This window comes from Centruroides vittatus, unplaced genomic scaffold (genome assembly GCF_030686945.1).
Source record: "Centruroides vittatus isolate TY-2023 unplaced genomic scaffold, ASM3068694v2 scaffold_324, whole genome shotgun sequence".
NCBI classification, from domain to species: Eukaryota; Metazoa; Arthropoda; class Arachnida; order Scorpiones; family Buthidae; genus Centruroides; species Centruroides vittatus.
The window spans coordinates 5,633,104-5,884,842 of NW_027122701.1; the positions used below are offsets into that span (position 1 = coordinate 5,633,104).

Sequence of the window (251,739 nt, forward strand, 5' to 3'; positions counted from 1 at the left end):
AACCAACCCTATGCCAAAGAATGAGGTGCCTATCACATTTAATCCATAAGTAAAATAATTATGTACCGAGATTGCCAAGAAATACTGTGTTCAGATCACGTTCAGGAGGTGTTTGACCATTTTTGACATCCTCCACAATGGGAAGGACCCCCCAACCAGAACAGACTCCCTGGCGTATACAGTATCCCCATTAGAGACAACAGGTTTGATAGGGACCTCATTTATATTGGCTCGACTAAATGCTCCTTGGGAGTCAGATTACATGAGCACCTCGCGGACATACATGCAGCATATGTGGCAAGAGCAGTGGTATATCTCGCATACAACATGCGAGAAATACCACTGCTCTTGCCACATATGCTGCAGATCCAGACATCGTGGCGGCCTTTAACCAGGTGAAGTTCATCTTCACCTGCACGGAACACCTAAGATGGTTGGAGGTTGTTCACATATATAAAATTAACCTTATCGGCACTTGCATCATCAATTATAAAGAGGAGTTGGTTTTGTTGGTAGCCTGGCAGGTACTGATTGACACTGATCTTTAAATGTCAAGATCTGCTAGCCATATGAATGTGCATATGCAACATGACATATTTCTTGAGTGTCGGATTTGAACGGTTCTTCAAATGTTTGTATTCCAAGTGTTTTATGTTCCATCAGAAATTCCGTTTAACACCCGAAGAAGAACTCAGGGGAGTTTGAAAATGTTAGTGGTGAACTTTCTCTTTTGTTCTTTTTGCTGCACACCTATCATCAGTTCGTAGGGTATGTTTTTTACTACACCCCAGTGTTGTGTGTTGTTTAAAATTGAGCATTGTTTAGCATCTGAGAATGGATTAATTCACTTTCCATTATTTCTAATTGAAAAATCGATTCAGATTTCAAATGATTCATAGTTTGAACAGCCTCTTGAAATGAATTAAATTTGAAGTATGAGGTGCCACTGTAGTTTTTACTGATTATATCATTAATAGTTATAATTTCACTTTCTTTTCTAGCAAATGACAGCTCTCCATGTATCCAAGCTAGTCCTATGCTTTATCTGTCAATTTTGTTCATGGTTTCTTAACATGCTAACTAATCCAATTAGATATCAAGCTCAATCATAATCAATCAAATAATTATTATATACATAGTTCAAGTAATATTATTGTCAGAAAATCCAGTTTGTCCATTATGAGTAAAATTAATATCAACATGATCAGCATTTAATTGATGAACAAAAGTTGATAATGAAGTCTAAGATTGATTATTTTTTGTGTTTCTGTATATAAGTGCATATTTTGTGCACTCATGAGATAAAATTTCTTTTCTCTTTTCCTTTCCTTTTTGCAGGATTTTCTAAGTAAGATGAGAAAAAAGTATGATTTCAAACAAAACAGTTTAAAGTAACAGTACACTATATTCAACTGTTTTAGTGTCATGTTTTTAACTTTAAAAACCTACAGATATATTTTTAATTGCCAGAATTTGTAGTTTTTGCATTTTTTTTTATGTCATCATTTATTATATTTGTGTTCTCCCCAGGCTTGTTTTGCTAGGTGCCTGGATGATTTTTCTGACCATTCAGTTCAAAAGCTTTCAAGAAGTGTGTGTTTGGAAAAGATGTGACTTTTCTTGAGTGTAGTTAAATACAAACAGACCAATTAACACCTCTGTGAATATCTGAAAAATATTTTCACACATGTACAGTAAATTAAAATTTTTAAAAAATGTGGAATTGACATGTCATATAATTTTTCTTTTGGAATACAATTTAAAAAATTTTTTAATGTTTAGAATGTTTTTCAAAATTGTACTGATCATTTTGTTCAAATGTTGCTTAATTGATAAAGCCTTAAATAGGCAAAAGTGCTTTTTTTTAACAAAAATAATACAACTTTGTTCTGTTTGTACTTGCTTAATGTGAACATTTTTTTTAATTGAAAATTAGTAAAAATCCTAAATAAGCAACAACCAAATCAATTCAGAATAATTTACTTTGTTTAAAAAAAGTAGCCAAAGTTATAACAGTTCACCAACATCAAAGTTGTTGACAATAGCCTTGTTCAAGAGAAAAAAAGTTATTTATTTAAGGAAGGAGATCCACCTGGCTGTTTTTATTGACCATCTGGCAAAAAAATTCTGGGGAGAACACTATTATGTACTGTACACTCAGATATTTTGTAATATTTGAATGTAGTATTGTTTACAAATAAAAAAAAATTGAATTTAATTTGGTTTTGTAGTGGTAATCAACAAATGCAAACTGTTACAAAAAATGCCTGAAAATTGACAGTCATTGTTTCGTCGAATTCAGAACATACAATATGACTAATAGGAGTCAAAAGAATTTAATTTACAGTGGTACAGTACCTCTGTATACATCTGCTTTAGAATACGTCCTGTTTGGACAAAACAAATTTTGCTTGGTATATGACTTTTGTTCGGTATATGACTTAATTCAATTATATGCACCATCTAGACCAGACTAGACGTTTGCGGTGCCATGGTCTATAACTTTGTTAAATTTCTTCTGATTTTAATTTGTAAGTAAAACTTTATTATTTTTATTAATCATGAATTGCAAAAAGGCAAATGAAAAGCAACAGAAAACTAAAAAAATGACTAGAATCACAGTGGACTGAAAAAAGAGATTGTTGAGAAATATGAAGGTGGCATGGGTGTTTGAGATTTAACTGTTGCATACCGTATTCCGAGAACGATGATATTGACAATCGTGAAAATTAGACATTATTAAATCTGCTAATGTTGCAAAAGGGGTTAAATCAATTTCTAAACAGATCGGAGACATTAGATCATGTTGAGAAATTGCTTTTGCTTTGGTTAACTGAAGAACAGTGTGCTGGGACAGCATATCGGAAGCAATTATTTGCGAGTATTACTGTAATAACTTTAAAAATCTATAATAAAATTTATTTTTTTATTAATTAATGTGCTCAAACAGTGTTTCAATTATTTTACAACCCCATTAATATATAGTACCATATCAAGAGGAGTTTTTTTACATGAGAACAGATTAATCATTCTTACATTACTTCTTATGGGAAAGGTTGGTTTGATATACGTCCTATTCGGTATAAGTCAAAACATCAGGAACTGATTAAGGTCGTATAGCAAGGTTCCACTGTAATTTAATTTGTCACCCGTGATATACAATATATACATGTTACACACCAGTTACAGGTTCCAGTGAGTGTAGATTTTACCCCAGTGCTCAAGTTTGAAATCATTTCTGAATTTAATTTGCCTAAAATATCAATATTTGTCATATTATACAGTACAATGAATAATGAATTTGATAATGTCAGCATTTTGTAATATGCTTAGGCATGTTTATAAAATGTCTAATTATTCAATATGTCTGCAACATATACAGAAACAACCCATAGTATCTAAAAATAGGGGTGTCTGTTTACTGTCTTTTATTTTACAATGTCTATATGATCCAAGTGCCACATATACATATTAAAACCACAAAGTCTTAATCCATTCAGGCATGGAATTAATGAGTTCTGCTATCTTGGCTTGTTAGACCACTCAGCATGCAAACAATCTAAAAGTTCTTCCAAGAAACAGGTATTTGGAATATCATTGTGTCACATGATTCTGCAGATTCCAAATGTGTTCGATAGTATTCGGATTGGGTGACTGACTGGTCCTTAGAAGCTTGTGGATACCTTGTGTTGCCAGCCATTTTCAGGTCTTTTTGGCAGTGTGTCAAGGGGCTTCATTGTCCACAGAGTGGATGTTTTGTCAATTGGCTCATCAAAGAATATTGGAAGACCCTTCTCCAACATGGCAATGTATTTTTGACAAGACTATGTCTTGTTTATAAAATCGTACGTCCTGCTGTCTTATCAGCTTAGAGGTATGAAGGAGTACATGTCAGGAGTTGGAATTTGGCACAGGGTATTAGGTGCCCAAATCATGCACACACAAAATAAACCAGACTTATAGGTAGTCAGGGTACCGAGAACCAAAACACAATAAAATACAACATGGTGACACTCTCTACAAACAGGCAGTAGTGCGAGATTTGCACATGCGTTGCTGGTTGATAAGTTGGAAATACGAATATTGTGAAATCGAATTTTGACAAACACGTGCGTTGGAAGTTCAAAAAGTGAATATTGCTAAATCAATTTTTGACAAATGAATCTTTGAAAAAAACCCATTTACATGTCCTGTGTTATTCCCCACATATTTCTCGTTGCCACGTGCTAACCTCGACCGATTGACCAGAGATAAGATTCTCGTTTCATCATCGGAACTTTTTGAAACTAGATGGTGCGTCGTTATAATTTTATATTAAAACTAACTTCCGAAATATAATTACTTTTTTCTTTTTACATTTATTAATATATATATATTGTTTATGCAAAATAAAAAAATAATTGCGAACATACGATAGCCACCATTATTTTTTTCAAAAATGGGAAATTTTTGCATTGACAAAAATTCAACCTGGGGTGTCGTGCAACGGAGAGAAATTTCAACATTCGATAGGTTAATTTCAATGAAAATACATTGTGGAAGACCTCATGGTCGTGGCTGTGGCTGGCGAAGTTTGAATGATTGTGCTCAAAACCAGTGATACCAAAGATGATTGGAGAATGAGAACAAGACCTGCCATGAGCATCGAGTGATCCCTCTTAGTAGTGAGTCTCCGAGACATAGTCTTGCCCCAAATACGACCTTGCCATTTTACTTGTTCAGAATTAATATAGTCTCATGCATTTCCTGGCATTCATGGTGTCTATTTTCTTATGGGTTGTCTGTATATATACAGTACTGTACAGTACTATGTATTGAACTTCTAAAATAATTTTTGTGAATTGAAAAAATTTATTGCTGTGATTAGTTTCCATTATTATGTATAATGCATACAAATTTTTTTCAAATGTTCCTAATAAAAAAATTGATAATTTTGTAATAATGTTTCATGCAGTTTGTAGAAGATTATGAACCAACTAAAGCAGATTCTTATCGTAAAAAAGTAATGCTAGACGGAGAAGAAGTTCAGATAGATATATTGGATACAGCAGGTCAAGAAGATTATGCAGCAATAAGAGATAATTATTTTCGTTCAGGAGAAGGCTTTCTTTGTGTTTTTTCTATCACAGAACATGAAAGTTTTTCTGCTACAATGGATTTCAGGTATTAAATAAATTTTATTATTAGAATGACTTAAGAAGACTGCCAAATAATTGATACTTTTTTCATTATTTTAAAATGCTTGATGTTTATTAAATCAAATGATTAAATTATTATAAAATATTAAGAGCACTTTGATACTGTAGTTTAAAATTACAGTAGAGACTCGTAAATCGGCATCCCGGTAATCAGAATCACCGGTAATCTGCACGATTTTCAGTCGGACTGTGTCGTGCTGAATCGAACATTTTGATACTAAATTTATTTCTAAAGTATAATTTTCATGTTTTTATATTCTTCAATATATTTATTTTGTTTGTACAAAATTCAGAAATAATTTTTAACGATACGATAGCCTCGATTATTATTATAAAAATTTTCGTTAGGCTTAAAATCGACGAAAATTCAACACAAAGCGACACGCAACGGAGAAAAATTTGAACATCGGACAGGTTAATGTATTTTTTCGTACATAAACTGTAATCGGAACAAATCCCTAATCTGTCAACCGGAACAACCCCAGTCCCCAATTGATTCCGATTTTCGGTTCACTACTGTACTTAAATTTTCACATTCCTGATTTGATACATTGGTTCACATTTCTGAAGATATTGAATAACAGTTATGAATATCTAGTTGTAATTTATTTATTTAGAATATAATTACTTATACAAAGTAATTTCATGTAAACATTTTATAAAATTTTCATATATTTCTCTCTTCTGCCTACATATTTTTCTTTTAAAATAGCTGGCATTTTTCTTAAAAATGAGTTTATGGTATTGTAAAACACAATTGATCGTATCCTTTTCTAGAATATTGTCAGATGTCTCAAAGTTTATATTGTGAAAGACAGTCGAGTTCACTTAACAAAGTATCAGATATGGGGAGCATCTCACTTAAAAGAGCATTCTCCCACATTTCCAGTTTTCTCCCATATGTCTTACATTAGTGCAACTTCTGTTTACATAGCACCACATAGTAAAGTAGGCCATTTATATGAGCATTGTGTTTAGAGCAGAAGTCCACATAAGGGGACACTATTTATAAGGGTCTATCTTTAATCTTACAGTAAGTTACTGTCCAGGGCACATGGTGACAGATCTCTGTACACTGTATGTGTTGTGTGGAGATTTGATGAAACCTTTTATTGATCATTTTTCTGACATGGGGACAGTGAAAAGATTTGATAGAATCATAATTAACAGGTTTTTTTAAAAACACATGAGAGAGGCAACTACAAAAAGATGTCATAAAATATATTTGTTCATATAATATATATATGTTATGGGCAAAGTGATTAATACGGGCATTATTCATAATGCCATAATGCACGGGCATTATGAATAATGACAAACAAAATCTGGCATTGTAATAAATTTCAACAATTTATCAAATTGACCGGTCATTATGAATACTGCTACCACCTAGTCGGGCAAAGTGATAATAACATGTTGAGAAGTGATCATCCGACATTTTAAAACTATCGACGAAGTAAGTCAAAGTTGTTCAAACTCTGAAAGTTCAGGTACCGTCCAAGAAAACATTATAAAAGATTATTCGATAATGCCATCCTCACATAGCAATATAACTGATGAAGTTCAAAGATCTACATCGTCTTCACATGAAAAAAATCTAAACCAGGATGTTATTAGTATTACAGAATTGATGAGTGAAGAAGAAACAGTCCAAACAATTGATCCAAAAATAGAAGAAAAAATAAGAAATGTATCTAAAACAAGGGAGATGGCTTTGTTAAATCTTAAAAAGCAAGCAGAAAAAATGATTGGTACATCAAATTCCAAATACACAGCAGCTAATGTTGGTGATACAGTAAGGATTCGTGTACCTGATGTAGATCGAGCCCACAGTGATGGAAAAATCATTTTAGGTGTCGTTGTTGCAGTTAAAGATAAAAACCTTTACAAACTGGGTACCAAATATGGCATATTAAATGTATTATATTCAAGAAACCAATTTACTGTTTGTAAAGAAAACTTCATTTCTGTTGAAGATGTACCAGGTGAAGAAATTTCGCTTAGAGAATGTGCAAGAATGTCATCAATTTCTGGAGGTCAAGGCTATAGTCGATGCTGCTGCAAAATTGGTTGCAAATCTAATAGATGCAAGTGCTACAAAGAAAAAAAAATTATGTAATTCCAAATGTCATCAAAATCTTAATTGCTCAAACAAATAAACTATAAAACATTTAATATTTTATATAATTTATACCAAAAATGAAACTCCAGAAGTTTCCTGTAAATTAATTTTTTAATTAAGTATAAATTTGTTAATAAATACTTTTTGTTAATATTAGTTTAATTTATATAGTTAATAGTACTTTGAAATAATTTACAAAAAATAAATATTTCTAAACGAAATAAGTGGAGTTTTTTATAATCAAATTTAAAATTCGGTACTAAACATGATACGCTAGCCAATCAGCACTCAGTTGCGTGTGCATATGTCAAATGATCACTCCTCAACGTATTATCATCACTTTGCCCGACTAGGTGGTAGCAGTATTCATAATGACCGGTCAATTTGATAAATGAATGAATATTTATCACACTGCCCGCCCTTTTTGGTCATTATTCATAATGCCCGATTAATCACTTTGTCCATAACATATATATATATATATATATATATATATATATATATATATTGTATTGTGCAGCTCACGGGTATGTCCTCATCTTTTGGTCATATTGAACATTATAATTTATTTGACAAAATTTGCATAAATTATCCTGTATATATACCTGTATATAAAGTAATTTGATAGTGTTCTATTGCTTTATATTTCTATTAAAAACAGTATGTTTAGATAACATAAGTACAGTACAGTACGTATTATATACAGAAAAGTCGGACAACTAATAATTTTTCAGCTCAATTATAAACTTAAGGAACTGCTGTTGTTAAGCAGTACATACCTGCTTAACAACAGCATTAAATAAATTTACTTTAATTACAAATGAGTTTAAATTCATATTCTTAAATATTATCATTTAAAAAATTTTAAAAACTGATTATTTATTATTAAAGGGAGCAGATTCTTAGAGTGAAAGGTGATGATAACATACCATTCCTCTTGGTTGGTAATAAAGCAGATTTAGATGATAGAAGACAAGTCTCTTTAGAAGAAGCTCAAAATCGTGCTAAACAATGGAATGTTCCTTATGTAGAAACATCAGCCAAGACTCGTGCCAATGTTGATAAAGTAAGTTTTTTTCTTAGATCTGATTTAAAATATCTGTTTTGATTTTCAAATATTAAAAATTTTATTACTTATTTGTTGTTAATTGTATATTTGATAATTGTATGTTAAAAAAAATTAATTCATTAATACATTCGAATATCCAGTACTTATATTCGAATATATTCATTAATATATTTGAATATAAGTTTAATTTAATTATGTCTAATACTAAAAATTAAAAAATTAAAGTAAATTTAATACCTGAAGTTAGAATGAATGTTTACTTTACTATGCCAACTTCATTGTGTTTTGGATTTTCTATAAATTGATTAATAACATTCAGCTTTGAATAATTTAAGAGTCATATAATATTACAATAAAAAAATTATAATAATTAACAGTTATTTAAGTACGAGGATGGTTCAATAAAGTGAAAAATATTTATACTTTGTTCTGCTTATTTAAACAACTTAATTAAAAACAAACATTGGGCAATACAATATCAACACATTATATTTGTAACTATCAAGTGTGCAAAGTAATAAACAAAATGGCTGTTCTACTCGCTGATTACATTTTCAAAACATGCAGGCCTCTGATAAGAGTGCTTAAAGTAAAAGATATTTATGAAATGATGAAAAGTTTAGAGAGATCATTATTTATTTAAAAAGAGTTTTTATAGGTGGATTAACAACTTAAAAAATAAAGGCCATAGTCTTATTAAAGATTATGCATGGCCTGGTTGTTCATTTTTAGTCTCAACTTACGTTATGGGAAATAAAATTTAATTTAATTTTGGAGAATGAGAAAATTTCCATACATGAAATAACTGATATTTTGTCTACTAGTATTAGGACTGTGCACACCATTATTAGAGGTTATCAATAATTAGAAGAATTTCTATAGATGTGGGCAATAGTGCAAATATTTTTATGGATTATCAAAAACACTTATAAATAATATATATTACTACTAATAAAACAATGGAATACAAATGCAGAAATGAAGGAAAATTGTACTGATATTATTGTGTTTTTTTAGATAAATACACTTTTTGAATTTTAAGAAGTAATTTCGGTCTATCTTCAATAAATTAAGACTGTCATTGTTTGTAAAAAATTGCAAAGTTTTGCATATAAGCCTGTTAGAAAATGTTACTCATTATAATGAACAAATTATTTGCATTCTCTATGAAATACATTACACAACTTTGAGCACAGGTCCATTCATAGTTTTGCATCTTGATAGTATACAGATAATTTATACTCAATAGATATTGAACATCTGTCTAATTAAAAAAAAATTGCTTTTCTTATAAAAATTTAAAAGCTTAGTAATTGTTTGAACTATGTTAATTTTGTTGTCATATTCTAAATATGCAGTATCAAATAAGAATGTTATCAAAAACTTTATTCTAGTTAAAATTATGTAAGGAAACATCTGGTATATATCTGATCATTAGCATCACCTAAATAATCCAATAATAAAGTATTGGATGTTGTCAATGATCCCAACTTAAATGTTGCATTAGTATTTAAAAATTAACTTATACTTAATACCAAAATCATGTATTGACATCAATGATAACATTTTCAACTTAACTATTTTATGTTCTTTAATTGCTCTAGCACTGAATGAAGACAGACTTTTTTTTATACCAGGCAATTAGAAATAGCTGTCAGTTTTGTAGGCTGTAGTAAATGTAAAGTGGGTTTGTGAAGCTGGTATTGAAAGCTCTCTTGGTTCTGAAAGAATATATTATTGCAATTATCTTAATCAGAATATCAACAGCATCTCTAAACCCAACTTATTAACCAAGCCAAACAAAGTTCAAATTATCAAGCTATTATATGCCTAAGTTAATTATTAGAAACTAATTAATTTGTCTAGGGCACTAGGGTTCTCAAAGTGGGTTGTGAGTGAATCTGGGGAGGGTGAAAAGGAGGAAATGGCCAGCAGGGGAGCACTGGAGACAGGGTACTGAATAGTGACCATAGGCAAAGGTTGGGATCACTGACAACTTTTCCCTTTCCCTGTTAAAGCAGGTAAGAAGAAATGTTGCATTTAAAGGTTTCCAGATGTGGAGAACAATATATGGTAAGGACAAAATGTGCGTTTCATAGAAAAGATTTTCTAAGAATATTTCCAAGCCTTCCTCACACAGGAGAAAATGTGTTAGGGAGTGTTGGATATGACTTTATGGAACCAAGGGGGTGGTTCAAAAAAGTTTGGTAATCACTGGTCTAGAAGAAAGACAAAATTAGTTCCTAATCATTAACTTAGCCATATAATAGTTGATAATTTGTCACTTTGGTTTTACTCAGAGTAATTTCATGTAAATTTATAATTAGATTTTAATGATTTATGATAGGTTAATTATGATGACTTAAATGATAAACATTTGGGAAATAGTAACTTGCCATGAGTGCTTGTGTGGTAGTAAATTTCCACATAACTAAGAAGTACAGAAAATACTTGTTTTCACCATGATTTCAACAATAACTAAAGCAATACAGTTAAAAAAAAATTAGGTCTTATGTTGAAATATGGAAAATTCAATGAAATATTGAAAAGAAAAATATAATAGTTAGACTGGATTCATTAATAATGAAAAAAATCTTTGCACATAAATTTCCTTCTGGATTAATATTTTTTTTCTAATTTACAAGTTGCCAGCAGATTTGATGATATGAAGAAACAATTATAAATTTAAAATCAAATATAATTTGAAATATTAAAAAGTGTGGAGAGTAGAGATTTTTGTTGGTATAATTAATCACAGGTTAATACGATAACATGAACAAAATTTTGATACTTTGATTTCACCTGAAAGTAGAAATTATAATCAACTTGTTGGCCAGTTCTGTAATATTTAAAATATGCTTTAACATCTAATTTTCAAGTGTTCTGTGAGCCTAAAAAGATTGAGAACCATTGGTATAAACTTTATACTTTTTTTAATCTAAATTTCTTTTCTTATAGTTCAGATTTACATTTTAAGAAAGCAGATTTGTAATACAATATAATATAATAATAATATCAAGTATTTTGAAAGCATTAGATGATTTTTATATTTTGTTACATAATAATGAAAATTTACAAACAAAATTTAATCAAAACTACTTAAATACTTTGCAGATTAGGTATTTCTAAAATGTTTTTAGCTATAAAATACTTTCATTAATGCAAATTTTATATTAATATAGCTATTTTAAAATTTTTATTTTTAAGGTATTTTTTGACTTGATGCGAGAGATAAGAAATCGTAAACAGACAGAAAGCAAGGCAAGTAATGGGCCAAGAAAGCCTGGAAAAGGCAAAATTAAGTGTGTAATACTATAGATCTTCCTGAACTTTTCAATGCTACGTCTATGCGTAGATTTGAGTCTCTGAAGACTCCTAATTGGCATTTTTTGATGGGAAAACATTTAATTCCATTAATATAGGACACTTCTGGGTGTAATATATGAATATAAATTTTTTGAAAGATAGAATATAATATTAATGAATAATTTTTTAAAGAAAATGTTGATTTATTTTTCAAATCATTTATTTCAAAATATGAACAAAATAGAAACAGTGATTTGATTTGAAAGTTCTTTTTTCTCCATGTAAATATTCTGTACAAATATATAATTTTGAATTTATTCTCCTTGTAAAAATTCAAATTGTGATGTTTTTATCTTCAATCTCCTGGAAATATAAACTATAAATCCTTGTACTTTCCTGTACAATGTGATTTAAATACAGTATTGTCATGATATGAAATCTTTACAAAAAAGACATCTGATTTTTACATATTTGTAATTTTAGTAGAATTTTGTAAAAGCAATTGCATTTTAATTGCAACCTGAAATGTGAGAATATTTGGGCAGTTGGCAGCGAAACATTTGGGGAAAACAGTTTTTCCAATTTTTATGTATAATGCTGAATCTTGTCCTCCAGTTATGTACTCTATCCTGCCACTTTGTAAGAGGGGAAAAAATGATTTCATGTGGAGTATTACAAATTTTGAAGTTAAACATTTTTTTATGGTTATGTTCAGTTTCATATGTTATATTTTGTTTGTATTTCAATATAAATTCACCTTAAAGAAAATACATAAATAATTTAATTATTAGAATAATATGCATTATTGTTACTTATATTTAAATAATTTCTGATAATTATTTGAAATAAATACACACTGAAAGTTTGAATAGTCATGTTATGTAAAGGAATGTTGAATTTTTTACTTTTGTAGAAATTCTATAGTTAGATCAATGAGCAATTTCCAGTATTATTTTTGTGGCACATTATTTTACATATTAAGAGTACATTTCCACTAAAAATTTTTATATATCTGCATATATAATATTTTGTAAATTTCAATATTTTTTGATTGTTCTAAGTATTTTTATTGATTTTTGTCTTCAAAATTAATTCTATTAGAAATTAGAAAGTACAATAAATACCTAGTTTAAATTATAGTCACTTTAAAACAAGCTTGTCTGTTCTTAATTATTTAGTCATTAAACCAAATAAAGCATATTTCAACACAGCAATGATTTAAAAAATTGCTATGAACTAATTTAATTTGAAACACATTTTTAAAATTATCATTGCAGTTAATACAGTGGAATAGTGTTTATCCATTTCACATTTGTATATTTTTATTCCCAAACACTGCCATTTTTTTAATGGTGAAATATTTTGTTTATGCATTTAAATTCACTATTTACCCTCATTCCCTTTCTGATTAAAATAATATATTTCAATATTCTTTTATAAAATATATATAGAATTTCTAGAACACATTTTATTCTGCATCTAGTTTTTACATTCCCAGAATTAAATGGCATAAAATTGACCCCACCAAATTTCTTCTCTCAGAAATGAGAATTAGTGGATCATTTATTATAGAAGTCTACATGTAATATCTTGTAATAGCTGTGGCATATACAAAAATTTGTTTTGTTAAAGTTTTTTAATTTCAGGAACTATTCTGATACACAATTTCTTAATGATTCTAACAACTAAGGGTTCTTAATGGATATTCTAAAATAAAAGAAATTTTTATAGATTAGTATAGTATATAATCCATCGTCTGCCAGTGTCATTTAAATTCTGAATACTCTACTGTTGGTCACCACAATTTACAGAGATGTCTGTGGTTAGCATCTCTGTAAATTATGATCACATCCATCAATGAGTCTCTGCAGTCTTGAACTGTACCTTCAGCCACCAAAAACTAACTGCCCAATGGTCTGCTTTGGATGGATTTGGTGTGTGTTGCAAAATCTAACAAAAAATAAGTTATTACTATTACCTACAATAATTTTCTTTAAAACAATCATCATACTCTTTAGTTAATGTTACACTATAATACACATATATACATTGAACACAATGCTATGAAGGGAAACTTATTGATTTGCACCATAAAAAATACAATTAGTTGTAATTCCTGTAATTCCTTTTTATAACGACAAAAAGATATTCAAAATAATACATTATTTCCATTAGAAAATTAGTTGTATGAGTAGAAGAGAATCCAAATTATTTATCTTTTAATTGTTTGGTTTTTATCATTAGAAAAAAATGTTTGAAATTAACTTGCATCTGATTTAAGAAAATGCCAATGTGAACATTCTTAAATTTGCATTAGTGTGACATTTTTCATTCTCTGCTATTACCTAACATTTGAATAATGTGTACTAAAAATCAAGGCTGTGGAGTCAGAGCAGGAAACAAATTCATTGCTAGAGGAGTTGGAATCAGTCATTTCATGCCAGTGCTTTATATTAATCTCCTTATAGGAGCATTAACCTCCTATCTTTCATTATACAAGCCTTGTGTAATGAAAAATCTTATTTATGATGATTTGCCTACTTCATTATCTTGTATTGCATATTATTAATTACTGTTGATTTTTCTTTACAAAAATTTAGAATTAGCAAACATAAAATGTATTCAAATATAAAGTTTTATTACAATGTGAATCCGTCTCTGTAAACCATATAATCTGGTAGACGTATCTCACAGCAAAATCTGGTTAGCAAATTGTTTTTATTTATGATAGACTTACATATGCATTTCGGGTTGGTATAATGTGATCGCAGCCCCTCTTCAGTGCTAGTTCGTATAAAACGAAAATATATTAGAACATGACAATGATATACCTTAAAATGGTATAAAAACATTTACAATTCACCTCTATGTAAACCACAAAAATTACGTTTAAATTAGTGGCTGGGAGGGCAAACCTTCCTCACCCAAACCAGTATTCTAAAAAACACAAATTGTATACATTGTATTACAGTATTACAGCTGAATTACATAACCAGCAGATAATATTACACTCACATACTTTAACACCTTTTAACACATTAACCAGCAGATGATAATATTCACACACATTTAACACTTTTTTTTTTTGGTTAGATATACAGAGAACATAGACACAATGTGAAGGTCGAAGTGAAATGAAAACTTAGTAACATATACTGGAAGTTTGGTATGACCAGCACAGTGGGGTGTGATAGAGGGAGGGTGTTAGTACATCTTAATGTGTTTTACTACATAAGGATGGCTGCCAGATGTCATTTATGACAGTACCTATATTTAGGTTCAAACAGTGTGTTACATTTGTTTTAATTATTACAAATTGTTTGTAAAAAAATTTTTTTAAATTTTCTTTTTTAAATATTTTTTCTTACATAAGGATTTTGATGCTGTAGGATGATATTCACACATGTTGGCGTGCACAGAGGATACATATACAATAATACTAAAACATATAACAGTATCAGGGTTCACATTTACCAGGCTAAATTATATTACAAATAATAAACTGTGTAGAAATGTAACCGTGACATTAACTTATTTTAGTGCTAGATAGCACTAAAATAAGTTAATGTATGATTAATGTAAGACAAATGGTATGATTAATTAATACTTTGTATCCCGAGGAAATTATTTCTCATGTTTCAGTTTTTAGAACATTTGTTTAATGTGGAATGAATTTAGTTTCTCACGGTAGCTGTTGTTGAAGAAATTTCTGATAATGGAAAATACTACAATATGTGGGAGGCGGATGTTGACCTGCAAGTAGAATTCTTTTTCTTGTCGACGCCACCAGGACATGTTTTGGACTGTTTAGCCGCCTGCGTGCTGCACATATTTGACCGCCCTTATCAATGCTGATCGCGAGTAAATTCAAAACCCAAGTCAACCCATGAGAGCGTACTATCTATAGTTTCATGTAGTTGGTAGGGGGTAAAAAGCCATTAAAATATTTGATATATATTAATTTTAATTTTATTCAAATCAAACCTCCCCGTTGATAATAGGCGCCTTTCTGCGCCTCCATGAAATAGAAGCTGCCAACTAAAATGAAATATTTCTCATTTAGTATATGTGTATATAAAAACTTATTTAAATTAACAACGTTGGTGCGCACCTCTTACATTTTTTCAAATTGTAGCCCAATTTAAATAAACAAAGACCTATAAATTCCCACTGTCGTCAGTCCGCATGACTGTCCTTCCTTAATCGCGAGAACGGAGTTCGATACACGAAACTCGAGACCAAATATAGAAAGCTTAGGGGCGGCATGTCCCGATTAACTACACATCATTCAAAAAGGTCTCTCCGAAAGGAATTAGATAACGACCGGCAGGAGCCAGTTGATTATTATATTTACAGTATGAAAAATTATATTTTTTAGTGCACTATGGGCTGCCAGCGTGCACTCACGCACTGCATACCTACCAAAACCGGCCCTGAGTCGTTCCAAGCGAGACTTTGTCGGCCTCCCATCCATCTTTCCTCTGTGTTATGTTTGGCCAAGTTTGGTTAGGTTTGTTGAAATCAGGTCGTGTTAGAAATAATTGGCTATTAAGATCCTAAAACGCGTCGTGAACAAAATGCTGTCAATTTCTCACCGAAATAATATATTGTGTAAGAGAGATGGTACTATAAACTATAAACAATTTATGTGCAAGTGTCCTGCATACAATAAGAAACTATTTATATGGAAGTGTCGCTACTTGTTATACTTTCAACACCTGGTTATAACAAGGTGAAGGCCGGATGTTTGAGCTGTTAAGACTTCAGTATACTGCTCTGACATCAAATTCGGGCTGTTGAAGAACCCGGGGCGGGGCGATCTGTACCTGGTGTGTCAAGACAGTCCGGCAGCCCAAATTGTGGATCTTCAGAAATGGGTAAGATTAAAACGGCCCTCCATAAACAAAACAAAAAACAAAAAATCACCAGCTGCCATATTGCAAGTGTGATGAAATATACAATGAGCACGAAGATCTTTAATTGATGATCTTAGGTAAGAGTTAGCAATACTGAAATACGAGCGAGATTTGTGCGCAGATAATTTCTTACCATAATAAATTTACAGAGATTTAACAGAAAAATTCATCACAAAGCGATTATTGATGCGAATGTGTAAAATTCCATTTAATCCATGCAAGATGTCATTACTAGAGCCCCTTCGGCCGCCAATTTAAAGAGTTTTAATCTTTAAAATTGGCGTTTCCACTTCCCGGGACGAGGACCCAGGGGTTGGATTTGTGGGAAGCGAGTGTTCGGGTTGTTTCATTGTGTCGAATTACAGAGAACGTGGCGCTTGACGTGTAAGTGCATGAGTGCGAGAATTCGAGTAAAGGTTAAACGGTGTATATCTTCGTACACACACTGACACATCACCACTGTATATGTGTGTGATCGGAGAACATCTTTCGGCGTGTCTAAAAAACAGTAAATTACGATACGAGAATAAGATATGTAGAGAGAGAAAATGAGAGTTCTTACCATCGGAGATTTCGGCAAATATTCGCTTGTACGATAAACGGCTGCTTCGTCTTCGTGGTAAAGTTGGGGAGGGAGATTCTTACCCCTCTCCCCAATGTTCCTAGAAAACACAAAGACAGTGAGAAAGCGAAAAGTTCATTTATTACCTAAGGTCAACATTATTACCTTTATCAAACAGCCTTTCTTCCCGAACAGTGTTATGAGAAGAGCGAAGGACCTGACCTAGCTTAACCTAACCCTAACCGGAAGATCAATCCTCATAACAGCTGTTTGGGAAGAAAGGTCGGCCGAATGTCGCGTCCGGTGAGTAAACGTGTCGCGTCCGGGTAGTCACAATCGAGAGTCAAATCCTTTGTCGTCGACCGAGTGTCACGTTCGGGAGGCAAGTCCGTGGGTCACGTCCGGGAAAAGGTGCCGAGTCCGGGTGAGAGTAAATTAAATTTAAGGTTTTAGTTTAAATGTTAGTATGACAAGAGGAAAAAAATTTAAAAACCTCTTGCCTTCTTATACTACGTTAGTAAATTGAAACTAAAACCTTAAACTTAAATGATACTTCAGAAATAGCAAAGGAAAAAGTCGTTCACATCTCTTGCGAAGCGACGCTTTTTCCTTTGCATCCTTGCCCGCACCGAACGAGAGGATCTTACTCGTTGGAAAAGGGAGGAATGATCGAAACATTCCTCCCCTCCCAGTGCGGCAAAGATGATGTCGTAAACATAGAGACATTTCACTTTTCGGAACAAGTCCGAACAGCGAAATGCCTCCTCTCTGTTCAACGCGGAACAGAGAATGCTGTCGACACCTTCTATTCCTGAAGTCGATCCCGTGAAGAAAGAACCCTTCCGCAATTGATGGAAGAGTTCCTCTCCCACCTCAAAGGGGGAAAAGGCCCTCTCTTCATCCATTGCGGAAGGAGAACGCCCTTCACACTTCATCTTCTTGGGCCGCAGCCACCGTCAAAACCGCCAGTCCTTCATTCTGTAAAGAAAATATATATATATATATATATATATACCGGTATATATTAATGCGATTCGGATATACTTAACGCAGAAAAAGTTCACGACGAATCTGAATTCGGATAGCTCGCGTTCGATCCTACCGGAAATTGCAACTGTATTTGCAGTAGAGACGACCGACTCTTACGTCTAATTTGTATTTGTACAACAGAAAATTAGAGACGCTGCACGTAGCCATGCAGAAAAAGCACTCGAGCCCAAGTGGTAACAAGTGTTTCGTTCTAGAGCAATTTACCCTAACGTGTACGTCACATAAACGCAATGACGGCATTTAAAAGGGTTTCGTGCAAAGAAATTGCGAACGAGTCGATCAAAACACAAGACAAACGTACGAAGAAGTGAAACGTGCCCATAGCCGAACCCGCCATTCGGGACAGGAACGTTTAAGTGGCACAAAGCATTGGCAGAGGGTTACGTAAGTGTGGAAGATCGACTGCACTCAGAAAAGACCACCTGTGGAAAGAGACAAAGAGCCTAAGGAAAAGAATTCTGTGTGTCCAGCCTGTATAGATAACTGTTAAGTGTATTAGTATTAGATGTGTTTGCAGACAATTTAATTCTGGCAAAATAAGCCATTGAAAAGCGTTGTAACTAATACATAAATTGCATGGAGAAGTCGGCGGTCAAAGGGCGAAATTGACCTGTCCAGGAACATCCCATGCTTCAGAATACGGTCTCCGTCAATCAATGTTACCAAAGTATATTTTATTTAAAATTAGGATGAATTTCGTATTTAAAGTTAGTATTAAATAATTTTTAATTGAATTTCTATAAATAATCCTTATTCTTTGACAGTGTTTATAAAACGAATTAATTACGAAAATGAGCAAATACTTAATCCATTTTCGGCGCTTCGGTCGCTTTCCAATGTGGCGGCTCGTTTAAAAGTCGTTTCGGATGGTAATGCACAAGATTTAAACGCAAATATGCCGGCCGATATCGTCTCCGAAAATTGGACTAAACGAAACGAAAATAAAATCAGCTAGCTAAATTCTAATTAAAATCTTACTTGGTGTAATGTCGGCGTCCAAAAGTCTTCTTAAAACCACGTTCGGGTAGCAAAGAACACTGAAAAAATGCAAAAAACACAGCGAAAACCAGAGCAAAGAGCGCGCACGTCCGTTCTGCAAGCGAAAAACGTGCAAAGTGACGCAAAATCGTGTTGCAACAATACGCGTTTCCATAGAAACAAACGGCAATTGTTGCCGTTTCTATGGAGATTAGAAAGCGCCTAACGAATTCGAATGCGATTGACGTAATGGATTCTTTTTGAATTTTAAGGCTAAATATCTGCATTTTTTACGTTTCTATCCCCAGAATGACGACGGATTGTGATCGAGACTTCCTACCACCCTCAGCCTTCCGTTTCCATTCTCCACAAGGGGTTAGAAGCAAGATTTTCTATACTCGAACGTCATCTTTACCTCGCCACCCCCAAAACTAGAACAAATCATTCCTCTCGTTCGTCCAGCATTCTCCGATTGACCGACAGCGCAATTTTTACTAAATTTCGTAATATTTCGTTTATCCGACGCCATTTTAAAAGCGGTTACCTGACGTTGGTTATATGAAATATGCGTGTTATAGTTTAGCAGTGGCGTGCCGTCATTAGAAGCGGTGGAAGCGCCGCTTCCACTTTCTAATGACCTTTCCTTCTAGTTTCTAAAATATAATTTTTCATATTTTAACGTATTTTAAATTAATTAAAATTGATATTTTATTATAACTGCATTATGTATCTTATTACAAATTTCTATACTACATGTGAAAAAAACGAAAAGATTGCTATTGTATATTCGAATATCAGTGGCGGAATGGAAGCGCTTACGAGACAGCTTCCACGGCGAGAATAACTGAATGGTGTAAAGCAGCCAGAGGGCATTGGCGCATGCGCTTTACAAACCTCACCCGGTTTAACTGGTGGAAGCTACACACGTGTAACGCTTCCAACGATTCTATCTATCCCTTAGCCACCGGGTAGGGAGCTACTGTATCTGACTAAGTGAATTGTTTTAAGATTTAAAAAGTAAAAAGTATTCAATGTTATTTTTATGTACGTTTTTTTTGCAAAGTTATATTTAATTATAATTTTCTTTTAATTATACTGTAATTATATTGACAGATTTTCAGACAAAATCTTTAGAATTTTTATCACTTTTAGATGTTAATAATTTTAATATTATGAAAAACAATTTTTCCAAGCGTGTTTTAATTCTTTAAAATAAGTAAATTTTATGGGAAATTTTTTGATTTATCTAAATTACGTAGCGAATCGCAATATTTATATTCGTGTCCGGACTATATTGACAAGTAACTCTTAAACATAAAACATATTATAATTAATGTCGATCCGAACAAAGATGTACTAAAAGAATTATATGATTTAATATCATTAATTTTTATAATACCATCTACCAGTGCGTCTGTTGAGCGCAGTTTTTCGACCACGAAGCAAATTCATACATTGGCCAGGAACACTCACTCGGTCGGAGGAAAAATTGCCGTCGCTAGCGTTGCTTTCGATAGAAAAAAAGCTTTCAAATGCGTTGATGGAGTCGACGACCGGCGACTTTTGTGATAAAGTAATTAACGACTTTGCGGAAAAATCGCCCAATAGAGTTAGTTTATAAAAAATTAAAAAAACAAGTTTTTCTATCATTGTTTGTATCATATCAATTTGTATTATGTATGTATTATTTATGTATTTTAGAACTGAAATACATAAATTGTTTATTTTTGTCATTTCCAGTATTTGTTTAAAACTTTTATGGAAATGTGATGTACTGGACAGGTCTGACCCGTCACGAAAGACGCGAAAAAACGGTTAATTTAGAGAAAAATTTATTAGTTTAAAAAAACATAGGTAAAAGTCGTTTGTAGTCGGACCATTGTTTATATCAAACTGCGAGGCGGAAACCATAAATCGCGGAAGGAAGTCGTCCTATGATCGGTGGAAGATCGAATTCATCTTCGATTTTGACTTTTCTCCCGCTCCAGGTAAGAGTCTCGTTACGTTTAGTAACCAGAGACCAACCACTCGGGAAGCGTGATTGAGGGAGAATGACCAATAAAATGGACAAAAGAAAGAACGGAGATTGATATAATCTCCGACAATCGAGGACACCTCGCACTCGGTTAACGTTCCGAATAACCAAACGCGCAAAAAAAAAAAAAAAAAAAAAAAAAAAAAAAAAAAATACAATTTCTCGCCTATTGTGCCAACTTGTAACCCGTGCCACCTCGGACTTAGACCGTGTCCCCGACGCAAACAGAGGAAGTCTTCCCGGGCCCTACAGACTTGTCAACGCCACTATCCCGGGGCCACCTTCGATCGACCATCAAAGAACCACATCGACGCCCAGGATGTCCGAACGGCTGATTGTCCTAAAGAAAACTATTTTGTACATAGTATATGTTTATTTTATGTTTCTTTTTTGTCGGTTTTTGTCAGGTACGTCTCTTTCGCCACCACGCACGTACAAATGGACCCTAGGCCATCACTGACGCGCAATTAACTGATTGCCTCTGGAAGTCGGCTTCTTACAGAAACACAGCTTCTCTATCATCAAATGTCACGGCACGCCACTGTAGTTTAGTTACGTAAACGTTAATTAAAGTGACTTGTATATTAAATAAGCGTATTTTATGAGTTTACCTGCCACAAAGAAAGTATCGTGTATGTATTCTACACCGAGGAAATATTACAGTTGTTCTTGTGCGGAAATGGAGAAAAATGATGGGCCTACTGCTCGAAACGAACGATTTAATTTTCTTTTTATAGTCAAAAAACCCGCAACGAGTTGCGCAACTTTCTCGGCTGTTGTGAGATTTTATTTAGAAAATAAGTTTTGTGTTTTTAACTACGATATAATAACAGATGGCGCCACACATGATTCTATTTATGTGATTTTGTTATAAAAACAATTTCTGATCTTTCTACCCCGTTTATTAATATTTTATAAAGATCAGGAAATTTCTTAAGAGATAAATTCAATAAATATATACTTGTGTATATGGATCAATAAATAATGGCTTTTTATTTTTTTTCAAAGCCACATAGATTTATGGTTGTGGATTAATTTAAAACATTTTATATTTAATTTTAAGTATTCAGCAATTATATAAATTATGTAACTGTTAATTAGAAGAAAAAACCGACTAAAAGGCCAAAGAAGCAATAGCATATTTGCATAGTAAGTCCTATGCTGTTTTATTTTGTCAATGCGCTGTACTGTCGGAGAGAATTTGTACAACGTTGATCAGGGAATGTCATGGAATTTAAAACAAAAATTTGAGTAGGAAACCTGTATATAGTTAATCCTGTCCCTTTAATTATCTTAATGCTAATGAATACAGCAAGAATTAAAATTTTATTTATCTAAAGTAATAAATTTTAAGTAAAAATAAACTAATTTTTTTTTTTATAAAATTTTAACGAATTTCGGAAAAAGCATATTTTTGATCAGATATTTAGTTAATGTTAAATAAACTCATACTTAGTTGAAGTCTTTGCAGACATATAATTTGAAATTTTATATGAAAATACAAATACAGTAGGACCTGCTTAAGGACCCTTTGAACCATAATCACCCTTGGAACCAAGACAAATGGTATGATTAATTAATACTTTGTAGCCCGAGGAAATTATTTCTCATGTTTCAGTTTTTAGAACATTTGTTTAATGTGGAATGAATTTAGTTTCTCACGGTAGCTGTTGTTGAAGAAATTTCTGATAATGGAAAATACTACAATATGTGGGAGGCGGATGTTGACCTGCAAGTAGAATTCTTTTTCTTGTCGACGCCACCAGGACATGTTTTGGACTGTTTAGCCGCCTGCGTGCTGCACATATTTGACCGCCCTTATCAATGCTGATCGCGAGTAAATTCAAAACCCAAGTCAACCCATGAGAGCGTACTATCTATAGTTTCATGGGTTAATGTTACCTTAGGATCCAAAATGGCGGCCAGGGAAATTTTTCCCTACGTTGGAGACTGCGAGGGGGAAAAAGTTTTCCCTCCATTAAAGATGGCCGCGGGTCCGGCCGCCATGTTGAATTTCTCTGCAGACTCCGCGGAATTTTTCACCGAAATAAACAATAAAAAACAACAAAAAGAGGAGTTTTTTACTCACTTTTCGATTATTCGATATTCTGAGTATGATCTCCTGTTTGGGGGTCGACGAAATTTTTCGAATCGTTGACAGTTCTATGTTCGACCACTACTCCTTCTATGTCGTCAATATGCATATATCCTTTCCATTCGTCCGTTATTATCGTACTGCCGGAATTCACGTATTTATAAACGATCCGATTCACAGTGTTTTTTGATCTGTCGTTCACCTGACATATAAAGCAATTCTTACCTTCATCGCAATGAATGCAAACGGACTCGGTCGGCTGTATGCCTAATTTTACAGCAAAATTCGATGCGTTATCGATACGGGGAGGCGAACTTAGCTCCGAAAAGTCGTCTTCCATCAACTTGTAAAAATCACGGGAAGTGCATCGCGACCAAAATTCGTCGTTGCAACTCAAATCGGCAAAACTAGTCATTATCGAACAATTGGCAATAAACTAAACGAGGGGAGGTAAGGATAGGGAAAAAACACGCTTTTTCCTTAATTTCTGATTACTTGGTTCTCTAACTTTTAGGATTAAATTGTTATAAAAGAAATAACAGTACTTACTAATACTGGAGGAAATAATAATAATAAATATTCAGCGATAGCAATTTGTGTGCGAATGAAATATCGTTACGAAAAAAAAAAACACAGCAATTAATCCAATACGCAATTCGTCGCAACACAGCAGTAAACGATTCCAACTGGAAACTAGTCGATTTGCATAAAATTGCCTAGAAATGACCAGAAATCACGTCGCAGATCATGCATTTGCATATTCGTTCGTAACACACCTACGAATTTCCCGCCGATTTTACTCTTGCACGACGTCACGAAAAGGCTCCCTCTACCGTCTCCGTTTCGAGGTTACAGGATACTTGGCAACGTCGAACGCAGGGTAGAAACCGAACGGGGAAAAATTCCCCACGTCGTCGACGTCGCGACTCTAGGGAAAAATTTCCCTGGCCGCCATTTTGGATCCTAAGGTAACATTAACCGTTTCATGTAGTTTGTAGGGGGTAAAAAGCCATTAAAATATTTGATATATATTAATTTTAATCTTATTCAAATCAAACCTCCCCGTTGATAATAGGCGCCTTTCTGCGCCGCCATGAAATAGAAGCTGCAAACTAAAATGAAATATTTCTCATTTAGTATATGTGTATATAAAAACCTATTTAAATTAACAACGTTGGTGCGCACCTCGGGTGTACTATAGATTACCCCCTATGGAATTTCAGAACTTTGATTATATATTGAAACTCAGGGGACCGAGACGAGTTCAACGGTACCCTATTTTTGGACCGGAGACGAAAAATAAAAAAGTTATCATACTTTTTCACTTACCATACTTTTTTTAATGCACTCATGAAGACGGCACCATAGTTGCTAGTACTGCCATCTTGCGGTAAAGTCTGAAAACCATGACGTCGGACTACGGTCATCTCCCGGAGCGTTAAACACGCGATACGAGAGCGGAGAGAGCGACGCGACTTCCGATCATCGCGGGATCGCCATTTCGGTTATGGCAGCGAACATGGCGGCCCGACTGACCTCTCGTATGGGCGCCACCACACGCTGCCATGTGCTAAACTAGTGATCGATTCACGGTAGTTCTTGAACGAAGTAAAAAAAGGGGGGAAACGTCTACTAAAGGCAATTTTAACGGCAAGCGACGGGACTCCCGATCGCGATAGCGAGGCCGACTTAGCGGAGAGCGACGCGACTCCCTATCATCGCGCGATCGCCGAAAAAGGTATGATAACTTTTTTATTTTTCGTCTCCGGTCCAAAAGTAGAGTATCGTTGAACTCGTCTCGGCCTCCTGAGTTCAGATATATACCCAAAGACCCGAAATTCCATAGGGAGTAATCTATAGTACACCCCGCACCTCTTTGTTTATTTAAATTAGGCTACAATTTGAAAAAATGTAAGACCTTTAAATTCCCGCTGTCGTCAGTCCGCATGACTGTCCTTCCTTAATCGCGAGAACGGAGTTCGATACACGAAACTCGAGACCAAATATAGAAAGCTTAGGGGCGGCATGTCCCGATTAACTACACATCATTCAAAAAGGTCTCCCCCGAAAGGATTTAGATAACGACCGGCAGGAGCTAGTTGATTATTATACTTACAGTAGGAAAAATTATATTTTTTAGTGCACTATAGGCTGCCAGTGTGCACGCACGCACTGCATACCTACCAAAACCGGCCCTGAGTCGTTCCAAGCGAGACTTTGTCGGCCTCCTATCCACCTTTCCTCTGTGTTTTTTTTTTTTTTTTTAACTCTTTCCGCCCTGTGGGCACTAAGAGGGCCTCTTTTAGTAGGCCCATTATGGGTTCGGCCAGGCCCACAATGGGGCGACCGGGTGGTGAGGGACGGGGCCCGACATATCCGAACGGACCACCTCCCGAAAAATTCCTGGGGATTAGTTCGACCCGTTCGGATTCGATCCCGGGTCCCCCAGAGCGGTAGGCTGCCACCTTTACCGCTCGGCCATCCGGCCGTCCCCTTTCCTCTGTGTTATGTTTGGTTAGGTTTGTTGAAATCCGGTCGTGTTAGAAATAATTGGCTATTAAGAAGGTCTTTACAATCATATCTATGAAGCTTAAAATATTATAGGGTGAACGAACGGATTCCGGCCTCTTACAGTTGGCGCCCATGGCCGTAACACTAAACGCAACCTTGATTATGTTGATAATTGGATTTTATCCGATGACGCAAAACTACCAATGCTTTTTGGGTTTCGTAATCAGTTGAAATTTTTCCAGCTTCAGATTGATAAAAAATGCAGTTTTTCAGTCTAAAACTGCAATGATTATTTTATTCACACGATCTAAATACGACACATGTTATTAAAATATTAGTTTCTGGTTATATTTATTATAGAAATATCATCGAAGCAGCAAAAATTCATCCGTCGAGGCGGATTTGAACCACCGACCTATGGATGCCTGCTTAGTACCACTACAGTCCACCGCTCTACCAGCTGAGCTATCGACGGGTCGACATAAACTCCTGGTTACATGTATATATATTTAATTGGGTCAATCAGTAAACTATTTCTTAGTCAAAGGAAACATAATGAAAATTTTTATATATTTTTATCTCTATCAAGTAAAACTAAAGAATTGTGAATTAATCAATTACTTTGTAAAATAGGGCTGGCGGAAATACAGTATTAACAACGTAAAAACACGTAAATGGATAATAAAAATATCTTCGCTCGCCATGTCCAATCACCAGGAACAAACTATTCTCCACAGCAGAGACGACCTTTTTTTTAGAGGCTGCGCCTCTGCCAAATTATGTAAGATATGGCGAGTAAAGAAGATATTTTAATTATCTGTTCATGTGTTTTTACGTTGTTAATGTGAAATCTGGAAGTTAAGAACCTAGAATTTCTAAATTATTTCACTCCAGTTATAAACGACTTAATCAACAACATTCCATACCCGGGAAATTGTTGACCCTCGAATGGCAACGATTGTCCCCTAACTATCAACAAACCGTTATTCCTTCGGAGCAGGTAGATCATCTTGCACGATGGTTTATAGTTAGCGTCCGAACTAGTCGTTTATTTAATATCCCGGGAACACCTATGGCCCTAATAGCGATTCGTTTTCGATCACGTGACAGGTTTTCCCATCAAAAACTTATAAAAGACGCTTCCTTCCCCCCCTAAAGGGCTCCTTCGTCTCGCTTTTACGACGTGCACTACGCCATCCGCCGGACTCTCAAAAAGTTTCTAAGTTCTTTAAGTGCCACTGCCCTGCCTACGGAAAAACAAGCTCTACGTGCCATCGGCCCATTACCGGATTCTCCATCAGCCAAACTTTATCGTCACTTCTGATTCCGTCTATTACGGACTTGTTAAGAGGTATGAAAAATAATTGTAAACTCTCTCTCTCCGGCCCCTTTTTGTAAACGAGGGTAGAAGTGTACTTTAGTTCGTTTAGCTTTTATTAAATTTTGTTTTTGTTATAAAATGGTGTCTTTCTTGACTGTCGGCTTCGCCTTATCGTCGACCCCATCCTTCCTCCTCCTCCACTCGCGTAACGCGTAACGCGCCGTCGACGTAACAGCCATCCTTGACAAGTGAGTCACGGGAAAAAGAGGTACGACTCCCTCTTACCTCCCCGAGATCTCACACATTGGTGACAATCGAAGGGGTGGCGTCTTTTTAGGCACCCCCCGATTTCACATTAATAATCAATTACTTTTTCCCCCTGAATAAATTTATTTGAATTTTAAATAATTTTCTTAGACTTGTTTTTCCCATCTCGATACAAATAATCACTACAGATAAAAAATGTATGTGTCTGTTTGTTAAGGGGCAGCCGGGTGATGAGGGTCAGGCCGACGTCGAAAAATTTCCGGAGTTTTTTTTACTTGTCCACGTTCGATTCCGGGCAGTGGCGTAGCTAGCATGGGTGACACCCGGTGCGGATATCGTGGTGTCACCCCTTTTTAACTCTTTTAGAAAACACTGTTGAATTGTAATATCTTCGCACTCGAGCAACTTGAATGCTATATTGAATATGCGATGTCGCGACGTATGAGTTTAGATTTATAGAATAAATCATAGTAAGATTTTCAGCTGGTGCGAGCTCTCGTGGCGTCTCCTCATAGAGCGAAGAAACTGTCATGGTAAGCGAGCTGTTGACCATTTTTTTAGGTACAGGCCTACCGGGTGTCACCCCTACACGGGTGACACTCGGGGCGGGCCGCCCCACCGCAGCCCCCTAGCTACGCCTCTGATTCCGGGTCCCCAAGTCGGTTGAGTTATACCAGAGTGTAGAGATACTGTTCTCTCAGCTCTAATGCTATGAAAGTGACGTAATAGATATTTCTGCCACTTCGAGCGCTGCAATCGCTTTGCGGTGTAAGTTTGGCTCGAGCATAGGGAGAGTCAGCTGTAAACATTTGAAACTCTTTTAATGTATGAAATTTTCTCGTTTTTAACTCAGATATTGCTTTTGTTTTTTTAAAGACTGCTTATAAATAATATTTTAATTCGGTTTTGAACATTATTTATTCATGAATGTCGTTAATATTTATAAGTCTATTAACTGTCACTTTCATAACTTGAGACTTTAAATTGATTAGATTGTTTGTTTTTTGCTTACAATTTATGTTCATTTTTAAATATTTTTGGGAGTTTTCGTTAAAAGTAAGAAAAGGTAGTCAAAATTATAGTTAGGCTTGTCTATACATTATTAATATGGGATGTCTTTAAGATTCCTGAGAAATATTTGAATCAGGAAGAGAGAATTGATGAGAATTATATACATTGAATTATGGAAATGTATAGAAATGATAAACCTAGTTTATAGGTACTGTACATATCCATGGTCAATAGCCTGTTTTGCAGTTTGTATTGTATTTATAATTTTATTTCAAGTTAATTTTATATTCAGATGATCGGTATATACTGATGAGGTATAACAGGGTGAATAGATGGCTAGAGGTTGTTTATTCAAATAATACACGCTTGTCAGTAGTCTAACTCACGTCAATAGTCACAGTGTAATTACAGCGTACAGTAATTATAGTGTAATTAGTATTTGTTATTTACAATTTAAAACTTTTATTGTAAGAAATAAACTTTTACTGTGATAAGTTTTTATCAACATCGGGCCTTTGGGTAATACTTGGCACATGTTTGTCTAACTTTTCTAGCTATTATTTAAAAAATATTCATAAATAACAAAATCTATCTGATATATATGTGGTGTCTATAGATGTCTGGGCTGGGCGTTAAGAAGCATATGCAGAACGCAGTTTAAGAAAGAATACGAAAAGCTTCTTATATAATGACGTATATTTTAATACGATACAGAAAACATTACAAAACGAAGAATACTAAACAAATCATCATGATACTAATTATTAAACGGATATTAATCGTCTTGAAGCAGACACGTCGTTGCTTCTTTTTCTAACTCTAACGGTTCGTCTTTTTTCCCGCCTGCGAACGATATCGAACTCGACTAAGTCATATCAGCGTGGGGGACGGGTACCACATATATATATCATATAATGTATATAAAGCTGAAAACATGAGCATTTTCTTTCTTTCTTTCTTTCTTTCTGTCACGGTATGCCAAAAACGGCCATTAAGGGCGCCCCTAGTTATTATTTAAATTAACAATATAAATTATTTTATATTTATTTTATATTTTTACAGTATAATACTCAGTATATTATTATTTTTATTTGTAATTTAGTATGCCCCGATGCCTGCATCGGGCCTTTCGACTTGTAATGTATATAATATACAGGTATCCCTCGTTCAACACGACTTCCGATTTCGCTCAAGCACGGTTTTGAAAATCCTTCGTACAAAATTTCACAATTTTAAGTGTAAACTTCGTTATTCGATATTTTTTATTCAAGTAAGCACACGTGTTGTCTCAAATTTGCCCACTGATTTTAGAATATTGAAATTTTATAAATTATTTAATGCTTTTCATCGGGTTTACTTTAATGAAAACCGATAGGACAAGTAAGAAAAATTAAATAAAAAGTATTATCTACCTCACATTAGTAGGTATTTTATTTCATTTAATTATACCAAGGGCTAAAAGCAATCTTTTTAATAAGGAAAAAAAAATTGCACTAACTTTCCTATCAACCAGGTGTCGTCGTCTATGCTTTCATACAGCCCTTAAGACTGTCACTGTGTTTTGTTTTTATAGATTTAGTAGTTTGTTTAAACATTTTTGGGTGAGTGTTATTAAACTTTTTTTAAACTGTTAAGTAAGTGATCATTCGTAAAATGACGAACGAAATACGGCGGTATCTCGGTACTCGAACAATTCGGTATTCGAACAAAAATTCTGGAAAAAGTCACTCAGGACTGAACTGAACAAACCGCGACCCGCTAGAACAAATTTTCGATTAATAACATATTTTTATTTTTATTTTGTCGTCCATTAAAATTTTTTATGATAAAAATAAAATTATGAAAATGTTGCTGATACTTCTGAGCAAGATGACAAAAAAACTAAGATGGCGATACTTTGTAAAAAGAAAACGCTCTGGTTTAACTAGAATTAATATTAACCTGTAATATGGTACTTTTAATTGTGATTGTTAATTAATTATTGACTGGAAATAAATTATCGATTGCTTTAATAAACATATTTCTCTTAGTAATGATAAAGAATAGTAAACTTTTGCTAACTTCTGAAACCTAACCTCATGTTTTGCATTAGTCCTTTGTTTCGTATAGCACGATTCACATAACACGGCACTTTTTCGAAACGTAATTACTGTGTTATACGAGGGATACCTGTATATATAGTTCGCTAATTAAAATAATATAAAATAAAATAAAATATCGAATATATATTTGATATTTTATTTTATTTTATATTATTTTATCGAAAAAGTCTTTTCTTTGAAAATTATGATGTAAAAAAATCTAAATAATTAATTACTCTGGGGACCCGGAATCGAATCCAAAGAATCGAAAAACCCCAGGAAATTTTTGAGAATGGTGATGGTCGTTTCCGGATATGACGGGCTTCGTCTCTCACCACATCGTGGATCCTGCCAAACCCGCGATAATCTGATAAAAGGCCCTCGTAGTGGTCTCAGAGATGAAAGAGTAAAAAAAATTTTCTTATAAAATCATAAACAGTATTAAGAGGAAGCTGATAATCGAGGACAAGTCAGACCCAACAGGACGACCTTCTAGATTTGATTGTTAACAAAACGTGCAAAAGGTTCTCTTCAAAAGTGGTATTCTCAAAAAAAAAAAATAAATAATAATAATAATAAAATAATAATAATAAAAAAAATAATAACTTTGCCCTACTACTAGATAATCTGGATACGTTTCTATCTCTTAACTAATATTATAGCCGTAACATGTTTCTTAAAAAATATGGTGATCTTAAATATAATTTCACGGCCGTTGCTAGTGTATATGTAGGATGCACACTGCACAAGGACAGCAAATAGGAATCATTTTTAGCAAACTTGAACATTTCAACTTATTTATATGCATTTTATTGGTCATTAGATAATAATTTTAACGATAATAATCTTGATTTTAATAACATAAACGCAACTTATTGGTTAATATAAGCTCTACGAAAGTAACCCAAATTTGTACTTAATGTTAATTTTGGAATTTGATTCCGATGTTAAGCATAATCATGACCGTAATAAAGATATTGAATTACGAATAAATTTTTTAATTTCATTTTTTACTTTTTCTATCCTCTGGGTACCAAGAAGGTCTATATAAATACCCTTTATTCATTGTGGGTTCGACCAGGCTCACAATTAGGTTAGGTTTGGTTTGGTTTGGTTTAATAGGAGATGGCAACGCAACAGGCGGGCGATCTGCCGATTAAGGATGCCTCCCGGAAAGACTTTCTATTGAAAACTTACACCTATTTAAGTGTTAGAGACGCGAGGATATACCATCCATGACACACTCCTGGGGTTGCTCGTCTGGATGCGATCCCGAGTTCTCCATAGCGGTAAGCTGCGTCTTTATATCCATCCGAGATATGAATAAAAATTATATAAATTGTTTAGAACAACAAACACTTGTATAAATTCTTCTGAAACGCTCTTTTGGGTTTTTAATTTACCCTTATCTACAATAGTCCAATACGAAAGAAACTTCTGAATTAAAATAACTTCGTACCCGCTTTAAAATATGGAAAATTCTAATGATATTTTAGGCTTTTAAACAGGTATTTAAATATATATCGTATGTTTTTGTAGAACGTACGGTTTATAAATATCAAATTCTCAAATAAAACTACCACAATCTAATAAAGCAATGAAGCGTTTCGACATATATCGAAAGAAGGATAGGTAATATCCTAAGCCACACAAATTTCACGATTTCCGGAGAGCTCAAACGTCTCTAACCAGATCCATTTTGGTATGTAAAATGATCGCATACTTCTCTCATAATTTTTTCATTTATACATAAATTTTAACAATCCGAAGTTAATGCTTTTAACAATAAATAAATTCGGGAATAGCCTACATCCGTTACTAATTTATGCTGATATTTTTAGAATAATATAAATTATATGACTGAATGAAATCTAATCGAGTTTGACCAGTTACTCCTGTTTGCAATTAGTATTTGAATCAGCATTTTAATAAATTATTAAACGGTTTTTCTACTTTAAATGATATTCAAAAAGCATACAATAATTAAACATTTCAATTACTGTATTTTTTAAATATTTTTAATTTAAAATTATCAGAATTATATCTGATGAAAAAAGACTTTGTATTAAGTTTTATATTACAGTCGAACCGTCAATAACGACCGCATGAAACAGTGGCCATTTTCAGGAAATGTTTCTAAAAATGCATGCAAAATAACCTCAAAACAACGGTTATTTTGTATGTTCCCACGGTGGCCACTGTTCGGACGTTTGACTGTATTATATTTTTAAATCAATAATTTTTTAATGTTTAGAATGTTTCTTAATTCTACGAATGATGGATGGTTCCTTATAAGATTATATATTTTGCTTGGTACTTCATTTATTTTTTACTCATTTTCCTCTGAAGCCACCGAGAAGACCTCAGGGGAAAATGAGGTCTTGTAGGCCTAGCCGAACCCGTGATAAGTACGGAATTTCTTCTGTACTTATCACGGATTCGGCTAGGCCCACAAGGGTGTGGTTGGATGGAAAAACACGGTGCTCGACATATCCGAGACAAATCGCCCTTGAAAAGTTGCTGGGGAGACAGATTGCCCGGCTTCGATCCCGCATCCCCAGAGCAGAATGCTGACGTTTTAATTGCTCCGGCTAATCGGCCATCTTTTACTTTGTACTATAAATCAGAAACGTGCTCCGTAATGAATTTGTTAACTGTAATACAAAAGTTTTACGTTAAGTGATTATTTAAAAAATAATAAGAGATAAACTTGATTAGAACCGTTATCAGTTTTAATTCAACCGTTAAAACCGCTTTAATACTTCAAAACTCTTCAAAAAATGAATAAAAAATTGATAAATTTATACACTTATTTTTTAAAAATCTGATAATGCAAAAAGTTGAATGTCCAGGGAGCAGTTATTTACCTATTAATTCCGATTATGCGTCATATATTGGCCTATTAGTTTATTCAACTAATAGTCTACGCTTGGACCCGTTTATTAAAAAAAATAAGTCGAGATTTAGGCCAAGAGAAAATTAAACGTGGAAAAACTCCTCTTTTACAAAGAACTGAACGGACCATTCTTTTTTACCAAAATGATCAAAATATACTCGCTTAAAGTGTTTTTTTGTTGCAGTAAACCTCGTAACTACACAAAAAGGTGGAGTACTCGATCAATATGGAATTTTGTAACTTGAACTATAAAAGGATCAACGATCGAACTAACAATAAGGAAAATGATAGCGGGTCAACTGTTCCGTTCGGCTATTATTATTCCGTATGATACAAAAATGGCAGAAGTTCAAGGGCCCGAACGCCATCTAGCGGAGATAAGCGGAATTAATAGGGAAAAGGTGAAGGTCGCGGAGGGCCAGAGTGAACGACCCACCTAACCTAATACCCTAAATAGAAAATATCAACTAATAATTGAATGCTGCAAGAGAAATGATCTCTCTACCGTTGCTTGGCCTTAGAAAAATTTTTCTCTACGATACAATAAACAGAAGAAACAGAATTTAATTAATCTAAAAAATTAATATGATACGTTTTTTAAATGTATACGAACTAAAAAATAAATTTAATTAATTAATTAATTAATTGTGTTATTAAATATTGCAAATTACAACCAATGTTCGTGGAATGTTAGAAGAGGTGTCTTCACTCTCAATCACCACTTCGGCTAATTCATTAAACAAAAATAATTAAAATGGTGAAAAACACGTTAAACTTTTCAAATAGGAAGTAAATTTTTCTAAGATTAAAATAGAAATATGTTAAACGAATGTCAACATCATTGTCAAGAAAATAATATTGACTCGGATGATTGAGGAAATGCTGGAATAGGCCATTGATCCTGATAACGAAACAATTCAGATCATCTTCTCGGCCAACGTTTGGAAAAAATATTATTTTAAATATATTTAATATAATTATTTCACATCTAAAACGAAACTATAATTTATTTATTTATTATTATTATTAAACGGTTTTATAAATAGTTGTTTTATAGCCGACATTTATAATTGTTACTGCTTTTAAGATAGGACCTTGCTTTTTATTTGTATAAAAATCAAGGGCGATTTTGGCGTAACCCAAATTATCTGTGGGTTTATTCTTACTCCACCAATTCAAGATTTATCAGATATTTCTTAGTATAAGTCAGTGTACTTCTTCGAATTTAAGTCAACCGCAGATATAACCCATATAAAATCAGTGTTAATAAGAGTATTTAAGTGTATTTTTGGCTCAAAATCTTGAAGATAAAGTAAATAATTTTTTGCTAAAAATCATAAAATTTTTAATCGAAATAATTTTTTTGTTTTTAAATATAATTACGACAATTAAATCTTTGTAATTTTTGATATAGAAAGAAGCCCACGCGACTGGCTCGACAACCAATTGGCCCTGAGGGAGTAAAATCAGGTCACACTATAACTGTGCTAACTTCTTCACAGACAGTCATACCTGTAGTTTTTACTTGATCAGGTGATAAGTTTCTCTACGCGCAGGTGAGAGAAAGTTTAATCACAATTATGTATATCAGGTAAGTTCATCTCATTAAAAATTTAACCAATTATTTAATCGTTTATTTAGCATAATTTTATAAAATTTCCCATATATTATTTTTCTCAAAACGCTCCTCGGCTTGTCAAAGGGCGTATCACCCGATACGACGGAAGAATATGCTATCGTTATAAGTTGATGCGCATTATATACGAGCGAAAATATAATATTTTTAAATCGTTAGAAAAGTTTGGTTTTCAAAATTTTATATTTTATATGCCTTAAAGTTACAGAACCGGTATTAACTGCTTTAAAAGAACTGGAATTAGGTAAGTTGTTATCGAGAATATATATTCAAAATAGTCAAGGAAAACCTCAAAAAGGTATTGAAACTTTAATTATAATTAACTACTTGGTCAAACACGTTTTTAATAATTAAATATGCCAGTTCGAATATGAAAAATTTTTGATATTTAAATAGAATAACCTTATACATAGCTTCTCCTCCCACTGTAGAATATGTGTAGCCTGTTGAATACATTAGACATTCTGTTAACAATATTTTATTAATAAAATATTTAAAAATTAAGTATTTTTTAAAACTAAATCCGAGATTTGAACTGAGTTCGGACGAAAGTTGAAGTCATCAGACAACTTTCTATATAGGGTAAACTGTGTTGATGAACCCACCTTCACACAATTTCGTATATTTATATATAAACTTATGCGTTTATGTATTTTTTTTTTTTTTTTCTTCTTCTTCTTCTTCTTCAAGTTTTAAAGTAATTTTTTTTCAAAAAATATTTTATTTTATTTTAACGAATAAATAATAATTATCTTTGCTTTATTTTCTCTTTTTACTATTCCAAGAATTCTTGATTTTTTATTTTGGTGTAAAAATCCTTTCAGTTTCCGCACTGATGAGGCCGCTTCGCAGGAAATGAAATGGAACGAAATTTAAACTGATCGCTTCATTTATTCCCAAATTACTACAACTGATAGGACTTTCTTCCCCTCTCTGAGTTCCGGAATATTTCTCGTAAAAAAATTATAAGAAAATTGTTCAATGTTTCGGGACTTTCCTCCTAAATATATGCAGAATCTAACCTTGAAATGACGTCACTACCGCTTTAAATCCCGTCTTTAATTTATCCTTGACCAGGTTAACTTTTTCTTTTTCTTATAATAGTTACGAGAAACCATACAAGCCCTTATCTGTTTATGAAAAGGTGAATTGATAGCTTTATAGACGTATTATTGTTTTTATTGTTTGCGAGTTCGCACCGAGCTAGTTAATTCGGACAAGGTCCTTCATTAGTTCATTCGAGAAAAAATATTTCTAAATACCTCGAAGTTAATTTTAATTATTATTTTACAAGATTCAACCAAGCGTAAAATGGCGTTAATAAAAGAAATTGCTCTGCTTTATCCGAGGCTTTACTTTCATTTTGGACTTGTTCCACAGGCCGTAGTATAAACAAAGATGTTTCTATCAAACTAATGAAGGAAAATTGGTGTAAAAAATAAGTTTTACTCTCTTCCTACAGCGATTACTTATACAGACTGTGATTTGTGTATAGGGAAAATAGTGAAAGTTGCGCATTTCCATAAATGCGTAGCATATGGTTCACTTGAAAAATTGTTCTTCAATCAAACCCGTTAAATATGCCAGAAACAATGAGGGCTGATTAAAGTATCAACATTGAATGGCTTCCAGCAATAATTTTACCGTTCGATAAAAACATGTTAGTGGATTGGATATCAGCCAAAAAATCTGTGACCTAGATCAAAAAATCGCTCCGAGCAAGGTGGAGAACATCGTTTGTAGTCATGCTCATCTTATATAATTTATATATTGACATAAGTATTTTTACTCTCTCGTTTCGCAATTAATTTCATCAATCAAAATTAAATTATGGGGAAAAACGGAATAAAAATAGGAAGAAAATTTACCTTTTTTTTTCCGAAGGAAGGAATTTTTACAATTTATTTTTAATGAGAAACTCCTTCAAAACCGAGTCTATTCATTCAAATCATAGATTTACTAAATCGGGTGATGCTAATTGAGGGTTATTTTTATTGTGTTCGAACTTTTATGTAATTAAGTGGTAGAAAAAACGGGATAAAAAGAATGTGAAATTCTTAGAATGTTTCCGGAGTGAACGGAAATTATTCCTTGTCACGCCTTTTAGCCTATTTCACAGCCGATTAAATTCAAATACCAGCATTAATTATCCTCGATCATTTACTAATTGTTAACAATAAATTTAATATGTATTTTTGTACATTAGGCAAGAACAATATTATTTAAGTATTATTCAAATGGTTAACGTGTGTATGTTTCAAACAATACCGTTACTTTTTGGAATGTGAACAGAACAATAATGGGATTCAGTATTACGAATGATTAAGTAATAACGCATTTTCCATAGAAAATACCATTGTCTCCGTACAAAAGACGAAAAAAAAAAAAAGCAAAAACCGGAAGAATTTCTGGGACGTTCGCGGATCTGTTTTCGGGTCACTGACACAAACAAAAAGTCCTAGTTACACTTTTAGTTATCAAAATTAGGAAAGATTGGCAACTTAATTCGGTTTCATATGCTAAATCTCTGTTAAAACTCGAGTATTTTAAACATGCTCCAGTACACTAAAATGAATTAAATGTATGCTTAGACATAGTACAGGTTTAGTCTTCTTTATCGTTGTTTTTGGCTAATTTCTTTGTGATCTACGATTATAGCCTTTATGTTTGTGTAACCTATATGTAAAAGAAGTACTTTACATCTTTCATGTATGTTCCGTAATGTTAACATTTTATTGAAAGTGATGTTGTATCGGAATGCAGCATCTCAGTTGTTAAACAGAGCCAATTTTCTCGTAGATAATTTAAATATCAATCTTTCTTTGATATAATAGACAAGGTATGTAGAGCAGAAAGTAGATTATTATTATTTTTTATTCATTCAATAAAAGATGCTTAAGATTAAAAAACAGGATCTGTTTAAAAAATAAGAACGCAAATATATGTTTATATTTTTAATGACTCGTATAATTAATATCGAGATAACAACAAATGAAAGTTATATCGTTCTTATTAGAATAATTTCACGTAAAATTAACATATTGAAGTTTTTCTTTTCAGGTCGGCCATTTTAATATTGGCCACCGCCATATTTTCTATTTCTGAGCACGGAGTTCATTCGCACAGGCAGTCTAGACAAGCACCCCAGTCTCTACCGGATCATCTTACAGCTTACGTCAGACAATTAGCTAATAATCATCAATCAAATTATCAGCCTCCTCTATCCTTTTCTTCGGCCAGTCAGCCATTACAACAGTCTCAACCACAAACCGCCTACAAACCTCCAATTTTACCGCCGATTCAACAACTTCCGCCCGCAAATATTGTTCCAAATCCTCAGCCCAGGCCGCAGTACCAACCACCATTATTACCAATTTCTTATCAGTCTCAACCCCCGCAATATTCCCACCAAAACATTCCCTCGTATCAACCAAACAGCAACCCACAAATATATCAGCCACAAATTCAACCTCATCAACAGTTTTCGTATTCTCCGCCAGTTATAAATAATCCGCAATTACCATCGAATTCGGTCCAGAAACCGCAGTCACAACCAACAAGTAGTGCACTTTATATCGGTGGAGGACAGCCGAAACCGCAGATCTCCCCTCAAACAGGAAATGCTCCCAGTGTTTCGATATCTACGTCATACACAGCCGACGTCATCAAACAAGGAAAAGTTATCGGATCTGTTCAACCTTCGGTTCAGGCAATCGAAAAAGCACCGGCTTCAGAAATTGAATTCGATAAAGGTAAAAACGCTGCCAAAGACAAGGCAGCGAAGGGTGGACAACTGGACGACGAATACGTAGTTTATTACTATTATTATTATGATGAAGACAAAAAACCGGGTAAAAATCTATCGTTGAACTTCGACGACATCCCGAATTTGGAATCGTACGATCAGCCGGCTAAAGTAACCAAAGTGACTAAATTATTAAACTCGGTAGATAAAAATGAGGTATCCCGAACAGAAATCGCATCTGCTAATACTAAACACAATGTTCCCGTACCAAGGAAGATACCTAATTCTATTACCTTGTCTCACGAAATTACTACGAATCCTTCAATAGTAACTACGGAAACTCCCGTGATAGTTCCTAATGTTTATCGTTACGGAATTGGAGACATTCCGAGATTCCCTGTCACTCCTAATCATTTACAACCGTTAAAGTTAAACCCGGTCGTAACACTTAGCCAAGTGTTCACTCCTGCTCAAACTAAAACAACTACAACAACTTCGGTACCGTTGAGCACCACCCCATCCACTACTACAATCGTTCCCGAGACTACAAAGATCGAAGTGACCGATTATGAAATAGAAGAAGAAGACACTACTACCACGGCGACAACGACTACTACAACAACAACAACTACTACTACAGAAGCCCCTACCACAACCACCGAACCAACTACCACAACAACCGAAACGACAACCACTACAGAACCCACAACCACTACAGAAAGAACACGCAAACGAACGTCAATAGGAAGGCGTCGTTTCAACAGTAATAATAGAAACATCGGTAGATCTACCACACGAAAATCGACTACCACTACCACCACCACCACCACAACCAGTACTACCACCCCGGCACCCGCGACCGTCGCGAAACCTACCAGGAGGAGTTTCCAGTCGCGATTTAGCAGCAACCGCTTCAGGAGACCGAGTTTCAATAACAACAGATTACGTTCCTCTTCCACCACCGAATCTAAGAATCAAGATACCACCACCGCTACCACTTCGAGCACCACAAGTACCACACAATCGGCGCGCCAATTTGGTAATAATCGAAGATTTGGAAGCAACCGAAACCCGGTGAGCAGTAATCGAGTATCTTCTGCTAGCGTCAGATCGACGGTGACGACTGCACCTAGCGCAAGAACCCGCCCAAAACCATCGGGAGTTAGTCGTTCCCCAATCTTCGGAGGTGCAAACAGAGGAAGAGTTCGGCCGCCGTTCTTCCGTCAACAGAACAAAACGCCTGAACCTAAAGTGGAGGAAGAAACGCCGGAAGAAGAAACAACACTTCCACCCCCTCCATCTTCGTCTAAACAGCCCACGACGGAAGCTGTCGAAGAAGAAGAAGCAGACCTTTTGGAAGAAGAAGAAGAAAAAACGGTAATCACTGAAGCACCCTCAACTACAACCGCCAAACCTCGTCTTTCCGGAATTTTCCGTCCTCGTAGCAGACCCTCTCTATTTGCCAATCGAGGACGACCCAAGATACGATAGGAACTTAAGACACTTTTTATATTTTTCCCTATAGGGAAATATTATAAATACTTTAAATTATAACCGTATTTTAAAAAAATGAATCTTATTAAAACGAATTTTTATCATAGAGGGGAACGAATGGAAAATTTCGGTCTTACACGAGTTAACATGAAAACATTGTTTTCATGTTTTTATTTTAAATAATTTTTCAGTTTTTTTCATTTTATTTTTTTGAGAAACACAAGTATGTAAAACAATTTTTATCGTACGTAATATATATTTTGTTACTTGGTGCCTTGAGAATTTCCATTCGTTTCTAACGATATTTAACGTTTTATACAACAGAGAAACTTATGGATTAACTGAAACTTCTAACTAATTTTAAGAAAACAAAAAATGTTTTATTTCTCACATATTTATATTATGTAAACGCGTTGAGATAATGTAATAAAAATATAGTCAGAATCGAGTTTCATTCTCAGATTTCAACATTAAATTCTCCCTTGAAATGACAATTCCCACGTGGTAGCGAGATCGTTAATCCGCGTAAGGCCATCGTGACCATTTTATCCTTGTAAATTTTCGCCCTTCAACACGAATGTGTCATACTTTCAATTTCTAGGATGGGAGAGTGGTCTGTGCCAACTTTTCCAAGTACGGGTGGATCCTTGTGAAACTCGAAAGTAGGTTTTGTATACTCACCTAAAGTGCACGAAGCCTGTCGTAATTTTACGTGAGTGAAATTTAGCGAATACAGAAAGTTTCGGCATTGGTGGAAATAAATTACTCGTCTTATCAAAAAATTACATGTTACACGTTTCGCGAAGCGCGAGTTATTTCCATTCAGATGCCTCCGTTACGACGTGGGATTTCGACACGATTCGAAATAAGGACACGAAAAATCCCACGTGGTAATGGAGCGATACGGGTATATTATTTCGGCAATAAGAGCGATACGGTGTGCTATTTTGGCAATAATCTAGTTAAACCGCATTGTTTTTAATGCTTATATTTACTCGGAAGCGAAAAAATTTGACAGTTTCGATGTGTTCAAGAATTTTTTTGATTTTGAGTTACACTGGAATAAACGTTTCCTCCGACAAATTCTGTGTGTTCAAGAGGGTTTTTATGTCGTTGCTTTAGAATTTCCGCCGGTGTACAGCTCGAATTAGCAAACTCTCTATAGCATCTAAGTCGACCGAAACCCGTACTTCGAACCCAGGAAGGTAAGGGCCTAACAATCGTGTGGATATTTTCGACCTCCCGTAATTGCCAGAGCATCCATGGATTTAATAATTCTTCCGAACTCGTGCTGACGTAATCGTCTCTTTCTGTTTCTGGTACAACCCATTTTCCGTTTCGGTCGGTTACTCTCCAGGCAATTAGTTCTGGATTATTGCGATCGAAAATTGTACTGTTTGACATAATCTTTCCGATAGTTTGCGGAATGTACTTCGCTAATGTCGTCGATTGTTTTAATTTAAAAAGACGAAGACTATCTGTTTCAAAATGTCTCCATTCATTACTTTTTTGTTTTAATATTGTAGATATCGGCTTTTCTAACGATAACCTTCCAAAAGCTCGCTGTTCCCGAATTGGAAACGCTCGCAAACCACGCAAGTAATCGTAGGTTCGTGTATCATTTTCAGAATTTGGACGTAAGGCTCCGGATTCTAAGTTTTCAAATTGAATGTTTGACGGCGAGGGAATTCCGAGTAACTTACATGGATCGGAAGGCTTCGAATTATTTGGAGAATGGGCATATCTATGTTGTAGGTTACTGTTTTTATATTTTGGCCAGTGAGGATAATCCGCCATTTTCCGCTGGTATAAACAACAACGATTACAAAGTCCCTAATGAGCCTAAAAATGATTCTTGGATATTTCCTTTCTTGCGTTGTTACATTATATACTTTCAATTATTAGCGCAACAATTCAGAAATTTTGTTTATAACTTACGTAACATCATGAAGTCCAATCTATCCAAACCCAGAACAGTATATTGATAGAACATTATAATATTACAGATACTGAATCTAAATAAATGTTTCCAAGGACACTTACAAAAGTATGTTCTTAAATTATTACTAATAACTAGTTTACGAAGAACAATTTAATTATTATATTGAGTGATAATTTGAATTCATCTAATATAAGATATAACATATAACAAAATATTGAATGTTATAAACAGTTTACACATTTCATCAATTATCGAACGGAAACCTAACGGCCTTTTTCCCATACCCATCGTGGGTTCGACGGGGCCCTCAATGCAAGTGGCCAGATAGTGAGGGATGGGGCCCGACATAACCGAGGCTGATTACCTATGAAAAATTCTGGACAGTTGCTTTTCTCGGATCCCCAAAGTGATAGGTTGACGCCTTAATTGCCCCGACCATCTTACCGTCATTATAATATATCAATTAATAATAATAAATTACGAATCTAAAAGTTTGAGTAATTAGACACAGAAGTAAAAGCGTGAAAATTACGATGAAAATTTTTCTTTTTATGTAATGTGATAATATATACTGTATATGTTTTAATTTATGGAATTCATTCGTCTATCTATCAATAAGAATTATTTCGCGTAATGAGGGATAAAAGTAGTTCATTAGGCCTATATCTTATCCCCACTACTAGTGTACATTTTAATTTGCTGTATCTCTTAAAATTTAATTTCTGCAACCTGGTTGTAATAGAATTCAAAGCATTATCAACCATTTTAGTAATAGACATCATATTTCAGAAATGCGATGATCATTCGAGCGAAAATTGACGATCATCATCCTTCTATCACTAACACTGGTCGCGGATTCCCGCCTGACAAAGTGGCTGGCTGCATGGAGTTTTCTGTGTTTTCTTCACGTGTCTAAAAACTAAATAGGCGCAAAATGACCAAGCGATGAAGGTGGCCTACTACTCTGGAGGACCCGGGATAATATCCCGACCAATCGAAAAACTACAGGAATTTTTCCCGAGGTGATCTGTCCGAATATGTCGAACCCCGTTCCTTTCCTCCATCGTGGGCCTGGCCATACCCATAATGGGCTTGCTAAAAAACTAGCCCTCTTAATGTCTACCGGGCTTCCGCCATAACAGGTACCAGTTATTCAAACAAAGCGTTTGGGGAGGTACTATCCTTGGCAGATCGCTCCCGTTTCGCGTTGTCTTATCTCACAAACCAAATCTTCTAAAGGCTGTTGAGTACTGCATCAGCAAAAATTTGTCGTTTTTTAATTCTCCCGTCTGTAAACACCAGTCATCAGAAATTAACGTACGCCCTCCTCCAAATTACGGCATCAGACCAGAAGTTAAAACAATTCGCAAATACAGGTGATTATTTTCAGACAGTTTTGTGATGGGGAGAAAAATAAATGACGGATGCAGTCTTACGTCATCAAAGACTCACCTCCTGTCGCCAGCAATCGTCAGATCCTCTTTCCCACAAAGCGCTGATGTAATACTGAATCGTCCCTTTTTGGAGATTTTTTCTTGATTTCTACAGCTGATTTGTTAATGAGAACGTTCATAAATGAAGTTCTGTCAATTGTTTTCAAAAATTATTCTTCGAATTTAAGAATAATTCGTTCAGCTAAGGGGAAAAATATATTTTCAGAACAATCTTTACAACTAGTTATAAATTATGCAATAATAAAATTTCATATTCTGTATGCATTTACATTAATTAAATTTTGTACACCGGTTTTAATATTTATTTAAAATTCTGTTTCATGTACGTCTGCGAAGGGAATTTCCAAATTTTAATATGAAAATTCGTGACCCTTAATTCTTACCAAAAATATCTTACCGTAGAGTTACAGATACGCTTATTAATTAAACGGCAATGATGCAACTAAGTTGTATTATTTCTTTTAGGATGGGATAAACATCGTATACTTTTGTCACAGGCATCCAAGGTCGTCCGGAAGTTTGTCGCGGGTGCAACTTGTTATTCGAAAGTCTCAATAAAAACACGCGCAATTAGATAAAAAGTAGATCATAACAGAACTACGCAAAATTCGATTTTTACATTTTGCGTTCCGTAATTAAAATTTTCTATTTTCTACAAGAAAGATTTCGATGAAACTATCTTTTAAATCCCTTTGAAATGGTGCCATTTGTCAACGGTTAGGGGCCATTTAAGCATTACATTAGCAAAATTTGTTCTTTTTTTATTCCCTCTCCTATTACAATCGTCATCATACATCGAGGGATTCCTTTCTACTAATTATATTATCACTCAAGTTGAAATCATTCGCAAATACACAGGAATTATTTTCAGGCAATTTTCTGATGACTACACCACGTCATTTAATTTCATCCCTATCTTACGTCATCGCACTCACTCTGCCTCTCCCCCTTCGTCAGATACAAACAGATCTCCCTTCCCCCATAAATTGCAGTCGTAATTATTGGGTGGTCCTTAATCTGTAACGAAACGTTTTAAAATAAATGCATTATCGCGATATATATTTTTAAAAATTGTTTGCTATTAACTAAGAAAAAAAAAAAACATTTTGTTGAGAAACAACGAGACGAAAACAAAATGTTTCCCTCTTGTTATTTAGGTTTATTTGTATGTTACTTTCCTCGGGCTGCAATGCAAACTCGTGATTAGTAACTGGAATATCTAGTTTATATTAATTCATCTACACTTTCATTTCTTTCGTTACGGCAGTGAACATAATAACTAAATCACTTCTGTATACAACGTAACAACGATATTTAAATACAATAACTACACATATTTAAATTTGATTTTCTGCAACGCGACAAATGGGCGATCTGCCGAGGGGAATGCCTCTCGGGAGGACTTTTATGGAAAATTTCACGTGACCACCCGTTGGCGAGGAACTACGAGTGTTTAGGGGTTTTATCCGCTCGGTCACCGATGGGCACTACACTTATTTATCCGGAAATACATTAAAAATTATTTTATCTCAATTCTAATTTCATTTCTAGGGATTATAATCCGGGTAAGTTCAAAATCTAAGAAACTTTGAGTTTGAATTAAAATTTGCATGGATTTGAGTGGGTATTTTACCACTTGTTTGAATTATTTTAAAAAATTTCGCATTGAAGAGTTACAGATAATTGAATTGAAGAATTATAAGAAATATTATAATTATTAATTATTGCAAATATGAAAGCGTGAAAAATGAATGAAATCATATGATTATGTTGTGTGCTAGGCGAATTCTTTCCAGGCGAAGTCTTGGATACGCAGCTCTTTAGTCCGTGACGTCTGTTTATGAGCTTACGTAAAAAGATTAAAAGTATAACTCGTTAGACATATGTTGGGCCCCGTCCCTCACCTATCGTCCGTCCCACTATGGACCTACAATTGATGTGAAAAAAGCTTTTAGTGCTCACGGGGCATTAAAAGGATCAGAACTTTGAAAATCGAATTCGTTAATTTTCTACAAATTAAAACTTTGTAGAAAATTAATGATCTCCATTTTCAAAATTACGAAATGTACTGTACGTTAATAGGAGAATTGAATGGAATTCTAACGCAAAAAACCATTTAGTTCTATTTTCGTATTCGAGAATTTTTGGAAAAGGATTTTTTCCATAGAAAAAACCTTAAATTTTTAATGCCATCTGCTGGAGAACGTGTGCATAACCAAAGAGGTTACAATCAGCCCACGATTAGAATAGCATAAACTTAGCGTAAGTCACATATTATTAGACGTCAGTTATAAGAAGATGCGTGAGTCATGTCACAGACGAAAGAACGAAAACAACTTGCAGTTGTTTTCGTTCTTTCGTCTGCATTCACCTCATTCACAGAGTAAATTAGATAGTCAGACCAGACATACTATAGTCATTATTCGACAAATTATTTATCGCGAATGCACCAAATAAAGTCTGCCACAAAACATTCTGACTTTATCATCACCGACGTGTTTTTGTGAAACTGAACGAATCCATAGATTTGGACGGCCCAGCAGTTAGGCCGCGATTCCACTAGCCGTAAAAGGGCCGTAAAACCCCTCGCCGTAAAAGCTTTTAATCACGTGACCAAGATATTTTACGCCTGAGCAGGTCGTAAAACCAACGTAAAAGCGAGTTGAGCAGTGTTCAACTTTCGAAGCGAATACGACCGTAAACCGGTACCATCCACCAATCAGAAGTCAGTGAAATCTAGGTCATCGTGACACGGTGCGAAAATGGCGGAAAACGAGCTTTTGTGTATGTTCTCTCGTGGCTACTCTAGAAGATCTGGAAAGATTGATCGAAGACATCCGAAAGTATTCATGTATCTACGACAAGAGGTATCCCGATTATAATAATGGATGCCTAAAACACGCGATATGAACGGCCAAAGGAAAATCCTTCAATTTAGAGGAGTATATAATAAAAAAGCTAAGCTTATAAGTGCTGTATATTATCTTAATAATATAATAATAAAAGTCAATATATGAAAGTAAAGATATTACTTTTACTATATTTGTAATTATAGTATAGAGAAAACTCGTAGAATATAATTATTGTCTTTATATCGATATATCACGTATACACCTTAATAGTACTGTCGCCGTAAAAAGCTTCACCGCAATCCGAGCGCAAACGCAAATTGGTCACGTGATTAAAAGCTTTTACGGCGAGGGGTTTTACGGCCCTTTTACGGCTAGTGGAGTCGCGGCCTAACATTTGAGTAGCGGCCAGTTTACCAAAGAAGTCTTCCCAGAAAAATTTCCCTAGACAGATTGCCCACGCGTTGCCTTGCCGTATAGATTTCGAAGATAAAAGAAATCGTAACAAAATCCTTAAAAGGCGTAATTTAAAATTAACTTCCATAGAAGATTGAATATTTTGAATGAATTTTGGCATAACTTTTAAAGCCTGCAACGAAGGATTTCACAAATTTTCAGTTTAATTAATATGTGTTCTGTAATTGTCATTTTGTTAAATATTTACGAAAAGAATGCTGGTTCCTACTTAAAAGCTGATGCATCATTGAACTTTTTCCAACTTAATCTTTAGCTCAATTTAGCTTCTTATATAGTCCTAGTGAACTTTCTACAACTTCTTTATCAAATTCTATATTTTTTAAACTTTTGTACATGGTTCTGCATTGGATATATCAAAATTACAAAACCGTAATACTTATAACGTATAATCAGGCCGGATGGAGAGACGTTTGAACTGCTTTCAGATCTTTGGTAGCCAGGGGATTCATTAATTCCGCAAACCTACCTCGAGTGTTCCACGAAAGAAAAGATTTTAAAGTTTTTATCCAAATTTATTCCCATTGCCATATTCGTAGATAATTCCGTGTTTCTATTTTATTCAATATATTAAAGTTTATTAGTTTATTGCTTCATTGTTTCCTGAGAACATGGAATTGCTTATCAGTTTTTGAATGTGTTGATGCTAATGCTCCGTGTAATAAGAAGTATACGAATGGTGTTCCGCGGAGTCAGACAGGTTGAGAACCACTGCATTAAATAGAGGCGTGAATGAATGGTTCACCCCTCCAAACTTCAAATATAATCGGAAAATGCTCAAATCTTACGCCATTAACCATTACAACTCAGTCAGATAGAAATTTAGTTATGTTGTAAGGATCATAGTTGTCTACTTTTTTCGAATAATCGTAAAGTATAAGCTTTTTCTTTCTTTTTAAACCGTATTTACTCGATTAAAAATACGGAAGAATAAAGGCGCTGTTAAAAATAAGCTCCAGAATAAAAGCCTTGGAAATACATTGAAGTATTGCACTTATTTTTAATTCTCCGTGCCCTCTGGGCACTTAGAGGGCCTCTGTTCCATGCCTCCTCTTAAATGAATCCAGCAACTTTCTGCTTTCTTTGCCACAATAATTGATGGCCGAGGGGATTAAAGATATCTGAAATAGCGAAGCTTATATTCCCTCTGAAAATAAAAGTTTTATTGAAAAAAAGCAAAATTATACTTTTTAGAGTTTTCTTAAAAATATTTTAAATCACACAATACCAAACAACAAATATAAATTTTCTAACTTTCGCGAATAATTTTCAATTATGAAAAGAAAAGTAATATTAAATATATTTCAAAACAAATGTACCCGTAACATAGGCCTAATTTATTTTTTTCAAATAACGAGATATTTTGTAAAAGATTCTTTAAAATAAAATCTAAATTACAGATTTAAAATCTATTGATAGATTTGTATAGAGCAGGGATGGGCAACCTTTTTCTATGTAAGGACCGCATTTTAAAACTTCTGAACTGACGCGGGCCGCATACAAGAGAAAAGAGAAAAAAAATGCCGGTAAATCACAATTATTTATTCATATATAATTATAAATTAGCGTAGGTATACTTAATTTAGCTTCTGGAACTGATGTAAACGTAATATGTCGGAAATATTCGTCACTGCTAGTTTTAAACTTAGTTTCGATGTGTCTGTTAGCCGGTTTCTTGTTTTAATTTTTATTAAATTCATCGCGGAAAAACTATTCACATACATGAGTTGTAGAAGTAACGTTTGAATTTTTGCTGCGTACTTCCTTAAGCTGGGAAATTGATATATTTATTCACATTTTATGCGACGCGGGCCGCAAAAAATATTAATGCGGGCTGTATGCGGCCCGGGGGCCGTCGGTTGCCCATCCCTGGTGTAGACGATGATTTATGATGTAAAATTATTTGTTTGGTTAATATCGTAAAAATCGCACATAATAAATTTTATTAGGAGGTTGAAGAGAGAGGAGGAGGAAACCGTTACATTGAATAAAATTATCTATCCCATTTTTTTTTTTTTTTTTTTACTCTTTCTGTCCTATGACACTAAGAGGGCCTTTTTCCATGCATATCATGGATTCGGCTTAATAAATTTTAAAAAAAATCCGACAACGCGTTGCTTAACTTTCCCGGCAACATTAGGTTGTGTCATTTATTATCATATTTTATTTAAAAACTTTTTATATTTTTAACTATTATAATATGGCAAAAAGCTTAATTTTACGGGTAGGGATGAGTTTTATAAAAAAAAAAAAGAAAAAAAAAATGTAAATGCTAATAACGAGTAAAATGGTTATGAAGTTTAATTTTCCAATTTTTTATTTATGTATTTCTATATAAATATTATTCATTAGCGTTATACATGAAATATTTATCTTTGTAAGTATTGTGTTATTTCACAATCACAGATGCACCAAAGACTGCATCTGTGATTGAATATTTTAAAATTAATATTTTGGAAAATAAATACTAAAATATAAAATTTGTATGGGCTAACATAAATATATTTCAAATATAGAATAAGTTGATATTTGCTAAAACGTCACAATCATTCTCAATAATACACGCGTGATAATTGTCTACAAAGAATCGAGTTTGTTTCTTTGTTTTCGTAAATAGAATTTCGATTTAATTTTAAATCTTAAGGAAGATCGGAAATATGAAACCAGAGAAAGCAAATGGAAATAAAAATCCACGGGACAGAAAATGTATAGAGCTGCTAAGAAGAAAACAAAATCTGGAAGACAACATCGTTCCCATCAAAATCGGAACTGAAATTGCAGGTCCCGTCTGATCAGGATTTCTACCAAATTGCTAAAACACATCAGAAAACAAATCAAATCAAATTTCCGAACAGACCTTTATTTATTTTTACCTCGAAAATCTTTCTAAACTCAAACGGAAAGAGGAATAAAAACAACTGAAGCGGCAAAAATCATTGGACATAAATGGGAAACGCTAGAGAAGGGAAAATAAATCAAACACCGATACAGACAGATATTGGAGTAAGAGGCGAACTCTTCCAGCTTCCACGGTCAGCCCGTCAGAATATTTAAAACGTCCAAGGTTCATCTTCGGAAAGAAATGTTTCCCCTCTCTCCTTTATTATTACAAAGAGATTCACGCGGATGAAAAAGAAAAATTCTGAATGTAAAACTTCAGAAATAGCCAATCGAGTAGGAGAAAAGTGGAATTGTTTAAAGGAAGAAGAAAAAGCAAGTCGAGTCCGCATAAGTCGACACCATCGGTTAAGTAGTCAGTTTCTGTGGTCCCGGCCAACTTACATAGGCATTAATGTTAAAAAACTCCGGTTTACTCGACATCGTTTAACTCGTCACCACTGGATAAGCCGACATACTTTCGTCGTCCCACACTCCGATAAATAGTCACCCCCTCCTGAAAAAATGAATTCACTCTGCACATGTGGTGCAAACTCATTAGGAGGGGGGAGTTGATTTATTTATTAATAATTGATTTCTTAATATATATATTAATAAAAATGCCTTAACGTTTTATGTATTTTTATGTATAAAATAATAACAGATAAACAAAAAGAAAATATACAATCTACATCAACGTCACACCAGAATCCAATTTTGCATTTTCTCATGCCAGAGGCATTAAGAATCCTTAGACGTTACTTGCCAACAATGCGAAGATGATGTTTTCAAGGCGTTCGTGATCGTTGAGAAAGAAAGTCGAGACAGTTAAGTGCTCAAAACAAACAACACAACGAATTTTTCAGTTTTTTATCTACAGAGTAATTGTAAATGGAGGACACAATGTATAGTAAGCCTATACTACTGTATAACGCACTACTGTATTTTATTAATTGCAGTTTTGTGGTTTTTTTTTCAACTTCGCTTTAGTCGTCATATCGGATAACTCGACACATTTCCACTTCCCCTTGGGGTGTCGACTTATGCGGACTCGACTGTATATAAAAATAGCCGAGGAAGACAAATTTAAAGAGAAGAATGAATTGGCACATTCGAAACAGGAGACCGTAAAAGAGGATAGAAAACGACCAAGAAGAAAATTCTACGATGGAATTTAAGAAAACGGGAAGAATCAAGAGAAGAGTGAAGAATTATCGAATCCGATTAATGCTTGGCTGCAGTTCCTTATGATTATATTTAAATCAGGCTGTAATTTTTCCGAATAGAATTACGCAATAATCATATTCGAAATTGATGCAGAATTTCTTTTTTGATTTCATCGGAATAAATATTTTAAAAATTCATTAACAATATACTTTGCTATGTTTTTATATAAACAGTTGAATATATATTTTAATTAATATCAAAATCTCGAATAAAGATTTATATGTTAAAATAGACGCAGAATTTATTTCAGACTACAAAAGCACCATTTGTCCCTTCCACACGGCGGAGTCGATCTTTGTTCGGAGGCTTGTCTATTGCCTCAGTTTGTGAAACATTATAACCTTCCCCCTGGAGATGGCAAAATCAGTTTTAAAATATATTGCGAATATGTATATTTGATGAAATGTCGGGACAATAAGTAATATAAATGTACTGTACGTGAACATGCATACGTGTGTTTGGCTTTAAAAAACTCTTACCGAATTTACGGTAAATATTATGAAATTACCAATATTATGAGATATTTATCTATGATTGCTACATGATTACTGGTAATGCAAGCCGTAACACAAACTATATTAATTAAAATAAATTGCTGGAAAATATTATTGAACTTTATATTTTGAATAAAAATTGGGTTTACATATTAAATTAAAAATTAAATCCGAAAAAAGTTTATTCTTAAAGAGGAGAAATATCTGGAAGTTACTCATTGAATTTAACATTAAAATAACATTAATATATTCTATCCACTTTATATTTGAAAATATCTAGCAACGAGTTGCATAACTTTCCAAACTTTTATGAGATTTTATTTTAAAAATAACGTTTGTGTTAGTATTCAAAATAAATAATGAAAGTTGTGTGTGGCGCCATCTGTTACGAGATTTTGTTATAAAAACTTTTGCTATTTTATAATAATTAAAAATACGTAAAGACTTAATTTTGAGAGTAGGGGAGTTTTATAAAACACTATAAATCCTAACAAGTAAAATTTTCATTAAGTCTGACCTCGCGCGAGATATATCAAGTGACCACCCTCTATCTCTCCATCTCCTTGACCTTTTATAACAAAAATTTAATAGCATCCAATGCCCTTTATATACAAGCTACCATGCTAAATTTGATTTCTTTACCTTCACCCCATCCTGAGATATTAAGCGAAATAGACACCAACACATTATATACACTGCTGGCCATTAAAATTGCAACACCAGGAAGGAATGATCGTACGAACGTCAAAATCATATGAAAGGAGGAAGAGGTTGGGATATGCAAATGATTAGTATTTCAGCACATTTAGACAACGCAAGAAGGACAAACGAAATCTGAAGCACTGCATAAAAGAAAAGTTGTGCAGTGGATTTCTCATTCAGAAATCGCTTTGTAAGGTCGGGGTTTCATCAGAATATCGTGTTATGCCTCGAATAAGAAGAAGAAATGCTTATCAGCAAGTGTCGGAATTCGATAGAGGCAGAATCATTGCCTATCGAGTGTATGGATTATCGTTCCGTGATATCGCTACTCGCACTGTTCGAAATCCAACCACTGTCATGCGAATATGGAATCGATGGGTTGCTGAGGGTCTTACTGGATGGCATGCAGGATCTCAACGCTCTCCCATGACTAACGCCTGAGAGGACAGGCATATTGTGAGGTTAGCCGTGCAAAACCGTACAATCACATCACATTAGTCAGGAAATGGGCTTGTTTGCAGCACGCCCAGTATCCGTTCGTATGGTGCGACGACGTTTGCAGCAGCATGGACTGTCAGCACGGCGACCATTACTTCGGCTTCCCTTGACAATGCAGCATAGAGAGAGACGGCGACTCTGGTGTGCCCAACGACAAAGCTGGATACAAGAGTGGCACAATGTCGTCTTTTCAGGCGAGTCCCGGTTCTGCGTGCAGTATTCTGATGGTCGTATACGTGTCTGGAGGCTCCGAGGAGACCGCTCGTCGCCTGCTTGCATTCGATATCGACATAGGGTACACGTGGTGTGATGTGTATGTGTGGCCCTGCACCTGGTGTGATGGTATGGGCAGCCATTGGGTACAGGACAAGCAATCTCTAGTTCGAATCGAAGGTAATTTGAATGGAGATCGGTACATTTCTGACATTTTATGTCCAGTGGTTGTGCCCTATCTTCGAGGCCTGCGAAACGCCATCTTCCAACAAGATAATGCAAGACCACATGTTGCACATCATGTTCTGACCTTCCTCGATACAGAGGGTATTCGATTGTTGCCCTGGCCTGCACGGTCTCCAGATCTCTCACCAATTGAAAACATCTGGTCATCGGTTGCTGAGAGCTGGAGAGGGGTGACGGGCCAATCTAATACGGTTCATGAAGTGTGGCATAGACTTGAAGCAGCATGGAATGAGTTGCACATTTCTGTCATCCAAGCCCAGTTCGACTCCATGCCTAACCGGATAAGGGCCATTTTAGCTGCCAGGGGTGGCAACTATTTCTAGTAATTTTGTACCCCTGTAAACCCCCAAACTGCTTGCAAATTTAATCATTTTGTCTTCATGACATACTGGTTACGTACAATAAATTTTTTTTTATTTTTATTTGCTTTCCTTCTTGGTGTTGCAATTTTAATGGCCAGCAGTGCATATACACACATACGTATGTATGTATACAGTTTTTCACCACGGAATTTTTTGCAGATATTTTTTTCTTTACTTTTTGGGGTTCAGGAGCCTCAAAACGTGATTTGTAAAAAACAAAAAAAAACAAAAAAAAAAAAAAAAATCGGAGGATCAAATTTGACACGATTCAATCTACAGTCAAGTCCACAACGTTTCCGAGTGTATTATAAGGGGTTGTCCATAAATTACGTCCGCATTTCTCTCACTGTCCAAGTTTCCGTAACTCCCTCTCCTCTTCGGACGTCCAATAAAACTCAACTCCCCTTAAAACCTTTATCATTATATGGATAAAGTAAAAACAAAACATACAAGAACTTTTGAAATAAATATAATTAAATGAATAATCTGTACAGTATAAAATTAAATGAATAAAACAGACGTCCACTGAAGCTCAACTCCTCCCCATTGCCAGACTTGATATAACCCCCCTCCCTCTCTCCCATTGTGGATGTCATTTATGAACAGCCCCTAAATTACAAAAGACATGAAAAAAAATCGAACACTTAATTAACAATCTTATTTCAGCATGATGCAGCATCTCTTAAGCGGATTCCACTGTCTTCTACTTATAGGAACAGAATGCGTGGAAAATCGAGACAAAAATAAAATTCGAGTTAAGGAAATTCGTCTTAACGGGAGTGTAATTTATGTTTTTAAAACTAATTTGGAAAGAATAATTTCTAGTTAAAATCTGATTTTTCTCCTATTGTTTTGCTTTTAATATTTATTTTATGAAATCTTTACTTAATAAAATAACAATAACTTAATTTTAATTTTTTAATTCATTTACAAAAAACAGGAAAAAATGAATTACAAAAGTATTCCTACCCGTATTATATTCTGCAGAATTTTTTTTAACAATCTACATACAATATCAAAATTATTTCAGTTCTATTACATTAGAATTTGTATAGAAACTGATGGCATACATCTTTGATAAAATATAATTTTTATTTTTCCATATATTATCATCACTTTTTATATAATAATCTGGAATAAGAGCACAGAAAATCTGAATATAAATCAAAAAAAAAATTTTTTTATATACATGTTTTCTTGTAATATTTGAAATAAAGATCAATTTAATATTCACAAAATTTTTATTTATTTATTTATTTTATGGATGGATTATAATTATGGAAAGATTGTCTAGAATTTTGCCTAAAATGCTCTGTATATTTTTAATAAATGGTCCCTTTTTAAGTATCGAATCTTTGGTATGGATTGTCGTCTTTAATTAAACCTGAAAAGAAAATTTAAGATATTAAAAACAAGATTTAATTAATTTATTTATTTATTACACTGCAAATGAGCAGTGAAATGAAGCATGACAATGATGAATTTACAAAAACTTGCATTTTAAAATAATGTGTGTATAAATGATATATAGAAATGATTCAATACTAACAACTTTCCTCTGGAAGATTAATTATTATTAAATAAAATACAATCCTATAATTAATCATTGATTATTCTAAATGTTTTATATACAAAATCTCAATATAAAAAAAGAAAGGTTTAGTGAGCCATAATTAAAATTTTTTTTTTCAAAAATACCAGCATAAGGTATTACATTATATGAAGTATGTGCAATACTATCATATATATCAGATTACAGAATGGTGGATGATATATTTCCTATATGAATTTTATTATTTTCCAACATACTTGTGGGAAGCAGTGAGGCAAAGATTTGTGTATCTTGACATAAGTCATAATGCAATATAAAAAAAAAAAAAAAAATTGAACATTACTTGTGTTTGAAAAGGATAAACCTAGTCAAACGAAATTTTCCAGAACAAAAGGATGCATAATCATGATGAGATCAGAGATTTTCCTAAAGAGAATTACAAAAGTGACAATAATAAGTAGTTTCAATTTACTCAAATGCTTGCAAGAAATGGTAGAAACAAATCACAATGTCAACCAAGCAAGAAATTCTAGTTATTGAGAAAGATAACACTGTTTCAACACTGTCTTCACATCCATTGGTTTAATGGTATACACAAAAAATTTAATCTACATTTTTAATGCTTTTATTCTCCTCTCAATTGCAGAAAAATAATTTTAAATTCTTTTTAGTATATACTTTTTGGATCATATCTATATATATATATAATCGAGACGAGTTGATAATAATAATAATAATAAAAATCAGTGCAGAGCCAAAACGGTTAGGAGTTGAAAGTTGAAATTTGGTACACAGTTAGGGTATGTCACAAAAACGCACACTGAGAAGAGATTTTTCGAAATTCCTCCCCACGGGGGAGAAGGATAGGAATAAGGCTTAACACTTCCATCAACAATGCAAGTGTTATGTAACAATGGAATTGTTAAGAGAAAGCGACGTGCAAGACGCAGATGCAGTTTTTTCATTTTTGCGGGAAATCGAACATATTTTTAGACCCATCTAAAAATTCTCTAATTAGTCTGGAAACAGGGAAACCCAATTCTTGCATTCTGTGAAAATGGGTAAGGTTGACTATAATGTAATAATCTTAATCTTCACTATCGTTAATTTTGCCCGAGCAACGCCGGGCCCACCCACTAGTAAAATATAAAATCTAACTTACAAAAAAAAAAATAAAATAAAATGGCTAAGACCTATCTAAAAGTACTGATTTTTCTGTCATTACTCAAAAACAACTTGATAAAAATCAAAAGAACACAAAATAAAAGCACATTTATCAAAATCTGAACTTAAAAATTATAATTAGTGTTGCAACGAACAGTATATTTGGCCAGGAACGTGGCCAAATACTGAATATTAGGCCAAACTATTCGGCTTGATTAATGCACGTATGAAAATTGGCGCACAAACCACATTATGGCAAGGACCCTGCTCTCTATTGGCCCGCTGTCACTACACTTTGCCAATCACATTAAATCTTGACAGTTGTAGTAGATAGACAAGAGTGTCATGGCAGTATGTGATAAATGATGATATAGATATCATCATTTATCACATACAATAATGTGGATAACAATGAAATGACCTACATGTGTAAATAACGGAAAAAGAACAGAGAAGGACCGCAAAGTGAAAATGTGAAAATAAATATGAAATTGAGTTGATAACATAATCGAACAAATCGAGGCAGCTTATTGGCACAAAATTTGCGGCCATCAATGCCAAATAATTGTTCATCATAGACTTTGGAAAGCTAAATGCTTGTAATGAAAGTCACTTAGCGTGTACGGGCGAAAGCCTGAGACCGTTCAGGCTACCAAGCTGTCTCGAATCTGTGAAATCATAACTGTGACTTATACAGACGTCCTATCTGTCTCTCTTCTCCGTTATCACCAGGCTATGAGTCACGTATTTGTAAAATGGGAAATCTATGATGGAAAAGTGACAAATCGAAAGTATCGTGCGCGCACATATAGAGCGATAGAGGAAAGAGAAAGGGAAGAGCAAAGGCGAGCACTTAAATAGAAGGATAGGCAGGGTCAGACCCTCAGATATGTGATGATTCTCAAACAAATAGGTGGTACGTGTGCTGATCTTTGTAATTATAAATTATGAATACATGTGACTAATATTATTTTGTTTTTTATTTTGTGCAGGTTATAAGTTATAAATAAATATAAACAAACAACACTAACCCAATAACATTAAATCTAAATACCAAAATGATTAATTTACTGTGTTTTTGTTATTTCTTACTCCTGTCTATAGGTATTCAGTATTTGGCCGAATAGTGATTAAATATTCGTTGCGTCACTAATTATAATTATATTGCGTGACATATAGAATATGAAAATTCATTCCAAATTTTCTTTTAATTATAAAATCATTCCCATGAATGGTGTTTATGTAATTTCTTAAGTCATGAAAATTTACCTCAAATTTATTTGAGAATATGAATATTTGAAAGAATTTTTTTATTGCATTTTAATTTTTATTGCAAAACAAAATTTTTTTTTTGTAATAACTAGACACTGCATGGTCCTCTAGAGCAGGTTCCGCAACTTTTTCTACTTGCGGCACACCAAAATGTTATTCCTCTCAAAAACATATATGATATGATACTATTAATAAAATTACATAATGCCACTAACCTATTATTATTATTATGTAGGGTTAAGTGAGATATACTCGGTTAACACCAGTGGCTGTGTACTATGCCGGACCAAAGTCAAGGCATAGTAACCAAAACAGAAATTAAAGAAATGTATCAGTGTGTGTGTCTGTATTCAGGAATTTTCTCACAATATGACATGTATTCAATATAGTAGCCTTCTGTAGTGTGATGTATGTATTTCTATTCAATTGTAATGTGCCCAGGCTTTTGTGTAGTGTGTGTGGTATGACACCTGTAGAGGAGAGAACAACAGGTACAATAAGCACCCTATCCATCCTCCACAGATGCCTTATTTCCTGGGCGAGTTCTGTGTACTTGCTAATTTTTTCAGTGCATGCGTTTTGTATATTGTGAGTGTTTGGAATGGATATGTCTATAATGTATGTGATTTTATTGTGTTTGTCAATGAATGTGATGTCTGGTCTGTTGTGATAAATTGTTTTATCTGTGATTATGGCTCTGTCGTCGTACATTTTGTGCGTGTTGTTTTCCAATACTGTCTGTGGAATGTATTTGTAGTATGGTTCGTGGATGTCTGTGTCATTTGTGAGTGTTGCCATGTGTCATTTGTGAGTGTTGCATCTTTGAGTATGTGTTTTCTGTAGTTTTTAGTATTTATGACCTGATCCTGTATGGCGATCATGAATCCTTCCGTCTCCCCAAAGAGGCATCCCCGAGCTAACCAGCTGTTTGACGCAGTTTTGTCAACAAAATCCTGGGCCAGATCATAAGGATGCCTGCCATGGAGTGCCTTTCGAGCCCACGATTGCTTAATGGTGTGTATGCTTTTTATATGTTGTGTTGTGTCCATATGATGTGAGTGTAAGTTTAATGGTGTGTTATTTGAGTCTGCTAGAGTTACTGCTTTAGGTAATTGTGATGTTTCTTGTTTTTTTTTTTTGTAGAAAATCTCTCGCAGTGACTGTATTTGTTTGTAGTGAAGGTTAACTATGTCAATCAGGCCACGTCTGCCATCTTTACGTGGAAGGGTTAATCTTTCTGTGGCGGATTTAGGATGATGATGTTTATGCTTAGTAAGTGCTGTTCTTGTTTTCCTTTGGAGTTGCTCAAGATCTGTGTGAGTCCAATGTATAACTCCAAAAGAATATGTAAGTAGTGGAATGACATGTGTGTTTATTGCTTTAACTGTATGTTTTGCATTTAACTGTGTTCTGAGAATAGCATTTAACCTACTTTGGTATTCTTTAATTAATCTTTGCTTTATTTGTGTATGTTCTGTTAGTTTGGCCTGTTGGAATCCTAAATACTTGTAGAACTCGCCCTCTTCCATGGATTCAATAACGTCTCCATTTCCAAGTGCAAAATCTTCTTTCTTCAGGATTCCTTTTTCTATGTGAAGTGTTTTGCATTTATCTAGGCCAAATTCCATTTGTATGTCCTTGGTGTATGAATGTGTGATTTGTAAGAGTTGATGAAGTTGTTTTTGTGTGGATGCATAAAGTTTTATGTCATCCATGTACATGAGATGTGACAGTGTAAACTGTGTTGTTTTTTCATGACTGATATTGTGACCATATTGCATGTTGTTTAACATGTTGGATAATGGGTTCAGGGATAAGCAGAACCAGAGAGGACTCAAGGAATCTCCTTGAAAAATTCCTCGTCTAATAAAAATTTGGTTTGTTTGTATGGAAGTGTTACTAACCCTGAGATGTAGTGTTGTTCTCCAGTGCTGCATAGTGTTTTGAAAGAATGCAATGAGTGATGGATGTATTTTGTACATGTGTAGAATATGTAGCAGCCAACTGTGTGGAACACTGTCGAATGCTTTTCTGTAGTCTATATATGCCACGTGTATGTTTCTGTGTTGTTTGTGTGCTTGCTGTAGAATGACTGAATCTATGAGTAACTGTTCTTTGCATCCCCTGTGATTTCTACGACAACTTTTTTGTTGTTCCGTAAGAATGTCATGTTCTTCAACATGTTTGTATATTTTGTTTGCGATACAGGATGTCAATAATTTGTACAGTGTTGGAAGACATGTAATTGGTCTGTATTGTGTGGGGTCTGTGGTATTGTTGTTTTTAGGTTTCATGTAGGTGATGCCCTGAGTAAGAAAATTTGGCATGTCTTGTGGATTGATGATGATGTGTGTTAGGTTTTTAGCTAGTTCCTGGTGCAGTGATGTAAACTTTTTGTACCAGTTTATTATTATTATTATGTTGGGTTAAGTTAGATATACTCTGTTAACACCGGTGGCTGTGTACTATGCCGGACCAAAGTCAAGGCATAGTAACCAAAACAGAAATTAAAAAAGTGTATCAGTGTGTGTGTCTGTATTCAGGAATTTTCTCACAATATGACATGTATTCAATATAGTGGCCTTCTGTAGAGTGATATATGTGTTTTCTATTCAATTCTAATGTGCCTAGGCTTTTGTGTAGTGTGTGTGGTATGACACCTGTAGAGGAGAGAACAACAGGTACAATAAGCACCCTATCCATCCTCCACAGATGCCTTATTTCCTGGGCGAGTTCTGTGTACTTGCTAATTTTTTCAGTGCATGCGTTTTGTATATTGTGAGTGTTTGGAATGGATATGTCTATAATGTATGTGATTTTATTGTGTTTGTCAATGAGTGTGATGTCTGGTCTGTTGTGGTAAATTGTTTTATCTGTGATTATGGCTCTGTCGTAGTACATTTTGTGCGTGTTGTTTTCCAATACTGTCTGTGGAATGTATTTGTAGTATGGTTCATGGATGTCTACTAATTTGTGTTTCTTTGCAAGCTCTTGGTGTATTATATTTGCTACTTGGTTATGTCTGTGTAAATAATCTGTCTGTGCCAAGAGCTTGCAACCAGAGGTGATGTGTTGTATAGTTTCTGGCATGATGTGACATTTTCTGCATGTGTCATTTGTGAGTGTTGCATCTTTGAGTATGTGTTTTCTGTAGTTTTTAGTATTTATGACCTGATCCTGTATGGCAATCATGAATCCTTCCGTCTCCCCAAAGAGGCTTATTATTAAACAGACATCAACACCTGTGAGCAAATTTATTTTACATATAATTTCTTAGAATACATAAAAATGCGTGGTTTGTAATAAAGAATAAAGAAACATCATCTTATTTCATCAGTGCTATGGCAGACAATGAAATACAAGCATAAAAAACAACAACTGTGATAAAAATATATGAATAAAACTTGAAATTAACAGAATATGTAAAAGTTCACATCACACCTTTCACCATGTGACAACACCAGCGTGCCGCAACACACCGGTTGCAGAACACTGCTCTAGAGAGCTAGTGTTGTCTTTGAAACTCGACATCATGGAACAACTTTTATTTGATATATTGCGATTTCATAGCACTTATGTTGCTAATTTTGGCCTAACTAATATTTAGATCATGTTTCTTACACTGTTGGGATATTCCAATAACTGAATTCAGCAGAGGAAAAAAAGCTGCTACTTATCCTTCTCAAAAATTAATTTTATAATTTTTGAGAAGGATAAGTAATCTTACAACCATTATGAAATAAATCACATTCAAAACAAGACATCCCATAAAATCACAAGGCACAATGCTCCACGATTAGATGCATACTGCACATGCACACCAACTTTCAATTCATTTACATGTTCTATCTTCTGTATGAACTGTTTATCAACAATATTTAATGTTTGTTTTATGTTATTTAATTCACAACAAACTGGTATATAGCAGTATCTCAGGGACTATCTTATATGAAGACAGAATTCATTCTCTCCTTTTCTATTCCTATTCTTTAGAATATTTGAATATTATTATGAAAAATTATCTAAGGCATTAGCTTAATAGAAATTAAAAATTAGATTTCTTTTAAACTTAAAATCTATAAAAATAATAATAATTAAAATGATCATTTCAAATAATCAAAACCTGTCAGTACATTTAAACTTCATACCTTGTAATTCCATTTTATCTGTTGGATGAAAAACCCTCATAAGAAAATGATATTTAGTTGCAATCAATAGAATTTACTAAGTTATTTAGCTTATATTAAAAAATATTTATTTCCCATAAGATATAAATTCTGCAAACTTCTTTAAAATGTATGCATATCAACAAATTTTTGCATTGACATTTCCTGTTATAACATTAAAACAAAGCATTTTATACTGTTTACTGCTTATACTTTTAATTTTATAGTCTTCTATTCTAAGCTTGTGTTAAAAAAGAAGCTTATAACAGTAGCCAATTGTAGTGGTCCTTTGCTTATAATGGAACAAAACAAAGTAGCCTAACACATTATTTTATTAAACATGACAACTGAGATGACAATGAGATTTCAATTTTCTAACAATGAAATACTTAAAGCAATCCACAGACTGCTTAATAACATTTGCAAAGGATATTTCAAATAATGAAAACAAAATTATGGTATAATGTCCACTCTGTCTTATATCAAGATATATTTAATAGTTTTTATTACCCCTGGATATGATTATTAAATTGATAGAACTGATGTATATTTATTTTTAAAATCAAATTTTGAAGTTGAAGTTTATTAAAAGGAATACAGTTTGATCAAGTAAAGTAAATTTAGGAAATGCAATTCACTTAAGGCAACAGAGTGGTCAAAACAATTACTACTCAAAGGTAAAAAGGTTCTATTTCCAAAAACATTGAAAATCAAGTCACACGTCATCATGCCCAATTACTAACCTTTATCGATACTATCCAATACATAGTATAAAAAGCATTCTGTAATAATTACAGAATATTTTTCGTGAAGAATATTGGAAAATATTGATAAAGGATACTAATTAGGCATGACAACAAGTGTGAAACTTGATTTTCGATGTCTTTGGAGATGGAACCTTTTGCCTTTGGATGGAACAATCAAACACTCAACAACCTTGTTTTCAAATGTAATGCAAATGTAACAAGTTCTTATACAAATACCACTCCTAATGTTCAATGCTTATGTTATTTATAAATATAATTATGACAGAAAATACCAATGCATAAACTCACTACTATACAGAATAAGTATTTTATTCTACAATTAACTGACATTCTTTTGGTACTAATAAGTAATTGGAGTAATTTGTTTTAATACAAAATTTAGCATTTAAATTGAATATTTGATAAATTCTACATGACAATCTAACTCAGGGATGGCCAACAGTTTTTGCCCCCAGGCCAAACTGGAAAGAAAAATTTTTTCACAGGCCAAATGAAATATTAAAATTAAAGCATGTTAAATACAAATATGCTGATCTGGGTGGCAGGTCAGGTTTGTTCAAACAGAAGTTCCTGACACATGCACAATGTCATTTTACAATGCAAAGAAACGTACAAGCAAAGAAAAAAAAAAAAGGTCAACAGGCAGGCAGCGCTGTGCAACACACGTCAGCATAAACAGTGACATGGCGGAATGGCAGACGAGTTTCAGTGAGTGTGAGGTCTTTCATTCTTCAAATAGTGTAAATTTATAACAGACGAATACAAAAGTTGTAAATCTCTACAAAGGAACTTTTTTAAAAAATGAAGAAGTATCGCGAATCATCCATTCGACAAATTATTGGAAGTTAAGTAGCTAGTATTAAAAAATTAATCACAGGCTGCATAAACCCATTACATGGGCCACCTTGATCTAACTTTAAAAATAAATTTTTCTGGTACATAAAAATCAAATAGAATTCAATCTTTTTTCAGAATCTTTAGCAACAAAAGAAAAAGATTAATAAATATTCAATTTTATGAAAATATGTTTTATAATGTTGGTAAAGAACATTTAATAATTTTCATAATTCATATCAGTTGTCAAGAGAAGTGTGTGTGAGAAATATAAACTATTATTATTAATAATAAAATGTTAGTGCTTCTCTAGGCTTTTCACATAGGTGCTCTGCTCAGCTGATTTTAATGATCACCTGGCTAGTTAATTTGGAAAATTCATGTGTCAAACAAAGATACTTATAAACTGTAAAGCTTCATTCCCAATTGTGGAATAGTAGTGCATTAACCAAAAGCAGAAATATTTTCCATTTCTGTAACATAGAAAAAGAAATATATGTTCTTTCTTATCCTGTTCTAGTTTATTCTAACAGATGATTTTGTTAAATAAAATGTTGGACCTTAAAAGGTAGTTTCTTTCACCATTCTATACAATGTCTCTCAATTTCTTTTGCTTTTCCCTTGGTCTTTTAAAAAACTCCAAGTTCACCAAGATTGTGTCCTCCTCACTAAATCTGTCTAGCCATCTTCCATTTCTAACCTCTTCCTCCAATCCACTGATGAGACCCAGTACCCAACAGGACTTTGGCAGTGATGTACCTCACAAAGTTTCCACTTAAGGCAAACTTTATAGTAGGTAAAAGGTAAAAATCACTCTGTTTCAGTGTCCAAATAGGTTTAAACTCTACTAATAACCTCTGAAACTTTTGATCCAATCCTTACAGAAAAGATCCCAAAAAGTTAAAATTTTTTTTTAACTTCTATAATTATAAGCAGAAAAGGAAAATCAATTGCCAATAGAAAATGAGAACTATTGTGACATCTGTAGATCAATATGGCAGATAAAACAAAATGAAACATTGATGCTTACAAAGGAAATATACCATTCTATTAGAAAGAAATACATTCAGTCCTCATGATCACTCATACAATGGCTAAAATTAGTATATAAAAAATATGCAATTTTTTTCAATATACTAATATACAATTGGTCACATTCACATCATGGTATAATTATTAAATATTAAACATAATAATCTAATGGGCAATAAACAAACTGTATATAACAATAACTGGCAAGTTTATTTGTCGTAAACTATAACTTAGTTTAATACAAATTTTGGTTCATGTTGTTTTCAAAGCAACAAGAACCAAACTTTAGGTGAAGCTGTACAGTTTGATTAATCATGTTAATTCAATTTTTATAACAACATTAAAGTAAATTAATAATAAAAATAAAATCAATTTCACATGAAAATTACAGAACTCATCTCAGTATGATTTTTGGTTTCTTTAAATATGGTTGACTACCTGTGTTACCATTGAATCTGTTAATAAAATAATATAAATATTCAATTAAAATATTAAATGTTGAAGTTCAAAACACCTAAGTCCTAATGTTTTAGTGTATTACAGTATGTACAGTACATATAGTAACTGATTACAATATATACAGTATGTACTGCTGTACAGTACATACTGTATATATTGTAATCAGTTACTATACGTACAGTACTGTACTGTACATACTGTAATACACTAAAACATTAGGACTTAGGTGTTTTGAACTTCAACATTTAATATAATTTATATTGTAATCAATCACACACCCACACACACAATATTACATAGGCTTATGAGCAGTGTTTCAAAGTTTAATTATATTTGTACCCCATTATTTTTGTGTTTGATTTATGACAGTTCTGTTCTGGATTCTATCATACTTTGGGGACTACCTGTAATTTGCTATCAATGATACCATCATCCATCTTGAATTTCTGAAGTCATTTCAACAGCATCAATAGTTTATGTTAATCTGAACATGCTACACTTTCAAAAAAGGAATCAACACTTAAATAGGTTTTTTTATTTTGTTGCTGTTTTTTGAAATTCCCACTTGCACAATTTTTCCACAATGGGAATTAAGTTTTTATTTGACATTACCTGCTTACAAAAGAAAAATTTATTTTCTATAGTATAAAAAAAAATTCTCCACAAGTTGATTTAGGATCTGTCAGTATACAAATGAGTGATTTCTTCACATTATATTAATATAGAATACCAAGTTATTAAATTAATACAAAATAATTATAAAAACATCAAACTGACAACACAATCATTGATTACCTACAAAGATTTTGTAAAGGCATATGGTAAATTAAGTTCTACATAAACTCTTTCAAATGCACTTCAATATAAGTGCAAGACAGACAAAGCATGCATATTATTACAAACACAGAAAAAACAAAGTATTTATATATGAGAGATACAAGAATAAGTTTCACATACTATACTTTCATATTCAAGTTTTTTCTTCTTAGTGTTTATTATAAACAATCTTAGAAAAGAAAGAATTTACCAAAGTAAAAAAAAATTTCTGAGGAGACCAACTTAATACTGAAAAAGTACAAGTATATTAACATTCTCATAAATTCAGTAATTTTTTTAACTGAAAACATTTCTTTCTGAATGTATTATTATATAAAAGGCTGTCCAAAGTCTGGATCCATAAATAATTTACCTTATAAAAAAATCTCTATTCTAATTTTTATTTCTCAGTGCTATTTTTCATCTCTAAATTTATACAACATTCCTTTGTAAGAACAGCCTAAAATATCAATCTACTAAAGGAGGCAACAATATCAATGTGTGATAACATCAGTATAAATAACTTAAGGGTTCAATGATGATGCATTCAGTGCATTTGAAAGTGTTTGGAAGTTGAAGGCCATCAATTTGAGCATTTGCTGCAATTTCAAATATTTAAAAAATTGCAAAGCTTTTTTCTCAACGATACATAAAAAAATTTTTGGCCACTATATAATTATTTCAATACTTTAATAATTTTTAGCATTCTTTATCAAATACTGAAGAATAGGAAATAGTTAAAAAAACTTAAGGGAAAGGAAAATTTTTTGTACATTGTTTTATTTATCATAAAATTAAAAAAAAAAGCTTGTTTACAAAATTCTAATAATTTAAAAATTTTTGCTCTGATATTAATTTAAAAATTCTAACTTAGATTATACAATGATCTTACTACAACTTATTAAATTTTTTTTAATCATTCTAAAAATTCAAATTAAAAACATTTGATTTAAATTTTATTTTTGAATTTTCTAGTTAATAGTACATTAAATTTAAATTACAATAAAATTTTCATTTCAATTCCAGTTTATCATCATATTGTTGGAAATTAATACAATATTAGCCAATCATATGTAGTTTGCTAGTATTTATATCAACAGATGAAGCCACAGGCTGCTTTGAAAAATGTTTGTTTATTAAAATTAATGATTTCTATATCTTTAAGAACTACAGTGGAACCTTGCATAACAGGCAAAACAAACTGTAAAAAATGACTCACTTAATGAGCGAGCGTTTCACATAACGAATGACAAAGAGAGGGGAAGTCCCGGATTGTGCGCATGCTGCATAAGTCTGTGTTTAGCACTCATTCCGCTAGCACCTTAATATCGCTTGTGATCACACACTTTTCCAAACTCGTGTTCAGACATATTCCATATAAACAACAACAACCATATATAATAAACACATCAAACAATATGCCAAATTCTTGGGCTATGTAAAGGCTATAATTAGATATTAGGATAATTAATTTGACTAGAGATAGACAGTTATGCTGCAATCTCATATTAAATTTAATGACCAATTCCAAATTAAATTCTAGAAATGTCTAAATTAAAAATTATTTATAATTATTAAATATAACACAAGATGGCAGCATAACTGCCTACCTCTAGTCAAATTAATTAATTTCTAATATTTAATTATAGCCTTTACATAGTCCAAGAATTTGGCATATCGTTTGGCGTGTTTAACAGACATATTAGCTGTGATTCTTTTTGTTTTCTGCAAATCAAATTTGCATTTCAGATTGGTTCACTCTGTGCTAGAAAAAATGATGATGATTCATGCTCCTTAACAATGTATATTGTATAATTTTCTTTGAATAAACGTTATACATAAAATATTTGAGTATTTTTTTGGCATGGAATGCATTATCGTATTTTACATTAATTTATGTGGGAAAAGTTGTTTTGTTTAACGAGTGTTTCGCATTACGAGCAAGATTCTGGAACGAATTATGCTCATTAAGCAAGGTTCCACTGTATTTAAAACTATTAGAAGAGAAATTGGAAAAGTGATTGATCTCTGAACACACATATTTTACATCAAAAATATTAAAATTAGTTACAGATATTATATGCATGTTTTCACTATATAAACTGTTTTTCAAGTAATTAGTAAAGTTTTTCAGTATATTATGGAGAAAAAGTTTTGAACATTAATAAAATAATAAAAAACTATAAAACTTTAGATCATGTGCAAATATAACTGCTATGTGATCAAAAACTCACTGATGTGAAAATTTATCAACTATATAATTAAATAAGAATCTTATTTTTGCTTGACTCTTAAACTGTTTCAAAAGGAAAATGCTGACTTTTAAACAATGATTATACAAGTAATATAATTTGATTTTGAATAAAATCTGTATTTTTTGTTATACAGGTAAACAAAAGAATGAAAGTGCATTTACTAGAATAAATTTTCTCTATTATCATGCAGTTTCAAAGTTTAATTATGCACACATTGTTTACACATTTTCAATTTGTAAATAATCTGAGCATAATTAAATTAATAATTTATACATGCACAAGTTTTGGAAATTCTTACCTGATGCATCTAATAATAGACCTAGTTACAAATTTAAATAAATTTAGTTTTTAAATTTAAAACTCAGATTTCATACGTACAAAATAAAAAAAATTCTCACCATATTTACGTCTTATTTCATCTGTTTTTGCTTGTCGTTCTTTTTTCCTTTAAAAAAAAAATACATAATTACTATTCTAAACAATTGGAAACATTTTATGTTTAATAAATTTTTATATGATTAATATAAATGCAACCTTTTTTTCCCTTTCTTACAAAAATACATGGCTGTACAGTAAAACTAATAAAAAAAATTTCAGCTTATGATTCATTGTACTTGATGTTATAAATTGCTAACAAATCAAAAATAAATAAAAACTAATGCAATAAATAAAAATATATTTTGCATTCTGTAAGAAATAATAATTTTGAAGCATTGTTACAAGTGAAACACACTTTACATATTTTAAATCTAAAAAGTATTTATATAGTTTGGCAAAATTAATTATAAATATGTTATAATTAGTTGGTGATTATAGGCCATGGGTATAATAGTCACCCCCAATCGGTGCAATGAGTAACTGCAGATGGTTATATCCAAAATTAAATATGTCTGGAAGCAAAGAGTCAAATAGAAGTCCAAATAGTGTAACTGGTGACACATCTGCATGGTAAGCAGGAGTTGCAGGTTTGAGTCCCACTCCAGGCCATAATTATAATTAAATATTAATTTAATTAAAATTATTAAATTTAATAAGACATGGTGCCTAATGCCTATCCCACGTGCGTGAGAAAAAAGAAGATGGCTGCAGAACAAGTGTTGGGCTATCAACAGAGAAATAAAAAACATATTTAGAGAGACGACAAGATCTGGATATTCTTAGATATATGGCAAGAAAAAGTATTTATTTCTAACCAAAACTTCCATTTTGTTTGTTGGTGTTTGTGACTTACTGTGTAGTTATGTCAGTTTTATCATTGCGTGCAATAGCTGGGTTCTTCTCAAGCAGATTGCTTGTGTGAACAGCTCGATGTTTGACTGGCAACAGTTACAATCGAGGTCAAAGTGAGTCGTGGATTGTGTGCAAATGCAGTATTAGGCTTCATTGCTTCCATACTCTTTTTTGATATTGCATCCAAGCCATATCCAAGATATGGCCAGTTAGGGGTTTTATATATATAACCAAACAAAATAAAAAAGTACTGAAAACACAAGAATGAGGCAAGAAAAGCTTTTAAAGTAGGAACAAGAGACAACTTGAGCACAATGCAATGAGTGCATTTTTCACTGTATGCATAGTTCTAATGTACAAGCATCCTTCAAACTCTGATCAAATCTTTCCAATTTAGCATTTGAATTCTGGAATGTTCAAATAAGTACAAGGTATCACTTTATTTATGAAATGTGTTTTAGTTACTTTAAAAGATATTAATTCATTGCAAATCATACAACAGCTCACTTACTAGTTATAATTATTTGTTTTGAATTAATTTAATTCTTCATTTAAATATACTGTATTTATATTCAATTTGACAAAATTATCAATTTATGTTATGCTTAAAGGAATAAACTTTAAAAAAGAATTCTCTTATTAAACCAAAAAATGATGCTCATGTATTTTTATTTAAAAAAGAGCAACTTTTCCTAATTAAGAGTAAACAATAAAAAATCTTTTTATTCTTAAATTGTATTCATTTTTTACTGATTATTTAGAGAAAGGAGTCACTGCAGATAATAGATAATGCTAGAGTAATAATTTGGAGTAATTTATTTGCTAGCACTAGAAAACTCAGCTCAAGTTTTAGTACTAGCAAATAAATTACTCCAAATTATATAATAAAATCAGTTGATTAAGCCAAAAATGTGTAAAATAATTATCAATGACCAACTATTTAAAACATTTTAATTGCATTAAGTCAATATACTGCTCTTTAATTACAAGGATCCAAACCAATAACCAAATCAACATGCCACAGTAAATATATGTTGTCAGATATAACAAATATCTAAAATAATTAACTTCTACAATAATGTTATTTCCTAAGACAGTGATCAAGTATCAGTAACTGAGTAAGTCTTAAATAAGAGTTAACTGCTTATCAATATTATAAACTTTTAGGTAATCACTGCCCTGGATTCAATTTTCAGACTGTTTGATATAATGATAATTGGAAAACTGTCCAAATATTAATTCAAACCTATTTTAATTGTTTTTGTGTTGATTTTAGAGAATTACAAATATCATCAAGTTTAATCTGCCTTTTAAATGGTCTGGTTGTGGAGGTTGGTTTAATGGAAAAAGCATAACATCTAATGTCAAATTCTTATTTTTACAACAATATTTTTTGAAAGTGGAAAGTATATATGTGTTCTTTGCTGGTAGAATTATTCTGTGCATTTTGTAGTCATGATTACTTCATTTATGAACAAGATTATCAAAGTTATTCATTGGATCAAACAGATAAAGATCTATGGGATAAAATATGGTATTAAGCAACACAACAAAATCTATACAATGGCAACTGTTGTTCAAAGTGATTTGTGATTTTAATAAACCATACACAATATGAATATCTATATTTCTTATTCTGGTCAAAACATATTTAAAATTGATTATTTTCGTGATAAATGGGTATTCCTCAGTTCTCTCAATATAGCTCTGAAATGCATTTTAACCAAGAATTTTAACTAAAATTATCCTTTAATTCCCAGATTGTTATTGACATTATGTTCGTGCAAAAAAAAAGTTATGAGAATGAATTTAACCTAATTTTTTTCAGTTCAAAATAATACATTTTCATTACTTAAAAGATTGATTCATTTATATAAATCAATCTTTCAAATAACGAATGATCAATGTAAAGAATTTTTCTGATCCTTAAGAATACAAGACTTGTTTCTAGATGCCCAAATTAACTATAAATAGGCCTCATGTAAATATTTTTATATTGATTATTGTTTTTAATAATTCTTGGCTATATTATTTCTTACTGTAATAAAATACAAAGTCAGCTAGTTGTATATTATTGTGACATCGTCACAATGCTAGGTTGCAATTTTTAATCATATTTTAATTTTAAAAAGTCAAGTGACTTCTGGTCCAGACTGGAAATTCACTTATACTTAATCAAGGCTTTCAACCCCTAAGCTTTCCCATAGATGAAAGCTGGTCTCAACTTTCATCTATGTAACTCCATTCTCAAGATTAAGGAAGGATGGATGGACAGATGGATAATAGTGGAAATTTATAGGTATGCAATTTGTAAAATTGCAGCCCAATAATGCATACATTTACATGAAATAAAATTTAAAGTAAATATATTTCAAAACAAACTGCAAATGTTTTTTTCAATTGTATAAATACTTGTTCAAAACAAATTTTATATCATATTTTTCTTTTATTTATAAATAAAATAGGGATAGGTTAGTTTCATTTTCTATATAAATACTTGAATAAGAATTTAAAGAAATATCTAGAGAAAACATATATTCTGTGTAATTAAATATACCTTTCTTGTGCCCGAGCTTTTCGTTCTTCACGTTCCTTTTCCCATTTTGCTTGTTGTCTTGCCCATTTATCTCTTCCTTGTTTTCGACAACAGCAGTAACAACAAACAATAATTCCAATAATTAAAACCCCACCGATGACACTCATTGTTATTATCAAAGTCTGAAAGTTAACTATAAACAAAATAATATATAAAAGATTTATGAAATAAATAAAAATCTTTTCTAAATTAAATAATAATATAATAAATTTTACCCAAGCATGTTCCCCAGGCAATATCTCCCATTGAGCCACATTCATCATTTCTAGGAACAAGGTGTTTATATGGATAAACACTACACTTTTTTGTTTTTCGGCAAAAATAACACTGAAATAATTAAAAATAAGTCATTTTTCTGTTTGATGTTTTTAAATGTATTTTTTGTTAGTTATGGTAACTGGTAAAGTTAAAGGTAACTTTTAATTTTAAATTAAAAGTCACCTTTTTTATGGCAGCTCCACACATTAGATATTCATCAAATACTGAGCAAGCATTAGGCCAATACCAAGTAATGAGGATGATTTACTTGTGACTAATATTTAATATTCACCATTTCCCACTCCTTGTCAATATATTGTGCCAAATCAAAGGAAACAAACAGACAATTATTTGGTAAGTGGCAAATACCAAATGTGTGAAACCAGCTTTCTATAAAAAAATATATATATATATATTTTTTGCACACAGTGTTTCTATATCAATAACAACAATGTAAACCTATATTTGTATATATAAACACTAAATTTTATAGAAATAATACACATTAATAATACAAAAATAATACAGATTAATAATAATTCTGGCTTATATGAGAAATAAATTTTATTTTTGGAAAATAAACAGATATATTTTTTAATAATTGATACAATATATGATTGCTACTGCTTATTACTTTTGGTTTTTATTGATGCTTCTGAAAGAAATGTCAAACTTTTTAACATGCATTGTAAGTTCTTTTAAATGGAATATATAAAAATCAAGACAGACAACAAAAAAATATCTATTATGAATTTTGCTAAAGGTTTTTAACCCAAATATTGTAAATGGCATTAAAGTTTGTATCAAACATTAGTTAAAAACTGAGATATAGTTTTATCTATAAATCATTTAATGAATATGATTTATACAATTTAATCAGTTATTCTGTAACTAAACATGCAGATAAAATTTAACAAACACCGACTGAATTCAAAAAGAAAATTAATTTCTTTTTGTTTTATTTTAGAATCAATAAATACATTTTATATATGAAAATCATAAATGCTTTATTTTTTTGTATATTTCATGAATTTTTTGGACATATAATAAATAGTTAATACTCAAATACAGATATACTTTGCCTTACGTCTGTAATTGGTTCCAGGAGAGGTGACGTGAGTCGAATTTACTTGTCACTAGGCTAAACCACAAATTACCATTCCCAGTTCTGTATTTTATTTATAAATGCATTTTTAATAATATATGGTTAATAAGAGTCTGTTTTAAGCTTACAAACAAATTACTTTTTTTCTGTACTATATTAAAAACTAAAATTTATCTAAATTTACAAATAGATGTACTGTACAGTACATGCTTACAATTTGGCGACATTGCAGACTCTTTATTTGGGAATGTGGTTTGCTCTAAGACATTATAAAATAAAATGAATTTGAAGGTTAAATAACAAATACAGTTATTAAAATTATTTTGCGATAGTAGAAAATAAACTAATTTATGTTAAATTTAACAATATTTAGTGGCGCTAACAACGATGCCAAATGGTAAATATTGGAATTACCGTGGAAAACGCCAATAATGAGCACTTAAAGACCGCTAATTAAGACAACAACACAGAAACACAGATGTTTTCATGTTTCGTTCCCTAGGATTTATGATGATTATATTAACATTTACTGTAAATGTACATATTTTAATATGATTCTATGTGCTTTTAATGCTTTTCTAGTGATATTACGACTTCAATATTTGTGGTGGACGAATGTAAAGTTGAATAAAATGACTTAAACTTGATTTTTATTATTATTGTTTGTCAAAAAAGTACATGACTTTTTTGACAAACAACATATAATCGAGAACGACGTAACTCGAGGTATACCTGTATTATATACAGATAATATCCAGATAAGAAAATTACATCATAGCTATATTCAGCAAATGTTTATCTATATCAGTTACAAAATATTTAGTCTAAAAAATTCCATAAAAGATACATTCACTGTTTAACAAAAAGCAATAACAGATTACACAAACACACATATACAGGGAAGTACAAAAGTAGGTATACAGTTGAGAATCTGAGAAATACAAATGTTTGGTGTTTATTATTATTATTATCTTTTATTAGTTCATATTTCTTATTTGTGATTCAATTTGTACATAAAAATAAATGTTTTATCTTCTTTTGAAATTAATTTTTTCTAGGTTTACAAGTTCAATAATATATTTTTAGATTGCTTCATAACAAAAAGTTCTTTTAAGCAGAAAAGTTTCACTGTATAAAAAACAAGAAAACTTCCTTGTGGTGAGGTCCCAGATGAAGTCCAAAATCGTTTAAATTATAATGACAGATTATATGAGAGAGAGAGAGAGAGAGAGAGAAAAAGAAAACCGTTTTTCTAAACAAGTTCCAGGACAACTCCAAGACATGTTAAAGGATCTGTCAATGTCAAACCAAGAGATGGAACTCTGACACAAATGCTCATATACAATCAAAATAGATTAAGAAGTTGTGAAAAGGAAGAAGATTCAACAGTCAAAGAGATATTGTGCTGGATCATTCAAATTCTGAAATGTCATAATAAAGGAAATAAAGGACTAAGTTACAAGCATAGAGGCCTAGGTTTCATCAACATCTCCCGGTCAGAGTCGAGAGACTGTCAGATAGACTATCCTGAACAGACCTTTCCCATGAAACAAATGGCTCTCAGACCTCACCAGGAGGAGGAGGAGAGACCAATTGGAGAACGAACTAAGGAAATTTGGACCAATCAAAAGGTTGAATTCAGGGAAGGAATACTATAAAAACCCTGAATCTCAAAGTCATAAGAGGAATTCTCCTCCAATATTTAGCGTGATAAATCTGTGTCGCCTCTACTCAGTATAATCCCAATGCATCCGACGCTCTCCAACATCAGCAGATACAGTCTTCCTCTGGATTAAGCCCAAAGTCATGCTCATTAAATTGTGTTGTGATGCAATCGACCACATAAGATGCCATTGCATCTTTGTCAATCATCCACATCCGCCCAACAAATCCTTCTCGTCCACCCTGGGGCTGATAGACCAAAACTCTCACCACTTCAAAAAGAACACAGAGATTTGGGAATTGTCTAATATCAATGTAAGTATGAATTCAACAAAATAAATGGCTTTTTAACTTTGTAAGACACTTGTCATCATTTGTCTCCTCCCCACAAACAGCATGTTCATAATTGATATAGAATCATTAAAAAAGGATGGAATCAGTGATTTTCCCAAGTGAAATGTAAAGTAACTGCTTTAAAAATAGCATTATTTCTATCTTGGAATATTCTTTCCCAACATATATAACATTCTCTAATATGATTGTGTATAGGTTAGACAAAAGATAACTATCAGTTCATCTCTAGAAGACAAGGGAAAGTGTCATCCAGAAGTGTGTTTGGAGAGAAGTAATGATCTACATGTAAATAAATGTTTAGCCAATCTAGGACCAGCTTGTCACAGACAGTCTCTTGAAGATGAGTGTGTCTATGTCATACCAGAATACAGTCCTAAGACTGTAGGGCAAATGACTGGACACTTCCCACTGTAGCTGAGTCAATGTGGCAACTGTCAGATGCATAGTATGGAGCTCCATGTTATTGTGTAAGAACTGGATGCCTTTGGTAATTTTCCACATCTTTTTCTGCAAATGGAAATGTGCACCTTTTCCTGCAGAGAACTGTAATACTGGTCAGGTGCCAGTTGGCCAGTATGAGCTCCTTTCACTCATCACAGCAGGTCCATATGAGCATAGGGAAGGTTAGTAATCATCTCTCTGCCTTCAGAAAATTTGCTGTACCAATCAAAGACACTAGTATGATAGGATCAATTCATCAAACTGTGCTGAGAGAGTAATGATTGTCAGCTGGTTTGACTTTTTCATTGATGAGAAATTTGATGATACACTGCCGTTTGTGAAAATTGCAACACTCAGAAATAATGGAACTAGGAAAATACACTCTACAGATCACATGGCAGAAGGTATGAATCATTACGTTTTCAGCACTCAACAGGCAATATAGGAAGTGAAGTCACGTGCACCAACAAGAGCCCCTACACATCATGGCAAGGATACAAAAAGGCTCTGGATCTCTTCATGGGATAGGGGATGCCGGGCTGCTTGAATGCAAGTCCACAATTCATTGATGATGACTGGTGTAGGCACCTGGCAGACCAGCCTCAGGCAAGCATGTTCCACACATGTTCAATAGGAAACTTATTAGGTAAACATGCAGACCATGGAAGGAGCAGTATTTGCTGTTCACAGAAGACTGCTTGCACAGTCTGCATGAGGCAGGCATTTTCCTGCTGAAATATTGTGTCAGGTGCCCACCAGTGACCAAGTGGATAATGCCACTGAACACTGATAGTTGGCCACAGATTTGTACCTTATCAACAGACTGGCCATGTGGAGTTTTCCAGGTTTTCTTCTAACACCTAAATAGCAGCCAGTTTTCCATAAAAAGTCCTCCTGGGAGGCATCCCCTTGGCAGATTGCCCACATGTTACATTGCTATATACAAATAATCTAATTCAATCATGCCAGGACTATGTTGCAGGAAGGGTACTACCTCTGCCAGTACAGTGTCCCTTATGTATCTGGGAAGTGAGAGAGATCTCTAAATTCACAGCAGGTGACATTGCAAATGGTACCCAATGGCACTTCAAACCACGACACTGAGCATTGGGCCAATATGATGCTACCAAGTGCCAGGTGGTTCACCACAAAGTCATCTAACATATATGTAACCATCATGATTTAACAAGCTGAAGCAAAACTCATCAGAAAAGATGACCTGTTGCCATTCTGCATGCCAATGTCTGTATTTGATGCCCCACTGCAACAGGATGCACAATTGGTTTAGGGTCAGTAGTAGTTGCAACAATGGTCAATGAGCAGAATTTTTTAGGGACACCATCACAAGTGGACTGACATGGCCACCAAAGCCGGCAGACATCTTTGCCACCAAACGACTGTGGTGCAGCCTACAAACTTTCGTCAAGAAAACAAAAGAGCTAAAACCGAACTATCTCAAAAAACAGCAACAGACACTGAATAACAACAGTCCAATCCACCAAACATTGGAAAGCAAAACAGATGAATATAGCAAGGATGGTTCCTGAACGTATATGCTTTGAACATATAACTTTCCCCTGCTTTACATTAATCGCTTGATATTGCCTTATATAAATTGTAAACCTTAACCCTGTATACTGTATATATTGTCACGCCATTTAGTTTATATGGATCTCCGTAATTGTTTATGCTATTATTGTATGATGTAACTGTATTTTGTCTCATTTTGTATGTTGCAGTGTTGCCGCCACCCATGGAACCCATGGGTCACTTCCTTCCTCTTTCCTATCTATCTAACTTCCTCTTGCTGCTTATCACCTTACCTTCAAACCTTCTTTCCGTTTCCTATCTAAATGGGCCTAAGTCAGTCAGCTAAACGACTGACAGCTCTCTCTCACCCTCTTTTACAAATACAAATGGTCAATGAGCAGACAATCCTCTTTGCCAAAAACAGCAAACATGGCTGGTGGACACCCTGTGGCTAGTAATAGTGCTCCACTGCCGTGCTAAAACAGTGCGCAATCTGTGATGGCCATGCATTAGGGGTTCTATCCTCCCTTTCAGTTCCACAATGTTGATGAATATGACCCTCAGCTGTCCACTGACACTACATGAGCATGACCATACTGACACATGGCTATCTGGAGGTTGGATAATCCAGCTTCTTGCATCTCAATAATTTTGTTGCACTCAAAATCCATTAATTAGTCATAATTTTCTCTCAGCAGCAGAGCACAAAATGACACAAGAAACCCATGTGCAATCTGAAAGTTCACCTGTCACTGCTTGTAGCCTCTGGCGAGCCATTATTTATATCCAAGGATGTACTGGCACTACTGTACAATGATGACATCATAGGTATAATCATTTGCATATTTCAACATGGACTACTCATCCTGTAAGTTTCATACTCACAGTTCTGCTTCTATACTATGGCTACAATGTCAACACCACATCCTGTCATCTGTCCACCCTACCAGGAATGGATTCATCACATTCCATTTTAATTTCCAATCTCTCAATACTAGGTGACAAACAAAAAATTGAAAAAAAAAATAAATAAAATAAATTCTAAATCAATCTTAAACGACGTATGCATGTACTGTACACACACACACACACACACACACACACACACACACACACAAAAACAATTTAAGAAAAGTAATTTTCAAATTACCTGTGAACCTCTTGATATGCATTCGTCACATGTAATATTACTTCCATCACAAACTGAAAAATATATACATGTTAAACATATTTTTGATATATGATTTTAAAAATAATTTTCTTATATACTTGGATCTATAAATTTTTACTATACATAAATTTAAGAGGGAGAAAAAAAAATCAGTATGAAGATTTTCTATTTAAGTTTAGAATTTTTTGATTAGAAAAAATTGTAAAACAAATTATCATAATTAATTTTTACATTTAATCTGAAATACAGTAGAGCATTGATTATCTGACCCCCGATCAACTGTCACATCAGTTAACTGACCACATTCTGGTTGGCAAATTCAATTGTCCACTAGTGATGTGGCCACAATATTTGGCTATGTCTTGGCTACTTTAATATTATTTTTGTTAAATTTTTGCGTGTTTTAGTTGGCAACACTGGCTCGACCATGAAAAGGAGGCCAGTATTTAAACAAGGCTTAATTTTCTATTTTCTTTAATTTTGTATTTATTTTGTGCAAAATAAAGAAATAATTTTTAACGATACAATAGTGACAATTAATATTTTAAAATTTTGTTAGGCTTAACATCGATGAAAATTCAACGCAAAGTAGGTTAATAGCAATATACTAATATAGTATTTTTTCATACTTTTCGGTTATCCGTTTTTTCAGTTATCCAACCAAGCTCAGTCCCCAATTGAGTCAGATAATCGATGCTCTACTGTATAATTAATATAGAATTGTAAATAATACTACAGAACAAAATAATTTTGTGATAATAACAATTTACCATTCAACTAAATCATTTCTGATGAAATTTATGCACTAGATTATAATGAATATTAAATATTTATTTTAAAAAATAAGTCTAAATTCTATTAATTTTGATAAAAATTCTCAAATATCAGTTAAAACAAATTATAAAATGAATTTATCATAATGTATCTCAATTTTGTGTGATTAAATTTATTCAAAGTTCAAATCATAAAAATTATAATGTTGATTATCAGCAAATAAACACTGGCCTGATTTATCAATTAAATATTATCATCAAATAATATATCAATAAAAACACTCATTTTCCCCCTCCTTTCAAAGTCGAATATATTTTCCTTAGGAAAATTTGAATAATAAACAATAAAGCATTTAAATATATTAAATTTTATTATGTAAATAATTGAATAATATACTTAAGTAAAATGAAATCTAAAAACTTAAGTTTTAAAAACTATTCTTAAACTGATATTTTATAACAAGATATTGTTGCAGCTTCTACAGGGTGATTGCTTGGGACTGAATGCTTCTTTTTATACAACATACCTTGGTCAATGACAAATAGGAATGTCTCAAAGAAGATACTACTAGCATACACACATTCACCCAATACTCTATACCAGTGTTTTTCAACCTTTTTTATCTCACAGCACATTTGAACTTATAATTAAATTTCCTTGGCACAAATTTCCATGAAAAAAATCATGTGATTTAAAGTTGTTTGTAAACATTCTATTGCTATATTACTTGCCACTTAACCTAATTCTTTTTGTCTATATTTATTGTGAATTAAATAAAACAGTATTATTGTTTCTTAAAATAGCAGCAGGTTACAATAAGTTATTTAAATTAATAATATTCATTTACATCAGAAAAGCAATTAACATTAAGTCTTAAGTTGCATTTAAAAGTGGCATGATAACTGCCATTAGAAACTTGCCCAATGTCCTGCTCTTTCTAAGTTAAAACAATTTGAAATATGGGCAATTATATATACATTTTTGATTTAAAAAAAATTTCATTTTAAATGAAATAACCTGTTGTTATTCACATATAATTTTGCCTACGAATATATATTGTTTACTACATTATGTATACGTTTATTCATTATATCAATGAAAAACTTATATAATCAATTTAAAGAGGTTTTAATTTTGACATATACACTTATCGTTCTTTGGGCTTCTTTCCAAAATTGTGTTTATTTAATAATCTTCAAAAATTTTTGCAGTACACCAGTTGAAAAATCACTGCTCTATAGTCAAACTTTGGTTTTTAAATGACTCACTTTTCGAACAGATCAGTTCACAAACACAATTTCAAACTCATATCTGTCTAGGTTGTCATACGATACCTCGGTTGCCAAACAAGCAACTCAGCAAGAGCAGATCACAAATTAGACAGACACAGATGGTCAATTCCTTATACTTCCTATGTTAAAGAAAGTCAATTGCTCGACCAATCAACAACAGGACTATTGATCCAGAAGTTAATGGTGCAGCGATTGCCTCACATCATTAGACAACACGATACAAATCATCAATGATATTGCTATTTAAATTACATTTCAATGTACATATGGAAAAGATATTACTTTCATTTTTTGGCATATGCTGCAGTTGAATTTAAATCAAATTAATTAATAAAAATTGCATTAATTGACATTTACACAATATAAATGGCATCCAAGAATGTGTCTTTAAAGGTGCTTAAGTCAAATTAAATATTAAAAAGATGTACAGTATTATATTAGGCCTATACAGCAGCACCTGTAAACTATGAAAAAGAGGGACACAAGCTATAAAAAAAGGGCATTGTACAGTACATTATGTGAGGAGCTTCAAACTCTACAATTCAACATCAGATCAGTGCTCCCACAAGGTGGTGCTGGTTGCACTCGGGGCTAACTTGGCCTTGAAAATAAGGAATGGGATTTTGGTCAACATACAATGAAGTTGCATGTGTCAACAGACAAATATCATTCATAAGTTTCTTTTATATTTGCAGAATATGCTAGAAGTCACAAATTTCTCTGTTGCTGGACCCCCTTGGGGATTAGGAAAAGAGACAACTGAGATAAAAAGGGGAGCATGTGCCCCAATGTACAAGCACCCCTAGGCCTATGTACAATATTTATTACATTGCATCTGTAGGCATTTTTAGCATGAAATACAGTTTAAAAAATAAAAAGTTAAAAAAAAGACTATTTTGGGGACAGGAATGGATTAATCCATTATATATTGTTTCTTATTGGAAAATTTATTTTGGTTTTAGAACAACTTTTAGGAACAAATTATGTTTGAAAACAGAGGTTTGACTGTATTAGTAAATGTGCAATAATGTAGCATCACATTTGTAGTGCTGCCCAGTTGGCAGGGTTGTATATTTTTCCAAGTAATCCATGTCAACTGCTTTATCATGAAATAAAGAATCTTTCTGTTCATGTTTCATACTCGTCTTTTCATTTTATATGGACATATTCCACATAATAAGTATTCAGTACAGATGAAGTACCCTAAATCAGGGGTGAGCAACCTTTTTAATCAACGGGCCAATTTAAATTCTAAAAATTTTTGGCGGGCCGCACATAAAGTAACACTTATTAATAATTTACAAAACTTTATTTATAATAAACATTAGAATAAAAAAACATAAAATTTAAAAAAAGTAAAGATTTCATATACAAATTTTAATGCAAAATAAAAACAAACAATAAAAGAACAGAAAAACGAATTTACTTGAAATTTTTAATGAGAAATTTGGCACTGTTTTTTTGATACAAGCTGATCAATATCAGCCGGAATTGATGAGGTAGCTACACGTACACAGCTTTCTAATCGTGCATCACTCAGTCTTGATCGGTGGTCATTTTTGATTAATTTCATGGTTGAAAATAATTGTTCGCAAACATACGTACTTCCGAACAGAGACATCATTTGCTTTGCATTTTTCGTCAAAAGCAGAAATTTCTCAGGGCTCATATAAGATTTATAAAAATTTTCGATGTTTACTGAGAAAAATACATTTTTTAAATCGGTATTATTCTGCATGTCAATCACTTCCATTTGAAAGTCTTCGGGAATTCTTTCCTCGCCATTTAATATCCACATCGATATTAAATGGCGAGGAAAACATTTTCGTGGAAACCGCTGTCTTCTCAGCTTTGAACATTTGGAATCGTAATTGAAATTCGTTGATTAAAATGTCTATATATTGTGTGTATTTTTGAGAAGTAGTAACGTTTTCTTTTTCTAAATGTGGAAAGTGAGACACATTATTCTGCAAAAGATGCTGTTTCCACAATTTTAATTTGCGCTCAAAGCCCTGAATTTTATCATACAAATTGTGAATAAACTGTCCTTTGCCTTGAAGTTCCACATTAAGATCATTGAGATGCTGAGTCATGTCGATAAGAAACCCAAAATCGCACATCCATTCTTTATTACCAAAATGAGGAAAGGCATATCCCTTCATATCCAAGAACAATTGTATTTCGCTTTTTAAGTTGTATACTCTTTTTAGCATTGCACCTCTATTAAGCCAACGTACTTCGGTATTAAAAACCACGTCGCCATATTCAGTTTATAAATCTTTCAGGAATTCTTTAAATTCACGGTGATTTAACGCACGCGACTTTATAAAATTGATTAGTTTAATTATTGGTACTGTGACATTTGGCAAACTCAATCTTTTCGCACACAAATTTTCCTGGTGAATTATGCAGTGGTTAACGAATATTTCCCTTCCTGCGACCCTCTTAATGTCTTGAAATAGCCTTCCCGATACTCCTACCTCCATGCTTGACATTGCTCGTGCTCCATCTGTCGATATACCAATAATCTTTTCTAATGAAATTGAAAAATTTTCCAACACAGAATTTAGTTCATCATACAGGTTTTTGCCGATTGTAGTCCCTTGCATTGGAATCAGTGAACACAATTCTTCGGTAATATTAAATTTGGTGTCAATACCACGTAAAAATATAGCCAGTTGTGCTGTATCGCTAATATCGCAACTCTCATCAAGTGCCAAAGAACAGTATTCGAATTTTGCAATGCGTTCACGAAGCATTGTTGCTATGTTTTCAGACAAGTCTTCAATTCTCCTTGCAATGGTGAATCTTGATAAACTAATGTTTGAAATAATATTTATTTTACCAGGAAATAAACCATTCATTTTACCATTATTTTATCATCTCTCCATCCACAAAGGGTTTCATTTTTTTTTGCCAGTATTTGACTGACAACAAAATTAGCCTTTACTGCCGTATTTGATAAAATAGCTTGATTTTTAAAAATAGCCTGTTGGTTTCCCAAGTTTTTCTCCATTTGATTAAACTTATCTATCCGGAGTTGTCCTGTTAAGTTTTTATATTGTTGTTCATGTTTTGTATCGTAATGCCTTTTTATGTTATATTCTTTTAATATCGACACAGTCTCTGAGCATATTAAGCATACAGCTTTATCTTTGATGAAAGTGAAAAAAATAATCAAATTTCCACTTTTCTTGGAAATGCCTGTGCTCATCCACAACCTTCCATTTTTTTGTTTGCTTTTCCGACATGCTATTATGGATTAAAAATTTGAAAGTTAAAAAAATTTGTAGGAAAACTTAATTTTGAATTAAAAAAAAAAAACTCTAATATTACCTTTTTGACAATAATATTGTACTCACGCCTTTCAAGAAACACAAGAATTGCTAAAATTGCTAGTTAACAGCTTACCAGTCTGACTGATTGTGTGACAGAAGCAAACACAAACAAGCACAGACGCGACGTGTTCGTATTGCATGTTTGAACAAGTCGCCGACAAGTGAGTAACTCGTCACAAAAAATTGTTTCGGTTTAGTATGTACTACCATTTTATTATAATTAATTTTATAACAATATATTGATGGGAGAAAGTCGATAAAATAAATTCAATTATAGAAATGCTTGGCGGGCCGCATAAACATGTTTAACGGGCCGCGTGTTGCTCATCCCTGCCCTAAATCATAGACAATTTCTATCAAAGCTCTCCATTTAACATGATTCTAATAAAACATGTCATAATATACTGAAAATTTTCACGTAAGCATTCTTATGGTCAATTTCTTCAACCTTCATTAAAATAGCACTTAACATGTTTTACAGTGATTCACCAAAAGAATTAATGTTATATTAACAATTCTATTTCACCAACATTCTTTAACTCTATTTAGAGAGTCATATTTTAACAGCTCTCAGCTGTTGTATCAGAAGATATCATTAGCTCTGTAAAAATTTTGTCATAGATCTTTGATGTCAAAACATTTTGTGACTACCTGAACATATACAATATGACTGAACCAAATTAAAACAAGAATTTATAGGGTTTTTTTTAATTGCTTTTTATATTTTTGAATCAGATAATTTAAAAATGTACAAATTAATGGTGTTACAATTAACAAATTAAAAAAAAAACTCGCATTTGAGTTAAGATCAGGTGTATGTTATTAAAAAAAACTGTAGCAATCACCATCCAAAAGTTAAAAATATTTACTGTTCATACAGCAATTTTAATGATTCTATATTTTCAACACATTAAATATACTGGATGTTCAAAAAGTCATTACAGTGGGAAATTTGTAATGAGATTAAAGTTATATGTACAGTACAGCATTGCATACAACTTACAGGTCTCATATTCAATACCATACATAGCCACTTTTAATGTCATTACAAATTAACATTACAATGTTATTTCTAGTTAAATGTTCATTTTTACAAAGTTTGATAAAAAAAAAACTTGGTTTTTAAAATTTAACAGGCACATTAAACCCATTTATGGAAGGTTAGTGAAACTGACCATTAGTGTTCACAGGGTAGAGAATTAAAAATTCTCCAATACAGAATCAAAACACTTTCATTTTTCATTGTTAATATGATGGAAAAATCAATTAATTATTTCATTGTGTATTAATTTTCAATTTGTTTAAAATAATCTTAAAAAGTAAAATTAATTTAATATTTCTTCAAAATTTGCTTTTTTGATTTTAAATGCTGATATCAAATTTTAATACAACAGAAACTAGATTTTAATGTATTTTTTCACCCGTTCCTTCAAATCTTTGTAAATCACAATGTTAATGTTATTACATTTAGTGTGTTTCGATGATGTGAATTTTTGGGAAACTTGATCTTAGATGAAGTTTTATCTCAAATAATAATTTTAGAAAAAATTAAAAATTAAATGTACTGTACTTCATGTTTGGATGATATTGACAAAAATGTGTTTATGTTTCAAACTTAGAAACTGCAAAGAATCAATATTAAATCCTCAACAGGAAACAAACAAGTAACCTTGACTACTTTTAAAGAAAAAAACAGCTTTAACAGTTTATCATCTTTGTGTAAAACATGTATAGGGATAACAACATTATATTGTATGAAATAAAGCTGCTTTTGGAAGTGCTTATGCTGGAAATATTTGTTTTTCTTCACTTTACCCATTCTGAATGCACATAACATGGATTTGTACCTTCTTGCATGTTTTTTAAGGATGTGTGGATTTTATGTGGTCTGCAATTTAATGTATTTTTTCATCAGTTCCTTGTGAAACATTGAGTTCTATTGTATTTTCTTTCCAAGACAAATGCTCTCTTTAAATGTATCCATAAATAGGTAACATCATTGCCACCAATTTCCCTAACAAATTTAAAATCCTTGCCTATAAACTGTTTTTTTAAAATTATAAAACAGTAATAACCAGTCTAGTTTATGAAACAGAATATATTCATTGTAAGAGCTGAGTCAACATTTTTTAATTGAAAATGTTTTTGACCTGATTAATGAATCTAGCAGACCAGATTCCATGGGAGATTATATGATCGGCAAGTCTTCCAAAAACCAGAACATCTGTAAGCAAGCAGTAATGCCATCTATTGTAAAGTGAAACACAGGTCATACAACTTACAGGTCTTGTATGCAATGCTGTATGTATTACTTTAATGTCATTGCAAATTTCTCACTACACAGTAACTTTTTGGACATCCTGTTAAAAGGGGACAATCTTATCTTATAAAATTATACTAGTAACACTAATTAAAAATACATTAATACATTGTATAAAACAGTTACATGCTTAAATTTTTATTTATTTTACATACATTTGTACAGTACATATTCAATTATAAAATTCCATCTACAATGATAATGCAAATTATCTTTAGTGATATTTTATTTTTTTAAAAACAAAAATATAGACTTGTTATCTAAACTTGTATCGTCTTGTAAGATGATACAAGTTTAGTTTTATATAAAATAAAATTATATTACATGAAAAAATGTGTACATATGTGTTAACATGAGAAGATAATGAATTAGAATGAACAATTTGGAATATTTACACACTTTGGTAAATATTTTAGATGAAATTTCTAATCAATTTAGTCTTCTTTAATACATCTTACAAAGTACATTAAATTATATCTTAAAGAGTTTAAATAAAAATAAGCTGAAATAAATTTTAATATTTCATTAAATCAGCATTTAAGATTCTCATATATCAGTGTTTTTCAACCACCAATGCACAAAAAAGTTTCACCAGTCCATGGGAAAAAATTTGATTGTACTGACACTGCAATTGATTAAGGGTGACATTTAAATAATAATCTAAAGTTACTGTACTATACATACTATGTTACATACAGTGGAACCTCGCTTAATGAGCACCTTGCATAACAAGCAAAACAATTTGTAAAAATTTGACTTGCTTAACAAGCAATGTTTTGCATAACAAGGACAAGGAGAGGGGAAATCCCAGATTGTGCGCATGCTACATCAGTCTGTGTTTAGCACTCATTCCACTAGCACTTTAATGTTGCTTGTGATCATACAATTTTCCAAACTTGTGTTCAGACATACTCCATATAAACAACAATGACGATAGCCTGTTATATAATAAACATGCCATCTCGTACTAAATTTAATGACCAGTTCCAAAAAAAAATGTCTAAATTAAAAATTATTTATTTATAATTATTAAATTTAATACAAGATGGCAGCATAACTGCCTACCTCTAGTCAAATTAATTAATTTCTAATATTTAATTATAGCCTTTACATAGCCCAAGAATTTGGCATATTGTTTGGCATCTTCATCAGACATTATATCTGTGATTTTTTTGTTTTCTGCAAATCGAATTCTCATTCCAGGTTGGTTCATTCCGTACTAGAAGAAAAGATGATGATGATGATTCACACTTCTTAACAATGTATATTGTGTAATTTTCTTTGAATAAACGTTATACATAAAATATTTGAATATTTTTTTGGCATGGAATGCATTATCGTATTTTACATTAATTTCTATGGGAAAAACTGTTTCGCTTAATGGGTGTTTCACATTACGAGCAAGACTCTGGAACAAATTATGATCGTTGAGCAAGGTTCCACTGCACAATAATCCTAGATAAGCATACATAAGCCTAATAAATAAGCATAATTCATAGTCACATATAATTATCAGTCCACGTAAAATTATTCACAATTTTACCAGTCCACAATGAGTAAAAAGTTAAAAAAACACTCATATATGACTAAACATTAAGCAATGGTACTTATTCTCACAAAATGAATAAAAATGAGTTTTTTTGCTAACCAGAAGGAAAAAAACTGAATTTAACAGCATGCAATATCCATGTAGATAAACAGAATCAAGAATGACTAGATGGCTCAAAAATATTTAGTTAAAAAGTTAAAAACAATTTAATAAAGTATTAAAAAAAATTTTATTTTTTCCAAAACTAATATGTACTTCAAAAACTTGTTTAATAAATTCTGATTGTTTCAATCTATATATATAATCTAGACGAGTTGATGATGATAATAATAATAATAATAATACAGTAGAGCGTCGTTAATCGGAACGTCGGTAATCGAAATGGCCGGAAATCGGAACGATTTTCAGTCAGACTGTGTCGTGCTGAATCGAACATTTTTGATACTAGATTTACTTCTATAGTATAATTTTCATGTTTTTTATATTCTTCAATATATTTATTTTGTTTGTACAAAATGCAGAAATAATTTTTAACGATACAATAGCCTCGATTATTATTATAAAAATTTCCGTTAGGCTTAAAATCGACAAAAATTCAACACGAAGCGACACGCAACGGAGAAAAATTTGAACATCGGACAGGTTAATATATTTTTTCGTACAAAGTCGGAAATCGGAACAAATGACTAATTGGAACAACCCCAGTCCCCAATTGACTCCAATTTTCGACGCTCTACTGTAATAATAATAATCAGCACAGAGCCCATACGGTTAGAAGTTGAAAGTTGAAATTTGGTACACAGGGTAAGTCACGAGAATGCACACTAAGAAGGGATTTTTCGAAATTCCTCCCCATGGGGAGAGGGTCAGGATTAAGTCTTAACACTTCCATCAGCAATGGAAGTGTTACGTAACAATGGAATTGTCAACAATAAAAGTGTTACGTAACAATGGAATTGTTAAGAGAAAGCAACGTGCAAGACGCAGATGCAGTTTTTTGTTTTTGCGGGAAATCGAACATATTTTTAGACCCATCTAAAAATTCTCTAGTCTGGAAACAAAGGGACCCAATTCTTGCATTCTGTAAAAACGGGTAAGGTTGACTATAATGTAATAACCTTAATCTTTGCTATCGTTACTTTTGCCCGAGCAACGGGCAAAAGTAATGATAGCAACGAGCCGGGCCTACCTACTAGTTTTATATACTTGCATAACTTAGAAATATACTGCATTTCCTCAAGTCAAAGACTTTATTCTAAGATTCACCATTAGTTTGAAATCAAATTTTCATTTTTTGTGTACAGGAAAATTATAAATAAAAAACTTTGTAGTGCTCTGTCACTAATTTGTATATGTACATTTTTTTTTTAACCTTTATTTTTCTCGTGTGTATCAGGATTGGCCCTGCACTGGATCCCTACATTGTCGTGTGCCTCCATCTTCGGCAACCACTCGTTGGTCTGGGGTTGGTTGCGGCAACCTCACGTGACTGGCCAAAAGCCCCGTATGGCGGGAGGATATAAAAGGGAGTGTCGAACATGCAGGAACACTTTTTGGTTCTTGGGACTTCACCAGGGTCAGAGTGGAAGCACGCTAGCGGACTGATACAGGAGTGAGTAAGCTTGGACAAGGGAGGTAAGCAAGGAAGGACCGAGAGTAGCTGGACTCAGGTCTTGGGAAAATCCGTGTGCATCGACAAGGAGAGTCTACCCATAGCATAATAATGGTTGCTGAGAGAATTAAGATAAGAAGGATAACCCATAAGAATGTGTAGTATGCCGTGCCAGTTGTGAGGTTCGTGCTCTGATCGAACAATATTTAACGAAATTTGGTCCGTCCAGCATGTACGCATCATCGTTACATACTGTATATATACTATTAGGATAAGCGGGTTTTTATTTTTGTAATTACTAGTGATTTGATTGATTGATTTGATTTAATGACACTAGTGATTTGATTGTTATATGATCTCTTTATATATATATATAAAGTTTAATATTTCCTTCTTAGTATTTGAGTGTCATTTCTTTGTACGGCCGTTGCATTCCCTCACCAATTGTGAGACCGATCTTTACCGGTACCATACTCACTACAACTTAATAAAATTGTTTAAGTAACAATAAGTTAGAAAAACAATGCAAATGCCAGAAAACAAGTATGAGACCCAGAAATAGTCCCCAAAAACGGGGATATGTACAAATTTGTTAAGTTAAACCCCAAGATTATAACTTTTATAAGTGTCGAGTTGGCAACACCGGACTTTGACATTGACGCTCATAAAGAGTAACAGGAAAAACAAAATTTTAGGTAAAGAAAATTTAGAAAGGAAAATATTAAAAATTTAAGACATAGTTTAAAAAGCAAAACGAAACTAGAAAGAGAAAAATATCAAGATGAGCATAGGTATCATAGTCAACAATTAAATGCAATCATAGTCTAAAACAGTGATTCTCAAAGTGGGGGTCGTGAAAAATATTTGGGGGTGGTCGCTGAAAAATTGATGCCAGATCAATTTTTTCAAATATTTTATAAATTTACTATGGATTCATGTTTAGAAATAATAGAAATAAAAAATATATAAAATAATTTTTACTTAAATAAATTGCACATATAAATAATAATAATAATATAAATATTTAAATACGAGCCTAACCCCCTCCCTTCGGGATGTTTTTTGACACATACTTATTCTTCAGGGGTCCTTTGAAATTTTTAAGTGCAGAAGGGGGGTCGCGGTCCAAAAAGTTTGAGAAACACTGGTCTAAAAGACTCTAGCCGATCTTTCCCGTGACCTATACGAAGCTCCATTTATACCTGGAGACAGGTGGGAGACCAATTAGGAAGTGCAGAAGAATAATCTGTCCAATTAGCTCCAAGCTCAGCTCGAAAAACTTATAAAAATTCCAACTGCAAGGAAAGAGAGGACTTCATAACATAGCCATCCTTTTTGGAATCGTCACCCTCTTCGCTCCGTGCTTCTGCTTGCCGCTATCTTGTGTTACATATCTGTGCCGAACTTTAATACGCTGCCACCCTGGGGTCCGCCATCGCCAGGACGAAAGAAAACCCTTGAAGACATCTAACAGACTGGACGGTGCCTTTAAGGACCTTGTCAATTATATGTAAGCATTTTTCAACAAAAATAAAGTTGCTTTGTGAAACACTTGTCTTTTCTGCCTCCTGAAAACTGCCACCCACATATGTATAGCCCTTAGCCATCCCGACAATTGGGAATAAAAACTCTCCCCATTTCGGCGACTTTACAAAAGCAATGTTTAGCAGTTTTATTTCCATACACCTCTACATAATTGTTACAACCTTTAAAACAATTGTACAAAAATACTTCTAATGCTGCATCATAATGTTCTCTTAAAGTCATTTTAAATTTTGAAAAGGTGTTCTAGATGACTAGTTTTAGAATATAAATATAAGATGCCATCAATACATTTCATACTTATAACAAGTGGTATCTTAGAATCAAGGAAATATGGTATATAAAATTGGTTGTAGAGTACAGACAATCTTATTTGGATTACCTAAAAGGTTTTGTAGATACTTTTAGATTCCTTCAAAATTATAAAAATTTTGTAAAAAGGAGATAAAAGATTAAAATAAAACTCTAAATGACAAGAATTAATATTTTTAAAAACTAGTACAGTACAAGTAATTGTAAATTTTACATTTTATATTATATTAAACATACTACACATGAAAATGCTAAAGAACTGTTAGTTATTCAGATGAAAATCTAAGAGAGATAAATAAATTTTCAAAATTAGGCCTATTTCTTATATAAGACAATTATAAAACAAACAATTTAAAGACCATTCAATGAAATAATAACAAGTCAGTTTTATTACTAAGCATTTATAAAAGTGGTTTCCAATCAGAATGTCATAGCACCCTGGTATGTTGCACAGTAGTTGGGTGCCACAAGGTTTTAAAATTTAAATACTAAGATTGAGTATATTAAGATTTTTTTTTGCAAGAAATGAAGAAAAGAAGCTAAAAATGATTGAAGAAATGAGTGTTTGCCTTGGCAACAGTATGATCAATTAATATTAACTTTTGATGAATACAAATGACCAAAGGACCATTTGTATTCATCACAAAGTTCAAATTTCCTATTAAAGTCAATTTACACCAATTTAGTTCTCTGTTGATAAATGTCTCCATTTTATATCATCAAGAAAGCAACACTGATAATTTTCAAGGTGTCAGTTTATTATTTAATTACTTAATGTAGTCTTGAAAAACATTTTATTATGTGTCATCAGATCCTAACATTAAAAATTGAACATAAAATAAAACACAGAACTACCACCATTCAAAAAAAACTTTAAAATAATTTCTAAACATTCCAATTACTAGATGATTCAAAAACCTAACAATGAACATAATTTTATATTTGACTTATTTTTTCATGTTCTATTCCAAAAGCATTAATTGTTAGCAATTTTCATGTGTAATTTTTGGAATTTGTTAAGATTTTAGAATCTTAACAATAGAATTTATTTAAATTCTTTATAAATGCCATGGATGCATTATTACAAAGATATTATAAACAAATAAAACTAAAAGTTCATAGCACTGTATTTTCTAATTTATAGTGCATCATCATTCATCTCTAGTACTAACAAGGAAGGTGGCATGCAGATTAGAGTGAGCTTGTGAGATCAATTAGTGACAAGGTCATAATAAAGTTGAAAACCATTGATTTATAATGTCATTATGTCATTATCAGAGATTTATGTTTCTGCTTAAATATTAATAAAATCTGGATTATATAAAAATCTTTATATAATCCAGATGCTTGTGTGTATACACACACACACAGTAGAATCTTGTTTTAATGGATCACTCGGGCTGCTGAAAATCATCCATTGTTCCAAGAATCCGTTATACCACAAATAACAAATTTTCCTGCACATCCAGGAAAATATCCATTATTTGGATAAAGTTCCCTCTACATATAAGAAATACCAGTACTTTAAATTATTCAGTCTAGATATGTCTATTCTTTATTCTATAGACACACGTATGTTACAGGATCGTGTATTATGCTGTATTTGTGTACGACAAAGCTGACTAAAACTGTATACAGTCATACCTCAGTACTCAAACGTTTCGAAGCCCGAATAAATCGGTACCCGACCAAAAATTTCGAAAAAAAGTGCCCCTGTTCCCAAACAAAATTTTGGTACTCGAACGGGAAAGCCCGCCAAGTCGACGCCGATGCCACGACGGTGGCGTCAGTTACGAGACAGTCATTGTTTTGCATGCACATTAACTTATCTGTGCTATATTTTTTGGATTAGCATCCTTTTCTTTTGATTTATTAGCCCTTAAACATGGGTCCAGAGAAGAATAAAGGTGAAAGTGGTCAAGTGAAAAAGAAAACAGTGAGAACAACAATCAAACTGAAAAAAGAAATCATCGCTAAACACAAAAATGGAGTGCGTGTTTCGGATCTTGCTGTCCAATATTCTATGGCTAAGTCAACAATATTGACTATTTTAAAGAATAAGGAAACAATAAAAAGAGCTAATGTTGCAAAAGATGTGACTACATTGACAAAGCAAAGGCCTCAGATACTTGAAGAAGTGGAGAAGTTGCTACTTATTTTTATAAATGAGAAACAGTTACGAGGTGATAGCATTAGTGAGACATTTATTTGTGAAAAGGCGCTAGAAATCTATGACGATTTAGTGAAGAAAACCCCTGGTACAAGTTTGAGTGCTTTTGTATTCAAGGCTAGTAGAGGGTGGTTTGCAAATTTTAAGAACCAAAGTGGAATACATAACGTAGTAAGGCATGGAGAGGGAACTAGTTCAGACAAGGAAGGGGCTGAGAAATTTGTCGCCGAGTTTAGTAAACTTATGATGGAAGAAGATTATGCATCTCAACAGGTGTTCAATGCAGACGAAACTGGGCTATTTTGGAAGAAAATGCCGAAGAGAACCTATATTACAAAGAAAGAAAAAGCACTACCAGGGCACAAGCCAATGAAAGATAGGCTTACTCTTTTGCTGTGTGGTAACGCAAGTGGAGATTTTAAGGTTAAGCCATTGTTGGTTTATCATTCCGACAACCCAAGGGTGTTCAAAAGGAACAATATTATGAAGAGTAAATTGCCTGTTATGTGGCGTGCTAATTCAAAGGCCTGGGTGACTCGGCAATTTTTTGTTGAGTGGGTGCATGAAGTTTTTGCACCAAGTGTGAAAGAATATTTGCAAGAAAAGAACTTGCCAATAAAATGCTTTCTCCTATTAGATAATGCTCCTGCTCATCATCCAGGCTTGGAGGAGGATTTAGTCGAAGAATTCGACTTTATTCGGGTTAAATATCTGCCACCTAACACAACCCCTTTGCTACAACCAATGGATCAACAGGTCATTTCTAATTTCAAGAAATTGTACACTAAATCCTTGTTTCGGAAGTGTTTTGAAGTCACTAATGACACTCGGTTAACTTTGAAAGAATTTTGGAAAAATCATTTTCATATTCTTAATTGCGTTCATCTTATTGACAATGCATGGAACCAAGTGACATACCGTGCCATGAATTCAGCATGGAGGAAACTCTGGCCTGACCGTGTACCAGAGCAAGATTTTGAGGGCTTTAATAAAGAAATTGTGGATGACATTGTTTCTATAGGACAAAGCATAGGCTTGGAGGTCGACAATGAGGATATTGAAGAGCTCGTGGAAGACCACAGTACCGAGCTTACTACAGAAGAGTTGGAGCACCTTCAAAATGAGCAACAAAGGATTTTGGCTGAAAATATGTCTTCGGGTGAGGAAGAAGGAAAGGAGGATATCCCAAGTTCAGTGATTAAAGAAATTTGTGCTAAGTGGGGGGATGTGCAAGCTTTTGTTGAAAAATCTCATCCTGGTACCATGGTAGCCAATAGGGCTGTACACCTTTTCAATGAAAATGTCATGTCTCATTTCCGTAAAATTCTGCAGAAAACGCAGAAGCAACAGACAATGGATAAGTTTTTAATTAAAGATTTACCTGCCCAAAAGCGACAGAAAAGGGAAGCAACCCCCGAAGTTCCATTACCAGATGTTTTTATGGAAGGGGATTCCCCTTCTCGGCAGTAACTCCTGCTCTTCCTCCTCACACCTCCATCCACTTACGCCATCATATCGCAACCAAAAGGTAAGTTTTCGTATGTTAAAATGACTTCTTTAATGTTTTCACTATTTATTGAAGGTTATATATGTGTTATTTACTGCTTGCCTAAAAACTAAATATCATATATACTCTAATCTGTTATGTTACTAGCAAATCAACTAGGGATTGGAATGCATTAATCCATTTACATTATTTGTAATGGGGATAAATGATTTAGAGTCCAAACATATTGGTACTCGAATCTCTTTCTGGAACGGATTATGTTCGAGTACCAAGGTACCACTGTATATTGTAAGCACAAAAAAAAAAAGGCAAATTACATATGCTAGTTAGCACTTCATTTGACTCCATCCATCTTAGTTTGTTTTGATGCCACTTTTCTGCCTATTGAATACAACAACCTCTTGATATTAGCAATGTCATGTACAGCCTGTTCATTTATGCTGAAACTTGTCAGGAAGATCTTCACAACTAGGAAAGACTCAATGGCCTTGCTAAATTTTGGCACTACACATGCACCGGTGTTAGAATTTTCACCAGGTGGCTCCTCCTCAATCATGTCAGCTTGCCGACTCTCTTTGTTTAACTGAAGAATTGTACATATTCCAAATGTAACAAGAGCATCATTGAACTCTACAAATTCCTCGGAAACATCCAAATATTAAAAAAACATGAAGTTTATAATAGATGGGGCTAAAAAAGTAGGTTATTCAAAGTTACAGATCTGCTAAAAAAAGGTAAAATTACATCAATTTGGTAGAACCTAGGAAAACATTCACCATACAAAGAAATTTGTTGTTGTTCAATCTGTTAAGAAAGATTAACACTTTATATATAAAAAGTAGAAAGTTTTAATATTTAAAAAATTTGGCTTAATTCTAGCTCTGAGACATTTGGAACCTTATCAGAGCTGTAGAGCCTACCTATAAAAGCAAAATGTCAAAAGAACCATACCTCTGCAAGCAATTCTTTGTGAGATACAGCCCCCAAAATCAGGTCATGAGATCACAAGTAGCATTGCTCCACTAAGACTATCACATTTAACTATTTAGCCCACGTGACTATGCTGGCTTCAAGTAGCCCACTTGACGTGGAGTACTTGATGTTATATAGTTTTAGGGGGTGGGAGCAAGCCCCCAATCAGGTGCCGAGGTGCTCACTATTACTTACACCAAAGTGAAAGTAATAGGCAAGTATCAAGGCAAGCAATAGTGAGCCTCGACAACGTGGAGCATGGATAATAGGCACTATACTAATACATGTTAAAAACTGACCTTTGGAGACAAATACCTCGCAAAGAGTCACATGTACAGGTATGGTTCCTTTGACTTTCCTGCTCTTACAAGGGGAGTCTACATTTCGGGGGAGTCGAAAAACCTTTCATTCAGAGCTTGAATCTTACCAAAAATTTTTTGTTAACTTGTATAATCACTACAGAATTTTTCTCTGAATATGGATGGAACCTACAAGTAATTCCATCAATCTGGCATCTGGTATTTCTAATATTTTGTAATTTATTCCAAATCGTCAAGCAGTTAAGACATCAGCATACTGCTCCAGGGGACCCAGGAAAAAATCCACATAAATCAAATCGCAGAAATTTTCTGAAAGTCGATCCAATCCAAATACATTGAAGCAGTCCCTCATCAGACCAGAGCAAATCCACAATGGGCTTGTTAAAAAGATCCTCTTAATGCCCACAGAGCAGAAAAAGAAGAAGGAAAAAAGAATTAACAATTGATTACAATTGAAAGTTTGAAAGAACAAAATCAAAATCGAGTTTTTAAAATTTTCGTTACTAGCTTTTAAATGAATACAAATTAAATCATTTAATAAAGCAATTTTAATATTGTTATCTCTCAAAATTTTTTGATTTAATTTCGTTGATTTCCCTTCATTACAAATTTAATTCGCGAAGCGTTACCCAATAACGTTTAAATTACTCTGTTCAAATTCAAAAATGATAACGAAAGATTAAGGCTTTAACTACATAGCGAAATTTTAAATACAGTAGTCTTATTCTATTGACCTACTTTTACAGCATTCACACCGTAGAAGTTACTTTTAGTACAATATCTAAATTTATATACGTACAGTACAAATTAACTAAAAGTAACGACATTCTACTCCCATATGCTTATACACATTTACGTAATAGATGTTTAGGTGTATTTATATACATGTTTATCACCTCTAATTACTAAGAAATTTGAATTACTCAATATTCTTACTCTGCTCGATGCTCTTTGTTGTTGTTTCGGGAGCGACTGAAGTTGTTATTACCGAAGATGTTGAACTTTCCGGCATTTTAGTAGTATTGAGTGAAGTAGAATTTTTTTTCACTTCAGAATCCGATTGACATAAGGCGACGGTAAATAGAAACACGCTTAGCAAGAAACACTTCATTTTGATTAATCTACAATGCCAATATACTTAATACTTATTGTCTTAACAAACCTCTAATACACAACTCTGTTTTAAAAAAATTCTATTAGAGCGATGAACTGAAAAACACTCGGAACTTTCTTCCTACTTGTTTGTACTTAGTACCGTCCGTGCCTGATAAATCTCATGACAGCAGTCGTAATTAACTACCGATGAAGTGGTAAGTTGTTTTAATCGTTCAGTATTCTTCTAAAAAATGTATAAATATCAAAAATATGCTTAATAGATAATACAAATACCAACTGTAATATTGTTTTAGTTATATTGTGATGTTTTATTATAAAAATTAAATTATAAATAAATGTACCATAAAAATTGTAACTAATTTAAAGTTCGATTATCGAATTATTACAACCAACAGCGCCCTCTCGTTTTAGAGACTTTTTTTGGTGTGAAAATATATCGAAATTATATATATATATATTATAAATTTTATAAATTATAAATTAAATTTAATATTTACAAAATAATAAAACCTTCGTTAAATCATTTGTTTCTGTACTCATGTGTAGCGTTTCTTAGTAAAGTCGTTTTGTTAAAAGAGAGTTAAGCAAATTCCGCTTTAACTTAGTCGCTGTAGCGCTAGTGCCGAGATTCACAAATGCTGAAGACAATTAAGATAGATACCACCATAAATTATACGTATATTACGTACTGTATCTCAAATGAAGATTGTGACATACGAAAGCCTATTATAAATTGGTTATCGGAAAAATTAGAAACGCAGTTTTCCGCATAATCTTCAATTCCGACATAAACACCTTCAGATTTATTAGTAATGGCAAATGCACACGTTCTATAGGTAATTGCATTTTGACTCAATATCAAATTTTCTTGATCGGCCGCCTCCGACATTTTATAGTCTCAGTAACAATTCTGCGTCGTTTCTGTCTAAACATTTTTATTCGTACAAAACAACAATTCCGAGGTGTCGAACTGTTTCCTAGGAAAGCGGAAATTGCGGTAGCTTTATTAGGAAACGCGCGCCATTAAGTATTATGCAAAAAAAAAAAAAAAAAAAAAAAACAGGTTCGTCGCAGTCGCAAGTTTAATGTGTGCGACACTACATTAAACCTCTGAGAAAATGGATTCAGAGTATTCTTATAACATAGAATGATAATAACGCTCTCTAAAATAAATTCAAGAACAAAATTTATAAAAATGAGAAATAAAATGAAACGTATTCAGTAATTTTTGTATAATTTAGAACCCAGGTCCTAAAATATTCACGCCAAGCCTGCATGTATAAACGCATTTTCATTACGAGGACTCGATTTCGATTCTCATTAAGAACAGCAGTTTCTTCTTTGAGGAATTTCTCTTGATACTTAACTTCACAATCTTCTATAAAATGGTATTTTCCTCTTATTTACTATTTTAAAATCTAATAAATATTTTATTGCATAATCAACTGTGTGTAATAAAATTCAGTAATCTCTCTTCATATCATTTTTTTTCTTATCATCATTAGCAGATGAGCCTTGCATTGCTCGGGTAAAAAATAAAACCAGCAAAGATTAAAATTATTAGATTCTTTCGTACTTCTAACCCTTCTATTATATTATATTATAGTATTTGATTTATAACTACGAATGCTATCTTACATAAGGGTTTAAAACACCAAGTACTGTACCTAATGCATTTTAAAAATTCTTTAAATTGTGTACATTAGAGGAATAAAGAATTTTTAAAATGTATTAGATTGGTCACTCGGTGTGATAAACCCTTACGTAAAATAACCTTCGTACTTATATAAATCAAATACAGTACTATAATATAATAAATATTAAAAAGAAAATCATATAGAGAGTTTGGTTTTTAGCCTATCATTGTCACGTTTATCACCATACTCGAACTGTACGAAATGGTACAACTTCATTGGTCAAGCAGACACCAATTGAAAATGTAGTATCTTAAACTTTTTCTCTACCTTTAAGAATGTTACCTCTAAGAAACTGTTCCATTCACAGCCAAATATTAAATGGTCATCTGATAACAAATCAAATTTCAAGAAAAACGGACCAAATATTTAAACTCGGCACACTCGAAAACCACTTAAATCATATTTTGTGCAGGCTGGTAACCTCGTATTTTGGATTTTCCAATTCCAATGCCACCATACCGCTGGTCCGATAGAAAAAAGGAACTGTTGCGGAAGAGAGTTGAAGTAATTCGAGGAAAAGTAGTCGTTGACTTCCTCCCGAAAGAGAGGATGGTCAACCACTACTAATACTGCTCTACTATTAATATTTGAAAAACGATCCGTTTTAGACAGGTTGTGATGGCTCCGCACGTGATCGAGTTGCTAACCTTAATGTCCGCGACTTCTATGACTTGTTTAAATAAAAAAATCTTGTAAAACTGTGAGAATAATTTCTTTTATGTTATACCTACGCAAAAACACCTTATCTGACTGAAAATTACCGGTATTTATTAACCGTAACGACAGTGGCGTAGCGAACATAACTGGCGCCCGACACTTTATTGGCGCTCCCCCTCCAGAAACACATAGTTTGTCTTGGAGACCATTTGGGCGCCCCTCTGCGAATGGGCCCGGTGCATGATACACCCCCTTGCACCCCCTCGCTACGCCACTGCGTAACGAACGTTTTCAACCTTTAACCAACTTTTTTAAATCTATTTTATTACAGTAGAACCTCGATTATCCGGATTGTTCAAAATAAACATAAATTCTACGAATTTGCTGATTTGCACTTGGCGAATTGCGACACTATTTATGTATGTACGTAATGGAATGCATGGAACAAAATTTTGAAAAGACCATTAGTAAATTCCAGTAACAGTGGAAAGTGGTATAGGAGACATTGCGAAAGCAATAGCACAAATTTCAATATGTGTTGAATGTAACCGAGTGGTTAAATTGCGATGCGAACGATCCTGGATTCCAAATTTTGAATGATGAGGAAATAATTAAAGGTCTTCTCGATCTTGTTCATCTGAGAAATATCTGCCTCAGATGAACAAGATCGAGAAGACGAAGAGATTTGCGAAGTAAGAGATATTGGTCCTACATATTCTGAAGCTTTTCAGCGCTTAGATGTCGCCATGAAGTGGTTTTCAGAGCTAAGAGTGTAACTCAGGACAACTTATATGTCTTAAAAGTATTCGCGATTTAGCAGCTTCAAAAAGAACAGCTAGCTTTAAACAAAAATCGTTAATTGAATTTCTTAATAAAAAATAATTTAATATTGAAGCTATATGTAAATCTAGACAAATAAAGATTATTCATACTACATGCACTGTCAATTATTATTATTTTCGATTATCCGGATTTTTTTATCCGGACTACCTTCATCCCCAATTAGTCCGGATAATAGAGGTTCTACTGTATTTTAAATTGTATATTATTGTAGTTTATTCTTTGGATTCAAATAACTCAATATTCCGAAGAATTTTGTATTTTAAATGTGTTCTTAACTGTTCTATACAAAAAAAGAAGTTATCAATATTCTTTGATTTTTAAAAATTTGAAGATGGTCTGTAGAACAGGTTGAAAGTGTTCGTTACGGTTAATAAATAATTCTCAGTCAGATAAGGTGTTTTTGCCTAGGTTAAGAAGCATCTAGCTGGGTATTAATTATTTCATGTTATAATGAAGTGTTTATATTTTTGCAACAGATTGTATAAATTATGTGGGAAATATGTTCTCGTAAATATCGAGTTTATAAAAAAATTATTAGATTGCAATTTGAAAAAACTGTACACCTATAAATTTAGACTGTTGTCCATCTGTGTCTCCTTCCTTAATCTCGAGAAAGGAGTTAGATACCTGAAAGACGAGACCAGATGTAGAAAGCTTGGGGGCAGCAGGCCAAGATTAACTATATATGAACTTCAGGTTTAGAAAGGATGTCACGTTACTTCGATTTAAAACTTAGATCGAGTTAGATCGATGAATCGGATGCCACCTTGCCCGCTCGGCCGGATGGCCGAGCGGGCAAGGTGGCAGCCTACCGCTCTGGGGACTCGGGATCGAATCCAAACGGATCGAAAAATCCCCAGGAATTTTTCGTGGGGTGGTCAGTTCGGATATGTCGGGTCCCATCTCTCACCAGTAGGCCCATTGTGGGCCTGGCCGAACCCATAATGGGCCTACTAAAAAAGAGGCCTTCTTAGTGCCCACAGGGCGGAAGGAATTTAAAAAAAATTGATGAATGATACGACTCTATTGCTAACAGGAAAAGTATGATGTATAGGGGCAAGATTACCACTAAAAAATTGAGAACATTGTGACGAAAAGTCGCAGCCCGGCATTGTGACGATGTCACAATAAGTAATCGCTGGTTAGAATTAGTTTGGTTTATTTGGTTACTGCAACGCTACACGTGAGTGATCTGACGAGGGGAATGCATCCCAAGAAATCTTTTATGGGAAGCTGGACCCTATTTACGTGAAGAAAACCCGGAAAACTCCACGTGGCCAGCCTGTCCTGGCGAGGCACGAACCCTCGACCGAACTCCCCGTGTTTAGCGACAGACCCACTCGGCCACTGGTAGGCCTGTTAAAATTAAGGAAGTATCGTTCAGAAATGAAAAAATTAAATACTTATAGATTTTTCACAGGGTAACACTTTCGATTGCAACGCAGGCAAGTGCTACATGCTACCTGTTGCAGTAATTATATAGCGAGTCTATTTCGCGCTATATCATTGTCGCAATAATTAAGTGAATATAATATATATATTTTTTTAAAGTTATATCCTTTATAAGAATTATATTTAGTTTATTATTTAAAATTTTTGCCAATAGATCGCACTAGGTGTAAACCAACAAATCGAATGGAGATAGAAATTAATTGATTTACAGAAATCCAATATATATTTTGTGGTGGGATGTTCGACATTATCTAAGTCAGCGGTATATAAACGTAACTGCCGAGTTTCGTAGCGATTGGTCGAACGGCCTAAGAGTGTATAGCGAACAAACAAACATTCTCACACACACATATATATATATATATATATATATATATGTTACCTGCCAAATCCGATTTCAGGCCAAACTAGTTTATCCTACCGGTGTCAGGATATACTGGTTTAGCCTAAATACTTTAGGCTTAACCAGTTTGACCTAGGCTGAACTGATTTATGTACTACAAATAGGTGCCAGTGTAAAAAAAAAAAAACAAAATAAAAGATGATTTTGTGTAATTCGAAATGCCACCACAGTACACCCTGTGGTTAAAGTGTACCTAGGTCACCCCAATGGCGATGCTTCGGTTAGGTTGGTTTGGTTAGGTTAACTACATTTTTAGTAGACGTTTCCTTTTTTTTCCTTTTGTTCAAGAACTACCGTGAATCAATAACTAGTGACGTTAAACAATGGGCGGCCTGCCGGCGGCTCCCCTCCGGGAGGAGTCCGTCGGGAGCACGAACAGTCGGAAGCGCCGCCATTGGGGTTACCTAGGTACACCCTGTAAAAATAAATAAAAGATTAACTATTTTATATGTCACAATAAGAAACAAACAAGTTCATTTTTAATTTTAGTTTGACTTTAAAAGTTATTTTTATTATTTCGTTTGAATTTTTGAAAATATTTTCGAAAGTTAATTACCTTTAAAAGTGCATGGCTTAAAAAAAATACAAACTGATAAGTACTGATTAGCTTATTTTTATTTTATAGTTTTGTACAGTGTTGTGTCACTTTAATCAATACCGTTTTTTATAATTAAGTAAACTATGTTTGAATAAATATTGTTTATCTAATTGATTGCCTTTTAATTTAATTTTAACCATTAATATACTTGAATAATAATTCTAAATCAGTTCGGCCTAGGTCAAACTAGTTAAGTCTAAAGTATTTAGGCCAAACTAGATTGTCCTAGGTAAAGTAGTAATAAAGTAGTATATCCTGACACGCGTAGGATAAACTAGTTTGGCCTGAAATCGGGTTTGGCCGGTAACATATACACTGTCCTGTTTGTCATTATTCTTAATGACCAAGCATTATGAATAATGACAAACAGAAGTTATAAGGAATTCACATACATACATACATACACACATACACACGAGAGCTTTTTTAATAGTAATGACAGGGCATTATGAGTAATGCCCAATTAATCACTTAGTCCATGACATATATATGAAAAACAAAATATTCCGTCACCACCGAACACAAATAACGCAAATTTAAAGACTAATTTGATTTACAATTTGAAAACTTCAAAACAACTTTTGGGTGTACTATAGATTACCACCTATGGAATTTCAGGACTTTGATTATATATTTGAACTCAGGGGACCGAGACGAGTTCAACGGTATCCTACTTTTGGACCGGAGACGAAAAATAAAAAAGTTATCATACTTTTTTAATGCTCTCATGAAGACGGCACCATAGTTGCTAGTACTGCCATCTTGCGGTAAAGTCTGCAAACCATGACGTCGGACTACGGTCATCTCCAGTAGGGTTAAACACGCGATACGAGAGCGGAGAGAGCGACGCGACTTCCGATCTTCGCGCGATCGGAAAATTTCGGTTAATGTTACTTATGGCAGCGAACATGGCATGTTCGTGCTCCCGACTGACCTCCCGGAGGGGAGCCGCCGGCAGGCCGCCATGTGCTAAACGTCACTAGTTATTGATTCACGGTAGTTCTTGAACAAAGTAAAAAAAGGGGGGGGGGAAACGTCTACTAAAGGCAATTTTAACGGCAAGCGACGCGACTCCAGATCGCGATAGCAAGGCCGACTTAGCAGGGAGAGCGACACGACTCCCTATCATCGCGCGATCGCTGGAAAAAAGTATGATAACTTTTTTATTTTTTGTCTCCGGTCCAAAAGTAGAGTATCGTTGAACTCGTCTCGGTCTCCTGAGTTCAGATATATACCCAAAGACCCGAAATTCCATAGGTGGTAATCATAGTATCCCCCAACTTTTAAACGGATTTTAAAAACATTGTTTTGATTTTCAATTGATTTGATTTTAATTTTAATTAATTAGTTTTGATTTTATTTTTAGTTTCGGTTTTGGTTTTGGTATGAAGGCCAGAGTTTTAATTGTTATTTTAATTAATTTTTGGTGTAAGACACACACACCTTCATGCTGAGAACTTTAAATTTAAATTTAATCATAAAAAACAAACGTTTTCGGCCACTCCACTGGCCATCATCAGGTTAACTATATTCGAATACTATTTCGAACAACCCGTTCAAAATTGAAATAGATTACAATAGAACTCACGCGCTCAACTACGTAAACCAAAAGTAATATAAATAACATAGAAAAATAAATAAAATAAAGTATACGTAGTTGAGCGCGTGAGTTCTATTGTAATCTATTTCAATTTTGAACGGGTTGTTCGAAATAGTATTCGAATATAGTTAACCTGATGATGGCCAGTGGAGTGGCCGAAAACGTTTGTTTTTTATGATTAAATTTAAATTTAAAGTTCTCAGCATGGTGTGTGTGTCTTACAGTGAAATAGAGTCTGAGTGAGAGTAGGAGAAGAATTAATTTTTGGTTTAATTCATTTAGTATTAATTTTAGTTTTTATAATTATTTTTATTTATTTATTGCGGTATTTATTTAATTTTGCCTGAATTTTTTGAACCTTTAATTACAATTTTTTAAATTAATTGTAACTTTTTCCCTTCTGCCACATAACTATAGAAATTGTTTTAGTGTTGTTAGACAAATTTAAATTTATTTTAATTTTTTAGTAATTTCATTAATTTTTGTTTTATAAATGTAATTAACTTTTTATATGAATACACCAGTTATACAATACTAAGGACAGTACATATGGCAATTTTACAATTACAATTTACAATTTAAATTGTAATTGTAAAATTGCAGTAAGTGTACACTAGTGGTTATTAATGTAACCAGTGTAAGTGGTTATTAATGTTTTTAACCACTTACCACTAGTGTAAGTGGTTAAAAACAGTAAGTGTACACTAGTGGTTATTAATTATTATAAAGATGATAAAACTGCCTTAATATTGACATTCAAAAATAATAACTGTCTTACAGTTAATATTGACATTCAAAAATAATAACTGTAACAATCACAAATTTGTCTTGTAAATTTCTTCCTAGCATGGTTTCGGTTGTTGTCACTTTAATACTTGTTTTTCAGCTCGGTCCTTGTTATCGTTCATCGTCTGCGCTATTGTACAATAGATATCACCATACAATAGATAGCACACAAACAACATACAAGGAAATATTCCCTGTATGTTGTCTGCTTAATTTTAGGTACTATGATCAACGAAAATCCTCTTCACACTGCCAGAAGTGCATTAACAGACATAAAGTCAAAGGATTTTTTACCATCCAATACAGGCATTACATAAATTGCTTGTTTTTATAATCCATTATTTCAAAATGTTTGTGTAATTTACAAGAGACAAACGTGTACTTTATAACCAACGAGGTTTTGAATGACGACTGCTTGAACAGCTTGCAAATTGGTTGTGAACTCACTTCACACAGAGCTTCGCTAAGGGGCCGTTCATAAATTACGTGAGAGCGATTTCGGTCATTCTAGACCCCCCACCCACCCGTGTAAGAAACCGTAATATTTTCTTTGATACCCCTCCCCTTCCCTATCTTACGTAATATTTAGACATGATTTTATAGAAAGATTTTAACAAAAACAATTTTTTTATAAAACCCTAAAAACCTTAGGTCCAAAATATATAATTATTAATTAGTTAATTAATAGGTACTATTATTTATAAAAGACTTTATGTAAACAAATTTAAAAAATATAAAAATTTAATGAATTAGAATGAACAATTTATTTTAAGAACTTTATTTTTTAATTATTAACAATCTTTTTACTATTATTATCATTAATCAACGTCATAATATTCATTTTTATATTAATTTTAATTTTCACAAAAGGACGCAGAAAACTTTGACAGATCGACTAGCTCATACATGGCAAACATACGGCCCGCGATTAATTTTTCAATATTAGCCACTTAAACTTCCAATAATTGGTCGAATGGATTCGCGATACTTATTATTTTTTTTTTTTTTTTAATTTCATTGTAGAGATTTACAACTTTTGTACTCGTCTGTGTGATAGTGCCAGAATAAAAAAGAAAAATGATAAATTTAAAATATTAATATTTATCATAAAATAATGTATGTTAGACAGTATTCAAGATATACAAGTGATATTCAATTTAACTTAGTAATTCGTGTGCTTTGCTAGAAATATAATACTAATATATTTAAACATTTATTTATTTAAATGAATCGTTTTTGTATTTAATATTTTTTTAATTTTAATATTTCGTTCGGCCCGTGAAAAAGTTTTCTTTCCAATTCGGCCCGGGGGCAAAAACTGTTGGCCACGCCTGGACTAGCTAGTGCACGTGTAAACAGAAACGTCATATAAAATAAAACAAGAGAGAATAGAAACCACATTCCGTTGTCATATTAATTACATCTTGGCTAAGGCCAAGAAAATAAACTACATGATGCTGAAATGTGCTAGGTGCACCTGGGGACTAAATCATAAAACTTGTAAAACTCTATATAATGGGGCAATACAACCAATGCTACTTTACGCGGCCTCTAGCTGGGGTCAAGTAACTAGTAAAAATTCAGTAGCAAGTAAATTACTTTCTCTTCAAAGACAGTTTGCCATCAGAATTTCAAAGTGCTGCAGAACTGTTTCTACTAATGCCTCTCTGATACTAGCAGAGTTCCTTCCTTTGTCACTATGTATTGTAGAAAAGGTTCTAAACTGCTACATCAAAACTACAAACATCAAGGCTCAACAATAGTCTCTACTCCTATCTACAACTGTTCATATGCTACCACATTGCATTACACTACTATCTGTGATCCAAATGTACCCTGTAACCAAAGTTATCCCAGGGTACATTTGGTGTCATCTGCTTCCTCCATGGATAACCATGCAAACATTAATATCTACACAGATGGGTCTAAAAGCCCACTTCATGTCTGCTCTAGTATCTGTATCTTCCTGCAAACTGACATGTTTTGCCCAAAATATGTTAGAAGATACCCCCACATATCAAGCTGAAGAAGAAGCTGTCTACCAAGCTGTTCAGTGGGCCACTTCACTACCAAACAAAACTGTCTATCAACATTTACAGTGATTCTTAGTCCGTCCTAAAATTTCTAATAAATACCAATTTCAATAGCAATAAAATCACATATATCCAGCAGCATATTAAAAATCTTGTAAATAAGATAACTTTTATGTTTGTTCGTGGCATGCTAAGAAATGAAAAAGCCGACTTTGAGGCTAAGTCAGCTGCAAAGGACACTGACTTGGACTACATTCACAACTCTCTCTCACACAGCAGCCTTAAAAATTATATTTATGACAACGCTATGCGAAAGTGGAATCAACAATAGTTGAGCAGGTTCTCATCACTACTAAGAGATTTAACGTTTGCTACTGCTCAACTACTTACTGAGCATGTATAACCGGACAGAAACTGCCTCTTGCTTTTGCTCTACAGAAAACCTAGACACCGTCGACTATATGATCAATCATTGTTCAATTTACGATCAAGATAGACTTATTCTGAAATTAGAAATCTTTACGCTTGGTTTCAGGTGGCCATGTTCACTCCATAAGCTTGTTCAGAAGTCACTGTTTGATACTTTTTACAATTATGTTCAAAAACCATGGAAGAAAAGACTATTTATAATTTCTAATATCTAGTTTTACATTTTAGTTTTCACTAAAAACCGAATACTAATTTTATGTTTACTTTGTATCATGTATTTTGGTTTATGTATTCTTACTGTTATACACCCATAGGAGTGGTGCACTTATTCTAATTAAAAAAAAAATGAGAGAAACCACCACACGGCCATTCTCCCACGATAAAAAAATGTGTAGAGCATGAGTCTGTAAACGTTATTATTTTATCACATCACACTTGATGGCGTTAGTACAACGAGCATTCTTAATAGAAACTGCCAAATTAAAGCCAAATTCAAAACTCCTACACTCAACGAGATCGAAAAATAAGAATATTACGTAATACGAGATCTATTACCTCCCTATCCGAGTAAGAAATTCTTGACCCCCACCCACCCCAAAATACCTTACGTAATTTATGGATGGCCCTAATGGATAAAGTTATTCACTTCTACGTCACTTGTACGCTTCATTTTTTACTGGAGAAAAAAATTCTGTTTTAAGATAAAGTTATCACATGCTCAATAAATGGTTACCCAATTTTATGCAAATTATAAAACTTAAAGTCATCATACTGTTACTTTATTGCTTAGTGTAGCTTCTCTGTGTTTATTTACTGGTTGATTTAAGCAATCTTAAATATCTTCACACAAAAATTTAGACAAATCGTGATGACAGACTTTTTCAGGTATGCGGAGATTTTTCAAAGGCTTATTTCTGCTAAGACTAATAATTTAAGTTTCTGATTAAAACTGACTACATAAGACGAAACTTAAGTTATTAGTCTTAGCAGAGATACAGATTGACTTTTTTTGCCTTATCGTTTTCGAGCTAGGTGCGCTGCAACGGGTCTCGTCTTATATCACTTCACTGGTATGCGAGAGGAGTCTGTAGCTCATATGTGGCTTGTCTCGTCTTATAGATACAGTCACTTTATTATAACTATACTGTACTGTACAGTACCGTGGATGTATAAAGATTTACTATTCACCCTGTATCTTGTATACAAAATAATTTAAATGCATATTAATATACAAGCAAACATGGGGATATTCAATTGTTATTTTAAAATATTTTTAGAAGTATTATAGTTTGATATACTAGCGAGGTTGAGGCCGAAGTTTTAAGCCTAGAAGATAGTGGAATCATGCTCGACATTCCAAACGCCACTGTCAAACTTCTAAGCTTATAGGAAAGCGGCGCTGAACGTCCGACGTACACGTTTTCGCGTTTAAAACTTCCGCCTAAACCTCGCTACTGTACCTAGTTAGCGACGCTACCGCGTTTCTAGATCAAAGGAAAGCAAATTAGTTAAATGTTTTTAAAAATTTCAATCTAATCCAATCTCTGCGATGTTTATTTTTAACCTAATAATCAAATACACGTAATATAATTAATTCAGTTAGTAAATGTTAAGTATCATTTTAACAGTATTATTTCTAAATTAATTTAATTTAAAAAATATAAATTCATTTTATTTTTAATATTCTGAAATATAGTTATATACAGAGTTATAATATTGAATACAGAATTTATACATTCATCCAAAAAATTGATTAATCCAAATAAAATAAAACTTATGAATCATTGTTCCATTCTACTTTTCCATTTATTTGGACTTGTTCTTCTAAATCTGTTTTTCTTCCTTTTTGACTTGATTATTTTTATCATCAGTTTTTCTTCTTATATAGGCCCACCAATGGCCGAATGGATAAAACAATTGAACACTTGTTGGTCGCTGGTTCACTTCTAACCATCGTGCTGGCAAGTTCTCCGGGTTTTTTCACTTGTCTAACTCCTAAATAGGGGCAGTTTTCCATAGAAAGTCCTCCCGGGAGGTTCTCCTCCTTGGCAGTTTGCCCATGTATTGAGTTGCCTTATCCTATTAATCCTACAATCCTATCAATTTTTTCTTTAACTATCACAATTTCATCATATTCTGAGCTTAATTTATTTTAGAACCATCTTTACTTCTATCGGATCGCAATGTGCCTTTAATGCGTATCTCACTAAGAATATACAAAATCGTTTTAATTATTCTTTAAAACTTAAATTCAATATATTAATGTTTATTAGATGTAACCGGCAAAATACATGTATATTATATTCTAATCAAAACATGAATCACCAGATCCCATTCTGATAAACAAACTAATCTTGTTTATAAAAACGAATCTAATGATTGATATTCTAGACACTACAAAACGCCAGACGTTCTCGTCAATCTATGACCAACGCCTATCATGAATAATGTAACATTTAACATAACTATATTTACGTCATTATAAGTAAAAACATTTTGCAAAGTAATTACTCTACTGAGATATAATTTAATTTACAAGATAAATTTTTAATCATCAGTAATTAGCGATGCCCGGCGGTTAAGGCTTATGCATACCTCTCTGTAGGACTCGGGATCGAATTCGTGCGGTCAGAAAAAAACCCACGAATTTTTCAAGGATCGTCTGTTCCGGATATATCGGGCCCCGTCCTTTACCACCCGGCCCACAAGAGAGTGCCATTGTAAGCCTGGTCGAACCCGCAATGGCCCGAATGGTCAAAGCACTAAATATTGGTATTTTGTTGTGGGTTCGCGACTGGCCGAACGACTGGCCACCAGAGCCGTAACTAGGGTATGGCCAATGTGGCCCCCACCATAGGCGCCATAGGCGATTTAATAAAGGCGCCAACGAGAAGGTTTCGGAATAATATATATTCAAAATTAATAATACAAAAAAAAATCCTATATTTATATTTATATAGTATTTATGATCTGTAATTTCTACGAACATATATTTCAAAAATAAACCACCATTTTTATTTTTATTTTATAACAAAAATTAAAAAGGCTCCATTTTTATTCTTGGCCATAGGCGTCCAAAATCCTAGTTACGGCACTGCTGGCCACGTACAGTTCTTCGAGATTTCTTCGTGTCCTAAATAGGATCACTCCATAGAAAATCCTTCCGGGAGGCATTCCGAACTTGGCAGATTGCCCATGCGTTGCCCTGTGTATCCCATTAAAACCGAATCCACGAAAAAAAAAACCTCTTGGTATCCATAAGACGGAGAGTAAAAAAAGCTATACAATTAAAAATATTGATCTATTTTTTTCATCTATAACTGAAAATAAAGAATAATTTATAATTACATAGTTTATATTCATTACAATAAGGGCATTTACGCGAATAGAGGCGCCAGTCTAGAATTACGTAAGCACATAAAAAATGTATTAGGCGTGCCTTAATTAACTTGAATTATTTAAACAAATTTTATTAATTAGCATAGAAACAATCAATAATATAAATAAAAAACCTATTAACTAAAGATTTGTTTTTTCGTTGTTTATTTATTTCAGAATATCGATTATTTTTCACGTGCACTCGGGGATTTTTTTAGACTAAGGTAAGCCTTAGAGTAAGCTAAATATATTTAAACCGGTAGTAAATATTGATGATATTAAAATCTAAAAAAATTCAAATTATTATTAAGTAAAACAAATTTAATGTTTTATGAGGACAATGTTTACATGTTGCTATTCATCTGCTTCATTAAACATTTACAATAATACATTGAAATATTGAATTACAGTTATTCTATACCAAAAAAAGTGTACAAAATTCATAATATAAATTAAACATTTACGAAACATTTAAAAACAAAATTTAAATCAAAAGCGATTATAAAAGCAAATTTAAATATAATGTCTAGAAATTTAAGTATTAAAATTCTAGACATTATATTTAAGGCAACGCAACACAAGGACAAGGGTGATGCCATCCGGAAAGATTTTCTATGGGAAACTGACTCCTATTTTGGACGATAGACACGTGAAGAAAACCTGGAAATCTCTATGTTCCGTTGTGAGCATGAACACAGCCGATTATTAGTGTTCAGTGGTTCTTTTATCCACTCGGCCAGTGATGGGCAGGTATTAAATGCAAATGATCAAGTGAAATATGTTGGAACAACATTGATCCTCCTCATTGTATCAAGGAAGCCCTCAAATACGGTCAGTAATTCGTCCCTAAACATTACTAAATGCAAATTTATATTTATAATTTCGGTTTATAACTGAGTAAACTTAATATTTAAACGCAATTTTCAAAGAATACGAGCGTTACAAATAGTATAGAAAAAGATGGAAATGTTAGTTCCCTTTATCTATTAGGATTTACTTATTTTAAAATCAAATTAAGAATATTACTTTATTAATTTTCCTTCTCATATCGATCTTAAATGCCACATATTTAGAAGACCGAAGTTCTAATTTTCAAATTGCTTGTAGCTATTAATATAGTAGAATATCTTCTGTTTATACATACAGCAAGACCTGTCCAAAACGGAGTCTGAATAAAACGGAAATCTGTCAAAACGGGAAGAATAGCCCGTACCCTTGCGATTCCGGTTTATACAGGTTTTACTGTATTCTTCTTATTATTAATTCATTTATTTGAAAATATTAGTATCAAAATAACAAAAATAATAGAAAAAATTGGTTCTGTGCTATTCCGTATAATAACATATCTAAGGGAAGTACTACCTATACGTGAAACGGAAATAACGTAATAACCGGATTAGTTTTCAATTATTACATATTATACATATATTAATAATTTGATGTAAATTTAAACGTTTATTACACGAAATTGCTTAATAAAACTTGGTGCAATGTTTGTTTATTTTATATTAAATAAATTCTTACAACTGTACTATACGTGCAGATACTGTTATTTACACGCTCTACATGTACTGTGCAAGTTTACTCATCTGTAGATTATTTGTCATATTAGTACACTGTTTCTATAATTCACTCAACCTAAATAATTATTTTTATCCTATAATATGGATGTAAATAACTTATTACAGAAATTTACTGTTGGACACAAGGGAATCTAAAATACTGAACAATTATATAAACAAAATCAAGACCTAAGTTATAATTTAGCCCTTCCTCTATCTTGTAAGAACAATACTTAACAATGCCCAAAGGCAGGGATTAGGAAGCATGGAAGGTGGTCTAAGCATGGTATAGACTAGACCCTGTTTCTGTAATCGGTTGATGATGATGCTAATTTTAAGAATATCAATAGAATTCTTAATAATATCGATCATTTAATTAAATCCTTAAAAGAACCATCAACCGATAGGTTGTCTAGAGCATTTATCGATTTTATCATCATAGGTCTATTGTTTTCATGTCGGTTTATTTAAACGTATAAATAGTTAACTTATGTATTATAAGATTTAACAAACGGAAGTAATGTCCAAACTAATGAAAATACAATTTATATAAATAAGCAAACAATGAATTAATGCTACTACTCAATGCTAAATAAAACATTGTATGATGTGGAAATAATTATGGTGTGTAATTCCGACGCCACCCATTAGTCAATCGTCTTTCAACCGATCAATGAGGGCGTCTAATCCAGATTTTCACTTCCGCATTCTGAATGTGTATGACACGTTCTGTATTCTATAAAACAATATACGAATTTCAAATCTCTAACAATTATAAAATTTCTATTATTTTTATTATTCTTATATTTATACGAAGCCGTCTAATAATTATGTGTACAGTTTAAGGGGCGTCGCATCATTGTACAGTATAGTGTACAGGACAATGATGCGATGATACTGTACATCGTGTACTGAGTACACGATGGTCATCCACTGTCTACGTAGATTTTTTTTAGTGGTATAAGAATTTGTTCTTATGAGCCTACTAACTGGTCGCATGAATAAACTGGCAATTAGAAAATATTTGTAGCACTTTTAGTCATTTCTTCGATGTCGAGGGGACGAAATGGACTATTATATACGTAATTAAGGGTCGAAAGTGGCTCGAAAACTACAGGTAATTAGAGGACGGAACCCTATATTTAAAATTAAAAATAAAATTATAAGAAAACAATCTAAAAGCAATTTTAAACCGCAAAAATCCACAAAAAATGAATAAAGATACTTAATAACTTGGCAGCAAATAGCATATCCCAATACATTTATGGATTATACATTAAGAAAATTATCCCTGGACAAACTTTTAGAAATGTCTCTTAACAGCTACACCCATCAATTAAATTAGTATATTTAGATGTAAAAAAGCTGAATGTCGAAAGCTGTGATGACAAATATATTGAATTTAATAACTTTTTGATAAGGTCAAAACATCGTAAAAATATTTATGAGTGAGTGCGATTTATAATCTTGGAAATGGAAAAAGTTCGGTTGGCCCATACAGGAAATTGCTTTTAATAAATTAGAAATTGTAATTATAATTATCTTGTTATTTTTTTACTACCGCATTTTACTTTAATGTTAAAAATATTAAATAAAACAAATTCATAACATTTCTATATGAACGGGATAGAGAATTTCCAATATCGATTAAATTATAAATCGATACATTTATGTAATCGATACGGGATATTTCTCAAATTTCTACGAATTATCAATGCTATATTACGTTGAAAAATCATCCATTAGTTGAAGAAACTTTCATGTCTTTGAAATAGAAAAATTTCATCGAATGACCTCGGATATTTCGAAATTTCTGTCGCCATAACAACAGCCATCAAATTAAAGGTATAATCATCTACGTAAAAATGGGAACTATAATACGTTTAGGAAAATAAGCTATATTTTTTGCTCTTATTTCTATTTTTTTAAATAGTAAATGCGCATAAATAGTTATTATTATCGTAAGCTTTTATCTGTTTTCTAATTTCCGAAGTGTTACGAAAGTCGGAGGGAGAATTATTTAGCAGGTGGCGACATCCCAGGAGGTCGTTGGCGTGTCTCTACACACGCAAATTGTTCGATTTAAAAGGTAGCAAAAAAAGAAGAAGAAAAAATTGTCGTTCTTTTCCTTAAGATCAATATTAGCACATTTACTAAGAAAATAATTCTAAAATTCTTAATGGGAAATTTGTGTTCCATTTATTGAATTATTGAAAAAGTATAAATCAATAACAACGTTAACAACAAAAATTAATTTCAAAACAGTTTGTTAAACGTCAGTTTTGTTAAAATTTTCAACGTTGTAGTATAACAGGCCTAAATTATTTTGTTTCGTAGGGGCAAATATCGAATTTGTTTTCTTCTAGTTCTACATATCGTAATATAATCGAGCAACGATTCAAAGTTGTTCATTTATATTTCAGTAAATCATTTTAATAAGTTATGCAGTAAATTTTCATATGAGTCAGTTTACTTTTCTTTTTTGAATAGTAATGATTAATATTTTACTTTTTACGTAAAAAGGATGTTTGTAATTTTGATTACAAAAGTGAGTTTCCTACATTGCCAAATACATATAAAACTTCGAAAACCATTTAACATAAAAATGTGTTTCTGAGAAAAAGTGCTAAATATTGTATATAAAATATAGTGCACAACTGCATAAACTACAATATGTTGTTATAAAGACACATTTTTTCCCCTTTTTCTTTGCTGATTCGTATCACAAAAACCATCCCTGATTTACGAATATAAACGTCCTGGGTCCAGTAGGTTTTGGCACTCTTCTCTCCCAGATTCCGTGTACCGTACTTTGAAATTTACAAGACATTCACATTACTATATATCATTTTGAATAAGTAATTCAAGTTATAATGTATTTGGCATGCTTAGTAATTCAGTTAATAATTTATTATAAATGTACACACTAAAAGAAAAAAAAGGCATTGGTTCCAAAATTTGGCACCCTGGGTTAGGCACAGAGAGCCCACTTATAGATTTGGAACTGACAAAGACTGTTGTTAGAATTTGATATGAAGAGATTCGACAATGCAATATATGGGAGATTTCTGTAAGAAACTGACCCCTATTTAGGTGTTAGACACGTGAAGAAAACCCGAAAAATTCCACGCCGCTAATCCATAAGTGAGGCGCGAAACCGCGACCGTTCAGTGGCTTTATCTACTTGGCCACCCGTGGCTATTATTAGGAATCGTAGTTTTCTACATGTACTGTACTTATGGAACTGACGAAAATGATTTTCCACTATATATCATTAAAATTATTCTTTATTACAATATATAAATCATATCTTTATTAATTTTAGGATATATTTATGCCTTAACGAAAATTAAGATATTACTTCGTAAGTTATTTTAGTTTATGCTTAAATTTATAACAATTTAAAAATAAACGCACTGATTTATTGCTACATTACGGCTATTTCACAATCCATGTTTGAAACTATAATCAATAATAAACCCAAACACATCAGATACTGTTCAACGTGATTCCCAACTTAAATACTTTTTAAAGAATAAAGTATCAGATTCACTGACCGGAATAACGTATTGTCTGTTTCTTATTTTTAAAATAATATTGGTAATAATTTTAAGGTTTCAGCTTTTATGCAATAATTTAAAAATATAATTTCTGGAACGTACCGTAAATAAGTAAATGAATAAATGTCATCTGATATTTCTTAATAATTTCAAAAACTCCGATATTGAGGAATTTCTACTTCATAAATTGCTAATTTTTAATTTTTTTTTAAATAAATAAAAAGAATATAACAGCGGTGCCTAATTGAAATTATTTCGGAAGTAGAGATAAGCTATATCATATCTAAAATATCAGGTGATGGTAATTAAAGCACCCTTATTCAACGTTGTCTAGAGAGTGATTCACTAGTCCAAATGCAACCAAATATAGCGACATTTCAGGACATGCGAAAGACATTTCCATAAAAAATGTCAGTACCAAAATTCACCACAAAGGCACTTTTGGTGCTGCAGGCAATGCAGCACCAAAAGTGGAGCTGCATTTATATGTGGGGTTACTTAAAAATTTGGTTATGAAGGACATATTGCATATTTGGCAGCCTTGAAAGACAGTACGTCCATTATAAACACTATATAAGTTTTTAAGTGCCCCCACAAATAAAACTGCATTTGCATTGCTTATAGTGCGGAAAGTGCCTTTGTAGCGAGCTTTGAAAGTTATGTAGAGTAAAAAAAAATAATAATATAAATTTAATACTTTTCCGTAAAAAAATTAATATAAATTTAATACCAATGTCTTCCGAATGGCCTGAAATTTGATACATTTGGAGTGCTGAACCTCGCTAGGCACTTTAATTACGATCACCTGGTATAATTTAGTGTTATATAGTTTAAAAAATAAGGGTAAGTACTTCAGATATAATGTAGTACTGTATAGGTAAAAATATTTCATATTATATTTCAGACAAATTAGTGAACTTTCTGAAAGTGACCACTTATCTAACACATTTGGTCGTTTAAGTATTATTTTATTTGATATTATACTCAAATTAAAGAGCTTCACTGCAAGGCCTGTAAACATTACAGTAAAACAAATATACAGTACCTATATAAAAAAAAACAGCTCGCCAAAATATATTTCAAACATCCAGAATGTTTAATTTCTCGTTGTTGTTAACAATATTCGATTTTTAATATCTTTTGTAAAAGAAAAAAATTTAATTCATATTACATAAAGAACGATTTGAACAAATTTGAAAATATTCATGCTTAAATGAATGTTTTATCATTTTTATAACTTTTCTTCAATATATATCATCAGAATTTGAATATTGCAAACAAGATCCTCATCTCTGGATATATTGAGATGAGAATAGACCCTGTATTTATATACAGGGTCTTCCAAAAAGAATGCTATCGATTTAAATTATTATCATTATATTAATTACTATCCAAGAATATTGTAATGTACAGGTACTGTACATTAAAACATTGGAAAATTAAAACTGTCCAAGTTTCACATTTGCCCATTACAATTTTTCAATCACTCTTGTCACATGGCCCACATTGATCAATATTTAAATTCTTCTACACTTGCTATGGCATATCTGTTATCACTTCTCCCATGGAAGCCAATTCTACCTACAGCTCCCACAAATTACTCATATGGCATGATGATGGCGTGATTCTGACTGATAACTGCAGGACACAAAATGCCTTCTCTGTTGTGAAGTTGCCATGTTCATTCATGGTACTTCCTAGAGGCAGTAGAATGCAGATGGGAAACAAAACTTGAAGGTTTACTATATCGTTTGGTATACATAACATACTTCTCAAATAATATTTAACATTGCAACCATTTTAAATTACTGTAACTTTCTATTCAGAAAACTTTGTATTTGAATCTTCTACAATACACAAATCTTTTTTGAGAGATACTAAATTTTAGAAAAAAAAACTAGGATATCATTCATAGTAACAAATTATTCAGTTTTAATTTTTCTAATGTTTAAAGCCTGTATTTGTTGTCTTTTCACTCACTTCTTTTTATCATCATCATTTTTCTTTTTGTTTTTTGAGACTAATTGTACTTACAAATAAGTTCAAAAAAGTTTTCATTTTGGATCTCACATGCAACCAACAGACATTTATTTAATTAATCCCCAATTAAATACATATCTGTCAGTTGAGTGTGGCTTGTCGAATGAAAGGACTTACAAATAGATTTTAAAAATATATATTTTTTAAATCTATTTTTTTTTTGTCTCATATATTTTGTAAACTATATATTTACCAATATTAATATTTTACTATATATATAGGTAAAATATCAAGTTATCAATCAAAGTACTCTACTTCAATATTAATTCTTAATTCATATGCTTTGTTCTATTTTCAATAAGAAAATTTCATTAAAAGAACTGATAATGTTAAAACTAAATTGTTACATTGTAAATTAATCACTATACATAACTTGTCATGTAATAGAATGTTGATTAATTCTAATATTGTATGTGACTTGTCATGATTAGTCTTTTACATAAAGCAAATGTAACATCTTGGCTTAGTTGATTTTGTTAAAATGTTTTACTTTACAATATTTTAACATATTAATTCATTACTGAAAAAATTCAAATAATCACCATAAAGGTTGCAAATTTAATATCTGATACCTTAATTATACATATTTTATAGTACTAAAAATTATGAAATATTAAAATTTGTCATGTAAGAATTATAAATTTTTAATATAAGAATCCTGTATTACTTAAATTTTTTTAATATTATATTGATATAATAAATTAATATTTCTATACATAACAATAACACAATTTAAAAACAGTACATAGTTTCGACAGCAGTAATTGTTTAAGGACAGTATCTATACTTTAATAAGTTATAGATCAATTATTTTGAAAAAATATTATAAGAAATATTATAAAACACACAACAGAAAATTTTCATAATGACTTTGTTCACTTTTCTTTTTTCTTACTTTTCTTGATAAAAAGTGGCATGTCAAGTTGTATTCTTTGCCCTTTTATATATTTTAAACCTGCAACTACTAGCATTTTATTATCATCTAAAAAAAACTATATCTGAAAATTAATGTCCCTAATATTCAGCTTTCACCAACACATTATTTACAGTATTTCAGATATGAAAAATTATTAAATTTAAATTACATCATTTAATAAAAATGAATACTATATAATTACAAAATTTTTAAAATAAATAAATTTATATAGCTCATGACATTTTAACATATTAATGCTTATAATGCAACTTTGTCTAAAGACAATAAAATATTGCTTCTTCTTTTTGTATTTGTCCTACATTTTTAAATTTTAAAGACCTTGTACTTAAAACAGAAATGGTATTTTAAATGTATCACATAACAAATAGAACCAACCTTTAGTTTCAAAGAAGGTTAAAAGATTAAGACAGAAAATCAATTTATATCTAAAGATGGCATATGTAATCTTATAACAAATTATCTGGATTTGAGCCAATACATTAACTAGAAAGTTTTTCATTTATTATTATATAAGGACAAAGAAATATTTAGAATATAAAAATATGTCTTTTATATCATTTATCTTAAACTTGTAAGCTTTAGAATTTATGATACTATGCAAATAAATCCATAAAAAAACTGAAACATTGTAAGCTTTATTATGAAAAAAAATATTTTTGATAAAATCTCAAAATGTTTTTCTTAAAATCTTTGAAAAATGTAATATTCATCATTTTTGATATTTAGAAATATGATAAATAAATAAATAGATTTTCTATACTCTTACTGTAATTCAAATTTGAAAAAAATTAATAAATCAAAGAATTTATCATATAAGTAATTTATAATTATTCTCAATGCCAAAATACATTTTAAGCATTTAATTTTTAATCACATTTTAAATATAGTACATAATCATCATTAATTCACTTTATAAATTAATTAATAGTGCATTTAATATTGTAAATTTTGATAATTTAAGACTGGTTCAGAATAAAAATTTTTCTTATTTTATATAAATTATTTTCTATTATTATTAGTCATAAATTTTATATTTCATTAATTTATTTGTATTTATATTATACTGTATCATTTCCACTTGAAATCCATGGCTTTGGATTATAATATGAGGGTACAGGTGAACTAGAGGCATCATAGTAACCTATAAAAATAATGTTATAAAATTTAATAAATAATTTTAATATATAATTTCTAAAAACTTTTCTATTTTTATTTAATTAATGTCTTTATTGATATATTTTATATCAAAATTATATACACACTTTAAACATATTTAAAAACTTGCAAATAATTTTTTTCTTCTAAAAAGTGTTTAGATATTAATATTAAATTATAAACTTATTATTATAAAAATAACATTAAATATAAAGAAAATATTTTTTTAATATTTAATAGATTATTAAAAATTTTTACTGCAAATAATATAATGTAATGATAAAAAATATTTCATTTCAAATTTCACTAAACTCAATATTTTTTTTTATTAAGGTTGATTATTAGATTTTAAACTACTGTATATGCAAAGTTTCTAAATTAAATTTCTGAAAATTTATTCATTTTTATGTTTTATATTAAAATTTTAAAAACTGAAAAGTTTAAACAACTTTAAAATTTTATTGCTTTCAAATATTCCTCAATAAGAAACAGTGGCATGGCATAGCGTAGTGGGGGCGGCACTTATAGGGGACGGCAAAATTTCACAATAAATAATAATATCTTGTAAAAATACCTAAATAAGGGGGTGGCAAAATTTTCCTCTGCCCCGGGCGGCTGACACCCACGCTACACCACTGATAAGAAACTCAACTTTTGTAAATTATGTTTAATTTTTCCATAATATAGAAGTACAATGAAATGAAATTAATAAAATATTTAAAATATTCACTGGGGTAAGAAATTTAAATTAAAATAGTTCAAAAAATTAAAAAAAAATTTTTTTTAAATCTCGTTTTAAATTTTTTTAACTATTTTAATAGAATCAAATTAGTATGTAAGTGTAGCAATCAATAATGTTAATATATTATAATAGTATTACTCATGAAATTTATTAAAACTATTATTCCAATAAATTAATTTTTCCCTTCTTCCTCAAATTATTCCTAATTATTGAATTAATTTCATACAAGTTTTTGATATTGTGATCTGTTTACCTTCTCTTTTATATGCTGTCTCCTTTACTCAATCCATGATTTTAACCAATATATTAATAACAGTTTTGTGGAAACAAATTATGGAAAATAGTGCTATATGCTTTTCTATTCATGAATTTGGAGAATACATAAATCCAATAAGTAGTGATGGTGTAATTAATTGAAATTAGAATCAGGAATCAGAAAAATTGGGATTTGGAATTTTCTTCCACATTTAATAAAAAAATTAATTATTTATTTCAGTTAAAAATTAAAATTTTTTTTAAAATTACAATATTAACAATTAAAGGAAACTTTCATGTTGACAAAGCAGAGATTACACAATGCCCCATACACAAGGTGATGTCTGTTGTGGCAAACTTTTCTTTCATGTAGTCAAAGTGATGCGAGATTGCACACTGTCATTACTAACAGTTCCCATTTTAAGGGAGATAGGGTGACATTAGGGTTGCCATCCAGCTGGCATTGGGCTAGCTTGACCGGCAATTTCAAATAAAGGTCATTGGTTGGCAAAACAGTTTAAAATATAAACAAAATTATATCTAAATTTTGTTTAAAAATATTATATAAAGATATTTTTAATATTTAGTATGTTACTTATAATGATAAAATGACTTTCCCACTATAATTATGAAAGTTTTTGTTATCTTTTCTTTTCTTTCGAAGACACAATGTAGTGACGTAAACTTAAACACTGGGCGAATTTTTCATCCTTTTTATTCGGTTGGTAATACCGAATAAAAAGGATGAAAAATTCGCCCAGTGTTTAAGTTTACGTCACTACATTGTGTCTTCGAAAGAAAAGAAAAGAAACGAAAATACAAAACACGGTTTCCTCAAGATAGAAGTTTTTGTTATGATTCACAAATGATGCTATAATACATTAAATTTTCAAATGTGATTCATGTGATTCTAAGTAAAAATACTTGTTTGTGCTAAGATTACTGCAGTTTTGAGTTTTAAAAGTTGATTTTGCAAGATAAGTCAGTCTAGACATTCATAGCTCAAGTGAGTGAATTCAAAAATTGGTTAACTCCTAGTAGTGATGATATTTATTTGGCTTGTTGCATCATTTGCCAAATCTCATTTAGTGTTAAGTACAATGGAATTAAAGTATTTGCAAGGCATACTGATGGTGAAAAGCATGAAAAAAGAAATGCATTTTCTCATTTACCTCCCCCAGTCATTGTGTCAGCCAACAAAGTAGTTTCCAAAGATGGCAACTCTAGATGACACAATGGGATAGTTCTCTGAGTAAAAGAGAACTAACTATAATTTCTTTAGAGGTAGTGTTGCAGTATTAACTTTATCTGAAATAAGATTACAAATTTAGTTTGTAGTACACAATAAAAGCATGCATATCTACATATAAATGGAGAATTTTCAGGTTTCTTTCAAATGATTGATTCTGGATTTCCCAATCATTTTCCATTCTTAGGCTTGATGTTTATTAATTAATGAATGTACCACGCTCATAATGTAAATCGTTAATTTTTCTAAACTAAAATAAACTTTAGAAAGTATTCAAAAGAATCTGAATTGGGAGTTTTCAGCAAAATCAGAATTGGAATCAGGAGAAATTTTGGTATCATCCCATCACTACCAATAAGAAAATCTCTTGAAAATATTTCAAATGGTAATAGATGCTGAACAGTCAATCAATCTGATTTTTGGCTGTTCAGCATTTGTATAGAGAGAACACATGTATAATGATAAAAAAAAAGCTATGATTGTTTTCTTGTAATAAAAAGGACATTATATATAAGAGGTGGCCAAACCTTGTCATGACAAAAGTCATATAACACCTATCAGAAATAAACAAGAGTCACATTCTTTCTTGGAACAGAATTTTATATTATACTATATATAATTAAAATACTATATTTATCACTGTTCTATAGTAGATATTACTGTCCTTTAGTAGATATCATTGTTTTATAGTAAATATCAGTGTTACTTCACTTTACCTAGATGGTCATAAAATACCAGTAAACATTTGTTCAGCTTCTTGTTCTTCACAAATATACCCTTAGCTTTCAGTTGCTTATTCAAGGTTTAAGTTGTAAGTAACATTACAACCCATGCATATATCACATAATACAATAGTCAGCAAACTTACAAACATATTACATATGTGTAATATGTACTAAGTTTATAAAAAGAAATTGTATAACCAAACGATAATCATACTCAACACTATATTTATAAAAGCAATAAAGCAATAAAAAATGCATAAGTATATACATCGTATTACAGTAGGATCTAGAAGAGCTGCAGTTTGGTCACTGGGATCATCAATCTTTTTTTAAAATATACCTGATCTGCAAGAAATTATCAGGGAATGAAATGTAATGGTCTATACCCATCAATATCCCCATATTTCTCTATTATCTACTATGAAAACTTACAATATCATTATAGTAGAGAAGAAAATATCAACAAACAAAAAAAGAGAAAAACAGTAAAATAAAGGTATGATAATCTCTCTCATCAATACTTTTATTGTTTTCTTTTAGTCTTTTTTTGTTCTTCAACAACAATGTATTTTGTATTTTTTTTTTTTTTTTTGTTGTCATGATACATAAATTTATTCCTGTTTACTAATAACAATGTATAGAAAAGACTTGAGATTTGCACTCTATGATGAGATATCTTAGGGAAAAATATGAGAAAGAAAAATTAAATGTACTGAATTGTTAACTTTTTTTGTTAATGTAGCATTTCCAAAACAATGAAATAAGTATCTCATTGAACACACTTAAAATTGTTCTAATTATAAAATGAAAATTTTTAATTGTGTAAAATTTTATTTATTCCATAAAGATGAACTGAAAACCAACTGATATATTTGATTTTTACATGCTTTTACTTTATAAAAAAAAAATTAGATTAGAATTGAAATTTGTATAATGGTGTTTTTCATATATTATATTAGAAGTTTTGAACACTAGAGATATAGTTTATGATATGCTATATTTCTGAAGACACTTGTTATCTAATAAAATTTAATATTAATATCTAAACACTTTTTAGAAGAATAAAATCTGTTATCTATGCAGGAGCTGATCTAGGTTTTTTGGGGTCTAGGGCTTATTGAAGTCTAATGGGGCCACATGTTTTGTTAGATTAAGAATAAAACAAATAATACAACAATACTATAAATTATCATTATTATTATATTATTAATATTAACTATTTTTTACTATATGATAAATGCTCATTGTTAATGAAAAAGTATTAAAAATTTATGATTATAATTCAATTTTTGTGGGCCCTTGACACTTTGGGGCCCAGGGCTTAAGCCCTATTAATCCCTATTAATCCCTATGTAGATCCGTCCCTGTATCTATGAAATGAACACTTGTTATCTAGATTTAATATTTTGCTCAAATCGGGGGGGGGGCGTGTTCATCGGTCGAGGCTGCTGGCGTTTTTTCTTGTGCTCCTGGTCTTCTATACTAAGCCTAAGCAACATACGTTTTTGTCTTTTTATTGCTGTTATAAGTTTAAATTTGTAACTTTGTGGCTGTACGCCATATTTTTGTACATATGTATTTTAGATTTAATTAGTTTTAATAATTTTCTCTCTTTCTTAACCCTTCTTTCTAACTTCCTTTGTTCATTGTTCTGGCTTTTGGGAACGGGGGCTTCCCACTCCCCACCCACCAGGGGGCCGTGTGGAACAAAGAGTTCGAGTGGAGGACGAGTCAAATCTGGGTCACGAAGGGTCACTTTTTCCCCGGCCGGACACGAAGAAGCACGGACGAAAACGGCGAGCTCGTGAGACGGAATTCTACGAGGGCCGAATGGAGAGCCGTGAGGTGAGGATCTGGATTTTCGAATCAGAGACACCGAAAAGAAATTATAGTAGAAGATATTTAAAACATTGACGAACCCAGAGACACGCAGAATAGAGCACCAGCCAGCATCGAGTTCAGCGAGAACAAGGGTACCCCACTATCCTATCAATTCTTCTCATTTCCTTATCTCTATACTTTTCTATCCCTAGGTTTAAGTTAGTTAAGGATCGCGCGGGTTTCATTAGTATTGTCGGGCAAGTAGTTTCCAAGAAGGTAAGCTACTTGGGTTATTGTTACTAACGGACAGTAAGAGAAATTGGACCGAGGGAATCCAAAAGAACTCATCTGTATATATTGTTTATCGCGAAATTAAATTTGTTTTAATTGAATTCACGTGTCTGTGTATTCCTGTCGCGCTTCACACATCACAACTTACTAAGATAAATTATTTCAATAACAACATCATTAATAAAAATGCAACGTTCTCCACCTAAGCGGGGAAGGCCTTCAAAAAACCGTGCCAAATCGGATACCAAGAAGAACCAACCTCTTTCATCAAATTCTAAGACAATATTGGACTTTAACTTCAATTCTGGAAAAAACCTTCATGAAGAACCTAGTGACGAAATGAATCCCATCTTAAATTCATCGCAAATAAGTGCAAATAACATTCCAGGTGAGTTAACCAAGTCTGACCATTATCTCTCTACTAAACCGGATAAACTTCCAGACACCTCTACTTCAGTGTTATGGAATAAAATATCGGATTTGATTAATACTGCTAATGACAAACTTTTTAGACAAATGGTTATGATAAAACAAGATCTAGAATCTATTCACGAAAATATCCGTGAAACGAAGGACCACCAGCTAAAAATGGAGGAACAATTAATTAACTTAAAACAACAGGTAGATAAGTTACAAATTAACAAGGATTGCATTCAATTTAAAATGGACTCGTTAATTAACGAACATCGCTATAATAACATTATTATGTACAACTATCCAAACCATAAAACCACCTCAAGAGCAGAAATACAAAATTTTATTACTTCTCTTTTAAATATAAAAGATATAGCTCAAGAAGATATACTAGAGATAGTTCAACTGTCTAAAACGCCCAACATAACATTAAGAGTTACTTTCAGCAATAATCAAATTAGAGACCGTATTTTTACTACCATTATACGGAAAAAACAACAAAACTCGTTAGAAGAATGGAATAATTTACAAATTTCTCTGGACTTAACTAACAATTCAAGAGCTAGACGGAAATTTTTATTACCAACTTTCTACGAACTACGTAAACAAAATTTGCAGGTTAAACTGCGTAATGATATCTTATTAATCAACCATGAAAAGCTAACTTACAATTTAACTACTGGAAAACTGGTACAAGTAGACACTTTTCTTCCATCGTCAAGAATAGATATAACTAAATGACAATTTAACAAACAAGATAAACTTCAAGTCCGTAAATTTTCTTCTAACGACCAATTCCTTACTATTATCAATTGGAAGAGTCAGGGCAATTAAATATCAAAGTTAAATAAGCAATTGACAATTTATTATTTCTATGGGCAACAATGAAAACATCAAATTTGAATATTCAATTTAAACTCTACAATACCATTGTAAATCCTATCATCTATTATGCAAGCCCAATATGGGGACTGGATTACTTATACAACTTTGAAACTCTGCATAATTACTTCCATTGAATGTTATTCCATCTTGAAAAAACAATACTTGGATATGCCTTCCGTCATGAGATAAGTTTTATTTGGGCTTTTCCCCATATATTAAAACGTATTTTAAAATTCTGCTACAGACTTAAATACAAAAGTGTCGATAATACCGAATTTGTATATCAAGAATTGATAAAGCAGTGCAATAACGAGAAAAACAGACAGCTGGCATTATAAATTTTGATGAATCTTAAATACATTTGGCATATCAGAATTACTGTTCATAGATACGATTCAAGACTGGAAACTCGCTTACTTACTGTCAATCATGTCAATCTGATGACATTTCTATGCTCCATCTACTCCAAAATTGCCAAACACTAACTAAACTGTGTGGAAAATATGATATTATAAGAATATGCAACAATAGATCACTTCTCGACTTTAAAATTAACCTAAATTTCATCAGTAGAAAGGATGCCTATAAAATTTGTAACTACTTTGTTAAAATCATGGAAAAAATTCTTGGTAACATCTAATTATTTGTTGTTGTACGTTTAGGCAAATCCTTTATAACAATATATCCTAAAGGTACTAACAGTGCCTTGCAATAAATTATGTTGGTTAATAATCCCTACAAAAATATGTAATATGTATCTTTATCTTGTATTAATTCTTTAAGTAATACTTGTATTTGTACCACCCCCTTATAGGGAAACTTTCCCTGGCAAATAAATTATTAACATTTAAATATTTTGCTCAAATCTCTATATCATACAAGGAATTTTGAACTATTTATAACTCTTCACAATTTTTTGTGATTTATTAATTTTAATTTAAGCATTATAATAATTTTTTTTTTAGGTAAGAACTTCAATCTACTGCATCAACCTTTATCAATCTACTGTATTGTTTGAATTTTCTTGATTTTGACAAACTGCTTACTAATAAATTAAAAATGTTCTGCAATTTATCTTCTACTATAACAGATGATTTTCATTTGCATTTGATTTTCTGATTTGCACATATTACAAAAGAATTTACTAAAAAAATAGGAAATTTTTAATGAAAAAGGAAGTTAAAGACTACCTTAACCACCATTTTGAATTAATCCTATATGTTCAGCTTGTGACTTAACATTCTTCTGCAATATGCTTGCAATGTAAATAGGTTAATATTCCCTTAATCAACAGTTTGATGCAGTGAAAATTATCACAGCCTATCATTATAAGTGACAAACAATAATATATTGAATCACTCTGTACAGTGAATCAAATCATCCTGGATTGTTTATGTCTAAGTTTTGGAAAAGTACAATAGATACAGTAACATTCCATACTATAGCTTATTATTTTCATTTTTTTCATATTTCTTTCCTAAAACATAATTTTTGGTAAATTCATGTAGGTTTATTTTTATACAGCAATGTATTTCAGGACATTTTTACAATCATCTTTAGTGTTGGCTAACAATACAGAAGTATTTTGTCAAAAGAGAGCATCTATGCCAGAGTGTCTGCTTAGTTTATTTTTCCATTCATTTTTGCCATTCAGTTGTAATCTGATTCATACAAATAAAAAAAGGAATGATGACAAAAATTTTATCTATTACTTTTCCATTTAATACTTTTTGTCTATTCTTCACTATTATTTAATTTTATTCATTTATATTATGATGATGATGTAATCTAGGAATAGTTTTTTTTTATTTATTTCATTTTTAAACAAGATTTTAAAATATTAATTAACCTCTTCAGATCCTGTTGCTTTTATTTCATCTTATCATAGGTTACCAAGTTAAATTGGCAGTTAACAGTATAGTTCAAAATCAATTGGTTCAATCTGCAATAGTTTGCTGGTTGTGCCTATATTTTGTACTTACCACTGTGTAAACACAATCTTTGGATATATTGACACAGAAAAAGCTTAAGAATAGATGATAGAGAGTATCTGAGTAGGCTGAACAATAAGTTGATAAATAGTAGCTACCATGTGACATACAGTAGGTTGTTCATACATGTGATAGAAAGCATGACCTCATGTACAACATGATTGAAATTTTTATACAATGAAAACAAGCTGATAGCCAATTTGCTCATTTGGTTACTCAAATAAATAAATAATTTGTTTAAAGTAAATTTTAAATTTATATAATGCAATGAGTATATATATATATATATATATATATAGTAGAATATTGTTTCATTATTTCTCTCATCTAAGCCCCATTTTATTGAAGAAATGAGTTGGAAAAATTAAAAGGTCTAAGTCCTCTAAGAACATTATATAAATTTGTTTCATGATTTTTGAGAGAGATTGTTTCATCCATCAGCTGTTTATGTATAGAAGTATTGAAACTAATAGCTGTATCAACAAAATTCATGTTTGATGAGACTAGTCTTACTTAATGAGAATATACAGGCATTGCCATAAAAATTAGTGCACCAAGAAGGAATTGTCATATTGCTGCAAAACTTGGCATGCAGGTAAGTCTCAAACAGATATCAAAATGATTAGAGTTATAGCATGATGGTTCATTGCATAATGCCAGCAGAGGGCATTAAAGTGCATCCCCCTTGGCCTATAAAAAAAGTACAGATGTCTGTAGTTTACCTGTTGCAAAGGGATGCTTTATCACTAGAGATGCCTTTATGTTGCAATCAAAGACTATATGAACAAATAACCAAGTTTGACAGGAGAAGGACCATCGGGTTGAGAGAAGCCAGATGGTCATTTCACCAAATAGTCCACCACCTGGCCACCAAATAAGCCATTCTGACAACACTGTAAGGAGGTGTTGGGACCAGTGGACAAGAGAGAGAGCTCACACACACAGTGCCAAGGCTCAGAACACCCTTGACAGACCACAAGCCAAGAAGACTGTCTTGGTCCTCCAACAAGTGCACAAACAGACAACTGTATCATTGTCTGCCATCCAGACTCAGATGGTACCATCATTAAAACTCCTGTGTCTGTCCATACCATTTTGAGGCACCAGGGTGAGGAAAATTTAGTATAACAGCAGTCATTATGTGCTGCCATTGAGAGTCACCCATGATTGTTTCCATTTGGACAGGATTGCACTGCAACAGAATGGAACAGGTCGTCTATAGCAATGAATCCAGATTCAGTTTGGACATTGACAATTGTCATGTTTGTATATGGAGACCCTTGGTTAATACCTCAATCCTGCCTACATTTTGGAGTGGCAGGATTGAGGTATTAGACCATCACACCATCCCCATAGTTGGTGTGATGATCTGGGGTGCACATACCTCTAGTAGTGATCCAAGGGACCATGACAGCCCAGCAGTATGTTAGTGACATCCTGCAGCCACATGTGTTGCCAGTCATGGTAGGGCTCCCAAGAGCAATTTTTCAACAGGACAATGCTTGACCACTCACAGCAAGGGTGTCACAGGACTGCCACTGCCACAGTGCCACACTTCCCTGGCCTGCCCAGTCCCCTGATTTTTCACTGATTGAACATGTCTGGGATTACCTGGGATGCCAAGTTAAACAGCATAGGAGTTTGGCCAAACTAGAGGACTGAGATACCGCAGGACACCATACAGCACCTGTATGCCTCCATGCCCACCTGTATCACATCATGTATTCATGTTAGAGATGGCCCAACAGGGTACTATAATAATAACTCTTCAAAAACACCAGATTACAAATAAAACTTCCAGTCAAAACCTAATAACCAGTGCAAACCAATTATATTTGGTTGGCACGTGCGTAGCGGAAATGACAGTTCGATTATTCGAAAATCGTTTAAGAAGACATGAAGGCTTGAGGAAGATCACAGTGGAGTGTCCAAAAACGTTTGCCATGCAAATATAATTGGTTTGCACCTGTTATTAGGTTTTGACCGGAAGTTTTTAAGGGTACTATAATGCCTTTCATTTGTAGTTTTGTTGCAATAAATGATCCTTTTGCTTTCATTTTGTAATCACTTACTTATATCACCATTACACTTACACGTGTACAGTTTTGTTCAATTTGAACAACTTCTTGGTGCAGTAATTTTTATGGCAATGTGTTTACATATACTAATCATATATCAAAACATGAGAGACTTTCATAGGCTGTGGGAATTGTATGAAATGAAATGATGAAAACAATAATTAGTCAATCATATGTTTTTTTTGTAATTGAAAATATAATTTTAATTAAAGCTATTTATTTTATTAAATTTCATAATAATAAGATTCTTATTTAATATTCCATTATTTTGGAACAGCCAAAGTCAATTAAATGCATTAGTATTGAATAGATTAAATTAGTTCAATTAAATACATTAAATAAAACTTATAATGGTTTTCCAATGAAACAAAAATGATGTATGTTTTCACCAAACTTACAGTTTCAAACCAATGATGATGAATAGATTGCATTAAATTGTTCATGCTTTGTGCTTCTATTTATTCTCAATAAAATTTGTGTAATGCAATGAGTATATAGATAATAGAATATTGTTTTCATAATTTCTCTCATTCTGAACCCATTTTATTGAAGAAGCAGGTTAGAAAAATTAAAAGGTTTAAGAGGATCCATGTAAATATCACATTTGTGTTTTTACTCTCAATAAAAAGTAAACTCAAATGCATTTCTAATTCATTTAATAGACCCAGAACAAAATTTATATTTCAAAAAGAATTTTCATAATAAAAAAATATTATATTTATAAAAAGTTTATATTGTAGCGCAAATTATGAAATATATCAAATAATAATATCATAAAATTTAGTAAATGTATTTTAGTTAACATGTCAAAAATTACTTTGTTAACTATAAAAATTTATGTCAAAATTATCTGAATAATAAACATAGATCAATACTATATCATATATAAATATAAATTATTATAAAGTACTGTATATGTGTTTAATAAATGGATCAATACTGAATTTTTATATACTTCATGTATCTTAAACATAAGTTTATTTTTATAATAAAAAATAAATGTGAACAGTAATATATGATATTCAAAAATTCTGTGAAAATAAGTGCGAAATGAGTTACAAGATACAATTTTATATAATAAATATCTTTATTTTGCGTGAAGTAAGACAGGTTTTCTGGGATGCCAGCTATTCTCTGTCCCAGTACAATCGTATAATATGAGCTGTACTACAATTTGTATAACAGGTTATCATCAATTCTACACTCACGACACTATTAATTCCCGTCTTCAATAGATTTGCAACACATATAGTATAAACTATAATCATGCACTTACAACTAACTACAACTAATTACAACTAAGTGAGGAAGAATTTTATAATCAGAAACCAATAATAGAGTAGAAGATAGAGGAAAGTGGGTACCCAGATACTAATGATGATCTTGGGGTGATAGATTTTCAAAACATTCACTTTCTTGGAGTTGTTGGATAATTCTTATTCTTTCCCAGTTCACTTCAATGGTAATTTTGGAGCTCAATAATGTTTCTAGATTGAATTTTCCTTGATTCTTTCATCTGACTTCTTCTTCTCTATGCACTGCCGAAACACACTAGAGACTCCAACAAGACAGGGCGGTAGAAGCAGATTCACTTCTACCATCCTGTCTGTAAGTTGCCGACATATGGGAGCAATTTGTTAATTGCGCATCAGGAAAAACCCAGGGACCGATCGTACGTGGGTGGTGGCGGCAGTGGCAAAGGTGACAAGTGTCTTACAATAACCGGTTATTGTAACATCAAAACAAACTTACAAAGAACAATATGTGTTGCGATCTAGATCGTCCGCGGCAGAAGGAGCTCCGGATGGTGGCGATCGGGAAGTGCTGTCAGAGTCGTCGGTGAAGCCCCGGGGCAGTCAGGCAGAAGAGTCCGAGGGGTTGGTGACGGACGTCGGTGAAGGAGGAGGTGGCGGTTAGGAGTCCCGTCGTTCACTTCCTGGTGGAAAGCTCCGTCGTCTTCCCTTCCGACCTTGATTCGGGGGTTTTTATACAATTTTCCCTCGAATCTTCCCCTCTTGATTGGTCTTGGGTCCCTTTTTCCTTTTCTCGATTGGTCAGTCTCTTGTTTCTAAGCAAGACGAAAACCAAGTTTGGCCGGGGACGGTGCCCGAACGTTGACAGCTACTCACATAATTTACACTGTTTGCCCCCCTCGTGCGGACATCTGGCCGGACCGATCAGCTAAACGTTCTGTGGCCACCCCCTTTTGAGACGGTCCCGGGCTCATATGGTCTAACAGGTGTCCTTGACCATATGTCTCTCTTCTTTCTCCCCTTTTTGTTAATTGTTTACATCTCGACTCTTGTATACAAGCACTGCGACATCCCCTTCATCGTTTATTACCGCGTTGTGTTTGTTTTAGAAGAAATGCTTTACATCGGTCCGGTTTGTAGCCCGATGCGCGTTCTCGCTCCGATTGACTTTCTGAAATTTCCTGATGTAGCAATCTTGTAAACAATCGAATTCCAGGCGCGATTTTAGGATCTTCACATGTCTTGTCGGAGTCCCAGCCAAGAATGGCCGTTGTTCACACACACAGCCCTCAGGGCCACATTCCTCTTTTGTTCTAAAGGGATTAGTCACCACCACACAAGAAGAAAGGGTTGAAAAGGAAATTTCTAGAAGGGACAAACAATAGACAAAGGAAAGAAAGGAAACTATACAAAAATTAAAATAAAAAAAAAATATATATATATATATATATATATATTTTTTTACCATAGTATACCATAGTATACCATAGTATATATATATATATATATATACTATGGTATACAGCCACAATTCTGAATGAATAGAGAATAACTGTAGAAAAGCACAACTGATTAGTAGTACATAAACAACAATAGAAAAAACCATCATGAGTAAAATTACCAGAAATACTTTTACTTATAGTAGATGAAAAACATCTATTTTAGCATGTACTTGTGTAAATTTAAAAAAATGTTTTTCAATAATATAAGACATTATGAATAAAATACACATGTTAAAATATTTATAAGAATATTATAATTTTTGATTATATCTTATTTGTAACATTCTCAAATACAGTATGCCCTCAATTCAATAGACACCTGTTTAATGCACTTTGAATTTAACAACAAAAAATTTGTCCTAAATGAAACATTTAAGACAAATTTCACAAATAGAGTATACTCATTGACTCAGCATAAATTACTCAATGTACAGTACATTATAAGAGTAATTTTTATTCATACTTATAACTTATGGGATATATAAAAATGTTATAAATTGGTTATTAATTTATGTTTTTAAAATATATTCAATTTAATGGACTTTCAGCAATAACAGACATCTCTTTCCCCAATTAGTCTGTTAAATCAAGGGTCTACTGTAGCTTGTTCTAAAATAAAAATTGGGTATGATTAATTTGATAAAGCAATGTCATATATTATTTACATTATTCAAATTATATCATATAATAAATATTATAAAATTAAAAGCAAAAACAAATACTTTCTTTCATATTAAAACAATTAGAAATTTCTCTGAATTAGTATATAAATGTACTGTACCATATTCATATTTTTATTTCACTTGTCTATAAACTTATGTTAAAACATTAATTACTATCTTATTTATAAATATCATCATTGTTTTTTAGAATATAAGTTTGAAATTTGTATTAGGCATTTATTTTAAGAATTAAGAAATTTGAATTTCTAAGCTTTCTTTCACTCATTATATAATAATTTAAAATAATTTTTACAGCACTGTATGTGTAAAAATTGTATATCTGTACATATATTTTTTTATTATATTCGTAATAATTTTTATTGATAAAATAATAAGAAAATTATATTTATTTGCTTTAAATTTTCTAAATTGTCTATTACTGTAAAATTTCATATGTTTATCTCATATTTATCATTTTACACATTACATACAAGGTGATTTTTATTATAAAAGTTTCTCATTGTCATTCTTTCACATAATAAAAATATGTAACAATGCTTCAACTTGGTCATTAATTTTATGAAAAATTATTATATTTTGATTCACATTTAATTAATATTTAGCAATTTTATTTTATATTAAACTTTACTTATTGTAAAAATACATAATAATAAATAATAAATTTCAAATTTAATAAAATAATAATTAAATGAAAATAAATAATTATTACTTAAGAATATTAACACAAAAATAAAATCAAGGGATTAATACGGAAGGTCATAGTTGAGTTGTTCATTAATCAATTCTCTTTGAGGGCAGGGTTAGCTAACTTTCCATTAAGAAAATTAAATACATTTTATGCTGTATTAAATACGTCAATAAAACCTAAAAATTTTCCAAATAAACACATCATAAAATTGAAATATAAGCATCATTTAAATATGCAATATGAAGCTATGATATTTTAAATTTATGAAGTAAATTCTTATTAATATTCGTTAATGTACTTATATATTTTTTACAAATTATCTAACTGAAACTGTGAGAAATGAAAAATATTAAAATGAAAACATGTTTGTTTAATAGCAAAAATAAAGTTTATAACCTTTAAATTTCCAATAAGTAAATTTTGAATGCAATGGTTTAAATTAAAATTATCAATAGTTCATAGACAATTTTTTTTAAAACATCATACAACTTAAGTTCTATGATTAATGTAGATACTACATAATCTTTTAATATTGATTTTTGGGTGCTAGGCAACTGCAAGCTATACACACTCCATACAAATAGAAAATTCCATGCTTCTCTAATACACTTAACTGGAAGGATAAAAGTGTTTCCTCCAAAGTGTTCATTTGTGTCATAAATGGATATTGTGCACATATTGTATATAAATATATTTTCAAAACATGTGAATTTATAACTTCACATATTGGATAAGGAAAGAAACTTCTATAGTAAAATACGTATTATTTTCATCAAGCAATCGGTAAGTTTTGCCAAAAGAGTAATAATTATATATTAGGTCAATAGATGTCAATGACATAACAACAACAAAATTATAACAGGAAGTATTTTAAATGAACACTTTTTAAATATGTAATTTTCACACTAAAAGCAGTAAATTGTTTACTACTTAATAAAACAGTTTGCACAAATTTAATACTTAATATTTTGAAATTTAATGAAATAAAATAAAATAAAACTTTGATGATAAATATACATTTATAAATATATATATTTGAAAACTTTCTCTTAGACAATATTAATTGTTACATTTTTCATTTTAGATTATGATTCATGATGATAATTTTTCTTCTGGTAAGAGTAACTTTTTAAATTTAAGTTCAAGCTATTATTTTTAGTATACTAGTTTTTCTAAACATGTATTTAGATTAATGTAGACTTAATTAAATTGAAACATGTTGAATCAGAATAATATGACATTTTTTTTTAATACTTTGCTTTCACATTTCAAAATTTTGTTAAATCTTAATATATTAAATATACAAGAAATATAAACCCACAATAAAGTTATAGAATATTATTTTCTATCATTCCACTCCTTAATCTGCATTAATTATTGTTTTATATTAATATTAAATAAACACCTGCAACTGTAAGTTGGTATGTTTATACAACCAAAACGGAATTCTTATTATATCATATTGAAATTTAATTTATTAAATTATCAGCAATATTATCAATTAGAAAAAATTATTTGTTTTACAGTTCTTTTTGAATTTATTATTATTATTATTATTACTTTTAAATGAAAGTTTAATTGGCTGGTTATAAACAATTAAATATAGAAAATATAAGAATTCTATTTATTTTTACAATAATTTGTTTTCTTTTGTAACATTGAAATGCTAATTTGATAAATTAATTTGACAGTTTGTTTGAAATTTATTTATTAATTAATAAAGTTCATAGAATTTGAATATATAAATAAGTTAAAATGAAAAAAACTGTGTTCATTACTACTAAAATTGAATAATTTTGTTACATCAGAATTTTTATGATTTTTATTTTTATGATTTTATTTAAAACTATTATTTTCATATCAAAATATTCCTCATATTTTAAATACTAAAAAAAAAAAAACAAGAAAAACCTATAATAAATTAGCATCGCTTGTGATAAAGTAAAAATGTTTCTCTTTTTATATTCTATTCTTTCATAAATTGCCATTTCATAATTAACTATAATTTATACTAATGAATTCAAAACTAATTAATATTTCGTAGTGTATTTGTTATTTAAGCTTAAGATTTGAATATATTTGAAACTGAAAAAAAAATTTTAGATTAAAAAATTAATTTAGAATAATCTTTACTTTTATATATATATATACACATTCAAAACAAAAAAATCTTAGTTATGTTATTGGAATTGGAAAGATTCCAGTAAAAATTTAATGAAAAAATTTTTAATTATACTGACACAAAAAAAAGGATGGTTTCTCAAAACACAACAAGGTTTATTGAAAAGATTAAAACAACAAAAGTAAATAAATAAAGTTGTACAAGCTTAACCTGAAAACAGAAATCAATCATCATCATGTGAAAACATTCAAAGAATTGTTTTTCAAGTGCTTCCAATTGTTTTTTAAAAAATTGGCATTGCTTCCTCCCATTGAATAAAAGTCTGGCTGACAAAAATCCACTTGGTAGCAATATAATTAAAAAATAGTAAATATAGATTTTACAATTAATAAATTTTATTATTTATGCAAAAAATTTTAATTATAAAATTTCAATTTTTGTTATCTCATTTTTTTTTCATGTATTTAAGCTAAATACTTAATTTAGTGTATTGAGAATGATAAAATATTAAATATTGTAGTAAAAATAATCTTGTAAATATTGCAAATTTATAAAATTATAACAGACTAAGATGGGAAAGCAATAATCCAATAATGTTGATTTGTTGTATCTGAAGATGCCATGGTTAATTACAAAACAAACATCATTAGTAGGGTCTTAGGACCTACCTTATATGAAATATTAAATTTATTTAATATTTCAAATTATAAAATTATCAAATTTATTTTACAAAAATAAGAATTTACATCATAAAAAAATTAAAGTTTTAGCTCATTGAATGCAAAACAACTGAATGAATATTTATAAACATTTTAAAAAATTTACAATATAATCTTTTATTTTTCATTTTTTAATAATATACTCATAAATATAAATTAACTGATTTTATTAATATTTTACAAATTTAATTAATTAATATTATATTTTGAATTATATTACTTCATAATCTTTGGATAAACTTTATAACAAACTTTTTATTTCACTTGTTTTGAAGGATTTAAATATACGGATATAGGAAACATGGCAACAACAACATCAACACTTCCTCCAGTTCGAACAGCTAACTATTTACCACAAGCTTTAGCACCAACAATTAGTGAAGAAACAATTTCTCTTTGGTTAAAATTAGGAGCTATGGAAAAGTTAGAACAAGCAGTTTTAGATGGCTATGGTGACCTTCTTATCGGTAGGACTGCTCGTCTTCCTCAAGTTAATAAATTTCTTCGTCAAGTACCAATGTTTCAAGTTAGTCCTAAATTATATCTTTTCAGATAAATACAAAAACAGTATTATTATTTGATGATCTTTGTAAATTTTATGTATAAATGAATTTAAATACTAAAATCAAATTCCTAAAATTTTGTGTATACACTTTTAGTACCCTTTTGATTTATTGTAGATTAATTTTTAATTATCTTTTGTTAAATAACTTGCATTTAAAAAAAGTCTAACATTGTCATGTGTTTTTTAAAAATAATTTTAGTCAAGTAACATCTGCATTATATGTTTTCATTTTTAAAGGGTTTAAATATCAAGCACTCAATATATCTGTAATTCAAATTCATTAATTTTTAACGTTAATTGAACAAAAAACAATGTTTCAAATTTTGAAGTTTGCATTTAAAGAGATGATAAGATGAACTTACTCACAAAAAATGTTTTATCTTATAAAACTTGACTCCCTGCCTATTTATTGTTTTCTTATTTATTTGTTTGATTCAAAAACCAAGCAAAAATAAATGTAAATTTAATGGAAAAACTAATATTTTTGACAGCTTTTAGCATCATCATCAAGTTACAAACTGTTCTAAAAAGGAACATATAAATAAAACAATTTTTCAAAACATGAAACTGGCATAAATTGGTCAGTAAAGCAAATATGAATTCGTGTATTAATCAATTCATCAATAGAAAAATTCATTTACTGGATTTCAAAAAGGTCCTCCATGCTTGCAAAAGTAGAGGGCCTTTTTGAAATCCAGTATATGAATTTTTCTAATTGATTAACACACGAATTCACATTTGCTTTACTGACCTATCTGATGCCAGTTTCATGTTTTTTAAAAAGTTTTGTTATTCAATTTGTACATTCTTTTTCAGAACAGTTTGTAACCTAATGATGATTACTAAAAGTTGTCAAAAACATTAGTTTCTCATTAAATTTATATTCCTTTTGCTGGATTTTTGGGTTTTTTGCATGTGTCATACTTTTTATGTTCTTATTTTTCTGTTATACTGTGAGGCTCTGGATAGGTCCGAACCTCACTGAAATTCGCGTTAAAATCATTTATTTTTAAGATAAATATATTTTTTTAGAGGAAAAAAAATAGAAGTTAGAAATAGTTTTTCTTAAAGAAAACGACGCAAACTTTTAAACAATAGAACAATGGGGAAACGTAGATCGTCTATCTCTGAGTGGGAATCGAATTAAACTTCGATTTTGACCTCTCCCGCGTCCCCGAAAGGTTTCGAATTGTCACCAGGTGACGAGAAGAGACCAATCGGAAAGCGGAATCGGAAGAAAACAGATAAAACCTGAGAATTCAAGGACACGAGGGCTTCTTCTCCCGAAAGTTCCAAGCGACGGATCTATTGTTGTGTGTGTGTCTCGTGCCCATCTTCGTCTCCGTCTCCTGACCTCGGATCAACATCTTTCCATCAACGGAAGTCAACCGCATCGTCCTGGAGTCGCGGAGTCGTCGAGGGAACAGGCCATTCGCGACCCAGGGACACTACTTCAAAATGGGACTATATCGGAAAGGAGAGGAAGACCCAGAGGCTGCTGCCGACCTAGAACTTCCAAGATCGCGGAAATCTTGTAAGCTTCTTTCGTGTCAAATAAACGGTTTCTTGTAACCGTTGGGTCTGTCTCAGTGCCGATCGCCAACATACGACCCTTCGCGACCGTTCGACCCTCTTGACATAGTCGGCACCCTGTCGGCAACCTCACAATACTTTATATTTATCCAGTAATTAGTTTTATATATATTTGCTTACAGTTGTTATTAATACAGTTGTATTTAAAATATAAAAACATTTACTCGATAAACTTGGTAATAACACCACCACCTTAAACAGGGAAAAATTTAAACATTTATGCTCTAAATGTTTTCAACTAACTGTATAAGTTGTCCTTGGGTTACATTAAAAAATAATTTAAGACTTGAACACATTCAACATCCTATTCAAATGTTTATAAAGAGAGATGGTAACAACTGATAAAAATATAAATAATATTACAAAAAGTTACTAACTTCTAAAAATATAATAAATAAAAAATTCTTAGAGAGTTCCTTAAGGAAAAATAATCAAAATAATAGATGTACAGTTCAATCTTCAGCATTCATACAATTTCCAATCAATTTGAGAGATGTAGAGATGAAAATTAGTTGGAAATTTGGCTCCTTGAGTTGTATAGCATTGCTTCAAAATACACAAATAATAAAGCCAATAGTTACAAGAAAGAATATCATCAGACAAATAGGGTTGTGAACTTTCAGAGTAACAAATCCTAAATACAGTGTGAAAAAACCACCAATTTAAAAAAGGGATGAGCAAAGAAAACCTAGAAACAAACAAAAAAACATTTTTCCTTTCCTTGATTGTGGTGGTGATGAGATAGCTGGATGGCTGATATGATTAAGATATCAGCCTATCTTTCTAGGACCCAAGATTGAATCCATGCAAGAAACCCAAGGAATTTTTCTTAGGCAGTCTGTTTTGGATATTTCTTGCCCTGTCCCTCACTATCCTGCTACATCATGTGGATCTGCCAAACCTACAATGAGTATGATTGATTAAAACATGTCCTGTTAGTGCCTATAGAATGAAAAGAGATAAAAATGGAAAACAAGTGGAACAAGTGGAATTGTAATTTGAATTACAATTAGAGGTGTAAACTTATCATGAGGAAAAAGGGAAAAGCTAAAAAAAACATACACCCAATTTGTTCATTTTTCAAAACATTTACGGTTTTTGATTTCCAAAAAAATTTTTAAAAAATTAATTGAAATTTCATACAGTTCAAAAATCCCAAACAATTGTCAACCCTACATACAAAGTATTTTCTTACATAGCAAAACTTTTATTTTACTAACCTGAACATAATGTTAAAATAATAAATTGCTGATTCAATTCACTAATTGGCTTAAAATTATTATTGAGTTACAAAGTATATGATTTTACATATATTTATAAATTCAATATATATGTGAACATAACTCATCATTCAATAAGTCTCTGGTCTAACTAAGAAAAACAATTTTTTTTTTAAATTTGACTTTATTCATTAGCATATTCTCCTTCAAGAGTGATACATTCATTCCAACGCTCCTTTAACTTTTTGATGCCTTTTTTGTAGAACGATTTGTCTTTGCTCTCAAAATAGGCCTCAGTTTTGGTAATCACTTCTTCATTTGAGCCAAATTTCTTTCCCTGGAGCATCTTTTTGACGTCTGCAAAAAGCCAGTAGTCACTGGGGGCCAGATCTAAAGAGTACGATAGGTGAGGAAGCAATTTGAAGCATAATTCATTCAATTTAACGATCATTTTCATTGACTTGTGACAAGGGGCATTGTTTTGGTGGAATAGTACTTTTTTCTTTTGCATATGAAGGTGTTTTTTCTTTATTTCTATACTCAATCAATCCAATAGTGCTATGTAATATTCACTATTGATAGTTTTACCTTTCTCATAATAGTCGATGAACAAAATACCATGCGCATCCCAAAATATGGATGCCATAACCTTGCCAGCTGACTTTTGAGCTTTTGGTCACTTTGGACAACTTTCACCGGCTGCTGTCCACTCAGCTGACAATCTTTTTAATTCAGGTGTGTAGTAATGGATCCATGCTTTATCCATTGTCACATACCAATGCAAGAAATCCTTTTTATCTCACTTGAACAGCTCCAAACAGCACTCTGAATTGTCGACACGTTGTTGTTTTTGGTCTGGTGTGAGCAAACGCGGCACCCACTTTGAAAGCAACTTACACATGCTGAAATTTCATGTAAAATTGTAAACACACTACCTTATGATATCTTTAAGGTGTCAGCTAATTCCAAGATGTAATAAGTGTGTTGAACTACAAGGAGATTATATTGAAAAATGACAACATTGTTTTATATCCCATAACATATAAAATAAACGTTCAAAATTTTTGCAATGACTTGAATAATATGATCATAAATGAATGAATGATATTTTAACATAAAAAATTATAAATTTTAGTGTTATTTTTAAAAGATGTACAGTTATATAATCCCTTACCCAGAATTTTAAAAATCAAAGAGCTCTAAAAACCAAAGTTTTTCATGGAGGTTCTCTGCACTCCAAAGCTCACATTTGGTGTCAAAAATGCTTTCATGCCTTATATGACATACTCAACTACCCCATGTGAGTGTGTTGTATTGGTCATGTCTCAGAATTCCTGCCAGTCAGATCTGTCACTTACTGATAATTGTTAATGTATGATTTTGTGACTGAAAACTGTGAAAAGTCAAAAAGAGCTTCAGATTCCTCTATAGGTAACAGTGAGAAGCAGAAAAGGAAGTAGCCCTATCTGTCATTGCCTTTACTGCATATACTGTATATGTATAGGCATTTAGCTTAGTTTGAACTTATTTATGCTTGAAGTTTCACTAATGTCCATGGAATGTGAATAGTAAATAAAAAATTACATATTTTATTGGTAATTGCTAATAAAATGTAGAAATATAATTTTTTTTAATCTAATTTAGAAATTAATTCTTAGTAATAATATGATTTATGTAATATTTTATATAATTGTTTTAATTCAATTATAATGATACATTTCAGAATAAAATATATGAAATACATAGTGCAGTCTCAAAAGGCAAATTGAGAGAGTTACAACATCTTGTCGATCGTAAAAAACTTGCAGCTTGTCGAGATCATGCTGGAGCCACTCCTTTACATAAAGCAGTAATTTTTGGATACAAAGACATCATTTTATATCTTTTAGATCGTTATGATACAACATTACATATAAGAGATCATGTGAGTATATTCGATCTAGTAAAAGTTTTTAAATAATAATTGTTAGACATTCCAAATATATAGCAAATGTTGCAAAGTAAAATTAATACTATAAAATGTTCTTGATTAATTAACGTAATTAGTAATTTTATTAGTGATAAATATTAAAAAAACTACATACAATCCTATTACTATTCATCTCTGATTACTTGCAAATAATTTATTTCTTTGGATTTTTTGTAGATTATATATTTTGATAACTTTGATGATATTGATATATATATTATGTTATTAAATTCTTTAACTGAAATTCAAAATTTGATATTACTGATTAAACATGACTTATTGAATTAATAAAATGTTGTAATAAAAATTATATTCTTCTTGATACATGTCAAATTATATTATATATTAGTGAAAAGTAATATAATATAACGTAGCAAAAGCAATTAAGAGAAATAAATGAAACAGATATGAGTTACAAGAAAACAATAAATTAATTCAATAATTCAAAGCATTTTTTAATTAAATATCAGATAATTATATAAATTAATATTAATATTTTTTACTAGATATATTATCATAATTTAATTTGCTTTCTCCTTTCATTTAATTGAAATTGAACTTTTTAAATTTAATTGCTAATTGATGTATTTATTAAACGAATCAATGCTTTGATTGGATAAATTAAAAATTTATTAAGCAATTATTATATTTTTTTAAATTACAACTCTAAAATATGTTTTAAGAGGGAAGAAATGTATAATTATAAAAATTGTCATTGATATATAGTAAAACCCTGCCAACTTGGACTTTGCATAATTTGGACAAAGTTTTTCAAAAAATTGTAATTTAAAATTTCTTGACAACAGAAAAATTATAATTAATGTTTTTGGTATCTGAAAGTTTTTGCAATATCACTCAGCAAGTTACTAAAGACTGTATATTGAATAAGTTTACTGTCATAAAATTTTTGAGCTCATTTCCTGTAATAATAAATTCACCAGTATAATCTACTAAATTAGTAAAACTCTATACAGTCAACTTGCTTTAATACGAATTACTAGGGAACAGTAGTTAGTTTGCTTTATTGAAAATTCATAATTAATGATTTTCAGGGTCAAGGTCGTATAATTTAAAGAGTTAAGGATTAACAGACAATTGAAATCTCTAAATTATAATATTTTGAATTAATTTACTAAACATAGTTAAATAAAATAGAATTTATTTACAAAAATAAATTAATGATCTAAATGATTTTCAAATCAAACAAATTGAGGAGGAGATGGTATTCACTGTTTAAGTGTGGAGCAGTATATCAGAGTGATTAAACAAAAACAAAGCTAAAAGAAATCTGTAATTTTTTTTTCTGTTGAAGATTGTCAAATTTGGCTCATTTTTACTCTTTTAGACCAAAAAAAAGTTCTTTTTCAAACAAAATAGCCAAACCTGGCATCACTGATGCACCCCCAATATCCAAACTATCAGGTCAGTCCATAAGTCCATGCAGATTTTTATGACCTTGAGAAAAATCTTGTTTTGCTGTTAAAAATGTCAGTCTAATGTGATAATTTTTACACTGAAGTGTTAAATTGGATCTCATTCATATAATACTGTTCAGAATTGTGAACATTTCGGTTGTTTATTTTCATTAAAATGGAAGTAACCAATGAATATAAAAGACATGTTTTATACTTTTTATTTTTAAGTGGTGAGAATGCTACAAATGCAGCCAAAAAAATAAATACTGTACATAATCAAATTGTAATTAGTGCAAGGACTGCGCAGAAGTGGTTTGAAAGATTTAGAAACAATGATTTTAGTGTGGAGGATAAGGCTCGTACTGGAAGACCCGTTGACTTTAATGATGATGTGAAAAGTCGAACCCACCGGAATTAAACCGGTAATGAGAAATCATTTTATCGCTTGGTTCCCACGGAAAAAAATATGAATCAGAAGGAAAAAATATGAATCAGAAGGAACAAATATGATTCAGAAGGAACAACCGGCGAAAAATGCTGGTTGGTGAAACTGGAAACGTGACCGAGACGATAAAAGGGCAAAGAGAGAGGAAAGGGGGGGTCGGTTATGTAGTGTCGTGGAGACTGGGTGTGTGCGCACCGAAGTCCGGAGAAAACCCGACCGAAATCCAAAGACTATTTCGGCCTAGAGAAAACCGACCCGAATCACGAGGTATGACCCCATTTCATGTAAACTCTCCCTCCGCGGATCCGAACAGAGGCGACAGTTGCTCGCCTCTTGTATAATTATCACATTAGCCTTAATAAATCGTTGTTGTTGTTATGATCCGTTGTAATGTCCTTTGTTCGAATATAGCCGCTGTTCTACTGTCGAACCCATCCACTTCCTCCACTTGTGTAACGCGTAATGCGTAACTCATCCGAACCACCATCTTGACGTGGGCAGGTCTAACAGACCTGTTAGCCGAGAAAAGGAGGAAATAGACTCTGTCCGCCTCCCGGCACCCACAATGATGATGCTCTCTCTATACTAGTTGAAGCAGAACCATCTTTAACAGTTGATGAAATTGTGGAACGTTTAAATTCATCCCATGGAACTGTTCATAGACACCTACAACAAATCGAAAAAGTTTCAAAGCTAGGAAAATGGATACCACATGAACTGTCAATAGCTAACCGACAACAACGTGTAAACATTTGCACGTCTCTTTTATCCCGTATTGCTTTAGAACCTTTTCTTGGTAGGCTGGTTACTGGAGACGAAAAATGGATCCTCTATAATAATGTGACGAGAAAAAGACAATGGATGGATCGCAACAAGCAGCCAAAACTGACTGCAAAAGGTGGTTTGTATCCAAAAAAAATTCTTTTGTCTGTTTGGTGGGATATGTCAGGTGTAATTCACTTTGAGCTGTTAGAACCTAATCAAACAATTACAGCTCAAATGTATTGTGAGCAATTAGAGCGCTTAAATGAAAAATTGAAAAAAAATCGACCATCGTTAGTGAACAGAAAGCAGGTTCTCTTGCAGCCTAACAATGCCAGACCACACACTGCAAAAATAACTGTACAGAAACTTGAAAGCTACAACTGGGAAATTTTACCTAATCCACCATATTCGCCAGATATTGCTCCCAGTGATTATCATCTTTTTGCAGTTTGCAGAATTTTTTAAAAGGGAAAACTTTTAAGGATGAGAACAATGTAAAAAAGGCTATTTCTGAATATTTTGATTCAAAACCAAAATCATTTTACGAAGATGGGATTAAAAAGCTACCATCAAGATGGCAAGAAATTGTACAAAATAATGGTGAATACATTATAGATTGAAATAAAATTTAATTAAAATTTTTTGCTGCTTTTTTTTGTAGATAAAAATACGCATGAACTTATGGACTGACCTGATAGAATATTTGCATGGGATCTCATCCATTCAAAGGGGTGGGCATCCTTAAACCCCTATTTTCTGAGTACAGTAGAATGATCTGCTAAAACTAGAAGTTTAAATTGCTCATTTTACAATCAGAGGTCAAACCTGTCTTTGTTTACTAGTAGAAGAAAATCTGTTGGAAAATTTATTACCACTTATTATTGTTCACTTCAAAAGGTGTAAAAAGTAACCATTATTGGAAATAAGGTTATTCCTTGAGGTTATGAAGGTAATTTACAGTTTGGTTTAATGAATTCTGGTAAAATTTTTGTTCAATTCATTGCATTAAAATTAACATTGTGGCAATGGTGTTTTGCCAGGAAAATGGTAAACTTTTCTTTAACACAAGAATTTGCTCTATTGGTGTTTGTTATAAGGCAAGTCAACTGTATTAGAATTTATAATCCTGGAATCATTATTCATTTCCCATTTTATAACATCTCTCTTAGCTAATAAGTTGTTGTCATAAATAACAACCTATTATCTAATAGTAGCCATACTGACACAGTTTCTGCATTTCTTTTATTAATCACATTTTCATATTTAACTTTTTCATAGGTTCAATCAGGAGTTGATTTCTCCACCCCCGAAACTCCTGAAGTAATTCCAAATATCTCATTTGAAAGTAAATTGTTTTCTTAGGTAATGTGCAAAATTTCAAAATTTTCTGTAATGTGGTTGCCAAAATATAAGCAATTAAAAAGTGAAAAGAACAAAAAAAAAAAAAAAAAATCACCAAAAACACTGTATTTTCTTCTTTTACTTCATCTGGCACTGCAGATGCTCACAGAGAAAAACTAATGGGTCTGGAAAGCTCAAATTTTAAACTTAAGCCTTTCTCATTATCAGTGAAGTGCTAGCCAAACTTCCGGGTCACTAGGTCAAAGTTCATAGGGGTTTTCCATAGAACTAATTAAGTTTTACAGCTTAATTTTATGCTTATAAAGATAAAATTGCATGGAAACAAATGAATTTTATTCAAAATGTTACTCAGAATTACAAAAGCTCAAATTTATGCCAATTAAAACTTTTTATAACAATTTTTCTAAATGGTATATCAAAAGTGTCAGTTTGCAGCACATTCAGTCATGAGCATCCACCAAATTGTATGTCATCATCTTATGTCTTCATGAAATAATACAATTATTAAACAAAAACAATTGATATCCAAACAAAAACATCTGAAATGTAAAAAATTAAGCCAAGTAAAAATTTATGACAATTTAGATGACAGTCAAAATTTTTCTTAGCAGTTTTTCTTTGGTTAAGACAAGTTCAGTGTTTGGAAGCATACCCACAACAGTTTTACCTGTACTATTGTTTTCTACATTTTGCCTCCAAGTGCCAAGCTTATCTTTACCAAAGAAAAACTGCTAAGAAAAATTTTGACCGTCGTCTAAATTGTCATAAATTTTTACTTGGCATAATTTTTTACATCTCAGATGTTTTTGTTTGAATTCTTTTATCATTTCTAAATTTTTACTTGAATTCAAAATCTATAAAAACTTGAAAAAATCATTTAGTTTTTGAACAAATTCGTTATAGAATCCGGAATTCATTATAGAAAACCTGATGCAGGCCGAAAACATTTGTTTTCGTTAATTTGTTACTGGTAATTAAAGGTTTTGTTAAATGTGGTTTTTGAGCAGCTCATATGGTACTTAGTTTCAATTTTTTCATGTAGCATATGAGCTGCTCAAAAAATAATAAAATATAAAGGTTAAGATTTTTTTACAAATGCAAAGCCAGTTAAGTATTGTGTGATGTTTTATAATTTTTGGTTGAGTAATAGCAAAAACATGCCAAGCCCAATCATACATTATATTGAGCTACGGCTCTGTAGGCAATGTGAATATATTCTTTTAAATTAATAAGTTATTTTCTAGAAGTATACAGTACATTGCATGCAATATGCATAAAATTTTGCTGTGAAATGGCCTTTATAGATGAACATCTTTGTAATATCTAAATTTATTGAAGTATCCATTTTTGAATAAATTTCTTTAGATACTAAATTAAAAGTATTTTCATTACTTTACATTTTACAGATAGTAAAATTTAAAGTCAAAGTCATCAGAATGAAAAAAATTTTACCAACTCCAACTCCACAACAGTGGTTCAAGTTGTTCTGATGACAGGTCATGCGGCACCCACTTTCCCAAATTCAGCACTTTTTCCAGCTGTTTCAAATGCTGATGAATTGTCACATAACTTATGTGTAGTTCTTGTGCAAGTTCTCATACTATTGGAGGACTTATTTTCCACCAGCATTTTCAGGGAGGATTTATTTTCCACCAGTGAAGGATTTATTTTCCACCAGCATTTTCAGGGCATCTATGTCATAATCAGAGCGATGCCCAGTATACTCATTCCCAGTATCTTTCAAACTGAAGTCACCATTTCAAAACTTTGCAAACCATCTCAGACACATCCATTCACTCACATCGTCATTTCCATAGACACTTTAAATAATTTTAGCCAATTTGCTTGTGTTATTTCCTTTTCTTGTACTCATAAAGAATAACTTGTTGAATATGTTCTTTGGTCACTTTTATTTTTGATACAGCAAAAAACAAAAATTGGAGCAATGTACACACTTAAAAATTTACAAACATACTGTTCATTCCAATGTGAATAAAACAATATATCACATTATGCACCAATCACGTAAAATGTGTTCCAATTTGTCAATATGTACCGGCATATCCGACAGAATTTATATTACAAACTGATATATCAGGCGATCAAACCTTGTTACGATAGAAGCCATATATTGCTTATCAGAAATATGCAAGAGCCACATTCTCTAATAAAACAGTATATATATATATATATATACTGTTTTATTTGACTATATATATTACTGTATTTTTTTTATAAATGTAAACTTTATATATACCTATATATATATACAGGTATATATAAAGTTTACATTTATAAAAAAAATTGTATAATTAGGCTGAACAGTTTGGCCACCATGGCCATATCTCATGAACTATGACTGCATACTGCAAAATTATTAAAACATAATGCAATTATTCTGTATTAAAAGAAAGAAGGAAGTGTTGAATAATGAAATATTCAACAAAAGTTTCCTAAAAATAAACTGATAAATGCAAAACTATTTGACAATAAAATTAAAATACTTATTATTATTTATAAGGATAATCCCTATTGTCTTGACTTTATAGTTATAATGATTAATTGTTTTAATCATAAATTTAAGTACTGAAATTTCTTTTTATATAGCAAGGAAGAACACCACTTCATTATGCAGCATTTCTACTAGACGGAGGAGAAATATATCAAATTTTGGTTGATGCAGGTGCTGACACAAAGGCAATAGATGCAGTAAGTTTTTTCATATAAATTTTTTCATTCACTTTCCTTAAAAAATAATTTTAAATTCTACTCTTTGCTACTGGGCAATCTGTTGAAAAGCAAAGAAATAATGACAGATGTTCATATCACTACCATTATTGGGCTGCAATTTTCAAAAATTGTAGACCTATAAATTCCCATAGGCATCCATCTGTCTGTTCTTCCTTAATCTAAAGAATGGACTTAGAGATAGATGAAAGCAGAAACCAGATATAGAAAGCTTAGGGACAGGGAATCCCAAATGGAATCCCAGGGTATATATATGAAGCATGAAATGCAATAATGCTGTAAATGCCAAAAAAAAAACTTTTCAGGAGAGGTAAAAAACACTTTTTCTAGTGAATGAACTTCAATTTTATAATAAAATGTTAAAAAACTCACTAGGTTTCAAATTCTCTTGAATATCAAAATGATGTAAATATAAATGTTATAAATCAAAATATACTGCAATTTAAAAAAGGCTCTAACAAAGGCCCTTTTGTTTCCAGGCCTTTAAAACTTATATAAACAGTTTGATGTTTATATTTTTTGTTTTAACTGCTGCAAAATGTTTGAAATATTGATTTTTAGAAAAAAAATCATCAAGGCTGTGGGCCAGATAAGAAGCCTTACAGAGTCATATCTGGCCCACGGCCACCAGTTTGTGACTCAAGTTAGATAGATGACCGGCATGACTTCATTGTTAACAGGAAAAATATGATGTACAGGGACAAGTCACTACTAAAATAAAAAGCACTGTGGTGAAAAATTGCAGCCTAGCATTGTAAGGATGTCACAATAAAAAATTGCTTGTTTTATATTATATTTTTAAATATTGTAAAAATTTTGTAAATTAGCTCATATATTATTGTATTTTATTTTGCAATAGTGTATACTGATGATACAATAATAGAAAAATATGTATAAAATTTTCTAAAAACAGATCACAGTTTCAAAATGATTCATACATTTATTTTTGCTTATAATTATTTAATTAAAAATTAACCTAGATAATGAAAACTTATTTAAAATTTCATGTAGAGAAAAAAAAAATGGGTAAAATATTCACAATTTGTCCATTTTTGCACCAAAGGAACACTTTTTGGTTCCTTTGGTTTCACGTATTGGAGTAAACCTTTATCTTGAGGCAAATCGTGAAGACTATTTCTTCTGTTACAAAACTTTTTCATATGAAACAAATAATTATATGAGAATAATAAAGCTTATATATTAAGAATTAAATTTAATATATAAATATATAAGATATTAAAAAATTTTTGCTATCATTTCATTAGTATTAAATTAAATACAGAATTATGTAAATTGCAATATTTTCAGTATGGTAATCTACCTGAACATTACATGAAAATACAAGATGAAACAACACTTCGGGAATTAAGAGATGGATATTTGAATAATGATATAAGGAAGATTAAACCAAAAAAATCAAATTCAACAATGAATTCTAAAAAAGGATACTTTAGTAAGTTTTATCAAAAATATATATATATTAAAAAGTTGTTTTTTTAATTTTTTAATGTTATTAAATCAACATATAAATTAAAATTCATGTTCCCAAAATCAGTTCTGCTAAGTTTTGATAGTTTGTGGCTAAAAATTCCAACAAGACTAAGACACAGAAATCTGTAAGGCTAATAGAAGATATGGATGTATTAACTATCACAATGCAGATCATTATCCATCACATGGAAATTGTTTTACAAAATTCTACCTTAGTTTAAATTTTTGCTTCATGATATTTTTAACATTAACAACCAACATATGCTGTTGTTTTACCCTTTTTCTTGTGCTTCCATGTTCTTTTTATTTCATGTTTTAAATTCAATTTGTATATTCAATGTAACAAATTGATGAGTGAACAGAATATATATTCAACTAGATTTCCAAGTGACTGGGTCTATTTTCTGTATGATTTTATTTTTTTAAAAAAGATTGTTATCTCCTCTACCAGGAAAACATTACAGTAACCTGACTGTAGGCAGAACTTATTTTGGAAAAAATATTCAATTATGTTAAATATATTTTTGAATCAAATATAAATTTATTTTAGAATCTACTGTTGGAAGAGTTCAAATAAAAGAATTAATTAATAAAGGAAATTTAGAAGCTTTGGAAGATATTATTCTCAGAGGACATGGAGGCTTGCTTTTGGGAGAAACATCACCAAATCCAACAATAAATGACTTTCTTACAATGGTGCCTTTCTATTTGGTAAAGTATTGAACAATTAAATTTAGCGGCAGGCTAAAGTTTAATAAAAAGTTTTGATTATAAGACTGATCAATATATAAAAGAATTTATCAAAAATATTTCATTGTATATTTCAGAAAAGAATTCATGATGTACATCGTGCTGCTATGAGAGGTCGTTTACAAGAAATTACAAAACTTTTAGATCATAAAAGTTTTGCAATTGCAACTGACCAATTAGGTGCAACTCCACTTCATAAGGCTGTCTGGTATGAAAATTATGATGTTGCTGAATATATTGTGAATAATTTTCCACTTTCATTAAATATTACTGATATGGTAAGGATTTAAAGATATTTTAAAAATTATTATATTTGAACTTGAAAAGAAATCTAACTTTCCAAATACTGTAATATAATTACAGGATGGAAGAACGCCATTACATTATGCAGCAGTTTTACGAGATAATAAAGATATGTATAATATTCTTTTAAATGGTGGTGCTAGTAAATCTGTTCAAGATATTGTAAGTGTAACATATATTAAATTTAAAAAATTTAATTTATAGCTTTTTTTTAAAATTTTATTTAAAATGTTTGTTAATATTCTTGAGTTCTATTAAAAACATTTACGACTCAATAGGACTCATGTGTCTTGGGTTCTAAATGCCAGCCCACACTATGAGTGAGTCCACATTCTACCAAACTAACATATTCTGACAGACAGAAAATACCAGTAACTGATCATGCAATATGAATAGGTAAAAATACATAAAGTAGCTGTATATTCAATTATATACATAAATAAAAATAGCCATATTGTATCATAAAACTATTTTTGGAATTATTTTTATGACAAAATAGCTTTAATAATTATTGACATAAGATACAGAAATAGTAAATTAGTAATAGTAATAGAGTGGTGTCTCATACTTCAACTTTAATTGACTCCAGGAAGCTGTTTGAACAAATTAAATTTGAAAAATCAATTTTTTTGAAGCAAAATATAAATTACATTAGAAAACTAAAATGTGATGTCATACAAAAACAAATAAAAGGAAAGTAAATATATACACTGAGTGTGGCATTAACAGTTTTTTATTTTCACTAGTGCTTTCAACAAACTTATGTTCATCATATTCAAGCTAATGAAATTTAAATTAAATGAAATTGATAGAACACAATATTCTAATGTAAATGAATTATATGGCTCATATAATAAAAGGATGGGGACAAAAGGATCTATTTAGGGCACTAGAATATTACTAAAAGTCTTTAGTAAATCATCTTCATAAGAATTCTTTTATATCATGTCTAATAACAATGACATTTTAAACTAAAATCAATAATTCTGATAAAATATTAATAATTTGCTCAGCGTAGTATCACAACACTACTACTATATGCGGTATATAATAGCAGAAAACTGTAATACCTTTGTTTATATGCTCCCATTTGCATCACCTGTTACAAACACTACATCATATCCTGGAACATTGAAACTGAATAAATGGTGATTCCTGTTTCAACAGACTGTATCTTTAATTTTTAATATTTTTAATCTTTTAAAGAAATTTACTTATAGATTTTGTAGTGTAAAAAAGAATATCAATAATAATGTAATAAAGTGTTAATAATGCCCATCTGTATTTCTTGATGAAATTTTAATAAGAGATGGCAGCTGTACCTCCCCTTCCCATTTTGGTATCAAGAAATTATGGTCAGCCTATGTATATCTAATTTTTATTTTTGTATTAATATCTATGTTAAATATAAGTTCACCAAACATGAGGATTAATCAGGAATATTTGTGACAGTCTGTTAGTTATATTGGGTGGTACACAGTAATTGTTAAAAGCACTGTTCCATTTTTTACCATTTTGTAGGAAAGGTTTGCATTTTACATCTACAGTAGAAGTCAATCCCTAATTTTTTGGAGAATTTTTTTCATGTGTAAAAAGTTCACTTATATACCAGCATGTATAGTAATTTAATCACAATTCTAGTTCTTTCATAAACCTTTATGATACATACATTTATGAAATTTCATACTTGATTGCATATCATAAAACCTCCAAATTTTCACTTGTTTTAAATTCTTGTTTATCTGTCTCTAATGGAAACAATAAATCTAATTTGTCAGTTTTTAATCATTACAATGAAATTGAAAAACTTATTGTTTATTAAAATAATTTAAAATTGACAAAGGGTTTTTTTATCTGTCATATATATCAATACAAGTATAATAAGCATTGTACTTAATTATTACAATAAACTTCAATATTTATATCATAATTTTTATATTACTAAATTATTTTACTTGAATTAGTTTATGAAAATATAAAATGATATTTTAAAATATACTAATTAAATTTTCAGAAAGGAAAAATTCCAGACTATTATTTACAACATCCAGAACTACTAAAAATTGATGAAGTGATCAGAAGAAACCAACGGATAAATGCAACACACATGGCTAACATTATTAATCATACCAGATCAAAACTTCCTCTGAGACGTAAGCATGCATTATTATAAAATTATCTAAGACAATACACTCTTGTTAATCTGAACTAATTATTGAAGGAAGTTGTTTGAATTAGTGAGATTACACAAAAGAAAAAGAAACTAAATACAGACAAATATATATACCATATTTATTCTAATAAAGAGTGTGCTGTCTATAACTTTTTCAGCTTGCAACTGTGCTGTTTATTAGTGTGCGCTTAGTATTAGAGGGTGACTATTATTTGGGGATAACTCCCAATGAAATAAATTCATTAAGTTTTTTCACTTTATTATTCTTATTTGAGTAATGATGCATCACTCAACACACTCACACTTCATTTCAACATACAGTAAAAGTGCCAATGCTGAATAGAATGTGCAATTTTTCAGTTTATTAATAATTTAAATAAGTTTAACTAACTAATCAAGTTTACTTCCTCCAATAGACAGCACACTTATTATTTCAGATTGCTGTCTATAACTTTTTCATTTGGCAACTGTGTTGTTTATTAGAATAAATTTGGTATTTTAAAAAATTTATACTCTATTTGGTACATACACTTATATAAAGTGTGTAATACATTTAGCAAAAAATAATCAAAATTGGTTTTGATTAAGCAGAGTTCAGATTAGCAAGAGAGCACTACATTTATCAATTAAATTATTCAATTATTATAAATGTTAAAATATTTTTATATAAATTGATCAATGTTATAGTACTATATATCCAAATATATCTAAGAATTAAAAAATTAAGTGAAACTTCTCTAATGATTCATTTTGAGTTGATGTATATTTACATCAACTCAAAATGTGTTAGCTGTGTCATTACAATTTTTGAATTTATTATTCATATTCATTTTTATTGTTAAAACATATACATTTGGTATTGAAAATTTATAGAATGACAACTTAACTATCATCTTATTAACTCTATTTAATCTTTTTTTTTTTTGTTCTTGTATATTTAAATAGAACTTGTCAGCAAAAAGAGCAGATAGTAGTGTATTTTAATTCAGAATCTAACATACTTTTATGTATTTATTACACAATATTTATGAAATAATTGTAAATTTATGCTCTCAGAAAACTTTTTTTTGTTATCAGAATTAAATTGTTTCAGTCCTACAAAACCAATTCTAGCTTCAACAAGTTCTGGTTTTGGATTTCATCTATCTAAAACTCTGTTCTCGAGATTAAGGAAAGACAACAGACAGACTGAAACAGTGGGAATTTATAGTCTACAATTTTTTCAATTTTAGCCCAATTAATTCATTCCTAGACCCTAAACAATACCCATTCCCATAAACTTCAAACAGCTAATGTACAGTACATAATTTAAGGTAAAAGTAACACAATTAAATGCCCTGATAACAAATTAAAACATGAAAACAATAAATAATATATATAAATACTGTATAATGAAACAAAACTGCATTTACTGGTTGCATACCTCTTCAACATCTTAATTAAACCTGGCTACCAGATGTACCACATGTGTACTGCTTTCATGCTCAGCAATAAGTTCCTTTTTCATCTTAATTTGTCAATATTACAACTTTTCTCTTTGACTTATTATGTCTTATGAGTTTCAGAAAGGATATCTCAATAGACAAACAGTAAAAAAAAATTTGTAATGTGTTTGGGAAAGGTGCTCCTAAACTTCAAACATGTCAAAAATAGTTTGATAAGTTCCATTTGGGAAATTTTGAACTAAAGAATACAAATCGTACCATATGCCCAAAAGCTGTTGACAAACAAAATTGCAGGAAGAGATTGTTAAAAATTGATGAATAACACAGAACACTTTACATACTTATTTAACCAAAGATATCAAAAATAGCCCTGAAAACAAAGGAGCATATAGTGAGAGAGAGATGTCTTGAGATGCACCACAGATTTCATTTTGCTTCAAGTGCATTTTTCACTGCATGCACAGTTTATACTTTGAAACATCATTTGAACTCCAAAGCAAATTTTTCTCAAATTTAGCATTCGAATTTAGAGTTGTTTGAAGTATGACATACTACTGTAATATTATTATTATTATTTACTAATTATCAAATAAAAAATTTCAGAGACTCCACCATCAATGGGAAAAGATGGATTTTCAAGTTCAAGTACATCTGAGAAATCAGGTCAAGAGCAAGATGATGAAATATCAGATTTAAAAAATGAAGAAAAAGTAAGTAAAACTTAAATTATGACTAATATTTTTTAATTGAATATTTTATTTCTAATGAAGTTATTCAATTTCTGAAATACAGTAGAGTGTCGTTTATCCAAATCAATTGGGACTGGGGTTGTTCAGATAACTGATTTTTTTGGATAACCGATTATGTACAAAAAAATATATTAACCTATCTGATGTTGAAATTTTTCTCCGTTGGCGTGTCGCTTTGCGTTGAATTTTCGTCGATTTTAAACCTAATGAAAATTTTTATAATAATAATCGACGCTATTGTATCGTTAAAAATTATTTCTTTATTTTGTACAAACAAAATAAATATATTGAAAAATATAAAAACAAAAAAATTATACTTTAGAAGTTAATCTAGTATCAAAAACATTCGATTCGGCACGACACAGTCCGACTGGAAAGCTTTCGGTTAACCGGCTTTTGGATAAACGACGCTCTACTGTACTTCTTAAATTACAAATAAAAAGTGTGCGCTTGTGCTTCTCTATTTAAACCTGTCAAAATTTTTAAAATATTTTTTTATTAATTCAATAAAAATAATTTAAATCAGATTTACAAATAATATAAAACTTATAAATACTGTATATAAAATTGTTTTAGATTGTAGTATTTTTTGCATGTTTCTCAAATTCATATTGTAAATATCATTTTTAGAGCAAATTTTGTTTGAAAAACAAACATTTTATTGATGTTTTATGCAAAAATTAAAAATGTATTTTAAACAGAAAATACATTGTAATACATATTTTCTATTGTTACCATATTTTTGTGCATACAACCCATGAGTTATCTGTGGGCCTATTTGAAATACATTTTAAAGGAATTGTGGGTTATGTGCTGAGTTTAAACTTCAATTACAAACTTGTGCCTATGGAGCAATGACTACTTCCATTGGTGTGAGTACATAGTGGTGCAGGTTATGCAAGGTTTTATTTTCATGTTAGCAATTTTCTGTGTTATACACTATTGTGGATTGCATACTGGTACAAGTTATACACAAGAAGATATAGTAATTAACATAACTATTTTTGAAATTCCATAATTAAAAATTTTATTAAAAAATACAGTTAAAATAAATCTTTTGCTAGAAAATGCAGATAAGAATGATAATCATCAAAGAATATATATCTAAAATGTTGCAAAAATTCTTATGATTAAAAACAAAATTGTAATAAAGACTGAAAACCAATAAAGAGATAATTGAACTTTTGAAACCATCAGAGGAAATGAAATAAAAATAATCAATCACCACCGTGTAAGAAGTTTTGAAGTAAAAGTTTTTACAATATTCTCTGATAATACACCAACTTAAAAATATTATTGAAGGATAAAAGTCAAAATCTACAGAAAAGTGTCTTTTACAAATGACAATAGCCAAAGAAAAAAAGAATGCATCAGACATATCATAGCAGGATATTTTACACTAAACAGCAGTGCAAAAAATGCAGATCTGAGTTAGTAACAAAGTTAATTCAAGTTATTTGATGTATTTGTCTGTGTATGGAACATTAATCCATTCCAACATTTGCCTTTGTTTGGTTTTTTTTTTCCTGTAATTTTCATCGTTATTTCTATCAATCACAATAAATGAATTTAGGAATTCAGTTTCTCCTTCTGATTAATATTCCATGTGCAAACAAACAAGAATTGACACAATGCAATTCCAAGCAAACAAAATTATTTGATGTATATTTAATTGTTTCAATTTTGTTTTCAGGATAATGAAGATAGGCAACATACTCCAAGTAATGTGTTTGATACCAGAACAGAAAGTTTAATTAAATCATTGCCACCTTTGCCTCCATTAAAACTACAACGTAAGATTTTAAATTAAAATGTAATCATTATCTTTAGTCTCAAATTTTATATTTGTTAAATTACATTATTAAATTTTATTTGTCAAAACAGAAAATTAATGACCTGATTAATAACGCAGGTTCTTCCAAAACGAATGCTATCATTTCAAATTACTGTAATTATGTTAATTATTAACTAAGAAGTATGCAACATGTAACTATCCAAGTTTCATCTCCTATCTGCATTCCAACATCTTGTATACTACCTCTAGGAAGTGCCATAAATGAAAATAGTGACTCCATAACAGAGAAGGCATTTTGCATTCTGCAGTTTGCAAAGTCAGAATTACTTGTCATTGTGCAATGTGAGTAGTTTGCAGGAACTGTAGAATTGTAGGAGTGACAATGGATATGCCATAGTGAGTATAGGAAGAATTTTAATATCAGTTGGACATATGCCATGTGACAAAGTGCATGCATTGAGAAATTGTGATTGGAAAACTGTCCTAGTTCCACATTTGTCTATGTTTTAATGTTCATTATGACATTCTCATATAATAATTAACATAACTGCAATAACTTAAAATGGTAGAATTATTTTTGGAAGACTATATATTCAATCTTATTTGTTTAGAGCAAGAATATTTACTAAGTACTTTGGAAATACTTTCATTCTCTTTGTCAGAATTTACAACTAGACAGAAATAACAAATAATAATAGCATAAGAATATTTGCTACTGACAAGGGGAATCCAGGAGGTTGTCATCACCAATTTTGACAAAATTTTGTGGATGTGTAGTATTTACTCATACTTAAACTCTACCAAAGCCACAGAACCCACTATTCAGGCATTCTTGAGAAAATCATAATTAAAGTTTTTCTAGAACTATTAATACCTATGCAGAAGCATCATTTGCATGTTCATGGTGTGGTGTGATTAGTTAAGGCATTGCAGGTGTGATTAGTTAATATGCAGGTTTGAATCTTGTATGAGATTAAATTATAAATGTAAACAAAAGTTTTATCTTATTATTAAATTCATTATGTACAATTTTTATTCCATTTTTAATTATTGAATTTTAAATTTATTATTCTTTGTAAAATATCAGGAAATTCAAAAATTATTTTTCAACAATTTAAACTTTTTGGCACAAAAAATATATTCATTTAATAAATACTTATAGTTACTGTTTCACAAGAACATGACATTTTGGGTATCATAAAAACAATTAAAACATAACGGTTCAGTGCACCATGCACAAATAATCATTGCTACTTCTTCACACAATCTTTACATTTTGTTTTAATAACAGAGGGTGGAAAACAAACTTCATTAATGTTTTTGAAAATATTTCTTTTGCGTGTTGAACAATGCATATTTCAACATGTCACAAAAAACTGGTGCACCCAACTGGTTGTGAATTAGAGTATATTTTAATAGCATCTTCACGATTGGCTATTTCTCTATCGGTTTTCAGAAGATAGCTAAAGTGCACTCGTGCTCGTAGATACTATAGAATATCCATATCTCACAAACCAAATACAGTATAAGCAAAAATATCTTCTATAAAAATTTGTGTGGTATTCTTAATGGTTTTATTTATATTGTCCATCATTGGGATCATTGGGATCACTGGTGAATGAAAAGAGAATCTAGCTGTCAACTTTGGTTGCTTCCCTTTCTACATCAAAGGGATCCACCCGATTAACTCTAGTGACACCCTTACCTCTCCAGTAAAACTGAACTATCCAGACAGAAAGTATAATCTTCATATAATTTTCTTTCCGGATTAGATTAGGCCTTACATATGAAATGTAATATAAATGTATTGATATGTATAATATAAGAACCTACATTTCATTAAACAATACAAAATGTGATTATAATGTTATATGTATTTTCTAAATATGGAGTAATCAAAAAAAAATAAATAAATTTTCAATGACTTTAAAAACTGTACATAACAAATTTAATAACAAGATTAAATTATAAACATAAAAAAAATTTCTCATACATGATCCGAACTCGCATATTAATGCTCTTCACACACCTTAACAAATTACGCCATGAATACGTGAATGGCACTTCTGCATAGGTATTAATAGTTCTAGAAAAACTTTAATTGTGATTTTTCTCAAGAATGCCTAAATAATGAGTTCTGCAGCTTTGACAGAGTCTAAGTACAAGTAAATACTATACACCCACAAAATTTCATTGAAATCAGTGATGACAACCTCTTGGGTTCCCCTTGTGAGTAATGCCTTCTGAAATCAATGTAACATAGGATTTAATTATAATACATCATTACCATATACAATATTTCTAAACCTGTTTTTATGAATTAAATAGTCTGTCCAAGTAAATAAAAATGTATTCTTATAACCTGAAAATAACCCAGTTCATTTGTATGATATTGATTATTTTTGTACAGTTATAGAATCTGACAGTGAGAGGCAGGCCCGTAACAGAACAGCAAGGTCACACAAAATGTTTTAGAGGGCCCCTTTCACTTGCTGCAGATCCAGGAGCAAATCTCAAGACAACTTTAACATATTCAGATGCATAAATGCAACCCAAAATTGTTTTTAGTGGGGGCCCATTTATATATATTAATAAATATAATTTGGTTTTACTTTTGTTTATTTTTAACTAGCTGATGTATCCAACTATGTTTATAATTTTAATTATTTCTATCTGCAAAAAACAAATACAGCTCACAGTATGTGACAGTTAGTTTAGGAGAATAACAGTGCCATTTTCTTTCTATTTCTTGTCCCATTTTTGTTTTTGTTAATGTTATGCTGTGTTTCTTACAAGTAGAGACACTTTCAGTTTAATTACTCTAACAAACTTGTCAGTTATCGTAAAAAGAATATAAGGAGACTTAGCTCTGCTTTCACGTACACCTTCTCTTGCCTATTCAACTCTGGCGCCAGTTGCTGACAGCATCCCCTTGAGTTCTCTCTGATTTTTGCTTACTAAATTAAATACTGTTTCCAACAGTTTTAAACGAACAATATTTAACAGACAAAGAACATTTGATATTGGAGTTTATGAAAAAAGTACCTTTTGGTCTGCATGATCCTAGATTTACAGTTTATTTTTGTGTATTTTCATCAGTAATATCAATTGGGTACAATGCATGATCAGAAGATAATATAAATGTGCTGTACTTACTGCTGTAGGTCTTTCATTGTTTCTATTTTCTAAATGATGGACTGTAGATGTACTCACTCTTTCTAAATTGTCTGTAATTTCTTCTGTACTGTTTTGTTCACATTCATCTGACTCTTGCATTGTCAAAATTAAGTTTTTTTCAGCTTCATCCATTTGAAAAATCTGTCTAGTTTGGTATTTTTTATATTTTATTGTCTTTTTCTTCTCTCAATATTCTCTTCTAAAAACTACTTCAGTAGGACTCATTTAAATTGGGTCATAAAATAAATAAAAATGTCAAGTTCTCTGACATCAGAAAGTAAAAATATTATTATACAAAACTTATTAATACCAGTTGTTCTTCTAGAATGCAGGAAACTTTTCAGTAACTTTCACTTTGTTCCAGCAATAGTTTATTTCAATTTACACAATTCAAAATGAACAATAGTTTGAAATTCTTCAAATTTAAATTCACATGATTCTGGAGGCATTCAGACAAGCACTTTGCTTTTGTTACCAAGTAAATGCTATATATCAGTCAAAACCCAGCAGGTTGTGTTCAATGTGCTGACCACTTGGATGAGTTATCAATCATTCATCTAATTTTGAAAATTTTGTACAGTACCATCAGATAGAAACTGTAATTGAAAATAATATTTATATTCAAAAATAATTATTTGTGCATTTTCATATATTTATACATTCTACAAGAAATTAACTAGAAGTTTTTAATTAAAATTGCTTTGCAGTCTGGTGGTTGACCAATCATCTTTTATTCAGGGCAGTGTTAGACTATTTTAGTATTGACTATATGTTACAATATTAGAATGTGTGCAAATGGTTTGTTATTTGTTCTACTGTGGTTGAAATTGTTATAAGGTTGTCAGTTTATTTTACTGGGTCAGGATGCCATATTCCTACTGTGACCTTTGACACTCAACTGTGACATTCCAATCATGTGATGGGAAGGGAGGTGAGAATTAGTGGTCAGTCTTTTCTATGTCATGAATCACTCTAAACTGTTGTTCTGTATTAAGTTTGTTAGTTTTTGTTCTTATTTTTGTGTGTAACCAATGTAATTACATGCAATAAACATACTTAAGTTTGAGTTATTTGAGTGTAACAAACATAAAAATGTCTTCCAGTTGTGGGACCCGAAGAGTGATAGATCCCCCACATTGCAGGATCTGTGGGGAGCAATTGCCATGGACCTGGCATGAGGCAAAAGCATTCCTGGAAGTATTTAAGAATTAATAATTCTTTAAATAAATCTATTACCATTCTGCCTTCAAAACAAACATGTTTTATTTTAAACATTTTCCTCTGCAATACTTCACTTTGAAAATATTTCATTTTTTTTTCAGGTTAAATGTCTCATGTATAAGTAATAAAAGAATTCAAACAAAAAAATAGAATGGTAATCAAAACATACAATTAGTTGAAACTCAGCATAATGTGCTACATAAATTTCAAATTTTAAGTTAGTTTAATAAAGTAATAATTCATAACGAAATGTTAGTATTACACATTAAATAAATTATTTTTCTATTTAGTTTTGTTTACATTAAGTGTTTTAATATAATATTTTTGCCTTCATATCAGGTTTAGAAATAACATCTGCAAATATTCGAAAATGGATGAGTGAGGAAGATTTAGATAAATTAAAACAAGCAGTTATAGATGGTCATGGAGAAATGATAGGTCGAGAGAATTCAGGAAATAAAATAGTACAAGAATATATTACTCATTCCTTACCACTGATGATGGACAGAATTAGTGCAATACATAATGCGGTTTCACGTGATGATTTGACAGAACTAAGAACTCAATTAGATAACGAAGAATTAGTTCCAGCCAAGGATAATTTTGGAATGACAAGTCTTCATAAAGCAGTTATTCTTGGTCACACTAAAATTGTGAAATTTTTAACTGATAATTTTCCTGAAATTATCAATATCACAGACAAGGTACTGTACAATAAAAAATTTTTAATTAAAAGATAAATTTTTTTTAAATTAAAAAAATTCCAATAAACTATAAAAGTGAGTTTGTAACAACAAAATAGTTCCTTAGCTAACATCTCAAAACAGCCCTTTTCTCATAGGCACCACTAAAGCTGGAGTTTTTATTCTTCCCATAGTCAACCCATTGAAACTGCCAAAAAAATTAATGTACTGTACATAATAGCACAAAATGAGTATTATGTAAATAATTTTGAATTTGTGAAGTTGTTTTTTTTTAGCTTATTGGAGTTCTAGTTTTATCTATTGACTCCATAGTAAAAATTAAACAAGTATAACCACTGATAAGCTAATAATGGTATAATATGTTAGAATTATAGCAATTTTTAAACCAATGCTTGAAAAATATTTTATCAAAATAAAAATGATAGGACTCCTTAACCTACTAGTGGTTGGACTTTTTATTAATTAGTTTATCAGACATTTTTAAATTATAGAGGTGGCAAAGCCTTTTAGTTTTACAATATTTGTAAATACTATTCTCCTTGTTTTATATATTGGATTTCTTTAATATTATATCATAAAAAATGCAAACGGTAAAAAGTTTAATAAAAAATAAAACAAATGTTTATAAATTTGGGGATTCAATTATCTAAATATGATGATAATATAGCCATGATGGTCAAATTATGGCTCATGAGCCACATGCAGCTCTTCTAGACCCTTATTGTGGCTCCCAAATATCAGACCCCTACCCCTTACTACTTAGAGGTAGGGAGCTGACTTTTGTGCTAATCCTATATATATAGTGTGTATATGCCAGGGATTGCCAAAGTGGTCAATTTCAACCCCAGGGATCAATGAAAAGACTAAAATTTACAAATTTTAAACCGAATATTGCTAATATTGCTAAGGATCATCAAGCTTATCCGTCTCATTAATTGTCAGTTACAAAAATTATTATTAACATATATACAATAAATGTAAAAAATGTAAAATTAAAAGAAATATGTTAAAATAGTAAGAGCTTTTTTTTTTATTTGTAACACAAACTTTTTGGTGGGCGTCAACGATAAAAAAGTTTGGCAACCCCTGGTATATACAGTGTTTTCCAAAAGAACACACCATTGGAGATTATGAGAAGAAGCTTGTAGGCAAAGCATCTGGGACAAGTATACAGTGTATTGATTATATGAGAAGCATCATTTAATACTGCCAAATGGAAATTAATTGTACAGAATTCATGTGTGGTCAAATCACTTTCAACTAACTTAGGTCCAGCTGCATAGTTCTGTAATTAACTGGTATGTTGTGAGGACAGAAACTTCTTTTTAATACACAATATGCAGATGTTGTGCTTTGCCTACAAGCTTCTCCTCATAATCTCCTATGGTGTGTTCTTCTGTACATAATATATAGAATGTAATATAATCTCAAAGAAAAAAAGAAAACAAAACATTAACTGTAAGTACTTTTTTTAATGCAATAAAAGACGGCAAAGCTGCTTGCAATTAATTTTTTGTTTACTTACTGATGATTCTCAAAAACATCTTTCTAAAATTATAAATAAGGATATTCAATTAACCTTACTATATTTAATAAAACTTAAATTAATTCTTAAATTGGTAAACAGTTTAAGAAAATTAAAATCTTAATGATAAAAATCATACAATAATTGAAATATCATTCTACATAAATATTATATGATATAATTGATTCATTCGGTTCAAATTTTGTCAGGATGGAAGAACAGCTCTACATTATGCAACGGCTGCATCAAGAAAAGAAAGTATTAATATTTATAGAATTCTAATACAAGCTGGTGCTGATCCAAAAATACGTGACATGGTAAAAAAAAACTATTTATCCGATTTGATTTTAACATATGAAACTATATATATAAAACCACTAATAGCTTTAAATCAGTTTCATATATTTTAATTCTTTTATAATTATATTACTTAAGAAATCAAAAATAATATTTTAATGATGTATAAATATTACCATAGATAATAAATATAGTATTCTAGTTATAACATTAATTATCATCATCATTAAATAACTAATTGAAAATTAAGTCTACAAAATGAATATCTTAAAATTGATTAAATAAATAAATACAAATTTCTATTCATAATTATTTAAATTTGCAAATAAATACTGAACTATTCATATGAATAATATACAGGGTGTATCAATACAGTAGTTACAAACTTTCAGGAGAGATAGAGTACACCTAGATGATGGGAAATCACATAGCAATGCATGGTCGGAAACTCTTTCCTGGTACACAAGAAAGGAAGGACATGAACAGGGTGAGAAAACATGTTTATTATTCTTAGTACAGCAAAAATCAAAGAAGATGTTCGAAATTATGACCCCAGGCTGTGATGCAGGCCTCACATCTCTGGCACATTGAAGATCTAACATTGTCGAAAATACCGGGCATGTCCTGGACTTCCCCAGCAGCTGCCATAATGCATGCAACAAGTTTCTCAGCACCGTTAATGGGAGTTTTGTACACCAGTGCTTTGACGTACCCCCAGAGAAAGTAGTCAAGGCAAGTGAGGTCTGACAATCGAGCAAGCCAATGCACCGGACCACCCCGCCAAGAAAGCGTTTCCAACCATGCATTACTGTGTGATTTCCCATCGTCTAGGTGTACTCTATCTCTCCTGAAAGTTTGTAACCACTGTATTGATACACCCTGTATAAACAAACATAATCAAATGAAAAGGAATTTATATGTGATATTTCATTTTAATTGAGACAAATTTAAAATTTTTAAATTAAGAAAATATTTAATATTTTAATTTTAATAACATTCTAATTTTGTTTTCAGTAATTTGTAATTATAAATACTCTAATCGAAAATAAGATATATATAAATTTTAAATAAAAGTTTAAAAAACATTTTTTTTAATATATTAAAAATAATAGTATAAAATGAGATAATTAATAACATAATTAAATAACTAATAATTAATGTAATGTATCCATAAATTCAAATATGATTACTTTTAAAATTAATTTGTTACATTTAATTTAATAATTACTTCAAGAATTTTTTAAAATTTTTTGTGGAAATAAACTTCATATTTATTATATAGTAATACAGTAATACTCTGTGTTATGTAACATATGATGTAAATTAGCAGTTACATAAAATGTAAATCTCAAAAATTGGAAAAAATCTGAGTAACATGTAATTTTACAAAGAATTATTCTATTTCAAACATTCATTCATTCCTTCTCTCTCTATTTTCCTTTCTTTCTTTTGCACTGTACCAATTTATTACTTTATTACTCTGCTAATCTTTTACTTTACGGGTCTAATTGTAAGCACATACACAAGCATACTGGGCCCTCTTTCTCATAAACAAGATTCTTCTACAGTACTCAGCGAAGGTTGAGCAGCAAAATCAAGTGCATCTTCATTGCTTGTTTTTCTATATGTATTGTTTCATGTCATTAGTGTACAGTAGTTTGCCTCCAGTGATTTGTTTAATAAATAACCTATTAATATTTCAGATTATTTTTGTTTTTTTCTTTGTTTTGTTTATATATGTACTGTGACTGTGCGCCACATGTATTCTGTAGTTATATGCACGTATTTTATATTTTATTATTATTTCTATTTCTTTTTCATAGTTTTCCTCTTTTGTTCTATTGTCTATCTTTTCTGGAATTTCCTTATTCAAACTTCATTTTCTTATATGGGCATAATGAACCTTGTGAAACAATAGAAGGGTATATAGCCTGGAGGGCAATAGAGAGGGAGTGAAGAGAGTTGGGGTTTGAGCCGTGGAAGAGACAGATGTGAGTGTCAGATATTCCGGTAAATTTTGGCACCATGCGGAATAGATGAGGGATGTAAACTATAGAGGAGAGAGCCATTGAGAAGCCATTGGATGGTCTAAGGAACAGAAACATGAATATTAGAACCAAGTAATTAATTCTGAAGTGACAAGAACAGTAACCTCCGATTTTCGACATCAAAGAAAGATCCACACACAAGTAACCACTTTAAGAATTCGGATACGGAACATTGGGTACCCATTTCTCTATTCCCTCAATCTGTCCTATCCTCTATCCTATTCTTTAGTAATATAATTAGTTATAGGTTTTAGTTTTAGATTATTTTATGTTATTGTATACATGTTATACCACATGGTCAGTGTTGAAATTTTTCACCAATCCTATAGATTTTGTTGCACGGTATGGTTTGATGATTATCTGTTTCTAGTAATAATTAATATTACAAGTGTCGTGTGTCAGAATCGAGATTGCCTGGCATCTGGTATACGAACCTGTACATTATCTTAATAGTACAATTAAAGTTTTCTTTGTTCATCTACTATCTTTGGTTATTTGTGAAACTCCTTCATTTTAATAGTACTTTGTATTTCTATTGTTCTTTTACACAAAAAATAATAAATAATATATGTACAGTACACATATAATAATAAATACAGTATTGAGTTATTAATTATGTAGTTACACATAAGCAATTCACAGATTTGACTTATGTAAAATTCAAGTTACATAAAAGTCTATGGTCTACATTACTACAAAAGTCTCTCTCCAGTTAGTTTAAAATATATGATCTGCATTACTTACGAAACTTGGAGTATTACTGTATATTAAAAAATCAATACTTATTTAGTTTTTATATTTATAATTGAACATAGAAATATTTTCAAATTTTTAGAAATTGTTCTAAGCTTGGTTGTATCAAGTCATATTTGATGTGATAAAATTAAAGATGAACTGAAAAACAAAGACATCGCCATAGAAAATTAATCAGACATGTACCGATTATTAGGTTTATGTTGAAGATTTGCAAAGACATTACTTTTAAAATCTTTGTAATTACATATATCATCATATTTAATTTTTAAATTATCCTATTAGACTTAGAATTTATTTTCAAAATTAACTATAATTTAAAATAACAGTCACTCAGCCTTTTCAATTAAGTAATTACAATTTAACAATTTTAATTCTAACCTCTCTGTATTACTTTTTAAAAATCCAATTTTAATTAATGTAATATCATATTTATTCTAACAAACAATGCAGCTACAAAATGAAAAAGTTATAGTAAGCTATAGTATTGTGAACTGAAAAATTGCACATTCTATTCAACATTGTCACTCTTACTTATGTTGAAATAATTGTGTGTGTGTGTGTGTGTGTGTACGTCAAGCGTTACACTAAATAATAATAATAATAATAATAATAATAATAATAATAATAATAATAATAACTCTCCCGTGGTCACCACCTGGTCGTGGTGGGAGAGCCCAGTAATTTTACTGATCCATAGGGCAATGCAGGCTGGAGCATAAGCTCCTGGTAGGGACACCCATGCCAGTAAGGTCTATGGGGAGAAATGAAGCTAAGAGTGACCACGCCCACATTCTGTGGAGATATTCATCATGGTAATAACTAGATCAAAGTGTGATACCGGCTCGGACGTCGCCCGGGTTAACAAGGTCCGCGTTCGTGGGTTAGGCAGAGGCTCACGTTCGAAAAATAGGCCACAGTCTCCCTTGGTTACCGGTGGCGAAAGCAGCACCGGCCCAAGCATGGCTACTGCAATGCCCTCAACAGATGTGAGGAACAAACCCAGCCTTGGTGTTTCTGTGGCAATGCATCCACAGACCACAAAGACTGGAAAACCACGCCAACGGATGAAATGGACAGTAGAAATGAACAAGTTTATCATCCGTAGTTACTACACCATCACAAAACTCGAAACAAACATGACAGCATACAGACAACAACTACACCATAGATTCACACAACAGTATCCTCACCTCACTGTCACCGAACAAAGGGTTGTTGATCAAAAAAGAACAATTATACACAACAACCTTATTCCACAAACAACACTTGAACTTATCAAACAACAGGTTGCTGATCAAATACATCAACAGACAGAAACATCTAACATTAATGAAGATCATGTAACCTGTCAGGATAATCCAGCAACAAGCATTGATAATAACACACATACAACAATTACCACTAATGATACTACAGACATTTCCTCATCCATCACTGATAACATAGACATGGATTTAGTTAATACACTCTCACATATATTTCAGGAAACACTCACTAAATATACAGGCACAGATCCCACACAACGACCACGAATACCAAAAATCAACACGTCAAAGGAAGTAGGAAAAACACTAAATTACGTAAACACTCACTTACTACCACACTACATTCATTCAATTTCTACACTCGCAGACATTCATACATTAGTTTATGCTGGAGCAGTCACAGTAGTGACACACCATGGGCTGAAAGTACAATCACAGACAAACACACAGAAAACAAAATTCTATCACAAGCCTGCCTGGCAGAGAAGAATAGAAATACAAATAAATGACATTAGACAGCAATTAGGCAAGCTGACACAATACGCTAAAAACAACATAACACCCAAATTAAGGAAACAGCTCAAAAACATTTTCAAGAAAATAAAAACACACACAAAACATGAACATCACAACACACGCATTACAGAATACATTGATACACTAAAACAAAAACTTGCTGCCAAAGCACGTAGACTCAAACGATACAAAACATGTACACTACGAAAACAACAAAATAAATTATTTACAAACAATGAAAAACTCTTTTACAGACAAATCAATAACAAAGCAAACACTGTTACACAGCACAGTGGCACACCAACAGAAGAAGAACTCACAACATATTGGTCTTCTCTTTGGTCCAGTGCTGTCACGCATAATGCTGATGCAGGCTGGATCGAGGAGGAGAACAGAAACTTGCACAACATACCAACTATGCCCTGTGTTGAAATAAGCATACATGATTTCCAATACACTGTTAACAGAACACACAACTGGAAGACACCTGGTGTAGACAACATTCACAATTTCTGGTACAAAAAGTTTACATCACTGCACCAGGAACTAGCTAAACATCTAACACACATCATCATCAATCCACAAGACATGCCAAATTTTCTTACCCAGGGCATCACCTACATGAAACCTAAAAACAACAATACCACAGACCCCACACAATACAGACCAATTACATGTCTTCCAACACTCTACAAATTATTGACATCCTGTATCGCAAACAAAATATACAAACACGTTGAAGAACACAACATTCTAACAGAACAGCAAAAAGGTTGTCGTAGAAACCACAGGGGATGCAAAGAACAGTTACTCATAGATTCAGTCATTCTACGGCAAGCACACAAACAACACAGAAACATACACATGGCATATATAGACTACAGAAAAGCATTCGACAGTGTTCCACACAGTTGGCTGCTACATATTCTACACATGTACAAAATACATCCATCACTCATTGCATTCTTTCAAAACACTATGCAGCACTGGAGAACAACACTACATCTCAGGGTTAGTAACACTTCCATGCAAACAAACCAAATTTTTATTAGGCGAGGAATATTTCAAGGAGATTCCTTGAGTCCTCTCTGGTTCTGCTTAGCCCTGAACCCATTATCCAACATGTTAAACAACACGCAATATGGTTACAATATCAGACACGAAAAAACAACACAGTTTACACTGTCACATCTCATGTACATGGATGACATAAAACTTTATGCATCCACACAAAAACAACTTCATCAACTCCTACAAATCACACATTCATACACCAAGGACATACAAATGGAATTTGGCCTAGATAAATGCAAAACAGTTCACATAGAAAAAGGAATCCTGAAGAAAGAAGATTTTGCACTTGGAAATGGAGACGTTATTGAATCCATGGAAGAGGGCGAGTTCTACAAGTATTTAGGATTCCAACAGGCCAAACTAACAGAACATACACAAATAAAGCAAAGATTAATTAAAGAATACCAAAGTAGGTTAAATGCTATTCTCAGAACAGAGTTAAATGCAAAACACACAGTTAAAGCAATAAACACATATGTCATCCCAGTACTCACATATTCTTTTGGAGTTATACATTGGACTCACACAGATCTTGAGCAACTCCAAAGGAAAACAAGAACTACACTTACTAAGCATAAACAACATCATCCTAAATCCGCCACAGAAAGATTAACCCTTCCACGTAAAGATGGCGGACGTGGCCTGATTGACATAGTTAACCTTCACTACAAACAAATACAGTCACTGCGAGAGTTTTTCTACAAAAAACAAGAAACATCACAATTACATAAAGCAGTAACTCTAGCAGACTCGAATAACACACCATTAAACTTACACTCACATCATATGGACACAACACAACATATAAAAAGCATAGACACCATTAAGCAATCATGGGCTCGAAAGGCACTCCATGGCAGGCATCCTTACGATCTAGCCCAGGATTTTGTTGACAAAACTGCGTCAAACAGCTGGTTAGCTCGGGGATGCCTCTTTGGGGAGACGGAAGGATTCATGATTGCCATACAGGATCAGGTCATAAATACTAAAAACTACAGAAAACACATACTCAAAGATGCAACACTCACAAATGACACATGCAGAAAATGTCACGTCATGCCAGAAACTATACAACATATCACCTCTGGTTGCAAGCTCTTGGCACAGACAGATTATTTACACAGACATAACCAAGTAGCAAATATAATACACCAAGAGCTTGCAAAGAAACACAAATTATTAGACATCCACGAACCATACTACAAATACATTCCACAGACAGTATTGGAAAACAACACACACAAAATGTACTACGACAGAGCCATAATCACAGATAAAACAATTTACCACAACAGACCAGACATCACACTCATTGACAAACACAATAAAATCACATACATTATAGACATATCCATTCCAAACACTCACAATATACAAAACGCATGCACTGAAAAAATTAGCAAGTACACAGAACTCGCCCAGGAAATAAGGCATCTGTGGAGGATGGATAGGGTGCTTATTGTACCTGTTGTTCTCTCCTCTACAGGTGTCATACCACACATACTACACAAAAGCCTGGGCACATTGGAATTGAATAGAAACACATACATCACACTGCAGAAAGCCACTATATTGAATACATGTCATATTGTGAGAAAATTCCTGAATACAGACACACACACTGATACACTTCTTTAATTTCTGTTTTGGTTACTATGCCTTGACGCTGGTCCGGCATAGTACACAGCCACCGGTGTTAACCGAGTATATCTCACTTAACCCAACATAATAATAATAATAATAATAACGTAGACTCAAACGATACAAAACATGTACACTACAAAAACAACAAAATAAATTATTTACAAACAATGAAAAACTCTTTTACAGACAAATTAATAACAAAGCAAACACTGATACACAGCACAGTGGCACACCAACAGAAGAAGAACTCACAACATATTGGTCTTCTCTTTGGTCCAGTGCTGTCACGCACAATGCTGATGCAGGCTGGATTGAGGAGGAGAACAGAAACTTGCACAACATACCAACTATGCCCTGTGTTGAAATAAACATACATGATTTCCAATACACTGTTAACAGAACACACAACTGGAAGACACCTGGTGTAGACAACATTCACAATTTCTGGTACAAAAAGTTTACATCACTGCACCAGGAACTAGCTAAACATCTAACACACATCATCATCAATCCACAAGACATGCCAAATTTTCTTACTCAGGGCATCACCTACATGAAACCTAAAAACAACAATACCATAGACCCCACACAATACAGACCAATTACATGTCTTCCAACACTCTACAAATTATTGACATCCTGTATTGCAAACAAAATATACAAACATGTTGAAGAACACGACATTCAAACAGAACAACAAAAAGGTTGTCGTAGAAACCACAGGGGATGCAAGGAACAGTTACTCATAGATTCAGTCATTCTACGGCAAGCACACAGACAACACAGAAACATACACATGGCATATATAGACTACAGAAAAGCATTCGACAGTGAGTAGTAGTGGTTTGAGTAGCACTGATCACAAAATTAATTTCATGAGACATACTGATCACAAATTTAAATTAATTATTAAATGTTTTTATAAATTTGAATTAAATTAATTTTATTTTAACAATATTTGATCACAAAATTAATTTTCTAATTACAAATTTGAATTAAATTCATTTTATTTTGACAATAAGGTAAAGTTTCTGTATTAATTATTAAATGAATAAAAATTTATTGAGTAAGTTAAAATGATTCAATTTTTGCAGGCTGGTAACTAAATTTCTTTTTAAAATATATCAACTAGATATATACTTACAATTCATCGTGTTGAAACTTCTAATGAAAAATTACTTTTTATTTTTACTTAAATTTAAAAATATCGCGGTTGAGAATATTTGCTATACTAATATTTCAGTAAATTTAAAACATGACAATTTGAAATAATATTTTATTATTAGAAAATAAGTTGCACTGGTAATTTTTAAAATAAAAATTTGTCGAGTAAATTAAAACACAACAATTTGAAATAATGTTATAACAAAAAGACAAAGTTTAATATATTCTTTCTAATTATTAATTTGCAATAATAAATTTTACAATTTGTTCTAATATAAAAAGTAAATTAAAACAGGACAACTTGAAATAATAATATAACAGTAAGGCAAAGTTTAATATATTCTTTCTAATTATTAAATTAATTTGCATTAATAATTTTTACAATTTGTTCTAATATGGAAATAGTTCAATATAATAATTATTTAAATTATATTTCTTACTTATTTATTAAATACCTATACAATGTATTCATTTTGAAAATAGCTAATTTTTGTTTAAGAATTGTTCGTAAGATAGAATATTGCAAAAAGAACATTTCTTTTTAAAATATTTGTGGTAATAACAATTTTTTAAAATATTATCCAATCTTAGACATCCAAAGAAGTTCGATGTCTAAATAATTGTAGTTGCATTAAGAGAATAAAAATTTCTATCTGCCCATTTTTTGCCAATATTTGAGGATTTAGGTACTCTCAACTTTTCAATATCAAATGATGGAACTTTTTATGTTATATATTGTTTCGGTTAAGTTTAAAAAATTAAATTTGCCCTCTCTTGTATTATATCGTACTTTTTATATAAATTAAATAAAATTTCATATGACATTCCCAACTTCCAAAATTATGTTTTTTATGTGATAAATGCAGTTCGTGTAAAAAATTTTCCAAATTTAACAGATTTTTGTTATCTCGTGGTGATAAATTATCAAAAGTGATGAATTGATTAGCAGTAGGAAAATTCCCTGTTCCTGAGGGGAAGTACATTTTTACATTAGTAGAATACAATTTATTAATAAATTTAACAGAACAATGGTTGTAATGGTTGTTTTATAATCAATTACATTTTAGTTTTACTTTGTTGTATTTAACAATAAGTTAAATTACAATTTACTTTTTATATTAAAATAATAGTAATACAACGGGAATAAGCATTATTTTTCCCAATTTAATTTGATAAAGAAATGTAATGAATTTATTATAAAAATCTATCTACCCAAAATTGTTTGTATGTCTTGCTACAAACCCAATTTGTCTACATAAGGTGGTGAATGGAAGATTTTCGTCTCGAATCGTGAAAGCTTCGAAATCAAGGATAACTCGTATATCACTGTTTAATGTTTTTATGGCCAACAGTCAATAAGTTGAAATGCTTCAAAATCTATCGGCATGTCATTCTGTAATTTTATATAAATAAAAATTAGGATTAATATTATTTTATATTTAATAAGAAAATAACGAAAAGATTTCATTACCGACCATATAGAATGTTCATTAATGTATCAAATGTTGTCTCGTCTTCCTATTTTTGATATTATATCACGATTATATTCAATTATTTCATCCATTTTATCAAATTGTTAATGTGAAATCTATAAAAATATAATTTTTAAAATTTATATTGTAATTGAATTGAAATGAAACTTGTTTTTAAAATTTACAAAATTTAGTTACTATAATGAAATGAAAGTAAAAGATATATTACAAGAATTTTACTCAAATTGTACAGTAGCAATAATGATAATAATAATATTACAAAATGGTCTTTCTTCAAATCAAATTTATACTGTGTGATCCAACTTATTAAACTTTGAATTACTATACGGTTTATACTAAACCATAATTTCTTTGAAATAATATTTATTTAACTGATAAACTCTAATTAAAGATATTAAATTTATAAAATGAAACTGTGATTATATACATTTTTTTTTATTATTATAAACTCATTTCACCTCAATGAAAATTATTATATATCAACGAACTTTAAGAATAAATTTTACAACAATAAGGTGGTTTATTTTAAAAACAACTTATTTAATTAAGCTAACTAAAAACATAATAAAATTGTAACACTATCTGTATTAGTTATATATTATAGTACGTACAATTAGATTAGTTTTAAATATATGTAAAAAATTTATATATAATATGATTACATTTATTTATTTAATATTAACTTATTATCAATAATATTATCATTTTAATTAATTTCTATACATTTAAATTTATATTACTGAGTATTTATTTAAATATAATTAACAAAGAGTTTAAAGAATATTAAACTCCAAGAAAACGAACCTCTGATTGTAATTCCTAAAAATTTGTTTTTCACATGATAGATATAAACCCTACAAATAATTGCTGAATTCTTATGTGTTAACTTTTTAAAAATAATAGATTCGTTATAATAATGAATTTTGCTGAACTTTTCCCTTCAGTTTATCTAAAACATGACATATTTCTGCAAGTAAGTGAAGTAATTAATTTACATAAAGTCGGCAAAAATTTTTCGTATTTCAGAAATAAGTTATATAGTACTTTTAAACTCTATCACTTCGCGCCTACTCCCTAAAATTTTGTTTCTCATATGATACATATAAACCGTGCAAATAATCTACAGATGAAAAGAAGGAATTATAAGTCATTTGAACAGTTTATAATAAATTTTATTTTAACAATAAGTTTAATATATTGTGTTTAGCTATCAAATTTATCCTAATGTCAGAGTAAATTAAAACATGACAACTTCAAATAATATAACACCAAAATTTCTTTAGCTATACTAATCATAAATCTTATTGTTAAAATAAAATTATTTTAATTCAGGCAAAGTCTTCAAATATATTTAGTTTAATTATGAAATTAAATTGTGCTGATTTGCAATAATAATAATAATTTTTACAACAGCAATGTAAAATAATATAACATTAAAGTTTTGTTGATTGTAACAAAAAATTACAGCTCTATTTATACTTAAATTGAAAGGATATTGACAGGTTTTTTACTACTATAGTTACAGAATAAAGCTGATAAAATTTATAAAGCGAAATTTCAAAAATTGTTTGTGGAATAACATGGTTCATCTGAGTTTCATATTTTATAAACTCATCAATATAGTTTAAAATTCTACCACCTTCATAAATTAATGTTAAACTTGTGAATTTTCGAAAGATTTACTTTTATCTAGAGTTAGGTCTAAGTCAAAGGCAAACTTTTAAATAAAAATACTTTCTGAAGAGGATGATCTTGTATAAGAGGTTCTTGCAAAAGAAGTTCTCGGCGAGGTATTGAACCAGTCTCTTATAACCAGTATTTATACCATCTCTTAATGCAAAAACAGCGGAAAAAGGATATATCAAAATTAGCAACTTTGAAAAACAATATATTTTAAAATGAATCGAAAACAGTTAATTTCTAATATTAATTTAAAAACAGAGGAAAAAGGATATTTCAAAATTAGCAACTTTGAAAAACAAGGTATATACATATATATATTAATATTTTAAGACCATACCTTGAAAAACAGGAAATATAAAGATGATCGAAAACAGTTAATTTCCAATAATAATAATTTCCAAAAATAATTTAAAACTAATCTAATTGTACGTACTATATTATGATATATAACTAATACAGATAGTGTTACAATTTTATTATGTTTTTAGTTAGCTTAATTAAATAAGTTGTTTTTAAAATAAACCACCTTATTGTTGTAAAATTTATTCTTAAAGTTCGTTGATATATAATAATTTTCATTGAGGTGAAATGAGTTTATAATAATAAAAAAAAATGTATATAATCACAGTTTCATTTTATAAATTTAATATCTTTAATTAGAGTTTATCAGTTAAATAAATATTATTTCAAAGAAATTATGGTTTAGTATAAACCGTATAGTAATTCAAAGTTTAATAAGTTGGATCACACAGTATAAATTTGATTTGAAGAAAGACCATTTTGTAATATTATTATTATCATTATTGCTACTGTACAATTTGAGTAAAATTCTTGTAATATATCTTTTACTTTCATTTCATTATAGTAACTAAATTTTGTAAATTTTAAAAACAAGTTTCATTTCAATTCAATTACAATATAAATTTTAAAAATTATATTTTTATAGATTTCACATTAACAATTTGATAAAATGGATGAAATAATTGAATATAATCGTGATATAATATCAAAAATAGGAAGACGAGACAACATTTGATACATTAATGAACATTCTATATGGTCGGTAATGAAATCTTTTCGTTATTTTCTTATTAAATATAAAATAATATTAATCCTAATTTTTATTTATATAAAATTACAGAATGACATGCCGATAGATTTTGAAGCATTTCAACTTATTGACTGTTGGCCATAAAAACATTAAACAGTGATATACGAGTTATCCTTGATTTCGAAGCTTTCACGATTCGAGACGAAAATCTTCCATTCACCACCTTATGTAGACAAATTGGGTTTGTAGCAAGACATACAAACAATTTTGGGTAGATAGATTTTTATAATAAATTCATTACATTTCTTTATCAAATTAAATTGGGAAAAATAATGCTTATTCCCGTTGTATTACTATTATTTTAATATAAAAAGTAAATTGTAATTTAACTTATTGTTAAATACAACAAAGTAAAACTAAAATGTAATTGATTATAAAACAACCATTACAACCATTGTTCTGTTAAATTTATTAATAAATTGTATTCTACTAATGTAAAAATGTACTTCCCCTCAGGAACAGGGAATTTTCCTACTGCTAATCAATTCATCACTTTTGATAATTTATCACCACGAGATAAAAAAAATCTGTTAAATTTGGAAAATTTTTTACACGAACTGCATTTATCACATAAAAAACATAATTTTGGAAGTTGGGAATGTCATATGAAATTTTATTTAATTTATATAAAAAGTACGATATAATACAAGAGAGGGCAAATTTAATTTTTTAAACTTAACCGAAACAATATATAACATAAAAAGTTCCATCATTTGATATTGAAAAGTTGAGAGTACCTAAATCCTCAAATATTGGCAAAAAATGGGCAGATAGAAATTTTTATTCTCTTAATGCAACTACAATTATTTAGACATCGAACTTCTTTGGATGTCTAAGATTGGATAATATTTTAAAAAATTGTTATTACCACAAATATTTTAAAAAGAAATGTTCTTTTTGCAATATTCTATCTTACGAACAATTCTTAAACAAAAAATAGCTATTTTCAAAATGAATACATTGTATAGGTATTTAATAAATAAGTAAGAAATATAATTTAAATAATTATTATATTGAACTATTTCCATATTAGAACAAATTGTAAAAATTATTAATGCAAATTAATTTAATAATTAGAAAGAATATATTAAACTTTGCCTTACTGTTATATTATTATTTCAAGTTGTCCTGTTTTAATTTACTTTTTATATTAGAACAAATTGTAAAATTTATTATTGCAAATTAATAATTAGAAAGAATATATTAAACTTTGTCTTTTTGTTATAACATTATTTCAAATTGTTGTGTTTTAATTTACTCGACAAATTTTTATTTTAAAAATTACCAGTGCAACTTATTTTCTAATAATAAAATATTATTTCAAATTGTCATGTTTTAAATTTACTGAAATATTAGTATAGCAAATATTCTCAACCGCGATATTTTTAAATTTAAGTAAAAATAAAAAGTAATTTTTCATTAGAAGTTTCAACACGATGAATTGTAAGTATATATCTAGTTGATATATTTTAAAAAGAAATTTAGTTACCAGCCTGCAAAAATTGAATCATTTTAACTTACTCAATAAATTTTTATTCATTTAATAATTAATACAGAAACTTTACCTTATTGTCAAAATAAAATGAATTTAATTCAAATTTGTAATTAGAAAATTAATTTTGTGATCAAATATTGTTAAAATAAAATTAATTTAATTCAAATTTATAAAAACATTTAATAATTAATTTAAATTTGTGATCAGTATGTCTCATGAAATTAATTTTGTGATCAGTGCTACTCAAACCACTACTACTACAGTGTTCCACACAGTTAACTGCTACATATCCTACACATGTACAAAATACATCCATCACTCATTGCATTCTTTCAAAACACTATGCAGCACTGGAGAACAACACTACATCTCAGGGTTAGTAACACTTCCATACAAACAAACCAAATTTTTATTAGGCGAGGAATTTTTCAAGGAGATTCCTTGAGTCCTCTCTGGTTCTGCTTAGCCCTGAACCCATTATCCAACATGTTAAACAACACGCAATATGGTTACAATATCAGACACAAAAAAACAACACAGTTTACACTGTCACATCTCATGTACATGGATGACATAAAACTTTATGCATCCACACAAAAACAACTTCATCAACTCCTACAAATCACACATTCATACACAAAAGACATACAAATGGAATTTGGCCTAGATAAATGCAAAACACTTCACATAGAAAAAGGAATCCCAAAGAAAGAAGATTTTGCACTTGGAAATGGAGATGTTATTGAATCCATGGAAGAGGGTGAGTTCTACAAGTATTTAGGATTCCAACAGGCCAAACTAACAGAACATACACAAATAAAGCAAAGATTAATTAAAGAATACCAAAGAAGGTTAAATTCTATTCTCAGAACACATTTTTATTATGCAGACCATTAGCATAAACACATATGTCATCCCAGTACTCACATATTCTTTTGGAGTTATACATTGGACTCAATTTGATCTTGAGCAACTCCAAAGGAAAACAAGAACAACACTTACTAAGCATAAACAACATCATCCTAAATCTGCCACAGAAAGATTAACCCTTCCACGTAAAGATGGTGGACGTGGCCTGATTGACATAGTTAACCTTCACTACAAACAAATACAGTCACTGCGAGAGTTTTTCTACAAAAAAAAAAAAAACAAGAAACATCACAATTACCTAAAGCAGTAACTCTAGCAGACTCAAATAACACACCATTAAACTTACACTAACATCATATGGACACAACACAACATATAAAAAGCATAGATACCATTAAGCAAGCGTGGGCTCAAAAGGCACTCCATGGCAGGCATCCTTATGATCTGGCCCAGGATTTTGTTGACAAAACTGCATCAAACAGCTGGTTAGCTTGGGGATGCCTTTTTGGGGAAACGGAAGGATTTATGATTGACATACAGGATCAGGTCATAAATACTAAAAACTACAGAAAACACATACTCAAAGATGCAACACTCACAAATGACACATGCAGAAAATGTCACATCATGCCAGAAACTATACAACACATCACCTCTGGTTGCAAGCTCTTGGCACAGACAGATTATTTACACAGACATAATCGAGTAGCAAATATAATACATCAAGAGCTTGCAAAGAAACACAAATTAGTAGACATCCACAAACCATACTACAAATACATTCCACAGACAGTATTGGAAAACAACACGCACAAAATGTACTACGACAGAGCCATAATCACAGATAAAACAATTTATCACAACAGACCAGACATCACACTAATCGACAAACACAATAAAATCACATACATTATAGACATATCCATTCCAAACACTCACAATATACAAAACACATGCACTGAAAAAATTAGCAAGTGCACACAACTTGCCCAGGAAATAAGGCATCTGTGGAGGATGGATAGGGTGCTTATTATACCTGTTGTTCTCTCCTCTACAGGTATCATACCACACACACTACACAAAAGCCTGGGCACATTACAATTGAATAGAAATACATACATCACACTACAGAAGGCCACTATATTGAATACATGTCATATTGTGAGAAAATTTCTGAATACAGACACACACACTGATACACTTCTTTAATTTCTGTTTTGGTTACTATGCCTTGACTTTGGCATCGTACACAGCCACCGGTGTTAACCGAGTATATCTCACTTAAACCAACATAATAATAATAATAATAAAGTAATATTTAAAAAATTACCCAGTTTATTTCATTAACAGTTGTCCTGAACAATAGCCACACCCAATTATCAAAAACAGAAATTACATTCACCCTTTAAAAGTAAGTACACACTAATAAACAGCACAGCTGCAAGATAAAAAACATTAGTCAGAGGGCCGTTTATTACAATAAATGCAGTAATTACTTAGTTTAATTTTAATCAATATCATACTCTAAAACTGTGGTTCTTGACCTTTCTGAGGCCACAGATCATCATTCACATACATTTTTATTATGCAGACCATTAGCATAAATATATTCAAAAATCAATAAGCAATTCTATGTTTCCTGTTCTCACAAAACAATAAAACAATGAACTAATAAGTTTTATTGTATTGAATAAAACATAAATGTGGAATTGTCTATGAATAAAATAGTATGTTGTTGTAAATTAGAATAAATTTTCAATAAAATCTTTAAAAACTTTTTCATACAAACATTTGGCACTGTGGAATACTGGTTGAGAACCATTACTCTTAAAATAGACCGATAAATTTTCCAGCATAACATTATGATTTCATAGATGTTATAATGAAAGTTTACTATTATCTATTGATATCAATAAAATTACAATAATTTTGATTTACATCATTTTTTTAATTAAAAATACATTAGTTTCTGATGAAAATCTATTTCTAAAAATTTGAAATTATAAAATTTTTAAAATAATGAAATCTTACTGTATCTAAATATGATATTTATGAATAAATTTTTTTAGATATAACTCACTATAACTACTAACAAAGTGGAAAATTTTTTTAATTCACATTTTACAATTTTATTGAATTTCAATTAGCAAGGAAGGACGGCAGATTATTATCGAACACACAGAATGCCTACTACATTGAAATCACCATTAAAACCAAAGACATCACCTAATTTAATACAAAACCAATCAGAATATCCCACGAGGCCTACAAAGCAAGGAGGTAAATATAAAAATAGATTTAAAAAATTATTGAGTTTCCGAGACTTATTTTTATTTGAATGTATTGCACATAAAAATTAATTCCAAGTTTTTATTATTCTTGATCTGTTAATGCAATGATTTAATTGTCATCAAAGATACTTTATGCTGTTAAAAAATGGGCAATTATGTTATCACTGATTTTTTTTAAATAAATATTTTAGTTGCAACTTATTTATAATGATTAGATTAAGTAATCAAGATAATTTCAAGATTATTTTTTCCATTCCTGATATTTAACTTGGATACAGAAATATTGAGCAATTCAAATCAGTAATTAAGATCATACAATTTACCTAAAAGGAAACATTAAATCTGTTTTTAAATAATTTGATGAGAAATTTTATTTATAATTTTGAGTCATGTACCATAAACTATATTATATGCAAATATTAAAATATTTCAGAATGTTTAAGATCTTCTAATTCATACATTTTTTTAAATATACAATAACTAATGCTGCCACTAGGGTATCTTGCATCTACATGCAGGTCCTATTTTTGCAATTAACTGAATTGGTGCAAATATATCATGAATTCCTGTTTTTGATCATCATCAAAACTTCTTTGAATTCAGTTTGGATGGTACAAATATCTGACAATTTTGTTATATACTTGCCTGTATAATATTTATTCATCACTGAATGAGAAACTTGTAGCCTTTGCACATGTTTGATTGTGCAATACTAGAAATCTATATAAATATATCTGTATAATGCTGGCATTAATACTTGGACCATTGGAACTCACAATTTTATTTTTTCAACATAATATTTTGTTCCACTTTTTGTCATTTCATACCTTAAATCTGGCAATTAGTTAAGAATGTCTTTTGGTGTATCTTGATGATGACACCCATGTGTAGCACATGCCCATTTAAGGCTGCTCCGACAATAATATAAAATTACCAGAATAAATTCAATATTATAACATGCATTAATGTTATATACCAAAGTTGAATTTTTGCACATTTTTGAACAAACTTTTGTAAATGATAGGTTCAAATAAAACTTGCATGTTTAACTCACATTTATAAGAATTTTTTTCCTCCATTTATAATGATAACTGTTTGCAGTCCAATAACAATTATATTTGCTATGGCATTTATTTGTTCATCACAAAAATCTGTTTTGTTATTCATAAAAATGAATAGGTTTTATTACATGATATCAAACTGTTCCATTAAAATTTGCAATCAATAAAATGATTATTAGTATTGTATTTAAATATTTAACATGTTTGCTACATAAACAACTCTTGAAGAACCTTTATGTCCAATAACAAAAAATGTTCAATAAATCGTCCAACAAATGCTTTCGACCTTACTCAAGGTCTGCATCAGGTTAGAGTACAATCAAATTCCAAAATTAGAATGCTTGGATCAAAATGATTTTTTATTTATTAGCCTTTTCTCTGAAATATATATGCTATTTGTCAGATGCTGTGCATTTATAATTAGTTTTAGAGTTAAAGATGATTTAAATTTATGATGAGTTTGATTTTGATAGGTACTTTTTTTGGTCCATGAATGATACATGTTGGCTTATTATTGTACTCTTCAAATTTTGTCTGTTATGTACCACTTGTGGCTCACACTATAAACAGTTATTTACATTATTTATAATAAAAATTAAAAAGAATAGGTTTTCTATGCTAGATTTTTGGGTTATATTTAGGCTAATAATGTATAAAATTAGTCTAATTGGCTAATTTTATTAAATTTTTGGTGGAAAAATTAAGCTTGGTTGTTAGTTACATAATCATTTATGTATTGTTATCATCATTTATACTACAAAATAATAATAAATTTTGTTCTCTTTTTTTGTCAATATAAATGCATTCGGTACACTTCACTACATATATAATATATATCATCTAAAGAAGTGCTCTTGTTCCAAATATGGTACAAAATGGTAGAGGTGCCTTGTTTACCAAGGATGAACTCCTAATATGAATGTGCACATTACCATGGTAGTGAGTCACAAGTGGAGCACTGCACTATGATGAAAAATACAAATACACTATATGAGGTACACAAGATTGTGAACATGTTACTTCTTAAATATGAATTTCATTTATAAACAGAAAAAAAGAAATTTATGAAATTACTTCAAATATACAACATTAATTAATAACCAATAATTCTAATCCTTAAAAAAGGACTAATACTTTTAAATTCCTATCATGAATTTATGAATGAAGTATTCAAGTAAAGTTTATTTTTCAAATTTTTTTTTTATTATAATGTGAAGCCAATTACAAGTATTTGATATATGATAATTTGATTTTATGAGCTTTTTGTTTTATATCTCTTCCTCATTTACAAGGAAAAATATTTGATATTTGATACAAGTTCTTACAAAATTTACAACAACAAAATAGTCTAATCATGAATGGAAGAAGATTGAAAGTCCTGCATGCAATGATTATTTAGCTTATAAGTTTAAGTCTCCAGTTTCTTTATTTCATTCAGACAGTCAACTTAATGACAAAAAATTATAATTAAATCCTTTATTTTTTATTTTTACATATTTCTTAATTTTTTAAAATTTAAAAATTTGTAGTCTTTGCAAATTTTAATTTTGTACTTTTATATTTTTAATATCTGAAATTTAATTGGAAGAAATCTTGCTAGTTAATTATACTTTTTTTTCATTTGAATATATTTACAAAACTTATAATTTTGAGAAATCTAAAAATCTGTACATAATTATTTTTAAACATTCCAAAGTAAATATTTATTATGTTTAATTCAGGTGGTGAATTCATACCAGCATCTGAAAATGTGGATGTTTGTTACTTTTCCCACATTATATCCAATCCATAATGAGTGCAGAATTTGCAATGATTATATATTTTATATAATCATTGGTTCATAAAGTTTTAATACAGTACTGTAGTTAGTATTATACTCAGACAAATTAATTTGATAAATTAATAAAATTCATTTATAAACATGATTGAAATTATCAATAAAGCTAATAATGTCTGAATAACTAAGTCTGAAAAATTCCATAATCCAGAATATCTCTGCTCCTGATAGTGTCAGATTATTCTGTATATTATATTCAAAATAATTTTTGTCATTGTTGAGTTGTTGCATACAGGTTCATTGCATTGTATTATTGTTCATAGAACAACTAGTACCATCACTTGCCTCCATCAAAGACTACAGATATCTATGATAATTAGTTCCTTCTTATATTCGTAAATAACCTAATCAACACTTTTATTTCATTTATAATTGTTGATTGACTGTACACTTTACAGTACGTTTTATAGCACTTTAATGCTACTTAGAGATATAAGTAAAGAAATTTTAGTTATTTCAGAATGAGATACAATCATAATAAATACTGAAAAATACTGAAAAAGTTCATTTCTGTTTACAAAAGTTTGATTTATGAGAGACTTTTGGAAATGAGATAAACTCATAAACCTAGTCATGCTGTATTTTCTTAATATATTTATTACATCTTATTATAATTTTATTTTAAAAGTCATTTAAGGTAATATTTGATACATTATTTATATATATAGTTATGGAGAAAATTACATCTACATTACAAAAAGGAGATATAGACATGTTGAAAGAAATTGTCTTGGAAGGATATGGCAAACATCTTTTAGGGAGAACTTCATGGAATGAAGATGTCAGACAATATTTGAAGACATTACCACAGTATTTAGTAAGTTCTTAGCTATTTTTGATTGTTTTCATATAAAAATGAATATTTATTTCTTTATTAATAAACTAATATATAATATTTATGAATTAATAAAAAAATATTGATTTCTTTACTACAAAAACTGAAAAGAATTCAGTTTTTGTAATGTCAGTTAAATGTAAATGTACCGATACAGTAACATAACTATTCAGTGACATCTCTGTGGTTAACCATTATTAAAAATAAAATAATACTTCCAAAACTATAAAAAAAGTTTTTAAGTACTTTGCAGAATATAGTGTCATTTAGCCCCAGCTACAAGAGCAATACTGTATATGTGAACATGCTTTTACAGTCAACTTGCATTAATATGAATTGCTAGAGGAACAATGGTTAGTTTGCTTTATCAAAAATTCATATTAATGATTTTCAGGGTCAGGGTTGTATAATTTACAAAGTTAATAGGCAATTGAAATCTCTGAATTATAATATTTTGAATTAATTTATTAAATAGAGTTAAATTGAATTAAAATTATTTACAAAAATAAATTAATGATCTAAATCAGGGATGGGCAACCTTTTTCTATGTAAGGGCCGCATTTCAAAACTTTTGAACTGAAGCAGGCTGCATACAAGAAAAAAGAAAAAAAATGTCAGTAAATCACTATTATTTATTCATATATAATTATAAATTAGCAGAAGTATACTTAATTTAGCTTCTGGAACTGCTGTAAACATAATATATCAAAAATATTTAATTAAATATTAGTCACTGCTAGTTTTAAATTAGTTTCGATTTGAGTCTGTTAGCCAGTTTCTTGTTTTAATTTTTATTAAATTCATTGTGGAAAAAGTATTCACATACATAAATTGTAGAAAACAACATTTGAATTTTTGCTGCATACTTCCTTAAGCTGGGAAACTGATATATTTATTCATATTTTATGCGGCATGGGCTGCAAAAAATATTAATGCAGGCCACGGGTTGCCCATCCCTGATCTAGATGATTTTCAAATCAAACAAAATAAGGAGGAGACAGTATTTGCCATTTAAGTGTGGAGCAGTATATCAGAGTGGTTAACAAAACAAAACTAAAAGAAATCTGTAATTTTTTTCTATTGAAGATTGATTGAAAAAGTACAAAATATTTTTGGTGTCAAAAGAGCAATTTTTTGCTCTTGCCAAAATTGGCACAAAGTAGCCAAAGCTGGCATCACTATGCACCTCCCAATATCCAAACTATCATGTGTTTGCCTGGGACTGTATTCATTTAAAGGGGTGGGTGTCCTTAAACTTTAACCCCTATTTTCTGAGTCTAATAGAATGGTTCACTAAAATTGGACGTTTGAATTGTTCTACAATCAGACATCAAACCTGTCTTTGCTAACTAGAAGAAAAAATTATTCTATTCAAAATAGAATATTTATTACAATACTACTTTCCTTTTTACACTTTTTGACATGAATAATAAAATCATTATTGGAAATAGAATTATTTCTTGAAGTGATTTACAGTTCGTTTTAACAAATTCTGGTAAAATTTTTGTTCTCTTTATTCTGTGAAAATTAGCATTGGGGTTTGTAACAATAATGTTTTGCCAAGGAAACAGCAAAATTGCTTTAATGTGACAATATGCTTCATCGGTGTTCATTTTAAGGCAAGTCAACTGCATATGCGCAGAAATAACATAAGTTCAATACAAATATTTCCATAAATAATTACTCTCAAACTGAAATTATATAATGTTAATAAATAATCAATTGCAAAAATAATTACAGTTGAACTTGTCTATCTCAAACCTCTTTATCTCAACTTATTTTTTCCTCCTGCATTTTCACCTAAATTCAATATATTTTCCATATTTATTTTAAATAATTTTCTCCCAAAACATCTATATATCAAATTATGAGCTGAACTGTCAATTACTATTTCAAAGTTCAGCAACTACATTTTGATATATTGTAGCTGAGAAACATCTTTAGCAATAAAGTACATAGTTGCAATTAATGCTGTTTTTCTTTGATTGGCTACAAGTTTGGTTTGGTTTGATTTATTTGTTTATGGCAACACAACACGGGTGATCTGCCGAAAGGGGAATGCCTCCCAGGAGGTCTTTTATAGGAAACTGGCCTCTATTTAGGTGTTACAAACATGAAGAAAACAAGGAAAACTACACATGGCCAGCCTGTTGACAAGGCACAACCCAGGACTAACTACCAGTGTTCAGTGGTTTCATCCACTCCTTCACTTCACTGGTAGGTTAAGACTATGAGTTTGGCTTGCATCTTATTGATTTAAGAAAGTCAGGCATTAGAAACTGTTGACAAACTATTTCTGCTAAGATATGTCAAAAATGTTTTATTTGTACTTAATGTATATACTGTACTTTGTGGCTTTATTAAACCTTATTTATTTTCTTTTCTTTACTTTCCTTATACTATCTTCCTGTAGTAACAATTTTACTTCCGTTTTCTGTTTACTTAACCACGCGGTAGTTAGTCGACACATGTGGCCTGGACGGTAATAAAAACAAAAAGGGTGTGACACCGAGGGGTCACGTCAGAGGAGATAAGGGGACAGGAGCGAGAGGAAGGAAGATTTTTCGGAGAGAGAGAAAAACGGGACGAACAGAAACAAAGAAAGTTATTAAGGAACGGATCCGAGGTTTTTTTTTTCTTATTTATTACCGCCAGTCACCCCTTCGAACCAATTTTCAGTCTTATCATTTCTGTTTAATTCTCTTCCACCTTATCTTTCTCTAGGGCCCTGTACTTAGTTAAGCTAGATATAAGTTAGAATAAGTTCTTTGTCTTGTCGGCACGCGGGGACTAATTGATGACATTGTTACGCGCAGTCCCATGTGTATTTGTATTAGTAATTAGTAAGTGTGTGTAATCGTTTCTTTGTAAATTATTTATGTTCGCTGAAATTAATAAACCTCTTTTTTTTATTCTATCAAAGCCGAGCGACTCTCAGGGTCTTGTTATTCCATATACTCGGCTAACAACTTGCTATTGTATTAATAAAACACTATACCTCCAATCAAACCTATTACTGTTTACTGTGTAAAAACCTCTATATCTTGAAACCTCTGTCTAAAATTTTTTCTCATTCCTGTGAGATTCAAGATAGACAGGTTCAACGGTGTTATTAATTTTAAGAATTGTTTGATTTATTTTTTCTTATGAATATTAATAAAAAAATTCTTTATAAATTGCAATATTTTTTAGATGAAAGATAATTTTAAATTCATAGTGATTGAAAAAACTATTAATCAACTTTAAACTTTTTCAGGCTACTATTAGATCACTTCAAGAAGCTGTGATAGCAGGTGATATCAATACTATAGAAAAAAGGATAAAGGATGATGGAAAATTATTAAAATCAAAAGATGAATCTGGATTAACTCCAATACACTTGGCTATTATTCATAATAAGCCAGAAATAGTCAATTATCTAACGACAAAGTATCCAATTGTTTTAAATTTAAAAGATACAGTAAGTATATTGCATTAGTATTTAATAAATCTATCTCTCTTTTTGCAATAATCTGAAATAATTATTATATTTGTAACTACTCTCTCAAAATATATATATACATATATGTTACAGTCAAAACCAATTTTTAGTTAGAATGCGTTTTAACTAGTTGAAACTAGTTTATACTGGATGTTTTTGTTAAAACCTGTTTTGTCTAGTTAAAACTAGTTTTAACTCAAATTCATTTTTGACTAGCAGTAAATTCTAGTTTTAACTAGACAAAACTCGTTTTGTCTAGTTAATTTACTGCCGTATATGTTTTGATTTTAAATAAAACTAATTTTAACTTTTAACATTAGTTAAAACTACTTTTAGCTACATAAATATGTTTGGAGGAAATAAATAAAGTTATGTATAGTGATTTGGGGGAAGTTGCCTAACATTTTGCTTATGAAGGAAATTATAGCGATAATTTGGGTTTTGGAAGCCTCTAACAAAAATATATTCTTGAGTATGTTTTTCAAATAAAACTTTGAAGTATATGAAAAATATAGTATATTGTGTTTGCAATGACGACTTTTTCACTGTCTGGCATTTTAGGCATCTCACCCTAAGTATCCGGGTGAGATGCCAAATGCCATTAGGGTAAGATACCTTATATAATTGCATGAAATTAATTTTCGAATATCTTAACCAAATTTAATTTATTGCGTATGTAGTACAAAGTACTTCATAGTAAGTATAACAGCACAGTATAAGTATTGTTAAGTTTTCGCCCGTTCTAATGTGCTCTATAGCTAGCTGAAAGCTTTTTTCAGTGCAAAAACCTTTTTGAGAAGTCCTTATATAATTTCTATGCATATCCTGCAATAAAACGAGAAAACAAAAATTTATTAAAAATAGGCATATTGGAATTCAATTAACAAAAAATAGGCATGTTACCCCAAGAAAAATGTGACATCTTTCTCATTAGACAGTGTAAGATGCCTAGTGGAGTCACGTGCTCCAGCATGTCCAATCGGGATCGGCAGTAGCTCACAATGGAAACTTTAAAACCTTAACTGCATCACACATTAATTGTTTTTCGCAATTTTTAATAAATTCTATTTTAACTTTTAGTTTTCAAATGATTCTAGAAACATTTCGCAACAAAAACTTCGTTCTTATCTTGCTTTTATTCTTCTCAGATGGTAGAAAATGAGGTAACGGTAGCCAACTACAGCTTTCCACACTCAATATTGGCCCAATGATTCATCACACAATCACACGACAATATCTAATGTCACCGTTTGAAAATATCAAAAAGTAGGCATCTTCCCCACTTATCATCTTACCCTGAATCACTCTATATGTTCAGTCAAAACCAGTTTTTAGTTATGTAAAGTACTTAATTTTAGTAGCTTAGGAAACCGACTATAATTACGGTCGGTAAAACTTCCGTTAACCTAACGGGTACTTTACGCGGATTCGAGATTAGTTTGCCAGGCCTGGGCTTTTAAGCGTGCACCGAAAAATTAGTAATAATAACGATAAATATCAAGTCAGATCAAAAGTTCAAATATATTTAATTAGCAACTAGAATGTACTACGTACAAATGTCAATAATCCAAACAAAATTTATTAACGAAATTCAACAAGTCAACCCGACAATAAACTTAGCTACTTAGCTTAACTTAATAATAATTTCTCCTTTGAAATTCGACAATCAAATACTTAGAAACTATGAATAAAATCTCTTACTAATTAAACGTCTATCCGTCACCTCACTATACGAAGAAACTATTACTTCCTCAATCCTTTCGATATCGTCAAATCGTCAATCGAACTCCTCTTTAGCACCTTGGATCATCCAATTATCAATCTGGACTTCTATCAGAAAATACTTCGCTTTCGAATTAACCTCGCTCTCACAGTCGCCTCGATTTGGAGATCACCTCGGTTTGGAAATCACTTCTCCTTCTTCGGTTAACGTACGGGTTTTATACTGTGAGGTGACGTCACACTTGAGCTGGGTTACTCCTCTTATTTACATACTTAGTTGCTAACATTAACTTTGTTCTGGCAGCTTTAAGTTTCCGACAAAGCTTATAAACCGTTTACAAAATATTTATCATAATTTTCTGGGATGTTTAAGACGGTTTATCAAGTATTTCTCTACTAGTGATTGTGGGGACTCCCCCCTCCATTTTTTTTTCTGCAGACTGTTACTTCCGCCGGGCAGCGCAAGTGTGCAAGATTTTTCCTACGGCGCTTATTTCTCCGTGAGTTGTTTTATCTTCATTTTTCATTACTAACAAGAGAGTGGTGGGGAACCTTCGTCCTAAATAAACATAAACCCCAAACAAAAGATAATAAAACAGAAATAATAATAAAATAAAAATAACGTTCGGACTCAGTTCCTTACAGTTAGGATGCATTTTAACTAGTTGAAACTAGTTTATACTGGATGTCTTTGTTAAAACCTGTTTTGTCTAGTTAAAACTAGAATTTACTGCTAGTCAAAAATGAATTTGAGTTAAAACTAGCTTTAACAAAGACATCCAGTATAAACTAGTTTCAACTAGTTAAAACGCGTTCTAACTAAAAACGGGTTTTGACTGTAACATATATATAAATGTTATAAATAATGCTGCCTTAACTGTATTACTTTACATACATACATATATATACACAATAGGTTGTTTCAAGATGTTTTAGTCTTCATATCAAAGTTTTGTTTTATTTAACAGCATTGTGAGGAGTATTAGGGAAGTTGTAAACAATAGAGGTGATAATGAATCACCTTGAAATATCCCTGTTTTGATGTAAACCTCTCCATAGTCTTTATCTTTGAGCATAAGTTTTGTTTTCCATAGTTTCATGTTTTCAGTAACAAAGTTTTGTATGTTTTTGACAATTCTCAATAGAGATAAACATTTCTTAATCCAGTTATGAAGAAGTGAATCAAATGTCTTCCTGTAATCAATCCATGTCAGCCACAGATTTCTTTCTGTGTTTTTAAGCACTATTTTGTAGATGAAGAGTTGATCTTTAGTTTCCCTGGTGCATTTACAATTGCCTTTCTGCTCATTAGGGTAAATTCCATTTTCAGTGAGATGTTCACATACTTACTGGCTAAAATAAATACCTGTTAAAACTTTAAAAGTTGTTAGCATATATATATATATATATATATATACATATACATACATGCATTAAGATAAAAAGGCACAGAACTTAGTTAAAAAGTAAAGAAAACAAAGGAAACTGTCTATTTATACTATTTTTAAAACCACAGGTGACTTTTTTTTCTAACCAATCACAGCAGGAAATTTAAAATTTTGGGAAGGAGTAATTTTCAAATTCAAATCTGAAATTAGTGAGTCAATCAAAAGCATAATTTCAATTTCCAACATTAAATAGACAGGAAAATTTATTAAAACTTGTTTGACTGTTGATACTGAAATCAAACTTAACAAATTTCCTGTGCAATTTTGTGAAAAAGCTTGAAAGAAGTGGAAAATGATGCTAATTGAGGAAAATGGTAAAAATGGGGAAAAGGGGTACAAAATGAGAATTAAAAATTCTGTTTAAGTGGATCAGGAATTTCCTGATGGTTGGTTATGGTTCCCCCAAAAATAAGATCTGCGTTAAAACTAGTGTGGCACCATAGACTTCTAAACTTACTGATAACATTATCATTTAGTTACTGTTAATTAGGGTAAGCAACTAAAGCTATAGTTAATAAAAATTCTGGTTTTATTAAAATCAATATTAAAAATACATGCTAAAATATAGTTAAAAATAATAATTTTAATTAAGATTTCAAGTTCAAGTTAATTATTAATTAATTAATTGTCATTCATCCAGTGTTATTTGCCTGCTGATTTTTACAGTAATATCTTTAAGAAACAGATTGCTGGCATTTTTTATTTCAATTTTAAGCTACTTAAACTAATATACTGTGAGTAATTAACAATTAAAATGATCAACATGAATCAAACCAGTGATTTAAATGTCATCGATAACAGTTGCATGTTATCAATCACACATTGAAGCTAATAGACATTTTTGAGCTGTCTTTTTGCATTGTTTATTTGAACATATTAACAATTATAAACATAATGTTCTAACCATAATATGTTTTTATAGTTTTATAAATATTTTTATAGTGTATTTTACTTTATAGCAAAAGTTTTCATAGTGTATTTTTCTTTATGTTTTAAGACTAGATAATTCTGATAATAATATGTACAATTCCAAAAAACAAAATTGTGCTGGAAAAAAAAATCAAAATTACAAAAAGGTTTTACTTTGAATTTATACAAAATAATATTTGATTCTTTAATATTATTTTTCAGAATGGCAGAACACCACTTCATCTTGCAGCACAAGAAAATCGTACAGAATTATATAGATTGATGAAGGACAATGGAGCAGATCCCATGATACTAGATCAGGTTATTATTAATTATAGTTAATTATAATAAATAATTAATATGTTTAAAATATTCATTTATAAAAGGAATAACAATAATTTATTTAATTAATTGAATTTATTAAATGTTAATATTTAAAAATCATTAAATAAAGAAAAATACATCAAATAACAAATGATTGAATATTTTACTAATTAAATTTTTAATGTAAGTAATGGTTTAAGGTTAAATAATGAAGAATCATAATTATTTTTAATTTTATTATTATTGAATTATTTAATCATATATTTTTTACATTGTGTTTTAATATAAAATAAATGTATATACATTATATAGTGCAGTGTTTTAATTCCTTTACACGTTTCTATTGTATTTGAATGGGAATATTAAAAGGCATATTTTGCCAACTTTAATGGAATATTAAGAAGCATATTCCATAGGTTCATATGACCTAAACTTTGTATCCTTAATCAGGGGGGACAATTTAAATTTTCAATTAATTTGATCATTAATAAATTCAATATTTAAAATGTTTTTGTAAAATTTATAAATATATAAGGAATATTCTAAAAATAATAAGAATAAAGAAAATAAAAATAATTCTCTTTAATAAGTAAACAAACAAAATTCAGCTTTTCTGGGTTTTGTTTATTTATTTATTTGAGTTAACAGTTCACTTAGATTTCTTAAATTTAAATTTTGCATATATTTATTTTATAGAAAGGAAGAAGTGCCGATTATTATTTAAGCGAGAAGGAAGATGAGAAATCTCCTCAAACACCAATATCATCAGAGAACAATAAATCAGTAACTAATGAAGAATCTACAACCGAAATAAATACAAATGATGCAAAAGAAAATAATTTGTCAGAAGAGACGGTATTAGTTAGTAATACTGATATTTCTACTTCGGGACAAAATGATACTAAAGAGAAGGAAAATAATTCAGACTCAAAAGAAATGCCAAAACCAGAAATCACTGGAGAAACTAAAACAGAATCAGTCAATGAAAATGAAACAAATGAAACTTCAGTAGAAGAAAACAATTTGCAGATTACAGAACAAGACAATAAAAACATTGGAGATAATCAGAAGAAAGAGAAAAACATTTCAAATATTGAACTGGAAGAAAAGATAAATAACTCAGATAAAATAGCTACTGATGAAAAATCAGAAAATGTAGTAACTACAGATTGTTCAGAACCAAAACTTCAGCAAGATGAAAATCAAAATACAAATTCAATTCCTGAAGAAGTGCCAAATTCTCATATCAATCAAGAAAATGCAGATATAGAAAAACAGGACGAAAAAAATGAAGAAGAAAGCAATCCACAGGAAGATGCAAAAAATGAAGAAGAGAGCAATCCACAAGAAGATGAAAAAAATGAAAAAGAGAGCAATCCACAGGAAGATACAAAAAATGAAGAAGAGAGCAATCCACAGGAAGATGCAAAAAATGAAGAAGAGAGCAATCCACAGGAAGATGCAAAAAATGAAGAAGAGAGCAATCCACAAGAAAATACAAAAAATGAAGAAGAGAGCAATCCACAAGAAGATGCAAAAAATGAAGAAGAGAGCAATTCACAGGAAGATGGAAAAAATGAAGAAGAGAGCAATCCACAGGAAGATGAAAAAGAAAACATTCTACAAAATGAAAAAAATGAAGGAAGTACTCCACAGAAGGATGAAAAAAATGAAATTTCTAAAGATGAAATGAACTCAACAAATAATCCACAAACAAAAACTGAATCTGATCAGGAAGAATCAAAATTTGCAGAAAATACAAACCCTGAAAATAAAAAAGAATTAGAAGTTACCAGAAATGATGATCTTAGTACAAACAGTGAAATAAATGAAACTGTTACATTAAATCCAGGAGAGGAGACTGCCAATTCAGTAAACAGAACTGAAGATAACAATATTTCTGAAAAAATAGAAAATACTGAACAAAACACTGTAGAAAATTCAAATGTTAATGAACAAATTGAATCCAAACCAGATAATGATAAAAGTAACACAGAAAATCATGAAAAGTGTACAAATGAAATAGATAAGGAAAAAGAAGAAATAGATGATAAAAAAACAGAAAATAATGTAAATCCAGAAGTTTTTTCAGAAAACATTGAACAAGAAGGTGATAAATCTAAAGAAATACAACCCAATATAGGAAATGTTGAAAAGCAAGAAACAAATGCAGAAATAAATGATTTAAAAGAAAATGATAAAAATAGCACCAATGATCAAGAATCTATAAAAATGAATAATGACGACAGTATAACAGAAAATGAAAAACAGACAAATCCTTCAGAAAATGATGAAACAAAAACTGATACCTCAAATGATGATGTTTTAATAAAACAAGTGAGCAATGATGAAACTGGTGACCAAAATGACAGTGAAGAAAAAATTGACAATGTCAACACAAATAATGAACTGACAAATATGGAAACTGTACCAGTTGAAGAAAATGACAAGTCAAATACTATAAATGAATCATTAAATTTGGAATCAAATGAAGAGTTAAAAAATGATAAAGAAGAAAGTATTAATAATTCAAATTCAAATGTCAAAGCGTCGGTGGAAAATTTAAAATCTAAAGTGGAAAGTAGGAATCATGTGGATGTCGAAAGTAATCAAAGCAATAGCCAAACAGCAAATACAAACTATTCATATGAAAATAAAAGTAATTCTTCTAATAGAATTAAAACCAATTCGGGAATAAAGAACAGAAATACAGGAAGTAGAAACTCTTCTCAGAGTAAGTTTATATTAAATAATATAATAAATTGTATTTGTAAGTAATTATATTATACTATTTGAATTATTTTACAGAAGATTATCTGGATGATTTAATAGAACAGTGGATAAAGAAGGTGATTTGTTACGATTAGAACATGTCGTCTTAGCAGGTCAGGGAGATAGGTTAATTGAAAAACTTCAGATGATAAACAAGTTCAAGATTTTTTAGATTTAGTACCCATTTATACAGTAAGTTGTTTTATATTTTAAATTCCAATAGCTATTTTGTCTGATGTGTTATTTTTAACAATAGTGTTTAATGTACTTTTTACATAATTTTATGTACAATTTAAGAATTTTAGGATATTTACTTCCCATGGGTTAAAGTTTTGTCTATTTTTACTGTGAAAAATCCTCATTAACTCAGTATCTTAAAAAAATATCTAAACATATTGGTTATATCTGTTAGTTTTAATACACAGTGTGTCCAAAACTTAAGGACAAACACAATTACTTGCAACGACAGCTAGAAAAAGTCTTGGTGACAAGCTTGCCATGCTGCAAGTACTGCATCACAGTTCAAGGTGAAAATGCTTCATTCTGATAGGTCTGTTGTTCATATGGAATATGTCTACCTTTGTAATACAAAGATGGACACAGGTTGTTGTAGTATAATTTGCATCTTGTTTGGATGACTATGTTAATTTTCTATTGGATATTAATATGCCGTAAACCCAAACTTATCATAATGACCACAAATGACTTTAAGGTGACTGTTTTTTTATTTCATTTTTTATTGACTCCAATATGCATTTCATACATATAAATTCATCCCTCTTCAGTTCGGTACAATATTATATAAAGTATTAAGCTAAAAATTCCACATCTTTTTTTTAAAAACAGATAAAATAATCTGTTTTAAAAAAAAGGATGTAGAATTTTTAGCTTAATACTTTATATAATATTGTACCAAACTGAAGAGGGATGAATTTATATGTATGAAATGCATATTGGAGTCAATAAAAAATGAAATAAAAAAACAGTCACCTTAAAGTCATTTGTGGTCCTTATGATAAGTTTGGGTTTACGGCATATTAATATCCAATAGAAAATTAACACAAGTTGATGTGTATTACCCTGTGTTAGATATTGAATAATTCAATTCCTGCCATATTTGTTTGCATTCATCTACAGTTCTAACACATCACTGAGATACTCTGAAATACATTTCACAAGTGATGTTTAATATAATTTCATTCCTTTGTTTGCATAGCTTATAAGATTTTAAACTATAGAAATTGTCAGAACATGTCTTTTATGCTTGGTATTTATATCTTATTAGTTGATATGTAAGATTTCTGAAAAGTTATTAGCGAGGTTGAGGCCAAAGTTTTAAACACAAAAATGTGTACGTCAGACGTTCAGCGCCACTTTCCTGTAAGCTTAGAAGTTTGACAATGGCATTTGGAATGTCGAGCATGATTCCACTGACCTTCCAAACATTATTGTCAAACTTCCAAGCTTACAGGAAAGTGGCACTGAACATCCTATGTACACGTTTTTGCATTTAAAACTTCTGCCTCAACCTCGCTATTGTGCAGTGAGAAATTTGTAATGACAGTAAAGTTATACATACAGCATTGCATATGAGATCTGTAAGTTGTACATCCCACATTTCCACTTTGCAGTAGATTGCATTATTGCTTGCTCATAGACATTCTGGTTTGTGGACTACAGTTTTTGGATGACTTCTTGGCTGATTGCCAAATCTTATGTAGAATCTGGCCCACTAGGTTTCTGGACCCAATTTTTCCAGCATTTGCTTTAGGAGAAAAGCAATATTTTGTACATAAAACTTCACTTAAACCTTTTCCACTGCACAGGAACTTTTCAGATATCCTGTAGATCCATTCTATTATTTAATACTTTTAATACAATAGACTGTTTATTACTTTCAGACTTTCCTAATCCAATAACAATAAGTAGAGTAAGTATATATGACTACAGTTAGTGAAAATTCTGCTTTCATTGACTCTAACATTAAAAGGATATGTTAAAACAACTAAAAAAAACTATAATTTTAAGACTAATTAATTAATAAATAATTCAGTAGAAAATAATGACATACATAAAATTGTTATTGGATGTGTATTTTAAAACTGGCTCTCCATGTTAATAGTTCTTAAACTAAGAAAATATAAAAAGAAAGTAAAAACACTGAGTGAGACATTAACTGTTAATACCACACTCAGTGTGTTTTTACTTTCTTTTTATGTGATATTTGGCATGACGTTCAAGCTGTATTGTATTACAAGAAAATATGATTTCAACTCACTCAAACATCATATATTCTTTCCAAAAGTACTTTCCATAACATCAAAACTTTGGGTGACAATTATCATCATCAAAGTCTGATAATGATAATTTTAGTTATTAAAAGCACTTGTTAAAACAAACCACATGTTCTTTCAACTACTTAAACTGACTATACATAAATAAAAACTACACATAGAACCAATATCCAGCAAGAAAATACAAAACTACATGAAAGCAAATGTTTTTGTCCATGTTGAACTGTCATCATCAGGCTAACTGACCTTCACAGTTGGAATAATGCAGCTGTTAAAAAAAACAGTTTGAGCAGAAAAGTTGCTAAGAGAGATGATGTAAGAGAGAGGGGGGAGAAGGTTATAAGAGTAAACTTCATATAGACTCCTTCCTCTTGGATGGAAGTTGATCTATCTCTAAAGTTGATAGAGATTTACAAAGCCACAAGAAAAAATGTGGCTAATTGTTCTAAGCATCTAAACCATTCTTTGCAGGAGGTGCTATATAGGAGACTTGCTTGGTCGAAATGTACATACAGTAGAGAGTCGTAAATCGGAATCAATTGGGGACTGGGGTTGTTCAGATTAGTGATTTGTTCCGATTACCGATTATGTACGAAAAAATATATTAACCTGTCCGATGTTCAAATTTTTCTCTGTTGCGTGTCGCTTCGTGTTGAATTTTCCTCCATTTTAAGCCTAACGAAAATTTTTATAATAATCGAGGCTACTCGTATCGTTAAAAATTATTTCTTCATTTTGTACAAACAAAATAAATATATTGAAGAATATAAAAACATGAAAATTATACTTTAGAAGTAAATCTAGTATCACAAACGTTTGATTCAGCACAACACAGTCCGACTGAAAATCGTTCTGATTACTGGGGTTCCGATTAACAACTCTCTACTGTATATATATATAATAGTCTACATGTCTAAAGTTGATAACTGCATTTTTTCTCATGGCTTTGTAAATTTCTAATTCTTCTAAATATCTAAGGCATTCTTTGTGGAAGGCCTGCTCAGCCAAAATGTACAGTACATCAATGTTGGGGTTGGTGACAAGGTTGCTAATGCTGTGTTGACAAGTCCTTTCATAATGGAAGTTCGATGTTCTTTGAGATGTGTATTTAAAGGTTGTCCTATAGCACCCACATATTCTAAGTTGTGGTTTCTCTTTTCGCATGTGAACAGCAATCACCTATTCTGAGTAACTTTTCTGTTTGAACTGTTTGTTTTAACAGCTGCATTCAAACTATGAAGGTCAGTTAGCCTTCATAGACAATGACAGTTCAACATAGATGAAAATCAAATTTGAAGTTTAGACAGATTCAAAAAATATTATATTTTTTCGTAAATAGTCTAAACTTCAAATTTGAAGACAAAATATCCTGAGTCATCATTGAACATGGATGAAAATGTTTTCTTTCATGTAGTTTTGTATTTTCTTGTTGGATATTGGTTCTATGCATAGTGCTTATTTACAAATCATATATTCATTACAAGTTCACATTATTTAAAAACTATTAACACAACAGACAGTTTAAAATTTCAATATGTAACGAGTTCAGACATCGTTATTTTCTAGGAATTATCACATCCTCAGACTCCAAAAATACTAGCCAATCAACAACTTTATTTTACCCAGATGCATTTTGGAAACTATAATATTTCCCTCCTCAGTGGGCTTTCTTTCATACAGGCTAAACAAGGCACAAGAAAAAAAGCCCACTGAGGGAAATATTGTAATTTTCAAAATGTATCTGGGTAAAATAAAGTTTTGATTGGCCAGTATTTTTGGAGTTTGTGGATGTGATAATTTCTAGAAAATAAGTGTTTGAAATAGTTACATATTGAAATTTAAAAAAATGGAATAGAAGCAGAAGGATAAATCATAGTAAAAATACACATCAGTTAATTTGTCCGCTATCAACTTTAAATTGCTGGCATTATACAAGCTGTTGTTAAACTATTGCATTGTGAGTAAACAACAATTAAAACACTTAACTAATGCTTTAAATGTTAAATGTTAAGTCTGATAACATGTAATTTTTATTAGCTATTGTTATCAGTCACAATTGAGGCAAACTATCACAAAAAGAGAGTTTTAAAAGGCAAAGATAACAATAACCAAAATTTTGATAATGTTAATAACTCATACGTTTTGGGATCTGCTAATTTTAGTGATTACAATAAACAAAGTCTACTGTAGTAAAATACTGTAAATAAAATAAAGCAAAGTCTACTGTAATAAAAACAAATTCCTTGTGAATTATCTGTTGATATCAAAGATTATCATCAATATCACATTTGATTTTAACTCCAAGACATCTTTTGGTGCTCTGGAAAACTTTTTATCACCATCCCAAATTTTCTTTATTTCACATCATATTGAAAATAACTTTTTTCAAAACATCAAAACATCCCAGAAACCGAAACCGAGATAACTACTAGAAGAAGTGTTAAAGTGCTAGATGATTATTAGTTATTTTCTTAATAATACTAATATTTTAATAATTTTTTTTCATCCATTTATCAAATCAAGCCTTGAAAGATCATTATCAATGTGCTTTTGGAAAGCTACCAAAAAAGGCATTTATTCCAATCCACTGCAGGCAGAATCCAGATTTTCCATCTTTCATATGATGTTATAAAATAATTCCAAATACAAAATTAAGAAATAGAAATTTAATGTAGTTTTTTCTTTACATATTAATTAAATCACTATGTATTACTATTGTTGCTTCTCCATGTAATTAGATATGAATTTTTAAAATTCTTAATTTTAATTCTTTGATATTTTATAAATTTAAATTTTACATAAATCTGTTTAGTTATAGTGTCAAATCAATATATTTTTAGGCTAAAATTCGTGCAATACATGAAGCTGTCATACGAGGAAATCTGCGAGAAGTAAGAGCTGTCCTGACAAGAAAAAGATTCGCCTTAAGTAGAGATCATGTCGGTGCTAGTCCGTTACATCTTGCAGTTTTACACAGACATGCAGATATTGTACAGTATATTATATCACATTTCCCAGAAACAATGGATGGTCCTGATAACGTAAGCAAGTATTATGCAAATTTAAATAAAACATTTTTTTAAGATCAAATACATTATACACTCAAACCTGTTTTTGTGCGGTCTTTTTTTGTGCGATTTTTTATACGTGCAATGTGTTTTGTGCAATTATTTTTGTGCAGTATACCAATTTGATTGAAATTCATATACTGCACGCAAAAAATCACACAAAACAAATTGCACAAATAAAAAATCACCCAAAATTGACCGCACAAAAACAGGTTTGAGTGTACTGTAAATTAAAAAGACCTTCACTAAGAAGGAGAGGGCCAGATATTCATTCTCTGATTTGAACAAAACTTGGTGAGTGTGTAGCCATAAACACAAACTACTCCTTGTCCAAATAACAGGACCCACTTCTCAAGCATTTTCAAAAAACAGGCTTCTTAAAATTGAGTGTTTATCTTATAAGTTGTTAGAAGTTTTACTTCTCCTTGTAATGATGATAGCAGAGTCAATTCTTTATCTCTCATTTTTTTCTTGTTCCCATGAGATTTGAGTAAAAAAGGTTCAACTGTATTTGTATAAAGTCAATTGATGAGAACTGGATTAATACTCAAATAAAATACCAACACCAATATCCAGGAAAAGTTTGAAATTTTATATCATTCTTCTTCAAATTCCAAAATAGAATGAAAAGTTTAAGACCTGAAGCAGACCTATAATTAAGTCAAAAACATTTGTCAACTGGTGCTGCTGGTGTTAAAATAAGATCTTTGGTGAGTCAATTAAACAATCCAGTATGCAGAAGCAGTTGGTGAACACAATATTTATTGATCATACTTTATTACTATTTTACAATTGCACTTTCACTGATCACACCATCAATATTCTGTTCATAGTTTCAAAAGTTAGGACCAAATTTTTCCCCACAGACATCACTTTCACGTGTTCCAAATATTTCTGTCACATGTATGATATTGAGTGAACTTGTTTGAATTCAACATAAAAAATACTGTTATGTTCTTATTTTTTCTGTATCATGGAATGTTTTAAGTGATATACTAATACATACAGTTTAAATTACTTAAAATGTAACTGTAGTTAATTTTCTCTTAAGTAATCTGCAAACATATTTGGATTCTACTTGACCTAGTGTCATTTTTCCATAAGAGAAATGGTCTAACAAAATTGTTTGCCATGTTTGATGGCATCAAGGTTCTCAAAAAGACTAAATGAGTAAAAATTTATTTTAAACACTTATTACAGTCTAATGTTTTGTATGATTTCAGAAGGTTGTGCAGTTTCACAATTGTTTCCTACCTTATGATTTTTTGAAAACTGCTATGCACAAGTTTCCACTTCTCAAATTATTCATTAATTATATTAATTCTCTTATTTGAGAATCTACAAATATATCTTCATTGAGTTTTAGCATTGTTTGGCTTCAAAAACTTTTTCCTTAAATACATAATTATTAACAATTTGTTGTGATTTTACCATTATTGCCAAAAAATTATTATTTTTTAATAGAAATTCCAAAAATGATTACATAAATAAATTAACATTTAACTTATAACATGTTATTTTAATATTTAAAATTAATTTTTTTTTAGGAAGGACGTACTCCTCTTCATTATGCAGCAGTCATACCAGATGAAGGATATTTATATAAAATCATAAAAGCTCAGGGAGCTGACGAAAACATCAAAGATAAAGTGATTATTATAAACATAATTAATTAAAATTTCATTAACGTATTAACTATAATATTTAAATATTTTTTTAACAGATGGGAATGACACCAAAGTATTATTTAGAAAATGGTGGACAACTCACTGTTCAAGACTTGTGGGATTCCTATAAAAGTGGAGAAGAACAGTAGTTAGTTAAAACTTTTGAAAGACAAACCAAAACTGAGCTTATACGAAATGATTACAAAAGATGAATGTGTCTTTATTTTTGAAACAATTAATTTATTTTTGTGTTGTTTCTTTAATTCTCTTTACTTAAAATATCTGATAATTGTTTCTATGTATAGTAAAAAGCAATAATATATAAATTTCAGCTATGCTTGAAATTCTATGAGATGTAAATTTATAAAAACAGTTTAGAACTACATAAACATTTTTACTGTTGTGATATTTAAATGTACGATAATGTGATTCAGCTGTTACAAATATAAAAATAAATAAATAAATAAATAAAGCTTTGAGTTAATTTTGTTTTCACATTAATTACAATATACAATTGCTAAGTTGTGTATTGTCTTACATCAAGGGTTCCCAACAAAGGCAATAGAATTTTGAAAGGGGTTAAAAGGAAAATCAGATACTTATTGTAATTTTTTGAAAATTATAACCACCACCACGTGGAAAATTTATTAACTGATTTCATAATTCATTTGTTATATTACATAAAATCTTAGGAAATATATAAAATATTCTTTTCAATCAACCAACTTAAAATTTTTGTTATGGGATCAATGCAAGAAAAAGGCTGGAAATCCCTGTCATATACAGGGTTCCTACTCAAATTTTGTTTTAATTTCCATGACTTTTTCTGACTTCCCCTAAACCAACTTTGTACAAATTCCCTGACTCTCACATCCTTTACAGTATGGCACATTGACAAAATAAAACAGTATTTGACTTACTATGCACATATGCTTTGCTTCTCCAACATTTTAGTTAGTTATTTTTTCTAATTAATAGTTAGTTATTTTTTCTAATTAATAGTTATATATTTTTTTATAATTGCCAAATTACTAAAATTAAAAATAAAATGTATTATTAAAATTCTGTTATTCTGCTATTAATCCCCAACCATAAATCTACATGGCTTTGAAAAAAAAATCAATTCATTTTTATTATTCATTAACAAACTCTATATGATCCTGTACAAAAGTATATTAATTAATTTTATCCCTTAATAAATTTCCTGCCCTGTATAAAATATTAATAAACTGGAAAAAATCATAAATTGTTTTTGTTATGCAATCAAAATTATTAAAATAAAAAATGAAAAATAATACTATTTAAACTATTTATCATTTTGTGTACTTTGTAAATTTTTGGAAAAATTTTGTGTAAGTTTGGGAGAAATTTTTGGTCTGAAAATATTCTGCACCCCTTTTCATAAGTTGTATTGCACCACATTACTTCTTGCTGCCTGCAGACAGCTACACTTAGTCAAGCATATTGTCAGCAAAAAATCAACAAGGCAGCCAAAGAAGCAAATTCCTTGACTTTTCAACAATTTTTAACAAAATTCCTGACTTTCCGAGTGTGTAGGAACCCTGCATACATCATAAATGTTATTAGTATTTTAATTTAATATGAAAAGATAATGAACATTAAGAGTACTAGAATAAGACTGTAACATATACTTTCACTTACACTAACTTTTTATTTTCTCTAAATTATGATACAGTAGAATCTACTTATTGTAATCACATTGGAACTTGTTTACACCGATAGCAATAATTGAATGATAACATTAAGTTAAGTAAGTAAATAAGACTGCAGTTAATAGAAATTCTGATTTTACTGACTCAAAAAATTATTGTTTTAAGCCTGTCTATATTGTTTTAAAAGCAAGCTAACCACACTGGATGAATACTAATTCATCCAGTGTAGTGTAGCTCGAGTGCTGATTTTTGCAGTATCATGTTTATTTGGTTATGTGCTAGCTGTTGTTAATGATTAAATTGTTGGTATTTTTTATTCATTCACAGTAAAATAGTTTAATGTTTCAAGCATTGGTTAGGACTGTTAATGACTGTGCATTATGGAACACACATTTAGGTTAATAGCACATAAATGCCTGTTTACTTATTGATAATGGTAACTATGCTTACTATAATCAGAATTCAGTTTTTATAGTGTAATTTAATTTAAATATTTTTAAACTTGCTAACTCTGATAGTAGAATCTGCTTAATATTATCTTTCATTTTATCATTGTATTTCATAAAATAAATCAAACTTACTGAATTTTGAAAAGATTGTTAATAGTCCAGCCTATACCAAATTATCTGCTGATTACAGTATATAAACAGATAAACTTTAAAACTTTTACGATTAAATTTTTTTCTCTATAAAAATTTTGAATTATAATCTGAAAATTTATATACAACATTTGCTATATAAACTTCTATACAACTAAAGTAATGGATGATATCTAAATAAAGCAATTTTATATTACAATACATTAAAGTTTACTACATTCAGTACAAAGAATAAACATAGTATAGTTGTAATGACTCAAAACTATTGAGTATTTTTAAGTGAGAGAGGTTGCTGCAGTTTTCTTCATGTTCATTCATATTGGTTGTAATTTGCACCAAAAAAGGTTAATAAAGATGTATGTACAGAAAAAGAATCTGCCAATAGCAGTTAGCTCTGTGTATTTCTACATTGTTATTGGTGTCTGTGACAGGATAGAACAAGGTAAAACACTACATTTTGATATTGAAAGTGATTTATATCATATGTTCATAAACTGTTTTTTAGAAGTAATATGAATCATTTGAAAACACAATGGGCTGCTTTATGGATCTCTTTTACAAAGTCTGCTGGAAGTGTTTGGGAAGCAAAAGGTGGATTTTTGGTCCAACTGAGGCATTGGGCCAAAAATCCACTGTTGTGTCAGAAGAAAATAAAGAGCAAGTACAGTACATGAATTTTTTGAAGCACAACTATTCACATCCACAAGAAAGCATCACAACAGTTAAAGCAGGGATGCACAACCTTTTCTGAAGAAGGGCCAAATTAGGATTAAGTTTACTGACTGGGGGCCACACCTCCAAGTGATTAATGCAATGGAGGAGATTGGATGCTGGCAGCAATCTTCTTGCTATCTGGTGTAATGGTAGATGTTGAAACAACCAGCAGATTTTCCAAATTCTCGTTGGTTAACCTGTTCCGTGTTTTGCACTTGTTTAAATTCATAAGTGAAAATGCTTGTTCGCATACATAAGTACAGTAGAGAGTCAAAAATCGGAATCAATTGGGGACTGGGGTTGTTCAGATTAGTGATTTGTTCCGATTACCAATTATGTACAAAAAAATATATTAACCAGTCCGATGTTCAAATTTTTCTCCGTTGTGTATCGCTTCGTCTTGAATTTTCGTCAATTTTAAGCCTAACGAAAATTTTTATAATAATAATCGAGGCTATTGTATTGTTAAAATTATTTCTTCATTTTGTACAAACAAAATAAATATATTGAAGAATATAAAAACATGAAAATTATACTTTAGAAGTAAATCTAGTATCAAAAACGTTTGATTCAGCACGACACACTCCGACTGAAAATCGTTCCGATTAACGACTCTCTACTGTACTGCCAAACATGCTTGCACAAAATTGAGCATTGTCTTTCAGTTTTGGAAATGATGTATCTGGCAGTTCTTTGTAGAATGTGAGGAGATTAGAATTTTTAAACTGTGATTTCAATTCATCACTGCACTGGATGTCTATCAACTCAAGTTGGACATCTGGAGGAGCATCTTCCACTTTCACATCAAATGAAGTTGAAAAAAGCTGCAGGTAGATCTTGTATTTCTGGAATTCACCAATCCTCTTATTGAATGATGTAAGGAGGGTGTTAACTTGGTCAGAATAAGCCATTTTCATATGTGGGTATTTCTATTTCATGGCCTTGCAATGTGGAAAGTGTGTAAAGTTCTCTGATTGCATGTGGGACTTGAAAAGTGCTAGTTTGGTTATAAATGCAACTTGCCAACTGAGAAACAAGTTGCATCTTTCCCTGCAATCTCAAATGAAGGTTGTTTAGATAAGCAGTAATGTCAGCAAAGAAAGCTAAATCACACTGCCATCTTTGTCCCTCCAAATTCCTTGTAATTTCCCCCATTCTTTGAAGAAAGTGATAATAGGCCCCAATAGCTCCACAAATCTCTTGAGGACTGTTGCATTGCTCAGCCAACAAACTTCAGTATACATTGGCAGGTCAGCATAATCAGCATCTATTTCTTCAAGAAATGATGTGAAGAGTTGATGGTTGAGTCCATGACAGCAGATTAAGTTTACAGTATCATAGACATCTTTCGTCAGACATTCAAATCCCAGCTTCTTTGCACAAAGTTGCTGTTGGTGAATTATGCAATGATACTGGACTAACTCCTTTTGCCTGTCCCCAAGATGGTTTTTCAGCAAGGTGACCATGCCATTCTCACATTCAACCATAGATGGTGCTCCATCAGTGGCAATGCTGGATAACTTGTCAAAGTCCAGTGCTGATTTGTTGCAAATGCTCAATAAACCAGTTAGTAAGTCAGCACCAGTTGTATGTCCAGAAAGCAATGCCATGCCAAGAAATTCTTCATTCACAATAAAATCTAGTGAAACACTTCTAATAAACACAATCACTTGTGCTGTTGATGATATGTCAGTGGATTCATCCACAGCCAAAGAAAAATAAGCACAATTTGCAACTAAAATGTTAAGTTTGTCAGAAATGTCTGATGCAATTTGACTGATTGTTTGAAAAGACTGATTGTTTGAAAACACTTTGTCTTCTCAGGACATATCTTCTCACTTGCGATGATAAGACACTTTTTTATCATATTGCCGTCTGTGAAAGGTTTCTCATTCTTGGCTATTAAAGCAGATATTTCTAGGCTGGCTTCAACAGCCACATCCAATTCTCCAGATTGTTTCTTGAACACATTTTGTTGGCTGATTAGTGATCGTCCTAACAATTCGATTTTCTGTACATGTTTCGTACCTTGCAGAAGGAAATCCTTGTGTTGGCTTTCACAATGTCACTTCAGGTTGAATTCTTTTGGCACTGCCACTGTTCTGTTGCACAAGAGACAAATAATGCTGTTGTTCTGTTGCACAAAACAGTACTTGTTAGTTCACACTTCTTGAAACTGATGGTTCTCGCAATCAACCTTGCGTTTAATGCCAGGCCCAATACTGTTCATTCTGCAAAACAATGTCTCATTGTACCAAAAATTCTGAGGCCTGCAATGAATCGTGTTTGAGACAAGGCAAGCTAAACTACCATGTGCTTTGCTCTGTACCAACTCTGACCAAAGACAAAAGAGATGGGGCAGAAGACTATTATGCACACATGTGACAAATGGCCAGGCAGGTCTTAATTTGTTCGACCCCCGTCTGAGCATCTCCACCATTTCTCAGAATTTGTGAGTCAGATCGTCAGCATGCGAGGTGCAGGACACTAATCCATCATAAATGTGGTTACCATTCTTACCTAAATTATATTTATGGCCCGTCAGTTTTAAGTCCCCCCTGGTGTTCAGAAATGAATCAAAAGCGATTAACGCAGTGCAGCAGAAAATCTGAATTTTTTTAATATGATTATTAAAATTGCTATATCTTGTTTCAAATCGGCACTAGAATCAATCTGTTTTTTAGTTTTCTGTCACAAACATATCACAGTTTACGACTGTTAAATTTCAAATAAAATAAAAATTAAAAATAATAATTTAACTTTAAATTTACAAAAAAAAAAAATATATATATATATATATATATAAATAAAAGTAAATAAAAAGTTTCAATTAATTTTCTACTTAAATAACCTAAGTATATCTGTTTTCTTTCAAACAAAAGAAACCGCAGCTTTCTAGCTACACGGAAAGTCATTTTACAACCCTCTTTGTTGACACAAGAAGTTTATGGCTTGACATGGTTTGAAATAATTATTAAATCCAAAATATTTTAGTGCAAACGGCTTCCTTTTAGTTGTATGACTCTATTCCAACTACAGTATTAATTTTCTTGGTCAAACATAATAATAATAAATTTGATGCAAAAATATTTTTTTGTATTCTTACTCTGTGGAGAGATATTGTTGTAAATTATTGGTTGTTATAGCTTTTGTACATTCCTTTTTGAACTCTGGTTGGTTTTTTCTAGTTTGAATGACATTAGGTTAACAAATAAGCATCTTTTCAGAAAAGATTGATTCAAATTCAACTATACCAATCAGAATCTAGAATGTAAATAAATGCTAAAAAATCGTTATTTTCATGGTTCTTCAGCACTATTTTCACTTATTTTTATGTTATTTGATGCTATTTAGATGAATAAGTAAGTTTTCCGAAGCATAAAATTGAAAATTTCCTGCTAAAATAGAAACTTCCTGATAACATTGGAAATGACGTTCTAACATCATTTTATTCTATTTGATTCTTCAAAAAATCATTATAATACTATGTATTAAACTTAAAATATTCCATATCTAAACCAGAAAGTGTGTTGGCTAGAAATAGAACTTCAACTCCCCATTTCTCACCTCAGGGAAAGTCATAAAACAGTTGGGTGCTAATGACTTTGTGAAAGGGAAAAAGTTCTATACTTAGAAACTTTGAAAGAAGGGATTTGGCCTGTACTGTCCGTGGGCCACATAAACATTGAAAGGGCCCATATGTGGCCCGCAGGCCGCAAGTTGTGCACCCCTAGTTAAAGATATTGAAAACTTCCTTGAAACAACTAACAGCAGTGGGGCTACATCCATACAAGATACAGCTGTTCTAGTCACTCTCAGAAAGAGACATTGTACAGCAATATGAGTTTGTCAATTTAATGATTGATAATGTGGAAACTATATGAACGAGTGAACACCAGATGTGGTTTAACAACAAAGCCCACTTCCAACTGATTGACTACATCAATAAACAGAACTGGCACCACTGGAAAATCCACATCTCAATGTCATCTCCATAAAAGATAAACAGTGTGGTGTGCCATTTCATCAAAGCAAATCATTGGTCCAATATTTGTAGACAGTTTAGTCACTGAACAGAAATAATGTGCATTGGTGGAACAAAACTTTGCAGTTGAAGCTCAATATCACAACATGATTTGTCGGTATTGGTTCATGCAGCTTAAAGCTCATCCCCATAGAACACCAGATGGCTGAAAACAGCATCCAGCACGCACACCATTGCATTTGATACTGAAAACTTTACTAGACGTGAAATCAACTGGCCCCCATACAGTCCATACATACCCTTAATCCATGTGACTATTTCCTCTGGGGCTATCTGAAAGACAGTTTATCAAAATGGTCCCAATACATACAATGACCTCAAATCAGCTACTACGCATGAAATTCATGCACTAAATTCTGACATCCTCTATCACATACTGATAGAGTCTTGGACCCAAACTCTTAAAACACTGTAACTGTGAAAAATTCTAAATAAATTGAATTAATGTTAGTTTTTAATTTTATATTATTATTGGCAATGTCTTTGTGGCTATAAAGTAGCCTCCCTCTTTTATAAGAAAAGTAGAAACATAAAAATAAGTATAGAAAATACAATAAAAATTAACTGCATAAAATAAATTAATAATAAGAACTGTACATATGTTTCTTATGTAGGCTTTTAAATTGATTATAATTCAAATGCAGGTAATTTTCTGATTCACTAATATTTAATTATTAAATTGCTATTAAACTAGAAGTAGATGATAGAAACATTACTTACTTCTATACCTAAATTGTAAAAATACTTAATTTCAAAAATATAGAATTATAACACAAATCTCTAGCAACATTTAGCTTATATTTAAACATAAAATAAATTATTATTATTTAATTATAAGATGTACTTACTTATTAAAATTCCCCCAACATAACCATATCCTATGTAATTCTGAGATTTTGGTTTTAAAGAGATCTTTCTTTTCCAGTTTTTGTAGGCTTCTTCATTCTTCTCTTTTTCTAATTTTAATTGTTGTAGTTTATTTATTTCATTAATTTCCATTTGTTTTTTCTTTTCTATAAATTCAAGTTTTGTTTCAATTTAAGGAAATATAGTTAATTATTTTAATTAATTAAAATATAAGAAAATTTCTTAAATGCAAACAGAAAATAAAATTAAGAAATTAAAACCAATTCTCAGAGAAAAACTCTGAAAATTAACATGAGCATGCTACCCAATTTCTAATTTAATCTATAATTTAAAATAACACAAGTTTAGGCAGTTCATTTTAATACCTTCTTACACCAATACATGTTTCTGATATGTTCAATTAATATTTGCAATGGTAGGTTAAGACCTTTTGGAGCCCTTAGGACCCTTAAGATTGAGAACCTTTGTACATAATTTTACATCATACACTAATAACATTTAATTGTAGCTATAGAATTATTTATAAATTATGATATACAATTGTAATGTTAAATTCATTTTTTTCCAATTTTGACAGGGGAGCCCCTGGTCTCAGGAATTCCCAACCTAGTGGTTACTCAAGTACTGAAAGTATCAGTCAAATCATCTTAAAAATGCATAAACCTTTTTATGTGAAAAAAGTCAATTATATGCTATATAGATATTTGTATTACAATATAGTCAAACCTCTAAATATCAGCCACTGATGGAAACATGAAAAATGGCTATTGTTTGAAAATTATTTTGTTTAGATTTTTGTTAAAAAATTCCTGATAAAAAAAAAGGTACACTATTTACAGGTGACCATTATTGAAAGGTAGCCATTATTGGTGATTTTGCTGTGTTAATTTGTACAATAAAGCATTCAGCAATTTTTTGTCATAAGAAAATTTTGCATTTTTGTTTGTTTTTTTTTTTGTTTTACCAATAAATTCTATTGGACTGCCTTCTAGGAGTCAAATTATAAAATTTTAAAAATTTAATTTACCACACTACACCTTTTGTGTTGCCAAGATAGTTTTATTGAAAAACTAACATTTTTGGCCTACTCAATAGGCCATCTTCAGGCTCAGTGTAAAACGGCTTTAAAAATTTAATAAATTTTAATAGTTATACAAATAGTTCTTAAATCTCACAACTCAACAAATGTACAACTATAAAGGATATGTGTTTAAAAAAGTATTGCAAAATTTATCACTTTGAATTATTGCTTTAGTATGCATTTCGGGTCTAAACCTCTCTTCAGCTGTCAACAATTCTTTAAAAAAAGCTTGTCCTGAGTAAAGTCACCAAGAAAATATATTGTTAGTTTAATATTAACTAATAAAAGACATATATAATATCATATGCTGAGTACTAAATATATGATAGGAAAGTTTTAAAAAACCAAAATGAATTTACCTGGGAGGGAGTTTGTTTTGGTTTTTTAAAAAGTTCATATCATATATTTAGTACTCAACATATAATATTACATATGTCTTTTATTAGTTAATATTAAACTAAAAATATATTTTCCTTGTAACTTTACTCAGGTCCAGTTTTTTTTAACACTAGAACCACCACTCTCCTATTTAATCTCGTATAAAATTTTTATTTATTTAAGTAGAATTTTCAAATTTTATGAGTTTTCACAAAATTTTGGAAATTATCTAGCACAAAAGAATCAAGACTGAATAAACATTATTCTTGGAAAAATATATTTGTTTACCTAGAATCTCCTGGTAGGGGTCATTTTTAACCTCACAGTTTAATTTTGTTTAAAATACTTGAAAGAAAATAGTTCTTTTTAATGCTAATTGCCTGAAAGGAACTATATTAGGTGTAATAATATACTTTTAAAGTGTTCATGCACTAAATATTTTTATAATAGTCATTAACAAAAATAGTTCAATACAGAACACAGTCATTTGAATGAAAAAACTTTGTCTTCCCAAAAACTGTTATCTGCAAAAGATGTTTTGAGATGTTTTCAGAATATTGAAGATGACCAATCTGATGTCAACAAAGATAATTTGCAAGTAGATATTTTGAATAATGAATTTCTTCCTGCCAGAGAATCAAATTCCAGTGAATGCAAAATCTCTGATAGTGAAGATGACATATCAGTGAGGAAAATATCTCAAAAAGGAAGTTGTTCATTAGGTAAATGTATTTTATTCTTTTTAGTTGATTATTATAAAGTAAAACGTTTCAATTGTAACTCAATAGGACTAGGTGGTTAAGAAAGGAAAAATGCAGCTATTATAACTGCAACATCTTCACAATCTACCACATTAGCAAATGTCAGATTGGCAAAGATGGAATGAAATGGACAATCATGAAACCGGGCTGCACCCCAGGTAAACATTCCCCATAAAATATTATACATGAAACACCGAATCCTACTGGACATGCAAAGATATATTATAAGACAGTATATCCAGCACCTGGTGACTACTCATAAATGGTAGGATCCTATAACAAATACAGAAATGTTCAGAAGAGAAAGCCCATCGTCAACTTGAAAATGAGAATTGGAAAATATCATTACATGAAATAGATGTTTTTATTGTAATATTATATGCTCAAGTTTATAGAGCTAAAAACTTAGAAATGGATAACTTGTGGTCACAAACAACCATTCACCACACCCAGGATATAGTTAATCATGTATTCTGAACCAATTACAATGTGTAGATGACGAAAACAAACAAAAACATTTGTTTTTGTTTGTTTTCGTCATCTACACACCGTAATTGGTTCAGAATATGTGATTGTGGGTCCTCCTTTTGGGAAAAGATGAAACTTGTGTTCCTGGAGAATCATTAGAAGAACGTATTGTCTGTGAATTATCAAAATCGTTTCTTAGGAAAGGAAGGAATATCACTACAACAGATAAATTCTTCACATCTCTACAAGTAGCAAAAAAACTGCAAATGAAAAGAACAAGTTTAGTATGTACAATAAATATAAATAACAAGAAAATTTCTGTCAAAGTAAGAGGAGGAAAGGAAGAACTCTACAGTACAAAAATTTTGAAAATAAATGAAGCTACACTAAGTTTATCAAGGAAAAAATAAAAATGTTTTGATTCTCAGTTCAATGCACCTTACTGTAATGATTGGAACAGATGTAAAAATCTTCCAGAAGCAGTTGAATGCTACAACAACATATGGCATTGATATTTTAGATTAGATGCTAGAACATACTCAGTGAAAACAGCATCCAGAATATGATCAGTTCATGTGTTTTATAATATGCTGGATTTAGCAGCTATAAACAAAGGATTCTTTATTAAGAAAAACAACAGGAAAAAGAATAAGAAAAAGAGATTTTCTTTTAGATCTTGCAACAGAGCTTACACAAGCATATGACAAAGGAGAAAATGTCAGCTTGCACCTCAATCATCTCTGATTACAACAAATGTAAACCAAAATGCTCAAAAAAGAAAACACTGCCAGGTGGGCGGATGCAAGGGTAAAAATAAAACATTTGATTCATGCAACAAGCGCAGAAAGATGGAATGTGGAAAATGTTATGAAAAATAACCAAAACTGTTATATGCAAAAAATTTGTAAACTAAAGTTATTCAGTTTACAAATTTTGTTATTTTTGTAATGTTTTGTTACTAAGATTAAACTATGTTCTTATTAAATAAATGTTTACTGGTAAAAATAAAAATATGAAATTTTTTGACATTTTCAATCACTTCTTATACAACATTATTAATGATGGGTCAAAACTGACCCATAAAGCAGCTCTAATAGTAAAAAAATATTGGTGGTTCTAGTGTTAAAGAATTGTCAACAGCTGAAGAGGGATTTACACCTGAAATGCACACTAAAACAACAATTCAGAGTGATTAGTTGCCATGTTCTTTTAAACACATCCTGTATGATAAGTCATACATTTATCAAGTTGTGAGATTTACACACCGTTGAACTACAGTTGAATAGGACAAGAAGCTTTGAACACATCAAACAAATTTTAATAAGATTAACTTTTATAGGATTTAAATTTTATAAAAAATGCTATATTGAAGATCAAACACTTCTAAAGATAAAAATACTTCTTAAAAGTACTAAATTAAAAATTAAAAAAGTGGATTTGATTCTTACCACAATATCTAAAAGAATTTATCAATAAATTTAAGAAGTCACATTTTTTGCTTTTTCATTTTTTTTTACTGATTAACTGTATTAATTAAATTAATTTTTATATGTCACTTTCTAAACAATGGGCATATTTATGTCTGCCTGTTCTATTTCTAATGCAAGTTCAAAGGCATCATCATCTATTATTTTTATCCATTATGTTATTTGTACAAAGCTACAAAGGCCATATTAAATTATATACAGTGGAACCGTGCTTAATGAGCATAATTTGTTCCAGAATCTTACTCGTAATGCAAAACACTTGTTAAGCAAAACAATTTTTCTAATATAAATTAATGTATAATACAATAATGCATTCCACGCCAGAAAAAATACTAAAATATTTTATGTATAATGTTTATTCAAAGAAAATTATACAATATACATTGTTAAGAAGCGTGGATCATCATTGTCTTTTTTTCTAGTGCAGAATGAACCAACCTGGAATGCTAATTTAATTTGCAGAAAAGAAAAAAGTCACAAATAATATGTCTGATAAACATGCCAAATGATATGCCAAATTCTTGTAGCTTGGGCTATGTAAAAGCTATAATTAAATATTATAATTAAAATGTCTAAATTAAAAATTAATTATTTATAATTAATTTTTAATTTAGACGTTTCTAAAATTTAATTTGGAATTGGTCATTAAATTTAATACAGGATGGCAGCATAACTGCCTACCTCTAGTCAAATTAATTAATTTCTAATATTTAATTATAGCCTTTACATAGTCCAAGAATTTGGCGTATCATTTGGCGTGTTTATTATATAACAGGCTATGGTTGTTGATGTTTATAAGTAATATGTGTGAACACAAATTTGGAAAAATGTGTGATCACAAGCAAGACTAAGATGCTAGCAGAATGAGTACTAAACACAGATTAATGGAGCAGGCACAATCTGGGATTTACCCTCTCTTGGTCACTTGTTGTGACCAAGATTTCCCCTCTCTTGGTCACTTAACAAGTGATGCAAAACATCACTTGTTAAGCAAGTAATTTTTTAACAATTTGTTTTGCACATTATGCAAGGTGTTCGTTAAGCGAGGTTCCACTGTATTTTTATAATGATCAATTTATTAATTTACTTTTAAAAATTTTTGATGATTCTGAAACTTACATTTTATAATTGAAGCACATGGTGCAGAAAAGAAACATGTACAATTCACAGTTTTGAAGTAATGAATAAAATAACAACAACACAATGCATTTATTAGCGTAAGCCTCAAACCATTGCCTCATAATATAATGGAACATTATTAATTTTTTACACCCTAATGTTTTTGATACAGAATGCAGCATGTTTTACTCAATTTGGGCCATGTTGTAAGTTATGCCCTTTCTGCATCATGTGCTTCAATTAGACAAAAATAATATAGATAATGCCTATTTATCTAAATTATCTATTATTAGAAGAAAGCTGTTGCTATGCTCCTGCCTTTTAATTTATTAATTAAATTGTAACTGTAATTATCAAATAATCATCTTTTAAGAACTGAATAATTAGTCAATAGTTTGTTTAATGCATATTTGCATGTCTGTGTGATTTATTTATCTGAAAATGTTTGAATATAAAAAAGTTATCTGGCTATTAAACTAGGATTGCTTTTATTTTACACATTTATTACAAGAAATATAAAATTCTTTCAAATATTCAAACATTTTCAAATGCATATTTTCATTTTCATACTTATATTTAAACAAATTAAATCTGTTTATAAAAAAGCTATTTAATTTATCTGCTTATTATAAGTATAAATTATAAATTATTATTAAGCATTCTATTTTTAATTATGAATGTAATCACTGGTTTTATTTGAATACCTGCAGCTACTATTTTAAGCAGTATATTTTCTCTACAGTTACTATTCAAGGATGGTTATTATTTCCTTTGCATGTGCCTGTTCAATGTCCATTATTAATAAAGTATTTAAATATCTGAAAAAGAAAACTTACATCCAAAAAAGAGGGGTACCAATGCACCATCCCGGAGATCTGTGCAAACTCGTTTTACAAAAGTTAGAAGAAAGAGTCATAACAAGCTTACAAAACAATATGCTTAGCTATACACGGTATGTAGATGATATTTTGATTATATGGAGAACCAAACCAGATATAGGAGAGGTGTTAAAAAAAAAAATTTTTAACAACAACGCGTACAGGCTAACACTAGAATTAGATCAGGAGAGTAGCACTGAAGTTAATTACTTAGATGTCAAGATTAGGGTGACGAATAAAAATATAACAACGAATATTTACCGCAAACCAACATACCGTCCGCACTTCATACCTGCTAACTCAGCAGACCCTTGGCCCTTTAAAATAGCGGCATTCCAGGCCCTAGTCTCAAAGGCTTACTCCCATTGCTCTGAGATGCCCGATATCTACAGTGAAATAAAATGAATCAAGTGTATAGCGTCCGCACACGGGTACCACCAATCTTTAAGACAGACTCGCTGACAACTAGCAATCTACGATAACTACCACCAACACGAGGGTCGTGGATACACAGCACAATCAGGTGGTTATATCTTACGAACCATCCCTTCAACAAATTTATAATTGAATCACTAAGGATTTGAACTTGCGCTTAACATATAAGAGAAAATGGAATATTTTCCAAATATTATCTAATGCTAAAGACAGGTCTGATGACAAAAAAGCGACAGGGGTGTACCGCATACCATTGCATGACAAACGTTTCAATCATCGGGTAACATACATCGGATCCACATATAGATCCCTTGAGGCTAGAATACGAGACCACAAATATGATGTGTCCAAGCAGAAGTATAATACTACACTAGCCCAGTATGCTACCAAATGCAGGATTTCTCCATGTTGGGATGAAGCTACTCTGTTACACAGGGCCTTTGACCGACACGACTTACGCTTGTCGGAAGCTCTTGAGATCTATATAGAAAGCACAAAGGGATGTTGCATTAACTCCAATTATATTCTGGTTCCACAATCAGGGAAATATTTAGTGCCACAAGCGCAACAATTAATGTTATGTGTAATTAAATTTTCGTCTTTCTGATATGCAAAAGAAAACAACTTACACATCATTTACAGTGCACTAATTTTTTACAACACTATAATAATAAGAATATTAATAGTAATAATAATAATGATAAGAAGTTTATTTATAACTTTATTTTAAATTATAATTTTGTTTAAACTTAACAATTTTTGTATTGTATGGTACATTGTTAAATATTTTTAAAAATTGGAATGCGGCAGTATTCGACGGTTAAAGAATTTCAAACGATAGAACAGTTTTTTTTGTTGTACGTTCCTGAGGAGGGCCTCTAAAAGAAGCCAAAAACGTTCGAACATTAAAGTTTATTGTTCATTTCTGCTGGAATTAGCATTTAGGTATGAATTTTGTTGTTTAAATATCTGTTTATGAAAGTTTGATTTTTAAAGCAGATTATACTCAAGATGACAACTTGAAATATATTTATAATGACTGTTACTCTCTATACACTAGTAATAAAAAAATAATAAAAAAATACACTTATTTTATGTTGTAGATTTTACATATTCCATTTCCTATTAAAGTTTGTGAAATAAATACAATATCTAATTACCATAATTTATGGCATTTATTAATTTTACATTATTTTTCTAAGTTTTCAGAAATCCTCAAATAAATGTGGCTCCTATTCAAATACAACCAGTATATCAAACTTTAAAAAAATATTTACATAAACCAAATTACAAAAAAAGAAAAACTAAATAAATAAATGCCATCCCGTTAAAAACGTTTTTATTTTTATTTATTAAACAATTTGCTGGATAGTTAAAGGTGGCATTTATTTATTTAGTATATTATCTCCAGTAAGATCTAGTAGTATTATTAAAGAAAAACTAAGTTAAAGTATTAAATTAGTACATATTTATACAATACCATCTTCTAGTTTCTGTTTCTCTTTCTTCCATTGTTTAAATTTTTTTTCTGAAAGTATTCTGATAGTCTTTTCTTTTTCTTCTTTATCATTCTTTTCCTTTTCAGTCTTTTCTTTTTGAAGTAAAAACTGTTTCTTTTGATTTTCTTGAATTCTATGAAGCCATTTTTTATATGCATTTTCTGCACGAATCTTTCTTTCATATTCTATTTCCTTTTCTTTCTGTTCAATCATTAATTTTTGTTTCCTTTCTTCTTTTCTTTTAAGAAACTGTTTTCGTCTTTCTTTTTCTTTTTCAAAGAGCCACTGTTCCCAAGGCGAAATTTCTTTTTCAGTAATATCCTGTGCATTACCAACTGTTAACGATGAACCAAATTCTGAATGACTACCTCTAAAAATAATTTTAATAAACAGCATTACTAAATTTTTTATAAGAAAAAATGCCTTACTTAAATTTAATACTATTACAAATTAATTTTTACAATTTATATTAATCAAAAAGCATATTTAATTAAATAAAAAGAACTGACACAACTAATGGATAAATGAATGCTTTATTGACTTATGCACATTGTTGTCTTAATTTTGTCACCTGCACATGACACTTTAGATTTTTAAGATAAAAACACTCTTAATGCAATACATGCATATCTTTATCAAAGTAAACTAATATGTTATCTAGAAGAAATCATAACAACAGTTAAAAATAATAGAAAAAATTATTCCAACTTTTAGATAAATGCTAGTTTATTTAGATATGTTTTACTTATTATTAGTGAATAACTTTGCTGTTATCGAAAAATAAAAATATTAACGAATTATAAATCATTATTAAAAAAATATGTTCTTATATAAAATTTCTTTTTTAAGGATAAAAGAATTAAATGGCTCTAAATTTCTTGAAATGAATTACAAATTTAACATTGAAAATAGAAATTAAAGTTCAAAAATTCAATATTCATGAAAGGTTCTCCCAATTACTCACGAACATGGGAGGGTCAGTACACTCCTCACTCTTTCATAGTTGCTTATGCTAATGACATTAACCTAATCAATAATTGCCACAAAACTCTACAACAGGATCGCATTATTTTAATTAAAAATGTCATCAAAATGAACCTCTCAATTATAGTAATAAAACCAAAGTAATGTTTTATGATCTTATCAAACCACCATCTAATACAAAATTTTTTATTAACAATCAGGAAATAGACACAGTCAACAAATGATTCACCTTGGTGTTTTTTGATTCTAAAGTTACTTTCCATTTGCACACAAAACATTAATTAAACAAGTATCTATACATTATTCTTGCTTAACTGCAATATTTTTTCTTCCAAAACTATTCTCCAATTATTTTTTTTTTTGGCCAATATTCATTCACTCATACATTACATCATTAATGCTTGGTCCTCTGTTACTCCTCTTTTGCTAACTAAATTAAATTCAGAACTTTCAAAATTATATCTCTTACTTAACAAATGTTCCCATCTCTCATATATAGATTCTGCATCCATCAGCATAGTTTGTCTTGACCTCCCAGATGTTTAAATGTATTATATACTTTAATTAAACCTACACTTATAAATACTTTGGCCTCTTATCTTCAGACCATATCAATATCAGAACTCTTGCTGTTCTTACCAATAATAAAATCATGCTTAGAAGCATGAGGACTGAACTTTCCATACTGTTTCTTTTTTGCATGATTTCCTGCATCTATCTCCAGTGTAAAGAATCTACTTCCCCTAAACTTTCATTCATTCAAAAAGCACTTGTAAAAGTTTAATGTATCATTAACCATCTTTAAACTGCTTTCTCCCAAGCTTGATTATTCTTTGATATTTTTTGGTTCTTTTATCACATATACAATGAATGTTTATTGTTCTTATTGTTTTAGTGTATTTTTAATGGGTTATTTGGATCATAGGTAATGGAATTTATAGTCCCTGTAACTTTGCCATTAAAATTTAAATGAATAAAGTGTCAAATAAAATTTTTCAATAGTTGATAAATGACCAAATTGAACATTCATGGAATGTTTTGTTTTATATTTTATCCATTATATTTTTCTGTTTATGTTAAAATAGAATATTCTATGAAACTAACTTAGTTAACTTATTTTATAGTTTTTTGGAAGACATATTCAAATTATTAGAATAAAGTATTAAAACATTAATCAAATATAAAATGATTATTTTAATTATTATGTGTGTTAGGATACATTAAATAAAATGTAAGAATACTTTATCAAATGCAAATACAGCCCTGTGCAAAAGTATGGAATCATCAAATTATTGCTGATTACTACACGTTTTTATGGTATGCAAATTTGCATTTTACCAAAATGGCATATAAATGAAACAAAAACTAAAATTTTGTTGCACATATTGTCATATACTTTTGTCAAAGGACAGAAAATAAATAGAATGAAAATAAACAATTACCCAATCTGAATTGAGCATGCATTTTTCAAATGGTGCAATTATAAAGGCTAAAAAATCGTAAACATTATATTTATATTATGAACAATCAAAATGGTATCAACAAATATTTATTTATTATATATCAAATTAAACAGAAAAAGTAATCTTTAATATAGACTAGTCATAAAAACCATAAAGTTATTTGTTTTCAAACAAGCAAGATTTTAAATAAGATCAACAAAGGTCAGTCCTCAGATTTATGAACCGAAATGGTCAGATCTGAAAGTGTTAAGCAAAAGTATGAAGTACTGATGATTAATATTTTGCAGGACTACCTTTTGCCCTGATTACAACCGTTATTCTTTGTGGTATTGTACAAACAAGTTTTATTCCTAGTTCTGGATCAACCTCTGACCATGATTCCTTGACTGTGTTTTTTAATTCTTCTATTGGTTGAGCTCTTTTTTAGATGGTATCTAAAAGAGACCTACAACCATTTAGATTTCTTCAGAACATTCCAAATATTTTCAATGGGAGATATACCTGGACTGTTGGCAGGACATTCTAAATGCTGCATGTTATGTTCTTGAAACTATTCCTTAATTTGTCTAGCTCTAAGATATAATGCATTGTCACTATGGTAGATAAAATCCTCTTCACCAAAATGTCTTCAGATGTTTTAACAACCAAACTGATTCTAATAACTCCAAATAATCATCAGCATTCAATGTACTATTACGGATTGCCATCTCACCAACCCCTTTACAGGTTATACATCCTTGCACCATTACACTTTTAGGAAATTTTCCTAATGAATTTAAACAGTCAGGAAGAAATTTTTCGTCTGATCTTTATACTAATGTACCGTCATAAATACCATAGCCAATAAATATTTTTGATTCATTTGTGAGCATAACTTAAATATGTAGCATTGCATTAAAACAAGGCATAGGTTTGTGCTATTGATGTAAAAATGTAAACAGCTTTAACAGTCTATTCTTTATGATTTTTGGTTCATCTGAAATGATTTCTTTTACTTTATTTCCATATAGAGCTTTGCTCTAGCTTTTCTTGAGTAGTAACCTTATTCTGCTACCCTCCTCTCCTTACTGTAGTGTCCAGGTACATTAACACCTATTGAAAATTTTTGGAATGTTCTGAAGATGGTGTCTAAAAAAGAGCTACAACCATAGAAGAATTAAAGAAGGTAGTCAAAGAATCATGGTCAGAGGTTGATCCAGAACTAAATATAAAACTTATTTCTATGTTACAATACCACAAAGAATTACTGTTGTAATCAAAGAAAAAGGTGGCCCTACAAAATATTAATCATCAGTATTCCATACTTTTGCTTAATATTTTTTATGATTCCATACTGTTATTCAATTCTTACTTTGTTTAAAATGCTCTAACTTTGTAATTTATGCAAATATCTTTATGACATATACTTGTGTAAATACTTCAATATGTCTATTATACAGGGTAATTCAAAAGTCACAAAAATTTTAAAAAATTAATAACTCACAAACTATTTACAGTAAGATGATGCATTTTTCACAGAAATGCTTAGAAAGAAGTGAGATTTTTTTTTATATGTAATAAAAATTTTAGTACCAAAATAGTTACATTTCTTGCCACAAATGGTGCTGTAGCATTTGTAAATTTGTTAAAATAATAAAATAAAAATATTCTTAGTGTAAGCTCTAGTAACAACTACACAAATTATGTAATCCTATCAAGTGCCATCTATGGCAAGAAATGTAACTATTTACTAAAATTTTTATTACATATAAAAAAATTCCACTTCTTTCTAAGCCTTTCTGTGAAAATCGCATCATCTTACTGTAAATAGTTTGCGAGTTATTAATTTTTTTTAAAATTTCTGTGACTTTTGAATCACCTTGTATTTGTCAATTGTTAAAAGTTCAGTAATATTTTTGTGAGTTTAATTATTTCAGGATCAAAATAATTTTTCCACAACAATTACAAAATATTCCTTACTTTTGCTCAGGAGTTGAATTGATATTTAAATTATTATGAATAAGAATTTTGAGTTTTAAATATTTAAGACTGATGTAATTCAGTTAAATATTTTATATACCTTTCAATATAAACATTGATTAATAGCATATAAATTTTACTAACCTTTCTGTATCAAATTCAGAGAAGCTTTTAGAACAAGCTGTTTCGAAACTTTCATTATAAGTAATGTCTTTGCAGGTTTCATTCTCATTTTTTTCATTTATACTTGGTTCAATTGAAGTACTGGGTAAGAATTGTGAGGAAGTTTCTGTATCTTTATTTTGTGAAATTTCATCATTATTCATTTTATGAAATTTAAAACAGATACATTTCAGGCTGAAAAATTTTTTAAATTTAATTAGAAAAATGTATTATATTACAAAAATTAATAATACTAAAATTATATTATTATTATTACATTGAGTTTAGTGGGTTATACTCAGTTGACACTGGTGGCTGTGTACTATGCTGAACCAGAGTCAAGGCATAGCAACCAAAACAAGACTTATTTAATTTCTGTGTCAGTGTGTGTGCGTTTGTATTCAGGAATTTCCTAACAATGTGACATAGTGGCCTTCTGTAGTGTGATATGTGTGTTTCTTTTCAATTGTAATGTTCCCAAGCTTTTGTGTAGTGTGTGTGGTATGACATCTGTAGAGGAGAGAATGACAGGTACAATAAGCACTTGTCCATCCTCCACAGGTGTTTTGTACATTGTGAGTATTTGGAACAGATATGTCTATAATGTATGTGATTTTATTGTGTTTGTCAATGAGTGTGATGTCTGGTCTGTTGTGGTAAATTGTTTTATCTGTGATTATGGCTCTGTCATAGTATATTTTGTGTGTAATTTATTAATACTGCCTGTAGAGTATATTTGTAGTAAGGTACCTCAGTGTTTAATAATCTGTGTTTGTGTGCAAGCTCTTGGTGTATTATATTTACTATTTGATTATGCCTATGTAAATAGTCTGTTTGTGCTACATGCTTGCAACAAGAGATTATATGTTGTATTGTTTCTGGCAGAATTTGGCATTTTCTGCAAGAGTGAAATTCATTGATGAAACTGAACTGGAAATTATGCAAAAATGTAATTGAAAATTTTGTCAAAAGAATATTAGTGTGTCAAAAATCATTTGTCAGATACTCTTTTCCATATTTAATTGCAATGTTTTCCCTTTAAAATTATGTAAGAACTTTGCTAATTAATGAATAATTAATACAATCTTTTTAAAATTTAAATCCTGCATTACTTTTGGGACACCTTATATTAAAACAACTTTAATGTGTCTTTGCTTTACATCAGGAAATATACTACTCAAATCAGTTTCCTGACACAAATATAAGAAAAATTGTTTTATGTGAGGAAAAAAAAAGCAAAAATTTAAGGTTCTAAACTTTAAAAGCTTTTGTTCATCTTCAAGAATCCAAGAAAAACAGAATGCCATTACAAGAAAAAAAATTCTAGTTTTTCTTAGTCTCCTAATGATGAATGAAAGCTTGAAAACACTTAATACTTTTTATTCCAAATAAAACATTTTTCTTAGTTTCTTCTCATAATTTGGAGTTTAAGATAGTCATTATAATTTTCTAATTCCTCCAATCAAATCCCCATATTTGATATTCCTGGAAACATTAAGATTACTGGATTAAGATTATTAAGATTAAATGAAAAAATTTAATGCTTCTGTGTATATAAAACTTCATAGAATACACAGCTGTAATTTATATGGAAATTCTATGTAGTAAGAATTACAGCCAAATTGAATTGCATAGTATACAATTAAAAACTTTAATCACACACACATGCTGTGTGTGTGTGTTCATGTCATACAGTGGAACTGTGTTTATCCAGATCAAACAGGACTAGGCCCAATCTGGATGACTGGAAATCCAGATAATCCAGAAAATTTGTTAATGACACAAATAACACAGTTTATATATGTTTATTTTATAAATTGCACATTTTATATGCTTTTACATATTAACAGTACAAAATGAAAGATGTATCTACATACAATATAAGTTTGATTTCAATTAGAAAACTATACGTCATTTAAAATGAATAAAGAAGTCTGTGAATTTCTTTTGCTTCAGCTTTGAGTGATGCTTACTTGCTGCATGATCTCATAGATGCTTTATTTATTTATTTATCACAATTACAATAGGGAATGTCATGTATAAGACATAAGATTTCCTCTTGATTTAACAATTGAACCCAAATAAAATACATATATGAATAAAACGAGTAAAATACATAAAATAGATATAAAAGAATGATATGATAACATTAATATAAATGTATAAATATTAAGAATTATAAAGATTGCATTTACAATCATGTTTAAAATGCTTAAATTCTTCATGTAGTAGATATTCGATGTTTGTCATGTTACAAGAAATGAAATAAAAGCATATTATTTGTGAAATGGATGGTCCGTAAAAGAAGAATAAAAACACATATTGCTGAGGTATTCTCAAGTTTAACCAATCTGACTGTACCTTACTGTTAAAGTAACCAGTCAAAATATTTAATACATTCTTTAAAGATCAGAAGACCCAATCTGGACCTGGCAGTATTCAGATGATGAGTGTAAAGTAGACTGCAGAGTAAATTTAAAATTAAATAAATTTCATCTAGTTCTTTAGAGAGTTTATTTAAGAGGGAAGAGACAGTCATGGCTCAAATCGATAAACCATAGTCAACAATAGATTGGAAATTCATGAAGAAAATGGTGCACAAAACTTTATTTGAAGAGATAAATTTGTAAAATTGCCAAAGGATACCATGATATATTGCTTCACTATTTTATCAATGTGACATTTAAATGTAAGTTTATGATCAAAAGTTATGCTGAGATTGCTTATGGAATTGACATATTTTAAAGGGTTTACTAATAGAAAATGGTAGTAAAGGAGTATCCCGGATGAGAGAGAAGCACATAACGGTTTACCATCAAGAGTTTAGTTCATGTCATATAGTGTTACCCTTCTAAGTATATTAACACATTTTTGAACATCATTGTCACTTGATTGTGACTAAAATATCCATCTTCTGGCTCTATACTACCTGCATCATCATCAGAATTACTATCACTCTCCACATTGTCATTAGCTGAACAAGCTACAATAATGTTTTTATCTGCTGATTGAAAGTCTCCATCATTATCACATTGCAAACATGATTTGATGACACCGATTTCTACATCTGCACAGCTTATATTTCTGATTATTCCAACAAATTCTGAAGGACCAATATCATCAATATCAAACATTTCCTTGGAAAATTGTGCAGTTTTAGGCCAGACATTTTTCCACAACTTTACAACTGTCAATTCACTCATTTGGTCTTCAGCCATATAAATTACATCCTTGATGTTTGATCAATTTCAAAATGAAGACTATCTCTTCATTTTCTTCAGTTTCATGTTCAATAAGTTTGCTGAACAACTGCTTTCTGTAACAGTGCTTTAGCATTTCAAGAACTCCCTGATACATAGGTTGTATTAATTAACTTTGATATTCCCACTAACCAGTTCTTCTTTTGTATGCAATGGGACATTGTCAACTAACAATATTGCTTTCAATGAAAAACTGTCTTTTTTTAAGTGACTTTGTATACATGGCACAAAATTGTGAAGAAATCATTTCTTAAAAATTGCACTATCCATCCAAGCACTTTTTGGGACTTGTAAACAACTGGCAAAGAAATGTTTCTATGTTTTAAAGCATGTGGCTTAATAATTTTCAATCAATACAAGGGGTAATTTAGGTTTCCCTGAAGCATTACGCAAGCAAGAAATGTTATCCTCCCTTTGCTTTTTTTGTAACCTCTAGCTCAGAGGTTCCTAACTTATTTTTATCATGGAACCTTTTCACCTTAATAAAAAATGTTGGAACCCTAGATATCAACGAATTAAAGCGTACTAGGTAGTTACTTTACATTAAAACCGAAACAAAAAATAAAACTACAATTAAAAATAAAATCAAAATTAATTAATTAAAATTGAAATCAAATCAATTGAAAATTAAAACAATGTTTTTAAAAACTGTTTAAAAGTTGTTTTGAAATTTTCAAATTGTAAATGAAAATTTATTTATAAATTTACATTATTTGTGTGCAATGGTGAAAGGACATTTTGCTTTTAATATATATACAGATTTAACAATTTTATTTTTATATGTTAGATCCTGAAAAGCTGAGTGTTATACTCCTCATCAGTTTTTAAGTTATGATTTTTTGAATGATTTTCTAGCTTTAGTTTATGTTTTACTGTTTTTATGGTTTCCATTATCTTGTCGAACATTATATCATGATTTCACTTCATTCCATTACCAATAAATTGGTTCCCACTGTTTATAAAGCTATAAATAACTTTAGCACATGTATAGTCTCCAATGGAGTCCTCGTATCTTCATGCAAGGACTCAATCCGAGACTTCAACAATTACACCTCTAATCCCAAATCTGCATTGGCATATTCATACATCATTAGACTTAACGGATTTTATTGTGAAACTCCAAATTTTTATTGGTGGAACCCTAGGGTTCTGCAGAACACAAGTTGGGAACCCCTGCTTTAGTTGAATGTTCTAATTTCAAAGCAAAGGTAGCATCTTTAAAAAAAAAAAAAGACAAAAATTTCATCAGCATTATAAAATTTGGTCTGGCTTTAGCTTTTCAAACTCAATTATTAAGTTCCTTTTTAAAATTGTTATTCTATCTTCTTGTTCTGTTTCTTTTACAGTTTCAGTTTCAAGCATATAATATTGCTTTTTTACAGGAACTTGAACAAGAATGGCTGAATTTAAACTTTTTTGATATTAGTTACAAGAAAATGCATTTTGGGTGTTATACTCCTCATCAGTTCTTATCACTTTTAGAACCTAATACCATAAATATTTGAAGATACCATAGTACAAACTGTTTTACAAATTTATCACCACCAATTATAAATAGCAATTACCTGTATTTTTCAAAGGCATTTTTTGTACTATTTCAAAAACAATTGGATTTTTCTTAACATATAATCTAAATACAAAACCCCTTATTTAAAATAATATTTTATCATAATTTATATCTAAAAATTGACATAAAAAGGAAACTTACAATAAATTTTAAAAATATGACATTTAAAAAAGATCTTTTATCCTTCTCACCCAAAAATCTTATCTAAAAGTGATAAGAACTGATAAGGGGTATAACACCCAAAATGCATTTTCTTGTAACTAATATCAATAAAGTTTAAATTCAGCCATATTGTCTCCTAAGTTGCTATACGATAAGTCTGTAAAAAAACAATATTATATGCTTGAAACTGAAATCCTTTCTAAAATGTTCACACCCTATAATATTACCAGAAGGGCTCTCACCAGACATTGCAAGATGATGTACACCATGACGAGTTTTCCACCTGTTTAACCAACTGTAAATGAGGGATCCTCATCAGATAGCTTGCTGTTTAAACTTAGTGCTTTCTCTTGTAAAATTGGACCTGATATCAGAATGCTATAGTCCTGCTGATCACTGAACCATAAGAATAATGCATCACCAAGTGATTCATATTTTGCCTTCTTTATTGTCCCTCAAGTTTGCAATTGTTCTTGAAAGCATTTTGCAACAAAAGTCTTCAATTTCTTTATGATTATTCTTCCAATCAGACACAGTAAAGTTTCAACTCCAAACTCTGCAGCAATGGTTTTCAAGGGTTCACTTTAATCAATTTTACAGATTTTTTCTAATTTCTTCTCCAGCATAACAACTTTCTTTCTTTTGGACATCACTTTCACGGTTGGACTCAGCAAAACAATAATAACTGTGAATGATGAGTGAATAACAACTCGTGAGGTTACAAACGATAAACTTATTATTTAATATTTTCACATTTATAGGTTTTCTGTATATCTATCTTTCATACTTGTGAGACAGGAATTGTTTTATAATCCAGATAAACTGGAAATCTGGATAAACACAGTTTCACTGTAATATAAAATTTTCACAAATTGTTTAACTTATAACCAATACATAAATATAAATGAGTTAAAATACTAATCACTAATCATTCAATTACTTAAATCATTGATGCCCAAACTTTTCAACCGATAGGTCACACTGCATGTAAGGCATAGGTAGACAGGCTACAATTATTTTATATATTTCATATAAACTAAAAGTAGACCTATTTCTATCATTTAATGATGATGTGTCAAACATCTTTGTGCCAGATTAACATGTGCATTTAGTCCAGGAGCTGTAGTTTGGGCACCACTAACTTAAGTCAAAAAAATGTTACTTGAGTAGAAGTTACACTTTTAAGGTAATTTGTGTATGTATTCGCATACACACAAAATATGTAAAAGTAATTTCTACCAGAAATTCATACTTAACACGTGTTTCAATTTTTGCATTGAAAATGTAATATTGGTAGAGGTTACTTTTAGATATATACATATATGATAAATGGCCTAAAGGTAACTTCTACCGAAATATTTTACCCTAATTACCTCTGAAGTTAAAGCCTGTCTTAATGTATATAAGAATAACTGTACACTACACGCAATCCAAATTTGGCATTTATCGATTTATTATAATGAATCTGACTGCTGTGAAATATTCGTGGAATAATATTTTCTCTGTCACTTTTTATATCTCATGTTTTGATAATATGAAAACGTCGAACATAACTAATATGTAATTATATTTCACTTTTCCCGTAAATTCAAATGTCGATCGCCATGACGTCATTCGGCAAATAATGCCATCTGTTGATATCGAATGTAACATTTGAAAATGCTAAAATTGATAATAAGGTCGATGCTATATAGAAATATTGATTTTCAAGCATTAATAATATTCTACATAACAACATAATAATTTCTTTGTTAACAAAATTCAACTTTAATTCGATAATTTATAAATAAATAATATTTGAAAACATGTTTTATTTATTCTCAAATTATTATGTTACCACCGCCGGATGGTCGCAAGGTTCTAGGACTTTGGGATGGTCGAGCGTCATAGTGGCAGCCTACCGTTCAGGGGGATTTTTATTAAAAACTTTATTATTTTTATTCAAACTTCTATTTTAATTTAGAAAGCTGACAAGTTTTAACTACAGTTGAGAGGTTTTTAATATATAACTTTATATTATAAATAATATATAATGTAATTTTTAAAATATACACGGATATTTAATTCTCTTATCTATTCGCTTGTGCCAACGATAGATCTGACACCTAGTGGTATTAGCGCGAACTACATAATGGCGGCTGCTATGAGTATAAAGTAGTTTGTTAGAATAGAAAGTGTTCACCCTTGCTAATATTGTGTTGTGTCCTTTGTCAAAACTGTATGTATGTTATCGCAGACGTACCGCCAGGTTTCTTCTAGTCATACCCACATAATTTTTTTCGATTCCTAACTGTTGATTTTCAAATGGAATTTTATATACCCCAGCTTTACCTTCCTTTTTTACGCTGTCTTTATCGTTCCGTAGCAAGCTACAGATATTAGGTGCTCTTTTATAGATCATTCTCGATTTTTATAAGAAAAAGAGCACTTGATACAACGTTGACAAACGACCCAACAGCACAATATTATCAATTATAGCACAGAATGAAGAAGCGATTGTAAAATGGGAAGAGGCTAAAGTCATTTAAACGGTGCACTTTCCATCCATTGCGCTGGAGAAGGAAAAGGTGGAAATTTATAAAATTAAAATGAAAAACCGTTGCCTAAATGCTATGGATGCTAATGCGCTTCTAACAGCGTGGAAATATATAATAGAAAAAAAAATGACACTTAAAAACCCTTAAATCTTTTCTTTTTACTTAGCTTTGTTTTCTATGTTTTATTTGTTTATTTATTTATTTAATATACACACTTCTTTCAATTTATTTTAAAGTTAAATTATTTTATTGAATTTTAAATATGTAAAATATTCGAAAACGGTACGTTCCATTTTGGAACATTTATAATATTAAACCTGACGATGGCCTATATTAGATAGGGTGAAAACATTTGTATAAAAGAATTTTAAGCTCAGCAAAATTAGCTGTGGGAAACTGAAGTGAATTGTTTGCTGAGAAAGAGCTGGATAGATGTGAAGTTATCAGTTTTGGTATTTCCTCTCCTTCTGTAAGACATCTTTTTCGATCAGCCACATATTCTAAAATGTCACAAAGTGTAATCATAGTGACTTAAACAACTACGAAATCAACTAGGATTAATGTCGGATACAAATGCGAATAAAACGTTTTGACTACAGAGAGAAAAGTTATTAAAAAGACAACACACAGGTAACTCTCGTACATTGTCAAGCACGCTATACCCTTTGTGGCAGCCATTTTGGTCGACTCATACGCCACCTATATTTACTGGCACAAGCGAATACTTAGCATTAAATTCAACCGTCGTCGTTTTTTCCGTCATTTGGTACGACTTTCATCGACATCTAGTAGTAATCCCTACGTCATCGCCTGTTTCGTGTAAGAAATTTTTGTGGTGGTGATTTTTCAAGATGTCGAGTGTTTTTGAGCAAAGAACGTGCATTAAATTTTGTTTTTGCGACGGACTTATTGCTATAAAAACGTTGGAAATGTTGAAAAAGCCTTTAGTGACGATAATCTATCAAAAACAAGCGTTTTCGATTGGTGCAAGATGTTCAAGGAAGGCAGAGAACGCGTCGAAGATGAACCACGCTCTGATAGACCATCCACTTCAACTGATAAACATGTCACTTGAGTCAGAGATTTGGTGCTCAATGATCGCCGTTTAACAATTATGGACAATTATGAACAATTTTATCCAAATGATACTGGAACACTGAACATGTTCCAGTATCATTTGGATAAAATTGCTTCACAAAAGCAATTTTAAAAGATTATTTGGGCTTTTTTTTTTTTTTTTTTAACTCTTTCCGCCCTGTGGGCACTAAGAGGGCCTCTTTTAGAAAGCCCATTATGGGTTCGGCCAGGCCCACAATGGGGCGACCGGGTGGTGAGGGACGGGGCCCGACATATTCGAACGGACCACCCCCCGAAAAATTCCTGGGGATATTCGACCCGCTCGGATTCGATCCCGGGTCCCCCAGAGCGGTAGGCTGCCACCTTGACCGCTCGGCCATCCGGCCGTCTAAGCGATGATTATTTGGGCTTGCGGCGAGTTGCTTTTGGAGTCGTCCTAGAAACGTTGAATTTTTTCCAAAAACAACCTGTTCGAGTTGCTGAGGAAATGTTTTCTCAAAATGAACCATTCTTAAAACGCATCATTACGGATGAAGAAACATGGAACTAGGCTTTTGACACCGAAACAGCTCAACAATGAAGTAAATGGAGCTCGAAAGGTGAAGCAAGACCGAAAAGACCATGTCAAAGTCAGTCAAAAATCAAGATCTTGTTGACTGTTTTTCCATTGTCGTGGTGTTATGCGTCACGAATTCTTTCTGATTGGCCAATTTATCAACAAAGAATATTATTTGAGTGTTTTGCGTCGTTTGAGAAATTTGTAGAAAATGACCTGATTTATGGGGAGAAAGCTCTTGGATTTTGCACCACGATAATGAACCTGTTCATAATGCTCTTGTTGTTCTTGAATTTTTGGCCAAAACTTCAATAAATACGGTTTCGCAAGCTCTGTATTAACCCGATATGGCACCGTGTGATTTTTTTCCTGTCTCCTGACTTGAAAATTCCGCTTTGTGATCATTTTGAATTGATTGATACCATAAAACAAAATTCGCTGCGAGTCCTGAAAACGTTTCACGAAAACGACTTTAAAGCATATTTTGAGGACTGCAAAAAATGTTGGCATAAATGCATTGCAGTGGGAGATTACTTTGAAGGAGAGGAGATAAATTTTAATGAATAAATTCAAATTGAATTATTTCCGATACTTTTCGATCACAGGGGTATGTAACAGAGGAGTAGTATGGCGATTGGTCAAAAAATGATCCCCAAGAATTTTACATTTTTGGACTTAGAGGACCTTGAAAAATCAAGAATTGCAAAAAACAAAAAAGGGGGAATTTGTTCTGTATGTATGGATGTTAGAGAATGTGTGTATGTGTCATGAGCACGATTCTGTTCACCACTTTGAAACTTAACAATTCATACATTTTGTCGAAACTTCTGAAATTTTGCTGGGAGGTTTCGATATGTTTTTTTTTATTAACTTTTTTCGCCCTGTAGGCACTAATAAAGCCTCATTTAGCAAGCCCATTATGGGTTCGACTAGGCCCACAATGGGGCGGCCGGGTGGAAAGGGACGGGGTTCGACATATCCGGACGGACCACCCCCCGAAAAATTCCGGGGGATTTTTCGACCGTTCGGATTCGATCCGGATTTCTCAGAGCGGTAGGCTGCCATCTTAACCGCTCGGCAATGTTCCCTCTAAGCTGCGCGGCCGCGCACTGCTCAAATTGTTGCCGCGAACGAGAATTTATGTGCCGCGCAGGCGAGCATGTACACGGATTTGAATTGTTGTTTACTTATTTCTCACTCTGTCTGCAGCATGATTATTGCTACGTATATTTCGATTACACGCTGTGTTGTCTTTTTAATAACTTTTCTCTCTGTAGTCAAAATGCATTAAATTATTGACAAAACATAATATTTTGTATGCAAGTATGTTTTGAAATGAATTTTAATCTCTACTTTATAAAAATTAATTATTTTATTGTTTAAATATCAATTTCTTTAAAAAAAAACTTTCCTTTTCTTAAAAATTAATTGATTTAACTTCACAGTTAGTTTAACCGTTGTTATTTTGTCTGTGCCGCATTTTATCAGAGACAAAGACTATTGGGTTTTATCCTCATCATTCTTTATTCCAATAGGGATAAATAGGATAAAACCCAATAGTCTTTGTCTCTGATAAAATGCGGTACAGACAAAATAACAACGGTTAAACTAACTATGAAGTTAAATCAATTAATTTTTAAGAAAAGGAAAGTTTTTTAAAGAAATTGATATTTAAACAATACAGTCAAACCTGTTTTTATGCGGGGGATAGGGACCGCATTAAAAAAAACGCATTAAAAAAAATCTCACGAAACTTCACGAATGGCTGTAAATAATAGTTTTCGCCACACAATTAAAAAATATTTTTTTATGCGGTCAACAGGGACCGCATAAAAAAAGTCTCACATAGAAAATAACTCAAAACCGTACGAAATAGAATTTATTGACAACAGATGTCAGCACTTGACTGCATCGTCTGGTCTATCGTCTGTTTTACATATTTTTGTCCAGGTGGTGTTTTGTTGACTTAAAAAGTAAATTATTTCATTTTTCGCATATTCATGCAATAATATTACTATAATAAGTGCATTTATGCTATAATAAGTTTATTTAGCTATAATAAGTCAACGTAAGACATGACGAATCGCACGTGACTAGTCGCCAAGTATACCGCACAAATTAAAAATTCGCATTAAAAAAATCGCACAAATAAAAATCGCACATAAAAAGAGCGCATAAAAACAGGTTTGACTGTATATAAAAAAACCGCACCATTAATATCTAATACTTATAGAAGTTAATTATTTTAATTTTTATAGGAAAAAACAAGATTTTATATATATATATAATATGCTCAGAAAAATTTTTTGCTCAGTATCTGCTCAGCAAAAATTTTTTTTTGCTCAGAGAAGTATATGTTTTGCTCATCTACAAAAAAAATTAGAGGGAACATTGCCGCTCGGCCATCCGGCCGTCGGAGGATTGGATATTAGGGGCATTGATGCTATTAAATTTTGGTGGTTAAAGGTGGAGAGGTGTGGGAGATAGAGGAGGGCTATGTGTCGTATCTTGAGTGGATTCGGACTTAATGAAAAATTTACTCGTTATTAATATCTACAAACTTTTTAAAAAAAAAAGAAATCAACTCTTCTCTGCCCTCAAAATTAAGCTTTTTGCCATTTTATAATAATAATATTAAAAGTTTAAAAAATAAAATATCGTAACAGATGGTGAGACACACAATTTTAACTTTCTTGCGGGAAAAGCTATGTAACTCGTTGCTGTTTTTTTTTCTTTTTTTTCTTTTCTTTTTTAATATTAAATTCGTTTGGCGTTTTGCAAACTCTCTGCCCTATGAAGTCTATTATTAGCCGATTGGATAAAACCACTGAACATTGGTAGTTGGTTGCAAGTACTGTACATTGTAAGGCACGTACAGTACATAGATTAAGAAAGAGATGGAAAACTCGAGAACAGAGAGACAGTGGCGCCGCACACAACATGGAAGCATGATCTATATATAACTGTATAGCCATGCCACTTCCTTTGTTCGCCAAGCTAAAATCGCTAAGATGTCACTTTTTGCCGCTAGTAACACTCTGATCTCATGTCGTTCAATTTTTTGTAATATGTAAGCAGGGAAACGAGTGGTTTTCTACCTTTTTTACAGTAATTTAACAGATTACCACGAAAAGTACAATATTTCTTAAATTACAAATAATGTAAATTCATATTTTAGTTTAGTTGAAGTTGAGAATAATGCCCAGATGTTTTGCACTTGGTTGTAAATTAGGCTACACTGTATAAAAAGGAGATGAAAAAACTGAAAAAAGCACTTTTAAAGCTAAAAATTGGTCAAGTAAATCTATGGAATCATTACATACCGCGATTTGATCGAAAGTTAACAACAAAAGCATGTATATGCGACCTTTATTTTCATGACAGGTTTTTGAAAACATTTAAGCACACATGGGAAGTGGGATTATACACACTAGGGTGTCCCTTATTTTTCGAATATGTTTTTTTTTTAACGCATAGGGCCTAGTTTTGTTTATTTTACCCTTAAATACTCCCGCAATAAATTTCACCTCATTTTGATCACTAGAACCCGTGCCGACTTGCATCGAATCATTTCCAAACATATGATGCTAGAGAAGTGACACGTATACGCTTTATTCGCCATTCTAACACAATTTGTCGGGCTATTAACACGTATAGTTTTTTTCGAAGATGTCAGTGGGATTACGAAGCACTAAACAGCATATTTTCTTAGTCGGAGAGATAAACCACCAAATCATGCGTGCAAAATTACTGTCAAATCGGCAAGTACTCGCAGTTTTGTTTTTTAACATTCGCGAAGTTAAACTAAGGCCGCGACTCCACTAGCCGTAAAAGGGCCGTAAAACCCCTCACCGTAAAAGCTTTTAATCACGTGACCATGATATTTTACGCCTGAGCAGGTCGTAAAACCAACGTAAAAGAGAGTTGAGCAGTGTTCAACTCGCTTTTACGTTGGTTTTACGACCTGCTCAGGCGTAAAATATCATGGTCACGTGATTAAAAGCTTTTACGGTGAAAGGGAGTTTTACGGCCTTTTACGGCTTGTGGCAGTCGCGGCAAACTAACTGTAAGTGAAAGCGTAAATCTTGTAATACGCGAGTGTATCATATTTTGGGAAAAAGCTAGAATACCTTCAAAATCTATACCTAAAATAACTGTGTCAAGAAATTGGTGGATATTTATCAGGTATGGAGACTCTTCATATGTGATAAAGATCCAAGTCGGCACGGGTTCTAGTGATCAAAATGAGCTGAAATTTATTGTGGGAGTATATAAGGGTAAAATAAACAAAACTAGGCCTATGCGTTAGAAAAAAAAAATATTCGAAAAATAAGGGACATCCTAATATAATATATATATATATATATATATATATATATTGCTGTTTTATTCTTAATTGACATCTGTGTCAACGGAGCATGACATTGACTGCGTAGCAGCGCTGTAACTAGCCTTTTATGCGCCCGGTGCGAGCATCTGTAACTACGCCCCAAAACTATGACCCAAAACTTGGTCCAGGTCATTTCTGCGCCCCAGGGTCTACGCCCTATGCCTGGGAACCGCTCTAGTTACGGCACTGCTGCGTAGTAATATATAAACAAAATATTAAGTTTTTGCCATTTTTTATTTTTAATAATTTTTTGTTTTGACATTTATTCTATAAAATAAAATAGGAAATAATCGTAAAAAATAATTCATAAAATGTTGTAGTTAGTAATTCCTTTTGCTGTTCCAGAAAAACAGCTATATACAATCAAACGCCATCACCTGCCAGAAAATGGCATATTACCGATTTTAAAGCATAGTGGCGTGACCGTACTGTTACCGATAGTTCATGATGAAAGTAAACTAATGCCCAAAGACACTCGATCACGTACTTTTCTTTAAGCTAGCCAGTCAGCCATTGAAAGAGTAACGAAAATGATGAATGGTTGAAAATGAGAAAATTTGCACGACGTTGCGAAGCGCTGTTTTGTTCAAACAATACTGTACTAAACAACTGCACTTTGTCATTCCTTGCTTTTCCGAAAAATGGTAATAACCAGTAAGTTTGTCATTACTTTCATTTTGACATGACTTGCGTACTGAACAGTATCTGCACGTGATAGTTACTCTAATGTCTTTACTCCATTTTTCTTTTCAGGCTGGGGATTTTTAGTGAAAATAATTACAAAATAATTACTCTTGACTGAAAGCAAAAAACAACTACAATTACCTATCTAAACCAATGATTTTTACTAAAAATCTGTTTCTCCAAATCAAATTCGCAATGCCTCAACGGCAAAACTAAGCCTAATACATAGACATACACACACATAGATGAATATTTGTTTTATTGAATATAAAAATAAACGTATAGAAGTTTAAAAATATTTAGAAAATCATATAGTAAGTATAATATAATACATATATGTACAGTATATAAAAATATGAAAAATTCGGAGTTTTAAATAAAGATGTGTGCTACGTGTTTCTTTATCTTCTGCAGTTCATCTAAATTACTTGTCCAATTCGGGAGCAGACGATAATATTAACTTCAGGGCCGGATTTACCAATCCAGGGGCCCTGGGCACAAATTCGGTGGGGCCCTCCTTTAAGAGTAGGCAAATTTGATGATTTAGAAAATTTACACAAAATACTGTACTTAAAAAAAAAATTGTTTTCAAAAATTTTACTTATTATTGTAAAAGTGTTTAAGCTTAAAACATTTTTATAAATTCATATTAAATTTAATTAAATAACGCTTTATTTTATAAAATATAGACAATATACATTAAACGTAATACGTTTAAATTAAATAAAGCAAACTTATAAAAATTATGTAAAATATTTTCGTGCTTTTTTATCTGCAAAATTCTTTACTACATCTTCAATATTTGTTTCACGTAATACATCGCGTTCTGTACTTATGACCGTTAAATAATTTAAACGTTCTTGTGTCATAGATGTTCGCAACACATTTTGACCTTCGCATACGATCGTTTTTATACTCGTTTACACCAGTCAGTGTTTTTCCTAAATTCTCGTGTGAAAAGTTACCTCGTTTTTCCACAATATATGTTTTTAATGATTTAATACATGAAATTGCGATGTTTACAAGTATTTTCGGATTTTGAATCGTACTGCTCGTTTTATTTAAGTTTTCAAGAATATCGTCCCAAAATGATGCCACGATTCCTGTCTCCAAAAGGCACATTTTCTTATAAAGCTCTAAAGCTTCACATCGTGCTTTTGTATCGGAATTATTATTTTGAGATATATTCAATAAAATATCTCTGATTGGCTTATAACCAGTGGTGATATTCAGCGGGTTCGCACAGGTTCGGCCGAACCCGTTGTTAAAATTTTCAGTTTTCCGAACCTTCTTAAACACACGGAACATTTCTCAGTGGTTTTGTTTGTTTTTTTTAATATATTAAAATATACGTATTATACTTTGTAATATTACTAAAATAGAGCCTTATACCCAGTTCGCACCGAGCGTTTCAATCTAGATTGTGAGCAAGATCGGGGACTATGTCTTGGTGCGATCTCTCTCGACCGTTTCAATCTCGACCGAAACGAGGTTTAATCGCGATCGATTCAAGAGAGTTCTTGAAACTAGATCCAGTCATAAGAGAGATCCCACAATCTCACGCGCGCGAGATAATACAAGATGGCTGTGGAACACGTGTCGGGCTATGGACAGCGAAATAAAAAGGATATTGTATTTCGAGAGATGATGACATCTGTCTATTATCAGCAGTGCCATTCGGGGTGAAAAATTTCTCTGCCTGAAAAAAAAGGTCGACAGCCCTAATATACTATTGTTACCTGGTCTTCGCCCAGGGCTAGTTACGTTCCAAATACGCCACTGATTATTAGATATATCGCAATAAAAGGTATTGTATTTATTTCCAGCCAAAACTTCCATTTTGTTTGTCGGTGATTGTTAGGGAAAAATTTTCTGCTAGCGAACCCTTTGTTAACTATTTCGAATATCACCACTGCTTATAACCAAGTACGAATGCCTTATTAGCATTCCCTCGAGCACACCATCTAGTACAGTCAACTCGTTGCGGTACTCGTATATTGAGGTTCCCAGTTTTATAGGATTCTAACGTTTTTTTTAAGCAATGCCTAACGTAAATCTGAAGCTGAAAAAAATACATAGATAGCTTGCAGAAACATAAAATAACTTGTTGAAGACATAGAAGCGTTAGAAGCTTTTTCCCCAGTCAAATTTAATGAATGACTTAAACAAGATACCCAAATCGCCTGTTTATTTTCATTTGCTACCAAAGCTTGAAGTCCAATAAATTTTCCACTCGTTGCTGATGCATTATCATACGATTGACCGCGGCAATCACGTATATCAATATCGTTTTCTTTTAAAAAGTTTTTTAATCCACGCAACGTATCTACGGCTTTATGGCCTTGATTGGGTAAAAAGTTTAAAAACCTTTCAACTGGAGTAGCATTTTCTACGTATCTGAAGATTAAACTCAGTTGATCGACATGACATTTATCAGTTGTTGCATCTAAAGAAATCGAATATATTTTTGCCTTTTTTAATCGATCGAATATTTTGCTATGCACTAATTTGCCAATTTCTTCAATGAGTTCTTCATAAATAGTTGAAGACAGGTAATTTGCTTTTCTGCTTCCACAGTTTCCGTACTTTTCTATATGCTCTTTCAAAAAAGGGTCGTATTTTGCCAGTAATTCAATCATCCCTAGAAAATTACCATTGCTTGGAGATCCCAAAGTTTCATTAGTTCCTCTAAACGCTAATGATCGTTGATTCAAAAATAGCACATCAATGACACGTTTTAAGACATTGCGCCAATATTGAGTGGAAACTTCGACTTGTTTTTCGAGTTCTTTGTCGATTCGTCCTTGTTCTTTTGAAAGGCTATTGAATAAAATCAATGCTTTTAAATGATTATTTGACATTTCATGTTGTACTAATCGCTCATTTCTATGTTTCCGGTCACAAAAACCGCCGTGCATAAATTGATTGTCTTTGGAGTCATCGAATAATTTACAAAAAAAAAGCAATAAAGACGGCCCGTAGTTGGAGAAAAGCACAGCCAAGAGCGATTGATAACTTCCCCACATGGAGTCTTTTTTTCAAACATACTTATAGTACATTTTCTGATTTTATTTCCGTCCAACTGTTCAAATGAATTATTTTTCAATAACTGACTATCGCTCGACGGCGGATGGCTGAGCGGTAAAGGTGGCAGCCTACCGCTCTGGGGACCCGGGATCGAATCCGAATAATCCCCAGGAATTTTTCGGGGGGTGGTCCGTTCGGATATGTTGGGCCCCGTCCCTCACCACCCGGTCGCCCCATTGTGGGCCTGGCCGAACCCATAATGGGCCTACTTAAAGACATGCGCTTTTAGTGCCAACAGGGCGGAAAGAAGTTAAAAAAAAAAAACTGACTATCGCAGTGTTGTAATGAAGAATTAAAGTTTTTCAACCAGTAATAATTGAATTCCTTCATTTTATCCGGCCACATGCCTATATCATCAGATAAACTATTTTTTTCCGTAATTGTAGCCAACAAATAGATTAATTTTAAAGTAGAAAAAAGTAAATACATGAAATTTCATTGATAATTGTTCATAGTTGATTAAATACGTTAATTATATTTAATATTACAAAAAATAAAATACGTTTAATCGTAAAAATAATGATACACTAAATGAAAAATTTGTCAAGAAAATTGTATTGTATAATTGCCAAATTATAAAATTAGTATTACCGGTATATTGTTTTGTTAAAAGTTTTGAGTTAAGTAAGGATACACAGTTTAGGAGAGAAACGAAAGTGAACCTCCAACCAGGAACTCGAGCACTGTGTGACGCGAGTATGCCATAAAATTATTTACTATAAAAAGTTATATAATATGATCGATCTTGTCGTTACACTCGAGCACACCTGTATCCACCGATAATCCCACGTAACAGAATTCAAAATACAGTAAAACGTGTCTATGGCGACCACCCACGCTTCCTTCCAACGATAGAGCTATATTGGTATTTTATTCTTATCGGATAACTGGATTTACAGGAGTCGTCGTGATTTTATAAAACAGATTTAATGCCAATATTTTAAAGATTAATACAATAATATTGTATTAATCTTTTTATCAATATTATTCTAAACATATCGCATTTTCTCGATTACAATGCACACTTTCTTTTTTCCGATTTAATTAATTCAACTCGGTTCTTTTCGTTCGCTCCTGTTAGGTGTATTACGTCATCGATATACAAGCGCGTCCTATCACTCTATCACTTCTGGTTTTGGTTTTCGTTAGTTTAATCTTATTTCAACATTAAAAATACTGCATTTTTTTAAAATATTTAATATTTTCTTAAGAACAAGAAGAATTATTAATTAATAATAAAATGATTGATTTCATTACATTCCGCGATTGTCCAATGAGGTTGCCTTTTTTTTTTTTTTTTTTTTTTTTTTTTTAACTCTTTCCGCCCTGTGGGCACTAAGAGGGCTCTTTTAGTAGGCCCATTATGGGTTCGGCCAGGCCCACAATGGGGCGACCGGGTGGTGAGGGACGGGGCCCGACATATCCGAACGGACCACCCCCGAAAATTCCTGGGGATTATTCGACCCGTTCGGATTCGATCCCGGGTCCCCAAGAGCGGTAGGCTGCCACCTTTACCGCTCGGCCATCCGGCCACCTATGAGGTTGCCTGTAAAACTGATTTTTACATTAATGCGTTTATTGTTTTTTAAATATTTTGCGTGCGAAAATTACTTGGATATTATTTTTCTAAACATATCGTGGAAATAAGGTAGGTTGGTACAGAAACTATTTATCGCACATGTACTGTATATGAGCTTCAAAAAATAATAATAATAAATAAATTAAATAAATTTTATCAAACGATGAGATCAGCCGATTAATTTTATCGTGTAAAATATTTTATACCCATAAGGGAAATACTGTAGGTCTACAGTAAAATAAATTTCGTTTTCCCACAGTTAAACTTCGCCGTTAATTGCCGTTGTGATAAACCATTTTCACTCTCTCTGATAACAATCTTTTAACGACAGCATTGCATTCCTGTCGTTTTTCGGAGAATTCTGAACAAACTGAAATGAATTTTCTTTGTTGCTAGACTAATTCATTAACACCTGCACCTAATGGAGTGAGAGAAGTGCCCGCGAGGTGGGTTCGAACAATAGTTTCTATTGTTCGAACCCACCTCGCGGGCACTTCTCGGAAGTGGTTGCTTATTACAGTTGTTGTATGTTGTTTCGGACCAAAAATTGATGCCCGCGATCGCGTTACACAGGTAGTCGTTTTTTTAAAAATTCTTTCCGCCGTGTGGGCACTAAGAGAACCTTTTTTAGTAGGCCCATTATGGGTTCGGCAAGGCCCACAATGGGGCGACCGGGTGGTGAGGGACGGGGCCCGACACATCCGAACGGACCACCCCCCCCGAAAAATTCCTGGGGATTTTTCGACCCGTTCGGATTCGATCCCGGGTCCCCAAAGCGGTAGGCTGCCACCTTGACCGCTCGGCCATCCGGCCGCTTAGGTAGTCGTTTAATACGTGTAACTTATACGAAGACTCTATGTTTAAACTATTCCGTACCAAAAATTTTTGCCCGTTTTGACAGGTGCTCGTCGAATGCGGGTGGTCGCCTAAGTAGTCTTCACTGTATTTAAAAATACAGTAAAATCTATCACTTGAAAAGTAATTTTAAAAATACTTCGAAAATTTTGAATACAACTGTAATTCTCTCAGATAATTCAATTATTCAAGAATGTTGCACCTTACAAAATTAATTAATATACTCGACATTTCTCTCAATAAATGGATTGTTGCGTGGGATAGTCAGTGGTATCGCCGCGTTTAGCCGCTTGAGTTTTGCGAAGGAAAACCACCTTAATCGCTTTTCTCATGCAGTTTTTTTAATCGAAAAATGATTTTTTTAAAATATCTTACTGTATTCTAAGTAAATTGATATAATAACTTACACTTTTCTTTTCTTCTCTTCTCTGTGCTCTTGTTCTGTCGATATTGTTTCATTGTTTACAACATTATTTTCATTAGCTAAACGTGACAGAGAATTTTGTGACTTGCTTCGAGATGTTAAAAAATCGGACATGCGACGTGTTTTTGAAAGAATCTCTTTTTCTTTTTGTTGTTTATCGGCCGCTGACAGACGTTTAGCACTGCCGCTTGGATATGCCCGTTTACTTCTGTGCCTATCACCTTGTTGACTCATTATTCTTTTTCATTAACTGTACACTTTTACACCATACTTGTATAAACTCTTTGTGCAAAAAAGTATAAAGAAGACAACATTAGCAGCTCACAATGTCAGTACAAACTCGTAACAGCGTAGATGTATACTCTATCTAACTAGTACTGTATGTAGTAGGTGGCGCTAGAACGGTCTTGCACGAACTTGTATAAATAATCGCGAGATATTTCAAGTATTATAAAGATTTCAACTAGGAAGTTGTAAATTTCATTTACAAATAAGGTTATTGTAAACATACATATATTTTATTGTGTAAAACTAATTATTTTAATTTAATTGAAAAATACCTATGTAAAATTTTTTCCCGAAATTTTCCTACATTTCGTAGGTTTTTTCTCCGAGTTCGGTTTTTTCTGTCTGTGGCCCTCGTGATTAGGCGACACTAGGCTGTCGCAGTAATAGAAAAAAAAATTATGTTTAAACACAGTTTTGTGGGGGCCCTGGGCACCGGCCCCAAATGCCCTTATGTAAATCCGGCCCTGATTAACTGGATAATTACTCCGTCTTCTAACACTGTGTAGTGTAATTAGTAATTACTCGACCACTTGGCATTTTTCATCTTTAATTTTTATTCAGTTTAGTTGATACGCGTACACGTTATTTTGTACACGTTTCGGGCTCAATAACGCCCCTCCTCAGTCAACTAAAATCATAAAATACACATTAATCACAAATTTGTTACATGCATATATAAACAGTACAAATTTTGTACTAGACATACCTTGAGATCACAATCATATTTTCAAAACTTTTTACATTGGATGTCCACGTGACTTACACATATAATCATTTCCGCTTATCTAGTAAACAAGTACAGTCAAACCTGTTTTTATGCGCTCTTTTTATGTGCGATTTTTATTTGTGCGATTTTTTTAATTTGTGCGGTTTTTTTTGTGCGAGTTTTTATTTGTGCGGTATAGTTGGCGACTAGTCTCGTGCGATTCGTCATGTCTCACGTTGACTTATTATAGCTAAATAAACTTATTATAGAATAAATGCACTTATTGTAGTAATATTATTGCATGAATATGCGAAAAATGAAATAATTTACTTTTTAAGTCAACAAAACACCACCTGGACAAAAATATGTAAAACAGACGATAGACCAGACGATGCAGTCAAGTGCTGACATCTGTTGTCAATAAATTCTATTTCGTACGGTTTTGAGTTATTTTCTATGTGAGACTTTTTTATGCGGTCCCTATTGACCGCATAAAAAAAAATATTTTTTTGATTGTGTTGCGAAAACTATTTTTTATAGCCCCTCGTGAAGTTTCGTGCGATTTTTTATGCGTTTTTTTTTAATGCGGTCCCTATCCCCCGCATAAAAACAGGTTTGACTGTATTTATCAATTATCGCGTTAATTAACTAAATTCTATATTTCAGACATACCTTCGCGTTATACCCTATTCACACTGTACATTTTAAGCCAGATTAAATGACTAAGCCAGCTTAAGGTATGAAATATGAACGGAACTGACTTAACGTTAAACCGGTTTTAACTAACTTTCTTTCTTTCTTTCACAATTTAATATGGAGATTATAGCCTTTGCGGCTCTTTCTCCGACCAATGTTGCCAGTTGCTAGGCGAAACGACTAGTGAGACTAATGTAGTGCTTTAGCACCGCCACGTGGTGACTAGGAGTGATGGAGGCCGGCAGCCAGTAGATAGGCGTCAGCGTGCGCACCAGAGACATGTTTAGGGTCATTGTGTTGCCTAGCTCGTTATGGGCTATAGCGTATTTGGGGCAATGAAGCCAGTAATGAAGAGTAGTTTCCGCTGTGCCACAATGGGAGCACCCCGGAGAGTCGTGTAGGTGTTGTGAGTAAAGGAAAGCATTTAACGGGGCCGTCTCGGTCCGGAGCTGGGCCAAGAGCGTCTCCGCGTGGCGAGACGACGCGCAACTGTACCTCCAGGGGGCAAACGGGCGAAGGTGGTCCCGGCCTTTGTTGCGGAGCGCCGCTGACCAGGAGTCCGTCAGGGTGGCGATGGTGGTGTCCCATATGGCCCAGGTGAGGTTGCGTGGCATGAGGGGTTTCCAGATGGAGCCACTGAACGGGTCGCGGCAAGCCGCTTTGTCGGCCGCCTCGTTGATCGGAATATTGGTGTGGCCCGGTGTCCAACCGATGATGATGAGCGCCGTGTGGGCGCTGACAATAGCCGTGAGATCGATGATGATAGGTGGTGAAGAGAATGAGACGTTGGCCATAGCTTGAATGACCGAGCGGCTGTCAGAAAAGATAACGGTGGGTTTGGCAAGCGGGGCACTGATGTGGATTGCGCGCAGGATACCCTGGCCTTCTGCTCCAAAGACGCTGCAGTAATTGTGCAGGGACCAGGCCTCTGTTTTGTTTGTGATCGAAAAGACTACGCCAATAACGGTCCGAGTACTGGATTTGGATGCGTCCGCGCCTAGACAGAGCCAGCCCGGCCATTTTGCAGCGACTGTCTCCTGAAAGTGGACGCTTGTGACGACTAGTAGGTCGGTGGATGAAGTGGGGTAGTCATCTAGACTGATGTGTGGATGGACGCTGGCAGTGCTTGGTGGCACGCACCGCTGACGATAGATGAGAGACATCAGTTGGCCTTTCCGACGGTCGCGGGATATGACCTGGTGCACGTATGGTTTCTGGTGATGGCGCCAGCGATAAAAGTCCAAACTTGAGGCGTTTTGGTATAGGTCGTGTAGTGGGCTGAAACTGCCCCTCGAAATTTGAGCCGCCGCATGGGAGAGTGTTCTGAGCCTCGATCGTAACGGCACATAACCAGTCTCTATGTAAAGGGATAAGAAAGGGGTCGTCTTGGGCACGCCCAGCGCCGTTCATAATGCGGTGTGGAGGGGTTTCTCAATGCAATTTATGGTGGTGGACGGGGCGCCATCCAGGAGCGGTGCTTCGAACTCCGCCATTGGGCTGAGAACCGTAAAGAAAAGCCTGAGGAGCTCCGCTGTGCGAGCGCTGTTACGGCAAGAAGCAAAGAATTTCAGAAAGATCCCGCTCTGGTCAGTTTTGTGCGTATGAAGGTCTCGTGGGCCGTCCACGTGAACGCATGAGAAAAATGCATGCCCAGGACTCGTATGATGGTGCGTTGCGGAATTCTCCCCAAAGGCAGGGTCAGCGACTATTGGCGGTCGGTTATGTTTAGGTGACAGGTCCATGACAGCGCTTTTTGTTGCAGAGAAGGAGAGGCTCCATCTGGCTGCCCAGTGGGTCAAATGGTCAAGCACACTTTGTGCGCGGATGGTGGCCTGAGTGGGGCTGGTACTCGTTACGAGTAGAAAGAGGTCGTCCGCGTAAAGGATTGCCCTGACGCTCGGAGGGATGCCCTCCCAAAGGTCTGCCATGTAGCTGGTGAACAGGAAAGGTGCTAGAACGCTGCTCTGTGGGACACCCTGCATAAGAGTGTGGAACGATGACAGCGCGCCTCTCCAGCAAACCCGGAAAGTGCGTTAAAGCAGGAAAGAGAAGAGCCAGCGCGACGTCCGGCCGCCGACGCCCATGGAAGACAGCTTTGCCAGAATGCCATGGTGGCAGACAGAATCATACGCTCCCTCCAGATCGAGGGCGATCAAGTACGTCCAGCGGCGCTGTGCCCGAGCTACAGCTATGTGGTGATGTATGGTGATCAGTGCTTTCTGGACGCTGCGATAGGATAAGAAGCCGAAATGGTGGGGATGAAAGTGGTTTGTGTGCATTGCGTGCGCCTGGAGGCGGTGCAAGACAAGGTGTTCAAAGATCTTGGCAAGATGAGACGTCAGAGATATTGGTCTATACGAGCCGCAGCTTGTGGCGGATCGGCCCGGTTTAGCGATGGGGATGATTGTAGCCGTTTTCCAATCAGGGGGACAGGTCCCGAAGATCCAGAACTCGTTGAAGAGGTCCAGAAGGATGCGGAGGCCGGCGATCGGGAGCACCCTTAAAGCCCGGATGCTGATGCCGTCCGGGCCAGGCGTGGTGTTGCAAATCCAGCGGAGTGCGCGGACCAGTTCCTGGATGTGAAAAGGATGGTCGTCGCTTATCGCTGTGGGCTGGTGGGGTGCCGAGAGGGGAGCGAATGCTCCGATTGGGCGATTCCAACCGAAGAAGTCAGCTAGTGCTTCCGCCTGTTGTAGCGGTGTAAGGAGGGTGGTGGGGGTCTGGATGATGTTCTGGGTATCCGCTGTTGCAGGTGGGCTTCGCAGCCGGCGGAAGATTTGAAAAAGTGTAGAGTGAGAGGGAGGGGATGCACATATGCTGTTCCACCACTCGCGGCGGGAATGGCGGACCTTGCGACGAAGCTCGGCCCCCAGTTTTTTGTAGGTATTCCACCAAGTGATCGATGCTAACTGACGGGCCTACCTAAAGGCCCGTCAGTTAGCATCGTTTCTTGGCCCGTAGGCAGCTGCATGCTGGGGTCCACCAGGGGGGTAATCCCCCAGGAAGGGCTGCGCGACCTTCGGTTGAGACTGTGAGCGCCACACGGATCTTATTGATTAGCGAGTGGTAGTCGTTGGGGTGAGCCTCCCCCTCTGTCCAGCTTTGGCTGATGTTGGTAGCATACTTGTCCCAATTCGTGTGCCAGCGTATCCGAGAAACGGCCGGGGTGCGATGGTGCCTGGTAGGGACATAGTAAGCAGCACCGGAGCATGGTCGCTGGTGAGTGTATCGGTGCTGGTGCTCCAGGCAATCGTCCCCATAAGATCTGGTGAGCATAGGGTTATGTCAATGGCTGAGGCGCCTCTCTGGCGAAAATAGGTGGGTTCCCCCGTATTAAGGCAACTGAAATCGGCTGTCATAAGCCAGTTGGATAAAGTTCGGCCCACCCCGTCAGGGCGCTCGCACTCTTCATCCCATAGGGGATGATGTGCATTCCAGTCTCCTCCGATGATGCACGACCGATGACGATTGTGTGTGAGAGCATCTAGCATGTCCTCGGTAAGGTCCCCGTGCAGGACATAAACATTGATGATGAAGAGGGGTGTCCCCGTTACGTAGATCAGTGCTTCTTGGTATTCGAGGCCCTGGATGGTGGGGTTTTGCGAGCAGTACCAGACAGGCCAACGATGGGCTATAGCTATGAGTAAACCGCCTCCTTGGGCCGTGGTGCGGTCTGCCCAAAACAGAGCGTACCCCGGGAGTGAGAAGGGAATATCTGGAGTCAGGAAGGTTTCCTGGATGATGATGATGTCCGCATCGCGGTACCACTCTGCGATTAGGAGGAGGTCGCGTTTTGATAGAACCCCCCGCGCGTTCTATTGTATGAAATGGAGAGTAGGTTGGTTTTTTGGAGAATTAGCCATTTGGATGTTGTGTCTTTTGCTGGCGACAACGGAGTTTCGCAGACTCAGCTGGTGTGGGCACATTAAGGTCCTCGTGGGAAGGGGCCTGGGATGGACCTGGGGCCGATTGGGATTCCATGTCCGACCATGAGTCGTCCGTGTCGGGCGTCGTTGTTGGGTTGTGTTTGGTCCCTTTCTTCTTTTTGCTTCGCTGTGTGTCAGCTGTTGTATCCACCGTGAGGGAAGGGCGTTTGTTTGGTATTGGTGTGGCCATAGCCTGTTCCAAACCTAGAGGTTGGTCAGGTGAGGGCGATGTCAAGATGGGCGTTTGTGATCGTGGGTGGGCAGTTTGACAAAGGTTCCGTATCTTTGCTCGGTGAGCTTCCACGGTAGACTCAAGTTTGCTAACTCGGTGTAGAAGGGTCGTAAGGTCCCCCTGCATGCCGTTGGAGGAACCGGTTGTATCGCAATCCCGGCGCAGCGCATGCACCCTCTGTCTGTGGTGGAGCAGTTTGTTGGGTCGTGGTCAGCCCCGCAATTGGAACAGCGGCAGCGTTCCCGGCAAGTACTGGCGGAGTGGCTGAAGGATAGACAATGTCCACACATGCGTGGCCGGGGGATGTAATGCGTACATGGGTAGCGCTGATAATATATTGTCATGTAGTCGATTGGGACAGCTCTGGCCATCGACACGTAGACGGTGGGACTTGGGAGGGTAGTGGTGTCCTCAGTTCGCGTGAAACGGCGAATTTTGATGACCGGGTGATCGGCCGCTGTGAGGGCTTCGTATATTTCCTGTACTGTTATTGAGGGGTCGACCCCCCGGAGGAGGTATGCCGTGAGGGCTGAGTCTGGGGCCAGACGACTGCGGACGGGGATCCGGCGAGGGTGTCGATTTGGAGAGCTGCCTCGGTGGTGTGGGAGTCCTGTGTCTTCAGGATGAGAAATCCCCCTCGGAGTATCTGACATCTGTGAGTAGGTCTGGGTGGGAAAAGTGCGGTTGGAGCGCCGCGTGCAAATCTGCGGACGCAAGCGATGGAGGGGATCATGTCTCTCCAAAAAGACGGTATAGAGGTGGTCTGGGGGAAAATCTGGACGAATGGATCTAAGTTTGTCCAGCTCTGAGAGCGGAGAAAAGAACCGAAAATCAGCGTGGACGGGGCTCGGCACCGCGGCCGGCGGTGTTGGCTTCTCTACCGAGGCCTGCGAGACCTCCACGCTGTGCGAAAGCCGAAAAGAAAAGAAAACTC

The 251,739-nt window shown here is 31.6% G+C and overlaps 7 protein-coding genes and 1 non-coding gene across 9 annotated transcripts in view; 3 read left to right on the forward strand and 5 right to left on the reverse strand.

Moving 5' to 3' along the window:
* Rala (Ras-like protein A) overlaps positions 1-12,395 on the forward strand; it is a 26,480-nt gene extending 14,085 nt beyond the window's left edge. Inside the window, exons 3-5 of the mRNA XM_067286115.1 lie at positions 4,955-5,163; positions 8,212-8,386; positions 11,597-12,395. Of these exons, the coding sequence (XP_067142216.1) occupies positions 4,955-5,163; positions 8,212-8,386; positions 11,597-11,707 (495 nt within the window). The 3' untranslated portion in view covers positions 11,708-12,395. The remainder of the gene's footprint in view (positions 1-4,954; positions 5,164-8,211; positions 8,387-11,596) is intronic.
* Positions 12,396-26,229: 13,834 nt separating this feature from the next.
* TRNAY-GUA (transfer RNA tyrosine (anticodon GUA)) lies at positions 26,230-26,317 on the reverse strand. The gene is given in 2 exon segments: positions 26,230-26,265; positions 26,281-26,317. It is a non-coding gene; the product is annotated as a tRNA-Tyr (tRNA).
* Positions 26,318-34,862: 8,545 nt separating this feature from the next.
* Positions 34,863-40,737, forward strand: LOC136988288 (uncharacterized). Its single transcript, XM_067286170.1, has 2 exons — positions 34,863-35,009; positions 38,115-40,737. Exons 1-2 carry the CDS (start codon positions 34,999-35,001, stop codon positions 40,288-40,290), a joined length of 2,187 nt encoding a protein of 728 aa, XP_067142271.1. The 5' UTR covers positions 34,863-34,998; the 3' UTR covers positions 40,291-40,737.
* A 13,798-nt stretch (positions 40,738-54,535) lies between these two features.
* On the reverse strand, positions 54,536-97,295 carry LOC136988167 (pituitary tumor-transforming gene 1 protein-interacting protein-like). 2 transcript variants are annotated; one of them, XM_067285996.1, is made up of 7 exons: positions 96,940-97,295; positions 78,275-78,327; positions 71,990-72,101; positions 71,736-71,907; positions 68,347-68,393; positions 68,247-68,267; positions 54,536-55,015 (listed from the first exon to the last, which is right to left on the reverse strand). In XM_067285996.1, exons 1-7 carry the CDS (start codon positions 97,112-97,114, stop codon positions 54,972-54,974), a joined length of 624 nt encoding a protein of 207 aa, XP_067142097.1. In that variant the 5' UTR covers positions 97,115-97,295; the 3' UTR covers positions 54,536-54,971. The 2 variants fall into 2 exon arrangements, with proteins under 2 accessions (XP_067142097.1, XP_067142098.1); XM_067285997.1 differs by lacking the exon at positions 68,247-68,267 and having other exon boundaries at positions 96,940-97,292.
* A 16,990-nt stretch (positions 97,296-114,285) lies between these two features.
* LOC136988229 (uncharacterized) lies at positions 114,286-204,691 on the forward strand. Its single transcript, XM_067286083.1, is given in 24 exon segments — positions 114,286-114,402; positions 135,911-135,941; positions 137,943-138,193; positions 142,769-142,969; positions 149,609-149,710; positions 151,058-151,202; positions 151,791-151,951; positions 152,068-152,268; positions 152,354-152,455; positions 154,308-154,446; positions 156,515-156,621; positions 158,354-158,453; positions 163,193-163,557; positions 165,292-165,399; positions 182,646-182,778; positions 186,356-186,504; positions 189,779-189,982; positions 194,305-194,403; positions 195,103-197,140; positions 197,244-197,309; positions 197,312-197,370; positions 202,313-202,513; positions 204,088-204,189; positions 204,264-204,691. Coding segments are annotated over 23 exon segments (5,154 nt in total). The 5' UTR covers positions 114,286-114,402; positions 135,911-135,913; the 3' UTR covers positions 204,357-204,691.
* On the reverse strand, positions 119,987-224,975 carry LOC136988255 (coiled-coil domain-containing protein 34-like). Its single transcript, XM_067286113.1, has 4 exons — positions 224,762-224,975; positions 220,193-220,581; positions 212,087-212,251; positions 119,987-120,235 (listed from the first exon to the last, which is right to left on the reverse strand). The coding sequence occupies exons 1-4, from the start codon at positions 224,941-224,943 to the stop codon at positions 120,153-120,155; spliced, it is 819 nt and encodes a 272-aa protein (XP_067142214.1). The 5' UTR covers positions 224,944-224,975; the 3' UTR covers positions 119,987-120,152.
* A 16,082-nt stretch (positions 224,976-241,057) lies between these two features.
* LOC136988240 (zinc finger MYM-type protein 1-like) lies at positions 241,058-241,873 on the reverse strand. The gene has a single exon (XM_067286095.1). The coding sequence runs from the start codon at positions 241,871-241,873 to the stop codon at positions 241,058-241,060; it is 816 nt and encodes a 271-aa protein (XP_067142196.1).
* A 4,941-nt stretch (positions 241,874-246,814) lies between these two features.
* Positions 246,815-247,810, reverse strand: LOC136988241 (uncharacterized). The gene has a single exon (XM_067286096.1). It carries the CDS (start codon positions 247,808-247,810, stop codon positions 246,815-246,817), a length of 996 nt encoding a protein of 331 aa, XP_067142197.1.
* Positions 247,811-251,739: the final 3,929 nt, after the last annotated feature.

What these genes read in the sequence shown, in the direction of transcription:
- LOC136988240 (XM_067286095.1), bottom strand. Translation starts at nt 241,873, where the DNA reads ATGTCAAATAATCATTTAAAAGCATTGATTTTATTCAATAGCCTTTCA.
- LOC136988167 (XM_067285996.1), bottom strand. Translation starts at nt 97,114, where the DNA reads ATGAAGTGTTTCTTGCTAAGCGTGTTTCTATTTACCGTCGCCTTATGT. An exon ending in AACAAAGAGCATCGAGCAGA is followed by an intron (nt 78,328 to 96,939) that starts GTAAGAATATTG and finishes TATATTTTTCAG; the next exon opens with TTTGTGATGGAAGTAATATT. An exon ending in TCTATTATTAGATGCATCAG is followed by an intron (nt 55,016 to 68,246) that starts GTAAGAATTTCC and finishes TTTTCTTTTCAG; the next exon opens with GTTTAATTAAAGACGACAAT.
- LOC136988255 (XM_067286113.1), bottom strand. Translation starts at nt 224,943, where the DNA reads ATGAATAATGATGAAATTTCACAAAATAAAGATACAGAAACTTCCTCA. An exon ending in TCTGAATTTGATACAGAAAG is followed by an intron (nt 220,582 to 224,761) that starts GTTAGTAAAATT and finishes AATTATTTTTAG; the next exon opens with AGGTAGTCATTCAGAATTTG. An exon ending in TGTTGGGGGAATTTTAATAA is followed by an intron (nt 120,236 to 212,086) that starts GTAAGTACATCT and finishes TTATTTTTATAG; the next exon opens with GTTACTATGATGCCTCTAGT.
- LOC136988241 (XM_067286096.1), bottom strand. Translation starts at nt 247,810, where the DNA reads ATGTCTCTCATCTATCGTCAGCGGTGCGTGCCACCAAGCACTGCCAGC.